General features: G+C 41.8%; 2 protein-coding genes across 6 annotated transcripts; one reads left to right on the top strand and one right to left on the bottom strand.

Moving 5' to 3' along the window:
- The first annotated feature begins 18,704 nt into the window (after positions 1 to 18,704).
- LOC120947133 (ATP-dependent translocase ABCB1-like) lies at positions 18,705 to 113,825 on the top strand. 4 transcript variants are annotated; one of them, XM_040362155.1, is made up of 29 exons: positions 18,706 to 18,793; positions 30,914 to 30,989; positions 33,226 to 33,316; positions 42,499 to 42,559; positions 45,768 to 45,912; positions 47,451 to 47,538; positions 52,104 to 52,295; positions 53,754 to 53,925; positions 57,198 to 57,322; positions 59,738 to 59,915; positions 63,926 to 64,039; positions 67,617 to 67,727; positions 68,736 to 68,861; positions 70,989 to 71,192; positions 73,174 to 73,344; positions 73,455 to 73,616; positions 76,828 to 77,079; positions 79,073 to 79,222; positions 79,316 to 79,420; positions 79,503 to 79,580; positions 90,360 to 90,443; positions 91,445 to 91,648; positions 98,184 to 98,284; positions 101,070 to 101,210; positions 102,212 to 102,368; positions 103,979 to 104,176; positions 109,164 to 109,370; positions 111,176 to 111,322; positions 113,014 to 113,825. In XM_040362155.1, exons 2-29 carry the CDS (start codon positions 30,944 to 30,946, stop codon positions 113,209 to 113,211), a joined length of 4,008 nt encoding a protein of 1,335 aa, XP_040218089.1. In that variant the 5' UTR covers positions 18,706 to 18,793; positions 30,914 to 30,943; the 3' UTR covers positions 113,212 to 113,825. The 4 variants fall into 4 exon arrangements, with proteins under 4 accessions (XP_040218091.1, XP_040218089.1, XP_040218088.1 ...); XM_040362154.1 differs by having other exon boundaries at positions 42,481 to 42,559; XM_040362156.1 differs by lacking the exons at positions 18,706 to 18,793; positions 30,914 to 30,989; positions 33,226 to 33,316 and adding an exon at positions 38,073 to 38,102.
- A 22,373-nt stretch (positions 113,826 to 136,198) lies between these two features.
- LRRTM3 (leucine rich repeat transmembrane neuronal 3) lies at positions 136,199 to 277,451 on the bottom strand. 2 transcript variants are annotated; one of them, XM_040362151.1, is made up of 3 exons: positions 277,090 to 277,451; positions 273,767 to 275,298; positions 136,199 to 136,902 (listed from the first exon to the last, which is right to left on the bottom strand). In XM_040362151.1, the coding sequence occupies exons 1-3, from the start codon at positions 277,091 to 277,093 to the stop codon at positions 136,852 to 136,854; spliced, it is 1,587 nt and encodes a 528-aa protein (XP_040218085.1). In that variant the 5' UTR covers positions 277,094 to 277,451; the 3' UTR covers positions 136,199 to 136,851. The 2 variants fall into 2 exon arrangements, with proteins under 2 accessions (XP_040218085.1, XP_040218086.1); XM_040362152.1 differs by lacking the exon at positions 136,199 to 136,902 and having other exon boundaries at positions 273,447 to 275,298.
- Positions 277,452 to 288,358: the final 10,907 nt, after the last annotated feature.

Here is a 288,358-nt window from a genome sequence, read left to right as displayed (position 1 = left end):
TAGTAAATAAACTGAAATACTTGTTGGATATATACAGTATGCAAGGGAATAGAAAAGAACAGCAGGCGCTTTACTGTAGTTTTGAGGAGGTATTCGGCCGCTTTTAACTCAAGCTAGTGGCCGAAAAAGGGTTAAAACCACCCGCAAAGGGCCGCTGCAGCTGGCGGTTCAGCCGCGCTGCCCATTCATTTCAATGGGCAGGAGTGGTGGAGGAGTGGTGGAGGAGCGGTGTAAACACCGCTCCATCACCACTGCAAAGATGATGCTTGCAGGAGCTTTTTTTAATGTTCTTCCAGCACATCACCTCAGTGTGAAATCCCTAGGCAGTGAGACTGCAGGGGGGCCAGTGTGAATGGGGTCTTATTTAATTTTTTGGGGTTAACAAACGCTTTAAGTCAAAATTCACTTTGCTAAGTTAAAGTGCATCTGCAGGATTGATTTTAAATCATGTATTAAAGTGGTTGTAAACCCACTTTTTTTACTTTTACCTACAGGTAAGCCTATTACAAGGCTTACCTGTAGGTAAGGAGAATATCTCCTAAACCTGCACGGTTTAGGAGATATTCCCCTCGCAATGCGCCGCTGATTGCAGCGGCGCATGCGCAGGAGGGATCTACGGCGAAAGGACCGGCAGCCGCCAGACCTTGCCAAATTTAAATCGCCCGCGCGCACGCGCGGGAGTGACGTCATCGCCGTTCCAGCCAATCACAGCGCTGGAGCAGCGATACCCGGAAGACACGCTGCGGTGCATATTAGCTCATTATGACTTTTGCCTTGCAGGAGAAAAAATAAATAAAACATTTGATGCAGGTGTACAACCGCTTTAATTTAAACTATTTCTAGCCTATTTCTGTTATTCTGAATGATCCTGAAGTTTGTAATCTTTGTGAGGATTCACACACGTTTAGGCTCGGTTCACATTGGTGCAAAGTGGCAAGCTCTGCGAATCCAGTGCTTGAACTATCTTGTTTTGCATGTAATGAGTTTATCTCATATATTAGTTTGACCTTTTACGTTGCATTAGTGAAATAAATGAACTTTTGCACGATATTCTAATTTTTCAAATTTTTACCTGTATGACCTACTCAGGGCTATTCCTTCCATGCCTCAGGCAAGGGGGTGTCAATAACAGCCCCCACAGAGGGCATTTGCTCCTGTCTATGCTACGGGTCCTAGTTTATTAAACATATGCCTAGATCAACATTTTATCAAAGAATTGGCAGACACTCATATCCAAAGGTAAGATATATTTACACAGTAAAGTGAATGCTTAATTTGCTTAGTAAATAAACTGAAATACTTGTTGGATATATACAGTATGCAAGGGAATAGAAAAGAACAGCAGGCGCTTTACTGTAGTTTTTGAGGAGGTATTCGGCCGCTTTTAACTCAAGCTAGTGGCCGAAAAAGGGTTAAAACCACCCGCAAAGGGCCGCTGCAGCCGGCGGTTCAGCCGCGCTGCCCATTCATTTCAATGGGCAGGAGTGGTGGAGGAGCGGTGTAAACACCGCTCCGTCACCACTGCAAAGATGATGCTTGCAGGAGCTTTTTTTAATGTTCTTCCAGCGCATCACCTCAGTGTGAAAGCCCTCGGCAGTGAGACTGCAGGGGGGCCAGTGTGAATGGGGTCTTATTTAATTTTTTGGGGTTAACAAATGCTTTAAGTCAAAATTCACTTTGCTAAGTTAAAGTGCATCTGCAGGAACGATTTTAAATCATGTATTCATTTCAACTATTTCTAGCCTATTCTTATTATTCTGAATGATCCTGAAGTTTTTAATCTTTTTGAGGATTCACACACATTTAGGCTCGGTTCACATTGGTGCAAAGTGGCAAGCTCTGCGAATCCAGTGCGGATTTCCGCATCGCACCTGACTCGCAGGTAGTTCACACTGCCCTATGCGAGCCGCAGGGACACCCCCAGATCAGTTTGCATATCACAGTGTGAACTGCCAATTCGGACAGGAATCAGATCACATCGCAAAAAAAAGGGTCCTGCACGAATTTGGTGTGAATGCGATGCAAATTCAACCATACAATCTGTATTGCTGAGTTTGCATCACACAGAGATCGCATGTGATCTTCACAGCAGTGTGGTGCGAATCACATGCAATGTCTGACATTGCACCAATGTGAACCCAGCCTTACTTTGAATTCTATGACATGTATTTTCTGTGCCCTGTGAGCAGGTGTCACAGAATTCAGAGTCTGTCTTCTGAACTACTGAAGTGTTTGAGATTGGGAATATCAGGAGGCAGAGTCAGTACAGGAATCAAAACTTACAGGCAGTAAGGTACCTTGGGATATATAGTCTTTAAAAATAGAAAGTAAACTAAAGTAACTGAAGAAGACGCAATACAGGAAAACAAGGAAGTTGTGGAAAGAGATGGTCAACACACAGGCAGCACTCACAACATAATTTTTTTTTATTAACCACTTGCCGCCCGCCCCACATACATATACTGCAGAGCGACGGCTCCTTCAGGCGAAATCCGTACCTGTACGTGATCGCCTCGTCCAGGTTTCCGGGTGACCAGCCGACCAGCTCCCACTGATATTGGACACAGTGGGAGCTAATCAGCGGGTCCCGTGGACCCGATATCTGCCGAGACCCGCCGATAATTCTCAATAGAGACAGAACGGCGGTCTGCCTGTGTAAACAAGGCAGATAGCCATTCTGTGACCAGGAAAGACACAGATTCTGTGTTTATGCTAAGCAGGAACACAGATCTTGGTCTTCCCACAGTACAAGCACCCCCACACAGTTAGCAAGCACTCCCTCTGTCTCTTTTTGTTTATAGCGTAAAAAATAAAAACCGCGGAGAAGATCAAATACCACCAAAAGAAAGCTCTATTTGTAGGGAAAAAAAGGACATCAATTTTATTTGTGTACAGTTTCGCACAACCGCTATATTGGCAGTTAAAGTAAATTAGCGCTGTATCACAAAAAATGGCCTGGTCATAAAGGGGGTTAAACCTTCCGGCGCTGAAGTTGTTATGTAAGCTTTTATTGGATTATCAAAAATGACTATTGTTTGTATTGCTATTCCAATACTGATGCTATAGAATGCAAGAGTATAGAGTGACCATAAATTTCCTTACTGTTTCCTTAATGTTCTCTACATATTTATTTGTCAGCCCATTTGTGCTTTGCTGCATTCATGATCTTTTTTTTTTGTTCAGCCTGCTGGTTTTAAAAAGTATGGGCTAGATTCAGAAAGCCCGCCGTAAGTTTGTGCGGGCGTAGCTGAGATACGCTACGCCGCCGTAACTTAGTGAGGCTGGGGCTGGATTCACAAAGAACCTGCGCCCTAAGTTACGGAGGCGTAGCGTAACTCTGTTGGCGTAAGCGCGCCGAATTCAAATTGAGAAGAGGTGGGCATGTTTTATGTAAATAAAACATGACCCCACGTAAATGACGTTTCTCACGAACGGCGCATGCGCTGGCCGTGAACGTATCCCAGTGCGCATGCTCCTAATCACGTCGCAAATAGTCAATGCTTTCGACGTGAACGTAATTTACGCAAAGCCCTATTCTCGAATGACTTACGCAAACAACATAACATTTTCAAAATTCGACGCGGGAACGACGTCCATACTTAACATTGGCTATGCCTCATATAGCAGGAGTAATGTTACGACGGAAAAAAGCCTTACGCAAACAAAGTAAAAAAATCCGCCGGGGGCACGTACGTTTCTGAATCGGCGTATCCAGCTCATTTGCATATTCTACGCTGAAATCGATGGAAGCACCACCTAGTGGCCAGCGTAAATATGCACCCTAAGATACGACGGCGTAGGAGACTTACGCCGCTCATATCTTAGCCTAATTTAAGCATATCTGGTTTCCAGAATACGCTTAAATTTACGACGGCGTAGATTCAGAGTTACGCCGGCGTAACTCTCTGTGAATCTAGCCCTGTGTGTACTCTGTGTTTAAGAAAAGGAAAAACAGCACAATAAGCCAGTTAGTTGTGCTACTGTACTCATGGGCTAACATTGGGAAAGCCGATAGGAGGTGAGAACAGAGTGACAGAGAGTTGAGCATTTAACTGCAACAGAGAAAGAGTCTCCTGCCCTGCCAGAAAGGGCTAATTGTCAGAGCTATGGAAATCTCCAAACTGGATGGACAGAACTACAAATATTTTGAAAGGTAAAATAGATTCTGTATACGGTATGTATTTCACCTTTGTTTAGCTGTTAACTGGTGTTTAGCTTTAAGGAAGGTGTTTTTAAGAATGTGTTAAAGAAGATCTGTCATTTTAATTTTGGAGTTCTGTCCCCTATGGGACAAAGTACATGTAGTATCGTGTCTTATCTTGCTAGGTGCTTTCTAACTATAATTATGAGGTCAAACTTACTCTCCCTTCCTACTACAGCCAATCTAACAACATCTATGAAGGAGATGACTGATACATAGTTGCAGCTTGTCTTGGCTGTGAGCACTTTCCTGAGACAAGCAACAGCAAGAGGAATGTAAAAGCTGACACGTCCCGCCACCCCTCTGCTTTTCTCTTGCTGTTGCTTGTCTTGGGAAATGGCTCACAGCCAAGACAAGCTGCAACTATGTATCAGTCATCTCCTTCATAGATGTTGTTAGATTGGCTGTAGTAGGAAGGGAGAGTAAGTTTGACCTCATAATTAAAGTTAGAAAGCACCTAGCAAGATGAGACACAATACTACATGTACTTTGAATCTGCTATCTCCTTCAAAGCTGTTGTCAGATCCGCCACGGCAGAAGGGGAGGAGGAGCAATTTATAACTAGGGTTAGAAGGTACTTGGGAAAAACTTGGGAAAAATTACTACATGTACCTTGGTCCATAGGGGATACAATTGAAAAAAAATGTATAGACCTTCTTTAAATTATTGTATAATCACACAGTTCCTTATACATTTTCTAATTATACAGTATGATGATTTCACTGAACATAAAGCTGATATTTCCCACATGAATGTGCACCAGTAGCTCGAATCACCCTCCGGTTCTTTATATCTTTTAAGGGCTCAAAGGTGAGACTTTCACACACCTAGTGTCCCCAGCCCTTCACACAGGATTTTAATGAGGGCATCACTGTTTTGCAGCAAGATTCCCCAATTAACTTATTACAATTATTGAAAAGCATGTCATGATCATACAGTGCTTTGTATTAACTGGTAGCTGGGCAAGACCAGGAATTCTGGAGGTGTTATCTCACAAATGGAGTCCCCAAGTGACATAAGAAGCTTGCAAGTGATTCAGATTGATAGAAACCACCATAGGCCTAAAATATCAATTGTGGTGGTTTTGTTTCAACTCTTAAGGTGGCTATGCAAAGAGAAACAATTTTAAATATACAGTCAATACCACTTTAAAACACCAGCAGTCCATCTATATGATTCCAGAGGCTTAAGAAGTCCAGTATAGTCTAAGTTTTTGCAACAATAAATTTGTAAGCAAACTAATTGCCTAGACAAAAAAAAAACGGACCTACCTTGGCACCGGCCTGCAATACTTCTTGGAGGCACAGGTGGCATCATAGTGCCTTCCTGCAGCGCTGGCAGCTGGAAATCCCTTTATAGTGCACTCCAGTCTGTTACAAGTGCATTCTTGCATGATTTCAAGTGCCCAGCTATCCTAGGAGCCAGCAGTGGGGAACAGCGACAACCTTGCCTTAAAGTGTCACAGCCGAGGCTGGAGATATTTGGGCCAATTATTCACTGTGTTTATTTAGTATATTGTTTTACTTTTCAACATGGAAGAAAAGACTCCGCAAGAGGAGTGAATCGGTTAACTAGGGTTTAAAAAAAAAAATACATTTTATTGAATTTTCAGTTACATTCAAAACAATAGCAGCCCACGCAGGGGCCAAACCTTTATTACCCATGCAGGGGCAAAACTTAGGTTACAGCAACATGATTTTACCCAGCTTGTCCTACAGTCCACAAGCGGTCACCATTAAATTTAACTGAACTTGAGCAGTTCTGCAAAGAAGAGTGGGCAAATATTGAAAAGTCTAGATGTGCAAAGTTAGTAGAGACATATCCCAACAGACTAAAGGCTGGAATTGAAGGAAAGGTGGTTCAACAAAATACAGACATAAGGAGATGATTCTTTTTCCAACTCGTTGATTCTTTTTTTTAACTTTGTTATTTTATTTAGACATGTCGGTGTTATGTCTTTATTTCACTTGGATGCTATAAGTTGCACTGAGTACCCTATATGCTATTGTAGCTATTGTAGCGCAACCCCCGGAGAAGCTGCTTAAAGCGGAGGTTCACACAAAAAGTGAACCTCCGCTTTTTGGATCCCCCCCTCCGGTGTCACATTTGGCACCTTTCAGGGGGGAGGGGATGCAGATACCTGTATAAAACAGGTATTTGCACCACTTCTGGGTTCTGACTCACGGGAGTCCCACCCCTTCACGTCGCCGCCCCCCCCCCCCTCAGGCTTGCCTCGCTGAATCCACAGGCAGTGTTTACTTACCTTGTCCCTGGATCCAGCGATGCCACCGCACTGTGTGAGCGATTTACACAGTGCCTCTGTGTGCAGCCGATCTCCGTTCCCTGTGACATTACGATGCACGGGGGCGGAGAACGGCGCCAAATTCAAAAGGGTAAACAAACACCTTAAATACAGTATACTGTAATCTTATATGGAAAAAACCTTGGGAAAAAACCCTAGGAAAAACACTGCGCTATCTAGTGAAGAGCATATATTGAAATATGATGAGGTGACAAAGCAGCTAGTACCTATTGCTCAAAATACCTAAAGCAAAAAAATATACATACAAAAAGAAGGTACAGCGCTAATTAATATGTGAAAATTCAAAAATGTGTGAACAAAAATGAAAAAAGATGAATACCAAAAGAATGAATATTCAATATAATGAAGTGATAAAAATGAAGTGATAATAAAAATATATATAACAGTCCATAAAGTGTCCAATAGTGAGAAAACGAAGTTGATAATCTTCCACCAAAAGAAAACACCAGTGTGGTAAAAATCCAATCTGCTTACCAGATCCACTGACCGTTTGTTACAGCGGTCAGTTGAGCCCAGAGAAATTTATAGTCCTCTCAAGCAGACTAATATCCAGCAGGTGAAAAGGAGGGGAGAATCAAATCGGCAGCTTCAAACTCCAATGAATGAGAAATGAACGCTCATATGATTAGGGAAAAAAAGGGAAGAACAAAGATGCTCCATGGTGAAGTACTGCGAGTAAAAGGTCTTTAATGTAAAGTATTGCACTTACAATTCAGTAGAAGTAGAATGGCTTGTGAATAAACACAGCGTGTGCGGTCAATCGGATCCTAACAGCTGTTCTCCGTGTGTGTGGCTCTCTTCCGTACAGGCGATGACGAGCTGCGCATTGGTCACTCCTACGTACGTTTCGTCGTAAGACGTCGTCGGGGATGGACCAGACGACGTCTTACGACGAAACGTACGTAGGAGTGACCAATGCGCAGCTCGTCATCGCCTGTACGGAAGAGAGCCACACACACGGAGAACAGCTGTTAGGATCCGATTGACCGCACACGCTGTGTTTATTCACAAGCCATTCTACTTCTACTGAATTGTAAGTGCAATACTTTACATTAAAGACCTTTTACTCGCAGTACTTCACCATGGAGCATCTTTGTTCTTCCCTTTTTTTCCCTAATCATATGAGCGTTCATTTCTCATTCATTGGAGTTTGAAGCTGCCGATTTGATTCTCCCCTCCTTTTCACCTGCTGGATATTAGTCTGCTTGAGAGGACTATAAATTTCTCTGGGCTCAACTGACCGCTGTAATAAACGGTCAGTGGATCTGGTAAGCAGATTGGATTTTTACCACACTGGTGTTTTCTTTTGGTGGAAGATTATCAACTTTGTTTTCTCACTATTGGACACTTTATGGACTGTTATATATATTTTTATTATTACTTCATTTTTATCACTTCATTATATTGAATATTCATTCTTTTGGTATTCATCTTTTTTCATTTTTGTTCACACATTTTTGAATTTTCACATATTAATTAGCGCTGTACCTTCTTTTTGTATGTACTGTAATCTTATAGATTACAGTACTGTATGTAAAAAATACACACCCCCCCTTGTCCCTAGTGGTCTGCCCAGTGCCCTACATGTTCTTTTATATAATAAAAACCTTTCTTTCTGCCTGCAAACTGTAGATTGTCCATAGCAACCAAAAGTGTCCCTTTATGTCAAAAATGGTTTTAGAGCAGCTAGAAAACAGCGATAATAAATTATAATCACTTGCAGAATTGTGCGATAGCGATTTGTGGGGAAATTTGTCATAAAAAAATAAAAGTAATGACATCGACAATTCTGCAACTGAGCAAATTTCAGTGATTTTGAGTTGATTACATTATTGAATCATTTTTTTTATTATAATTATATTATTATTTGTTATAATTATTTATAATTATTTATTATATTATAATTTATAATTTTGTTTTTAAAAAAATGTCATACCCGGGATGCCTACTAGACTCTTGTTTGGTCAGATTTAAGTGAGTTATTCCTAAGAATTACAGGCCTACAATATAAAACGCCAAATTTCCTTGCAAATAATGGTACCGCTTTCAGCACCTTTTTTCTGAAATAATCATACCGCCAGGGAGGTTAAGGTAGCCTCAGAGTGTTTACTCTGTATCTATATTCTTTGTGCAGAAAAGCACATAATGCTGGCCATTGATTACCTTTTTTCCCCAATCAGCCAGTAATCTGAACGAATAAAAAAAAAAAAAATTATTTATTCCTCCATCCACACAAAACGAGGTAGATGAAAGTGTTATGCCGCGTACACACGATTGGAATTTGAAATTCAGATCGTGTGTGGGCCCCATCTGACTTTTTTCCGTCGGTGTTTAGAAATAGAACATGTTTTATTTTTTTCCGATAGAAAAACACTGACAGAGAAAAAACCCACGCATGCTCAGAATCAAGTAAACGCTTGCTTGGAAGCATTGAACTTATTTTTTTTTGGATCGTCATCGGAATTTAGTCTGACAGTGTGTATGCTAGACTGATGGAAGTCAGCTTCATCGGAATTTTGATGGAAAATTCCATCGGATTTTATTCCATCGGAAATTCCAATCGTGTGTGTACGCGGAATAACTCTCCACTGTCCAAATACACTGATCAGTGGCTGCATTCAATTGGCAACAGTCACTGATCAGAAAAAAAAAATCACTGTTAATATTCAGCAGAAGTTGATACGTCTGTCGAAGAGGGAATGCCACACATGGCCAAATTTTGATCAATCTATGGCCAGCTTAAAGGATAGGTTCACCTTTTAACATTTTACACCCATATTTCGGTTGTAACATGCTGCTAAGCACCAAACAACCTCATTCCCTGAACCCTCTCCCTGCAGCCACTACCACATTTAAAATCTGCACAGCTGTACGGCGCTGAGATCTGTGAATGCGTAAACTGCAAGTCCTGTCTGCCATCGCGGCAGATAGACTTGTAGTTCTAAATTGACTATTTTTTTTTTAATAAAGGAAAATCTACTTTGCACTACAAGTGCAAACTACAAGTGCAAAGTGCACATGAAATTACACTGAAAATTCACTTGGAAGTGCAGTCGCTGTAGAGGGGGACATGAAAGGAAAATAAAAAACAGCATTTTAGCTTGCACATGATTGGATGATAAAATCAGCAGAGCTTCCCCTCATTTCAGATCTACCCCTCAAATTTACAGCGACTGCACTTCCAAGTGCACTTTCAGTGCAATTTCAAGTGCACTTTGCATTTGTAGTTTGTACTTGTAGTGCAAAGTGGATTTGCGTTTCGTAAATAACCCCCTATGAGTGTGCTGATTAGCACACTCATAGTCCATTTTAATCTTCCTCTAGCTTTCAGTTGGGCAGGAGCCTGACATTGCACCCACCATTCACTAATCTACTGATCACGGGTACAATTCTTTGCAGGCTCCTGTGTAAAAAAAAATTATAATAATAAAATGCATTTTTTATTTTATTTTTTGCCTGCAAAAATATGTGCATTTTTTTTTTTTTTTACTTTATGGTGAACTTGGCCTTTTAAAGTGGAATATCACTCTTGCAATCAACATTGACTATTTTTAATCCCTATTCTGCAAGCATTCATAAATAAATAGGAAAGTATATCATATTTACTTTTTTTTACAATTCTTTAATTACTTCCTGGTTTTCATGCCTAGGCAAATTATGTCATATATCCCAGGAGTCTTTGGGATAGAAGGTGTTTGTTTGTTTTTTCAGCTAAGCACTCCCTCTTACCTGCATGCATGAAGTCAGGGCACATAGATTCCAGGAAGTAAATGCTACATGGATCTTCTGCCCCTACTCAAGATGGCATGCCCAGAAATGCTAGGGGGAGGGGGGTTTCAAAGTGATTTGTCAGTGAAATAAAGCATGGAGACATGGATGGATGGGGGAGTTTTCTTTGAATATTAAAAATTAACGAAACAGTGTTTTTTATTTTGTGGTGCTCAGATACATTGTAGTTCTGCTTTCATTTAAATTTATAAAGTGTATGTCAAGCCAAAAATGTTTTTCTAGTTTAGCTATAGTGGGGAATGATTACACTAGCCATACCTGGCTTGAATTTTAAGTAAATGCCCCAAACCTAATTAAAGTACATTCTCCACTTACAATGGCTTGCTTGTTGCACAGCAATTTTTTTTAACTCTGCATGGTTTTTGTTTTGGTGCACCAAAATGTACTCCTCACCCAGTTCAATATGCAGTTGGCTCTGATGCTCTACGTGTTGCAACTAACTCCGATCCCCTTATAAAAATACTTTCCACTAAAATTATATGTGGACACATTGCTAGGTATGTACACAGGTCAAACAAGTTGGAAAATCATTGACCATTCTTCCTCAGTTGCCAGTGATTGTTTTGTTTTTTATAGAATGCTAAGATGTCATTAGTGTTTATGGTCATATTCTTAAAATATGAAACACAACGTTGTTAAGTTTTCCAGGAAAATCCCCAGCAAGTTTGACTTTTCTAGGTCTCCAAGATTAAGTCCTCATAAGTGTAGCTCCCTCTAATGTAGAGTGCTAGGTGTAAATATTTGTAAGCTGTAGCATAGGTAAATTTAGGGTAGCTAAGAGCCAGGCTGAGGTTGAATGTTGAATGTTGATCAGGGTGAGTCAATCAGGGAGGCTGAATGACTCATCAGGCAGCACCTCTAGTACCTCCCCCTTTTTGCTGTTACCTTAGAGAAGCTTCCAGAAGAATGGGTGAGAGGTTAGGGGGAGCTGTCTGGAGTATTGAGGAGGGCCCCAGCCAATCCCCAGCAAGTGGGCTGGAGGGGGGGTTAGCACCTCTTTAAATTCTCTTGAGTCATGCCAGCAGGGGTGGAAGATCAAGATGAAGTGCTGTGGAGGCTATCAGTGGCCCTTGAGGATGCCCCCTAGTATCAGGCCAGGGGCTCAGGTGCTGAAGGGATCCTCTACAACACACGGAGGAGTCCTGTCCTGGATGCATGGGAGCGGGAGTGAGGACAGCGGGAGAGAATCTGCATGTCCAGGAGATCTCCAGGGAGAAGTCAGCAGTGTGGCTGGTGAGTGTGCAGTCACTCACCAGCAGTGTGCAGTAGCCAGCTTGGCTGATGGGGTGGCAGATGTAGCCAGACAGGCTGGCAGTGCCTGAAGAGGTGGTGCTGGGGTAGTAGCCACAGGGAAGTAAGCTGGAGACTGTTTTCTACACAACCCAAGGGGCCCGGGGTCCCTGCCTGTAAAGGGCTTTTGCTACAAGATCTGACTGTTGCCTTTTTGCCAGATCAATTATCAGTGTGCCAGCTAGGGTTTCTGCATGCAAGTATGCTGAAGGAGAAGTGTATGTGGATTGTATATAGGAGAGTTGTCCCTGAAAAATTCTAAGTCAAGTGGGCATCCTATAATATCCCTATCCCTATCCATAATATCCCCAGAAAAGCAAGCACTGGACTGTTTCCTGGCTCTGGGAGGCGGGAGCCTGTGAAGTTTCGATGTGCCTGGCTGTGCAGGGTGGGGGATCCCTTTTCACCAGTGGCTTCTACATGGGGGTGTGCTACATAGGTCTATACAAATGCATAAACCCTGCAAGGTAATTTTTTTAAACTATGCAAGTTAAATGCATAATGCATTGCATACTAGCACATTATAAAAGACTTACCTTAGAACAAAGCCCTCCAGTGGTGCGTTGTCCCCGCTGAAGGTGCTTCCATCTTCACCCAGTCTTTCCTCCGGGTTCTTGTCCTCCGGCTGTCAGAATGGCCGCACTGCGATGACATCACTCCCGCGACACAGAGCTTTAAAGGGATGGCACGTGTATGATGTTTCTTCAGAGCGCATGCACCAGTGACCTCACCGGCTGCATTCAGTGTAAATATCTCCTAAACTGTGCAGGCTCAGAAGATATTCACTGTACCTACAGGTAAGCCACCTTATAAGCTTACCTGTAGGTACAAGTGCCAAAAAATGTTTTACTTCCACTTTAAACACTTACGGACCAGGCCATAGCCCAATGGCGGCTACAGATCGGTTGGATAATTCTGGGAGGGCATACAATGATGTCCTCCCGGAATCACGCTCCCTGCATGCCTCCTAGGGTGCGCACACAGGAGTGTCCATGCTCGCCGTGTTCTTGGAACCTGTCGTGTCACGGATCAAGGTAAAGGACCAATCCCAGTGACCCTTTACCACGTGATCGCTCCATCGAATGATAGAGCAATCATTGTCAACAAACCGGCATTATGTCTGGTTCTCTCCTCTGCTCACACCGATCATGTGAGCAGAGAGGAGGGAGAAGCTGCAGTGCCCATCTGTGCCCCATCAGTGCATATCTGTGCCCCATCAGTGCCACAGCAGTGCACATCCATGCCCCAGCAGTGCCCCATCAGTGTACATCTGTAACCCTTCAGTGCCACATCTGTGCCCCATCAGCGCTCTACAGTGCCCCATCAGTGCACATTTGTGCCCCGTCAGTGCCCACAAGTAAATGCTCATCAGTGCCACACTATCAGTGGATCCTCATCATTGCCCGTCAGTGCCGTAACAATGTGTAGAAAAATGCGTTTTCATTTACTTTCCAAAAACTTGTACTTTCCTGGCTTGTTAGTGTCTCAAGAAATGAGATAGGCCATCAGTACATCAGGTGTGATCAATATTCAATGATTGGCACCATAGCGTGTGGACTCTATGGGCCAGATTCCGCGGCTAGGAGAGTGTCATATTTAAATCAGGCGCCTTCCCGCGCCGATTTAAATGCGCATGCGTCGTCCGGGGAATTTCCCGGCGTGCATTGCTCCCACTGACGTCACTAGGACGTCAGTGGTTGCGACGTGAGCGGGACTTGCGACGCGCGTGTTTGTGAATCGGCGTACGCAAACGACGTAGGTAAATTCAAATTCAACGCGGGAACGCCGGCTATATTTAACATTGGCTGCGCCTGATAAAAGAAGGGGTAAGTATACGACGGAAAACCGCTACGGAAACGACGTAAGAACACTGCGACGGGTCCGCGTATGTTCGTGAATTTGCGTATCTCGCTGATTTACATATTATTTATCGTAAATCAGCGGGAACGCCCTCGGCGCCATTTTTAAATTGAAAAAAAGATCCGACAGTGTAACACATTGTAACACTGTCGGATCTAGCCCTATCTATGCGTAACTGATTCTTTGAATCAGGCGCATAGATAGGACCAGTTTACGTCAGAGATACGATGGTGTATCTGTAGATACACCGTCGTATCTCTTTGTGAATCTGGCCCTAAAACTTTCACAAAGACCAAATAATATACACTGAGGCTGGATTCACACCTATGCATTTTTAGGGGCAGATTCAGATAGGGGCAAAGGAGATACGACGGAGTATCTCAGATACTCCGTCGTATCTCTCAGAGTATCTATGCGACTGATTCATAGAATCAGTTACGCATAGATATCCCTTAGATCCGACAGGTGTAATGGACTTACACTGTCGGATCTTAGGATGCAATACCGCGGCCGCTGCTGGGGGGAGTTTGCGTCGTAAACCAGCGTTGGGTATGCAAATTAGGAGTTACGGCGATCCACGATGGTTTTTCCCGTCGTTACAGCGTCGCAAGTGTTAGATTTCCGTCGCAAAGATAGGACACCTTTAACCACTTCAGATCCGTAGGACGTCCTGGACTTTGAGCGGTGATATCTGAATGATGCCTGCAGCTGCAGGCATCATTCAGATATCGCTGTCTTCAGCTGGCGATTCTGTGCACCAGAAGAACGATCAAAGCGGCGGTTCCGCCGCTCGATCGTTCTTCTAGGCAGCGGGAGGGGACGTCCCCCCCCCCCCCTCCTGCCGCCATCCAGTGCTTCTCCGGGCTCTCCCGTGCCATCGGGGGCCCGGAGAGCGAATCGGCCGGCGCTCGTTGGTGAACCATAGAGATGACTGGTGACCAGATGGTCACAGTCATCTCTATGACCGTCGGAGGGCCGGTCGCGACGTTATGACGTCACGCCCGGTACCCGGAAGTAAACAAAGGTTATTTTTACTAAAGATATGTAGCAGTATAAATTTTGGCCAAAATGTATGAAGAAAAATTACTAATTTGCCAAATTTTATAACAGAAACAAAGGAAAATGCTTTTTTTTTTTACATTTTCTGTCTTTTTTTTATTTATAGCACGAAAAAGAAAAAACCCAGCGGTGATTTAAATACCACAGAAAGAAATCTCTATTTGCCCTGGTTCACACTGCTGTGTTTTGACATGCGATTCGACATGTGAAATCACGTGTAAAATCGGCGGCATTTGCCGGCAATGACACCGTCCTAATTGGTGCGACGACCAATCTGCAGCGATGCATGGATTTCAAAAAGTCGTTTCTGTATTGCTTTTTGGGATTTCGGCCTGCGATTTACATTAACATCTGCACATATGTCTCTGTAAATCGGGACTGCCAAGGGAAGTAAAATCGTTTGAGTTCAGCTGAACTCGCCCGGCTTTATTCCCGCAGCCCAGTGTGAACCTGGGCTTTGTATAAAAAAAAGGGCGAAATATTCATATGGGTACAGTGTTGCAAGACAATTGAGTAATTGTCATTCAAAGTGTGAGAGCACCGAAAGCTAAAAACTGGTCTGGTTAGGGGGTTTAAGTGCCCAGTGGGCAAGTGGTTAATGCATAATTCCAACAAGGTTGTATGACCATTTATTGGACTGATTGAAATGTTAACTAAAAAGCTGGATGAACAGCAGATTGTTTTCATTTTTTTTTCTTTGCCAGAAAGCAATAAATATGGCTTTACAGTTTACAGCCTTTAATGTGCTTGTATGATATATCTATATATTGACTAGTGCATGTCTGTAGGGCTGGTTCACACCACAAAAACGCACTCCAGATCCGTTATTGATGCATTTCTGCACGCACGTTTTTAATGCGTTCCATTGTGTTTTTAAAGCATTTCCAGATGCATTCCAGATGCTTTTTTTCGTCTTCTCTTTTTCCGTTTTTTTTCACTGTACCGGGGTCTTGTGCATTTTTGAAGCGTTACATTGTTTTTTGGCATTTTACCGCAATTCAGTGCAGGAAAAATCTAACACGTTTTACTTTTTTGGGGATTGGAATGCCCTTGAACTGACCGCACAGGTGTGAACTATGCCATTGGAAAACATAGGGCCAGATTCACAGCGGAGATACGACGGAGTATCTCAGATACTCCGTCGTATCTCTCAGAGTATCTATGCGACTTATTCATAGAATCAGTTACGCATAGATATCCCTAAGATCCGACAGGTGTAATTGTTTTACACTGTCGGATCTTAGGATGCAGTACCGCGGCCGCCGCTGGGGGGAGTTCGCGTCGTAAACCAGCGTCGGGTATGCAAATTAGGAGTTACGGCGATCCACGACGGATTTTCGCGTTCGCTACGTCGCCGCTAGTCTAGTTTCCCGTCGCAAAGTTAGTCGTCGTTTTTGGTGCCTTAACTTTACACAGCAATCGTATTGCTGTATAAAGTATGGCCGTCGTTCCCGCGTCGAAATTTAAAAATTCACATCGTTTGTGTAAGCCGTCCGGGAATAAGGAATTACGCTACGCGTGTCGCCTGTCGAAAAAATGACGTCACTTCGCGCAAAGCACAGCGGGAGTTACGAAACGGAGCATGCGCAGTAGGTCCGGCGCGGGAGCCCGCCTAATTTAAATGGCACACGCCCATTTAAATTACGCGGGCTTACGCCGGAGGCCGCCGGCGTAGTTTTCATCGCAAGTGCTTTGTAAATCAGGCACTTACGATGAAAACTTGCGGCGTTACGCCGCCGCAATTCTACCTGAATCTGGCCCATAATACCTACTTTCCAATGCGTTTTTGATGCAGAAACAAATGCACTGGACTGCATGTGGTGTGTAAAAAAGACCACTGGATATGTAAAAACAGATGATCAAAAAAAAAAATCCTGACACCTTATGGCACTTTGTACAGATTTTTGGTAACTGATGTTGACCCCCATTGCTATACAGAAATATGGCATGGCCTTGTGTATCAACTCATTTTTATTCTGTCATGATATTAAAAAAGAAGTAAGTCAGGTAATAACAACCCTGTGTTATATCTCTATTAATAAATGTGTACAAGGAGTTGTAGTCTTAACAGCCAATCCGGCTCAGTCTTTCTGCTAGAGAATTTAAATGATTAGTATGAGTGACACCTTGTTTGCTCTTACTATCGCAATTAGTGCTATGAGTGCTACAAATAGCATAGAGGGCTATAAAATGTGAATAGCAAGAATGAGCGTTGTAGACAAAATGGTATTTTAGGTGACGTTACTTGCCTGAAATAATAGCCGTGGTGTTATTATTACAATGTGTATATACATAATTACTATAGGCAAATCAAGTTACCTAATGGAAAATACTTTCTGATCCTTGCCTGTTATAAGTCAATTTCCCTTTAGTAAAGGGAAAGCGATACCAACTGTGAATTAGAGTGCTGCACACCCCTGAACAAATTTGGAGAAAGTAAAAAGTACCCCTAGGGGCTTTGAATTGCAGCAATGAGTAGAAATGAATGAAATAGAAAATATAAGTTTATTGGATGAAAAAACATACATAATAGAAAAAACTATCGGATAGGAATCAGGACATGAGCTTCAAAAACATTGATAAAAAGCTTATACATATATGGATACAACCAATATGAAGTTATACGACATTGTGATGATTGGCTTATGCGCTGACGCGTTTCGACCTTTTAAGCAATGGAGGTCTTCTTCAGGGAGAACAGTTTTGCAAGCATAGATTCTATAATAAAATATATACACATGAATGAAACTTGTTAAAGAAAAAACAAACAACAAAAAGGCATATATGTGTAAGCTCATGTCCTGATTCCTATCAGATGTTTTTTTTCTACTATGTATGTTTTTTAACCACTTAAGGACCGCAGCACAACTCTATACGTCGACAGAATGGCACGGCTGGTAACATGGACGTATACATACGTCCTCTTTAAGAGCCCAGCCGTGGGTCGCGAGTGACCCGGTCCGAAACTCCATGATCACGCCCGCGGGACCCGCGGACCCGATCGCCGCCGGTGTCCCGAGATCGGTCACAGGAGCTGAAGAACGCGGAGAGGTGTGTGTAAACAAACCTTCCCCGTTCTTCTCTGTGGCAGTGTCAGTGATGGTCTGATATAGGGAACGACGATCAGTGATGTCACACGTCCAGCCCCGCCCCCCTACAGTAAGAAACACACATTAGGTCACACTTAACCCCTACAGCGCCTCCTAGTGGTTAACCTCTTCACTGCCATTGTCATTTTCACAGTAATCAGTGCATTTTTATAACACTTTTCGCTGTGAAAATGACAATAGTCCCAAAAATGTGTCAAAAGTGTCCGATGTGTCCGCTATAATGATGCGGTCACGAAGAAAATCGATGATCGCCGCCATTTGTAGTAAAAAAATATTATTAATAAAAATGCCATAAAACTATCCCCTATTTTGTAAACGCTATATATTTTGCGCAAACCAATCGATAAACGATTATTGCGATTTTTTTTTTACCAAAAATAGGTAGAAGAATACGTATCGGCCTAAACTGAGAAAAAACATTTTTTTACATATATTTTTGGGGGATATTTATTATAGCAAAAAGTAAAAAATATTGATTTTTTTTCAAAATTGTCGCTCTATTTTTAATTATAGCGCAATAAATAAAAAACGCAGAGGTGATTAAATACCACCAAAATAAAGCTCTATTTGTGGGGAAAAAAGGATGCCAATTTTGTTTAGGAGCCACGTCGCACGACCACGCAATTGTCAGTTAAAGCGACGCAGTGCCGTATCGCAAACCTTAACCTTAACCTGCATAATAACCGGTTAATCCAATAAACTTTATAATTTTTTTATATTTTCTATTTAATTAATTTCTAGTCATCGCTGCAATTCAAAGCCCCTAGGGGTACTTTTTCCTTTCTCCAACTGTCCCTTTAGTAATCTCTGTGAAATCCATATCACAGAAGTCTTAACTGCACACAAGAACTCAGATGACTTTAGCTATAAAATTCCACCACATGCACTTGTCACACACATGACATAGCAAAATTGGCAAATGTAAACTGCGATGGTCTCTTGCTGTTAATGGATACTTGGAACCAGTTTGGTGAGAAGAAGACGGGAGGCAGGAGTTGGGGTGTATTAAACAAGGTGATGGCTTTTCACCTCATTCTAAATATAATTCCCAGCAAACAGGTTTTACAAGTAGAACGTCTAGTGTATATAAGAGGCAGATTACTGTGTTAAGTTACATCAGAACAAAAAGAGCACGGGCTATCATCTCTTCATTATCACCAGGTAAGATGATATGTAATAGGCAGTTTCTTTCTTTTCCTTTTTTTATACATACACACATATATATATATATATATATATATATATATATATATATTTTTTTTTTTTTTTTTTATTTAAGAAAAACTCAAGTTAAATTGAAAAAGGAAGCAAAATTAAAATTATATATTTTAGACCACCACAGTGCTGTATATTGCATGGCTTGGACCACTGCACTCCATACGTTGCATACATTTGGAGTTCTCTACATAGTGTACCCTACACTTACCCCCCACTTTGTACATTATATTCCATGCCACTTCCTTCTGTATACTGTGTTAGTTTTAGACTACATATAAATGCCACTAGCTTAATTATCTTTGGAATTTCACCCTGTTTAAGGAACAGACAATTTGTTAGTGTAGTTATATATATGCAACTCTTTCCAAATATTAATGAGCATTTCTACAATTTAACATATTTTAAATAACATTACACAAGCATCCGGTCCGTGAAACTTTCTCTGAAAAGCTTACCTGGCAGTGTGTAAGAGTTGCAACTAGCAGAAAATGTTCGTTCCAATGTCTTTATACACACGCCAAGCGTTGTACGTAGCTAGGAGCACCAAGATCATTTGAAATTTGGAATTGGAACAGCAGCTACAGCTACAATCAGCTTTTGATATAATGGTTTAGCTGTGCCAGATTTGGCATATATTTACTGTTAAATTTGTAGGAGAGATTGGACAGCAATTGTTTTAGGGATTGTAATATATGTTACTGAAAATAATGTATTTGATAAGTTTGAGATGTTGTAATTTACTGGTTACATTTCTGGTGGAAAGATCATAAGAAAGTCTTCATAAAATATATGCACTTGGCTTATTTGCACATATGTAGGAAATGAATAGAAAAATTGGCAGAGCAGCTGTTGAAATAGATGGCACTGTTGTAATCGGGATGTTTTATGAAACTATGGACAGATACCAATTGTGGTGTTTGATAAATAGTGAATGAATATGATAAAAACATGTTGGGTGAGTGATTATTTTTTTTTTACGCAAGTTGTATAATTTAAAATGTTACATAAGAGGAAATGTAGAAGACAGAGTGTGATTTGCTAGACATGAGTACAATGATTAGAGGGCTGTTATGTTCTGAGTTGATCTTAGTTTTTCCACGTATACAGTGTATTTTTTGCTATACGGGTTATAGATCTGTCGTGTCCTTTCATTATGCTGCGATGGAAACACAAACTATCATTACTAGCTCCTGCAATCTTATGTCTACACTCAACCTTCCATTCCATTATCCTGACTAACCACACCGTTTTTATTTTATGAAATACAGAAAGTTCTGATTGCCTCATGGCAGCTGAGTTTCTTTTCTTTGTTTAGACATGTTCAGCTTTAAATTTGTGAGAAGCTACAACACCAATTCCGACATAATGATGACAGGGAAAAAATAGGTTTAGAAAAAAAGTAAGAAAGATTTCTTGGGGTTAGTTTGTGTGGCCCTTTAGAAACCAATCGAAGAGTGGTGATTTTTTTAGTGTGTTGTTCAATAACAGTTTATATATTTAATTGCAATGTAATCTTCAGATTGGTGTTAGGGAATGCAGGTTCTGGGGTTGCTGTTTGATAAGTTTGTTATTTTGCATATGAAAATGGAGGGTGCAATCAGCGCAAAAATATTTTAAAACCCCCCAAGAATGCAAACTGAACACTAAAGATATTTTCACAAAAACACAAAATAGTAAATGTTGAATAAAAGTATAAGTGCAGAGCAAACAATAAAATTACGGTCCAGAAATTTGATGAACAACAGGTCCCAGAGTATAATATGAGTGCAGTGAAAAGAATATAATCCAGCAAGTTGATGAACAACAAGTCCCAGAATAAAACTTCACTGGTGGGTAAGGGCTCCAAACCATGTATAAAAAGAGAAGGAGATCTATGTGCTCACTGTATAAACATATAAAATGTATTTATGTCCAGTATACGGACTATTCATATTTAGTCAAGATAAAATCAGCATGTAACATAAACGTGTGTCTATCTGGTTACGAAGGATAGCAGTGGGTGACGTAATCGATATGTGGCTCCTCCCCTGTATGCGTTGCGTTCGTTTGAACTTCCTCAGCGGGTCGGGGATCATCCATTTTATTGTTTGCGCTGCACAGTTATGTTATTTTACATAGATGAGGAACTTATTTTACATAAATTGGCTATCAGTCTATATTTTCCACATATGGATCGTGCAAAAAAACTATGACAAAGCTGTAGTATGCAAACTTTGTTTATAATTGCAGTGCTTCATGCCAGAGGAAGCCTACAGTTTTCTGCGTAATATCCTGAGCGGATTGGCAATTGTATGTTTTCTTTGAAATAATGCTGGCAACCATTATGTTGACAGTTTGTTTCCAAATGTGATTGACAGTTGCACCGTAACATATTCAACTTTGCCCCACTCTTTTGTGTAATAAAGGAAAGGTATTAAGTATAATGATTTTCCTACATTTGAAGTAAAAAATCATTAAATATATTTATCCATTCTAATATTTATAAGCAAGTTCAGAACTCAGAAAAAAAGCTGAGACCTCCTGGCTGCACTCTAATTAAAATGTTTGAATGATCTTCTTTTAGCTAAACAATGCAAATAGCATTTCTCATTATCACAGCCCAAATAAAGGAAGTTTTTCACCCATTGAACAAAAGAACTCTTTAAATCACCCTGACAATTCTCATATCTGACCATGGGGGTTATTTACAAAAGGCAAATCCAAGCGCAAACTACATGTGAAAAGTGCACTTGAAATTGCACTGAAAGTGCACATGGAAGTGCAGTCGCTATATATCCGAGGGGGACATGCAAGGAAAATAAAAAACAGAATTTTAGCTTGCACATGATTGGATAATAAAATCCACAGAGCGTCCCCTCATTTCAGATCTACCCCTCAGATTTACAGCGACTGCACTTTCAAGTGCACTTTGCAAATTATTTTGCAAAGTGAACAGCCTATTTGCCTTTAGTAAATCAACCCCATTGCATGTTTTTTTTTTCTTTTCCTTTGGTCTCAGGAACAAATATTAAAAACACTGAAAATAGTGGCTGCAGCAGAGTGGGAATGTTTGAAACTTCAGCAGAGAAAACCTTTAGCCTAGATATCATGAGAGATGGAGGTCTGATACATATATAGTCTTTCAGTCCACTGGAATCTACCAGAAACGTTAGTATCAGTAAAAAATTAACCTTTATGATCTAGCTAATTTGTCAAAACTTTGACATTAAAAATACGTTTCCTACTATGTGCAAAATCAATAAATGTAAAATGTCATAATTGTCAAAACCGAGGCAAGTTAAGTAATACCACATAACCGTTTTTGTCCTCATTGGGGTAACTGTTTTTTATTTTAATGCTTGGGAGGTAAGATGCTTTAGTTACTTTAACTGGGTTGATTTTTTACAAATATATATGTAGCACCCTCTAGTGTGCTAGTATGTAAATTGGTTAGTTGTTAGAGTCGGCAAATTGGCTTGGCTGATAGCCTAGGTTCTTAACCTGGATCAGGGTATAGTGACTCAGGGAGGCTGGATGACTCATCTGACAGCTCTCCCTGGCACTTCCCCTGGCACTTCCTGGCACTTCCCTCCTGGTCAAGAAGTTGGAAGAATTGTCCAGAACTGTAAGGTGGGAGTAAGGAGGGGCTGCCATACATAATTATGAGGACCCCTACCAATCCCTAGCAAAAAAGGGCTGGCAGGGGGCAGCTCACCTCATAAATGGGTATGATTCATGCCAGCCGTGCATTTGGGTGGAAGATGGAGATTGAGTGCTGAGGAGGCTGTTGGAGGCCCTCGCAAGAAATCCCCCTAGTCTGGGGGGGGATGTGACCTCAGGTCTGGGGCTTGGGTGCTGGAAGGATCCGCCACAGCACATGGAGCAATCTCTTCCTGGAGGCACGGGAGCAAAGAGAGAGGACAGCTGGAGCAGGTTAGCACTTTCGAGAGATCTCCAGAGTCAGCCGGGTGGGCTGGTGAGTCAGCCTGGAGGACTGTGGGGAGAAATTAGTCTGAAAGGGGCAGCTGCAGCCAGGCGGGTTGGCAGTGCTTGAAAAGGTAGTATTGGGATCAGTGACCACAGAGAGGAAGTGCTGGGAAAGTGTGAGCTGTCACCCTATCTGCTCTTTATTCAAGTATAGGGGTTGCGAGTCCCTGCCTGTAATGGGCCTTTGCTACAAAATTACTACAGGGTGACATAACTGGGTTCTGTAAGCAAGTGTGTGCTGGAGAAAGAAGTGGAGCTGCATATAGGACTGCATATAGGGAGAGTGGTCCCTGAAGTTTCTTTGAAGTCACTGTCCATCCCTATCCAAGTTATTATCCTCAATAAAAAAAAAAAAAGCCAAGTCACAGACTGTTCTCTGACTCTGTAGTGACTGCGAAAATTCAGTGTGCCTGGCTGTTCAGGGTGGGGGATCCAATTACTTGTGGTTTGGGTGCCCACATGTCCCGGATTGCCTGGGACTGTCCTGCAATTGATATGTCTGTCCTGGGTCCCGGGCACCTTCATTCTAGGACAATACAATGTCCCGGAATGAAATAGAGGACACAGCCACCCCCTACTAACTAATAACTACATTTCCGGAACTGGTTGCTAGGGGCCAGTGCTGCCTGGTGTCTTGCAACCAGTGAATATTTACTCTCAGACAGTGAGCCGGGAGTGAGCCTGAGTCTGGCACCCAGCGGTAAGCAGCAGGGACTGGTGTGATCTTCACTCTCCAGATAGTGACGCCACTCCTTTCCTTCTACGCAAGTGGCTCATGCAGAGGGAGTGACAGCAGCACTGTATCTGGTGGCAGGCTATGGGCGGCAAGCGGCACTGCATCTGGTGGCAAGTGGCACATTCACCTGACAAATTCCCCATCAACCCCGAGACTACCATACCCCCTCATCTTTTTTTGGTGAAGGTGAGAGAGGGGGTGTGTCCCTGAATGGCAGTTTGGAAATGTGGTCACCCTACTTGTGGCCCTTAAAGGAGTTATAAAGGAAAACATTTTTTTGGCTAAAATTAATGTCTGCAAGGTAGACAGACAGAATAGTGTAATGATTCTGTTAAAAACGAGTAAATACCTATTAAATTCCTTCATCTATATCACCTCCGGCGTTCTAGTTTCTGTTCTCTCATTCACTTCCTGGTTTGCGGCGCTTGTTCATGTAAGAACTACATTTCCCAGTATGCACGACCAGTAATTCACACCTCCTTGAAGTCTCTAACACGTAGAGAGCGACCTGTCGCACAGATGTAGTTCCCAGGAGGGGGCGAGCACGTTACTCACCAACGCAGTAAAGCCTCCCTTCATGGTGGTGAGTAACAATCAGACAAGCAGGAAGTGAACAGAACAGAGAAGAAATAGAGCAACTTCTGAGCAAAAACAAAGGGGGTGCACTACATATATTTATTTATTGTACTAGCTTTCATCTCCTTTTTGATGGCCTATATTTGTGGTGTTTTTTTTTTTGGTGTAGGAGAATTTTGTTCAAGAAATGAAAGGGAAAGCAGTTTGTGACCTAGAAATTAAATAGTCTTGAATTTAAAAAAGGCAAGGTAAAAAAAAAAAAAAGCTTGTATTACAGTTGGTATGAATATCACTGTCTCATAAAAACAGGAAACAAATGGCTTATAAACTCTAATAAGAGTTAAGTAATGAAACCTTGACTCCCAGAAAAACTTTTTCAAATAGACTGAACTGTATTGCTCTAATTTTATTTCCATTTTGTAACTTAAAGCGGAGTTCCAGCCTGTAAAAAAATAAAAATAAAAGTCAGCAGCTACAAATACTATAGCTGCTAACTTTTAATAGAAGGACACTTAACTGTCCAGGGATCCTGCGATTTTTGGCAGCCCTCGTTGATTTGTCTATCGCCTTTGGGTGCAGGCGCCTCATTGCAAGTACAGGAAACCGGCAGTGAAGCCTTCAGGCTTCAGTCGCGCTGCGTTTTTCTGAATAGTCCCGTTGTCTTCTGGGACACACACACAGTTCCCAGAAGGCAGCGGGGGAAAGGAGGAGGGGCTGGACTTGATGCAGATCGCTGTGTGGGAGCGGGTACCTGTCAAAACTAATGTATACATGTAGAGTTGGGTTGGAAAGACCGCAGACAAGCAGGAATAGCTGACAATGCAAGCTGAAATTTCACTATATCAGAGGCACTGCATTGTCAGCATTAACAGGAAGTTTGGAGCACACTGAATGTTTGGCAGATCAACAGGGATTTATTTATAGTTGCAGTGTTAAAGGGATACAAATGGGGAAGATGCATGTTTTTTAGAGATGTATTCAATGTTTTTGTTTTGCCGGGGTAGACACTTTTTTATTGTAAAGGCACTATATGATATATATTGTAATAGAAAATTGAATAATAGGAAAAATTTACTTTGGCGGCATGTGTAAAAAAATATAACAAAGTTTTAATATTTCACACAAATTTCATATGTATACAGTACACGTTTAATAGAACACAGAAAAATATATAGAGGACCCATTGGAAAAACCCATTGGTTTTTCTGTGTTTTATTATAAACGTGTACTGTATACACATGTAATTTATGTGAACTATTAAAACTATGTTAAAAAAAATTTTTACACGTGCCGTCACAGTCAATTTTTCTTATTATTCAATTTTCTCAGCTTGTTAGGATGTGTACTCGGGTGTTTGATTGCCACCCCAGGGCATTGCAATCAATTTAATCTTGTATATTGTAATAGGTCAAAACACCATTTACAGTAATCTGTGATACTAAGTCTTTTTACCAATGTTTTTTTGGTCTAGGAAAATTATGACCTTATCCACCCCTTTATACTTATATATTTTTATTGAAGTAGCATCTATTTTCTCCATTTTCTCCATTCTCCTTTAAAAAGTTAAAGCCAGGAATGTGCCACTAAAGCAGAGACTGTCAGGATGTGTATAGTGAATGTGAGCTTTTGTGCCTATAGGGTTCCGTTGCTAACTGACACATGTAGTAACCAGCTAATGAAGGTGAGTGCTAGGTAAAGTGTTTCTACTGCTCTGGAGGAGAGGTCACCCGGGAAAATTCATCTCAGGTCACATATAATGGAAGATTATGCAGTTGGACAGCAGGCTAAAAGGATTCAAATCATTGTTACTTTTTTTTTAAATCTATTTATCCTTTTCAAAGTAGTCAGGTGTCCTTGAAGACGTTGTTAATGCTGAAACATGTTGGGTGGAGCTTGGTGTTCTAAGGGAGAGTTATTGCAGTGACTGACTGAATTCTGAAGTGACTTGCGCATTGACTGTGTAGCATCCATCGCAATAACAACAAGTGCGTACTACAAAAGGTTGTACGTATAAGTGATTGTTCTGCTTTTTTTATGTGAGTTTTATTTACTTAAATAAAATCTATTCGGCGAACACTGTGGATGTTTCTGTTTTCCCTTTGCGCTGATAAGTGGGATTAATACTCTTGGTCTGGACTGGCTGCTTGATGCACAAGGCTGACCTGAGGGATAATTGATGTGGGTGGAAACTCTGTGTAGTTTGGATGACTCCTTGCCTTAATTCTGATGTTTTTTAGCACACATATTTGACTTTTGTTAAGAAGGTGTGTTTAAAAGGTGGGCAGACACCTTGGGGGAGGGGGGGTGTCCAGTGAAAGCTTTCTACTTTGGGACCACAGTTCTTCACATAGTTTGGAAAATGTGTTGGATTGCGTGAACTGCACACTATTTCTCACCAGAGATGGTGCACAGGAAAGAGTGACCCAAGTTGAACTTTATTCATTATTTTGATGAATTGAATTAACACTTTGATGTATGTGTGTTTTATTTTTATTTTTTTTACTGTAATGCTTTTCATTTGATCACATATTACTAAGCGCAGCACATTTTTTATACTATACTGTATACTTTACTAGACTATATCAGCAATACTGTAACTTCTACCATCACACTTGTACTGTTGGTGGTAGGACTGGTTCACACCACAAAAACCCACTCCAGATCCATTCCGGATGCTTTTCTGCGCGTTTTTGATGCGTTCTGGTGCGTTTTTGGATGCATTTCAGATGCTTTTTTTATATTTTGTTCCCCACTGTACTGGGGTCTGGTACATTTTTTATGTGTTCCAGTGCTACTACAAGAGTACCTGGAACTGTTACTTCAAGTGTTCTGCCACAGCTGCTACAGCCATAGTATTAAGGGATCACTAAAGAATTTTTTTTTTTTTCAAATAACAAACATGTTATACTTACCTCCACTGTGCAGCTCGTTTTGCACAGAGTGGCCCCCGAACCTGGTCTTCTGGGGTCCCTCAGCAGCTGTCTCGGCTCCCCCCACAAGGACTCAACACCTTCATGCGAGCAAGCTCACATGGTGTTGAGTGCTTGCAGGCGCTCTCCCGTGAAACAGCCGGCGGCCATAGCCGCTCACTGTATGACTCGGCCTCGCCCCCTGGCACGCCGCGTCATTGGATGTGATTGACAGCAGCACAAGCCAATGGCCGGCGCTGCTTTCAATCAATCAATGAATGAGCCGGGAAGAGCTGGGAAGCCTGCGTGTTCACGGCGCAGGACTTTCGAGGGGTCGGGTAAGTAATCAGAGGGGCTGGAGGGCCGCTAATACTCGGATGTTTTTTCACCTTAATGCATAGAATGCATTAAGGTGAAAAAACATTTACCTTTACAACCCCTTTAATGCAAATAGCTGTTATATGATTTACCTGACACTCAACAATATGGAAAGGTTTCTTCACAGTAAGAGCTGTTAAAATGTGGAATAAGACTCCCATCCAGAGGGGGTCTGGCCAGCTCAGTAGATTGTGTTAAAAAAGGCCTGGATTCTTTCCTAAATGTACTGGATACTATCATGTATAGGTAAAGTTGATCCAGGGAATATCTGATTGCCTCTCGGGGGATCAGAAAGTATTTTTTCCCCCTGCTGTAGCATATTGGATCGTGCTTTGCTGGGGTTTTCTCTTCTGGATCAACTGTGGGTATAGGATTGTGTATATGGGATTGTGTGTGTTTTTTTTCCTTCTATTTTTTATTTATTTTTATTGGTTGAACTGGATGGATTTTTTTTCAACCTGACTGACTATGTAACAATAACTGTTCAACCTCCTAATCCCATGCACACACCGTGAATCAAATGTTTAAAGTGGAGTTCCACCCATAAATATAACATTACATCAGTAGTTTTAATAAAATGTCATTAGTTCTTTAAGAAAATTTTTTTTTTTTTTAGATGCCTTCAAAGTGTTGTTGCTAGGCAGAATAGTTAATCTTCCCTCTTCCTGCACCTAGGTGCTTAAGCTTCACCGCACAGACTCCTGGGAATGTAGTGGGTGTAACTTTCCAGGAGTCTGTGCACTCCCCAGTCTCGAAGAATCATGTGACTTGGACAGTACAGGTGCTGAAACCTGATCTGAAACCTATTACACTGCTTGTGCAGCACTGAGCATTTGCGAGATCTGCAAGGCTGAAATCCAGGAAGTCATACAGTCTGGCTTCATGATGCCCACACTTAAGATGGCCCCAGTCAATTTCTATTTTATAAAGTGTCTAAATGCTGTAACAACCTAACAAAACGGACCTTAGTTTACAGACTAAGGGCCAAATCCACAAAGAGCTGGCGTAACGTAAATTCTTCCATTTAAGTTACACTGCCTTAAAATTTCTACCTAAGTGCCCAATCAACAAAGCACTTACCTAGAAATTTTCGGCTGTGTAACTTAACCTCCCTGGCGGTATGATTCTTTCAGAAAAAAACATGCTGAAAGCGGTACCATTATTTGCAAGGAAATTTGGCGTTTTATACTGTAGGCCTGTAATTTTTAGAAATAACTCACTTAAATCTGACCAAACAAGATTCTAATAGGCATCCCGGGTATGACATTTTTTTAAAAACAAAATTATAAATTATAATATAATAAATAATTATAAATAATTATAACAAATAATAATATAATTATAATAAAAATTATTCAATAATGTAATCAAATTAAAATCACTGAAATTTGCTCAGTTGCAGAATTGTTGCTGTCATTATTTTTTTTTTTTATGACGAATTTCCCCACAAATCGCTATCGCACAATTCTGCAAGTGATTATAATTTATTATCGCTGTTTTTTAGCTGATCTAAAACTATTTTTGACATAAAGGGACACTTTTGGTTGCTATGGACAATCTACAGTTTGCAGGGAGAAAGAAACGTTTTTATTATATAAAATGACATGCATGACACAGGACAGACCATAGGGACAGGGGGGAGGGGGGGGTTTTACATACAGTACTGTAATCTATAAGATTATAGTATACTGTATGTAAGGTGTTTGTTTACGTTTTTGAATTTGGCGCCGTTCTCCGTCCCCGTGCGTCGTAACGTCGCAGGGAACGGAGATCGGCGTCACACGGAGGCACTATGTGAATCGAGCGAGGTCCCGCTCGCTCACACAGCGCGGTGGCATCGCTGGATCCAGGGACAAGGTAAGTAAAAAGTGCCTGTGGATCCAGCGAGGCGAGCCGAGACTGACTCGGGGTTACCGATCGTAGCAGGAAAATCTAACCCCGAGTCAGTCTCGGGAAGACCGCCAGGCAGGTTAAATTCCGCCGGCGCAAGGCGTTCCTCTTCAAATGGGGGCGATTCCCATTTAAATTAGGCGCGCTCCCGTGCCGGCCGTACTGTGCATGCTCGTGACGTCATTTTCCCGATGTGCACAGCGCGAAATTACGTTACGCCGAGCTTTGTGGATCGCGTTGGGTCAATAAAGTTGCGTCGGGAAAAGAAAAAGATACGGCGGGAAAAAAATAATTCAAAACAAAAAAAAATCGCATCGCTGGACAGAAGGGTCTGCTTTTACATGGTGTACTAACTTTACACTTTGTAAAAGCAGCCCTAATTTTGCGTATGCAAACTAAAACTTACGGAGAAAAAACGAAGCTGAAAAGCTTTGTGGATCTCCGTAAGTGCTAATTTGCATACCCGAGGCAGCATTTCGACACGAAATGCCCCCAGCGGCGGATGCGGTACTGCATCCTAAGATCCGGCAGTGTAAGTCCCTTACACATGTCGGATCTTCTGCCTAACTATGGAAAACTGATTCTGTGGATCAGTTCCATAGTTAGAAACAGGGATACGACGGCGTATCAGTAGATACGCCGTCGTATCTCTTTTGAGGATTTGGCCCTAACTTTACTAGAATACATTAAGCTTGTGTATTACAGGGGTATTTATATTTAAAAAGTGAAATTGTGTCCGGAACTCCGCTTTAAGAATTCTATATAAATACATATATGCAGCTGACTGTATCTTTGCCTAAACTGATCAGGGTGATATTTTTCACTTAAAGTGACAAGTTTTTGCAAAATTTATGACAGGTGAATGTAGAAGAAGTAAACCTTTGACCTCTTGGGTCTTAGTGAAGAGTGGATTTACCCTCTGGGTACAATACGATAATGCCTTCTTACTATCTTATGTAAATAGTGACTGTGCTTGTGGCCCTTCCAGTGACCTTTTCATTCACTGGGAAACAGTGAAGGTGAGAATCTGATGAAGTGTTGCCCTCAAGCAACATCAGATGGATCCAAGAATTACTCTCAGTTATTGTAGGTGGAATTCCTCTATATCTTTTGATAAGTTCATGTGTTACAGAACATGGTACTTTGGTTACATTATATAATATTTATAGCTTTGTTAAGTTGGACATTTTAAATAGTTCTTTAATTAGGGTGATGATGTGAAGAGATTATGATAGCTAACGTAATTCCTGTGTGTAATTAAACTCCCTTGCATAATTTTGCCAGATATTATTTTTTTTCACGTCTGACAAACTACGCAGAAGCGTTTATCTACAATTTCGACATCACTTAATTAAACATTTTTTTTAAAAACACATTAAAACAAATTACATGTTACATTCTGCTTGTTCCTTAATACTTGACACTGTTGTATATACGGTACAACTAATAAAAGATTTAATGTGTGTTGGCACTGTTCTCATACTTGGTAACCTGGGTGAGGAAAACTGTAACATATTCATTATACAAGCTACAGGATGATTGGATACATGTGCAGAGTCAGTCATTCCACTGGACAATATACACAAGTGTCATTTTACTTCCCAACAGGTCTCAGTTTCTTATATTCACTGGGCCAATATGAGAGACACAAGTGAAATGCCGAAGAAAGACAAACACATCGTTGGTAAGTCATTTATTAGACAGTATATGTTACAGTTTACTGTCTTCTTATATTAATGTGTTGTGTATAGTTTTTTATTTCTAAATAAATATTTTTTTCTTTTGTAGCTGATCTACCCATTAAGTTTTCATCAGACCATTTACAACAAAGCAAGTTTTGTTGCTTTGCTTGTGTTCTTTATTACTTTCTCTTGCCAACTGTTTTTTTAATTGATTCTTTACAAATGTCTTAATTCTTACTCAAATGATTTAGGATTTTGTTAGTAGACCAAGTCCCGATGTAGCTCACAAGAGTCTCAAACGTCCCATCTTTCTTTTACAAGCAAAGTCAAGTCATGCATACGTGTTTACACCTTCATACACCATGCTGTAACTGTTGCGTCACACTTCTTTGTACCTCTATTTTTATTTGCCATGTTTTTCTCTCCCTATACATTTCCTCTTGAATATTCTACCATTCCTAGCACTCCATCTTTAATAGGTCCCATACTTGAGGTTTTGGGCTACCCAACTTGCATATAAGCACAGCAAACTATTCCTTTACCATTGTTTTGAATTGCAAATACAGTGACACCCCGGATTGTGAGTAACGAGCGTTTCGCAATATGAACACTGTTTTTAAAAACAAATCCTAATTCGATTTGCGAGTGATGTCTTGCAAAACTAGCAGGATTCAAGCCACAGCGGTGTGCAGTACCGTGTTTGGCCTGAGGTGGGGGGGCCACCGAACCGAGCGGAGCCAATCTGAAATGCTCGGAAATACTTGGAAAAACTCTGAAAAACTCAGTTCCCGAGCCTTTCCAAGGTTTTCCGAGTTCAGCCGAGCTGTCCCCGGGCCTTTCCGAGTGTTTCCAAGGCTCTCCGGCGCCCCCACCACTGGCCATATGCGGTATTAACCACTTAAGCCCCGGACCTTTAGGCAGCTTAATGCCCAGGCCAGGTTTTACGATTCGGCACTGCTTCGCTTTAACAGACAATTGCGCGACGTGGCTCCCAAACAAAATTGGCGTCCTTTTTTCCCCACAAATAGAGCTTTCTTTTGGTGGTATTTGATCGCCTCTGCGGTTTTTATTTTTTGCGCTATAAACAAAAATAGAGCGCCAATTTTGAAAAAAATTCAATATTTTTTTACTTTTTGCTATAATAAATATCCCCCAAATACATATATAAAAATGTTTTTTTTTCCTCAGTTTAGGCCGATACGTATTCTTCTACCTATTTTTGGTAAAAAAAATCGCAATAGGCGTTTATCGATTGGTTTGCGCAAAATTTATAGCGTTTACAAAATAGGGGATAGTTTTATTGCATTTTTATTAATTATTTTTTTTTTACTACTAATGGTGGCGATCAGCGATTTTTTTCGTAACTGTGACATTATGGTGGACACTTCAGACAATTTTGACACATTTTTGGGACCATTGTCATTTTCACATCAAAAAATGCATTTAAATTGCATTGTTTATTGTGAAAATGACAGTTGCAGTTTGGGAGTTAACCACAGGGGGCGCTGTAGGAGTTAGTATTCACTTAGTGTGTGTTTACAACTGTAGGGGGGTGTGGCTGTAGGACTGACGTTATCGATCGAGTCTCCCTACACAAGGCATCACTCGATCGATGCAGCGCCATAGTGAAGCACGGGTTAGCCGTGTTTACATACGGCTCTCCCCGTTCTTCAGCTCCGGGGAGCGATCGCGGTGGAGCGGCTATAAACGAATAGCCACGCCATCGTCCCGGATCGCTCCCCGCGGGAATCCGACCGCCGCATGTAGCGGGGGGGGTCGCGATCGGACCCCCCACCCGTTAGAAGGCAAGGACGTACATGTACACCCATGTGCCTGTACGTGCCATTCTGTGGACGTACATTTACATGCGGCGGTCGGGAAGTGGCTAAAGTCAATGCGGAACAAATTATTTCAGTTTTCATTGGCTTCTATGGGGAAACTCGCTTTGATATACGAGTGCTTTATATTACGGGAATTCTCCTGGAACGGATTATGCTCGTACAGTAATGGTATCTTATTATTTAATATATTATCTGACTGTTGTATTACTTTTTTTTTATTTACTAATATTTTACTAATTATTCATTCATTGCTTTTCGTAGTATTATATGTAGCGACATAACATATAATAGCGTTGTAATATATATATATTTTTTTCCATAGTTTCAGACAGATTGATTGATGGGATCTTTTTTACTAGCCCCTGACTTGTATCTTTTTGACATTTCCTTTTTCCAGATGGCTTTCCCGATCATGTTTATGACAACCCTACCTTTCAACAAGATGAAAAGGCAGCAAGTAATGGGATAATAAAGCAGGAGACGGACAAGTAAGACACTTCTTCCTGTAACAATTTTTTTCTATCCCCGATGGTGATTTAAGTGGGGTCAACCTCTGCTGACAACTGCTCTAAAGAGAAAATTTATTTTCAAGTCTGGTAGACAGTGTGGTATGAACTGACAATAACTTCTAACCTTTTTTTTTGCCGTGCTCAATAAATCTTTCGATATTGACATCAAATCAAAGGGTATATTTATTTCATAGGAACAGCCACCTAATTAACAATTATAGATGCATTTTGACTAAGGTTAGACAACCTGATGTGCTTATACTGTATCTCTTTCATGTAAATGTGTAGTCAGTTAAAGTAGGGGAGGTTCAGATTTTTATATTTAAATCTCATTATATTGAAGTGGGCTTTCCACTTTACCTATGCCACTGCCTTTTGAAACTTACAAATATATAAAAAAAAAAGCATGCCAGTCGCAGAAGGATTTAGGTAATCCTGCTTACTCAATCTCTCTAATGCCCTGTACACACGATCGGTTCGTCCGATGAAAACGGCGGACGAACCGATCGTGTGTGGGCCCCATAGTTTTTTTCCCATCGGTGAAAAAAAATAGAACCTGTTTTACATTTTTCTGATGGTTAAAATAACGATAGAAAAAAAACAATCGTCTGTGGGGAAATCCCTCGGTCAAAAATCGACGCATGCTCAGAAGCATTGAACTTCATTTTTCTCTGCACGCTGTTGTGTTTTACGTCACCGCATTGGACACGATCGGATTTTTAACTGATGGAAGCCAGCTTCATCGGATATCTGATGAAAAAATCCATCAGCCCGTTTTCATCAGATGAACCGATTGTGTGTACGTGGCATTAGGTGCCTAAAGACATAAGAAAATGATCTTGAGTGAATCAGGCCAGGCAACACTCTTATGTCTGGTACACACGGCCGGACTTTCTGAGAAAAAAAGTCTGACGGGCTTTTTTTCTCGGAAAGTCTGGCCGTGTGTAGCCCCCATTGGACTTTTTTGTCGGAAATCTGACAGACCTTAAATAGAGAACCTGTTCTCTTTCTTTCCGTCGTACTTCCAAAGGACTCACAGAGGACTTTTGCACGGTCAAAAGTCCTACAAGTGTGTACAAGGCATAACTGTACGTCTGAAGGCCATCTCCAAGTTGATAGCCAAGATGTATCATTGGACAAAATAACCAATCAGGATTGTTTTTTCACTGAAATAATCTGGTGCTTGGATGGTCCCCCTTCTTTCTTTAAAGGCCAAAAATTGATGTTTGCAAATGTGAACCAGTGGCCGGATTATGCATGCAGGGCAGGGACAGAATTTGGGTCTTATTTATATTCAATATGTTTGGGATGGGTGTTGGGACCCCTTCCATTTCTCATGCAGACCTGAACACTGCTCACATCTAGGCCATGTAATAGCTGACAGGATTTTTTAAGGATCCTTTTATCATTCTGATTTATATTAACCAAGTAATGGGAACTGATCATTTCCTTCATACCCTGCCTGATTGTCAATGAGAAATGAAAAAAAGCTTCTCCCATTTCCTTTGGACACTATTTTGGCAGAAGGCAAAGATGGTTCCCTTTCTCATCCTAATTGCATATTTTGAGCCATGAGAGAGAAATCAGGCATTGCAAAGACCTATCTATCTATCTATCTATCTATCTATCTATCTATCTATCTATCTATCTATCTATCTATCTATCTATCTATCTATCTATCCATCCTCAAAACTGTATTTTAGCGCCTGGCAGCCCACTTTTATTCAATAAACGGAAAGTTAACATGTACATCAGTTGCCCATACAGGGGTTTCTTCCACACAATGTGCACAAACGAAAATACCAAACCACCTTGGCTTGCTTGTTGGCAGTACTGCTGCTCCCCTTACAAGTCCCCTTGACTGTGTGGTCCAGTTCTCCTGGAACACTTGGCTCTCTAGCCTTTAGTTGCAACACCCTGCTGCATGGTTCACGTCTGGCCTCTGGACTGGAGTTCTCCTGACACCCCCGATGACAGCCAACCTGACTCCTGGTATGAAGACCTGCTGTTTCTTGGCTTCTGGCTGGAGGCCTCTGATCCCTTGATGAGACCCTCTTTCTCTTTGCTTCTGGCTGGGGCCCCCTGACCCCGGGTGAGAGATTCCGCCACCCACACTGCGAGCAGTCTCCAAACTGGGAGCTCTGAGCCACCCTCACACCTGAATATACTTTGACCCTGCATACCTTTGTAGTCAGCCAGGTTGCAGGCGTCTAGCAAAACCCGGCCACAGGATTGACTGTTTCCATTCAGACCTACAGAATCTGGAGAAAGCCAAAAACACAGCTTTCTCCACTCAGAGAGGATAGTTCAGAACCTTGCTATAACCCTAAATTCCAATCTTTTGTCACATTTTCCTATATTCTTACTGTGACAGAGCCCCCCTCTGTCTATCTAATCTATCTATGCACCGGGAACCCTGTGTAACTCTGTTTGCTACTGATGCAGGAACAATCGCTACTGTGTTTCCCCGAAAATAAGCATGGGTCTTATATTAATTTTGGCAACAAAAGACACGGTAGGGCTTATTTTCGGGGTAGGTCTTACCATGTAATGTGCTGTCTTTTCTCCCCTCTATCTCCCTGCCTGACAGGAATCCCCAGTGTGAACATAGTTAAAATGCTTGTAAAATCCTATAATCCACTCTATTACAGTAGTATATAATGTATAATGTGTGTGTTTCTGTAATATAATTGTGCCAAATAACTTCATTCAGCGCTTCTGTGACCCCCTGGAGCTCTCTTCCCTGCAATTATATTTTTAGAAACACACACATTGTACATTATATACTACTGTAATAGAGTGAATTATAGGATGTTACAAACATTTTAAACTAGGGCTTATTTTCGGGGTAGGGCTTATATTGCAGCACTCCTGGAGAATAACGCTAGGTCTTATTTTCGGGGTAGGTCTTATTTTCGGGGAAACACGGTATATACTACCTGTAGGTACCTTAACATTAGACCATTATTTAAATAAATATCTTCTGCTGGTGGTAGTGGGTAGGCTCCAAATCTCATGTATTATAGTCGTTCCCAAGAATACTGCTAGCTAACAAAAACATACATTTCATGATTTCTGTTATTTTCTGGCCTGGGTAAACACCCACAGATCAGTAATTAATCCTTAGAAGCAACTTTTATAACATGCTATTGAGGCAGGGGAGATTAAGCAGAGGGACTTTACCATGGGGATCGACAGTGTTTTATTAAAAAAAAAAAAAATGGGCTAATACTTTAGAAAGACATCAAATACAGGGAAGATAATTGTAACACATTGGGTCTGTTCATAATAGCGTTATACAGTTCTATCAGTACAATATGTTCCAAGTCCCTTTGCCACTCTTGTATGTGTTACTCATTCCCTTAGTTGTTTTCCCTCTGAGTGCTTAGCAGAAATGGCTTTTTCTTTTGCTCAACACGCTCGTGTAAATGACAGCTTTTCAGCTGTTTGTCACCAGTGTTGCTTAACCCAGTGTAGGGTACAATTTTCATTTGAGTTACTCGGTAGGTGGTTTAACGGTTCTTTTTTTCTGCTCCGCTACCTATTTTTAGACATGGAGACAAATGTATTGTTGTACTCCTCTGGTATTAGCTTTTAGTAAATTAATGTTCTTTTCTTTGGCTTATATTTTTCCTGCCCTAATCCAATATTATTTGTAAAGATTAAATAAACAAATAAAATCAAGTAAAAAAAACATCAATTTCTATCTAGGGAAATTGAATTTAAAGGAACCTTTAACTCTGTTTTTTTCTGCGATATCTAAAATCAATTCACTGTAAAATTATGTTTATTTTCAAAGGATTTTTATGTTCTCTAAAACCTCCATACTGCCTTTGTTTGGATGCATCTTATAATCCTCACAATACATCTAAAGCCAAAGACTTACTTTTTCTAAATTTTATAAAGGAGCCGACCGCCGCCAGTCGATATACGTCGGCAGAATGGCACGGCTGCGCAAAGCAATGTACAGGTACGTTGCTCTGAATTTACCGCCGTGCGCGAGCTCTGTGACCGTGCCCACGGGTGTCCTGCGATCCTGTCACGGAGCTGCAGAACAGGGAGATGCCTTAGCCTTGTGACAAGATGTTCAGCCTTGTGACAAGACACTGATCTACTGCTCCGTGTGATCGGGAGCAGTGATCAATGTCTTGTCACTGGTAACCCAGCCCCCTCACAGTTATAATCACTCCCTAGGACACACTTAACCCCTTCCTCACCCCTAGTGGTTAACACCTTCCCTGCCAGTGGCATTTACACAGTAATTAGTGCATTTTTATAGCACTGATCGCTGTATAAATGACAGTCATCCCAAAATAGCGTCAAAAGTGTCCGATATGTCCGCCATAATGTCACAGTCACGATAAAAATTGCAAATCGCCTCCATTACTAATAAAAAAATAATAATAAAAATGCCATAAAACGGTCCCTTATTTTGTAGATGCTATAACGCTTATATGCTTATTGTGAATATTTTTTACCAAAAATATGTAGAAGAATACATATCGGCCTAAAAAAAATTTTTTTAGATCTTTTTTGGGGATATTTTTATATTAGCAAAAAATATTGCTTTTTTTTCAAAATCTTCTTACTTTTTGTGTTTTCAGCGAAAAAATTAAAACCACAGAGGTGATCAAATACCACCAAAAGAAAGCTCTATTTGTGGAAAAAAAAGGACGTCAATTTTGTTTGGGAGCCACATTGTACAACCGTGCAATTGTCAGTTAAAGCGACGCAGTGCCGAATCGCAAAAAGTGCTCAAGAAGGGGTAAATTCTTCCGGAGGGTAAAGTGGTTAAAAAAAAAAAAGCCCTGTCAGGTTTTTTATGCCATTTTTGTCCCACTGGGGAGATTCTGCTTAATTTCCTGCCCTGTGGACACTACATGATTGATTTATTAAAACTGAAAAGTGCAAAATCTGGTGCAATTCTGCATAAAAATCTACTTCCAGTTTTTGCTTTTGTCAAAGCTTTATTCGAACAAGCTGAAGTTAGAAGCTGATTGGCTGCCTTGTACAGCTGCACCAGATTTTTCAATCTCCAGTTTTAGTAAATCGACCCCTACATGACATGAAAGGCAATCCCTCCAAAGGGAGAAACCAGAAGAGCTGTCATCATTAGAAAAGTTTCCCTTCTATTGCAAAATTTGTAATTTCTCGTCACTTTCAGGCCTCGTACACATGACCGTTTTCCTCGACAGAATCCATCAAGAACCTTGGTGTCAGAGCTTTTTTGCTGAGGAAAACAGTCGTGTGTTCGTTTTTCATCGAGGAAACTGTCGAGGAACTTGACGAGAAAAAAAGAGAACAAGTTCTCTTTTTCCTCGACGGGAGTCTCAATTTCCTTATCGTGTTCCTCGTCGGGCTGGTTTTCGACGAGAAACACGTTCGTGTGTATGCTAAGAAACCCGCGCATGCTCAGAATGAAGTATGAGACAGGAGCGCACCTTCGGTAAAAGTAGCGTTTGTAATGGAGATAGCACATTTGTCAAGCTGTAACAGACTGAAAAGTGCAAATCGTCTCCAACCAAACTTTTACTTAACACGCAGTAACATGAGATTAGCAAAAGCAGCCCCAAGTGTTGTGCCAGTGGAATCGAACTTCCCCTGCCATTGTATGTGTTGTACGTCACCGCGTTTGAGAACGAGGAGATTTTGTCTTGACCATGTGTACGCAAAGCAAGCTTGTCGAGTTCCTCCACAAGCCTGACAAGGAACTGGTCGAGGAAAACGATGTGTCTTTTCCGACGAGTTCCTCGGTCGTGTGTACGAGGTCAAAGATCCAGTGGCCTGTGAAGAGAATGCATCTGCGCTTTTGATAACTGCTTCTGCTATCATTGCTAAAACATTTGGTACAAAGACTTTACTTGTTGAAGTTACAACAATTATTAAATGTCTCCAACTTGAATTCGTTTTTAAGATTTTTTTTTTTAGCTTCCGACATCCAAATCCCATTACAAAGCCACTCCTGTATGCATAGTAACAAAGTAATTGCAAACACATTTCTGTGTTACTGTTTTTCTGCGTATTAGTCTGTAAATACAGCTGTCTCTTAAGCTTTTTATTTTTCAAAAAGTTAATTGCAGTAGAGGCAAATGTAATTGCACCTACTGGCTGATGATCTGTCCCGCTTAATGTTCCACTTGGTATAACAGAGACTATTACAGAGTTATACTGTTCACAGCTGCAATAAAGTACATAAGGGTAATGTGCAATCATGTTTTTTAACAATATTTCCATTTTAGCCTTGGGTCTTTATTTTCTTAACAGATGTAAAATAAAGTCTGTATTGGGATTTTTCAGGTTATATATATATAATATATATATATATATATATACATATATATATATACATATAAATATAAATTAAATGGTAATATCATGTGACTGCAAGTAAATTCATTTAACAAAAATAAACAGTTTACATGCATTTATTAATACTTAAACGCTAAAACACTTCTTATACAAATCTAGCCTTACATAAATCTGAAGCTGCTCATTATACAATGTCATAGTTCCATCAAGTTGGACTAACCATTTATATTTAAAAAAATATTCACTACAGCAGACAGGTTATTCCCTTTTACCTGGTTTTACAATTCACATTTTGTAGTGTTGTGCCATAAAGAATGTACAATAATTGAGATTTTAATTGACAATGACAAGTATTACTGTCATACTAACCAAGGAGTGAATAGTGACGAAACAAGGGCCTTGTTAAAATCTGAACATGCTTTTTAATTTATCCAGCATTAAAACGGAGGTTCCGCCGTTTTTTTTTTCCAAAAGCCAGCAGCTATAAATACTGCAGCTGCTGACTTTTCAAAAATGAACACTTACCTGTCCAGCCGAGGATGAGCAATCGCTCGTCCCTCAGCTGCACCTGCCGCCATCCTCGGTTAGGGAATCGGGAAGTGAACCGTTGCGGCTTTACTGCCCGGTTCCCTACTGCGCATGCACGAGTATCGCGCCGCGCCGTCACTGGTCCCCACTCTCTCCTGGGAACAGTGTGTTTCCCAGAAGAAAGCAGGGGCTGCGGGTATACGTGTGTCTGCCGCAGTCTCAAATTTCCGTAAGTGGGTGCAAATACCTAGACAGGTACCTGCACCCCCTCCCCCCTGGAAGGTGCCAAATGTGACACCGGAGGGGGGGAGGGCTCCAAAGAGCGGAAGCTCCATTTTTGGGTGGAGCTCCGCTTTAATCCTAACTTTATAAAGGCCAAAAAAAACATTATCGTAAATGGAAATCTTAACTGAGTGACATTTGGTTTGCTAAAATACTGTGTATTATAAACAATCACCAACAACTAAAATAGTTCTTTTCACCTTTTATTAAATATTTTCGTAGGGCTACTAATCATCTAAAATGCTTTTCCCTTTATATATGCATGCATTCCAGAGAAGGCTGCATAGAATTTCCTGGGGTTTCCTGATGGTGACCATACCTGTATAGTGGGGGCTATTTACTAATAGCAAATAGGCTGTTCACTTTGAAAAATAGTTTGACCCAAAGCTAAGTAATTGTGGTAAAGTTTCACTTTGAAATGAATACCCAGTCATCTGCAAGAAAAAAAATTGCTTGCACATGATTGGATGATGGAAGTCAGCAGAGCTTCGCCTCATCCCCTAAGTTCTGAGGACCATTCCCCTTGCAAAGTGAGCATCCTATTTGCCTTTTAGTAAACCAAACCTGATGCCTATTGAAACAGCCACTTATAGGGATTGATTTACTTAAGTCAAAGACGCTGTTCACTTTGTAAGGGAATTTACCCCAAAACTTAGCGAATGAGGTAAAGCTCTGCTTACTTCCATCTTCCATTTATGTGCAAGCAAATTTTTTTTTTCTTGCACATGCTGTTATTTTTTCCTTAGATTTCATTAGGTGTTTTTTGCAAAGTAACACTTCACCACATGAAATAAGCGCTGGGGCAAATTCCCTTTTCAAGTGTAACTTCCTGTGCAAAGTAGATAGACTGTTTGCCTTCAGTAAGGCTGCGTTCCCGACCCTGGAACATGCTGATCTTTAGTACTTGTGCTGGGGTGTCATTAATTCTTAATGGCACACCCATGCATCAGCATCCATGTGTTTTCATGTGTGTAAAACTACATGGTGGCGTGTTTTAAAAAATGGGTCAGGGACTTCTTTCCCCACATTTCTCATGGGTACAGCAGCCCATTCCGATGAACGGGCTGCGCTCTCCATAATGTGGGTGGGCAAACACGCATGCACCTAGGCTAAAGCAACCCCATAGTCTCCACTCTAAATTTGTGTGACAGGATGACAAAGAAGAACAAGTGTTGTCACCCTATAACAGGAAATGACTAAACGAGGGCCTTTAAAGCAGGATAACTTGGTATTTTAATGAAAACTGCAGATTTAAATGTATTGAAACTTACTTTCAAGAATATAAGAGGTTTAACCACTTCAGCCCCGGAAGGATTTACCCCCTTCTTGACCAGAGCATTTTGTACTGCGTCGCTTTAGCTGAAAATGATGTCATGTGACGCTGTACCCAAACAAAATTGACGTCTTTTTTTCCCCCCTACAAATCGATCTTTCTTTTGATGGTATTTGATCACCTCTGCTGCGCTTTTTTTTTTTTTGCGCTATAAAAAGCGACAATTTTGAAAAAAAGCAATATTTTTTTCATTTTGCTATAACAAATATCCCCCAAATATCCCCCAAAAAGATATAAAAAAAAATGTCTTCCACAGTTTAGGCCGATATGTATTCTTCTACATATTTTTGGTAAAAAAAATTGCAATAAGTGTACAGTATATTGATTGGTTTGTGCAAAAGTTAGCTAGTTAGTGACAGAAAAGTAGGCCAACGGGGTCATGTTGAAACTCATTTGTGACTTATGTACTACTCTATACAATTAGGCTTATAACTCTTTAAAATAAATGTTAATAAAATGAATTATATAACAGATCTTTGAACTTTAACACTATTGCATGTCAAAAAGTAACCCCAACTTGACATCAGCAGGTCCTGATACATAGGTTTAATACTTTCATTGTAAAAATGTGTATACTGCAGAAGGCTTTCATTTTGCAAGATGTTGGATAAGATATTAACATTGCACTGATTTACGAAAAAAAATATCAAATACAAATATTTTCTATAAATGCTGTTAAACTAAGAGATAGTTTTATGTTTGTCAACAGTGGGAAGAAAGGAAAGAAACATGGTCCAGTTCAAAAAAGGATGGTGGGCTCTTTAGAGCTGGTGAGTACAGCGTGTGATGTTTTTTTAAGGAAAAAAAATCTATTTGATTGTATGAATATATACGTATTTTGAAATGCCATGAGTTAAAAATAGTGTAGGGTCTAAAGATGATAGAAATGCTTGCCAATGCAAGTTTAAATCCTGGAACCTACAGTTATGCCCTGTACACACGATCGGGCTTTAGCCTGACCAAACTCACATCGGAATTCTGATGGAATTCCATCGGAGGAAAAGAGAACATGTTCTCTATGTAATCTCAGATGGAATTCATCTGAATTTCTCCGATGGGCATACACATGGTCGGAATATCCAATTGAAAAAGTCTGTCTGACTTTTTCCATCGGAAATTCCGATTGTGTGTACAAGGCCTTAGGCTCCATGTACATTGTTTTACAAAACGTTGCTTCTACAGGAGTTTTGTGTTGTGCCTGTAGAAGCTACTCAGTGTTATTCTATGTGTCCATCCACATTTGGATGATTACAGGCATATTTTGAACTCAACGTTTAGAGGTAGGAAAAAAAAAAACTTCTGGTTCGAGTTTCGAATTGGAGCTTACTGGCAGAAAAAAACTCTCCTAAACTCGTTTAAACTTTATACAAAAAAATGCACTATATGAACGTTTTTTTTCTCCCAAGTGAACAGATGTTTTTTTTTTAAGCTCAGTGTGCATGGAGCCTAAAGCCTCATACACACCATTGGGTTATCCGACGGGAATTGTGTGATGGCAGGCTGTTGGGAAATCTGACCGTTTTTACGCTCCATCGGACAATTGTAGGATAGCATGCTTTAAAATTGTCCGCCAACAATTGTGTGAGCAATGCTCACCATAACACAACATTAGCAGAAGTTGCCCAAAGGGTAGCACTAAAGAGCTGAAAAAACATGTAGTTTTGTGTTTGTTGGCCGACAATTCTTTGTCATTTTGTATGCAAGACAAGTTCCTGGCCAATGCCCTTCGGACAAAAGTCCTACACTGTGTCCGATGGAAATGCGATCGTGTGTATGAGGCTTAAGGGTGTATCCCAGAAGAAACAAACTTCCAATTCCCAGTAAGCCACCACAGTGAAGGCAAGATGGGGGCTTACCAGAATGTAATGACCCTCAATAAAAAGAAGTGAAACAAGGGCATTTGTAAGTGTTTGATGGTTCAACCAGACCTATGATTCATTCACTGTAATTACGGCAAGGCAGTGTAAAGGCCCGTACACACGATCCAATTTTATGACCATAATTGTCTGATTGACGTGTTGTGTCGGATAATCCGACCGTGTGTATGCTCCATCAGACAATTATTGACTGATATAATGACAACAGAAGTTGACGGTTCATGCTCACCAACTGTTGGGCAATAAATCTGTTACCTCGGTTTATCCGATCGTGTGCACGCAAGTCCGTCCAACTACAATCCAAAGTACAAACACGCATGCTCAGAACCAATGCTAAACATCAGACAAGAATAGCAGAAATTGCCCAAACTGTGGTGGTAAAGAGCTGAAAAACCACGTGGTTTGGTGAATGTTGGCTAAAAATGTTGTGCCGTGTGTATGCAGAGCAAGTTCACGGCTAACGTCCTTCGGACCAAAATCCACGGAAAAGTTGGATGGAAGTCGGATTGTGTGTACGAGGCTTAAGATGAAATGTTTCTCAACATATCTTGGACATAGAGGCTCCATGTACTGATGAAGTAATAAAAGGAAAAGAGCCCTCTCCATAGCGTGCATCACTTAAAACCAACAAGATTTAATAAAATAATTGCACTTACAAGATGTGTAGTATAGTACATTCATACAAATCAGGGCTAACTCAGGTCCTGAGGATTTGTTTTTTGTTTTTTTGGGGTTGTCACCAGAACAGTAATAGAGAGGAAAAATTCCAATAAGAGCGCTAGTTCTGGTTACCCTGGTGATAAACATGGATTCCCTCACGTTGGCGGTATTTCCTCTCACTTCCTGTTTTGGCTTTAGGACAGGAAGTGAAGAGAAATTTCTCCAATGGGACACAGATGGCAAAAACACTGACAGGTCTATAACCCCACTTATTTAACTACTTCAGACCCGGACCATTTGGCTGCCAAATGACCAGTTAATTTTTTGTGATTCGGCACTGCGTCGCTTTAACTGACAATTGCGCGGTCGTGCGACGTGGCTCACAAACAAATTTGACATCCTTCTTTTCCCACAAATAGAGCTTTCTTTTGGTGGTATTTGATCATCTCTGCGATTTTGTTAATTTTTTTCTCAGTTTAGGCCGATACGTATTCTTCTACATATTTTTGGTAAAAAAAAAATACAATAAGCGTATAGTGATTGGTTTGCGCAAAAGTTATAGCGTCTACAAAATAGGGGGGTAGTTTTATGGCATTTTTTTTTACTAGTAATGGCGGTGAGCTGCGACTTTATGGCAGACACATTGGACACTTTTGACACATTTTTGGGACCATTGTCATTTATACAGCGATCTATAAAAATGCACTGATTACTGTAAAAATTACACTGGCAGTGAAGGGGTTAACCACTAGGTGGCGCTGAAGGGGTTAAGTGTATCCTAGGGAGTGATTCTAACTGTTAGGGGGAGGAGCTACCCGTGACGCATCAGCGCTCACTGTTATCGATCACAGGGAACAGTAGATCCCTGACCTGTCACTAGGCAGAACAGGGAAATGCCTTGTTTACAAAGGCATCCCCCTGTTCTGCCTTTGTCGCCTGCAATCAAGGGCCGCTCGAACACTGAGTTCCTGGTACCCGTGGGCGCACTCACAAGGCACGTGGCGGGCGGCAAATTCAAAGGGACGTACAGGTACGTCCATTTGCCTGCCCTTGCCATTCTGCCAACGTATATTGGCGTGCGGCGGTCGGCAAGCGGTTAATGCAAAATGAGAACATTTTCATTTTGCATAGACCGTGCCTGGCTGTGTTGTCTGTCAGTACAATGTAAATCTCAGCTCTGCATGGACAGAATTTTTGGTAGAAAAAAAAAAAACTTTCCTATATGTATTTATCTCTGTTTTAAGCTGTTTTTCCTGAAGTACTGCTTTAAAATAACACGCATACAGAGAAAGGGCATTGTGTGTAAATGATATGTTTATGTTTCAGATTATGACATTACAGGAACTCATAATGATAAATAGCACATGACGGGATCACCTAAATTGAAATTGAAAATGTTATATTAATTGATTAGAAATACTGTATGAATGTTTCCTTGCAGCTTGTCTATGCTGATAAATGGGATATACTGCTGATGATCCTTGGATTAGCGAGTGCACTTGGCGCAGGCACTGGACTTCCCATCATGATCATAGTCTTTGGGGATATGACAGATTCTTTTGTTCAGAGCGGTATTAGCCAGAACCGTAAGCATCATACATGTTTTCATTTCACTTAAATATGTTTTTATGTATAACATACAACACTAGTAAAATAATAAAAATAGTACAAGGGCTAAAGGAGCCAATAAAAACCTGAGCTCCCAGCTCTACCCACCCACCATGACCTTCACAAAGAGATCTTGTTCTCTCTCTTTTTTATATATATATATATATATATATATATATATATATATATATATTATTGCTGCCTTATGAGTTTATGTAAAATCTCCATTAAAGTTGATGTTACCCCGATTTATTTTTTATTTTTGCTGTCACAATGTAGGGTACAGGCATACCCCACTTTTAAGTACACAACGGGACCAGAGCATGTATGTAAAACGAAAATGTACTTAAAGTGAAACAATACCCTTTTTCACTTCTAGGGTGTAGTGGGGGGTTGGGGACTGTAGTTTGGGTGTTAAGAGCTGTAGTTGAGGTCTCAGGGGCTGTATTGGGGGTGTCAGGGGCACACTGGAACAGGGTGGGCTATGCTCTCAGAGCTTCAGCTCCTTCTACTGCGGCTGCAAAATGTCTGTACAGTACTTGTAAGGCACTTTACATACACTCGCAGCTATGTCCTTACTCGCGAGTGTATGTAAAGTGAGTGTACTTAAAGCGGGGTATGCCTGTATACGATTTCATGCCATCTGTGCCCAGTCTTGGCACAAAGAGTTAATCCAGCTCTGAGCAATCCTCTTTTCTTTTTTCAGTGAAATAAACGGACAAACAGGAGAAAACTTTTGTCAGTTCTTCCCCCTTTTTGTGAATAATGACAGGTTATTTACATATCTCATGCACTAGCCTATGACAGGCATTATTTCTTAATTCCCACCCCCGCTTTTCTGAAGTCGTGTGGTTACTTTTCTGGATTTTGACTGGATGTTAGTGATCATAGCAGAATTTAGTGTAAGGAATACACAGGAGAAAATGCATGTTGGCAAGGGGAGTGTAGAGGAGGGCGGGGAGTCTACTGACATGACGACTCCACCCACTGAGCTCCAGATAACAGACCCAGCCACAGAATCTGCAGTTTTTTAGTTCTTATAACAGACAGGAGGGAAGACATTGGACAGATAAGGATACACGCAGGAGGCATCTATATCCTTATAGATCAGCACTATGGTAGTAGTTTAGAAAGGATGAGAGTGGGTTTACATCCACTTTAATAGCTGTAGATAATATTGGTTGCCTTTTGTATAGCTGCAATGTTTGGAAGCAGTTTAAATTTTTTTTTAAACTAAATCGACTCAACGCTTTTTAACAATTTAAAGATACAAGTGTATTGCAAATCTCATGTTGAGGCAGCATTCAATCTGTACTTTTTTATAAAAAAAAAATTAGTTAAATCTTTTGATTTTAATGTTAACTATTTTTTTATTTTCCTTTCCTATATCACCCCTATTTTTGGGTGATTCTGGAATTTGGTTTTGCTATGGTGAAATAAAAATAAAACAAAGGGGGGGAGAGTATGGGGAACATTATATGGAGAACATTTAAAACAGTTAAAAATCTTCTCTCAGTTACAGCGTTGAACATCACCCCCCCTCCACCTGGAGTATGCAATCAGAAGATCGTAGGCGGTGTTGATATAGAAGCAAAAATGACAACGTAAGAAAATGTTACAAAACGACAGATTTGAACTAACCTTTTTTGCAAACTGTGTGTAAGAGCAACTATAGACATGAAATGATGAACACCTAATCCACCTTTAGGTTTAGTATTTAATATTGTTCCCCTGTCTAGGAACTCCCTCTCTTCTAGACTGACGCCCACCCATCTAATATTTGCATAAAAGACAGCTTATTGTTACTATCAGGGTTGGGAATAGTACTGAAGCAGGGTGCAGTGATGTTTTCAGGAAGCTATGTACAGCACCTTGCCATCCCCTTCCACCAGCTATGACCTGTCTGCATGGCGTATAGAAGCACATTGACCCTGTGATGATGGCACAGCGGTTCTAAAATAAGATATAGACTGAAAATGGAAAGATTTTAGTTGAAAAGGTCATTGGCATATTGATACTGGAGGGCAGGAGAGGAAACCTACAAAAATATAAAATTTTAGCTTTAACCAATTGCTGACCGTCCTATAGCCGTTTTACTGCTACAGGACTGCAACTGTGCCATGGATCACGTATATATATACACACGTGATCCTGCACTTCCACCTGCAGGGGGTGTGCGTGCCATTGGCGGGCCGCTTCACCTGTGATTATTCACAGCAGAAGGCGATCTGCAGAAGCCATGCACTCGATGTCAGCCGTCACCCGCCGATCATCGGGCAGAGATTCAGAACGGAGCTCTGCATATGTAAACAAGACAGAGTTCTGTTCTGACAGGTGGGAAGGGATGAATTTTGTGTTCCTCTAGTTCCTCTAGTAAACGCAGAACACATAGTGTACACAAACACTGGCTAGGCACACCATTAACCCTTTGATCACCCTAGATATTTAACCTCTTCCCAGCCAGTGTCATTAGTACCGTGACAGTGCATATTTTTAGCACTTAAAATTGTAATAAGCTGCGCTGCATGAATCATCTACTATTCAAGTGAAATGATAGTAAATAGACAAATAGCTTCAAACACAAATCATGTGCACAAAACACCTGTGCAGACACAAACCGTGACCAATAATTATTGATATAATGTGATAAAACAATAGTCCATAAGAAATCCAAATTCCCATAAAGTTTCAAAGTGGATTTCTAAAGAGACAGTGCCAAACAAGTCCAAGGAAACCGTGCCAGAAAGCAGGATAGATGAAAACTCAACTCAAGTTGATCTCTGTTACTGAGATCACATGCGCGTGTGGCTAGCAGCCCTGCTTGGAATTTCCTAAGGACTCTTGTACGATGTTCTCATGTGTATTCCACCTTTAGGTTCTCAAACATGTCTCCCCATTGAGAATGACCCGAAAAGGAAAGATGCTGACATAGTGTAATACCGTCATATAAAATGTATTGTATATAAACAGATTGCACTCACATGTTGTAGAATATAAATGTGCGTGTAAAATTGCTGTAGCCGGCCGGCTCTCACTATCCGCCCGTCCTTCCGGATAGCAGCGAGGTATACTGTGGTGACGTCAGCACGCCGCTCCTCCCTACACCTTTTCGTCAAATCGCTGACTTCATTTTTTCACCTAATAGCACTTTATTATTCATTATATTCATTTATAATTTTTGCATTTTTATCACTATATCATTTATTATATTCACATGTTGTGACCTGCGCAGTATATCCCCACATATTTTTAGCACTGATCACTGGGAATGTCCACACAACAGTTGTCTTTTCTGCGCTTTTATTACCCAACAGGGTAAAAATGATTGAACAGTAGAAAGGTGAAGGGATAGCAAATAGGAGACAGTAGATCCAGGTATAACTGAATACGGGAAACAGTCCTGCTCCCAACAACACTTTACTTCACCACTCTAGCCGGAGTGGGTATAGCGCACCTGGACAGGCCTCTCTCACCAGCCTGGCAGCCAGAGTGTCACTCGAACTTAGGTTTAAGTCTATGCCACAGACCCTCCCATAAGATTGGAGACAATTATGGTCCGGAATCCTCTCTCAGTAGATTCAGCACCCGGATCTCCGTGCAAAAGTTTTGCAAAATCAGAAACTGACAGGCGACCATCATCCAGCCTGTCAGAACTCAGGTGGTCCCCCGATGAATGGAAAGGCCCCTCCTGGAACACCAGCCTTGTGCTTGGTATCCCTCGGACAGACTCCTCATCGGTCAGCCTCCTCCAATTGGACGGACAGCTCAGGACCCCCTACAGATTGGGGACCCAGTCGACTACTGGGCCCACAAAGTGGATCAATTGCTCCAGGCCAACTAGGTCCCGGAACCAGAAACACTGCTGCCCACGCACACCCCAGCCAGGAGGGCCATATGCAGGGGGTGTCGTGGAATGGCTGCCCCAATGGTAGGCGCCACACAAGGAAGAACCTCGAGGTAATGGTGTCTGCCCCCTTCATACCCCTCCCCAGCATGCACAGCGAGGCAATCAACCCCCGACTGGCTGCTAAGGATAGAGTTGGGACTAGAGGGACCCCAAGGACCCAGGAGACCAAGAAAAAGAAGGGGGCAAGAGGACTATATCGGTACTGTGTAAAGAGATAAACTCAAAGAGTAGAAAAAGTAAAAGATATATATCAATTTATTAACATGATATCAAAAAGAGACAAATATGGTCATAAAATACATCAAAACAATAATATCAAGCAATAGACATATTGCGAGACCAACCATACAGGTCACCGAGCTAAGATGGTCCCCAGATAGAGGATCATGGTGAAGAGGGAGGTCAAGCAACGCAGAGTCTCTGGCTGCTAAGGAGTGGCACTCAGAGCACTTGACCACACTGCTGCCACCTGCCGTCCGGGGGTGATGGGAGTCCCCGGACAAAAGGACAGCCCACAGCACAGCCAAGCTAGAGCAGAGACCCAAATTTAAACGATCAAACGAATTCAGAGCTAACTATTTCTCTGAATTCTTCCCCTAAATATAACATAGCACCGGCTGAAAGTAGCCAGGCGCTACATCAATATCATAATATTATAGGAGCACTAAGGGTCGTCGGTTTGTAGGACACTACTTGCATGGAGTTTGCATGTTCTCCTTATGATTGCATGGGTTTCCTCCCACACTCCAAAGACATGCTGGTAGGTTAATTGGATCTTATCTAAATTGGCCATAGTATGCTGAGAATGGGTATGCTTCTGAGATAGGGAGCTTAGATTGTAAACTACTTGAGAGCAGGGATTAATGTGAATACACAATAAAAGTAAAGTGTGGTGTAAATTGTCGGCACTATATAACTACTTGTAATAAATACAATAATATGTAATAAGTAATAAATAACATTTTCTATATCTGTTCAGGGCTTCAAAGAAACATTCCAAATAAGAGTGTGTATATATAGACTGTCGACTGCTGCATTTATTCGAAAATAACAACCTGTCTTCTGTAAAAAAAAAAACTTACTATTAAGGTTGAAAGGACACATATCTATAAAGTTGGCCATAGATGGATCAAAATTCGGCCCGTTAATCAGGGACCAGACAAATTTCAATCTATCTATGGTCGTTTCCGTTCGAGAGGAGTCAGTCTAAAGCCTCATACACACGGTCGGACTTCAAACAAACTTTTCAGTGGATTTTTGTTTGAAGGGCGTTTGACCGTGAACTTGGTATGCATACACAAGGCAGGACTTTTTCAGCAAACTTTCCCCAAATCACGTGGGTTTTCAGCTCTTTACCGCCACCCTTTGGTCAACATCTGCTATTGTTGGTTGATTTTAACATTGGTTCTGAGCAAACGTGTTTGTACTTTGGACAAAAGTCTGATGGACTTCTGCACACACGATAGGACTTTGCACCAAGGACTTTTGTTGCTGAAAACTTTGTCCGTTTGCAGAGCGAACTTTTGTACGGTGAAAACCGAAAAAAGTTTGTCCGATGGAGCGTACACGCGGTCAGATTTTTTTGAAAACCTGCTCATTTTGAAGTTTGTTGTCAAAAAGTCCGACCGTGTGTATGGGGCTTTATGATGGACTCCTTTCGACCCAAGACTGCTGGTAAATTTTCATTGGATCAGTGCTACAGCCGATTATCTGCAGCGCTGATCAGTGTATTTTGACAGTGGAGGAGTCCGCACTTCCAGAATACAATAGTGCAGCGGGGAAGATTCCTCCATCCATCCCACTCAGTCTGTTCAGTCATTTTTGGCCAGCTTAACAGTCTCAGAGATGTGAGAAAATTTAAGCATGCAGGCTAAGTGTGTGGCTTCCCATCCTCTTCTGCACATCCCTAGAGCTATAAACCATCAAAATGCTTCCCTAAAGACATACATCTTCAGCTGTGCAATAAAAAAAGAGGGATTCTGGCAGACATGAAGTCCAAAAACCTGGTTGAGGCCTACTACACACCTGCAGCAGCTCTTGTTTTTCCCCCTCTGCTATGGCCAAACAGTATTTTACAGTAAATACGCCAGGCAGTATCTAACAGGCAAAGCTAAAGCACTTATTGTAACAATCTTCTGTCTTTTAGTGATCATCAGTCTTTGTTGTTCAATACAATATTCTACTAATATTAAACCAATTCTAAGCCATGTATTGATTATATAGTATCCTAAAGCTTCTGTGATCTTTATTTTTCCTTTACAGATATGCATATTATTATGTTGCCATTGGCTGTGGTATGTTCGTACTTACCTTTTTTGAAATTTGGGCATTTGTAATATCAGCCGCAAGACAGTCTCATAGGATACGACAAAAGTTCTTCAAAGCTGTGCTTCATCAAGAAATGTCTTGGTTTGACACAACCCAGATTGGGACACTCAACACCAGATTGACTGAGTAAGAAGCTCTTATAAAAGCAGTGTGATCTATAGCAAGCTATACATACATTAAAGTCATAACATCTAACAGAGTATTTACTGGCCCTGAACCTCAGGAATTGGTACATGTAAACTTTAATGGGTGACATTTTGTTTTTCTAATGTACTGAGCATCATAAACAATTGCCATTTTTACAATAACATTTTTCAAATTTCCCATCCTTTTTGTATATCACATCAGCAATGTTAATCTCCTGCAGCCTATTCCTGGGTACAAATATAGACTACAGTGGCATTTTTCAGTGTTGGTTTCCTAATGGTGATAGAAGTGGACTGCTTGAGTTACTGTATTCTCCATTTGAGGGTCTCATTGGAGGGTCTGCCTGATCACAACTGGGAGATAGGAACAGAGCGTTGTCGCCCCAGAGCAGGAAGTGCCAACAAGGAACTTCATAGGAAGATTACTAGTTACAGTGCTTCGCAATACGAGCACTGTATTTCCGAATGCTCCGGAAGTGACGTTTTGTCGCCGCCATATTGCTACACCCCACACTCCTGCACAGTAATGATAGAGTGAGAAGGGGGCAAGCGGACATCTTGTTACACCCACCAGAGTTGTAGATTTCACAGTTATTTTCAATACAAAACGGAGCTTATATGCTTAAATACAGTATTTGGAAATCTGGATGAAAATCATAAAAAAAAACAAAAAAAAAAAACGCTTGAAGCTCAAAAAGGTGCATGAGCTTTTTCACCACATTTAGGGAAGTCCACTTAACCTCTTCCCGCCCGCACGTCAGGTTTTTACGGCCACAATGTGGCTCTGAATTGCCAGGAGGCCGTCTATACACGGCCTCCAGCCTCCAGGCCACTGGGGGGCGCCTGAGCGGCACCGGCAGCGCGCGCCCGCCGCATCAGTCAGGTGCCGATGCGTGTGCCTGGCGGCCGCAATGTCCGCCAGGCACCCGCGAACGGCAGTCACGGAGACAGGGACGTGGAGCTCTGTGTGTAAACACAGAGCTCCACGTCCTGTTAGGGAGAGGAGACTGATGGTGTGTCCCTTGTATATAGGGACAACCATCGGTCACCTCTCCCAGTCACCCCCCCACAGTAAGAATCACTAATTAGGGAATACATTAACCCCTTCCTCGCCCCCTAGTGTTAACCCCTTCCCTGCCAGTCGCACGACCGCGCAATTGTCATTTAAAGCGTGACAGTGCTGAAAACTGAAATTTCACCTGGGCAGGAAGGGGGTATATGTGGCCAGTAAGCAAGTGGTTAATAGGCTGTCCTATGCGTAAAGCAGGACATAGTTTGAGTGTAAAAGCTGTAAATGTACTTCTTTCAATTACAGTAGGTGTGATACCCTCCTCCCACCCCCCTCTTATTTTTCTCTTTCTCTCGCTGTCCCACTGCCTTACAATTTGTTGTCATAATGAAATGTACAGTGTTATATTTTTCCTTTCTGTTTTTTTAGCGATATTAACACTATACACGATGGACTCGGAGACAAAATTTCTATATTTATCCAATTCTTTTCAACTTTTCTAACTGGAATAATCATTGGATTTATATATGGCTGGAAACTGACACTGGTAATCATGTCAGTGAGCCCTCTGCTCGGTGTATCTGCAGCACTGTGGTCCAAAGTAAGTGAAACCATTTTGGTGCTTGCCATGATTGTTTAGCAGGTGCTCTGTGGGGATTTTGCCAATTTACATTCTGTCAAGTACCTGTGTATGTCAGGTTAAGGGGCATTTCTATTTTCTAATATCCACTTCAAGCAATGGTGTGGTGACCAATAGGCTTATATTGGATGTACAACCAATCATGCTTAACAACTGTCAGCCCCAGGCATTAATGGGTGTCCTACAAACATGCAAACCATTTCTATTGTCTGTAGGCATCTTTGGGAAATTGAGCAGAAGCATGTTGTTATATAATTTTGTTATATGACTGTCTAACACTGGGTGCTCCTTCTGCAACATTGCCCCATTCTAACGTTGGGATCTTGTTTTGCTGCATTGCCTGGTGCTATTTCTCCACACTAGGAGCTCCTTCTGCTATATTGCCTAAAGCCTCATACACACGATCAGTTTTCCTGACGGGAAAACTGTGAGGAGAGCTTTTGGCCGGGAATCCCGGCCGTGTGTATGCTCCTCGCAGTTTTTTCTATGGGAAAAACTGAGATGGAGCATACACATGGCTGGGATTCCCGGCCAAAGCTCTATTGCAGTTTTACTGTCAGGAAAACCTGCCGCGTGTACGGCAAAGACTGAACCAAGCAGGTTCTCGGCTTTCCCCTCGGGATTTCCAATGGGAACTTTTCCGTACGTGTGTACGAGGCATAATTCGGAAATCCCGTACGCGTGTACGAGGCATAATTCGGAAATCCCGTACGTGTGTACGAGGCATAATTCGGAAATTCCGTACGTGTGAACGAGGCATAATTCTGTCTGTCTAACACTGGGAGCTTTTTCTGTTGCATTGCCCAGTTCTGCTTGTCTAACCCACTTGTTTGTTGCACTGTCTAGAGCTGTCTAAAGCCCGTACACACAGGCTGAATGATGGGCGGCAGCGGCCGGTTCAATAGAAACCGCCTGTCATTCGGCTCGTATGTGCTGCAGTCGGTCTGACAGATGCCGGCCATTTTGTATCATGGGGTGCAAAACCATGCAGCCAAAAACGGCAACCACCTTAGTTTAAAGCTAAGATTTAAAGCAAGATGCTCATGGAAGGGATTTGCACAGCACAAATAAAACAGGAGTTACAATCACATTTACTAGCATACAGCATACAGCATACAAAAACTAATTACACCATCGAATAATTTGCTTTTAAAATAGTTTTTAGTTGCACACATTTACAGATATATAAGTGCAGTCCTAACTCAAATTTTTGAGAGTCTCCATGTTGGAGCATATTTAGCAATAGATAAATTAAGGGCAGGTATATGTCTAGAGATAGCACCATTGCTTCAGAAAGGTGCATGTCTAACAAAAAGGCAGCTAAGCACAAATATAGCAACCACACTAATTTATAACCAGCCTAAAGTAAAGTGCACATGGAAGGCACTGCACAGCACAAACACAACAACGTTTTTCCCAGCACACTTAACAGCTAGCCAACATAGAACCAAAATTGCATGGTGTAACAATTTGGGGTGGTTGCCATTTTTGTTTAGCTTGCTGACATTGGCGCAGGGACAAATTGTATGCCTTCAACTGCCATCATTCTTTGGTGGGCTTCTGGTGTGTCTTAGTACCTTTGGAAAGGAAAAGGCTGTTTATTAGACATGTGCATTTGTTTTTGTCCGAATGCATTTTCGTCCGAATTTCATGGTATTTTCGTTATCGTTTTAACAAACTAAAACGAATGCGCAGAATCCGATATCCGAAAGACCCGACATAAAAAAATCCTTTCTTTTCGCTTTTGTTGCTACAACAGTTCGATCTAGATAGGAGATTCGACATGACGCTGACAATAGCAATCTGTGTCTATCGAACCTGTGGTCATATGTGCCTAACCTTAACTCTATAAGTCCAAGATTATTCTACATAGAGAGAATTTTGACATTATAGAGACACTGTTGGGGTAGACCATTCGACATGAACGACGAAGATTTGACGAAGCAGAGAAAAACATACAAACGTTGAATCTGTCATTGAAGGCTTATGGTGTCTGTCAAAAGTTCTTCGAAGATTCGAAAAGCAGCTAAACTGTACGACGCCGCAATCGTACATTTTCAGTCAAATGCTCGGCCCATAGGCTATAGAAGAATTTGAATGTTAGTTGACTAGTAATAATAATTTATAAACATAATTATTACTAGTGTCATACAACATTAGAATTCTTCTATAGCTTGTAGGCGGAACATTCGACCGGAAATGTATGTTTGCGGCATCGTACAGTTTAGCTGCTCCGTCGAATCTCCTTAGAACATTCGACAGTGACCATAAGCCTTCAATTGGCAGATTCAAACTTATTTAATTTGGATTTTCGGACTAATGCATTTTATAACGAAACAAAATAAATAAAAACAAATTTGTTGAGTAACTAAATACATTTATTTTTCGGACGATAACTAAATTCCAAAACAAAATATTTCAGTGTGCACATGTCTACTGTTTATTTGGTTTTGCTGGACAGTTGAATTTCAAGACTGACTTTCCAGAAATACAAACCCTTTGCTAGGTACTGTATAATAGTTTGTTTGTGTGTAGATAATATCTGACTTTTCGTCAGATTCATAAGCTCCTGCAAAAACCTCCTTTGTAGAAAATGTTCTTTAGTCTTAAAGTGGTTGTTATCCACTCTAACCTGTATACACTATCAGCACTGCCTCCTATTGTAATATCCCCCTCTGTGTGTGATTTACACAAATAAATGCTGCAAATACCTAATTTCACAGCCGAGATTGCAATCACATGACTGGACAGCTTTCTCCTTTCCTCCTCTGAGAGATGCAGCAGGAGGGGCTGAGATTCCTCTGCTGATGTCAGTCTGGAGGGGAGGAGGAGTGGAAGAGAGAGCTGGTTGGTCATGTGATCACAATCTCGGTTCTTAAATTAGGTATTTACAACATTTATCTTTATAAATCATTCACAGAGGGGGACACTGCAATAGGAGGCAGCGTTGATGGTGTATACAGGTGTCTGGTCCCAGCAGCCACGATACACCGTGGTCAGTTTACAGAGGGGTGGGGAGAAACTGGCAGAATCAGACAGGTTTTTTAGGTGTTACAGGGGGCCAAATGATACAGGACAAAACTCATATGTCATATAACATGTCTTAAAGGAGCAGGATCCATTTTCTTTTTTTTGGGGGGGGTTAACAAACGCTTTAAGCTTCTATTATAAAATATATTGATTGACGTACTTTTAATCTGCTACAAAAAAAATTATGTATTTTCTTTTTATAGTTACTTGCTACCTTCACAATAAAAGAACTGGCATCTTATTCTCAAGCTGGAGCAGTAGCAGAGGAGGTCCTTACTGCAATCCGGACAGTTGTGGCTTTTAATGGGCAAGAAAAGGCTTTGACTAAGTGCGTACAATTTAGAAGTGCACTATTAGAACTCCTATTTCTATACTGACTATTTCTAAATTTGTTACAATATCACTGATGTATACTGTTGCATATAATAAATCAAAGCGTGGCTGTAATATTGACAGGAAAACTAAAGTAACACTCTTGCTGAATACCAGGAATCCTCAAGTGCCACATCCTACTTTTAGGGACTTTTCCAACTTTTGAAATCCCTTGCAGTGCATCAACATGCTTTATTTTACACATTCTAGTGTGTTGCATTAACCTCCCTGGCGGTATTCTCGAGTGTGGCTCAGGGGAAAGTTTTCAGTACCAAAAGCGGTAACCCCGAGCCACACTCGGGATCGCATCGCAGGATCCAGGCAAAGTTACTTACCTTGTCCCCAGGATCCTGCAATTTCTCCCTGCTGTGTGTGCGAGCCGTGTCCTCCACTCGATCTATCACAGTGCCGAGCTCCGTTCCCTGCACGCGGCGCGATGCATGGGTGCGGAGCCCGGCGCCAAATTAAAAAAATTTAAAACACATAAAACATACAGTACACTGTAATCTTACAGATTGCATTACTATATCAAATTATTCACATCCCCTTTGTCCCTAGTGGTCTGTCCAGTGTCCTGCATGCACTTTTATATTATAAATACTGTTCTTTCTGCCTGGAAACTGGAGATTGTCCATAGCAACCAAAAAGTGTCCCTTTACGTCAAAAGTGCTTTTAGACCAGCTAGAAAACAGCGATAATAAATTAGAATACAATGAAAGTAATGATAGCGGCAATTCTGCAACTGAGCACATTTCAGTGTTTTTGATTTGATTACATTATTGAATAATTTTTACTATTACAAAAATGTGACATAAACATACCGCCTGGAAGGTTAAAATAGTCCATTGATTTTAAATGAGCTGGCGACATACTGCAAAAAAAATATGCACTTGAACATTTTCTAGTATCACAGTGCACCACAATGTGTGGTATGTGTGTTGTGGTGCATGACATTGCTTTGTGGTAGCACGTACAGAAGGTGCATTGCAGTAATATCCATTTTAAAATAGTTTCCTCTCTCTCTCTCTCTTATGGGACAGGAAATGAGGAGAAATCTATCCAATTGAGACAAAAATATAAATAAAAATACCTTGGTCCCCAGGATCCTGCGAGTCCACTGTCAAGTTTTTTTTATTGCTTTGTAACAAATCCATCCACTTTTTAGTTGTTGTTGTTGGGACACCAGAAATTAGAGCCAACACTCAACTCATTGAACTTAGGGTTTTATTGAGGTTATTTTACAATGATGATGTGAAAGTGTGCAGAAAGACATAATAATTGTGTATTATGTATTTTTCTACAGAATTTCACATTGCAAAATGACTTTATTAAAACCTTGAGGTCAATGGTTTGAGTGCTGGCTCTTTCTACCTTTTTTAGGTTTTTATTGCTGTCTGTATTCCCTAAGGGTACATTTCTTCTCACTTCCTGTCACAGTTGCATCCAGTTGGGCTCATTTACTAAATCTGGAGAGTGCAACATCTGATGCAGCTATGCATAGAAGCCAATCTGTTCACAGGTTTTTTGTCAATGCTTGAAGTGTTACTAAACCCAGGACCCTGCATATATCTGGTCTCCCACAGTACAAAAAACATGGAAATGCAATTATTTTAGTAAATTTAAACTGCTAAATACCTTTTCACATCAGCAGTATATAGCAGTCTTGTGACTTCTATCAGTGTCCAGTCGAGCACTGGTTAAAGCTTGTAGGAGGAGTTTTTTTATTCTCCCCTGACTGTCCTACTAGGCTGCAGGACCCCTGTCACTCTGTCTAGACAGTGCTGATTGGCCCTGTGCTGATCACATGCACCCTCCCAAAAAAAAATAAAGCTCTTGAGCAATACACACAAAACAAGGCTCTATACTATGAGCAGATGGATTGGGGATAGTAAATAAAGGGGAGGATCAGAGAAGACAGAATCAAACAGCCTTTTTACACATTGTGAAAGGTTAACCACTTAGGTTCCCCAGTGAGTATAACAAGCAGGCGCTACTGTATATACAGACTGATTTTACTGTTGTGGGTTTAGTAACACTTTAATTGAACAAGCTGAATTTGGAAGCTGATAGGCTACAATACACAGCTGCACTAGGTTTTGCACTCTCCATTTTCAATAAATTAACCCCAGTGAGTCCAGGTACTAAAAATGAAAGGGATATCTCTCCAGTAGGGACATCAATAAAAACCTGACATAGATTCTTCTTTTTCCTTATACACTAAAACAAAATTAAGTAAATTTTGAAAGGTCAATTCACCTAAAAATGACATTTTAGTTTTATATGAAGTTCAGGATTCCAATTATTAAAAATTCTTGTTTCAAAACTTATATTAATAAACTCTTATTAACTAACAATCAATTCTCTCCTGCAGGTATGATGCCAACTTGCAAGAGGCAAAAAGAATTGGCATTAAAAAGTCTGTTACAACAAATGTATCCATGGGGCTTACTCAGTTTCTAATTTTCGGAGCTTACGCCCTAGCTTTCTGGTATGGAACCAAATTAACAGTAGATGAACCTGAAAACTACACCATTGGAACAGTGTTAATTGTAAGTTTGTTTACCTGTTTGCTACCATGAAAAATTAATCCAACCAAAATTGATATTCATAATTTTGAAAGATGTGGATTTGCTAAGTCTCCAAACAATGTATTACCTTTCAGGAACTCCTGTAATGCGATCTTTTGAATTGGCCCCATCTACCATGGTCTTTATCAAAGTGTCTCTACCTCCAAAGTCTCCATTTACATTTTTCTTTGACATAATAGAGAATACAGAAAGCAATGTGCTGCAAGTTTGGTTGCTTTTGTCCCATGGCCACCTTAGAAGGACATATCTCAAGAAAAACAAGAAAAGTCAGAGGTTCAAAGCAGGTCCGTGGCAATTGGTGGCGTGGTGTGTCAGTCTAACACACTGCATCTCCGATCTAGGTAAAGAGCCTCTGACCAAGGCCTTTTACCATGTGATCAGCTATGTCCAATCACAGCTGATCACAGTGTACACAGGAAAAGCCGTGTACTCGCGCTGACAGACATGAGTAGAGGAGAGCCAATTGGCTGCTCTCCTGACATGGGGGGGTCTGCACCGATTGATTATCAGTGCAGCCCCCTTGAGGATTCCCACCCATGGCCCACCAGAGATTCCCACCCATGGCCACCAGGGATGCCCACCTATGGCCAGCAAGGATGCCCACTCATGGCCACCAGGGATGCCCAGCCATGACCACCAGGTAAAGCCACTAGAGCCCATCTGGGATGGCAATCATTTCCCATTAGGGATGTGCCCCATAGTGATGCTTCCAGCACCTCTGATTAGTGCTGCCTATCAGTACCCATCAGTACCACTTATACGTGCCCTGCATTGCCACCTATCAGTGCCACCTATCAGTGCCGCTTATAAGTAGTGTTGAGCAGAATACGCCATATTCGATTTCGCGATATATCTCGAATATATAGTCCAATATTCGAGATATATTCGCTAAATTCGAATATTCGTGATATTTTATCGAAATGAAATGATTGCGAATTTTCGCTATTGCGAATGCGAAAATAATTGCGAAATTTCGATAACTGCGGTAGGAGCACTCTGATTGGCTCAGAATATTCGTGATATTTTACAATACAAAATAATTGCGAATATTCGGCAAATGCGGAAGGAGCACTCTGATTGGCTCAGAATATTCTTGATATTTTACAATACAAAATAATTGCGAATATTCGGCAAATGCGGAAGGAGCACTCTGATTGGCTCAGAATATTCGTGATATTTTACAATAGAAAATAAAAAGTGTTTTGCATTGGTGGTGATTCTTTACTCTATCCATCTGTCACAGCCGTTTGTCAATCAAACACCTTGAAGATTGAACACGTTCATGCTGCATGCTTTGGACTTTTTTTCACTTCACATATCAAAGACATTTTTATGAAAGATTATTTTTCTATTATTGGGACTATATTTCTTTATATATTTGTTTCACTGTGTATTTCACAAGTTATTTGCGCTTGCTTATTTTACTGTATAATTTGCCCACATGTCTTGTCACTAGACATATTTTTTATTCTTGTAGAGTGACTCCATTTTCTGTCTTGTATTAATTTATGTTGTATAACATTTTTGAGTTGCTGCTGTATTCTCCCCTTTTTTTAAGGTATGCGCAATTTTTTCCTTCTTACAAAAAAAAATAATATCAAACATACAAATATTCATAACAGAAACATACACAAAGCCCCTCCCTTTTGCATCAGAGACAATCAGAGTTCTCCTACCACAGTTATCGAAAATTCGCAATCATTTTCGCATTCGCATCAGCGAAAATTCGCAATTTTTTTTTTAATATTCGGCAACATAAAAGGATCGCCTCAGCTTAGCTACTCGGCCCAGGGTCTCTAATCATACCAGCAATGCTTTTAGACGTCGATAGGATGTGATCTGTTTTAAAAATAAAATTGAAAAAATGCGAATATTCGGAATAGCGAATATTCACCGCGAAATTCGAAATATATCGCGAATACTCGAATATGCCATATTCAAGCCGAATATTCGCAATACGAATATTCGTGAGCAACACTACTTATAAGTGCCCATTAGGGATGAGCTTTATGTTCAAGTCAAGCATGAGTTGGACTCAAACATTGGCTGTTCGCCGAATAGCAAACAATTTGGGGTGTTCGCGGCAAGTTCGAAAGCCGCCGAACACCCTTTAAAAGTCTATGGGAGAAATCAAAAGTGCTAATTTTAAAGGTTAATATGCAAGTTATTGTCATAAAAAGTGTTTGGGACATGTATCAATGCAAAAGTAATTTAAAACTACTCACGGCTATAATGAATTGTCGGGTCCCGGCAATACAGATAAAAGTCATTAAAAAAAACGTCATGAGTTCCCCCTTAGTCCATTACCAGGCACTAAATTTAAAAAAAATACGTGGGGGTCTCCCCAAATTTTATATCCGCCCTTCAGGTCTGGTATGGATATTAAGGGGAACCCCGTGCCAAAATAAAAAAAAATGGCGTGGGTTCCCCCCCAAAATCCATACCAGACCCTTATCTGAGCATGCAACCTGGCAGGCTGCAGAAAAAGAGGGGAGACAAGAGAGCGCCCCCCCTCCTGAACCGTACCAGGCCAGATGTTCGTGTCTCATAGACTTTAACGGTGTTCGCGTGCTCGAACACATTTTTTGCCTGTTTGCATGTTCTGCTGCGAACCAAACCAGGGGGTGTTCGGCTCATCCCTAGTGCCCATCAGTGCCACCTATTAGTGCTTATCAGTGCTGTATATCAGTGGCACCTATCAGTGCCCATCAGTGCTGCTTATCAGTGCCACCTATCAGTGCCTATCAGGGCTGCATATAAGTGCCACCTCATCAGTGCTAATCAGTACTGCCTCATCAGTGCCCATCAGTGCAGCCTCGTCAGTGCCCGTCAGTGAAGGAGCAAAAGAAAGATGAAAATTGGTCTGGGCAGGAAGGTGTATAAGTGCCATGTATTGAAGGGGTTAAATACAAAAAAACAAATGTTATTCATTCTTTTTTTAAAAGGCAACATAAAATTCCTAAAGCACTGTACCTGGTGGGGTTATAGACAATACAGCTCGGGGGGGGGGGGGTGGGGGGGGGGAAACTATACTTTAAGTGATTAGAGTGTGTTTTAAGTGCCCTATATCTTTTCCCTGATGACAATGGGACAAACAAACTGTAACCTGGGTGGTTTGGATCAATACTAATAGCTTTTGCACGTTTTTTTAATAGGGTTGCATATGCTATGTCCAAATTCAGTAGCTCTGTTCCTATGATCCGCTGTGCTGTTTTTACCACACGAGACTGGCACTTCTTATCCTCCGCGCTGCAACTGGCATACCACACTACAGCGCAGTGGAGAAGAATACTCTCAATGGTACAATGATAGAAATTGACCAGAAGCCTTAATCGCAATCCAGCCTGCTTCAGTCTCTGAAGGAAAAATAGTCTCTTTCCGAGCTTTCCTATTGGCCATAGGGTTGCCTGATCTAAAGGCCACATCTCTTGCTCTAAGCTAAGCCCTTACTTTACCATCCAACCAAGGCTTTTGGTTTGGGAATACCTTAATAGTTTTTGTAACCAGGAACATCTCCATACAAAAGAGAATATAAACTAGAACAGATGAAGCAAATTATTGCGCAAATTCCGTGCAAGATAAAAAGTTGCAATGACTTCCATTTTATTCCCTAGGGTGTCTGCTAAAAAAACATATATAATGTTTGGGGGTTCTGAGTAATTTTCTAGCAAAAGAATGATGATTTGTACATGTAGGAGAGAAGTGCCAGAATAGGCCCGGTAGAAAAAATTGCGATACATATTTTTTTTTAAGCCACTCTAGTTCGGTTTTCAGTGCCGGAAGCTGTGTGCAGGAGAGAACCAACAACAGCTGGGAAATGCCTGGGAAGTGATGTCACCCATAGAGTTACTATGAGGCTTCCGTTGTTGGCTGGACACATAAAATTTAGGATTTAGGATGAAATAATATGTAACAGGTTGTCAGAAAAAAATATACACAAAGAGCTTTAAATTGTTTTTTCTTTTTAACAGGTGTTTTTCTCTGTGCTCATTGGGACTTTTTCCCTTGGTCAAGCCGCACCAAATCTAGAGAGCATATCTAATGCACGTGGGGCTGCCTATGAAGTGTACAGCATCATTGATAAGGTAAGCTTCTACACACATTTGTAGCTGTTGCCCATGTTGCTAAGTGGTCATGTTTGTTGCTTGAAGGGTCTAGAGTCCTTAGTTTAAGGTGACCATTTTTTTTAAATGAAATCCGGGGACTTTCTTTTCTTTTACTAGTAATAGCTGCAATCAGCGACTCTCTGACCGTCGCTGCCGCCCGCCTCACAGCATGTCAAGTCCTACTCTCCGGGCCCCCGGCTACCACTGGGTGGGGAGCAGTGGCAGATCACTCCGCCAGGGAAGGCAAGGAGATAAGCAGGCAGGCGGCTGGCCGGGACTTGAGCCAAGGCAGAAGAACATGCGAGCGGTGCGGAATGGGCATGCACCCGAAACTGAAGAAATATTCCCTCCGCTCCAACCAGCACATGATCAACAGAAAGGGGGACAGATAATGGAAAAAAATCCACCCTCCTAAGCTAGTAGGAGCACTGACTGTCTATGAAATTGCCCCAGTCCCTGTTCAAATCCAATCAGGGGACAAAACCGGGGACAGACTTGTTCCGGGGACAGTGTCCTCAATCAGGGGACTGTCCCCTGAAACCGGGGATGTCTGGTCACCCTACCTTAGTTTGATGCTGACCAAGGTCACTATCTGCATTAAATTTGCTTGTCATGTTCTTCCTGTTTGTGTGGCAGCCTTTAGCCAGTTCTGGCCTTCTACATTACAAATGCATGGCATCAGGTTAATAAGCCTTTAGCCATAACTCATGCATTCAGTAATCATACTGCAAACCTAAGTACTAGAATGCATGCTAAAACTTCCCAAGTTAAATGGGTAAAGAATTCAAACCCAAGCCAGAATGCTTACAGTGCATAGTTTAATCACTCTGAAAATATCTCAAGGTGCCTGCTCTTACTTTTGTCAGCCAGAAAACCTTCCTCTCCTCTGTGTGCATGCATTAAACTAGCTTCACTTTAACAATTGGCCTTACCAACCCAAAACCATCTAGAGAGAGTGCCTCAGCTGCCAATACCAACATTCTTCCCCTATTTAAAAATATCTAGGCCTATTAGATAGTGGAAGGTCTGTTGGCAGGGTTAAGAACTGATGTTGAGAGGCTCAGGCAGCATTAAAAATGTGAAATTAAGGTTGTCCATTAGGCCCCTTTCACACTGGGGCTCGACGTGCGGTGGCGGTATATCGCCTCTATTTTTAGGTGGCGATATACCTTCGGAATTGCAGTGGAAATGGGGCGGTATTCGGCCACTAGCGGTGCGGTATTATCCCCCCGCTAACGACCAAAAAAGGATTAATACCGCTGGCAATGCGCCTTTGCAGAGGCGCATTGCCAGCGGTATTACCGCGGTGCCCATTGCTTTCAATGGGAAGGAGCGGTGAAGGAGCTGTAAACATACCGCTCCTCTCACCGCTCCAAAGATGCTGCTGGCAGGACTTTTGGAGCGGTCCCGCCAGCGCATCGCCTCAGTGTGAAAGCCCTCGGGCTTTCACACTGAGACTGCAGGGAAGGCGTTTTCCAGGCGGTATTTAGGCGCTATTTTTAGCGCTAAACCACCTGAAAAACTCCTCAGTGTGAAAGGGGCCTTAATGTGTTTAATCTTTTTCTTAAAAAAGACCTTATGTTCCTTAAAAGTGGGGGGGGGGGGGGAACAAACACTGGAACTGATGCATTCCAAGTGGAGAAAATAAAATCAACCCAAAAACGTTAGTTATTGCCAGTAAGAACCTAGGTTTCACCTTTAAAAAAATAAAAAATAAAAAAGTAAATTTGGTTGCCATGGGCAATAATTGTAATTTTGTGCAGATTTTTTTTCTCCAGTTTCAATGTAAAAACGTCACTATCTCTTAATTTTAACATACTAAACAATTGAGTTTTAAGGTTCTTCCGGACAAATTTTGAGGAATGTTCCCTGTGAATTAGGTATAGTTGCCTGAAACAAGAATTGCATATGCTCCTTCCAAGAGATATCAAATGAATGTACACCCAAAAGACAGTGAGATAACACTGTGCACACTACTGTAAAGTTAATTTCATATTTACAGAATAACATGGAGATCCTGAGCTTTAGAAGGCAAGAGACTGCCACTAGGAAAATATACTGAGCCAAACATATGTTCACTTCCTTCTGTTGACAAACTAGTTCATGTCCTTAAATAAACCGTTTATCTTCCCTGATATAACCCTAGTCCCAATTATTGCATATTTAAATTTTGATATAAAGATGTTACTGTTGGCCTAGCAGTAAGCACTATGTAGAATAGCTTGGCAATTATAATATGTGAACATGCTAATTAAAAAAAGAATGGGTCTGTTCTAAAGCTGTCTAAAGTGAAAAGTGAAAAAAACTCTAGCCCTTAACACCCCATCAGATGTACGATTACATAAGTAAGATGAATTCTGATTGGTTGTTAATAGGTTACTGCAATTTTCCCTTTCTTTACCTTGTACGACTTTATTCAGTAAGTGCTAAATGTAATAACCCATAGCAAGCAATCGTCATCTTTTAGTGGTGTATTCAAATTTGCTGTGAATTTCTACAGATAATTGCAGAATACACTTAAAGGAGTTCTCTAAGCTAAAACTTTTAACCCCCGCTGTGCCCGGGCTGTAAAACTATACAAAATAAACTTTCACTTACCTGCCTACGATCCCCCGTTGTTCCGATATCGCCGTCCCGTTCTCCGGTCCCGGTCTCTTCCACTTCCTGGGGGTCGGTGACTCACAGTGCGCTCAGCCTATCAGCAGCCGCGACGGGAAATTGCTGCGGCCGCTAATAGGCTGAGCGCACTGTGAGTCACCGACCCCCAGGAAGTGGAACAGACCGGGACCGGAGAACGGGACGGCGATATCGGAACAACGGGGGATCGTAGGCAGGTAAGTGAAGGTTTATTTTGTATAGTTTTACAGCCCGGGCACAGCGGGGGTTAAAAGTTTTAGCTCAGAGAACTCCTTTAAGCTTTGCTATATCTAAATCCCCGTAAACATGATCGGACCTTTGTCCAAACAAAATCACATCAGAATTCCGACGGAATTCCATCGGAGTAAAAGAGAACATGTTCTCTATCTAAACTCCGATGGAATTCATCGGAATTTCCGATGGAATTACTCCGTCTGACTTTTACCATTGGAAATTCCGATCGTGTGTATGGGGCATAAGTGTATTTAAACCCAAAAATCAAAATCAAATCAGATGCCAGTCCTAAGATTTGGCATCTGAAATTGTTTTACATTTTCAGGCTAAGAACACTTTCATCAAGTACAGAAAATAACTATGTATAGTTATTGCTAGACGATTGATACAATTATTCAATATAATGTGTATATCATTGTAATTCATGCTTTATTTTATAAATTAACAAGTTATAGGAATCATCCATGATACTCCTTTTGTAAAGCACACTGGGATTCCTCATGAGATATCCTAGTGGTTATGGAAGTGGTTATAACTGATTAAGCCAGATAGTAATATACTGTATGTAACACATAATGAGGCAAATATATATCAGCCCTATATATTCCCTTAACATATGTATACCAATTACGGTAATCTTTTTTACTTCTATAAACTGATATTTTCATGTAATTTTTGTTTCCAGCACAGGCCAATAGACAGCAGTTCAAATGAAGGCCACAAGCCAGAAAAGCTGACAGGAAATATTGAATTTAAGAACATCCATTTTTCCTACCCAACCAGACCAGATACACAAGTAAGTGTCTATTATTTCAGTTATAAAGGTTTATGTTCCTCAAGCCAATGTATCCACGTTTGAATGGATAACATCTAGCCTTACATCATCTTTATTAATTATTATTTATTACTCAATAAAGAAGACCTAGCAGGCAGCTGCTCCACAATAGATTCCAGCCTCTTAAAACCAAACCGCCTGTTTGCAACCAACATTGCAGAACATGTCTATTTGTATGTGGCCAAGCACTACTAAATAAATTTGCTTGGTCAATTCACTGAGTTTTTGTTGCTGTCTGTGCATAAAAGAGTAGTAAATGTACATCTGAGATTCACAATTTAAACAATAAAACACCAAGTTGATGAAAAATGATTCTTGTGTAAACTCACTGGTGATTTACTGATTTATTGAAGTTTTAATTTAAGCTGAACTTCTAACTTGAACATTAACAATAGTCTGCATGTATAGTCAATTAAAAATTCATTGCACATGTATATTCACCTGTTAAGCCTCAGCTAAGATCAGGCAATGCTGACTCAAATTAGGCTATCTGAACTTGTATTACATCTTCTGTACCCCCTTCATTCTGTTTTAGCTTCATAACCATGGGAAATATTTGCATAGAGATCATTGAGCATCTAACCTGTGTCACCATAACTGATTAAGGCAATTATCTCCATTGGCATTAAAAACAAACCCTTTGAAAAGGCCTAGTGTTTTTTGAAGCATTTTTTATTTTTTTGGCATTTAAATATTGCTTATCATTTTCTGCATTGCCGTTCTTGAAAGCTGCTACTTATGTACAGTATAGACTTTGCCATACATTAACATTATCATAGTTATGTTCATGAGAGGCAAGTATTGGGCATTTCAAAGGTACTTCAAGGGTGAAAAAAAAACATAAAATCCAGTTTTTGCCACTAATTGAGACTGGTTCTTTCCAAAGTAACATTAGGAGATGGAAAATGCATAAAACAAATAGAAAAGAGCTGTATTCGTTTACTTATGTATATGTTTATTTTTTCATAGATTTTAAAGAGCTTGAACCTTAAAGTAAAAGCTGGACAGACTGTTGCCCTAGTTGGGGCCAGCGGCTGTGGAAAAAGCACCACGATTCAGCTTCTTCAAAGATTCTATGACCCTCTTATAGGGGAGGTATGTAAAATGGACTTGTATGAGGTTTAAGTTGCAAAGACGTGTGTGTCTAGTTAGTAGTACAATTCAATCAGCAATTTAACTTAAAAGTATATATATCCTAGAACTTAGAAGACTCTAGAACCTAGAACACCAGGCCACCTCCTACTGTATCTAAAATCTTACATTTTTTTTAACTTGGTGTTCTGGGAATACTTTGTTCTAGACTTCAGTTTTGTAGGCCATCGATTCCCAAATCTGACCATGAAGCCCTTTCCGTAGTCTTAATAGTAGTCTTAATATGCATACCCCCCAATCACAAATTTACTAAGCAGAATACGTGAAGCATTGCTTGTAGATGCTGGGAAGGGATGTCCCACAGCATAGTATGATTGGCAAGATGCCACAACTTCTGATAAAGGCACTACATGCCCTCATCTAGATGCATATAACGCTTTGAAAACATATCAGATCTCGACAGGCAAAAATCTCATGCTGGATATCTATACTGATATGGACTGGACGATGTGTTAGGAATGAAAGGATGGCATATCATTTGATGGAAATGAAAATTATCCACCTACTGAATTCAATAACACCCCGAAAATCAAAGTGAAAAAATTATGCAGCAAGCTAGTCCATTTTGCTGAAATTTCATTTCAACAACTCAAAATGGTCCTCAGTAATTTGTATGGCCCCCAAGTGCTTGTATGCATGCCTGACAACATCAGGGCATGCTCCTAATGAGACGACGGATGGTGTCCTGGGGTATTTCCTCCCAGATCTGGACCAGAGCATCACTGAGCTCCTGAACAGACTAAGGTGCAACCTGGTGGCACTGGTGGCAAAACATAATGTCCCAGAGGTGTTCTTTTGGATTTAGGTCAGGTGAGCGTGGGGGCCATTCCATGGTATCAATTTCTTCATTCTCCAGGAACTGGCTGCATGCTTTCGCCACATGAGGCCGGGCATTGTCGTGCACCAGGAGGAACCCAGGACCCACTGCACCAGCGTAGGGTCTGACAATGGGTCCAAGGATTTCATCACGATAACTAATGGTAGTGAGGGTGCCATTGTGTAGCCTGTAGAGGTCTGTGCGTCCCTCCATGGGTATGCTTCCCCAGACCATCACTGAACCACCACCAAATCGGTCATGCTGAACGATGTTACAGGCAGCATAAAGTTCTCCGCGGCTTCTCCAGACCCTTTCACGTCTGTCACATATGCTCGGGGTGAACCTGATCTCATCCGTGAAAAGCATGGGGCACCATGCAAATTCTGGTGTTCAATGGAAAATGCCAATCAAGCTCCACAGTGTCCATCAGTGAGCACAGAGCACACTAGAGGACGTCGGGCCCTCAAGCCACCCCCATGAAGTCTGTTTCTGATTGTTTGGTCAGAGACATTCACACCAGTGGCCTGCTGGAGGTCATTTTGTAGGGCTCTGGCAGTGCTCATCCTGTTCCTCCTTGCACAAAGGAGCAGATACTGGTCCTGCTGATAGGTTAAGGACCTTTTACGGCTCTGTCCAGCTCTCCTAGAGTAACTGTCCATCTCCTGGAATCTCCTCCATGCTCTTAAGACTGGGAGACATGGCAAACCTTCCGGCAATGACATGTATTGATGTGCCATCCTGGAGGAGTTGGACTGCCTGTGCAACCTTTATAGGGTCCAAGTATTGCCTTGTGCTACCAGTAGTGACACTGACCCTAGCCAAATGCAAAACTAGTGAGAAACAGTCAGAAAAGATGAGTAGGGGAAAAAAATGTCAGACACCTCCACCTGAAAAAACATTCCTGTTTGGAGGTCGTCTCATTGTTGCCCATCTAGTGCACCTGTTGTTAATTTCAATTAACAGCAAAGCAGCTGAAACTGATTAACAACCCCCTCTGTATACACCCCTCCCCCTCTGCTACTTAACTGACCAGATCAATATCCCAGGAGTTCTGATTCAAAAGTATTCCTTTAATTTTTTTGAGCAGAGTATATACAAACTTTATAATAAAGTGAACTGAATGAACTTTTTGACTTCAGCATCATTTCTTAAGTCCTACTGGAGGTTTAATGAATGCTCTTCTTGTTGCCTTGGGATCTTAAAAAGATACTTGTGAGATTTCAGCCTGAAGCAATATCTTTTATTTTCTTTAGGTGACTGTGGATGGACATGACATACGCACCCTCAATGTGAAGTGGCTACGTGAAAACATTGGAGTTGTTAGCCAAGAGCCTGTTTTGTTTGGTACGACAATCAAAGAAAATATCCGCTATGGAAGAGAAGATGTCACTGATGCTGAGATCATACAAGCTACTAAAGAAGCCAATGCCTATGATTTTATATCTAAACTCCCAGATGTAAGTCCATATTGATTGCCTGCATGTCATGCAAGTGCACCAACAGACAAGGGCAACATCAGACAACTACATATGTGAGGAATAGCTCATACAGAAAGTTTCAAAGACTTAAAATATCAGGGGAACCTAAAATATAGGTTGTTATGAATTAAAGAGCGAAGGATCACATTTACATATATCTGTGCAAGAGTTCAATTCATTAGCTCTGAATATATCTGAAATTACATGAAAGGGCAGAGTTTTCAACATTTTATTTTTTAACCTAAAGACTTAAATGGATAATAACATAAATAACTGTCTGTTACTGACAAATGATAAAAAATTTCTAAATAGCTCAACTTTATAATATGAGAATTTATTATTTTCAATAATTATTTTATGTTTTTTTTTTTTTTTTTTTAAATACAACTCTGAGTACTTTTTTGGGTTTTTAGAAGAGTAGGAAAACTTCTGTCAGGGTTTTATTGCTGTCTGTTACCCTGTTAGGTAGAATTCATCTCACTTTGTATCCTATTGATAGCAAGACAAGAAATAAAGAGAAGGGGCATACTGGGGGGAAAAAAAGCTACATACAGCTATAAAAACGTAAAGTATTTATGGATGCAGTACTATAAAAGCCAATAGTGAAACCTCAAATAGTTTTGGGTCAGTAATAGGTCATGGTCATTTTGGACGATAAACCAAGGGGAACTTGCAGGATCACTTGGTATGTATAACTAATAAAAACTTTACAGGCAATATTGTATAGAAACTTTGAGGAACACAACACATATATGAAATCTTATTTTTTGGGGTAATATACACTCTAACAGAGTTTCTAAGCCTTCCCAGCTCTAGTTACGATGTGTTTTTTTTGCTGTGCCTATTCCCATTGTAGATATTTCCTATTACATCCTGTTCCTCTGACCTTCTACCACTGGGACAGGAACTGTAGGAAAACCTATCCAGTGGGAAAACAGACAGCAATACAAAATCAAGTGGTTTTAACCCTTCCTTCCTCTATTTAAAACCTAAACAAAAGGTTTTTCCAGTAGTTGGGCTTATAATTGTCAGTAAACCAGCTACCCAAAAATGGAGCAAAGCCTGTGGGACAGATTAGATGCTTGACTGACAGCTCCACTCTGCATGACTTTAAAGGGGAGGCCTAAAAGCGAGGAAGCCATGTCATGTGGCCTTCTAAGACTTTAGCCCAGACTCCACCCCAGGACATGATGAAATGTGACTCAAAATTGGAGGAATAAAAATGGTATTTATTTTTTATATTTTAAAAACTTTTACCCTACTAATGAATTGTTGGTGGTGAACTGTATTCTTTAGACATGGGCAAACTATCTGACACCTTTAAAGCAAATTGAGATGTTATCTTGATTGTTGCTTCAATAACCTGCGAATATATAGAAACCATAAACAGTCTAATCCTGCCCAAATCTGTGAACTTACACAAGGCTAGATGAAGATCAAATTAGCTATTAGAAACCTTTGAAAGACATGCCTATGATTTTGATTTTGGAAATCCTGATTATAACACATAAAGATCTTGAAAGTTATTGGAAAACCTCATTGGCTAATTAGGATGGAAAGTGTTAGCCACTTGGGTTTTTTTTCCACTCCATCATGTAAGTCTAATGGGAAAGTGTGATCACTCTTGATGCCGCAAAGAACTGCAGGTGTCTGGCTAGTTGTTGTTCTTGGAAAGGCATCTGCCCATCTACCCAGCAGTCTTTTCAAACTCTATGATAAACTGAAGTTAAGCTGGTTGCAGAGAGAGCTTATATCTATAAAATAAACCAGAGGTAGGCAACCCCGGCTCTACGGTTTTTGATGAACTATATGATGAATGAGGCTCTGCAAGAATGACAGCCACAGGAATGACTTCCAGATGCAGAGCCATTATGGTTTTGCCTACCCCTGCCATAATATACAGTAGGCCATTATAAAATATAAGAACCATGTGATGATTTTATAAAAAATAATCTTTTAGGGTTTGGACACCATGGTGGGTGAGAGGGGAGCTCAGCTGAGTGGAGGACAGAAGCAGAGAATAGCTATTGCCCGAGCTCTTGCACGTAACCCCAGAATTCTGCTGCTTGATGAAGCCACGTCGGCTCTGGACACACAAAGTGAAAGAATTGTACAGAACGCTCTAGACAAGGTAATAGGATTCTCTATTTATGTTGATTGGATTATTCATAAATCAGTTATGTTCCTGTTTAACAACATTTTGTTGAAAACAACTGAATGATAACTAGTGTTTTCTTCAAGGCTAGAGCAGGCCGTACCACAATTGTGATAGCACACCGCCTGTCTACGATCCGTACAGCTGATGTCATTGCTGGCTTTCACAATGGTGTTGTAGTGGAACAAGGATCACATGAGGATCTCATGAATAAGCAAGGAGTCTACTATTCTCTTGTAATGTTGCAGGTAAGTTTTTGTGTTTAGTACACAATGGTTTTTATTTCCTGACATAAAGAGCAATGTATAAAGTGCAAAAAAAGTTTAGCTACAAATCAAAAAACTTTTTTTGAAATTCTAATCACATACAACTTGTAAAAACTAAACCTTTATAGTTACAGAAACTGCACACATTTTATTAACCTGAAAAGCGGATCTTTTTCTGCCAAGCTCCTTTCACTGATGCGTTTAGCTTAAAAATATCTTAATCACAAATTATTATTAAGTCAGTGTATTGAAGGCATAGTTTGTATAAACCTTGTGAGCTTCTATATAAAAAAGTATTAATAACAAATTGGAACACTCGATGTGCTTATTTGCAACCACTATCACCCATGCACCTTCTCTTAAGTGAACACCTTTCATATATATAAAACTCTGATACAGCGCTGTAACAATTTATACATTAACTGTGTATTACAAAATGGTTTGCTAAAAAAAAAAATCAGAAGAAACAAACCCCCCTCAAAAATAAACAAAGAAGAAAAAAGTCTGTGTATCTTTCAATATGTTCCACCAATCATGCTGTATGTAATCAATACCCTCCACCAGTTGTGTTCTAGGGAAAGAGGAATAAAGTATTTGTTTTTAAGGATAAAGCACTGTGTCATTTTTCCTTGACCTGTATATTGCGGTGTGGAAGGAGGAGATTCGAGAGTAAATATATAAAAGAGCAAGTGTGCTCATAAGCTGGAGGAAGGTGTCCTGAGAGGTGTGATTTAATGGAGATGGTAGCATTAGGCCCCGTACACACGAGAGGATATCTGCTGGAAACGGTCCGCCAGACCGTTTCCAGCGGATAAATCCTCTGGCGGATTTGGATCTGATGGCTGTACACACCATCAGATCGAAATCCGCGCGGAATACATCCGCGGTGACGTGTCGCGCCGTCACCGTGACAATGATGCAGCGATGTGCGCGACGCTAGAAGGTAAATACTTGAATCATTACCACGCATGCGAGGGAGGGGAGCGGACGGACTGATCCAGTGAGTCTGTACAGACGACCGGATCAGTCCGCTGGACTGGATTCCAGCGGATAGATTTTGTACACACGACCGGATCTATCTGCTGGAACTGATCCGCGGATCAATCCCAGCGGATAGATCCGGTCGTCTGTACGAGGCCTAACAGATAACATTAAGAGTGGTGACACCAAGTGACCTGATCCAAAAGATTAAAAAGTGCATATTGACCCTACATTAGGTTGGAAGGTCATTGAAACCCAGTGAGAAAACAACTGATGGAGTGTATTCATAGACGTGCACACAGGGTGTGCCAGATGTGCCTGTGTGGCCTAGATTTCCCCTGTTTAGACCCCTGATAATTCACCAAAGCGACCTAACAGGGGCTCCTAAAAATGTTATAAAACTACTGACACCAGCCACTGCCCTACTGACACCATCCATTGCTCTGCTAACACCATCGGTATATATACACATGCGCGCACACACACAAATGCAATAGGCTGTGCACACCTATGAGCATAGCGATTACATACAGTGCAGTTGGTGGAACATATTGAAAGATACAGACGTTTTCTTTTTTGTTGTTGTTTTTCAGATTTATTATTTCAGATTATTATTACCGTATTTATCGCGGTATAACGCGCTCCCGCGTATACCGCGCACCCCCAAAGTGGCCCAAATTCCTGTGGAAAAAAGTTTTTTCGTTTTTTTGTACTTACAGTTTTGGTGTCTTGCGCGGCGTTCATCGGCGGCCTCGTCGGGTCCGGCGTTCGTCTGCGGCTTCGGGCGTCCGTCTTCGGCGGGTCGGGTGTCCTCTTCGGCGGGTCAGGTGTCCTCTTCGGCGGGTCGGGTGTCCTCTTCGGCGGGTCTGGCGTCCTCTTCGGCGGGTCCGGCGTCCTCTTCGGCGGGTCCGGCGTCCTCGCGTCCTCCCCGCTCGTTTCCCGCCACGAGTTTTGAATACTGTGCCGGCATATACCGAGCGCAGTACACTCGTGAATCTTCGGGCAGGCTCGGCAACTGTCGCGCTGACGTCCTGTACGTACAGGACGTCAGTGCGAGAGGCGCCGAGACTGCCCGAAGATTCACGAGTGTACTGCGCTCGGTATATGCCGGCGCAGTATTCAAAACTCGTGGCGGGAAAGCGGGTATCGGCGTATATCGCGCACCCACGATTTTGCCCTGATTTTCAGGGCAAAATAGTGCGTGGTATACGCCGATAAATACGGTATATCACATTATTTTTTTGCAAACTATTTTGTATTATAGTGTATTGACACAGTTGATATATAGATTGTTGCAGCACTGTGCCAGAGTTTTAATTATATGGTGTTGAAGGCTTTTATGCCTGTATTAACTATTTCTGTATTACCTATTATTTCTTAACTGGTAAAACATATCAAAAATTCCTTTAAACAAAGGAAAAATATATAGGTAAACCGCCATAATTCACCAGAGTGATACACATGGAATTCAGCTGACTGTAATTAAAATGACAAAAAAATATATATATATATATATACCGGTATATCCTCCATACAGACAGTATGCTTCATTATATATTCATTATATATAAAAATGACTTAAAGCCCAACTCCAGGAGTTAGAAACAATCTACCCTTGCAGTAGTTATAGGGATGCCGGAATAAGGAGTAAATAGTTATTTTATGCTATGCTCCAGCTGGGTCTCTCCAGTGCTGACACTGGTCCCTTTCAACCTCCTCTCTAAATTGCTTCCAGCTGCTGTTGCCCACTTTTTCCCCACCACATACAATGCAGGGTTATTAGCAGCTGAGGGACCACTAACAGACTGGAGCTTTAGGAAGAAGAAGGCAGCACCAAAGACAGAAGTTAGAAAGCTTGTTTCTGTGCACCTTAGACACAACAAGCACTGCAAGGGGAGATTTCCTCTAATTCCTGGAGTTGATACTGGCAGTTCAAGTTTCATATTTTATACACACGCTTAACATTTTAATTTTAAATGTGTAAAAGTTTAAATAATGTTTTTGATATAATTCTATATATAAGTTTTACAATATATAAAGAAAGTATAAAGAAATTAAGTAGACTGGCGCTAACAGCAGTGTGGCTTTTTTGAAATACACTGAAATATTTTAAACAATACATTGGACCCAAATGCAGCATTTGCATATTGTGAGATTACATTTGAAACTTTTTGTTATGCGCAAGCTCAACTAATTGATTTGTAAACCACAGAGTTATGACAAAATAAAAGAAGATGAGGTTAATAGTGAAACAGAGGAAGAAGATGAGGAAGATGAAGGGCAAATTTTTGAATATGAGGATATCAATGAGGACGACGCCGATGTTGCTCCCGATTCTCCAAACCATGGCAACCTGGAGATCATGAACAGCGATAACTTACATAGACATTCCAGCAGGAGAAAAAGTAGAAGGTCTACAAAAAGGAAATCCAAGTCCAAAAAAAATGCACCCAAACAAGAAGAGGTAAAATCATACTATTTAATTAGCATTTTGGGTGACCACAGATAAGCAGATGCTTTACCAGTAATAGCATGAAATAAGAGTTCTGACTATCCCCATCACTTTGTGTGCTGCCAAAAAAAAATCTTCTTTTATTTTTAACATGACTTGAGTGTGTTTTACCTTGGTCAATGCATGGACAGGTAAAATGCCATTCCATGTTCTTTTTACATAGAATAATAATAATAGTTCTTTATCACTCACAGGGATTTACAAACTTTTCAAGCCTTAACATGTAGTGGAAATCCACACATGATCTGCAAATAAGATGCTTCCCCCGGCAAAACAGAATTTTAAAAAGCCATTAAAATCTAAACTGCATTTACTGCTGATCTATGTATAACCAATGTCTGGCAACTGTATATTTGCTCTGTTTATACATCAATAAAAATCTTTTTGTTAAAAAAAAAAAAAAAAGCCATTAAAAATTTTGCCAAATATAATTCTCATTCAATCTAGGGGATCTAAGGAAGAGTAACGCAGTAGCCAACCCTCTTCCTTGATCCAATGTCCGCCCTGTAATATGGATGGGCCCCTCAATGTCACTATGTCCAATGCAAGACCAGCGGTTGCCACTGGTCTTGCATTGTATGTGACAACTTCAGTAAGTGGATGGCTGCACAACCAGAGAGGTGGCTTTACGGGTGTTTGAAAACCATATGCTGATATTGTAGTGCTAGCAAAACCAGATATGAAGCAATACAATTTCTTAAGAACACAACACAAAAGTGACATAAAACCCAAATACTGCAGCCAAAACAAAACCCAGTTAGCACACATATGAAACCAAATATGTAAAGAGAAATCTAGTAAAACAAGTAGAGAAGCAAAGATATTGGAGAGTGCGACCGATCAGGCACGGGGGCCAGAATGGGTAGCAGTTGCTTTTGCAGGTTCAGGAGGCAGGTCAGAAATGGGTCCCAGAATTGGCATTAGATACAAAGGTACTGAGTACAGGTAGCAGGTTCAAAAGAAGTATATCAGTGAAAATGGACACAGAGGTAAAAGCACTGTGAGACTAATGAGCAGGATCTAAATACCCTCCCAGCAGCAACCATCCGTTTAGGTTTAATTCCTAGAACCTGACTACTTCTGACATCTACTGGTTGATGCTGGAACTGCACAGTTCCAGTCCTTGGACCACAGAGCCAGCAGAAGGTGTTTTAATTGCTAACAATGGGATTGGTCATGGGTCAGCTTAGTGCAGCTAGAAGGAGTAAAGACTAGGGGACTATTAAATAAAGTAAGTAATACACTCAATTACACGCCACCTAGACAAAATGTGCATTAGTTGCTTAATATACTGGAGGATGCACCCACATGTATTTTTTAACAGCATGCCAAAGTTTAGCTTTAAAGAAAAAAAAAATAGTTTTTATTTGTATTTATTTATTTTAGCTAAACTCCAGCATGCTGCTAAAAAAAACAAAAAAACTTATTTTTTTCTTTTTGTGAAAAAACAAAACAAATCTTGTGGCTAATGAGAGGCTGGTTTTTGGCACAAGAAAAGGTCCAGGATAGTTGGATAATGCTTTTTTAACCATCACCTTTGCAAACTACGGTACCTAAACACCTTTGATGAAATGGCAACATTTTGTCAAGATCTCCTTATTTGTGATTTAATTTTTTTTCATATTTACAGTATGTATCAACACTGTGTATAGAATTCTGCGAAAGCCAGTTGATATTTTTTTAATTGTTTTGGAAACCAGAAAAGGGATATTTTGTATTTCTCAGAAGCTCATAAGTTGTATAGGCAAATGTTGAGAACTTGATTCAGAGTCTCAGCATTCCAGTTGCAGTTCTCTGGCCTTTAGTCATTGCCAGGTTTAGTGGTGTAATAAATTGGTGGGCTGATTTTGGTAGTAGAAATAGACTATTGCTACAGTGTAAAAAAAAAAAAAAACAACAAAAAAAAAATGAAACTGATCTTTATTTCACCAAATTATTATTACAGGTTGTTGAGGATCTTCCCGATTTCTCTCTAGGCAAAATGCTTGCACTAAACAAACCGGAATATTGTTATATTGCCATGGGAGTTATCGCAGCAGCTATTTCTGGTGGTATATATCCAACCTTTGCTATCATTTTTGGTAAAGTTATTGGGGTAAGATTTATTTTTTACCATAATTGTCCCAAATTGTCTAGTTTTATTAGTTATTTTTCATTGCAAGCTGAATGATTTTTATTCTGATTACAGTCATTCAGTATTACTGATCCGGATGAAAGAAGTCAAAGAACAATTTTACTGTCTCTAATGTTCCTTGTGCTGGGGGTGATCAGTCTAATTGTTTATGTCATCATGGTATGTATACTATTTAATTTTTATATCCGCTTTACATAGAAAACGACTACAGTACACAAGAATAATGTTCATTTTCTTTCAGGGTTTCTCTTTTGGAATATCTGGAGAAAATTTGACCCTAAGATTAAGGTCATTATCTTTTAAGGCACTACTCCGACAGGTGAGTACTTGTTTTGTTCAGTAAAAAAAAAATCTATTAATTTTCCTGCAGCAGAATATGGAATCACTTCAGTGGACAATTAAGGCAATATATGTGGTGTGGGCTTTTCAAGGTGATCCCCAGGCAGATATAAAAGACACAAATTCATTAAGCTGTAATCATAAAATATATTATTAATCATATATTTTTAAATTGCAAGTACCTGCATATGACCTAATATAGCCCTTTCCAGTCTACTATGTAGACTATACAGCAGAACTTAGAGAGTGGTAGAAACAGTACAAACAGCCAATCAAGTAGGTCACAGTGCAAGGAGAAAACTGAGGAGAGAGCAGTACGGCAGAGAGATAGGCCAATAACTGTTCTGTCACTGGCTAGGCAGAGTGGGGGTGGTACATGGACCTGTATGTAAAAGTAAAACTGCAGCAGAGTAAGATAAGGTCCCCTCTCCTGATAGACAGGGCTGTGCTCTGTTAGATAAGAGCAGAATATCCCAGGAGCCACGCATCAGAACAAGACCTGTTGTGCCTGATATACAGGTGAATGTGAGAGACAATATCACTAATGGAGCAACGGAAGAGCTGGAATCCTTATGGGTAGAGTTACAAAGGGAGGAAACCAAGGAGAAAGTAATACTGGGAGTATGCTATAGGCCCCCTAACCTGAGGGAGTAGGGGGAGTCGGACCTATTATCACAGTTTGGAATGGCGGCAAGTATGGGAAGTGTCATTATAATGGGGGATTTTAATTATCCAGACATAGACTGGGCGGAAGGAACCACACATTCATCTAAGGCTCGCCATTTCCTATATGTCTTGTATGACAATTTCATGGGTCAGATGGTAAATGCATCAACAAGAAAAAATGCATTACTAGACCTATTGATTACTAACAATACAGACTTGATCGCGGATGTGGAAATACAGGGCAAAATAGGAAACAGCAATCACACAAATAGGAAACATAAGGGGAATACAAAGACACTGAATTTCAAAAGAGACAACTTCCAGAAACTGTGCTCCTTGCTAGAAGATGCTAAATGGGTTAAAGAACACCCAAAAATGGGTGTGCTTTAGGAACATATTACATAAGAGTATTAGCCAGTGCTTCCCAAAGGGTAATAAATGTAAAAGCGCTAATAAAAGCTTAACTCCAATGTAAAAAATTCATATAAAAGCAAAGGAGAAGGCATTAAAAAAATACAAGGCTGAGGGATCATCATCAGCATTCCAACTGTACATAGAATGCAGCAAGAAATGTAAGGGTGTAATCAGGGCGGCTAAGATGGAAAACGAAATGCACATAGTGGAGGAGAGTAAGAAAAATCCCAAGAAATTCTTTAAGTACATAAATAGTAAAATAGGGAGGACAGATCATATTGGCCCCATAAAGAATGATGAAGGGTTTCGGGTTACAAAGTATGGTGAGATGGCAAAGGTTTTGAATGTATTCTTCCCCTTAGTCTTCACGAGGTAAACGGGGGGTTTCAGTTACCAAAACTGCAATGTTTATCAAAGGAAGCACCCCCATGGTTAAAAGAGGATAAAATCAGAAACAGACTTGAAAAAATTAACATAAATAAGCCACCGGAACCAGATGACTTGCACCCGAGGGTCCTTAAGGAATGCAATCAAGTAATTGCCAGACCGCTGTTCCTATGTTTTACAAACTGTCTACTGACTGGAATGGTACCAGCTGATTGGAGAAAAGCCAATGTAGCACCAATCTTTAAAAAAGTACCAAGATATATTCCTGGGAACTACAGACCAGTTAGCCTAACATCAATAGTATGCAAGCTCTTGGAAGGGGTGATAAGGGACTATATACAAGATTTTAGTAATGAAAACTGTATCATTAGCAGTAATCAGCATGAATTCATGAAAAATCGTTCTTGCCAAACAAATCTATTAACCTCCCTGGCGGTATCCCCGAGCGTGACTCGGGGTGGGTTTTTCTTGCTGCGATCGGTATCCCCGAGTCACGCTCGGGGTAGACATGCAGAGCCTGCAGCGTGCGCTGGCTTACCTTGTCCTGGATCCAGCGATGTCACCACGCTGTGTGAGCGAGCGGGACCTCGCTCGATTCACACAGCGTCCTCCTGTGCCGCCGGTCTCCGTTCCCTGCGACGTTACGACGCACGGGAGCGGAGATCGGCGCCAAATTCAAAAAAGTAAACAAACACTATACATACATTATACTGTAATCTTATAGATTACAGTACTGTATGTAAAAAAAACACACCCCCCTTGTCCCTAGTGGTCTGCCCAGTGCCCTACATGTCATTTTATATAATAAAAACCTTTCTTTCTGCCTGAAAACTGTAGATTGTCCATAGCAACCAAAAGTGTCTTTTTATGTCAAAAATGGTTTTAGATCAGCTAAAAAACAGCGATAATAAATTATAATCACTTGCAGAATTGTGCGATTGCGATTTGCGGGGAAATTCGTCATAAAAAAAAAAAATAATGACAGCAACAATTCTGCAACTGAAAAAATTTCAGTGATTTTGATTTGATTACATTATTGAATAATTTTTATTTGAATTATATTATTACTTGCTATAATTATTTATAATTATTTATTATATTATAATTTAAAATTTTGTTTTTAAAAAAATGTCATACCCGGGATGCCTATTAGATTCTGGTTTGGTCAGATTTAAGTGAGTTATTCCTAAAAATCACAGGCCTACAGTATAAAACACCAAATTTCCTTGCAAATAATTGTACCGCTTTCAGCATGTTTTTTCAGACAGAATCATACCGCCAGGGAGGTTAACCTTCTATGAGGAGGTGAGCTGCCATCTAGATGAAGGAAGACCCATAGACATAGTGTATCTGGATTTTGCAAAGGCATTTGATACAGTTCCACACACGCTTGAGAGGGCATATGATTTCAATGTACAAATACCGTACTGGTGACCCCACAATAGGGATAAAACTTTTCCGCGAAAGAGCATTTAAAAAGGCCCGGGCCATTTACTAAAATTAGAAGAAAAGCGATTTAACCAGAAACTGTATAGAGAGTTCTTCTCTAGGGCAACAGACTTTCAGGTTTTTACTTTAAGGTTCAAGTTCTTTAAAATCTATGACAAAATAAACACATTCAAAAGTAAATTAATTACAGCTCTTTTCTATTTGTTTTATACATTATCTCCTAGTGTTACTTTGGAAAGAACCAGTCTCAATTAGTGTAAAAAACTGGATTTTATGCGTTTTTTTTTCACCCTTGAAGTACCTTTAAAATGCCCAATACTTGTCTCTGATGAACATGACTATGATAATGTTAATTTATAAACAGAGGGAGGAGGCGGACCTTCTATCACAATTTGGATTAGGACCAAGAATGGAAAGTGTCATTATAATGGGGGACTTTAATTATCCAGACATAGACTGGGTGGAAAGAACCGCACATTCCTCACACAAGCCTTACCAGTTCCTAAATGTCTTGCAGGACAATTTCATGGGTCAGATGGTAATTGCACCAACTAGAAACAAAACCGTTACTATACCTACTGATTACCAACAATACAGACCTGATCATGGATGTGGAAATACGGGGCAACTTAGGGAACAGTGATCACAAGTCAATTAGTTTTAGTAGAAATAACACAAATTGGAAAGGGGAATACAAAGACACTGAAGTTCAAAAGAGTCAACTTCCCTAAACGATGATCCTTGCTAGAAGATAATAATTGGGATAAAATGTTAGGAACAAAGAATACGGAGGAAAAATGGGTAGGCTTTAAATAAAGGCATTAGCCAGTGTATCCCAATGGGAAATTTTTTTATAAGAGCTAATAAAAGTCCTGGGTGGCTTAACTCCAATGTAAAAATGCATATAAAAGCAAAGGAGAAGGCCTTTAAAAAATACAAGGCTGAGGGTTCATCAGCATTACAACTCTACAAAGAATGCAACAAGAAATGTAAGGGTGCAATCAGGGCGGCTAAGATGGAACATGACCAACACATAGCAGAGGAGAGTAAAAAAAAATACCAAGGAATTCTTTAAGTACATAAATAGTAAGAAATGGAGGTCAGATCATATTGGTTCCATAAAGAATGATGAAGGGAATCTGGTTACTAAGGATGGAGAGATGGCAAAGGTATTACATTTTTTTTTCTTCTCCTCAGTCTTCACAAGGGAATCGGGGGGGGGGGGGGGGCTTCAGTAACCAAAACTGCAATGTTTATCCTCATAACATGTCACAGGAAGCACCCTCATGGCTAAGAACTAGACTTGAAAAACATAACATTACTAAGTCACCGGGACCAGATGGCTTGCACCCGAGGGTCCTTAAGGAACTCAGTCAAGTAATTGCCAGTTGTTGCTATTTTTTACGAACAGTCTACTGACTGGAATGGTGCCAGCTGATTGTAGAAAAGCCAATGTAGCACCAATTTTAAAAAAAGGGCCAAGATACATCCCTGGGAATTACAGACCAGTTAGCCTAACATCAATTTTATGCAAGCTCTTGGAGGGGATGATAAGGGACTATATACAATATTTTAGTAATGACAACGGTATCATTAGCAGTAATCAGTATGGATTCAAGAAGAATCGTTCTTGCCAAACCAATCTATTAACCTTCTATGAGGGGGTGAGTTGCTATCTAGATAAAGGAAGGCCCGTAGACGCGGTGTATATGGATTTTGCAAAAGCATTTGATACAGTTCCTCATAAATGCTTACTGTACAAAGTAAGGTCCGTTGGCACGGACCATAGGGTGAGTACATGGATTGAAAACTGGCTACAGGGGCGAGTTCAAGGGTGGTAATAAATGGGGAGTACTCAAAATGGTCCGGGGGGGAAAGTGGGGTCTCCCAGGGTTCTGTCCGGGCACCAATCCAATTTAATTTATTCATAAACGACCTGAAGGATGTGATAAACAGCTCAATCTCTGTATTTGTGGACGATACTAAGCTGAGCAGGGCAATAGCTTCTCCGCAGGATCTGGAAACTTTGCAAGAAGATCTGAACAAATTAATGGGGTGGGCAACTACATGGCAAATGAGGTTTAATGAAGAAAATTCTAAAATAATGCATTTGGGTGGAAAAAATATCAATGCAATCTACTCACTATGGGGAGAACCTCTGGGGGAATCTCGGATGGAAAATGACCTGGGGGTCCTAGTAGATGACAGGCTCAGCAATGGAATGCAATACCAAGCTGCTGCAATAAAAGCAAATGGAATATTGGCATGCATTAAAAGGGGGATTAACTCCATTATCCAAATCCAGAGTTAAAAACGATAATTCTCCCACTCTACAAGACTCTGGTCTGGTAGCACCTGGAGTATGCTCTGCAGTTCTGGGCATCAGTCCTCAGGAAGGATGTGCTGGAACTGGAGAGAGTCCAGAGAAGGGCAACAAAACTAATAAAGGGATGGGAAGACCTTAGCTTTGAGGAAAGGTTACGAGTAGGGATGAGCCGAACATACCCGCGTTCGGTTCGCACCAGAACCGTCGAACAGACCGACCGTTTGCGCGAACATTTAGAACCCCATTGAAGTCTATGAGACTCGAACGTTCGAATTCAAAAACGTTCATTTTAAGGACCAATATTCAATTTAATGTTGGAAAACGTCTTTCAGAACCCGGGTCTTGCCCCAGGGAACATGTATCAATGGAAAAAAAAGTTTTAAAAACTGTTGTTTTTTCTGGAGCAGCGATTTTAATGATGCTTAAAGTGAAAAAAAAATGAAAAATGTCTTTAAATATCATACCTGCTGCGTGTCTATAGTAGTGGCACGTGTTTATAAATGTCCCTGCACAACATGAGATTACTATAAGAAAAAATAACATTAATACTGCTTGCAGCTTTAACCACTTGCCGACCTCCTCATGTAGATATACGTCAGCAGAATGGCACGGACAGGCACATCAACGTACCTGTACGTGCTCTGCTTGACGTGGGTGGGGGGTCCGATCGGGACCCCCCCGCTACATGTGGCGGTCGGTAAGCCTCGGGGAGTGATCCGGGACGACGGCGCGGCTATTTGTTTATAGCCGCTCCGTCGCGATCGCTCCCCGGGGGTTGAAGAACGGGGAGAGCCGTGTGTAAACACGGCTTCCCCGTGCTTCACTATGGCGGCGCATCGATCGAGTGATCCCTTTTATAGGGGAGACTCGATCGATGATGTCAGTCCTACAGCCACACCCCCCTACAGTTGTAAACACACACTAAGTGAACACTAACTCCTACAGCGCCCCATGTGGTTAACTCCCAAACTGCAACTGTCATTTTCACAATAAAGAATGCAATTTAAATGCATTTTTTGCTGTGAAAATTACAATGGTCCCAAAAATTTGTCTAAATTGTCCGAAGTGTCCGCCATAATGTCGCAGTCACGAAAAAAATCGCTGATCGCGGCCATTAGTAGTAAAAAAAAGAAATAAAATAAAAATGCAATAAAACTATCCCCTATTTTGTAAACGCTATAAATTTTGCGCAAACCAACCGATAAACGATTATTGCGATTTTTTTTTTACCAAAAATAGGTAGAAGAATACGTTTCGGCCTAAACTGAGGGAAATTTTTTTTATATGTTTTTGGGGGATATTTATTATAGCAAAAAGTAAAAAATATTGCATTTTTTTCAAAATTGTCGCTCTATTTTTGTTTATAGCGCAAAAAATAAAAACCGCAGAGGTCATCAAATACCACCAAAAGAAAGCTCTATTTGTGGGGAAAAAAGGACGCCAATTTTGTTTGGGAGCCACGTCGCAAGACCGCGCAATTGTCTGTTAAAGCGACGCAGTCCCGAACTGTAAAAACCCCTTGGGTCTTTAGGCAGCATATTGGTCCGGGGCTTAAGTGGTTAATGTAATGTTTGGTCCCTGCAATATGGATACACATCATTGAAAAAAATAGCATGAGTTTCCCCGCCACCACTCCCCCCAGGTCATTACAAGACCCAGTGCCAATCCTGACCTTCTTGGGGCCCTAAGCAAAATGACATGGCACATTAAAAATGAGAAGCGGGGGGCACTGACGACAGTGACATGCGACATGTGACATGTGACAGCTAATGAATGCGTTTAGGTGCTATTAAACAGTAAACGTGCAGTTACACCAACTGCGTTTAGGTGCTATTAAACAGCAAATGTGCAGTAACAGCTAATGCGTTTAGGTGCTATCAAACAGCAAACGTGCAGTCAGACCAACTGCGTTTAGGTGCTATTTAACAGCAAACGTGCAGTCAGATCAACTGCGTTTAGGTGCTATTTAACAGCAAACGTGCAGTCAGACCAACTGCGTTTAGGTGCTATTTAATAGCAAACGTGCAGTCACACCAATTGTGTTTAGGTGCTATAAAACAGCAAACGTGCAGTCACACCAACTGCGTTTAGGTGCTATTTAACAGCAAACGTGCAGTCAGACCAACTGCGTTTAGGTGCTATTTAACAGCAAACGTGCAGTCAGACCAAGTGCGTTTAGGTGCTATTAAACAGCACACGCGCAGTTACAGCAAATGCGTTTAGGTGCTATTAAACAGCACACGTGCAGTTACAGCAAATGCATTTAGGTGCTATTAAACAGCACACGTGCAGTTACAGCAAATGCGTTTAGGTGCTATTAAACAGCACACGCGCAGTTACAGCAAATGCGTTTAGGTGCTATTAAACAGCACACGCGCAGTTACAGCAAATGCGTTTAGGTGCTATTAAACAGCACACGCGCAAGTTACAGCAAATGCGTTTAGGTGCTATTAAACAGCACACGCGCAGTTACAGCAAATGCGTTTAAGTGCTATTAAACAGCACAGCGCAGTTACAGCAAATGCGTTTAGTTGCTATTAAACAGCACACGCGCAGTAAGAGCGACTGCGTTTATGTGCAATTAAATAGCCCACGTGCATTAACAGCGACTGCGTTTCTGTGCAAATAAATAGCATACGTGCAGTAACAGCTAATGCGTGTATGTGCAATTAAATAGCACACGTCCACTAACACTGAGTACTATGTTTAGGTACTATGTTTAAACTAAACACTATGCAGGCAATACAACACGTTAGAGCACTGCATCAAGCACAATCTACTGCCTAACAATAGGAATAGCTGATCTAGCTAAGCTATACAGTGTATAAATATATGTACAACTCCTAGGGATGTATATATATCCTCTACACAATGCAAATTTAACTAAACTGACTAGCCTTCCTGCTCTATCTATCTATCTATCTATCTATCTATCTATCTGGTAGAAAAGACACTGTGTCTCTATCTATCTCTCTCTCTCTAACTGTCTGACTGATCTTCTCTTTAACAAAGCCGGAACACACTACTTGCAGGCTGCCTTTTATAGTGTGGGGCGTGTACTAAACCCCCTGAGCCATAATTGGCCAAAGCCACCCTGGCTTTGGCCAATTATTGTTCTTCATTTTTTGCGCGTTGTGATTAGCCAAGCATGCAGGGTCATGGTGCATGCTTGACCAATCATCAGAGCGCAACACTGCAGTGAATTATTGGCGGACGCGCGTCACTCGAATTTGGCGCGAACGACCCGTTTTGTTCGAAATTCATCGAACGGACGAACGGACGATGTTCGAGTCGAACATACGTTCGTATCGAACGCGAAGCTCATCCCTAGTTACGAGCACGGAACTTATTCTCTCTGGAGAACAGACGCTTGAAAGGGGATATGATTTCAATGTATAAATACCGTACAGGTGACATAGGGATAAAGCTTTTCCGCAAAAGGGAATTTAATAAGACATGCAGCCATTCACTAAAATTAGAAAAAAAGTGGTTTAATCCTAAACTGCGTAGAGGGTTTTTTATTGTAAGAGTGGTAAGAATGTGGAATTCTCTTCCATAAGCAGTGGTCACAGCAGGGAGCATAGATAATTTAAAAAAACTATTAGATGGGCACCTAAACTACCACAACATACATGGATATACAATGTAATACTGACCTAAAATCGCACACACACACAGGTTGGACTTGTGTCTTTTTTGAACTTTACCAACTATGTAACTATGTGTGTAGACAAGTGGCAATCTCAGCCTGGACCCCCACCAGACCACGCCCCCAATGCATTTCACTCCGTCCACTGGAGCTTACTCGTGGCCTGGCAGGGGTTCAGGCTGAGACTGCCTCTTGTCTTGTTCCGATCTGTGGCTACCGGGATCTTTTATCTGTCATTAACTAGAGCAGTGGTTCTCAACCTCAGTCCTCAAGTACCCCAACATGCCATGTTTTGGGAACTTCCTTTTTGATAAAATAGCTCTTATACTGTAGATACCATGTTATTGATATTGATTTAAAGCAGCTGTGAAGGAAAACCTGAAAACATGGCCTGTTGGGGGTACTGAACAACTGATCTAGAGCATGGGTGGGCTTCTTTACAGACAGCACTCACAGCAGCAGGCACAGGACTACATTTCCTAGCAGCTTATGTAGCTCACATACATACCAGGGCTGTCCTTTGTGTCAGAGATGTGTAAGTCTCAAAATTGGATGTACAGTAAAAAAAATCCTTTTGCAGGTTTATTCAGCTGTTCACCTGGAATTCATTGGGGAGCAGGATGTGCAAGAATACACAGCATACTTGCATATTAAGGCAAACTTACCTCTAAGCTTGCTATGCTTCAGTGATGACAGTTCTGTGCTCTCCCTCTGTTCACAGAAGCTTTTCCTTCTGCCAGCCTCTTCTTCCTCCTTCATCCATAGGGTGAAGCATGAACAATAAAGTTGTACCATTGTGACACTAAAATACATTCTTCTGCATTTTGCACATGCTGGGAGTGAGCACAGCACCCTTGTGAGCAGCAGTGTTCATTTACAAAGAATTGCTAGTAAAAAGGGAAATTTGTATTTTAGCATGAGGTACATACAAATCTTCTACCAAAAAAAATGCTCCTACCAGCATTTGTTCTGTATAGATTTCACCTTTAAAGCAGTAGCAAAAGTCTTTCTATTTGTCATTGGCTAATCTTACAACTCTGTCCTATGTCTGTTTTAAGTTATCAAGTTTCCCCTGAACAATACAGCTCCATATTATTTTTTGATGTCCTGTCCTACATTTCTAGACTTTAATAATGGGTAATTTTAATAGGTAATCTGTATAATTGCCAACATATGCCAGATTCACCTTCAGCACCTGCATTATGATGGTGGCCATATGCTCCATCAAGATGTCCACTATCCATGATAAGTAAATGATAACCTAGGATTTGTTGTGGCCATAACATATGTAAGGCATTATCTGACTTACAGTATGAAAAGATGAGAGCTTGACCAGGTCACTATAGTTTTCTAGCTCTCTGAACCATAAACTAGTGCGGACAAGATACAGAGATAGACATAGTGCACATGCTCTGTGTGGCTCTCCAAACTCTTTTTCATAGTTCATAACATTATTTGCTTTGCTAAGCCAACTTTTAATGGATAGATCTTGGCTAATAGTCTTCCATGTTTAGTATCATAATGTCTGTTTTTCTGTGGGTGAATGCAAAATGTCTTCAACAGGCATACATACAGCAACAAAAACATGGGGGAAGGTTAGGACCTATATCAAGTTCCTGTTCCTATTTGTGACAATCATTCACCTGGCCCTTGCCCTGATTTCTCGGGAAGGTTGGTAAAATCCTCACTAGTTGGGACACAGGCAACAAGGAAAAATCAATGAGGTTTATGTACACACACTCAATTGCAGCATTAATTTCTGGTTACTGAAGGATAATTAAGTGCTTCATTTGTAAGCCGAATAATAACATATCTGCTGAATAATGTAGACATGTTAGCATTAAAGGACAATTTGTATTTTTTAACAGGAAATCGGGTACTTTGATGATCATGCTAATGCAGTTGGAGTTTTGCTAACCAGACTTGCAACAGATGCTTCTCAAGTGAAAGGGGTAGGTGTAAATTATGAATCTATTATTTAAAAGTACTGATTGTATTCTATCCATATTACGTGGTGGGTGTTTATTACTACATTTTAATTAGCTACGAATGTAGAGAATGCACTGTTCTCTTGTATAAATTTATTTTACTTATTAGGTTCAGGAAAATGAATGTAATCTTTATAAAAAAATATTTTTCACTATTTTCAGCATGTAGATATAACTTTAGCCCCCTTTTAAAGCTAGATAACTGACCACAGTGTGTTCTCCTAATCAGTGTGGTCAGTTTTTAATAGGGAAGCAAAGGGAGTTGCGGGAACACCAGAGATTTCACACAAAGAAAGCAATGCAAAGATAACAGAATACATTTTCATACAAGTACATGGTACAGCAGGCACATATCAGGCATATGACATTTTGGGGGTAACAAACACTTTAAGTCAAGTTGTTCTTTTTCTCTTCTACATATATTCACTCAAATTGGTAAAATTCCCCTTTAAATAATTGCAAAGTTCCCCTTTAAATTTAAAACAATACAAAGGGTATTTATTTGAGCTTTTAATAGGTATTTGTATAGTGTAGTAAAATTTTTAAAAAACAAACAAAAAACTAATATACATATATATCATTCATGCTTTAAATATAGAGAATTGATGACAAAATGACAAAAAGCCACTATGACTATTTTTAGTTCCTTTATTATTTACAATTCTGTGTGCATTTCTGGTTTCCATAGTTTAATTGATTTATTATAAAGCCAATCTGTGAAAAATATAAACTATGTAACAGATCGATATCTCTGTTTTAGGTTCAGTTCTACAGTAATTAATTTGCAAAACTGACTGATCTTGTCATTGTGTCAGTACAAAAACAAATTTTACATATGCTATTTTTTCATTTTTTTTTTTTTGTGGCTTTTTGTACCAATTAATTAGAGATTATACAGCAATGACTTTACCTAGAGCAGGTCTTGATTTCACAAAAATGATTTGACTATGTTCTTCTTTCTCTAGATGACGGGCGGTCGGTTGGGTTTGCTTACCATTTCGGTTTGCACTCTTCTTACGGCAATCATAATTGCATTTGTTTATGGCTGGCAGCTGACATTGCTTATTTTGGCCTGTATACCATTCTTGATTGGTTCAAATTTTATTAGGATGAAGGCAATGACTGGCCATGCAACAAAGGATCAAAAAGCTTTAGAGGATGCTGGAAGAGTAAGTCAGCTTAATTTGTCAAAATGACTTGTAATGCCTTATTCACCTTTCAATATATTTCACTAAGAAAATAAATAAGGGTTGATAATGAAATAATGAAACACCTGGATAGCTTAAAAAGGCAATTTATGAGAGCCACAAAATGCTCCTTAGGGAAATAATACATTCTATTAGGAAAACAAGTGCACATTTACCAACATTTGTAAACCTTGTTAGTTTTGTTATACGTGCAATAAAATCAAAGTGATTTTGTGTTAGACTTTTCTCTTTTTATCTATAGTAAATCTGTGTTTTTAACCATTTTTTTTATATCCCTTCTTTAAAGTTCACTGTACTGTTGCACTACAATGGTCATTGAACTAATGCAGTTTTTTCTATAGCATGCACAGTTATCGGCTGCCAACAGAAAGCTCCCTTGCGAACGGGAGCTTTCCGATCATATGACCGCTATAACAGCCAATATCGGTGGTCACATGATCATAGACCCAGTCCCGCCTCCCGGTATCTTAACCTCCCTGGCGGTAATCCCGACTGTGGCTCGGGGTTAAATTTCAGTACCATTAGCGGTAACCCCGAGCCACACTCGGGATTGCATTGCAGGATCCTGGTCCAGTATACTTATCTTGTCCCCAGGATCCTGCGATGTCCCCCCTCTGTGTCTGCAGGCTGTGTCCTCCGCCCGATGCTCTGTGTGTCGGGCTCCGTTCCCTGCGAGTGTTGCGATGCATGGAGGCGGAGCCCGTCGGAAAATTAAAAAAGCACACAAAACATAACACATACGGTACACTGTAATCTTACAGATTAGATTACTATATCAAATAATTTCACATCCCTTTTTTTCCTAGTGCTTTTTCCAGTGCCCTGCATGCACTTTAATATTAGATATACTGTTTTTTCTGCCTGAAAATTTGAAAACCAAAAAGTGTCCCTTTCCGTCAAAAGTGGTTTTAGACCAGCCAGAAAATGGCAATAGTAAATTAGAGCACTTGCAGAATTGAGCGATAGTGAATCGTGAGGAAATTAATTTTTATTATTATTATTTTTAATAATTATTTATAGTTAGTTATTATAATTTATGATTTAGTGTTTCAAACTTGATCTTACCTGGGATGTCTACTAGACTCTTGTTTGGACAGATTTAAGTGTGTTATTACTAAGAATTACAGGCCTACAATATGAAACGCCAAATTTCTATGCAAAACAATGTACTGCTTTGAGATGAAAAAATCTGACATAATCATACCGCCAGGGTGGTTAAACCCCTTAAAGGCCTGTGAGGTGCTGGCATTAAGGGGTTAATGAGAATGATGCTCGCTGTAGCTTCTCCATTATGGTCTCTGTTATGGTACAGAGGTAGTAGTAGTTCCAAGTTTAGTCATTCTACACAAAGATGGGCTGGGTTGAAATGGTTGTGATTGACTGTATTTACTACTTTACCCCTTTAGTACCAGCCTGAAATCTCCCTTCATTACCAGGCTGTTTTTTAGTTTTCTGTGCTGTGATAGTTTGACTGACAATTATCCAACACCATCAAAAAAGAGGTACCCAACTTCTATTATCCAAGCTGTTTGCAGCTAGCCCAGTACTATTAGACAAAAGGAGGAGGGAGGCTCCCAAGGGCTTATATGCAGATAGAAAAATTGTAAACTCATAAACAAAAAAGTTTTTTTGTAAATTAATTTATTAATAAATATTAAAAGTATCAAAAAATTATTGTACATAAAAGGATGAAGGAAAATGGATACCATACATACAAGGACAACATTAAGAGCTCTGGTGTACAATTAATATATTATGTTCACACATATAGATATCTATATCTCACAATGATCGTATGTAGTTAACCATTTGGTTGCCACATGCGGGTCCCCAACGGGTTTCGATCATTTCAATCGTATCGCTCTTCTTCAGGGGTTATATAGATATCTCATGTGGAACACCATAGAATCTAAACCAGAGTGGATCATAAAAACTTGGTGGACAAATTCTCGACGATGGCCATGCTGTTGAGCACCAGATGAGGGGGGGGGGGTCCGAATTTGCATTATTTGATTGTCTAGCAAAAAGAAAAGGGATAAGTATCCCTGTATCTAGGTCTTTTTTTTGCTCCCTGTTTGCAGCATTGTAGAAAATCCCATCAGTGATTACAGGCTTCAAGGTCCAAAGTTTCTGTCCTTCAATTAAGGATGACTGATAGATTAGTGTACGTCAGTGTCAGTCCTATCTTCACTCCAGGCTGCTTATCCAAATGAATCTGACATACACTAATCTATCAGTCAGGACAGAAACTTTGGACCTTGAAGCCTGTAGTCACTGATGGGATTTACTACAATGCTGCAAACAGGGAGCAAAAAAACTGACCTAGATACAACATCTTATTTATCCCCTTTCATTTTGCTAGACAATCAAATAAGACAAATTCGGACCCCCCTCATCTGGTGCTCGTCAGCATGGCCACCGTGGAGAATTTGGCCACCATGTTTTTATGACCCACTCTGGTTTAGATTCTATGGTGTTCCACATGAGATATCTTTATAACCCCCTGAAAAAGATCGATACGATTGAAATGATCGAAACGCGTTGGGGACCGCATGTGGCAACCAAATGGTTAACTACATACGGTCATTGTGAGATATAGATATGTATATATGTGAACATCATATATTAGTTTTACACCAGAGCTCTTAATGTTGTCCTTGTATGTATTGGATCCATTTCCCTTCATCCTTTTATGTACAATCATTTTTTGATACTTTTGAGATTTATTAATAAATTAATTTACAAAAAAAAAACTTTTTTCTTTATGAGTTTACAATTTTTCTAGCTGCATATAAGCCCTTGGGAGCCTCCTTACCCCTTTTTTCTAATTATCCAACACCATGTCCAAAATAATTTTATAAAACTTTTTTTTGAGACAGAGCCTTCTTTTTTTTTTTACTATAAAAAAACAAAACAGAAGGGTTTACCTTCTGTTATATATATACAAAATAATTGCCAGCACAGTACAGAGACCCCAATAACTAATAATTTTTGGAAAGTAGACACCATAAGATGATCTTTGCCAGAATTTGTGTAAAGAAACCTGCTGGTATGGAGGATTCTAGGGGTGGTATTGAACAGTATCTCTGGCTGTCTGAATACCAAAATAGTGACCTGTATCTCTTTTGATGCAGTCACCAGTTGTCCACAATTTTCAGCCTGTTTTTTTTTTGCCATTTTTTTTTATCTCAGTAGTGCCGATGGAACTACCCACTGCTTGAATTTCAGCCAATTAAGCAGGAATCAGCCAAAATATTAGCCTGTATGGCTAACCTTAGAAGAGCAGGATGTAAACTCAGTGATTGTCATGTGTTGAGAATGGCTTAAATGCTGTAAAAAGAGATACAGATAAGTGTAACATTTATTTATTGCCAAAATACTAACCCTTCGCAATATCCAAAGCATTTTTATATTCTGTCAAGCTGACATTTTATTTACTGAGTTAGACCCCACAAACATTATTTTTATACCATCATTGCACAAATCTGGTGCTATTTATCATCCGTAAGTACATCATGTGCTGCCATTTCTACCCACTAAAAGTCCCCATGGGTATGAGCCTATAAGGTATGATAAGTTATATTAGAACTGTTTTTCTCCCAAGACAGCTATTCTTAGAAGGCTCAATGACACGTGCAGAAACACTTGACTGAACAATACTGTAGGAGGTTTTGTATGACACTTAATATAATAAAAAGACTTAAGCCCAGGTGAGGTTGTATTTTATTTCTACAGAGAGCGCAAAATAGACAGCTCTGTTCAATCTAATGAAAACAAATAGCAGGGGAAATATGTTCACCCATGCTCAAAAAACCAAACTCCTTAGTGAATTTATTGCAGAATAAACATGATCCTGGACTAGAAAATGCAACAAAGCAGACAGTGACGATTTGTGAATTCAACAAAGCTTTTAGTTAACTTTTAGTTAATATATACAGCAGAGAAGCACTGGGATGCCCAATATAATGGTGAACAGTATAAATAGCAGAGCTCTGTTCTGTTGAACCGTATATATTACAAAGCTCAATTCTAATGAACAGTATACATAGCAGGACTCTATTCTAGTGGACAGTATAGATAGCAGAGCTTTAGTATGGTGAACAGTATACATAGAAGAGATCTATTCTGGTGAACAGTATACATAGAAGAGATCTATTCTGGTGAACAGTATACACCATAGAGCTCTATTCTGATGGATAGTATACATAGTAGAGCTCAAGTATGGTGAGCAGTATACATAGCAGGGCTCTATTCTGATAGATAGTATACATAGCAGGGCTCTATTTTGGTAGACAGTATACATAGCAGAGCTCTATTCTGGTAGACAGTATACATAGCAGAGCTCTATTCTTATGGATAGTAATCATAGCAGGGCTCTATTCTGGCAGACAGTATACATAGCGGGGCTCTATTCTGGTAGACAGTATACATAGCAGAGCTCTATTCTTATGAATAGTATACATAGCAGAGCTCTATTCTGATGGATAGTATACATAGCAGGGCTCTATTCTGGTAGACAGTATACATAGCAGGGCTCTATTCTGGTAGACCGTATACATAGAAGGGCTCTATTCTGATGGATAGTGTAGTAGGGACTCCAGAACAACATGTTCAAACAGGCGCTGGGAGGCAATAATGGGCATCCAACAGTACCTCATAATGGGCATCCAACAGTATCTCAACCATAGAAATTAACAAAGGAGAACCAAATTAAAACCAGATAATATAGTCCAAGATAATATTAATTGCTGGTGAAAAAGGTAATCTAAAATAAAATGTTCATTCATTTTTTTTTACCAACAATTAAAATTCTCTTGGACTCTTTCATCTGGTTTGGTGTCTGTCACACCTTTCTATGGTTTGACCTTCTGTTGGATGCCCATCGTGGGAATCTTTGCTGTGTGGGAGCTGACTTGTTTTTTTGTATGAAGCTTTCTATGTCCTTCCTATGCATTTCTATGCTTTGTTGGACAGCATATACAGCAGAGCTCTAATCTGGTGCATACTATATACACAGCTGAGCTCCAATATTTTGAACAGTTTATACAACAGAGGAATATTCTGGTGGGTATATACCCAGCAAGGCCATATTCTGGTGGCTAGGAATTACAGTAGAGCTTTTATGGTCTTACAGTCAGTATAGCAAGTAAAACTATTTTAACTACAATCCTTTCTGTAAAGTTTTCTTCTAATAGTCCATCAATGTCCTTTATAACAGAACCCAATTAAAGCTGACATCAGTACTTAACATTCTTCTTATGTGGAATATTCCCACTTCTGAATGATTTATACCTACTGATCCAATTTACAGCTTCATTTTTGTCAGAGAGAATGTATTGGATAATCCATAATCATAACAATAAGTAATTGGCACTCTCCAAAAAGTACATGCATTGATTGAATAGTGCACTCGCTGTACTGTCTCTTAATGGGAATATTCAGCAGTATTTCTAAAGAAAAAAACAAACTTTATATCTATTATCTAATTATATATATATATATATATATATATATATATATATATATATATATATATATATATATTTATATAAAATGTATGTATGGGTATGACTGTAATCACACATATATAGATATACAGTATAGACTAAAATTGAAAGTGTTTGGGCAGTCACCAAAAAAAGAACGAATAGTCTTGATGTAGTTCATAGAGAGAGGAAATAATCAAACTAACTTTCCATGTTTTGTTGATACACTTTTAATTTACATATTTTACAAGCTTGCCTCATACACATATAGCTAGTGATATATACCCACATGTATCACATCCAACATACATCCCCCTGTGAATAAATGCATGATACAAACCTATTGCAATTGATACACATAGAACATTTTTAATAAACAATGGCAGTTGCACGCCTGACCCAACTAGCAACAGAAAATTAATACAAAATACAGAACCCACAAGAGGAAAAGTATTACAATATTGTGTAGATAAAGTAATGATTAAGCACACCAGTGGCAAATACACTAATAAACCTAAAGGTTAAGAGCAGAGGAAAAAAAAGAATTGCCAGTGGTGAGATGTTTTTATTCTTGCTGGGATTATTTTTGTATGCATGCATTTATACCCTTTTTTTCTGTTGCTTTTGGGTCTGTTACACAGCAGTCATTATAGATGATTTGCATATAGAATATTTACTTGGCTACATGAATAAAGTGAAGATATGTTCACTTTGATATTCCTCTGCACATGTTTGGTCCTCAAACTCATTCACTTTACTGAGTTTACATTCATAAATATACCATGTATTTTTCCATGCAGTATGTGCACCACTTTAGTATTCTTATTTATCATGCATTTATTCATAGGAAGGGTTTTTGGATGTAGTTTATGTGAGGATGTATCTGTAGTTTTGTATGTCTGCTCTCTGCACAGAAACATGAGCATCAACCTATTTTACTATGCGGTGTATGCCTTGTTTTTCTGTGTGTTCAAGATACAAATTTAATCATATCTTTATTGCTCATGCAGATCTCAACAGAATGTGTTGAAAATATAAGAACTGTGGTATCTTTGACAAGAGAAGAAGCATTTTTCAATCTATACAATTTAAGCTTAACTGGTCCCTACAAGTAAGTACCGGTAATATTTTACCATGATCAATTATTTTTTAATTGCATCTGTTATTTCATAAAAGATGCAAAGCGTAAATTACTAGACACAGTGGGGTTAATTTACTGAACAAGTAGCGCAGGTTCAGTTTTTATGAAAAATTCAGTTAGCTTAGTGAATTTGGTAAAAAAAAAGTCACGTTGTAAAGAATACTCAATGTGCTAGGAGTGGAGTCAATGGGGTTCATTTACAAAAGGTGCAAAATGTTTACTGTTCCCAGTGATTCAGTGTTCATTTCCAATAGCCAATGATGTACAAAAAAATCAAGAACATATTAATATTAATAATAATAATTTTGCACGTGAATGGATGTTTGAAGTGAACACAGATTCACTGCTCCAAGTGAACAATCTACATCTTTAATAAATCAACTCCATTGTGTGGTTTAAACAAGTGAAGTTAGATGGCTTAAGTCTGCCATAGACAGATCGAAATTCAGCCAGTTCAGCAAGAACCAGTCTAATTTCGATCCATCTAGGGGCAGGCTGGTTGTACTAAAATCAATCAATTGATCAACTTCATCACAACCAGCCTGGGATTTCTTCATATGATCACTGCAGGTGGCTATAGCTGCCAGCAGGGATCATTGTATTCTGACGTTAGGGAATCCACTAGCTGACAGAATACAATAGCTCAGTGGGAGGGATCTGTGTTGATGGGGGAATCAAGCTATTTTCTTCCTACAACCCGTAATTGAAGGGCAGAAAATTGCATGATCTATGGCAAGCCTTAGATTCATAAAATCCCACAATTTATAGCACTGTATGACTATCATGATGGGGAATTTCATTGTTGACCTTGTTTCTGTTAACTATCTGGCTGTGTATGTTTTAAAAAAGGGAACAAAAGGCACTGCAGGTTCCCAGAACAATTCCCATAATGTGCAAGTATTCGCATTATGCCAGGCTTACCCACTAATTTGGCCTTCTTCAGTGCTAACAGATCACACTAATTGACACTTTCACGTGAGCCACTGGGTGGCCTTTGATGATGTAACTTCTCTCCTGGCTCTATTTTCACCATCCTATAAATAATGGCATTGGGCCAGTAGTGTGCATTTTGCACATGTTACAGGCAGTGTTCAAAAGATATTTGGTAAAAAATACAAACTTATTTTTTGGGGTATCTTTTTAAAAGCCCCTCTACAGTAGGTCTTGATTCTTTACTTTATCCCTATGTTTTGTGCGTGTATGTATATATTATATATATATATATATATATATATATATATATATACACACACTGAGCAAAACTAGAAACTCAACACTTTTGTGTTTGCCTCTATTTATCATGAGCTGAACTCTAAGGCCCCGTACACACGGACGGACTGTCTGATGAAAAAGGTCCACCGGACCGTTTTCATCGGACAGTCCTCTGCCGGATTTCTGTTTGATGGTTGTACACACCATCAAACAGAAATCCGCGTGGACACGATACGCGGTGACGTGGCCGCACCGTCGCCGCGACGATTACACAGCGACGTGCGCGGCCCTGGAAGGTCAATGCTTCCACGCATGCGTCGAATCACTTTGACGCATGCGAGGGGTTTGGGCCGAGCGGACATGTCCGGTGAGTCTGTACAGACGACCGAACATGTCCGACAGACAGGCTTTCAGCGGACATGTTTCTTAGCATGCTAAGAAACATTTGTCCGCTGGAAACTGTCCGATCCGCCGGACAATTGTCCGGTCGGCCGTACACACAACCGAACATGTCTGCTGAAACTGGTCCGTCCCACTGGTCCGACCAGTTTCAGCAGACATGTTCGGTCGTGTGTACGGGGCCTTAGATCTACGACTTTTTCTATGTACTCAAAAGGCCTATTTCTCTCAAATATTGTTCACAAATCTGTCTATGTTAGTGAGCACTTCTCCTTTGCCGAGATAATCCATCCACATCAAAGGTGTGGCAAATCAAGATGCTGATTAGACAGCATGATTATTGTTGGGTATTATCAACCTATCCATTGTTAGATAGGTTGTTGACGAGATCCTGAGGCCCATTGTTGTGCAATTCATCAATGACCATCACCTGCATGATAATGCACGGTCCCATGTTGCAAGGATCTGTATACAATTCTTGTATGGCAGGCATACTCACTGGACATGTCACCCGTTGACCATGTTTGGGATGCTCTGGATTGGCGTATACGACATTGTGTTTAATATCCAGCAACTTTGCACAGCCATGGAAGAGGAAGGGCCTCCGTGATAGGCGGACACTGAACACAGTGCCTCCTGGGAAGCTGAGTGTTCTGCCTATCACGGAACAGAAGACGTAGGAGGCGCGGCTTTTGAAAAAACATACGGCCGCGATTCTGCATGTCTTTAGGATAAGCTAAGGTTAGGTTACCGGCATATAAGACGACCCCCGACTTTCAAGAATATTTTAAGGGGTTAGAAAGTCGTCTTATACGCCGGAAAATACGGTATATATATATATATATATATATATATATATATATATAAGACTGGAAGAAATATTTTACACAATTTTGTATGATATTGCTGCTACTGCAGCTACAAGAGTGTTCTAGCTATGTACATATCTGATGAATTCTAATATGTATAATTCCTAGTGAACTCAAAGCAACCTTATAATAAGTGCCTCAGTGGAATCACTTCTTGTCTCAAACATCAATGCCCTACTGTCCATGAATACACAGATTTATCAATTATGCATGGTAACATGGGAGGACAGTCAAACCTTGCAAGCACAAATAATTTCATTTTTTTTCTATTTTAGGGATTCTATAAAAAAAGCTCACATTCATGGCTTAACCTATGCACTTTCCCAGTCCATAAACTTCTTTGTCAATGCAGCTGTATTCCGATTTGGAGCTTGGCTGATCGCAAACTGCCACACACAATTTGAGAATGTCTTCATGTAAGTACTGTACTCCACAGGAACAATACATATTGTCATATTTTGTTTGCTGTGCAGCTGGTGGTGGCACTTGAATGCAGCTGGCTGTGCACTGTAGTGTAGAAGATGTAGTTGAGCAATAGCGGGAGTGGGTGGTTAGGGTTCTGCATTAGAACTATTGTGCAGAATAAGAAAGTTGTAATGGGATTGAAAAAGTTCTCCAGTATGAATGGCATTAATCTATTTATTATGTGGCTTTTCCTATGAAAATATATGCAAATGATGATTTAATAAATGTTGCAAACAGGACATTAAACTTGTTTTGAGCAGGCAGAATTTAATAAATAATTATGTTTACAGAGACAGTTTTTAATAGCTCCCCCTGCCCCCTTTGTAGGGTTCATTTAGTAAAGGAAAATAGGCAATTTTTCAGGGGAATTTACTCCAGAGCTTTGTGAATGAGGTGAAGCTCTGCTGGCTTCCATCTTCCAATCATATGCAAGCTTCCACATTCACTAAGCTCTGGGCTAAATTCCTTTGCAAAGTGAACAGCCTAGTTGCCTTTAGTAAATCCACCCCTATATGTCTTAGCAAAGTTGCATGTATTTAGGCAGAGTTATAATATTCATGGCTGTATCTCATTTACTGTCATAGGAAATATCTATATATATATATATATATATATATATATATATATATATATATATATATATATATAATCCATGCCACTTATGTGGTTTCTTTGATCATTCACTTTAAAAGTTGATTGCTACATAAGATATTCCATTAGCTTTCTTCCTAAAAGCGTTCTGTTTGTGTGGCGGTTCAGTATAATTTAACTTAATTGACATATTTTGTAATAGAGTCTCCGGTAAAACTGATGCATGTGTGAGATCAAAAGGGACTTAAGAGCTTAGGATGTATAGAATGCAGTTGCATTCATACACTTTCTCATGTACTTTTTTCATGAATAAATGTGATTGCTAGGCAAGTGCTCATTACTGTATGTATCTTCATATCAGAGTATTCTCCACAATTATTTTTGCTGCCATGAATGTTGGACAGACGTCATCGCTAGCACCTGACATGGGAAAAGCCAAAGTATCATCCCAGAGAATCATGAAGCTTCTGGACAGACAACCTGCAATTGACAGTTACAGTGAAGATGGTGAAAAACTGGTAAGGCAATATTAAAGTATTTTATTACCTATCTGTCTTAAAAAACGGACAAAGAAACATAAATTGACATTGATTTATACATTACTACTGTGAAAAAATTTCAATCCATTTATGACCGTTAACACTCAGCATAAGTCGACCCAATGATCAACTTCTGTCCAATGGGACTGTTGGAAAGTCTCCGCTGTCAGAATACAATAGCAAAGCAGGGACACTTTGCACATTTATAAGAAAAATTAATGTGCTTTTGCAAAAGTTTAATGTGGAAAAAAAAATGGAGGAGAGCCCAGTTACATGATTTCCAGTTCGCTTCCATTTGCTAAGTTAAGCAAAGAGTAGCCCCTAAAGTATCACAGGCTCAATGCTGCTGCCTGCATTTTAAGCATAAGCTACAAAAAGTAGGCCTTGGTAGTGTGAAATGCCATTATAAATCAGCCCCTGAAGTGGATAGGATGTTAACCTACTGGCCTACAATGTAAAAATTGCATTACTAAGAGGTCACTTCTCTTTATTAAGAGGGATATTTACAGTGTCTGTACAACCATGTTTCAGTAAGAAGCTTTTGTTTACTATCCCGAAATTTTAGATGAATTTGGTTTTCTGAGTCTACCTTTATCCAGCTCACAAGTATGAGATAACAGTCACCTGATCCAGTGGTTTTGCTGCCAGATGGATAGGGGGGAATTGTTTCACATCTTTAAGGGTAGGCAGATGTCTACTGGTCTCAGGGTGAACATTGAAGAAAAAAAAAACCTGCCCAAAAAAAAGCAGTTCTTCCACAAGATAAGCAGCAGCATCTGCCTGTGCTATTCTCCACCCTGCAAAGACCGAGGGCAATATTTGTTAGGTGCAGATTGTTATGGCATGTCCGCCCATCCTGGAAAGTCTTTGGGAAACATCAGGCCTCGTACACACGACCGAACATGTCTGCTGAAACTGGTCCGTCGGACCAGTTTCCGCGGACATGTTCGGTCGTGTGTATGGCCGACCGGACAATTTTCCGGCGGATCGGACAGGTTTCCAGCGGACAAATGTTTCTTAGCATGTTAAGAAACATGTCCGCTGGAAGCCTGTTCGTCGGACATGTTCGGTCGTCTGTACGACTCACCGGACATGTCCGCTCGGCCGAAAGCCCTCGCATGCGTCAAAGTGATTCGACGCATGCGTGGAAGCATTGACCTTCCAGGGTCGCGCACGTCACCGCGTCATCGTCGCAGCGACGGCGCGGCCACGTCACCGCGTTCTCTGTCCGCGGGAAATTTGGTCTGATGGTGTGTACAGCCATCAGACCAAAATCCCCCAGCGGACATGTCAGATGAAAATGGTCCGCGGACCGTTTTCATCGGACATGTCCCGTCGTGTGTACGAGGCCTTAGAGTCCTTATTTAGATTAATAGACAATAGTTGTTTTTTATTATTATCAGGAAAAAATGGATTATTCAAAAACAATGAGATGCAGTTACTCATAGCAGCAATTCTAGTTTTCATCTGTTAACACCAATAAGAACTACAAAAATATATCTGATTAAGGCATTTTGTACAATAATTTTTGTTTATATAATAAAGGCCAAGCTTCTGTATTAAATTAAATACATGTACTTATGTTGTAGAGTGCATATGAAGGAAACCTTGAATTCAAAGATATCAAGTTTGTGTACCCAACAAGACCAAAAGTCCAGGTTCTTCAGGGATTGAATGTTAAAGTTACCAAAGGACAAACCCTAGCTCTGGTGGGCAGCAGTGGGTGTGGAAAGAGTACATCTGTTCAGCTACTGGAGAGGTTCTATGATCCTGTTGATGGAAAAGTGGTAAGCAAAAATTATATATGCAATAAACACAGATATGTGGTATATATACACCAGGTGTCAATAAGGTTTTTGAAAGGCGTTGGTGTAAATGGTGAAGTAGTTTAACGAAATAGCCAAATCTCAGTTCAGTGTTGAGGAGGCACAGCTGGTAACTTCCAAACTGAAGGTGTCTAACTTGGAGGACAATGTCATAGCCATTCATATCTCATTGGCTTCAATTCCATAGAAGTAGCCCCAGCTCACAAGGTTCATTCATGTAGCATCCATATAGCGCTCTGTTGAAGTACACTCTGTCAGTGACCTTACCTTAAGGCAGTGTTTCTCAATTCCAGTCCTCAGGCCCCCCCAACAGGTCAGGTTTTCAGGATTTCCATTATTTTGCACAGGTGATTTGATTAGTTTCACTGCCTTAGTAATCACCACAGCCTTTTCATCTGAGGGAAATCCTGAAAACCTGACCTGTTGGGGGGGCCTGAGGACTGGAATTGAGAAACACTGCCTTAAGGTAAACCCCATGCAGAGCAAAGCAACAGGCTTGCTTTCATTGCCTCTCTCCATAGAAGAGCATGTTCCCCTTTCTTTTGCTACCCTGCCACTGTGGCAGCTTTAAAGAATACCCAGAACTTTCAGGTATGAAGAAGTATGTGACCCTCTCAGTGCTGTGCCAATCACCAAGCACTGTCATAGTGGGGAGCCCATAGTCTTATGAAAGCTATGGCTTATCCTGCTCCTACAGCCAAGTGGCAGGACATCAAGGGAGATGTGACCATGTGCTGCCAGTGAGGCAGGGACTAAAGTGAAACTGTTGCTTTTCCTTGCATGGGTGAAACACAGATTCTCTTTTAAAGTTGTGGCTTGGGGACACAAGATTCTGAATTCAGATTTTTAAATGAAATCCAGACATTCATATATTCTGTGAGTTATATCATCTGGTTTGATGTGTGTTGCCATTTTTTCTGATCCTCTTATTCTGTAAGACAGCTGGCAAAGCTCAATTTATAAAAATAATGCTTTTATGTCTAATTATCCTTTTATTCAATAATAAAGATTTTTTTTTCAGTTTTTAACACCAGTTGAAAAGCACATTTTAAAATACCAGTTGCATAATTTATTAATAGCTATGTAACTAATCAATTTGCAGTAACAAAAAAGGCTATTTTGAAAATTTTCCTTCCACTCCTATAAATTATTCCATGAACTGGCATATTGAGCTTCAAAAATGAGAATGGCAATTTATAAAATTACAGCCACTGATGGATTCTTGTTTTTATGGATTTGCACATTAATCAAACATTAACGTTTAGCACCAAATGTAATATGCTGCATGTAGTTATGTATTGAACTTCGCAGAGTAATCCTTTAAGATAATGTATTTTTAATAATCAGGGCTTTAGTTTTCTTGTCATTACCCTGCCAACGAGGAAGCCTAAGTAAACTTCTTCCTGAACTGCATGACACACAGCAACAAATAACACAGACAGCTATTTGAAAAGCAAACATTTAACATTGGCTACAAAATGTGTTTAATAATGGAAATCTGTATTCAATGTAATAATTTGCCTAGGCAAATAACTCCATGTAGTTAGCAGCCTGTGGCCATCTGATGCCCACGGGGCCCAAAGTTCAATAGAAACTCCTACTTCATGCACAGATCTACGATGTTCTATACTAGCTCACATTCTGGAGATTAGCTGTAACTGACTGCAGAGACTGACTGTTGATGCAGATAATTGTACAAGGTTTAATTGCTGTATTGGGATTATTAATTGAATCTCTTGCTGGAGATTTCAAGTTTAGTTAAACAAAAAGATTTACAATTTGAAAATTTAAAAGCAATGACCCATATTTCATGCACCAAGCAGTTAAAGCATCAGTCCACCCAAAGATATATCAGTGTTTTTGGAGTTTCGCAGCCTATAAAAAAACTAATATGAAATAACCAGTGGCGGCCCCCTAATCCATGCGTTTAAGCCCTATTCTACATGCAGGATGCTGGACACATGGATTTGAATGTTTTTTTTTTTAAGCAGATGATTAGAGCCTGTGGCACTGCGCCCAGAGCCCACCCACTTGTGTGACAATAGCGAATTAATATTCACTATTGTCTTTCTGCTTCTCCTCCCGGCCAATCAGGAAGCAGGTCTTAAGACCCAATTGGCCGAGAGAAGCAATCGTATTGTCTGGCCGGGAGCAGAAGCAGGGTGGAGTTTGCCAAGGTGGAGACACAGGGGAAAGCCTCAGAAGCTGCCAGCAACCTGGATGGGGTAAGTACGGGGCTGGTGGGCAAGCGACGGGGGGTTTGTTGGGCGGGTGACAGGGGGTTTTATCGATCCACCGACCGAACGGGAGGGGGGGTCGGGTGGTTTGTTTGCCACCCCCCAAAAAGTGGAGCACCAGCTGCAACTAATATTCTCCCAAGTAAACTGTTCAGGCGCTGTTTATCAAGTTATTGAGTGTATCACAGAAGCAGAGTTTTTCATCACAATTGAAAATTACTGCTCTACCACTTAGTATACACCCAGCACTAATTATTATTGTGCCTATGGACACTACCATCCAGTGTTAATTTCATCAACAAAAACTTTTTCGTCAAAGTTTTCATCAGTGGCATTTTTACAGTGATGAAAACAAAAAGTACAGCACATTTTTGCCCACTGACGAAAACGATGACAAAAATGTGAGGCAGGGATGTTTACCACCCCCCAACAAGTGGAGCACCAGCTGAGGGAGCTTCCACTCCCAGCAAGCAAGCGAGTTGAATCGACTGTGTGCACCGTCCGTGACGACTGCCAGAGACTGTGAGAGCAGAACTGTGCATTACAAGCAGGCCTTCCGAGTCCCGACGAGACTGTCCCACTTCCACTCTCACATGCCCGCCAAAGGGGCCCTACGTGGCTCCGAAACGTTGCACTTTCTATGTGTTGTGATCATGCAATAAAACATCCGTTTGGACGCTATATAAGTCATTCCATGGTGTGCTGGCAAATATTTCTACTGTCCCACTTCCGAGTCCCGACTCACAAAAAGAGGGCCCAAGTCCAGAGCAGAGAGCACACTGTGAGTGTGTAGTACTAGTGTACATTACAAGTACAGCAGGCCTGAAGCCTCCCCATAGACCACCGTCTGTCCAGAGCACTGTGTGTGCGTTACAGGCCTCCTCTGACCACTGGCAGTGGCATCCAGGGCACTGTGCATTACAGGTCATCCCTCAGACCTGGTACAACCATCCAGCACTCTGCAGCATTACTGGCCTCCTCAGACCACCATCCAGAGCACTCTGCAGCATTACTGGCCTCCTCAGACCACCATCCAGAGCACTCTGCAGCATTACAGGCCTCCTCAGACTGTCCAGAGCATCTAAATCTGTATCTGTGAGTTTGGTCAAACCTTAATACCTTTTTTTTTTTTTTTTTTACTCCAGGAGTATATATTGAGTTTGGAAATTCTAGAGAAATACTTAAATAATGCATTACAATTTAACTAAACACATTTGATTTTGGTTGATCAAAATGTTTATATTAGACTAAAATGAACTGGAGATTATGGTCGACTAAAATATGATGACTAAAATGGGACCAAAACTAAATTGGTATTTTAGTCAAAGACTATGACTAAAACTAAAACACTTGCAGAAGACTAAAATCAACTAAAACTAAAATGCCATTTTAGTCCTAAGACTAAAACTAAATCGAAATGTGCTGCCAAAATTAACACTGCTACATCATATTTTATTTTTAATATTTTTATCACGCTATTATCACGCTATTATCACGCTATTATCACGCTATTATTGTATTCATGTGAATGGTGGACAATTGATATGGTTATTTCATGCTAGTTTATTTATAGGCTGTGCAACTTCAACAACACTGATACATTTTTACACTGTGGGAACACATTAGGTGTTGCAGCAACCCTTTATTGTTATTATTAAGCCTTATCATTTGTTTTATATCACATTTTATTTAGAGGATAAATTCACGCAGGAGTCCTTTTCTGTTTACTTTTGTTTCCCACCCAAAGAAAACCTGTCAGTGATCAGTGAATAATAGTGGACTGGTGTAACCACAGGAATCCTTTACCTGTCAGCAGCGAGTTAATTTTCACTCCAAAGTGGGCTTTAGCCTCCCAATTCAAACCCTGTAGTCTAACTGCTTGAGCTGTATTCTCCAAAAAGTGCAATAGAGAGAGGTAATGGCCCATTGTAACCTGGAAACAAGTTCTCATCACTGACATATCATTGTGTCAAAGCTGACATACCAGTGAAAACTGGTGTCTCCCAATTTCACCTTGGCAGGGCTCTTCTTTGAAGCCTTTATGTTGCATCACAAAACCATGGCCATGTAGTGAGGGATGACATGGCTTGTAATTAGAGTTAATGAGGTATTTGTCAAATAAGAAGGCTAAAGGTGGAGAGATGACATAGGACTCTGTGCTATGTGGCAGAGGTGTGAAAGCTGCAAGGTTGGCTGAAAGAATGTGCCAGCAACAGGATCGCTAATAATACAGGGGAGATTCCTACCCCCTTTGTATGTGTTGCCACTCGTTTCAGCAGTGAGGTGACACTTCCTCGATGCTGAAAAAGCTTAAAAGCCTGAATTGTTGGTCAGACAGATGTAGGGTAGCGAGACCTTTAGGCAGGTGAATGTTTTCACCCCATGCGTTGTCCTTTGAAACTATCCTGCCATTGTCAAGTTTGTCACCAGTGACAGGATCACCATTGTGACATAGTCCCAACAGTTCTGACCTATTGTAAACTGAAATATTATTAGTTATGATGCTACTTCACTTAGCACACAATTAGAAATGGTAAATGATGTTGCTTCTATCTCAACACAGCTTGTCATTTACAGCAAATGGGTTTATTATTCCTCTGGGATGGCATGTCTGCGTCAAGCCAATGATAAGCAATTAAAAAATATGCAAGAAGTATGATATACAGTAGTTAAAACGTTGTTCTAAGCAGACATTCTGTCTCTTTTTATAGCTTGCGGATGGAATAGACACAAAAACTTTGAATCTAAAGTGGCTGAGATCCCAAATGGGAATTGTGTCTCAGGAGCCAATGCTGTTTGACTGCAGCATCGCTGAAAATATTCAGTATGGTGCTCTGGACAGAGAAGTGACGCAAGAAGAAATTGTAGAAGCTGCAAAGGCTGCAAATATTCATACTTTCATTGAAAATCTTCCAGATGTAAGTAAACAAAAATGCTTTTAATATGTTTCTGCAAAAAGTGATATAAAGAAAGAATTCATATGTGTTAAGCTATCGTTTTCTTTTTTTTAGGTTGGAATAGGTTCTCAGACCTGCACACATGTGGCTATAGATTTAAGATATTGCTATGCATACCGGGGAGAAATGTTTAGCTAGATAGTGGACTTAAAGCAAGGGTGGATTGGAAATTCTGGACTGGTGTATCAGATCGCACTTTTGGGTTAATATTAGCTACTGTGTCCATTTATTCTTTTTAGCCTTGCCTGTATATCTGTGAAACTTTAAATTTATCTGGGTCATAGTATAGCTATATACCGTATTTATCGGGGTATTGCGCGCTCCTGCGTATAGCGCGCACCCCTAAAGTGGACCCGCATTCCTGTAAAAAAAACATTTTAGTACTTACAGTTTTGGTGTCTTGCGCGGCGTCCATCGGTGGCCTTGTCGGGTCCAGCGTCCGTCTGCGGCTTCGGTGGTGTCCTCCTCGTCGGGTCCGGTGTCCTTCTGCGGTGTCCTCCCCGCTCGATCCCCGCGCCGAGTTTGAACCACTGCGCCGGCATATACCGAGCGCAGTACACTCGGGTATAGTCGGGCAGACTCGGCTCCTCTCGCGGTCACGTCCTGTGCGTCCTGTACTTCCAGGACGTGACCGCGAGAGGAGCCGAGCCTGCCCGACTATACCCGAGTGTACTGCGCTCGGTATATGCCGGCGCAGTGGTTCAAACTCGGCGCGGGAAGCGGGTATCGGCCTATATCGCGCACCCACGATTTTGCCCTGATATTCAGGGCAAAAAAGTGCGAGGTATACGCCGATATATACGGTAGTTATAGTTGGTCCAATTAAGCTGGACTTGTTTACAAGAGTTGAAGTTCAATCACTTTTTCAGACAAAGGAGTGGTGATAAATCTAACATTTTTTTGTTTAATAAATAAATCCACATAATGTGAAACTATTACTAGCTTAAGAAAATAAAATTGTGATCTGGTACCTATAGTGCCATGCCTCATTCCAATAAATGTCAAAACAAAGTATTTGCCCCATTAGCCCTAACTATTACTGGTTAACCCTTGCCTGTACACACATAGCGATTCATAGATCTATTTGGAACTTAAAGTGGATGTAAACCCTCCATACACCCAGTGAAGTGAACAGCCTCAGATGATACACTGAGATGAAACAAATCTCCCTATATAAGTTTTACATGTATATCTGCTGTCTTCAAGTTTATATACTGTTTAGAAAGTTCAGATTGTGTCAGGAAATGTTTCCTTCCTGTTTAACACAGAGTGTGATGTCTGGGCATACAGCCAAGATAGCTAAAATTGCTGATTGGAGGAAAGGCACACACCCCCTCTCATCATAGGCAGAGACTCTCAGAGGTGTTTTGTAACAGGGCCAGCTCCCTGTTAATCTATTTTGGCAACCTCCCCTGACAGAAGTTTCAGGCTGCTTTTATCTAATGTGTCAGAGAATGTGTCAATAGTTATCAGACTGATAACAGAGGAATGGTTCAGGAGAGAGCCACAGGACATAGCTCGTTGAAGAGATATAGCAAAACACTGCAGATATATGTGCCCAGCTGAAGTTTCATGAATTGGGTTTACATCCACTTTAATAGGCAGATGTTCTCAGCAGAACTTCAAAATGTGCCAAACTTTCTTGACCACTACAGAGATAATAAAAAGAACAGATGGCTATATATATATATAGATTTGGGTGTTTTTATTTTAAGCATATCTACATTCTAAAGTATATGAATGTTTACATGTCATCATTATTTTAGAAATACAACACACGTGTGGGTGATAAAGGTGCTCAACTCTCAGGAGGACAGAAGCAGAGAATTGCCATTGCCCGAGCCTTAATACGAAAACCCAAAGTTCTGCTGCTGGATGAGGCAACGTCCGCTCTTGACACAGAAAGTGAAAAGGTTAGTTTGTTTTTAAACGTGGGCTGTGAATGGTTTTGGTCTCCAGAGCTCACTATTCTTACAGTTTCTTTTTAAATCAATGCTTATTTATTTGTGCTTCCTACAGCCCCCTAAAACTGGTGCCGCATTTGAAGTTCCTCTCAGTAAGACACATTAAAAAATTTGGGAAATTGCAAGAATGTGTGAAATAAATAAACTAAAATGTTTAACTGGTAGAAGCCATTGTAATTACATTTTTTAGCAAGGCAGGGGAAATTCTGATTACTGGATGGTTAGGCACTAAGGCTCTTATAGTAAATACAGGGTCCTTGGTTTAATAACACTTTATCTGGTCTCCCACAGTACACAGAACATGGAAATGCAATAGTTTTAGTAAATACCTTTTCTCATCAGCAGTTAGAGCAGTCTTGTGACTTCTATCAGTGTCTGGTTAAAGCTTGTAGGAGGAGTTTTCATTCTCCCCTGATTGTCCTATGGGGCTGCATGACCCCTGACCCTCTGTCTGGACCGTGCTGATTGGCCCTGTGCTGATTACATGCATTCTCTTGGGAAAAAAACTCTCTAGCAATACAGACCAATCTAAGCATGTGCAGCTTGCCCCCAAGGCTCTGTTCTATCAGGAGATGGTTTGGGGAGAGTGGAAAAGGAGGAGGGTCAGAGAAGACAGAATCAATCAAAACAACCTTTTTACACAATGTAGAGGATTAACCCCCTTAGGTTTCACAGTGAGGTATAACGCGCATGCTTTGCTGTATATACAAACTGATTTTACTGTTGTGGGTTTAGTAACACTTTAAAGTGGAGGTTCACCCTCAAAAAAAATTCTGACATCACATGGAGTCGAGCCATCCTACCGACAGAATGCCGGTGTTTTTTTTTTTTTTCTCAGCACATACCTCGTTATCACGATTTTCACCCCCCGGCAATCCCGCGGAACTGGGCGTTCCCAAGCACTGCCTGTGATTGACAGGCTTCCGAACGGCGCATACTGCGCATCACAGGTTTCCGACAGAACCCGAACGTCGGTGCGCAGGCGCCGTATAGAGCCGCACCGACGTTCGGGTTTTTTCGGCAACCTGTGACGCGCAGTATGTGCCGTTCGGAAACCTGTCAATCACAGGCAGTGCTTGGGAACACCCAGTTCCGCGGGATTGCCGGGGGGTGAAAATCGTGATAATGAGGTATGTGCTGAGAAAAAAAAAAACACCGCCATTCTGTCGGTAGGATGGCTTGACTCCATGTGATGTTAGAATTTTTTTTGAGGGTGAACCTCCACTTTAAGCAGCCATTCTTAACCAAGGTGGTGGTAAATTTACTTACATAGCACATTCATCTCTGTTGTCGTTTGTGTTTCCAGCAAATCCTTTACATAACCAAAGAAATGTAGTATTATATTGTATGTGAATGACAACCGTATTCAATTTCCCGAACCCATGTGTTGTGCTTTATGGCCAAATATATTTCATTATTCAGAATTTAACATTATATCTCCTGAGATATTCTTATAAACCGCTCATGAACAGATGTGCCATTTAGGCAGACGGAATATAGGAAATGACTAAAAATGACACTTTTGCACAGTTACATTTTATTAAAAATATTTTATGCTTTGAAGAGTGAACTTTCAATTGTTCCACCAAATGAAGCAGTATAATGTGTTAAACACGTTTCTTGTTTTTTTAATATTACAGGTTGTGCAGAAGGCTCTGGATGATGCCAGACAAGGCAGGACATGTGTGGTGATTGCACATCGACTCACGACAGTACAGAACGCTGACATCATTGCAGTCATTCAGAACGGGAGAGTCATTGAGCAAGGGACGCACCCCCAGCTGCTGGCTAGACAAGGAGCATATTATGCTCTTGTAAATTCCCAAGTAACTAACTGATAAAAAGATGGATGTTTTCATGGCTAAATTTATACTTGCTAGTAAACTATGCACTGAAATGAAGTCTCACAGCAAGAGGCCACAAACTGTCTATAAACTGTGAAAAAACAGAGCATAAATCTTGCTGGTAAAGAGACCTGGCAGGCCCCCCAGCTGTGAGTAGTATGGGTAACTGCATTGGTTTAATACCTAAAATGGTTCCGGTCTAGGGACTGTGATTCAAAGTGCACTTTGTAATGAAGAAAACTGATAGATGTATGTATTAGCACAACCATCCAAATATATCAGTCACCTCTAATATCTCTATCATACTTTTCTAACACACCTTTTTCTTACCTGGAAATACATGTATAAGACAGTAGATTTCTGCCAGATTGTTGTTTTTATTATAACTCTGTAACCATGCTGTTATTATACGTCTTCTATATAGCCAACAGGCACTTCTAGGCCTATTTAATAATCAAAAATGTCTACGAACAGACCAGCCTTCATGTTCACTGTGGCTACTGTAATGTTGAACTCTAGGCAGATATAGCAGTTAAGCCAGTGGATCGTTAGATATACATCAAACATCAGAAAATGTATTTTACATAAAATTTGCATTAATTCCCAAATCTGTCTTTATATCAGCTTTACTGTAATCTGTACAGCAGCACTTAGTCATGGAGAGGGAGGGGCAGAAGTTTAAGCCAATCAGGAATTAGGACCTGACTGCTTTGCACAACATCTTCACAGGAGGGGAGAGCAGAAGGATCATCAACTTTGTGTTTTTCCATCATTGACTAATCATAGGCTAAGTAGGATCCTAGACCAGGCTGTGTAGCTAGTCTGTAGAGAGTCACAGGAGTGTGGTTGGGTGCCTGTATTACACTACTGGTTGAATAAAGCTATAAATGTTTTGACAGTTCAAACATATATGCATTTCAACTGTGTATTTAGGCTAATGCCCTGTACACACGATCGGTCCATCCGATGAAAACGGACTGATGGATTTTTTCATCAGTTATCCGATGAAGCTGACTGATGATCAGTCGTGCCTACACACCATCGGTTAAAAAAACGATTGTGTCAGAACCACGTACGACGGCACTATAAAGGGGAAGTTCAAATCCAATGGCGCCACCCTTGGGGCTGCTTTAGCTGATTTCGTGTTAGTAAAAGACGATTCACGCTTTTCTGTCTGTTACAGCGTGATGAATGTGCTAGCTCCATAACGAATGCAAGTTTTACCAGAACGAGCCCTCCCGTCCCCTAATTTAGTCTGAGCATGCGTGGATTTTTAACCGATGGACGTGCCCACAGACGATCGTTTTTTTCCTATCGGTTAGTTAACCATCAGATGATTTTAAAACAAGTTCCTAGTTTTTTAACCTATGGATAAAAAACCGATGCGGCCCACACACGATCGGTTAGTCTGATGAAAACGGTCCATCAGACCATTTTTGTCAGACATCAGTTTTGTCGTGTTTTGCAACGTTTGCGATTAGAAGCTTTTAGCCACGTTTAGAAGCGTTTGGCACTTGAAATGCCTCTAAACTCAGCGTCTGAACAAATTTTTTTGCTTTCCAAAAAAGGCCTCTAAACTCATCTGCCTAGAAATGACTATAAACGACCCTGTGTACATGTACTGATAATATAACATGTAGGAGAGTTCAGGAGCAGTTGAAAAAAATGCCCAACTGCTCCTAAACATCAGTTTACCAGCAGCAGTGTACATGAGGCCTAAAGCCCCTTACACACGATCGGAATTTCTGATGGAAAAAGTCAGACGGACCTTTTCCAATCGGAAATTCCGACCGTGTGTATGCCCCATCGGAGAAATTCCGATTAATTCCATCGGAGTTTAGATAGAGAACATGTTCTCTTTTACTCTGATGGAATTCCGTCAGAATTCCAATGTGAAATTTGGCCGGGCAAAAGCCAGATCGTGTGTACGGGGGTTAAGAGATGTGCAATAAAGTAGAGTCTGACTGGTATGCATATAGCAATTTGCACATAATAAACATTAAAAACGGTTCATGATCTTTTAAAAAAATAGTTTTACATTTTTATTTTTACATTTGTGGCTTTTTAGAGGTCAACTGTAAATATTAAGACATGAATGTAGAACACTTTCATGCTTTGTGTATATTTTATTACATTGTTTTCATAATGTCTGAAAAAATCAAAGGTTAACTTTACCCAGCACTACACTCTCACTTTTTGGTTGGCACCACTGCACTGGTTAGTGTCTCCATGCCTTCCTATTACAAAGGTAAAAAATGTTCATAGGTGGCCCCCAATTTTTTTGTTCTACATTAAAGTCCACCAGGAAGGAATCATGCCTAGATTTGTTAGGAATCCATGTAAGAAAATGCCCTGAACGTTGTTTGGTACTCTGATTATGTTAAACTTTCAGCTTTGATCTCAGATAAAAGGCAACTGCACTTCCAGGAGCCTTAAACATCTTAGATAAATCTTGTGACCATGCCAGTAAGATTTCTGCACATGTTTTAAGCCCCACCCACCCCACAGGTCAAAATTTTTCTGTTGTTGTTCTTTTTATGTAAAAATAATTAGATAATCTGAGAAGTGAGACATTAGTTTTATAATTGAGGCATTGGAACGAAGAACTACTGGGGAGGTCTTACCACTGCAGTCCATGATGGATATGTGCAGCCTGTAAATCTTTTAACCCAGCAGCCTTGGCTCAAAACCAAAATATCAGTTTTGTGTGAACTTAGCATTTGACCTTTCCCTTGTGCTGTCTAACGTACTGTAAATATGTTATGCGTTTATGATTTGTATCAGTACAATGTACATGCTAAATCAAACACTATTTGTATTATAGGTCTTTGTGATATTTGTATGTATTATTGTATAGAGTTATTAAATTGGTTTGTACATACCTTTTGAAATAGTGTATAATAGAAAAAAATAAACTTTATTAGCTTGTATTTTTAATGATGGAGTCCGTGTCTTTCTTCAACAAAAATTCAAATAGGCATGCCGCTGGTATGGCAACAGTGTTATATATTGCATAATAATTTACAGAGCATAAAAGACCAAACGCAGTACAATAACTGCGCTTACAGTTTAGAAGTGCATTCAATGTGTTTTGCATTCTGAAGTCACTAAAAATTCTACATGGCCAGTGTTTATCAAAGGGAATTGTCACCTACTTTTCTCCAGAAAAATGTTCATTCTGATGGTAACCTTTTCATTTTACTAAGCTGTACACAGAAAAATATGTATAAAGCTGCAAAAAACAGTCTGTTTAGCATACATTTACTCATATAAGGCTGTATTTATTAATGCGTCTTTGATTATGTTTGCTCCAGGCACCAGCATTTTCTTCACTTTTATTCTCTTACTGTGGTATAGGAAAATAAATGAAGAATCCCCTTTGTTACAATTGGCAACAAGGTAAAATAAGGCCACTGATGATCTTTCCAACAACGGTAGACCGTGTCTGAGAGAGGTACTGTACACTTTTATGACCAGTGATACAAAATAGTTACTGATTACAACAAACCCATCAGGATAGCCCAAAATTGGGCTGTCACCAGAGCAGGAGCTGAGGGGCTTATTAATCCAACAGTTTAAATCAAAGAGGAAGACACTTGGAGGAGATAAGAGAATGATGCTGCGCACCCCGATTAATAACCAGAAAAAAGGTAGCTTTCCCCCACCGGGGTTTTCAAGGCAGCAGAAATTAACAAAATGGCAGTGAGAATGGTAGAAAACATATAATATATTGATAGAAACCGCAAGGGTTGGACAGTTTAATGGTTAAAATATAAACTCTGGTACATGATTAAAATCTCAATACAAAAAAGTGCAAACACTATGTATCGTAGAATATTGCTGGGTATTACAATGTAGATAAATACAAAATTCTTGACGTGTTTCGACCCGTCCGGGTCTTCTTCAGAAGATATGTTTAACTGTGGAGGAAAATGCATTTATTACAGAGTTCAAAAAAACATTTTGCTGGCATAAGTAGGAAATTACAGGGCATATTTACCACACAGGCTGTATTGCATAAGATCACATGACCAGAGATCCTCAAAAACATCTTCACAAGATCCTAAAAACCAGGGCCGACAGCCGATCAGTTGTCCACCAAAAGAGGGCACCACGTCGACCTGTACAAGGCTTACAAGGAGTCACGGGGAGGAATATCTCACGCTAAAAGCGTTATAAAATGGGGAAAGGGGGACACCACACCTGCAGTGATTAAACAGGGAACTTCAGATAGGGATTGTAGTATTGCACAAACATATAATTCTATAGTTTAAATGCCAAAAGGTTCGATAAGTTCAAATCTTAAAATAGACGGTTTAAGCAGGTTTAACTGGCAAGACCTAAGATTTTTTTTTTGTAGGGTATATATGCGTATATATTAAGGTGAATATGATAAATAAAATAAATAAATAATTATTACCAGCAGCAAAAAGTGATAGGGATAGCATTCATTTGTGTGTGCGGACTAAAGGTCAAGAGTGATCATGATTCAATTTAGTCAGTGAATTAAGTCAAAGGGAAGTGGGGATTGTTTTTCATCTCCACTTTCCTTTGACTTAATTCACTGACTAAATTGAATCATGATCACTCTTGACCCTTAGTCCGCACACACAAATGAATGCTATCCCTATCACTTTTTGCTGCCCGTAATAATTATTTATTTATTTTATTTATCATATTAACCATATATTACGCACATATACCCTACAAAAACAAACATCTTAGGTCTTACCAGTTAAACCTGCTTAAACCGTCTATTTTAAGATTTGAACTAATCAAACCTTTTGGCATTTAAACTATAGAATTATATGTTTGTGAAATACTACAATCCCTATCTGATGTTCCCTGTTTAACTACTGCAGGTGTGGTGTCCCCCTTTCCCCATTTTCTAATGCTTTTAGCGTGAGATATTGTTCCCCGTGACTCCTTGTAAGCCTTGTATGGTTCGATGTTGCGCCCTCTTTTGGTGGACAACTGATCGGCTGTCGGCCCTGGTTTTTAAGATCTTGTGAAGATGTTTTAGAGGATCTCTGGTCATGTGATCTTATGCAATACAGCCTGTGTGGTAAATATGCCCTGTAATTTCCTGCTTATGCCAGCAAAATGTTTTTTTGAACTCTGTAATAAATGCATTTTCCTTCACAGTTAAACACATCTTCTGAAGAAGACCCGGGCCAGGTCGAAACGTGTCAAGAATTTTGTATTCATCTACATTGTAATACCCAGCAATGTTCTACGATACATAGTGTTTGCACTTTTTTGTATTGAGATTTCAATCATGTACCAGAGTTTATACTAACCGTTAAACTGTCCAACCCTTGTGGTTTCTATCAATAAATGATATGTTTTCTACCATTCTCACTGCCATTTTGTTAATTTCTGCTGCCTTGAAAACTCCAGTGGGGGAAACCTTCCTTTTTTCTATTAATCCAACAGTTACACATGTTCTGGTAACATCTAAGAGAAGAATTATCTTCACTTTGGTGCAAGTTTTTTACTTTCTACTTATCTCCAAGACCAGAAGTAAGGGTCCATCTCCCTAGCAGAACACAGCCAGCAAAAAATAACCAAGTGTTTTAAACCTTCCTTACTCTATCCAAAACGAACAAGAGTTGGCTTTATATACACGTTAACGTATTTTCAAAGGCGTGCTGTAAGGATGACATCCTTATCCTTCCTTTTCTGCTTGATAAATCACTAAGCTGGAACAAGAATATGCATTATGAGGAACTCGAAGTTTTGCAGTCTCCCCTTCTAAAGATGTAGAGCGAGATGTAGCTACTTCTGATTAATATCAGTTCTCTGTTATCTGTGCATATGTAGCACATTTGTTGGAAGAATGGAGGCCTTTCTAAAGGAGTGTTATTGTACACAATCTAGAGTTCATTCATCTGATTATGCTTGATAATGGGACTAAATAGCATGAAAGGTGAAATTTACAATGACTTTGAAAGAATACCTTATTTAAAGGTGAATTAAGGAATAATTCACCAAGAAAATTACTATAGCATGCTAGAATGTCCAGGCAGCTGCAAAAAAATCTTCTGAGTAAGTGCACCATATTACCTTGTTAGATAAGTGGACAATTTACGTAACTATTACTTAAAATATTCACTTTTCTACTTAAAGAACAAGCATTACAGGCACTTTCAGGCCAATTCTAGGGCATATAGTTATTTGAAAGATAAAATCCCAGAAAAAGAAGGTAGAACTTTACATTTATTTTTCTAATTTATAGAGCAAGCTCTACAGCGACCAGATAAAAATCCAGTAAGAGAACCTAGAATCAAAACGCAGATAATATTTTTCCAGGCCGACCCATGTTTGCCCCCAATAATACTGGGTACACATCCAGCTCATCACAAAGTCCATAAAGCAAAATAGTTCATGACTACAATCCAGTGAAAAAATCCTTTATTGATTTATATCCATACATTGGCACAACAGCAGGAGTGAGCCGTATAAAGTGTTTAATGGCAATGAGTGCTTAATCAAAGCAACTCAATAGCGTGAAATGTGTTAGACTTCACTCCTTCTGTTGTACCAGTTTACAGATACCAGTAAAACCTTGGTTTGAGAGTAACTTGGTTTGAGAGTGTTTTGCAAGACAAGCACATGTTTTAAATACATTTTGACTTGATATACAAGTGATGTCTTGATATAAGAGTAGTGTCATGTCACAACTGAGTATAAAAGAGAATAGAGGTGCCTCTAAGTGTAGCAATATGGTTACATTTAATGAAGGTACAACATTTAGCAACATATTGCTAAACTTAGAGCCGCCTCTTTTCTCTTTTATGCTCTGTAGCTCCTGCTGGATTTTGCTTCTAATCCCCTTGTGGAAGCTTCCATTTGTGGATGGATATTTTATGGTTACACAACCTGGTCACATTGCTATAATCTTTTTATATGGACTATAAACTGAAGGACTTATGAATAAATGGTTGCGGAACGAATCATCTGAGTTTCCATTATTTCTTATGGGGAAAGTTGCTTTGACATACAAGTGCTTTGGATTTCCAGAACAAATTATGCTCCAAGGTTTTACTGTATATATCTATAAAGGAATTTTTTTACTAGAGTGAGTTTATCTGCTATTTTTCTTTAAAGAAAACATAAAACTTGACATAATATTCACCAGAACCACCAAAATGAATCTCTTTACCTCAGTGCAAATGATTATGCCCACTTAGGGTTGTCACTGACTGTCCCAGCAACATCAATTCCATATCAACCCCAACTGGATGAGTCACCTGGATCTCTGAGTCCACCATGATTCTGACTTGATGCCTGCCCCAAAAATGGTAACTTTTACTAAGCCTCATAAACCCAAGCAGAAAACCAGAAGGCCTGAATTCATATAGATTAACTTTCTTACAATATATACTCGAGTATAAGCTGACATGAATATAAGCTGAGGCACCTAATTTTACCACAAAAAAAACTGGGAAAAAGTATTGACTCGAGGATAAGCCTAGGGTGGGAAATAAAGCAGCTACTGTAAGTGCAAAGGAGGGTCAACAATACCCATCTGCAGTCTCACTGTGCCCATTTGCAGCCTCACTGTGCCGACTGCAGTTAAGACTGCATGAACAGCGGGACTCGAGTATAAGCCGAGGGAGGCTTTTTCAGCATCAAAAAATGTGCTGAAAAATTGTGCTGAAAAACTTGGCTTATACTCAAGTATAAACGGTAGGTTGCAGATAATTTTGAGCACTATGCTGTAGTCCTACAGTAATTAAATTCGGACAGTGTTTGCAGTTATTTTCCTATTTTTGTTGTTTTTAATGTGTTTGACGTACAAAGACACCTTTGCCATTCCAGGCATCAGTTAAGTCATTATATCACAAGCACAAATTACATTAACCTCAATATAATATATGTATTATCTGTTAATGTTAAGGGGTCTCAAAAATATAATTTTTGTAGAAGGAAGCCTTATCCCCACCGCCAATAACTTGTTTGGCTGGGCAATGGGTATTTAAATGTGTGTCTAATTGGCTATGGGAAGAGCTGTGAATAGGGTTGTATAGCTGAAACTCGTCTTTCTGTACTGGATTTTTGCCATGCAGCAAATAAAGGATAGAAGATTTGACTGTGTTGCTGGCATTTTTTCTACTTTTATTGGCATTGGAGAGTGAGCATTTACTCTTGGCTGTGCACTGGTTTTTAAAGCCCTGCAGGACTTAGAGGTTGAGCGCTGCTGTCTTCTTAACAGTGTTATCCCTAGATAAGTAACAAACATTGTTTTACTTTTAAATGTCTCACTCCATCAATGTGACCTGTTAAATTTTACATCACTATCAGGAAATGTCCTGGACTACTGTATGTTCTTGAAGAATTTACCATAATATAACCCTACCACTGCTAAATAAAATCATCTCCCTACCTACTGGGTAATTCCTTACACTGTTTGCACATTTGTATGCAGCAACACAGAATAGAAATTAAAAACTATGGGCCAGATTCACATAGAAATGCCCAGGCGCAGCGTATCAGAGATACGCTACGCCGCCGTATCTTACCTGGCTCTAAGTCGAATCCAGGAAGATTTTGCGCCGTAAGTTACAGCTGCGTAGTGTATCTCTCGGCGCGTAATTCAAATCGGCGGGTAGGGGGCGTGATTCATTTAAATGAAGCGCGTCCCCGCGCCGATTGAACTGCGCATGCTCCGTTTCGAAATTTCCCGCCGTGCTTTGCGCGAAATGACGTCGCACCGACGTCATTTTTTGAACTTAGACGTGAGTTACGTCCTTTCCTATTCACGGACGACTTACGCAAAAAAACAAAAACATTTAAATTTGACGCGGGAACGACGGCCATACTTTAACATGGCAAGTCTATCTATACGCCACAAAATAGCAGCTTTAACTATACGCCGGGAAAAGCCGACTAGCGACGACGTAAGAGAATGCGACGGCCGCGCGTACCTTCGTGGATCGACGGAAAAAGCTAATTAGCATACCCGACGCGGAAAACGTCGCAAACTCCACCCAGACGAAGTATTGCACCTACGATCCGAAGGCGTACAAAGCCGTACGCCTGTCGGATCGAAGCCAGAAGCCGTCGTATCTTGGTTTGAGGATTCAAACTAAAGATACGACGCGGCAAATTTGAAAGTACGCCAGTGTATCAGTAGATACGCCGGCGTACTTGCTCTGTGAATCTGGCCCTATGGGCCAGATTCACAAAGGAGATACGACGGAGTATCTCAGATACGACGGAGTATCTCAGATCTCTGTCGGATCTTAGGGGGAGTTTGCGTCGTAAACCAGCGTCGGGTATGCAAATTAGGAGTTACGGCGATCCACAACGGTTTTTCGCGTTCGCTACGTCGCTGCTAGTCTAGTTTCCCGTTGCAAATTTAGTCGTCGTTTTGGGTGCCCTAACTTTACACAGCACACGTATGTGCTGTATAAAGTATGGCCGTCGTTCCTACGTCGAAATTTAAAAATTCATGTAGTTTGCGTAAGACGTCCGGGAATACGGAAGTACGCTACGCACGTCGCCGTTCGAAAAAATTACGCCACTTCGCGCAAAGCACGGCGGGAATTTCGAAACGGAGCATGCACAGTAGGTCCGGCGCGGGAGCGTGCCTAATTTAAATGGCACACGCCCCTTTAAATTACGCGGGCTTACGCCGGAGGCCGCCAGCGTAGGTTTTCATTGCAAGTGCTTTGTGAATCAGGCACTTGTGATGAAAACTTGCGGCGGTGTAACGTATCTACGATACGTTACGCCGCCGCACTTCTACGTGAATATGGCCCTATGAGTTTAAAGATTTTTATGCCAATTATGCCTTTGATGCCCAAAAGTATTCATTCTGATCAAGTCAGATTTGTAAAAAGCAGATAGGTTCCAGATTGAGCCAGAGGAGATCTCAACCTGATAATCTGGGCTAATTAATCTCAATTGTCTTTTCTGTTCCTACTTTGGAAGAATTTTACAGTGTCCATTGTGGTTTCTCATCAGCAGTGCTTGACAAATTTGCCTTTACAGATTTAAAAAAATCTTTCAGCAAAATGTCAGTCCTTTTGTTGGCTCGTTTTGATATATTGAGTAGAACCAAGCAGGGGTTCCCTATGTCTCTCATTAGCTTTACTTTGATCATGGAAACAGTGGCAGAAATAAAAGATCCAACTGTAAGATAACCAATATTAATGCTGGAAAACTGAATTGAATTTAGAACTTTTATGGCAAGATGCAAATATACGTTTGACTAACTTTATAACTCAGGTTCCCAAAATGCAATATTTAAAGGGTCACTAAAGGAATTTTTTTTGCTAAATAGCTTCCTTTACCTTTCTGCAGTCCTGGTTCCATGTCCTCATTGTTCGTTTTTGCTCTGATGTTGCTGTAATCCTTCTCTGTTCTGAACAGTCTGTTTCCTGATGAAAGAAGTAATGGGAGCTTTCTCTCTGTGGTCACTAATCAAGGAGGTGCGATTACTGTGGGCCAGATTCACGTATTTTCGCGTAAATCTGCGGTGGCGTAACGTATCACATTTACGTTACACTGCCGCAAGTTTTACGGGCAAGTGCTTGATTCACAAAGCACTTATGAAAACGACGTTAAATTTCAAATTTCGATGCGGGAACGACGGCCATACTTAACATTGGCTAGACCACCTAGGGGGCAGCTTTATCTTTACGCCGCATATCTCTTACGCAAACGGCGTAAATTTACTGCGACGGGCAAGCGTACGTTCGTGAATCGGCGTAACGACTCATTTGCATATTCTACGCCGACCGCAATGGGATCGCCACCTAGCGGCCGGCCTAGAATTGCAGCCTAAGATCCGACGGTGTAAGTCACTTACACCTGTCGGATATTAGGGAGATCCATGCGTAACCTGATTCTATGAATCAGGCGCATGGATACGACCGGCCGGATTCAGAGATACGACGGCGTATCAGGAGATACGCCATCGTATCTTCTTTATGAATCTGGCCCTGTGTGTCTAAAACCCCTCAACACCAATCAGTTTCGTTTTACAAACCATCACTGCCCTGTATTGGCTCTGAGTCTCTGTACATCACAGGAGCATGAAACAGCATGCAAAATGAAACTGAAACTGTAGGTACATTCAATGATTGATTTTTATCTATTTTTAATAATTTTTAAAAGGAATCGGTTAACTATTATGTCTCTATACCCTGTAAACAGTCATTTCAGCAAAAAAAAATGTTTTCCTTTACAACTCCATTAAGCCAAAATATTTGTGATTCTAGTATAAATTATTTATATATGAATTGTATCACATTGGTAAATTATTTGGAATCAATTTGACAATTCTTCCCAACAGACCTCTAAGCCCTAACAATAACTTCAGATGGATTGCATGTAAACCAAAATACACATTTTCTATTACAAAACAATAGGTAGAGAGTGCACCTCTACATATGACTGTTAAAAAAACTGTTGTGCAAGATCTTGGGGTGGGAGACAAAGCAAACTGGGCCACAAACAGAGATGTGAGGGTGAGCAAGCCATTTACTTGCAAGCTTGCAAAAAAATGGACCTATGGAGAAAAGACATGCATGCACAGTACACCAAAGTTGGCGATCTCACTGAAGAGGAATCGGGAACTTCTGGTGCATGTAGGCTGCGCATGGTACAGGGGGTCAACAGCTAGTCTCATGTCTTTTTTGGGGGGTTATATACAGGATGCGGTGGGCGGGAGGTTCCAATGTGCTTAAAAATGATTATAATAATTGCCACAGTCTGACTCAGTCCTATTGCTTACATTGTATCCTCAGGTGCTGTCCTTCTCTGGATCTTGCCTGCTCTAATCCCGATTTTGCAACTTACCTTATTCTGTTCTCTTGGACAAATCAAATCTCCTTTAGCTGCCTCACTTTATCCTCATGAACTTTCTACTGCAAACTTCTGCCACCTTGCTGTTTCTTTTCTTTTACCCTTTTTGGTCTCCTCCACCCTTCTCTCCCCCTTTCATATTGTTAAGCTCCCAATTGTGCTCAGTTGTTTTCCCTGTAGTATCCTTTAAACAGTTTTGACTTCTGTGTTCATGTTTGCACCTTATTTGCCCTGGGGACATATCCTTGTTCTTAGGTTTCTTGATATTCTGTCTCTATAATGCATTTCACTCTCTTTATAAAGGCTGAATGGCCTCTACAGTTCTGTCATCCTTGAAAATCCTACTTGAATAAGCCTCTCCATTCTCTCTCACTCTGGGGTATCTCATTAAAACAAACTCTGTACTCTCGCCCAGGTCTCTATCACCCAGAGAGTTTTAATTTTAATGCGTTTCCATAGGTGTGTGCAAGGGGTGTTCCAGGTGTGCCTGGGCACACCCTAATCCTGGGGTTGGCAACCTGTCAATGGTGGGCAGGTGACAGGTAAACCGCAATCCTTTCTTGCCGACACCAAAGAACCTGGACAGGAGATGTGGCGGGGTGGAATTTAGTGGAACCGATCTGTACTTTTCTCCTGCAGCAGCTGAAAGTAGGCTTCTCCTCCCTTTAGTCAACATTCAGCTGCCACAGGAGGAAAATATATGTGATCGGTACTAATATATGCCACCCCTCCTTTCCCTGTTCCTGGTGCCCGGGTCCCCCATGTGCTCCCTTGCTCCCCTTCCTCCCATTGTTTTTCGGATGTAGAACTGGGAAGAGGTCGGTAAATATGTCAAATGCATATGTGTTGGAGCTTTGGGGTGCACACCCTAATGCAATAGGCTGCGCACACCTATGTGCGTTTCTCTTTACATTAACAACTTAGGCCACAAACCGCTGTGCTTGTATTACATGTATAAAATAAATAAAAAACTATTTATAACTTTCCGTATTAATTAAAATATCAAAGATATCAATTTAAGAACACAATCGGTCACTCCTTCTATCATTTCTGAAATCCTTGAACCAGTTTTGCAAGTCCATAGTAACAAATTTCTTGGAAAATGTCTAATAAATTTCTTCCAGCTTTAATTAAACTCATAAATCACTCAAAAGTTTTTAATGATCCTTTCCTCCAGTAATTTTAAATTAACACTTTGAATATGAAATGCAAGAAATTCTTGATTCATGTCTCGTTGGAGACAAACTTCAGAATAAGAGGTTATGTTTCTGAGGAGATTGCTTGAGCTGCTGCCAGCGATATCCACATCAGACAGTTAATAATTCAGACCTACCCTGCCAAATTTGACCTGGTCTTCTTGGTCTGGTGGATGTTGATAGAGAGAAAACACAATATAAATTAATTGTATATACTGAATCAACAACTACGTACAATGAATTTTCTCAATCATTGGTAATACCACAACAGCAAATATCTGGAACTGCTTCAATACACTAGACACATTATTAAAGTATGCAGTCACCTTGAGCTAATTCACTACAAAAGGCCAGAACTGACAACGTCCAGGTATTTTTATTTACTGAGTTATCAATGGCCATAGCTGGCACAGAATACTCTGTAGAGCGGATTCTAGTGCCTCTTCAAAGCCAGATTGCAAATTAAACACTTCACTGTCTTCTTGTCCTGGCGCCCTCTGGGCAAGAAGGGAAATCTCCAATAATATTTAAAACTAAAGTAAAATTTTGTTTGGGGCTGAAAGTGTGAGAGCTCGCTAATTAAATGTCAATCACATGCTTTGACCTGTTACAGTGCATTCAGAAAGTATTTACAGTGCTTCACTTTTTCCGCATTTTGTTAGGTTACAGCCTTATTCCATAGATTCCATGGATTAAGTTCATATTTTTTTAATTAATTTTTAAAATATTTTTTTTTTTTTAATTCTACAAACAATACCCCATTATGACAACATGGAAGAAGTTTGTTTGAAATCTTTACAAATTTATTAAAACTAAAAACTAAAAAAATCACATGTATACAAGTATTCACAGCCTTTGCCACAACACTCAAAATTAAGCTCAGGTGAATTCTGTTTCCACTTATCATCCTTGAGATGTTTCTACAACTTGATTGGAGTCCACTTGTCAGGGACATGCTGGCCACATTGCCAATCTCTGCCTGTACCCTGACTATTCTTTGCCTGCTGTCTATGCCTGTATTTGATCGGCTATTACCAAACAGGCTTGTCTGACCACGCATCCTGTGTCTCTTCTGCTCTGCATACACCTGCCTGGTGCCTACTGCCACCAGCCTGGAATCTGCTGGTTCACCCTGGTGACACATCCACCAAACGGAAGATGATCCAGGCACCCATACACCGCCACGCTCTGTTACACTGTTACAAAATTGGTGGTCCCTGAGCCAGGGTTGTACGAGAGGCCTTCCCTATGCACATCAGGCTCAGTCGTCAGGTACGTGACACCACCTGTTGTAAATTCAGTTGATTGGACATGATTTGGAAAGGCACAGACCTGTCAGAGCACAAACCAAGCAACAAAGTTGAAGGAATTGTATGTAGACCTCAGAGACAGGATTGTATCGAGTCACAGATCTGGTAAAAGGGTACTGAAACATTTTTGCAATGAGTACAGTGACCCCCATTATCTATAAATGGAAGACGTTTGGAACCACTAGGATTCTTCCTAGAGCGGGCTGTCTGGCCAAACTGAGTGATCAGGGGAGAAGGGTGTTAGTCAGGGAGGTGACCAAGAATTTGATGGTCACTCTGACAGAGCTCCAGCATTTCTCTGTGGAGAGAGGAGAACCTTCCAGAAGAATAACCATCTCTGTAGCACTCCACCAATCAGGCCAGTATAGTCGAGTGGTTAGACGGAAGCCACTCCTCAGTAAAAGGCACATGACAACCTGCCTGGAGATTACCAAAAGGCACCTGAGGGACTCTCAGACCATGAGAAACAAAATTCTCTGGCGTGATGAAACAAAGATTAAACTCTTTGGCCTGAATGGCAAGCGTCATGTCTGGAGGAAACCAGGCACCACTTATCACCTGACCAATACTATCCCTACAGTGAAGCATGGTGGTGGCAGCATCATGCTGTGGGGGTGTTTTTCAGCAGCAGGAACTGGCAGACTAGTCAGGATTAAGGGAAAGATGAATGCAGCAATGAACAGAGACATCCTTGAGGAAAACCTTCTCCAGAGTGCACTGGACGATCTATTCCATCAAAACAAGATATCTATGCTAAACCAACTGCATTTGAATCTTTGATCCTGCAAGAGGAACCAATATCACACTCGGTCTCTGTATTATACTCTATTCTTTTACTATAAATCCATTCAGATCTCCCCCCGTATACATGGAAATGGGAAAAAAGACCTCCAAGAGACTGTAACTTTATCGGACTGGCAAAAAAGCTTCATTTTGACCCATAAAATGTCAATAGCTACAAGAATTCAAGAGAAGGCATATAAACTGGTGAGTAGATGGTACAGGTGTCTCTCTACCCTCCATCAAATTAACCAGGATATATCTGATATCTGTTGACGTCGTCATGAGTCAAAGGGAAATATGATCCATATCTGGTGGGACTGTTCCCCGGTGAGAAGGTTTTGGAAATATATCTTTGATCTATATGGAAAACTAATGGATATAACTATCCACGCATCACCCAGAGTGTCTCTCTTAACTATGATTTCAGGATCTTTAAAAAAAGCAAAGGAGGATGTGCTTAGACACTTCCTCGCTGCAGCCAGAGCAGTCATCCCACGACACTGGAAATCAACGACAGTACCCTCCCTGGGGGAATGGGCAATTGAAATGGACTTTATTCGAGATTTAGAAGGTCTGTTGGCACGGGAAATGGGAAGAGAAGAACAGTTCTCCCATACTTGGTCCGTTTGGTCCAAGTTTCGACAGTCAGCTGGGTTTCTAAACTGGGTTAAGGGAAATCCTACCATTGTTTAGCTACGTTTGAGTGATTATAATTATTAATGTTTTCATAACTTCTTCCCTCTCTTCCCCCCTTTTTTTTTCTCTCTTGCTTGGAATAACAGCCGATCAGTTCTATAAGCTAACGTAACGACGTAACGACGTGTGGCGTTACGGTCCTGTGTGGACGGGCGTTCATGAGAGCCGGCCGGCTTTATCTTTTTATCTCATGCTTTTATGAAGATCCTTTCTTGTAAGTGCAATTTATTTTATTAAATCTATGTTATCCTAGGGTACATCACTATGTGAGCCTTGTTTTTTCTGGGTCTATACTGCCACTCACGCATACCTGGAGGATTCCATATACCGGTGTTTGTTGCAGTTCCATCACAAGGCCGGGCTGGGGTTTACAGCCGCAAGCTATTAATGCTTGCCATCTGGTAAGCTTGCATTTCTTACGATGATCCATATCGGTGGTGGTTTATCAGCACATGAGTCACTTTGGAAAAATTATATACACCCTCAATAGGATTAATTTGAACTATTGAACTTTTTATTGCACCTATCAATATTTTTTTGATTCATTTCATTGGATATTGTAATTTTTTCATTTTTTTCATCTTTTTCACTTATTTATAATTCACACTTATTTATATGTATTTTTTTCCACTTATTTGATTTATTATTAGCGCAACTACATATTCTTACTTAACATACACATATGTGGTATCGCGTTGATCGTCAGGAGCAAGAGAATTTAATTTGGGTTGTTTTTTGGTGGCAGGTTATGGTTGTGCCAAAAAATATACAGCTACAGCTTTTTTTTTTTTTTTGGGACAGTTTTCCTTTGATAATGAAAAAAAATCAGAAGATATCCATTACCATTTACCACTAATGAAAGCCTAATTTGTCCTGAAAAAGCAAGGTATAATCCACCTGGATGCACAAAGTAGTTGTAATGATATGTACGATTTTACTAACACATGTCAAAGTTGAAAAATGGTGCTTGGCCTTTAAATTTGTTTTACCCTTAGGCACAAAGGGGTTAAAGTAGAGGTTAAAGTATATCCGTGTGTTCCAGAACATGTTGTGCAGGATTATCCTGATACCAATCCAGAGGGCTAATAAGTGCAAAGAGGAAAGGATCACCACTACTCCCAATCAGCCTAGGTGAATATACAATAAGCCGCAGCCTCAGCCTACTTATCTTCGCCACACCACACACCCTGATGCATTTTGCTCTGCCCACCAGGGCTTAGTGATAGGCCCCTGAGGCTGTTCCTTCATGTTTATTCACCTGGACTGATTGGGAGTAGTGGTGATCCTTCGATCCTTTCCTAGTCAATCACAAGCTTGTTAATCTATTGAACTTAATCTAAAGCATGTCTAAAGTTCCACATTAACAGCATTTAATAATATTCAGTTTCACATAATATTGAGGCATTGGGTCACAAGGCACAGTAGACCCAAGATCAAGAGATGAACATGCAATAGGGACAGTCTATCCCTGTGCAATCTTTGTGTTATGCCACTATTCTAAATTAGTCCCACAGTGAGAAAAAAAAAATGGCTGTACAGTGATGTTCTTAAAAGCAAATGTGCGAAAGTTTCTTTTTGTAGTATACCCTCTAGAAAAAGGTGACACCAGCAACCATTATATACCCAAACAAATACTGAACACAACTAGTAAACCAAAAGTGCTGCACTACTGCTTAAAGTATACAACCAAGCTTTGAAATAAGAAAAGCAGTCACACTGTTTAGCGTGTGTAAAGTGAGGTCAGATTACAAGCTCCCTCTAAGGTGTGTCGTCATAACTGACATCATCAAGGGCTGGAAACATGAAATCTGAATCTATTAAGGCTAAGTATAAATAAAAGCATTATGAGGCAAGCCACTGCCACATGTTGCTCCATAGGAGTAAACTCTCGCTTCTATTTTTTTTAAATAAAAATATAGAACATTTTGCCATATAGCTATTTGTTGTTAGATAAGAAGCAAGGGCCATATTCTCAAACAAGTTACACCGGCGTATATGGAGATGCGCGGCGTAAGTGTAAAGATGCGCCGTCCTATCTATGCGCCATAGTCACAGAACCAGATCCGCCAGAAATCAGGCTACTCCTGTCCGTCTTAACTAGTTTAAGTTTACGCAGCGTAGGCGTATATTTCAGCTGATGGCATCCTAGGCTGCCATAGAATTAGTATTCAAATATGCAAATGATGTAGATGCGCTGATTCCCGAACCTACGCGCGATCGGCTTAGGCTAAGCGCTGTGCGCGTAAGACGATTGTCCGGCTGAAAGTTACCCCTTATAAAGCTCGGTTAACTTTGCTCCAGACCTGAGTAAGTTAGCTTGAAAAAAGCAAATACAGCAGCACCATCCCGGACGAGCTGAGCAACCAAATTTTACGGACAACACATTCGTATGCCAACATGCCAGGGGCAGGCGTGGTCTTAGCACTGCTAGTGTGTGAGGAGGAAGAGGCACTTAGAAGGAGGAGGGCACGGAGGAGGGCACGTGAGAGGATCTACCCACAGCGCATTAGCCTCTTTGGCATGGCTGATGTGGATGTGTATCACCGTTATAGATTCAACCCTGATGCCATCCTTGAAATTACCAGAGCCCTGAAGAATGACATCAGCAGCCCAACACAACGATCCCATGCAGTGCAGCCACTGGTGAAGGTCCTGGCAACATTGCATTTTCTTGCCACAGGCTCTTTTCAAAGAACCAGTGGAGACGTGGTTGGGATATCCCAAACCAGCATGAGTAGATGCGTGCACCAAGTTGTCCCCGCAATACTCCGACGCATGTCGCACCACATAATCAGACCCACCCAGGAGGACATGCGGCTGAAGGCAATGACAGATTTCTGCCTAATTGATGGTTTCCCACGCACTGTGGGTGCAATTGATTGTACCCATGTGGCAATACAGCCCCCCCACGAGACCGAGCACATATACCGCAACAGAAAACATTGGCATTCTATCAATGTTTAAGTGATCGTGGATGCACATGGCCTCATATGGCACGTCCGTGCAAAACACCCCGGATCCAGCCATGACAGCTTTATATTCAGGCAAAGTGACATCCCAAGACAATTTGAGCAGAATGTGTATGGGGACAGCTGGCTGGTTGGTGAGTGACATGGGTGTCAGGTATGACTGTCCCCCCCCATGATGCAGACATCACGAGGGGCACATGCATGACTAACATCCTCCTGTCTTTTCCCTTCCAGGTGACTCTGCCTATGCACTGGGACCTCATCTCATGACTCCATTCCGCAATCCGCAAACACCAGGAGAGAGAAGATATAACGAAGCACACGCACGCACCCGTGCAGTGGTTGAGCGAACATTTGGCATCCTTAAGTCACGCTTTCGATGCATGGATAAGACTGGGGGTACCCTGCTGTATTCCCCCAACTTCGTGTGCCAAATCATCGCTGCATGTTGCGTGCTGCACAACTTCGCAGTGAGAAAGGGCCTGCAGATTGACCTACGTGATGACCTGACCCCCCAACCACCATGTCCCCCCCTAACCGAGGCTACCCCGTCTGCTGATGGTACAGCAGTCAGGAGATGTCTCGTGGAGCGAATCTTTGAACGTTAAACACACACATTAAACATGGCACACAGAAAATGCACGCATGCACACCACTGTGGTCCCTAACACACACCCCACATGCACATCCCATTGGATTAGACCGAAGTACACCGCACGGTACTAAGGAGCAGCAACGCCGCGTCAAGGCTCCAATGATGTTGCTGTCCATTCATACACCTTTCACACGGACCTGGGGAGAACTTATCCCCAGCGACCGAGGGTGACACCCCTTACTGGCAGGAGTGTCACCCCCCCCACATTCACACACCATTTACACTGTGCTATGCACTACTTTGTGCAGCACAAAAAATACAACAGCTCTTACTTAGAGCATAAATAAAATAATATTAAAAAGCTCTTACTTAGAGCATAAATAAAATAATATTAAAAAGCTCTTACTTAGAGCATAAATAAAAAATTAAATAAAAAATCATACTTAGAGCATAAAGAAGCCCAAATAAATCACCGGCCCCGGCGCGGACTCCGCCTGGTGCCCAGGTTCCTGGCCCTCGCTTGTCTGGGGGGAGCCTCATTTGGGGGTGGTGGGGCATCAGGTGGAGGAGCCTCCCTCGGTGGATTAACATCCCCAGGTGCCTCCCTGGCTGGCTGTCTGCCCTCTAGAGCCACTGCTATACGGCTGAGCAGGGCCTCCTGGCATGCAGTCTGGGCCTGCACAGCCATCCGCAGGCCCCTGACCTCCCCCACAAGTTCGGCTGTGGTGGTTTGCAGCTCACCCAGACTTGTAATGGTGGCTGCAGAGTTTCCTGCCACATCCTGCAGAGCGTCGGGCACTGCTCCAGAGGAGGACAGGCTATTATTGAGCCGCCTCAACTCCTCCAAAATGTCCCCCATATGGCGGCTCTGCTGGTCCTGCTGCCTGACCAGCTTTTCCTGCAGGACTCCTGCCACACCCCTGGTCTTATGGGTGGCCTTCCTGGGGACAGGAGTGCCTGGGGCCCTTGAATAGGGGGAGGGCCGTGAGGGGCTGGTGGTGAGGGGCATGGGACGGGAGGGGCTGGAGAGGGTGATGGAAGACCCTGAGGGGCTGGTGATTGGGTGGTGCTGTGATGTTCCGGGCATCTCATGTGAGTCGTCAAGAAATAAAATGACCTCCTGCACACTCTGGGCCACCTCCTCTTCATTGCCCACCACCTCCTCATGGGCAATATCCTCCTCAACCACCTCCTGTGCGGAGGACTGGCCACTCCCCTCCAAAAAGGCCTGCAGGCTTCCCAGGGGGTCAGCCACTGTAGCAGACTGCTGGGGGGATGGTGTTGGACGGACAGCAGAAGACGGCCCAGCTCCCTCCTGCACACCTGTGGATGACACAAAAAAATCCCATGTTGGTGGACCCACACACTTGTCACATGTCCCCCCCCCCCCAAACATGCTACACACCATATAGAAGATAAAACACACTTACCTGTCCTCATGGGTGGGTCACTGGAGTCATGGCCCTCCAGGCCCTCCACCTGCTCCCTCCGCAGGCATCTGGCAATAATTTCCTCCTCCTCTGACAGCCGGATCGGACAGGGTGGCCCACCTCCAGTGCCCCTGGCATGTTTGGCAATGGTGGCCATTTTATTTCTGACCACCCCCCGCAGGTCATTCATTTTATTAATGATGTCCTGGGGGGTCCTCACCTCATGGCCAAGGGCATTGACCTGTGCCGTCACTTTGCGTAAGATTTCTTCCTTTTTGATTTTGCTGGTATTGCCACTCTCAGCACCATGGAGCCTGGCATCAAAGCGCTCCATTGCTGAGATAATAACTTCCCTCTCAGCAGGGCTGAAGTTTTTTTTCCTGCGGTCTTTCCTTGGCATAGCAGCAGCAGCAAAGTGAAAACACAAATAGGGAAATACAAGGGAGTCACTTTGCACTAGCTGGGCGGATGCTTGAAGCTTTTATACACTGGGCCGGCCCAACTTAGCATGGATTTACACCTATTGTCATTGTGCGCATGCGCAGAGGGCGGAGCACGTCCGGCACATGCGCCGTTAGATCTGGACATCATTTGCATGGGGTCACGGATCATTATAATGCTTCACGCCCACATCCCTCCTACCGTTACTTGCGCCTACTTACGCCAACACATTTAAGTTACGCGAGCGCAGCGTAGGACGCAGGGGGTTTGGGAATATGGTTCGGCTCTCGCCAAGTTAAGCCGGCGGTGCGCATCGGAGATCCGCTCCGCCTCACTAAATATGCGCCGATCTACGAGAATATGGCCCCAAGTGTTTACTTGCACCGAGCTTGCATTACGACGTCACTGCATACACACGCTGAGCGGTGTGGCTGCTTTTCTTGTTTCAAAGCTTGTTTTACCCATTTGGTATTATTTTATGTTCAATAAATAACATGAGCTGTTACTGTATTACGCTATGTGGGACTTCTTTCTTTTTACTATTGCCATTGTTTAACATGGTTGTTACTGAATCCGTGGTGGGCTTCATTGCCATATGGTCCAATACATTGGGGCAGCATGTCTTGACCTCCTATAACTAAGGGATCATAATATCTGGTAAGCAGCTTATGGTACATGTTGATGCAGGAGAGTGTCACTGGCTGTACTGCACATCATGTTTGTTGGAAATTGGATTGTTTTTCACTTTTATGGACTTTGATTATTTTTACTGCCATTATATATATTTATTTGTACTTGTCACGGTTTGCACTGTTTGTACAGCTGGGTTATGCAACACAAGCCTTCAATAGTTGGATTGATTTATAATTTATTGGTTGTCTTTTTAAAGCATTAGCGCGGCACTCTTTGTTTGCTACTACTTGCAGGGCCGCCAAGCAGTACAGGCAGTGAACATGTAAGAGGCCCGGATGGCATCCCCCATTTTTTTTTCTTTCGTCAGCACCCAAAGCCCCCCCGACCTCTAAGGGGCCCGGTGGTTCCCAGGGCCCCAGATGGCATCCCCCTTTTTTTTGTTCGTCAGCACCCAAAGCCCACCCGACCTCTAAGGGGCCCGATGGTCCCCAGGGCCCTGGATGGCTGAAGCTGTGTAAAATTCCTGATTACTTGTACATTGTTACAAAGTTTGCTTAATAAACACTGTCTTACTTTCCTATCATTAAAAAAAAAAAGCATGTATGTTTACCCTAACCTCCAAGTGACTTGGATAATTTATTTTGTGTTCTATTGAGATTTTGAGGAAATTGTACTGGAATGAAAAAACATTCACTATATGGGAAGTGGTCCTCGTGGATTTGTTGGCAGGAGACAAGGGATGAGCAAAACTGAGAATTTCATATTTCAGAAATTCTGGATATATCAGGAAATGGGGTTAATTTTGCCTTTTTGGTAAAATTATTTGGAGTCAATAGTGATCGTGAAATGTAGATGTTTTTGCTATTGTTTTTAAATGGCTCAACTCAAATGACTTTCAACTATTCTGGTGGTAGTCTTGTGCCCAATTCTTCCCTCATTACCTTACATTTTTTCACATAAAGAAAAAGTCTGACAATAAAAAAAACTGACATAATAAATTTAAAGTGACATTGCACAAATAATGATCAAATACGGTACACACAGAAAAAAATAATTTATAGAACACTAATTGAAATAAATTGAAAACAATAAATAATACCCCTCACCCCTTAAAAAAAACACCCTCCAAATATAAAAAAGGGCGAGTAGGTATTTTTTTTAATCAAATTTCAGTGAGTGAAATTGAGAGTTTCTGTGTCAGTAGAAAATCTTAAAATTATTGGCAAAATAAATTTAATCAAAACCTCTTTTCTCTTCCCTACTGGGGACATAACAGCAAATGCCACACCACAGTAATTACAATACACATGTGGGATAAACAACCAATACTGGACTGCACCATGCATTGCACTCTTGGTGGTATGGGGCACACATACAAACAAGCTTACAGGATACCTTACTTGTTAACCTCAAAAAGTGTTTGTAATGGCCGCTTGGGAACATTGGACTATTGATGACTGGAAAAATGTAGTTTGGTCCAGTGAATCCCAGTTGCAACAGCACAACTATAATGGTAAATTCAGGGGTTGGCATAATGCCTTTGAGATTAACTTGAGCATCCATAGAAAGGGGCATCCACCCATCAGCCTTAGGCAATTGCATATGCATTGCATGATCACCAGCAACTGGATGCTGCAGGGCCCATTTTTTTCACTGCCATGACATGTGAGTGTCAGGGTCAATGATAGTCCAACATGATACTAAACAGGCGCTTCTATTTTGTGGCCACTGTATAAATATTTTGTCAGTAAGTGTTAAGTGATTTCATTCTCCGGGTAAATAGTAGCACAGACTTCTCGGATAGGATGTGGAGTTCTGGAAAAAAAAAAAAAAAGAAATAAACACACTTTTAGGATTTAATAGCAATTTCACACCCTCAGTGCCATGCAATTGCTAAATCTCTCTTGGGTAAATATCCATTTTCCAAAATGTGGTATCTGAAATTAATCTAAACTGCTTGGCTATCCTTGGCAGCATTATTTGCAACATATTCATAAATATACTGTTCGTGCGGACAGGAAATTAAATAAACATACAATTTTATAGAGGTTATTGAGAAAATATTGGTGATTTTACATCTCCCGGAGTCACAGAATATAAAATATGACTCACATCAGAAAAAATATGGAATGAGCCAATGTGTAAACACAGAGACTGATGACTTTTCCACTTAGACAGAGCACAGCAGGAATCTGCTTCCTTACTGACCATTTCTCATAACCGAGAATTTATATTCCATCCAGCAGTTCTCTGTGTTACAGTCCCAAGAAAATACAAAAAAAAAATATTTTTCATTAGAACACAAAACATTTTTATAAAGAAGAATCATTAATTATTGTAAAATATTAATCAATAATTAAAATCAAGACCTTCTATGTTGTACCTATTAACTATCACACAAAGAAAATTAGATAAGTCATATATTATGCATAAGGCTTTCCCCCGGAGAATATGACTGTGTGTAGAATAAAAAGGAAGTAACACAGTTTGTACGCTCTCTCTTCCTTGACTATTAGGCTTCATTTCCATGGACGTTTTTACAGCCACTTTTCCGAGCTTTTTTTGCAGCTTAAAAACTTCTCTCCATGTTAGTCTATGGCCTCATGCCCACCATGACGTTTTTGAGCTGTAGATGGCTGAGCCGTTTTTAAGCTGCAAAAAAAAACCAGGACCAGTGCGTTCTGACGCTCCAGCCTTAGAGCTGTAAAAACGCAAGACGTTAAAAAACGCTCAAAAATGCGCAAAAACGCTAAAAAATGATACCGCTGCGTTTTTGAGTTCCAGCTCAACAAAAAAATAAAAATAATAAAAAAAAAACATGGACAGACGTTTTTAAGCTGTAAAAAAGGCTAAAAAAAATGGCTGTAAAAACGTCCATGGAAATGAAAAACTCACCAGTTCTAAATTAAAGGGTCACTAAAGGAAAAAAAAAATAATGTCTGCAAGGTAGACAGACAGAATAGTGTAATGACTCTGTTAAAAAAAAATAGTAAAAAGTAAATAGTAAAAAGTAAATACCTAATATTCTGAATGTCAAGAACGCGGTGACGTACAAGACGTACGCCGAGCCGAGAAAGTTTAATAAGCAGTATAGGCTCTTCTGCTTGATTCTGAGCATGCGTGGAATTGTGTGCGTCGGAATTGTGTACATCTGATCGGAATTTCCGACAACAAAACTTGTTGTCGGAAAATTTGAGAACCAGCTCTCAAATTTTTGTTGTCGAAAATTCCGACAGCAAATGTCCAATGGAGCCAACACACGGTTGGAATTTCGGACAACAAGCTAGCATCAAACATTTGTTGTCAGAAATTCTGATTGCGTGTACGCAGCATTAGTGTTTTTATGTTAGTATTTAATATTTTCCTGTTTTACTAAGCAGTGTGTTTATTTTCATAGCTAACCTTATATCATTGTACTATCACCAGTAACATATCAGAGCTTTAATAGAGTAGCTTACTATAGGAATAGACAAGTTACTGTATTTATCGGCGTATAACACACACTTTTTCCCCCTTAAAATCAGGGGGAAATCGTGGGTGGGTGTTTGCTTCTCCGATCCATGCTGTAGGAGGGAAGAGGAGCGAGCGCCGCTGAATTACATACAGCTGCGATCTCCTGTGTACCCGGCGCTCCGTCACGCACACAGCCACGCCTCCTGGCCCCGCATTGGGCCACTGTTCTGTCTACCATTTGATCAGGGCCAGGAGGCGTGGTTGTGAGTGACGGAGCGACAGGTACACAGGAGATGGTGGCTCTATGTAAATTCAGCAGTCATTGCAGCCCTGTGACGCCGCCTATACGATCCCCCATTCATCTGGGACGTGGAGAGCTGTAGGAGGGCCGGTTATAATACAGACCCAGCTGTTCCGCATGAAAACATTGCAGAGTATCTCTGAGTACCTTGCATGGTGCTTCCATGTGTTTCCGAATATGGCCAGGAAAGATTGAAGATATGCCGGAAGGACTCCGCAAATCACAGCCATAGAGGAGGAGAGCGGAAGGCAGTCTGCCGGAACAGCTTATGGATGTGGTAATGTAGGGACAATTGCTCTGCTTTATAATTGCCACTTGATCCATTACACTGAACTGTTAAACATTCTTGTTTTGCATGTCTTTTCGACATGTTTTTTATAGTGCAACTCAGATGCATCCTCTTGACACTAGCAGCATTATAGGGCAAATTGTCCATTATGAATATACCCTGCAAACGTGTATGAGCAATTTTTATCTTGTATATATTTGACTAAATAAATTTGACTATATTTCGTCAACGACCCATTATTGCCTTCTGCAGCCTAAGTAGTCGTCTTTTCTTTTGATTTCCCTTATATAACCTTTTGTAAGTAAATTCTCCTCTTCCCTCGAAGACAGAAGGAATAATCTGACACTGGCGAAGGCTGCAATGATGGGAAAGGTGAGACTGCAGATGGGCACTGAACAGGCTGCACTGTTGGTCAATTTATAGGCTGCAGGTGGGCACTGAGCAGGGTAAATTGATGAGCTGTGATCCTAATTTTGCTTCCAAAGAAAATAAGCAGATGCTTTGGTTTCAGGTGATGAGACTTAAATGATAACTCCACTTTGGTGTAAATATATATATATATATATATATATATATATATATATATATATATATATAGTTACACCAAAGTGGAGTTATCATTTAAGTCTCATCATCTGAAACCAAAGCATCTGCTTATTTTCTTTGCCCTATCCCTAACTCTCTTAAAGTGAAGAACAAATTATGCTACTATATAGTGTGTTATTTTAGTAGAACTCACATTTATTGTTGCAGTGCACATGATCAAACTTGATTTGTCTCTGGGCAAACTAAGGGCCAGATTCACAGACGAGATACGCCGGAGTATCTACTGATACTCCGGCGTATTTTCAAATTTGCCGCTTCGTATCTTAATTTGTGATTCACAAACAAGATACGACGGCTTTTGGCTAAGATCCGACAGGCGTACGGCTTCGTACGTCTTCGGATCTTAGGCTGCAATACTTTGGCCGCCGCTGGGTGGAGTTTGCATCGTTTTCCTGCGTCGGGTATGCAAATTAGCTTTTACGGCAATCCACAACGGTTTTCGCGTTCGTTACATCGTCGCTAGTAATTTTTTCCCGTCGCAAAGTTACGGCTGCTTTAACATGGCTTAACTTTAGATGAGCCATGTTAAAGTATGACCGTCGTTCCCGGGTCGAATTTCAATTTTTTTAAATTTTGGCGTAAGACGTCCGGGAATACGGAAGTACGTTACGCACGTCGCCGTTCAAAAAAATTACGGAGCATGCGCAGTACGTCTGGCGCGGGAGCGCGCTTAATTTAAATGGTACACGCCCCATTTGAATTAGGCGGGCTTGCGCCGGACGTCTTTACGATACACCGCCGTAGGTGCTTGGTGAATCAGGCACTTGCGCTGAAAACTTGCGGCGGTGTAATGTAAACACGATACGTTACGCCGCCGGAGTTTTCTGTGAATCTGGCCCTAAGTCTTTATTAGTTCTGTTATCCCTTATCTAGGCACAAGCAGGGAAAATATACAGTATCTCACAAAAGTAAGTTCACCCCTCACATTTTTGTAAATATTTTATTATATCTTTTCATGTGACAACACTGAAGAAATTACTTTGCTACAATGTAAAGTAGTGAGTGTGCAGCTTGTATAACAGTAAATTTGCTGTCCCCTCAAAATAAATCAACACACAGCCATTAATGTCTAAACCGCTGGCAACAAAAGTGAGTACACCCCTAAGTGATATGATATAGAGTGAATTGCGCTAACTTGTTAAATATATAAATTAATTAACACTCATCTATCCCTATGTTGTCAGTAACAATTGGGTGTATAAAAATTGTGAACTTGTGCTCAGTGAATATGGTATCTACAATAACCAATTACCAATTAAATTATACGTGTCATCAACAATTCTAAAAACAATGGGCCAAATCCTCAAAAAACCTGCCTAACTTAACTTTCAGCAGTTAAGTTACACAGGCGTTAAATTTCTACCTAAGTGCCCGATCCACAAAGCACTTACCTAGAAATTACACGCCGTGTAACTTAACCACTTAAAGACCTTAGGTGTTTTTCAGATTTGGTGTTTGCAAGACTAAAACATTTTTTTCTGCTAGAAAATTACTTAAAACCCCCAAACATTATATATATATTTTTTCTAACACCCTAGAGAATAAAATGGCGGTCATCGCAATACTTTTTGTCACACCGTATTTGCGCAGCAGTCTTACAAGCGCACTTTTTTTGGAAAAAATTCACTTTTTTGAATTAAAAAATAAGACAACAATAAATTTGGCACAATTTTTTTATATATTGTGAACGATAATGTTACGCCGAGTAAAATGATACCCAACATGTCACGCTTTAAAATTGCGCCCGCTCGTGGCATGGCGTCAAACTTTTACCCTTAAAAATCTAGATAGGCGACGTTTAAAAAATTCTATAAGTTGCATTTTTTGAGCTACAGAGTAGCTCTACGGCTAGAATTATTGCTCTCGCTCTAACGATCGCGGCGATACCTCACTTGTGTGATTTGAACACTGTTTTTATATGCGGGCGCTACTCGCGTATGCGTTTGCTTCTGCGCGCGAGCTCGTCGGGACGGGGCGCTTTAAAAACATTTTTTTTTTGTTTTCTTATTTAATTTTATTGATTTTATTATTTTTTACACTAAAATATAAAAAAATGATCACTTTTATTCCTATTACAAGGAATGTAAACATCCCTTGTAATAGAAAAAAGTATGACAGGTCCTCTTAAATATGAGATCTGGGGTCAAAAAGACCTCAGATCTCATATTTAGGCTTAAATGCAAAAAAAAAAAAAAAAAAAAGGAAAATTTGTCATTTAAAAAAATGACAAAAAAAAAATTGTCTCTTTAAGAGGCTGGGCGGGACTGATGTTTTGACGTCACTTCCGCCCAGCAGAGCTATGAGGACGGGTGGGGGCCATCTTGCCCTCACTCAAGTCCTCACTCTCCAGGCGGCAGCATCGGATCTCCTCCGCCGCTACCGACGGCTCCGGTAAGCGGCGGAGGGCGCGGAAAAGCGGCGGGAGGGGGGGGGGCCCCTCTCCCGCCACCGATAACGGTGATCTCGCGGCGAATCCGCCGCGGAGACCGCCGTTATCGTTTACACGGCCGCCACGCTGAAAACATGGATATCTCAGTTGTGGCAGCAGCTGCTGCCGTTACTGAGATATCCATGTTTAAAAAGAGGACGTACATTTACAATACGCGGGTCGGGAAGTAGTTAAGTGCCTCTGTCGCAAGGCAGTCGTCTGATTGAGGGGGCGATTCCTATTTAAATGAGGCGCGCTCCCGCGCCGGACGTTCGGCGCATGCGTGTGACGTCATTTTTCCCGACGTGCATCGCGCGAACGTACTTTACGCCGGGCTTTGTGGATCGCGACGGGACAATAAAGTTGCGTTGGGTAAAAAAAAAATACGCGGCGGGAAAAAAAATTCGAAATTTAAAAAAAAACGCGGCGATCGAAAAAAAGGTTTGTTTTTACAAGGTCTAAGCCTTGTTCTAGTCTGCCTGGAAGTGATGAGCAGATGCTAAACCCTGCAGTCTCTATGCATTTGACATCAAGTGTGTCATCAGGAAGTGAACTTGTCCAAATTGGGCCCAATTAGCTTTTTTCACTTCCTGGTATCATGTGACTTTTTAGTGTTACAAGGTCTCATGTATGAATGGGGAGCAGGTGTGTTAAACTTGGTGTTATCGCTCTCAAGCCCCGTACACACGGCCGAGGAACTCGACGTGCCAAACACATCGAGTTCCTCGGCCAGTTCAGCCCTGAAGCCGCCGAGGAGCTCGGCGGGCCGAGTTCTCCCATAGAACAACGAGGAAATAGAGAACATGTTCTCTATTTCCTCGCCGAGCTCCTCGTCGGCTTCCTCGGCCCGAAAGTGTACACACGACCGGGTTTCTCGGCAGAATTCAGCCAGAAACTCGGTCGGAAGCTGAATTCTGCCGAGGAAACTGGTTGTGTGTACGGGGCCTTACTCTCTCATACTGGTCACTGGAAATTCAACATGGCCCCTCATGGCAAAGAACTCTCTGATTATCTAAAAAAAAAAAATTGTTGGTGGTGGGAGTGTCATGGTCTGGGGCTGCCTGAGTGTTGCCGGCACTGGGAAGCTACAGTTCATTGAGGGAACCATGAATGGCAACATGTACTGTGACATATTGAAGCAAGGCATGATCTCCTCTCTTCAGAGACTGGGCCGCAGGGCAGTATTCCAACATGATAATGACCCCAAACACACCTCCAAGACGACCACTGCCTTGCTAAAGAAGCTCAGGGATAAAGGTAATGGACTGGCCAAGCATGTCTCCAGACCTAAACCCTATTGAGCATCTGTGGGGCATCCTCAAATGGAAGGTAGAGGAACGCAAGGTCTCCAACATTTACCAGCTCTGTGATGTCATCATGGAGGAGTGGAAGAGGACTCCAGTGCCAACCTGTGAAGCTCTGGTGAACTCCATGCCCAAGAGCATTAAGGCAGTGCTGAAAAATAATGATGGCCACACAAAATATTGACACTTTGTGCCCAATTTTGACATTTTCACTTAGGGGTGTACTCACTTGTGTTGTCAGGGGTTTAGAAATGAATGGCTGGTGTGATGAGTAGTTTTGAGGGGACAGAAAATGTACAATGTTATACAAGCTGTACATTAAGTGCATTGTAGCGTAGTGTAATTTCTTCAGTGTTGTCACATATAGATAGAATAAAATATTTACAACAATGTGAGGGGTGTACTCACTTTTATGAGATACTGTATGGCCCCGTACACACGTCCGAGGAACTCGACGGGCAAAACAAATCGTTTTGCTCGTCGAGTTCATTGTGAAGCCGCCGAGGATCTCGGCGAGCCAAGTTTCCCCGTTGACTAACGAGGAAATAGAGAACATGTTCTCTATTTGGCCCGACGAGATCCTTGTCGGTTTCCTCGGCCAAAAGTGTACACACGACCGGGTTTCTCGGCAGAATATGGCTCCGATCGAGTTTCTGGCTGAATTCTGCCGAGAAACTCGGTCGTGTGTACGGGGCCTTAATGACATATTCAAGAAGTAGCTGTACATAGTTTATGTCTAACAGAAAACTTGGGTTCTTAGATGATGCAGACACAGATTATGTGACTATAACAGCAGAGATTATTTGAAGAATATGAAATGCAGCACTGAAATAGTAGTTCTAAAATTGGAGGCATAATCTCTGAGAATCAGAAATGTGCCTAAAAATTCTGAGCCTTGGGGGCAAATACTGACAGTTCCCAGGCATGGCTGTTTAATTATAGAAGCTGTTAATCAGAGTAACAAAATCTGTCTCTCCCGACTGCACCCTGTACAGCGATGAACCCATTTCACCAATGCCCTGGGCAGGTTAAGGAATATGTCTTCAAAGGAGTTTCTACAAGTGAATAAACATTAATAGGCAAGACACAAACACAATTCTGTTCTGTTATTCTGTTGTGGAAAACAAGCAATCTTCCCCACATTTAGCAAGTACAGATTGCTTAGCTGTGTCTGTGTCAGATGCATGGCCATAAGGCACAGCTTTACCCTTAAGAAATATTCTTCTAAATCTGCATCTGATGTTTATGCTTTTCTTCTGTAAATTAATTCTAATCAGCATTTCTGTGAGCAAAGCTCTTCCATATTATAGTTATGGGCATACATAAAATGAGGTGAGGTGCATGGGGTCACCTCTTTATAGCACCACCCTCAATTACCATTTGGAATATTGCCACATGGGGAATGCTATAAAATGTTCATATCTATATTAGTATAGTAGTTATTCTAGTACTAAGTGTGAGCTGTCTTCAAAGCTGCTAACATAAGCTGGTGATATGTAAGCACACCATGGCCCAGATACACGTAGAGGGCGCATCTTTTGGCCGGCGTAGCGCATCTCATATGCGCTACGCCGACGTAACATAGAGAGGCAAGGCCAGTATTCACAAAGCACTTGCTCCGTAAGTTACGGCGGCGTAGCGTAAATGGGCCGGCGTAAGCCCGCCTAATTCAAAGTAGGCAGGTAATGGGCGTGTATAATATATAGATGCGCTAATATTAACTTAAAGGTGATAAACGTACAAGCTTAATCAGGGAGATGAATCTCCATATACTGTGAATAACTACAACCAAGTCCTTAGGTAGTGCACAGTGAGAAAAACAAAGTCCCAATGAGGAACAATACCCTCATTCATACGAATGCTGCTCCAGCACCTCACCGCTGTGATCAGATAGATCAGCACTCACAGACAGGTATTTACATGAAAGAAAGAAAAGAAAAAACACATTGCGCAATATTCGATGATAGATCGGAATGTAATTCAGAGCATCAGCATGTACACTCACGAATCCCCGCTCTCAATAAAGCATGAAACGCCGCTCAGTATGCTGTTTCCTCAGCTCGATCCGATGCACTCGGATTCGATCGCAGGCTCCTCCCTACGCGTTACGTCACAGGCACGCGACTTACTCATGGGTTCCTACGTAGTGGGAATAGCTTGTGGTTAAATAGCCATCCCACCGTCAGCGTTTCATTGGTGTGAGCAACAAGGGGAAAAACAAACCATCATTGCGGCAAACAGGCTTTACTCACATAGCAAGATTCTAGTGAGATCCAGTGCTAATACATGAATAAACATAATTTTAATATATAACTTTAAAACCAGTCTAAAATACTTGCTATGGGGCTAGTGCATTCACAGACTACTGCCCTCTTGTGGTCAATTACATAACAAGCATTTAAAATAACATAAGCATATTAATTAACATTAAAAAGATTTAAAATAGACAATTAAATAGATACATGTACATAAGCACCATTTAAATACCTATAAGACCATATAAAACCATCAGAATATATAAAAAAAGATATATAGATAATACATTAAAATAATATATTATATTATGATACGCCATTTAAAATTTAAATCCATGAGCATATTTACGAGTCAGAAATGAAACAGTTTAAATCAAATTCAATATTAAGGCCATTGGGAGATAGAGTCTGCATCTCATGTATCCAGCGAGACTCGGATTTACTTAATTCCCTTATTTTATGACTGCCCCTCCAATGTGGAGTATATTTGGCAATGGCCCAAAATTTCATTTCCTTGGGGTTATTATGATGGCATGAATCAAAATGTCGTGACACATTGTGGTTGGGGAAAGCCTTCTGAATATTTTGGACATGTTCTCTAATGCGTTTCCACATTGGACGCTTGGTGCGTCCAACATATTGTAGTGAACAGGAGCACTCCAATACATAAACTACCCCTTCAGTTCTACAAGTAATGAGGTCCTTAATGTTATATTCCTTCTTAGTTACTGTGGATTTGAAGGTTGAGCATTTTTGTCCATTAAAATTGGTTTGTTTACACGCAAAACATCGTTTACATGGGAAAAAGCCCTTTCCCTGATAGAAAGTGAGTAGATTATTTCTCACCGGTGGGTCAGTGATGTTTTTTGCTACCAAATCCCTTAATGTTGGTGCTCTTCTGTACACGACCCTTGGGTAACTGGGTAAGATTCCCTGTAGCTGCCTATCCGCTTTCAATATTGGCCAATGTTTCTTTATAATAGCTTCAAGTTGCTTATGTTGAGTGTTATAATTAAGAATTATTGGTAATTCATTTTCCAGCCTTTTTGTCTTCATTTTATCTTGTATTAAGGGTGCGTGGAATTTCATACACCTTTGATATTTCTTCCTGTATGAAGTCCTTGTTATACCCTTTATCAATAAATTTTGTTTCAATTATTTTGGCTTGATCCAAAAATACCTGGGGGTCTGAGCAGTTTCTGCGGATCCTTAACAATTGACCCTTAGGTATATTGATTAGCCATGGGTCATGGTGACAGCTCCCCACAGGGATATAGCTGTTCCTCTGAACGGCTTAAAGTGTGTTTTGGTTTTTAGTTGTTGATTTTCCATAGTGATCTCCAAATCAAGAAACTGAATGGTTGTGTTGCTGATAGTGTAGGTAAGTTTTATGTTCTTCTGATTATCGTTTAATGTCTCAAAAAATTGAGTTAGGGTGCTCTCATCACCTTTCCAAATGATGATACAGTCGTCTATAAATCTTCTATAGAGTGTAAGCTGTTCAGGCATATTCTCATATATAGACGATTCTTCCCATTCAGACATGAAAACGTTAGCTTCACTTGGTGCATATTTTGCACCCATTCCTATACCGTTAAGTTGCCGATAATACTCTGATTTGTGCCAGAAGTAATTGTGCTGTAGCCCGTACGTCAGGCATCTCAAAATGAATCTTTTTTGTTTAGATATGAGATGACCAAAGCTATTCAGCGCCCATTTGGTAGCCCCAATGGCTTCCTCATGGTTTATCACAGTATACAGAGATGCCACATCCGCTGTGGCTAACAGGTAACTGCAATCAGGTTCCATTACTGTACTCTCAAGGATCTGTATTAGATGCTTAGTGTCCCTGAGATATGCCCTAGTTTGGGGCACTAGTGGCTGAATAAATGTATCCACATACTGGGCGTGTTGTATTAAAATTAATCGTGACCCATGTAAATGAAGCGCTGAACGAACGGCGCATGCGCGTGCATGCTCAGAATCGCGTCGAATTTACTCCCTAAGATACGCCGGTTCAATTCATAAGACGTGAACGTAACCTACGCCCAGCCCCATTCACGTACGACTTACGTAAACAACGTAAAATCCAACGGCAGTTCCGACGTCCATACCCTAACATGACTTAGACCAACTATTTGGTGGTTTATCTTTACGCCGGACGTACGCCTTACAAAAAACGGCGTAGCTTACTGCGACGGGCGCAAGTACGTTTGTGAATCGGCGTATCTAGGTCATTTGCATATTCAACGCGTAAATCAATGGAAGCGCCCCTAGCGGCCAGTGTAAATATGCACCCAAGATACGACAGCGTAGGAGACTTACGTCGGTCGTAGGAAGCCAAAATTCAGGCATATCTTGTACTGTGAATACGCCGCATAGATACGACGGCGCATCAGTGGACTTACGCGGCGTATATAAAGATATGTCGGCGTAAGTCTTTATGAATCCGGGCCCATATGTAGAATCCTGGATAGCAATTATTAGGATATTTTTAAAATGTATATGTTTTCCTAAATATACAAAATGTCATTATATTTATGTTATGTGGTTAAGTGGTGGGATCCTGTGGATAAAGATATTTTTTTATAAACGGAAGCATTTCACCTGTAGTCATAGGATCTTTGGGGGCCCTATCAGGTTTCTAAAAAAAAATAAATGTCAATTCCCTGCAAGAGATGAGCCATTGTACCCACCTCAATGGGTAGACATTGACAGGGCCTCCAAAGTTAACCATGACTGCTACGAATATTGGTAAAATCCTTGCAATGTACAGTACATGGAGTTACAGTTACACTTTTATGCCCCGTACACACGACCGGGTTTTCCGATGGCAAAACTGCCAAGCCCACGGCAAAAAAAAGAGAACCAGCTCTCTTTTTTCCCGTCGGGATTCCCCACTGACTTTTTTCCGTCGGAAATTCCAAGCGTGTGCAAGGGGCATAAGTTTTGTATCCATTGATCAAACGTTGGGTGATTGGCCAGGGTTTCTCACACCTGCTTGGGGTCCCTGGCATCAACTATGCAACCACAATCTCTTGATCTGACCGTGTGAACTGATCCTAATAGCACAGTTAACATTCACCAATTCATCAAGCTGCTTGTCTCTTAGCGCTGGCCCCAATATACAGTATGTGATCAACAGAGGGCTAAACTAAATTGGCAAGTACGGGTGCTGGGTGCTTTACTTTTGCATCCAATGCTTGTGGAGATGTAGCCTGAATTGATAAAGAATCAAGGAACTTTTTAAAACATATATTACGTGTAAACACAGCTTCCCCGTTCTTCACTGTGGCGCTGTCATTAATCGTCTGTTCTCTGATATAGGGAAAGGCGATCAATGACGTCACACGTCCAGCCCCCCCTACAGTTAGAAACACATGTGAGGTCACACTTAACCCATTCAGCGCCCCCTAGTGGTTAACTCCCAAACTGCAACTGTCATTTTGACAGTAAACAATGCATTTTTATCTATTTTTTTGCTGTGAAAATGGTCCCAAAAATGTGTCAAAATTGTCCGATGTGTCTGTTTTTTTGTGACTGCGGCATTATGCCGCAGTCACAAAAAAACGCTGATCACCGCCATTAGTAGTAAAAAAAAAAATTATTAATAAAAATGCAATAAAAGTATCCCCTATTTTGAAAACGCTATAAATTTTGCGCAAACCAATCGATAAACGCTTATTGCAATTTTTTTTACCAAAAATATGTACAAGAATACGTATCGACCTAAACTGAGAAAAATAAATGTTTTTTTATATCTTTTTTGGGGGTATTTATTATAGCAAAAAGTAAAAAAATATTGTTTTTTTTTCAAAATTGTGGCTCTATTTTTGTTTAAAAAAAAAAAAAAACGCAGAGGTGATCAAATACCACTAAAAGAAAGCTCTATTTGTGGGAAAAGAAGGACACCAATTTTGTTTGGGAGCCACATCGCACGACCGCGCAATTGTCAGTTAAAGCGACGCAGTGCAGAATCGCAAAAACTGGCCAGGTCCTTTACCTGCGTAATGGGTCTTAAGTGGTTAAAGAACTCAGTCAGGTTATAGCCAGACCACTATTCCTAATCTTCATGGACAGCTTACGGACAGGATTGGTACCAGCTGATTGGCGAAAAGCCCACGTGGTACCAATATTAAAAAAAAGGGCAGAGAGCTATTCCTGGGAACTACAGGTCAGTCAGTCAGTCTAATGTCAGTAGTTTGTAAACTATTTGAAGAGATGATAAGGGACCATATCTAAAAATTTACTGATGACATATAACAGTTAACTGATTCCTTTTAAAAATGATTAAAAATAGATAAAAATCAATCATATAATGTACCTATGGTTTCAGTTTCGTTTTTGCATGCTGTTTCCTGGTTCTGTGATGTACAGAGAAACAGAGGCAATACAGGGCAGTGATGGTTTGTAAAACGAAACTGATTGGTGCTAAGGGGTTTTAGACACACAGCAATCACACCTCCTTGATTAGTGACCACAGAGAGAAAGCTCCCATGACTTTTTTCATCAGGAAACAGACAACCAGGAAGTGTTCAGAACAGAGAAGGATTAGAGCAACATCAGAGCAAAAAGGAATAATGAGGACATGAAACCAGGACTGCAGTAAGGTAAAGGAAGCTATTTAGCTAAAAAATTGTTTTCCTTTAGTGACCCTTTAATCTAGAAGCTGAGGTCTGTAGGCATGGACTATAGGGTATGTACCTGGATAGAAAACTGGCTACGGGGGTGTGTCCAAAGGGTCATGATAAATAACCTGTACTCAGAATTGTCTGGAGTGGTCAGTGGGGTACCCCAGGGGACCAATTCTGTTTAATTTATTTATAAATGACATAGGGGATGAAATAAATAGCTTGAGCTCAGTGTTTGCTGATGACACAAAAATATGCAGGGCAATAACAACACAGCAGGATATAGTAACTTTACAAGAGGACTTGAATAAAGTAATTGAGTGGGCTACTACACTAAGTGTAATACTGGTAAATGTAAGGTAATGCACTTGGGGGTTAAAAATATAAACGCAAGTTACTCTTTAGAGGGTAGAATCTCTAGGGGCTTCCAGGATGAAGAAGGATCTAGGGGTCCTAGTAGACGACAGAGTGAGCAATAGCATGCAGTGTCAAGCTGCAGCTTCCAAAGCCAGCAGAATATTAGCATGCATTAAAAAGGGAATTTACTCCAGAGATAAGACAATTATTCTGCCACTTTATAAAACTCTGGTTCAGCCACATTTGGAGTATTCCATTCAGTTCTGGTCACCAATCCTCCGAAAGGATGTGCTGGAGCGAGTCCAGAGAAGAGCAACTAAAATAATATGGGGACTGGAGGACCTCAATTATGAGGAACGACTACAAGTGCTAAATTTATTCTCCCTGGAGGAGAGGCGCCTAAGAGGGGATATGATTGCGATGTACAAATATCTCAATGGTGATCTCAGCATAAGTAGGAAACTTTTCAGTCCCAGGAAGTGTAAGGGGACACAAGGTCACACAATGAGACTGGATAAGAAGCTGTTTAACCTTAGGCTGCGTGAGGGTTTACACTGTCAGGGCGGTAAGGATGTGGATCTCTCTTCCACAATCGGTGGTGTTGGCAGGAAGTATTGATTGTTTTAAAGACTTTTGGACGTGCATCTTAATGTAAATAATTTAAGGGGATATGGGAAATTATTTTTACACACACACACACACACACCTACACTGGTTGAACTGGATGGACTGATGTCTTTATTCAAATTTACCAATTATGTTACTATGTTACCTGTCTTTTCTTTGTCTTCCCTTCTGGCAGATGCAGGCTGGCATTCAGTGGGGTGCTGGAACTTCTGGTTCCTCTCTTGGGACTCTGGTATGGTCTGTGCTGTGAGCGATACCTCCTTCTGATCCTCCAAATTCTTTTATGGAGGACAACATACTAATTTTGGCCAGATCGCCACATGTCTTGAAGCACAGTGTGATCCTGACTCTGTCCAGATTCAGTGGCTTATCAATGTTCAGAAGAGGCACCGTTCACCAATCCAATACCCGTTGTACCTCATGCTACAGTTGTCTCTTGGCGGTAGCTTGATAAAAATTTTAGGGCAGTCACTGTTGAAGTGCAGTCTTTTTTATTTTATTTCAAGTTCCCACCCTAGTTGGCCATTGCTTGTTACATCCCCACAGTAGGCTGACATGAGGAGGATTCAGGAAAGGAAAATTACAGTAAGTACAGGGCAACAATTTTCCCAAATTCCCAAATCTATTTTCCCAAATTCTCAAATCTATCCATTGATATATTTACAGTTTGGAACGGTACCTTTGCCATGTAGCAGAACTGGTAACCTGCACAAAGTATGATCAAAATTCCAAATTGAACCAAAAAATGGTCAAAATAAATATGAGCACTATACTTTAATGAAGGCATTATTAATGAAAGCTGATATCTATAAACAACTTAATAAAAATTGTACTTACAGGATGTTTTTATATATTATTTGCAAATTTTTTTGTAAATTCCTTAGCTCAAAAAATTGTTGAACATTATGTTTACACTCATATGCTTGCAGCTCAATTCCATCTACATTGTACTTACTGTATTTATCTGAGTATACCGCACACTTTTTTCCCCTTAAAATAAGGGGCAAATCATGGGTGCGCGACATACGCCGATACCTGCTTCCCGCGCTCAGTTTGAACACCTCCGCCGACATATACCGAGCGCAGTACACTCAGGTACATTCGGCCAGGCTCGGCTTCGCTCGTGGTCATGCTCTGTGATGTTTATGCGTGAGAAGCCGAGCGTGGCCGAACGTGCCCGAGTGTACTGTGCTCGGTATATGTCGGCGGAGGCATTTAAACTGAGCGCGGGAAGCGGGGATTCGACTCAGAGACAACGCGGGAGAAGCTGGGAGGACACCACCGAGGCCGCAGACGGTCGCCGGGCAAGACACAAGACACCAAAACTGTAAGTATTAAAATGTTTTTTTTACAGGAATTTTGGGTCTACATTAGGGGTGCGCGCTATACGCCGGAGCGCGCAATACCCCGATAAATACGGTATGTATTTTGTTATTGCTTTTATGTAACCTTAACTCTAAATGATTTTTGTGATAAGTAGTGTCTTTTGTACCTTGACATATTTGTCATCCTTTTATTTCCAGGCCCTTAGGTCTATGAATACGTATGTACTTGAAATAAATACATTTTTTGATAGCTGTGTTTCTCTTTAGAAAGGAAAATGTATCTCAGTTGTACGCTATTTTTAAATCTGTAATATTAAACTTTTGGCAAACCTCTCGCCAGACTACAAAGGTTAAGCTTCTAGTCAAGCTCAAAAGTGGGCACTTCCCGATGACTGCATGCTGGATTCCTTTATTCATAGAACACCACCAGAGCCTTCAGTACTGAGGTACTCTGATAAGCAAATTTTCTCGGCTCTGACCACCTTTTCTGCCTTAGGCTACTTTCACACTGAAGCGCTGGGAGCGTCGGAGCTAAAGTGCCACTATTTTTTGCGGTGCTTAAGGCTGCTTTCACACTGAGGCGCTTTGCAGGCGCTATTGTGCTAAAAATAGCGCCTGCAAAGGCGGCTTATTTATATCACGTATGAAAGCCTGAGGGCACTGGCTGGATGGTAAAAAAAAGTCCTGCCAGCCGCATTTTTGAGGTGCTGTAGGAGCGGTGAATATACTGCTCCTACAGCATCCCTGCCCATTGAAATCAATGGGGCAGTGCCTGCAAAGCGTCGCAAAGCTAACCTTTTTTTTTTTATAAAAATTCTTTATGGTATTTCGCTATTGTGAGTTCTGTTTCTCCTTGATGGATTTTGATCTGTGAGTTCTGCTTGCACTGTCTGTGATCCTTAGAGTGGAGCAGTTGGCCAATGGATAGAGGCTGAAGCGCCGTTTTACCTTCTGATTTAGGTGGTCAAAATTATGGGGGAGCTGCTGTCTTTAGGTGTGAGGCACAAAATAAGAATTTATCAACTTTAATATTTTTTCACATGAATGGACTTAAAGGGGTTGTAAAGGTTTGTTTTTTATTTTCTAAATAGGTTCCTTGAAGCTAGTGCATTGTTGGTTCACTTACCTTTTCCTTCAATTTCCATTCTAAATGTTTTTTTTGTTTATCTAAATTTCTCACTTCCTGTTCCTCCTCAGTAAGCTTGCCCCCATCATCTGACCTGTTCTGGCTGGGGGTCAGTCAGCATGCCCGCCCCTTCCCTTGGGATTACATCCCTGCCGGGAGATGCTGTGAATACAGCGCTTTTACATATACATTGTACATTCACATCAGTCCCTACCCTCAAGGAGCTTATAATCTAAGGTCCCTAATTAACATTCATACATACACAGGCTAATTTCGTCAGGATCCAATTAACCTAACAGCATGTCTTTGGAGTGTAGGAGGAAACCGGAGTACCCAGAGGAAACCCACGCAGGCACAGGGAGAACATGCAAACTCCAGGCAGGTAGTGTCGAACCAGTCTAGGTGAAGGTGCCAACCACTACACCATAGCACTGGCCCTTTGGGTAGGTTCTGTTGTCATTATGATTTAAAAAGAGTAAACACGGTTGATTGATAATGAATGGCTTCAGCCAAAGACTAACCATGATTAAAAGAAAAGCTTTTGTGTTATCATTCATATTCTCTGAAAATTTACCAAGAAAACATTAATTCTGCCAGGGTATGTAAACTCCTGAGCACAACAGTATATACTGTACATATGCTCAATTATATACATGCATACACACACACACACACACATATTTGCCTACTGAGTTATATAAATGCACTCAGATACACACAAACATGCATAAATAGATACACTAGACACAACCACAACATACTATGAGTTGAATACATACATATGTAGCCTGGGATGGGCAGCCAGCTTCTCTCCTCCCCTCTCTGCCCCCATCTTTCCTCACTCACAGTCCGTGCAGCTCCTTCCTCTGCCCACACACTCACAGCTCCTCTCCACTAGTTCGGTCTGCCAGAGTGAGCAGTCCTGACAGAGTTCCAGTAGCCGGAACTAGAAACGAAGCATCGGAAAATGCAGCCAGGAGGTTCTGTATCGCTCCACAGAGAGAAACAAGTCCCTTGCAACTAGGGTGTTTCCATCCAGACAATTACAAATATGTGAAGATAGGTGAGCATCTGATACATGTTATGGAAGCAAGATTCTGATTAAGCTTGTATGGGGTTGCCCTGGTGTCAGGCTGTGAGAAACCAAGGCAGAAGATGTAAAAACTGGACAGTCCGGGTGATTCCCGCACAGGTGGCAACCCTATCTCAGACCCATGATCACAGTGCCTAGCAGAGGGAGGTCTTTTAGCATCAACTTCCTTTCTGGATAAAAGATGTCATGTAAATGAATAGTGTAAATCAGTGATCATCAACCCGGTCCTCAGGGCCCACTAACAGGCCAGGTTTGCAATATAACACAGGTGATATCACTTGCTGCTCAGTGATTTCAGCATTCTAGTCTGCATCTCCAACAAGGTAATACATAAAACCTGGCCTGTTAGTGGGCCCTGAGTTGATGACCACTGGTGTAAATGACAAAGGTGTGGGAAAGTGTATTGCAATAAACCATGTCCTTATAGGCCCTACACACGATCGGATATTGCGACAACTATTGTCCGATGGTCATGTTTTGTTGGATAATCCGACCATCTGCATGCTCCATCGGACAATTGTCGGAATTTCCGACAACAAATGTTGGCTGTGCATACGCTCAAATTGTCCGACTACAAATGTGTTCCGTCGGATTATCCAATCGTGTGTACACAAATCCGTCGGACTAAAATCCAAAGTACAAACACGCATGCTCCAAACCAATACTAAACATCAGACAACAATAGCAGAAGTTGCCCAAAGGGTGGCGGTAAAGAGCTGAAAAAACACGTTGTTTGGTGTATGTTGACTGAAAATGTTCTGCCGTCTGTATGCAGAATAAGTTCACGGACTATGCCCTTCACACAAAAATCCACAGATTTGTCCGATCGTGTGTATGAGGCTTTAGGAAACCCAGCTTATACCATGGATATCAATCACAGAGGCACCAAGGTAACATTTGGTACATCTTCTTTCTTTAGTCTACAGAAAACAGTGCCTACCACGATTGTCTCGTTGGTTAGGTTAGGTGTCCCCTGACCCCAGTCCTCTCTGGTGGGCAACTTCATTCCTTCACAAAAAATCAATAAAAAATCATTTGCCCTATTTATTTATTTTTTATTTATTTTTAAAAAAAATGCCTGCAGTTCCTCTTATTCTTCATTCTGTTTCACATCCTTTTTTCTTGTTGCTTTTCACTAATAACTGCACAAAACTAAAGAAAGTTTGGAAGAATGATCACTAAATGAAGCCAGGCCCAGCATTTGCATCTTTTGCACACCAACCACTTGAGATAAACAAACTGATTAAATACTTCCAGTCTGCAGAGGTCCATAAAAGTTACTTGTCACAGTTGCCTGGATCCTGAATTATGTGATTGTCTGCACATTACATAAATCTGCATGGAAATACTCATATGAGAAAAAGATGATTTGCATGAATAATTCTATGAAAATCTGCATGATATGTGGAGAATCATATAATCCAGGATCCAAGCAGTCATGATTAATACACCATATTGATCTGTGCAGACTGGACGAGTTTGTATTGATATATTTAGACAATTTAATAGTTTTCTGTTTGTCAGTTCACAACTTGTGAAGTGCTTCATTGATTCCTAGTAGATAACCAGGTGTAGATGCAAATACAGGGGCTTGTTCTGTCATATTTGTACATGATCTTCCACAAATTGGAGAAGAGTCTGCACAAATACGATCATTTTGAAATAGTTTTTGATTTGCCAGTTTGCTGCTGACTTCAATGTAAAAAGCCCCCAGCAGCAGCATTGCAACTTTCTATTAGGTAGATTGAGTAAGAGTTAGGCCGGCTTATCAGTAGATAAGCTGACCTAACTCAGAATCTACGCCGACTTATGTTTAAGTGTATGCTCAAACAGAGATACGCTTAAACATATCTAAGATACGACGGCTTGCACCGTCCTATCTTAGGTTGCAATATTTCGGATGGCCGCTAGGTGGCGCTTCCATTGCGGTCGGCATAGAATATGTAAATTAGTAGATACGCCGATTCACGAACGTACGCCCGGCCGCCGCAGTACATTTACGCCGTTTCCGTAAGCCATTATCAGGCCTAAAGTTATTCCATCTATTAGATGGAATAGCAATGTTAAAGTATGGCCGCCGTTCCCGCTTCGAGATTCGAAATTTTTACGTCGTTTGCGTAAGTCGTCCACGAATACCGATTTACATCTTAGGCCCCATAAAGACCACCGAACATGTCTGCTGAAACTGGTCCGCGGACCAGTTTCAGCAGACATGTTCGGTCGTCTGTACAGCCGAGCGGACAGGATTCCACTGTACATTTGCCCGCCGGGCCTTTTTCGAGCGGGCAAATATTTCTAAACATGTTTAGAAATAGCCCGCTGGAATCCTGTCCGTCGGACATGTTCGGTCATCTGTACAGACCTACCGTACATGTCCGAGCGGCCGCCATCCCTCGCATGCGTCAAATGACTTTGACGCATGCATGGAAGCATTGAACTGCCAGGGCCGCGCACGTCGCCGCGTCATCGTCGCGGCGACGGCACGGCCTCCTCGCCGCTTATCGAGTACGCGTGGATTTCTGTATGATGGTGAGTACAGCCATCATACAGAAATCTCCAGGCAGACATGTACGCTGAAAACGGTCTGGCGGACCGGTTTCATCGTACATGTTTGCTCGTCTGTACGGGGCCTTATACGTCCACGTCAAAATCAATAGGCCCGTACGGCGTACTTAGCCGCAATGCACACTGGGAAATGTAGGCGCCCGGCGCATGCGCAGTAAAAAAAAACGTCAAAAACATAAGGTCAAGCCTTATTAACATAAAACACGCCCCCCTTACACACATTTGAATTCGGCGCCCTTACGCCTGCCCGCTTTAGGCTACGCTGCCGTAACTTAGCAGGCAAGTACATTGTGAATCATGTACTTGCCTAGCTAACTTACGGCGGCGTAGCCTAAACACGCTAAGCTACGCCGCCGTAAGTGTAGGCACATCTACATGAATCTACCTATATATATTTAAAACACTATTGTATGTACACTTTATTATCAAAAGTATCAAGCCTTTACATGAACTTTAATGGCATCCCAGTCTTAGTCCGTAGGGTTCAATATTGAGTTGGCCCACCCTTTAACAGCTTCAACTCTTCTGGGAAGGCTGTCCACAAGGTTTAGGTGTGTGACTATGGGAATGTTTCACCATTCTTCTAGAAGCGCATTTGTGAGGTCAGGCACTGATGTTGGATGAGAAGTCCTGGCTTGCAGTCTCCTCGCTAATTCATCCCAAAGGTGTTCTTTCTGGTGAGGTCAGGACTCTGATCAGGCCAGTCAAGTTCCTCCACCCCAAACTCGCTCATCCATATCTTTGTGGGCCTTGCTTTGTGCACTGGTCCAAATCATTTGGTGCAGGGGGGATTATGGTGTGGGGTTGTTTTTCAGGAATTGGGATTGGCCCATTAGTTCAAGTGAAGGGAACTCTTAAGGCGTCAGCATACTAAGACATTTTGGACAATTTCATGCTCCCAACTTTGTGGGAACAGTTTTGGGATGGCCCCTTCCTGTTTCAACATGACCGTGCACAAAGCAAGGTCCATAAATACATGGAAGAGTGAGTTTGGCCTGCACAGAACACCTTTGTGATGAATTAGAGAGGAGACTGCGAGCCAGGCCTTCTTGTCCAACATTGGTGCCTGATCTCACAAAGGTGCTTCTGGAAGAATGGTCAAACCTTCCCATGGACACTCACCTAAACCTTGTGGACAGCCTTCCCAGAAGAGTTGAAGCTGTTATAGCTGCAGTGGGTGGGCCAACTCAATATTGAACCCTATGGACTAAGACTGGGATGTCATTAAAGTTCATGTGCGTGTAAAGGCAGGCGTCCCAATACTTTTGACAATATAGTGTATCATATATTGTATTGTATATCTAATGCACAGACTTGCATCTATGTATCTGTAACCAAGGAAATCTTGTGTGCACAATTCTATCTAGCAATTTTTTTCATTATGTTCATTGAGCCCATATGTTTTTGTTGCATATTGAACATTTGCTGAGTACAATCTGCAGAATACATATGGGATGGAGAAAGTTTCACATAACAGCTAGAAAATTGAGCACACAAAATGCCAGCTGAGACCTCATAAGAACCTAAAATGAGAGCACCATTTACTGTATGAAACTGAATGAACCTGCTTTATATAACCGCTTCATATTATTTTCATTGTAAAAATATTTTATACAGACAACCATTTCCTTTTAATTTGTTGATTCTTTGTGCTTATGAAACAAGTAGATGACCTTTGTGTTTAAAATCATCCTCCTCTTTCAGAGGTAAAATCAATCAACAAATTAAAAGGGGATAATACAGAGAATTGAATAAATAGCTCCAATTCATTAGCCAGGGCACTTAACCCTCTGAGAAATTTCAATTCAAACACAGTGAATGTTTTTTATATTTCAGAAGCCGAATAATTCATTAAATAAAAATATAGAGTTGTTTCTCAAAACCTCTCCAACAATAAATATCCAAAGCTTGAAAAAGACAAGACACTTACATTTTTCTGTGTAATGCATATTCCTATATGTTCTTAGGCCCAGAATGGCTGTTATGACACTGGGGTGTCTTGAAAGATTTGTGGGCTGTTTTTTTCCTTTTGGAGAGTTGCCACAGGCAAAACATTACTGAAGTCTTATGATATTCTGCTCCAGTCAATATATAACCTTTGCTAGCTCCAGCCCTAATCTAATCCTTAAAACCCCCTTGGTTATTTACAGACTCATGTATCTTCCTTTTATTTAGCTTTTTTTAATAAATCATCAACATATGGAGCCAGTGGAGAATCCCAAATGTGAAATAGAAAATTGTCCCAATCGGATACTGTTTTGTGCATACAATATAAGAATAGAAAACTTCAGATATACAGGTGAAACTGGAAAAATTAGAATATCGTATAAAAGTTCATTTATTTCACTAATGCAACTTAAAGCGGATGTCCGCTGAAAAAAATAATATTAAAAGCCAGCAGCTCCATTGAGATGGGGGTCCATTAAGTCGGCGAGTCTGGTGAGTGCTGATCCACTTGTCTTCTCACTTCCCCTTTTTCCACTCTTTCTGCCCCCCTTTTCTTGGCTTTTGCTCTGATTCTCTGATCTTTGCTTTCTTCCCCCCTCTCGACTGTTTAATGTATAATCTATTTGTTTAATATTGGGACCACTGGTGCAGCCTCCACTCTGTTTGACTAGTCCCGCCATCTCAGGCTTGTCAAATTTGACGTGTTGTAGGGGGAGCCAATCTGTTGCCTGCTGGGGGGCGGGGACACGGGGATACACTCCCCCCCATTAATTTGGGGGGGCCCTGCCCATGTGGATCGAATGTCCCGGGTGGGCGGTGTGTCCTCCTGTCCCTGCGTTGTTGTGGGCTGGCTCTCCCGGTTTAATGTTAGCCTGTGCTCGGACCAGATGCACCTTCCCTTAGAGTCCCTCCTCTTCCCCTTCCCTTCTCCTTCCCTCTTGCCCATTATCCCGTGTCCCTTCGCCTTTTCTCCTATCACCCCCTATTCTGGTTACTGTTATTATTTTGTATTGTATTGGCTTTTAGTCTGTTTGACAATGCCGCTTTGTACAACTGTCAATACCACTTGAAACTTGAAAATGTAAAATAAATATTTTACAAAAAAAAAAAGCCAGCAGCTACAAATACTGCAGTTGCTGACTTTTAATATTAGGACACTTATCTGTCCTGGAGTCCAGCGCCGTCCGCAGCAGAGGATGAGCGATCGCTCGTCACTCTGCCGCCCCCCGCCATCCTCGGTGAGGGAACCAGGAAGTGAAGCGCTCCGGCTGAACTTTTGCACAATATTCTATTTTCAAGTTTCACCTGTATGTAAAATATTTTCCCTCACTTCCTGTTCCTGATTCTTGTATTCTGCAAGGAGCAAATATTTGGGGGGGTTGGGGGGTCCAGCCACTACAAGCTGTCTGTGGAAAACTACAGGAGTGGGAGGATACAAGACCAGTCACCCTACACAAAAAGAGGGAGCATCAATGCTTCAAGCTGATAAATACACATTAGGAGAAAAGCCCAACTCCAGGAAAATAGACACAGTTTACCCTTGAACTGCCCCCCCCTCCATCTAAAGTGCAAAATAGGGAGCAATACTACTTTACTCCTTGCTCATGTGGGCTCCTTCCATTGCTCCTGAGAAGCCTCTCTAAAGCTCTCCTTCATGTACAAATCAGGATTGATAGCCTATCACTTGTATGTGCTGATGTAGAGGGAGAGCACACAGGCTGGAGTACCATAGGGAAACAGATACAGACACCTTCTGTACATATAGAACATAGTTTCTCAACTAGGGTTCCTCCAGAGGTTGCTAGGATTACTGTAACGAACCGCTTGGCACCCCGCTTGGGTGCTTCGACCAAAACAGTGCCCCCTGCCCTCCAAACCCTTCTAGCAGGCCGAGAGCTAATAACAGCCCTCTACCCCAAGCATCATACACAGACAAGATGTTGAGGTAAAACCAAAGGAACATTGAACATAAATACAGGTTTTTATATACTTCAAAAGTAGGGCAGTCATCACATGAACAATAAAACCAAATATTATCCAAAACATACTACAATGGTTAGATAACGAGATAAAGTTGACACCAGACTTAACCCCTCATGTAGGAACCTCCAAGGAGGATTAGCCAACAGACAGAAACAACAGGTGACTCAAATAACAATGGGAATTCACACCTAAGAGGCACACAATAGGAGAGGCACGCTTAAAAATAAACACATAACACCTTAATAAACAGATTATAGCAGGAGACCTCAGAATCAAGTTGTTTTGAGCTACTTATATAAACATCTGCTTTGAATCTAGGAGGGGTGAAGCAGTTATTGCAGATTTGGGCATAGAGGTCCCAAATCTGTATCCAGGTCCTCCAGTTCCCAGAGTCTGTGTGTTTCGAGGAGAAATGGACATGGACTAAAACGCCTCCAAAGATCCCCTAGGCACACACCTTCCAATACATAGAGCCTCCTCAAATGCCAGGGCCCATAGGCAGTAGGCAAGAGGCCAGCCTGCAGTCCCCTCCAAAAGCCCCTGTCCCAGTTGGGTCTGTGACAGTTTCCTTGAGCAATGAGCAATTTCTGACTCTCAGATAAGTTTCGACTGACACTATTGATGTTTTTAGCTTTTTGTGAGGGGGTAATTCTTCCCAATGTCCACAAGTGTAAGGAGCATTCTTCCCACTGACCATCACCCTATTATAACAGTAATTTTAGCAGGGGTTCCCTGAGACCAGAAAGTTATTTCAAGGGTTCCCCTGTGCTGAAACGGTTGAGAAAGGCTGATTATCCTGCAGTTTGGCTATAATTAGGCATTCTTTAGCAACCTTTATTTTACTTTCTCACCACACTGTTCAAGTGCCTGTGTAACCTATGGGTAGCTGAACTAATAGTTTACACAATGCCAATTTGCCTAATGCCGTCACTAAGTGATCCACATGTTTCTACATAACTAGAATTAGCAAGAAATTCCTTTAGCTCGTGGCACTGAATAGAGCAAGGGATGAGCGAAGGAAAGGTAAGCTTATGCTGGGTGGGCATTGAGTAAAGCAAACCTTTACACACAGGTTTGCTAGGAAGAATTCCCCTTTACTGCTATCTTTGTAAAGGGGTTCTTTTTAAAGGGGCTAGTATTGTTTGCAAAATAATAGATAACAGACATGTGATTATTTTTGCAGTTTGTATGTTGAAAGCATTTATAAATTTAAATTACTGCAGAAGTGTAGATAAATACAATGTTATTTAGTACTAATAGTACAGGAATTATATTAGCACTTGTCAAATATAATGTTGCTTCATATCTCATATTATAAAAAAGAAACTATTTCTAATTAAAATCACTCTGTTTGCTTTTTTCTTTTCAAATATACTTTGTACTAATCAGCATTTACTTTGGAATGGAGCTTAGGCTGTTGGTTTAATGTAACCAAAAATCAGAAAATGAAAGAAAAAGGTAATTTGAAGGACCCCTAGACCTAAGATGTGAGTTTATATAAAAAAAAAAAAAGTGCCGATAACATGTAAGAAAAAATTGATACAGGTTGGCAGTTTGGGATTTATTGTTTAGAAACTCCTGAGCTACAAAATTGTAAAAACATGAAGGACAATGTCATTTTTTGGAGGGGGTTCTAGAATATATAGACTTTCCCAAATAATTAAAGTGTATGCAAACACTAATAATGAACTTCTCTTTGCTAATTATAGGTCTGCTAAATATACTAATAAAAAAATACTAAAATGACCCCTGGGTCCTGCCAGAAACCCAATGAGTTTTTGTGCATTCTGCAGTGTAATCTCAGCCCTTCCTAGTTCACCTCTGAAAACTACAGAACATGTCCTCCTCTCCTCATCTTCATAACATCATAAGATGTTCATGTGTTGTCCATGACTGCCTTTGAGTACCTGTAATTGGGTGTACACAACTGCATCATTGTGGAATAAGTGCAATCAAAATACAATAAGAGTGCTGAAAGCGCCAGCCGTTAGTGCAAAAAGTGATGCTTGTTATAGTGGTGTTTTAGTGCTGTTTAAGTGGTGATTTTATCCCCAGAAAAGGGTTAAAAACTCCCATTTTGTGGCGCTTTTCAACCCAAAATATGCTGCTTGCAGGACTTTTCATAACGTCCCGCAAGCGCACAGCCCGAGTGTGAAAAATCACACTGGAATGAAAGGAAAGCGGTTTTCAGGCACTTAGCAGAAGATATTTCTAGCGCTAAAGCACCTGAAAACTGCCCCAGTGTGAAAGGGGTCTAAATGTAAAGGAGGCTGGGCTGAATGATTATAAGGAGACCTTTATAATGCACAGGCAGTTTCTGATCAAAAGTCTTTCAAAAATGAATATTGAGGAACAAGCATATTTATAGGTTGGGAGAGCAGAGAGCAGAGTGACAGGGAGGTGAGCTCATCACTACTCTTCTGCCCCTTTTTCATTGTCTAATCACAGGCTGGACAGGGATAAGACCTGTAAATGCTACATAACTGCAGAAGAAAAACAAATCAGATCTCCTGCCCTTCCAGACAGAACTGTGTAAATCTCAGAACTGGATAAACAGAAAGCTCTCCCCCCCTAACTGGATAAACATAAAGACGAAACCTTGCTCGATGGTAATACACACACACACACATATATTAGTGCTTTGAACAAGTATTCGTACCCCTTGAAATGTTGTTGTAAAAGTGTTACAACCAAAAACGTAAATGTATATTATTGGAATTTTATGTGTTAGACCAGTGTTTCTCAACCTTTTTACCGTGGAGGAACCCTTGGCAAAAAGTCGGAGATCTCGGGGAACCCCTAAAAAAAAATTCAGATCTACAGCTCTCGGAACATCGGATCTGATCAGCAAGCTGTAGATATAACCATGTGTATTGTAGAAATAGCTTTAAGTAATGGAATAAATATTAGAACTCACCTGACACCAACATTATAGTGTGAACAGTGCACATAGAAATCAATGGTTTTCTTTATGTACCTGCGTTAGAACAAGCCCAAAATATTTTAAGCAAGTCAAATTTGCACACATTTTCCATTTTTTGCACATATGCTGTGAACGAGGCCTTACTGAACTTTTGTAAATAGGATAGCAGACTACGAGAACAGTTGGAACTTGTTCACAACATTCATGCATAAGAATTGATGGAAGATGGTGCAGATTTGACCTGCATAGAATACTTTTGTCTTGTCCATGTCACGTGCAGAGACATGCACTTTCCTAACGTAGGTCTCTGCTAGGACATAAAGAAAATAACTGATTTCAATGTGCACTGACAGCGAGTATTGTCAATGCGCATTAATACCTGGTGCCTCCTCTATAGTTCCAGCTCCTCTGAACCTGTGAGGGTTGTACCAGAAGGAGTGCTGACAGTGGGAGCACATGGCTGAATCTCACCTCCTGTTACATTCAACCTGTGTGCCTCAACTCTCTGCTCCCCAATTTGAAATCAGTGCTGTTATACACAGGATCTCATCTCCTGTTCTCTGCTCTTCCCTCCCCCAGCAGTCTGCATTCACCCCTGACATACACAGAAACTCAGCTTCTAATCTAGCCATGTGCTCCTTTTCTCTGCCCCCCCCCCCCACAGTGTGCATTACTGCCTACCTTAAGGTATCCTGTAATTTGATTGGCTGGCTTTGCTGCTTTTAGAAGGGGTAGGAGGGGCTTCTCAAGGCAGTACTGGGTTTTTTTTTTATGAGAAATCTGGCAGCAAATAAATCAAATGACTGTTAGTGGAGGCTCTCTATGAGCTCAGATACAGTGGAAGCTAATAAATATCCCTCAGATAATAATGAGCAGACAGAACACTAATAAAGATCAGGCCAGTGCTGGATTGTATGAGTAGAGCTCTTCATTCCATAGCCGCCCATAGCATCTTCCACAGAACTCTCCCCCTCCCACACAGCAGCCAATTCTCTCTCCCAATGACCTCATCGTGTGAATGAGCAGCAATTCTCGCTTCCCGCACTCTCCACACCGCCCGTCCCCAACCTTCCTACCTTGATAAGTATTTTATGATTTGCCTCTTGAAGATTCCAGCCATCCCGAGCCGCTTCTTACACCTCATACAACTCCAGCCTGCAGTCCTCCTCCTGCATCCCGACAAATCCGTGTCAACCAGAGATACCCGACTCCGCACTCTGAGTTCTCTGAGCCAGAACTACAGAGAGGGCATCGGGTATCAATGCGCGCTGACTGTTCTCACTGTCAGCGCGCATTGGAAACACTAAAAATAACATTATAAAAATATACATCCGCCATAATGTTGAATCACGGCGGAACCCCTGGGGACCTCTCGCGGAACCCTGGTTGAGAAACACGGTTAGACCAACACAAGGTGGTACATAAATGCTTTTCTTCGGGCAGGGACAGGCAAGACTATAGAATTCCTGTTCCAATCTTACAGAGCTTGAGCTATTTTGCAAAGAACAATGGGCAAAAATGTCCCTCTCTAGATGTGCAAAGCTGGTAGAGACATCCCCAAAAAGACTTGCAGCTGTCATTGCAGCGAGAGGTGGATCTACAAAGTATTGACTCAGGGGGGAGGGGGGGCTGAATACAAATGCACGCAAAACTTTTCACATATTTTTTTTGTAAACAAGTTTGAAAACCATTTATAATTTTCCTTCCACTTTACAATTATGTGCCACTTTTTGCTGGTCTATCAAAAAAAATCCTAATAAAATACATTTACATTTTTGGTTGAAACATGACAAAATGTGGACAATTTTCAAGGGATATAAATACTTCTTCAAGGCACTGTATATACTATATATAGATTTACAGTTGTGCTCATAAGTTTACATACTTGGCCATTTTTCAAAGAATATGAATGAAAACACAAAAACACAAAAACTTTTCTTTCACTCATGGTTAGTGTTTGGCTGAAGCCATTTATTATCAATCAACTGTGTTTACTCTTTTTAAATCATAATCACAACAGAAACTTCCCAAATGACTCTGATGAAAAGTTTACATACCCCAGTTCTTAATACTGTGTATTGCCTCCTTTAACATCAATGACAATCTGAAGTCTTTTGTGGTATTTGTGGATGAGGCTCTTTATCTTCTCAGATGGTAAAGCTGCTCATTCTTCTTGGCAAAAAGCCTGCAGTTTCTGTAAATTCTTGGGCTGTCTTGTATGAACTGCACGTTTGAGATCTCCCCAGAGTGGCTCAATGATATTGTGGTCAGAAGACTGAGATGGTCATTGCTGTAGCCAATGACAGGTCGACTTGGTCTGTGTTTTGGATCATTGTCATGTTGGAATGTCCAAGTACGTCCAATGCACAGCTTCCTGGCTGATGAATGCAAATGTTCCTCCAGTATTTTTTGATAACATACCGCATTCACCTTGCCATCAATTTTGACCAAATTTCCTGTGCCTTTGTAGCTCACACATCCCCAAAACATCAGCGATCCACCTTCGTGTATCACAGTAGGAATGGTGTACCTTTCATCATAGGCCTTGTTGACTCCTCTCCAAATGTAGCGTTTATGGTTCTGGCCAAAAAAGCTCAATTGTGGTCTCATCACTCCAAATGACTTTGTGCCAGAAGGTTTTAGGCTTATCTCTGTGCTGTTTGGCGTATTGTAAGCAGGATACTTTGTGGAATTTGCATAATAATGTCTTTCTTCTGGTGACCTGGCCATGCAGCCCATCTTTCTTCAAGTGCCTCCTATTTGTGCATCTTGAAACAGCCACACCACGTTTTCAGAGAGTCCTGTATTTCACCTGAAGTTATTTGTGGGTTGTTCTTTGCATCCGAACAATTTTCCTGGCAGTTGTGGCTGAAATTTTAGTTGATCTATCTGACCGGGGTTTGATTTCAACAGAACCCCTCATTTTCCACTTCTTGATTGAACACTGCTGATTGTCATTCTCAATTCCTTCGATATCTTTTATATCCCTTTCCTGTTTTATACAGTTCAACTACCTTTTCCCACAGATCCTTGGACAATTCTATTGCTTTCCCCATGACTCAGAATCCAGAAACATCAGTGCAGCACTGGATGAAAGATGCAAGGGTCTGTCAGGAGTCCAGAAACACATTGGCCTTTTATACATACACACTAATTACAAGCAAACAGATCACAGGTGAGGATGTTTACCTTTAATAGCCATTCAAATCCCTTTGTATCAACTTGTGTGCATGTTATCAGGCCAAAATCATGTATTTAAACTTTTGATCAGGGTCATTTGGATACTTTCTGCTGTCATGATGATATAAAAAGAGTAAACACAGTGGATTGATAATAAATGGCTTCAGCCAAACACTAACCATGAGTGAAAGAAATGTTTTTGTGTTATCATTCATATTCTCAGAAAAATGGCCAAAAAATCATAAATTATGCCAGGGTATAAACTTATGAACACAACTGTATATTATAGTGGGTATAAAAAGAATCATCTCCCTTAAGAGCCGGTTCACACAGGCGCGACTCAAATCGCTCCGACTTAGAAAAAGGTTCCTGTACTACTTTGGGACGACTTGCATTGACTTCAATCCAGAAGTCATTTTGCAAGTCGCCTCTGAAGTCGTGGGCAGATCGCCTTGCCAAATCGCTCAGCAAGTCGTCCTGCCCCTGTGTGAACCGGCTCTTAAAACAACCACATTTTGTTGCTTTGCAGCCTGAAATGAAGACAGACACAGCTTTTGTTTTATCCAAATGCATTTACTTGTAACATACAAGTGAAAGATATAACACCAACATGCCAGAAAATGCAAAAACAGTATCATTGAATTGGAAAAAAAAATCACCCTCTTGTGTCAGTATTTTGTTGAACCACCTTTTGCTTTAATTACAGCCTTTAGTCTGTTGGGATATATCTCTACTAACTTTTCACATCTAGACTTTGCACTTTGCCGACTCTTCTTTGCAGAATTGCTCAAGTTCAGTTAAATTTGATGGTGACACTTTGTGGACTATAGCCTTAAAGTCATTCCACAGATTTTCAATGGGGTTTAAGTCTGGGCTCTGACTAAGCCATGCAAGGACATTCACCTTTTTCTCCTTCAACCGCTGTGTGGTCATCATTTTTGCTGTGTGCTTTGGGTCATTGATATGTTGGAAGGTATGGTGTTGAGGCCAATAATCATCTAATCAGTGTCATCTGACCATAGCACTTTTTTTCATGTGGCCTCCGAAATCTTCAAGGTGTGTTTTGGAAAAGCTTAGTTGTGACTGCATGTGGTCTTTCTATGTATATATACAATTTATTTTGTATAAAACATTTGTGTATTTAGCAGATTTCCTTGTGTTCAGCTTTAATTATTTTAGGAAGGTTAATGCCCTTGTAAACAAGCATAGCTTATACCATTGATTGATTGATCATTTTTTCTGGAAAAGCAATACATAGTAATAATAGAAAACTGGGGTTGGGACTTTAAATGAGGCGTATGAAAAACACACGCCTCCATCCCTATTGAATACAAAGAAAAGGGGGGGGTTTTGGGACTTTAAATGAGATGCGTTTTTAAACAAACAGTAGTATAAGTAAAATAGTAAACGTTTATAACCAGGCTCATACATACCACCCAAACAGCAAGCCAAATTCAACTGTCTAACTGTATATGTTAAAAGCAGAGATTGGTTGCACGCATTTGCAAGTACATGAGTAAGCTGCAGAGCCCGTGCCAAGGCTCTCTGCGATCTGCAGTCCTAACTAAACTTTTGAAGTCTCCTCAATGGAGGCATGTGGAGACTAATGGGTAGATGGAGGACAGGTGACTAGGGGTGTGTCCCCGCCTCCACCTATGCTTGGTATTGTGGTGAAGAGCACTGGAAAAAAACGCATAATAGTATAAGGGTATCAGCAAAACGCATCTCCATCCCTATATGGTACAAAGAAAACTGGGGTTGGGACTTTAAATGAGGCGTATGAAAAACACACGCCTCCATCCCTATTGAATACAAAAAAAAAAATCCCCCTTTTTTTTTACATAGTAATAATAGTTATTATTTGTAGCATTTTTCAACAATATCTCAAATATACCCTTGCAGGCCATTGTAAAACCTGAATAGACTTGCACTATGTGAAAAAATATAAAACATAAAAATATAAAAACACAAAAATAAGAAAAAATTGGTTAGACATTGAAATATTTATGTGTAGAATTTTATGTTTTTACCAAGGTTCTCTTTATGTACAGTGTGTGATTGTGCAGAATACATTCAGTAAATGAAGTCTGTGAGGAGCCATATATATTCCAGAGATGCACTCACTGTCCTGCTCTGACTCATGATCTTTGTCTTCAGAGAATGACAAATTTTATTATATGTATATATAGATTTCTTGTCACAAGATGACAGCAGAGCTTATATATTGGGAGCTTCCATCTTCCATTACCTCCACATTTACACTTAATAAACTTACTTGGGAAATCATCTGTACAGAGCACACAATTAATGGATCACTGCTGTTAATAAACCAACATACCTCAAAAAGACCAAAGAGCAGAAGAAGCTTTTGGACATGAATTATAATTAAAATGTACCTTTTGCACATATTAGATGCAGGCAGATTTTGTGAAAAAATTACTAATTCAGAATATACAGTATATCAGCACTGAATAAGCAATAGCTCAACTCAGTATTCCTGTCCCCACAGCATATGCTTAAAATGCATAAGTTTGATTTATAAGGTGTATTGTAATTGGGAGATTATCACTTTGGAACTAGATGCCAGGAGATCAGAAAATTTGTATGTAAAATTGATACACTATACAGCCAAAACTAGTGTTTTAAAAATACACAGATACCTATATTGAATGACAAGATGGTTTCCATTATTTATCTGGGACCCTGGGATCTCGGCTCTAAATTCATTCAAGAATTCAGTATGTGGTGGTCCAAATCTCCCTGTTTTATTAAAAAAGCACAGGCTTTATTCTGGTGTAGTTGCAGTGTGGGGTATTTGCCCCATGCTGCAGATGTAAAGGAACTATTTACAAACCCCGCCATTTAGCTGCCAAGACTACTAAAGGTTAGCAAAACAGCTGAAGATTGGCTGGGAGGTAACAGCACTGGTGAACGGAGTGCATAAGAGTAGCAATTTATAGCTTAGGTACTTTGAGAGTACACGTGGTAACTAGGAGTTGTTGCGACAACTATTAGATGCGTATGAGAGGCAATATAGTTCAGGTTATTATAGTAGCATCTATGAGGTGAATATTGCATGCATAATAGTAGTTGCATGTTAGAGGCAATATAGCTCAGGTAATTATAGTTGGATATATGAGGTGAATATTGCACAAGTTATTTGAGGGTAAATGACCCATTTAAAGCGGTGGTTCACCCTAAAAAACACGTTTCTACCATGCCATCCAGCATACTAGCGTGAGCTACAGTATGCCTTTATTTTATTTTTTTGCGCCGTACTCACAGTTTAATCCCGTAGTTAAGTTTCAGACTCCCCGCGGGGAATAGGCGTTCCTATGCAGAGGGGAACATGATTGACGGCCGGCTATGGCGCGTCACGCTTCCCGAAAATAGCCGGAGTAGGACTCGGCTCTTCACGGCGCTATACGGTGCCTGCGCACAGACTAGGAGCTGACTGCGCAGGCGCCGTGAAGAGCCAAGTCCTATTTCGGCTATTTTCGGAAAGCGTGACAAGCCATAGCCGGCCGTCAATCATGTTCCCCTCTGTATAGGAACGCCTACTCCCCGCGGGGAGTCTGAAACTTAACTACGGGATTAAACTATGAGTACGGCGAAAAAAAATAAAATAAAGGCATACTGTAGCTCGCGCTAGTATGCTGGATGGCATGGTAGAATTTTTCTTTTTTAGGGTGAACCCCCGCTTTAAGGTACTCCTTAGCAAACAGTCCTTAGCACAGCAGTATATCAGCAGCAGTATATCCCAATAAGTATGTTGTTATCCACAAGGCATATTAAGTAACAACAAATGTATCAGATGAAACACAAGCAGCAGATCTTCCTATAGGACTACAAGTGATACAATAGGTACTTATCCGTTTGCAGACTTCAATGTAGAGGATAGGGATTCTTTGATGTAGGGTATTCAGCAAAGGCCTCAAGGTTGTAGTAGGTGCAATAGCACTAAAGTAGTAGTTGTTGCCTGGAGCGGTGTTGCAGCATGGGGGGGCGATGGCAGCATGGACGCAGTGAGAGTCTGTTGCTAGCTGGCCATAATGTTGCCTCTATAGTAGCGTGGCCGGAACGGCTGACAATAATAGAACCACCCCTGTATGTTCAAAAGATGCCTTTATAGGCAGGTATCAGGCGTAGTGCATCAGCACTAATTCAAAAGACCGCCGTACTCCACGGCGCACTTCCGCGTTCCAAGCTGGAATGACGTCATCGCGCGAGCGCCATATGCGTTCCAGCATGTAACCCCTTACATGCTGAAAACCTTGAGGGATACATTACATAACAGGATTAATCATTTAACCCCTTACATTCTGAAAGCCCTGAGGGATACATCATGAAGCTGTAAATTATTAATCCTGCAGCATGAATGTTCGGGGGGGGGGGGCTTTTGGCATGTAACTTGTCTTGTACTTAGGTCTGCAGGCATGCTGCGTGCTTGCTGGCTGGCATTAACATGTGGCATGACTCTCCCTAACTGCTGTGATGGCTGATGGCTCCCTCACAGGCTCAAACACACTCAGCTCCTTTTTTTGCTCTCCATCGATCACTAGTCTGTATGCCACACTGCCGACAGGGAATGATTCCCAGTCCCAGATGAAGTCCCACTGTACTTCCAGATCTGGCGTGGTCAGGAGGAAGGGTGGAGGAGCAGCTTTTGCGCATGCGCCACCCACGTTCACGGACTGGCCAGCCCCGCTGCCAGACATGACCACATTCGCCCAATCACAGGGCGCCAGCTGGCACAATATGGAGCCGGATCGCAGGGGACACAGTAAAAAGGAAATTCAAAGAACTGAGGCAAAGTGACACAAACTGGTGCAGGAGTTCGCCCCCCCAATGTTGCACCTGGGGCAAAGGGCCCCCCCTGCCCCCCGACGCTGCGCCACTGACTCTTGCTTCCTGTTTTGGCTATGAGACAGGAAGTGAAAAGTGTTGCCTATAGTTCTACCTTTAAGTGTATGTAATGTCAAACTATTTGTTTTTAGTTTTGCATAAAGTAAGAACGTGTTAAGGCCCTATCAGGTCTTCATTGCTGTCTGTGTTCCCAATAGGGAGATTACCTTCTCTGTATGTCTAGGTGACCATGATCAAGGGAATAGAAAGTGCTAGGGAAATCCAAAACTCTACAGTTGTCAATGGAACAGAAAAGGAGAGAGGAAACCTTGCCATGGAGAAACCTGTACTGTTGACAACTGCTGGTTCATCCTCATTTTAGAGAAATTTCCTTTTACATCCTGTTGTGTGTTTGGCTTTACTTATACTAAAATCCCTTTGGTAGCATATTAGATACTGGAGCTGTTAGTGTGCAAATATCACAGTTGCAGCTCTGAAACGACACAGCTCTGAAATGGCCCTTCTATTATTTAAGACAATATTGTAAAAAGAAAACTAATTTGCCTTAAAGCGTTTGTTACCCCCAGCATTTCATATTCCTGATATGTCCCTGCTGTACCATGTACTTGTATGAAAGAGTATCTTGTTCTCTTTTTATCGCATCCTTTGTGTGAAATCCCTGGTGTTCCTGAAAGTCCCTCTATTTTCTTATTAAAAACTGACCACACTAAGCAGGAGAGCACAAGGTGGTCAGTTCTCTAGCTATGCTATGCCTGATCTCCTCCATTAATCAGACGTGTCCTGACACACCCATTCTGTACAGCCTTTAACTGGCAAGATCAGTGTGCTGTTGCTTCTCCTCCCCCAGCTCTTATGCAGCTGAGAACAGTGGAAATGTAATTATTTATAAAAAAAAGGGAATAGAAAGTATTTATGTTTTTTTCATCTACATACAAATGGCTTGCCTTTAATTTTAGTCTTAAACTGAATGGACTGTTTTACCAGGTTATCGTTTACAATCACTTTAATGTGTACACATTAACGTGTACACTTCCCTGCAGCAAATAGAATACATTTCACAAAACAGCCAGATGGTGATAAAGAGTGACAAATGTGCCGTAATGAAAACTTAGAAAACACATATCAACTCAGATTTTTACACTGCAGAGGGCACAACAGAAGGTGTGAGTATAAGCAACTCCTGCAGGATCTCTTACGGATGCAATCACTAATGCCACGTACACACGATCGGAAATTACGACAAGAAAACGTGGACAGAATGTTGGCTCAAACTTGTGTTGCATACACACGGTCACACAAAATTCTGACTGTCAAGAACGCAGTGATGTACAACACTACAATGAGCCGAGAAAAAATAAGTTCAATGATTCCGAGCATGCGTCGAATTGATTCTGAGCATGCATGTTTTTTTGCACAGAAACACACACATCCCTGTTCTGTGAGGAGAGGAGAGAGAGATCATGAGTTCCTACAAGCTGGGAACCACGATCTGTCATCTCCTAGAGTCCCCTCCTCCCACAGTTAGAACACACACTAGGGAACACAGTTAACCCCTTGATTGCTCCCTAGTGTTAACCGCTTCCCTGTCAGTGACACAGTAATCAGTGCATTTTTATAGCACATACACATGGTCACACAAAATACTGACTGTCAAGAACGCAGTGATGTACAACACTACAATGAGCGGAGAAAAATTAAGTTCAATGATTCCGAGCATGCGTCGAATTGATTCCGAGCACGCATGTTTTTTTGCACGTAAACACACACATCCCTGTTCTGTGAGGAGAGGAGAGAGAGATCATGAGTTCCTACAAGCTGGGAACCACGATCTGTCATCTCCTAGAGTCCCCTCCTCCCACAGTTAGAAGACACACTAGGGAACACAGTTAACCCCTTGATTGCCCCCAAGTGTTAACACCTTCCCTGTCAGTGACACAGTAATCAGTGCATTTTTATAGCACTAATCGCTGTATACATGCCAATGGTCCCAAAAAAGTGTCAAAAGTGTCCAATGTGTCCGCCATAATGTCGCAGTACTGATAAAAATCGCAGATCACCGCCATTACTAGTAAGAAAGTAGAAAATAATAATAGTAAAAACTCCATAAATCTATCCCCTATTTTGTAGACGCTATAACTTTTGTGCAAACCAATCAATATCCGATTACTGCGATTTTTATTACCAGAAATATGTAGAATAATACATATCAGCTTAAACTGAGGAAAAAAATAGCTTTTTTTAAAAAAATTGGGGATATTTATCATAGCAAAAAGTATAAAATATTGTGTTTTTTTTCAAAATAGACGCTCTTTATTTGCTTATAGCATAAAAAATAAAAACCACAGAGGTGATCAAATACCACCAAAATAAATCTCCATTTGTGGCGGAAAAAAAACGTAAAATTTGTTTGGGTAAAACGTCGCACGACCGCGCAATTGTCGGTTAATTCCTGGGGCTGAAGTGGTTAAGAACCATGTCCCACGTCGCCTCCTACCTTTGCTAATGATGACATTGCAGAGCTCTTATAATACCACACCTGTACAATATCAATGCTGTTTAAAGCATCATTTTGCCCGCGGCTTTGGCACAAGGCACCCAGTTTTTAGAAGGATTTACCTTCAGCATTCAGGGTCTTCCAACTCTATGAGAGTCTGAACATGGAGGGGTAGGTTCGGTAGGGAGAGATGCAGCAAACAAATGACTTACCATCTGCAATCAACAGGTGGCCTGGGGCAGACCTAACAAGAAGAACATCCTAGTTGGGGGAGGGGCTGTCTTTTATTCAGCTAGATACAGGTGGTCCTGTGGGGCTCCGGAGGAGATGTTAACCCGTTGTGTGCTGAGGTGGGCCAGGAAAAGTAGATATGTTTTGTTAAATTCAGCGGAGTTACTACAATGAATGCCAAATGTTCGAAATCAACAACATTGGGCAGACAAGTGGACCTTTTGATTGTTTCGAAATTAAAGTGGAGTTCCACCCATGAATATAACATTACATCAGCAGTTTTAAAAAAATGTCATTAGTCCTTTAAGAATTTTTTTTTTTTTTTTTATATGCCTTCAAAGTGTTGTTGCTAGGCAGAATAGTTAATCTTCCCACTTCCTGCACCTAGGTGCTTAAGCTTCCTAACCTACACCGCACAGACTCCTGGGAATGTAGTGGGTGTAACTTTCCAGGAGTCTGTGCACTCCCCAGTCTCGAAGAATCATGTGACTTGGACAGTACAGGTGCTGAAACTTGATCTGAAACCTATTACACTGCTTGTGCAGCACTGAGCATGTGCGAGATCTGCAAGGCTGAAATCCAGGAAGTCATACAGTCTGGCTTCATGATGCCCACACTTAAGATGGCCCCAGTCAATTTCTATTTTATAAAGTGTCTAAATGCTGTAACAACCTAACAAAACGGACCTTTTTTTACAGACTAACTTTACTAGAAGACATTAAGCTTGTGTATTACAGGGGTATTTATATTTAAAAAGTGAAATTGTGGCCGGAACTCCGCTTTAAATGAACAGTTTGTCTTCTTCTCTCTTTGAATAAATTAGCAGAATTCCAATGCACACCAAAATATATTTGTTATGTTCTAGATTCATTGCACTGCGGGTAATAAGGTGAATACAGAACTGGGTTGGCGTATAAGACCATTATTAGAAACACAGAGGCTTTGAACTGACAAGTCATCAGAAACTTTAAAATCACTAATACCTTCACAACCGTTGAGATTGAATACATACCAATTATAGGCAAGTCATGCAAAGTAAAATGGTATAATATACATTTAATGCTTGTTCGAGCAGAAACATCATCACAAAAGGTGTAAAACTGAAATGAAAATGTCTAAAAACAGCAAGAAAACAGGAACAAGTGCTAACAAAATATGTAGGCTGCTATTACTGACCTCCGGAAAGTGTTGGCTGTCCATATATCCCTGGTTTTAATACCTTGAGATACTGATCTCAAACTATGGGGTATATTTAAAAAGTGTTAAGCCCTGTACACACTACCGTTTTTTCCGACAGGATTTCTCTCAAGCCTGCCTTGCATACACACGTTTAGGCCAAATACCGCCCGTCCAAAGTACAGAGCTGTACACCACGTACAACGGGACTATAAAGGGGAAGTTGCATTCAAACGGCGCCACCCTTTGGGCTGCTTTTGCTGATCCTCATGCTAGTAAAAGTTTGGTGAGAGACGATTCAGGCTTTTCAGCCTCGTGCTTTTCAGTCCGTTACAGCGTGATGAATGTGCTATCTCCATTCCGAACGCTAGATTTACCAGAACGAGCGCTCCCGTCTCATACTTGATTCTGAGCATGCATGTTTTTTTCCCCTTTGGAAAAGCATACACACGACCGGTTTTCATGACGGGAAAAAGTTTGCCGGGAAAACATGTTTTCTTTTTTTTCCCAGCAGTTTTCCTGTTGGGAAAACTGCAATGTAGCAAACACAAGGGGGTAGATACAGAGAGAATTTACGTCGGCGTATCCATAGATACGCCGCGTAAATTCAAATCTGCGCCGGCGTATCTACTTTCTGTATTCAGAAATCTAGATACGCCGACATTAGCCTAAGATACGACTGGCATAAGTCTCTTACGCCGTCGTATCTTAGGGTGAATTCTCACTCTGGCCGCTAGGTGGCGCTCCCGTAGTTTTCAGCGTAGAGTATGCAAATTACCTACTTACGCCGATTCACAAACGTGCGTGCGCCCGGCGGTAGTTTTTTACGTCATTTGCGTAAGTCGTTTTTGCCATAACGTTGCTCCTGCTATTAGGAGGCGCAGCCAATTTTAAGTATGGACGTCGTTCCCGCGCCGAGTTTTGAATTTTTACGTCGTTTGCGTAAGTCGGTCGCGAATACGGATGGACGTAATTTACGTTCACGCCGAAACCAATGACGTCCTAGCGACGTCATTTGGAGCAATGCACGCTGGGAAATTTAGCCGGCGGCGCATGCGCATTTAAATCGGGGACGCGCCTGATTTAAATACTACACTCCCCCTAGCCGCGGAATTTGAATTTTCGATCCGCCGGCGCAAGTTTCGAGGTAAGTGCTTTCTGAATACTGCACCCACCTCTCAAGTTTGCGCCGGCGGATCGTAAATCAGATAGATTACGCGGATCTAAAGATCCGCTAATCTATCTGAATCTACCCCAAGGTCGGAATTCCCGGCCGAAAGCTCTCATGGCAGTTTTCCTGCTGGGAAAACCGGTCGTGTGTACGAGGCATTAGATAATTTGTTTGGCAATCATTTTTCTTTTTTTTCTTTTTTTAACTGCTGAATGCCCATCCAAATGTTTTCTGCATTTTTAAAGCATATTTTCCACCGATTTACACCTGCACATTTTCTGATATGATGTATTTATAATACATCATATGTTACTCTCACAGCCATCAATCGCTTTGAAACATCCAATGCTTCACAAAACGGTGTGAGCCTTTAGGATGTTTTTATCAGTGACTCACCATTAATTTTATGGCACTTAGTCTAGTTTTCTGTCTTATGTCCATTTTGCCACACATTTGGCCAAGTGCAGGGGATTTTATGTGAACATCCTTATCTAAATTGGCAAGTACTTGCTTCCTGAACCCAATATCAGTCTCAATAATAATCAGCGCATAGTAAACAAAGTCTCCCCAGCAGCAGCGGGAAAAACAACAACACCCACAGGCATATATCAAATGTGTCTCATAAACCAGTGCTGGTTTATGAGACACGTCTGAACCCAGTATCAACAAATTTTTATAACTCCTATGTCTCACAGGGGTGAATGCCAGTGGATAGTTAAATGGGGGCATACAATAGTACCGAGAATTACTTTTTTGATTAAGCCCCTATGTTTCTGCAACTGTCACATACTCATGTAGACCTTTTATTGGCAGTGGGAGATTACATTTAGTAATTTGAGCATCTTAACTCTTGCCTAGAGGGAGCTCACTATCATACAGAACCTTTCAACAACTGAAATGGATTATACTTATTTCTCAAAGCTCTTTCAAACTATTGTTGACTAATGAACTTTCGAAATCATTATCACTCACAGTATGTCCTGGTGACCAAGATTTCCAACTTTACCAACTTTGATCAAACAACTGTCTGCTTCAAACTAAAGCCTTGTACACACGATCGGAATTTCTGATGAAAAAAGTTAGACGGAATTTTTTCATCGGATATTCCGACCGTGTGTGTGCCCCATCGGATTTTTTCCATCGGAAATTCCGACGGACTTAGAAAAAGAACATGTTCTCTTTTTTTCTGCTGAAAAAAAATTCCATCGGAAATTCCTATCGTTTGTGTGGAACTCAGACGGAGATGCATGCTCAGAATTAAGTGACGCATGCTTGGAAGCATTGAATTTAATTTTTCTCGGTTTGTCGTAGTGTTGTACGTCACCGCGTTTTGGACAGTCGGAATTTGGTGTGACAGTGTGTATGAAAGACAGCTTTAATGGAATTATGTCTGAAAAATACATCTTTTATCCCAACGGAAATGAATTCACACATGCTGCATTTTGCAGTAAAAAAAATAATTATGTGCTCAATGCTATAGGGTAATGGGGCACACATGCATCTTAGGGTAAAAACAGCTCAAACAAACTGACATACCCTGGCTGATGTAATGACATCACAGGCTGCTAGCCCTATCCTACATGTTTTGTCTGTTCAAGGGACATCTTCAGGGGACAAAGAAAGAGGTCACTGATGTCTTACTACATTTGTATAGCTTTGCATGAACGAGGGTACATTGGTTTGGTGTTTGTTTGAGCTGTTTCTACCCTAGGATGCTTGTGAGTATATTTTCTTAAAATAAACTAGTGGGTTTAGTTGTATTATGCTATGGTCCTTTGTATTTATTTTCTGAGCACCATTGTGGAGAATTACAGTTCCTGGACTGGCAGAAGAGGGCCCCTGTGGATGTTGAAGCGGCCAGTATATTTGCGGTATTCAAACATCAGTAATACCTCGGATTGCGATTATCCAGCGTTTCGCAATACAAGCTTTTTAAAAAAAATCCTGACTCGATTTGCGAGCATTGTCTCACAAGAAGTGCAGGATTCAAGCCTCTGGGGTGTGCAGTACCGCATGTGGCCAGAGGTACAAGACGCCAGTGACGATTTAGAGACCACTTTTCATTTGGAGATCATATACAGCAGGGATATGCAATTAGTGGACCTCCAGCTGTTGCAGAACTACAAGTCCCATGAGGCATAGCAAGACTCTGACAGCCACAAGCATGAAACCCAGAGGCAGAGGCATGATGGGACTTGTAGTTTTGCAACACCCGGAGGTCCGCTAATTGCATATGCCTGATATACAGTATATCCGGTGAGGGGTTTCACGCACCTGAGTCTAAGGTAGTTTGGGACTTTCTCACTTAATACAATGGGGTTGATTTACTCAAGGCAAATAGACTGTATGCAAAGTGCAGTTGTAGTCTGCAGGAGCAGTTGCTCCATAGCTTAGTAAATTAGCAGAAGCTCTGCTGACAGCAAACATTCATTTTTTTTTTTTTCCTTGCATGTGATTGGGTAAAACTTTACCTCATTTACCGAGCTCTGGAGCAACTGCACTTGCAGAGTGCAACTGCATTTTATAAAGTGCACAGCCTATTTGCCTTTAGTAAATCAACCCCATTGGTTTTTGATCAATATTAACGATTCATATTGGCTCTTTGATGGAGCCCAGAACATTGGTTTCAGGAGTGTATCTGTATTATCAGTCACCATTTCATATTTATTTATTGTGCACAACATTTTTTTTTATTAATTTGACACCTTTCGGGGTTTTGTACATATTTACATATTTGGGCAGTATGTGTATTACTTTATTCTTAATTTTATCATTTGTGGTTTTAACAATGTTGCATTTTATCACAGCACCCTGTACAGAATTGCATGGCGATGTACAGCAACGCAGCTTATCGCACTGCCTCTACAGCGACATAAATGGAGTGTACCTTTGTACACTTCAAAATAAGTTTGTACAAAAACAACAACAAAAAGGGAGCTGTGTGTGATGCGCTGAATCATGCATCACACTGCCCCTCATTACAGTTGGGAATGGACAGCTTCTAAAGAGGTAAAGCACTCAGTAGCCATCCGTTCCTGTGTGAACCAGCCCCAAAACTTCCATCTTGTCTTCTGTGTATAGCAACTTGGCATTTCAACAAAAGCCTGTTGAAAAACTGAACAATCCTTATGATATCTATAGTCAAGCACCCATTCAATCTACTGTATATACCACACACAGGAAAGTGGATTTGATTGATCCATAGGTAAGATAAGGTTGTAACTAAGGATTGTCAGCAGTTATGTTTCAAACATGTGCAGTGCCTTGAAAAAGTATTCATACCCCTTGACATTTTCCAAATTTTGTCATGTTACAACAAAATACGTGAATGTATTTTATTGGGATGTTAAGTGATAGACCACCACAAAGTAGCACATAATTGTAAAGTGGAAGGAAAATTATAAATGGTTTCATTCATTTTTTACGAATAAATATGTGAAAAGTGTGGCGTTCATTTGTATTCAGACCCCTTTACTCTGATACCCCTAACTAAAATCTAGTGGAACCAATTGCCTTCAGAAGTCACCTAATTAGTAAATAGAGTCCACCTGTGTGTAATTTAATCTCAGTATAAATATAGCTACTCTGTAATGCTCCCAGAGGTTTGTTAGAGAATCTTAGTAAACAAACGGCACCATAAAGGTCAAGGAACACACCAGACAGATCAGAGATAAAGTTGTGGAGAAGTTTAAAACTGGGTTGGGTTATAAAAAAATATCCCAAGCTTTGAACATCTCATAGAGCAATGTATAATCCATCATTCGAAAATGGTAAGAGTATGGCACAACTGAAAACCTACCAAGACCCATGGTAACTCTGGAGGAGCTTCAGGGATCGCCAGCCCAGGTAGGACATTGTGTCCACAGGACAACTATTAGCCATGCACTCCACAAATCTGGCCTTTATGGAAGAGTAGCAAGAAGAAAGCCATTGTTGAAAGAAATCCATAAGAAGTCCTGTTTGCAGTTTGTGAGAAGCCATGTGTGGGACACAGCAAACATGTGGAAGAAGGTGCTCTGGTCAGATGAGACCCAAATTGAACTTGTTGGCCTAAAAGCAAAACGCTATGTGTGGTAGAATAATAACACTGCACATCATCTTTAACACACCATCCCCACCGTGAAACATGGTGGTGGTAGCATCATATTATGGGGATGCTTTTCTTCAGCAGTGAGAGGGAAGCTGGTCAGTGTTGATGGGAAGACGGATGAAGCCAAATACAGGACCATCTTGGAAGAAAACCTGTTATAGTCTGCAAAAGACTTGAGACTGGGACGGAAGTTCACCTTCCAGCAGGACAACGACCCAGAGCAACAATAATGGATTAGATCAAATCATATTCATGTGTTAGAATGGGCCAGTCAATGTCCAGACCTAAATCCAATTGAGCGAAAGGTGGTTCTACAAAGTATTGACTCAGTGAGCCTGAATACACATGCAGAGGAGGAGCCAAGATCGCTGCCCTGACCCCAGAAGAGAAGGATCTGGGCCACTATGTGAAATACCAGTGCATAGAGCAGATAAGTATAACATGTTTGTTATTTTAATTTTAAAACAAAATATGACTTTAGTAACACTTTAGGTTTATATTTAAAAAAAGCGACATTGTTCTAAAACCTGATGCTTGCTCATTAATCTTACCTCCTATTGGGCAAAGGAACACATTTTTTAAGTATTGCCAAATGTAAGAGCCTCATTAAAAATAACTCAACAGAATGAAACTCCTTAAAGACACTCGAAGCGTCAAGATGAAACATGGCCTACTCTGCCATGCCAAGCTCTAGATGAAACTTCTGGCCACAACACTAAGCCTTTCTCTCTTATTCAGTGGAAAAAAGCAGTTCTTTTTACAATGATTATTAAAGGCTCAGTTGAACTAATACTGGTGACCTGGCTTTGGATAGATGTTGGTCTGTTAATTCATCTACTGTATTCTGATGTCGTTTGAGGGCTCTGTTAGTGAGATTTCACTGCTGGAGATGCTAGGTCTGACCTTAGCCAAGGAGCCTTCCTTCTTCTTGCTTCAGCCTTTATAATATAACATATTTAGCATAACTCAAGACCGAAAAAGCCACCCTCTTGTGTTGGCAAAAGCAGGTGAGTGGATCTGGGACATTTAATGCTTTGATTTCTCAGTCTGATATACAATGCCTTTAAAAAGTATTTATACCCCTTTTCCACATTTTGTCATGTTACAACCAAAAACGTAAATGTATTTTATTGGGATTTTATGTGATGGACCAACACAAAGTGGCACATAATTGTGAAGTGGAAGGAAAATAATTAATGGTTTTCATTTTTTTTTTTTTTTTACAAATAAATAAGTGAAAAGTGTGGCGTGCATTTCTATTCAGCCCCCTGAGTCAATACTTTGTAAAACTACCTTTCGCTTCAATTACAGCTGCAAGTCTTTCTGGGGATGTCTCTACCAGCTTTGCACATTTGGAGAGTGAAATGTTTTCCCATTCTTTTTTGCAAAATAGCTCAGATTGGATGGAGAACGTCTGTAAACAGCAATTTTCAAGTCTTGCCACTGATTCTCAATTGGATTTAGGTCTGGACTTTGACTGGGCCATTCTAACACGAATATGCTTTGATCTAAACGATTCCATTGTAGCTCTGGCTGTATGTTTAGAGTCATTGCCCTGTTGGAAGGCGAACCTCTGGCCCAGTCTCAAGTATTTTGCAGACTCTAACAGGTTTTCTTCTAAGATTGCCCTGTATTTGACTTCATTCATCTTTCCATCAACTCTGACCAGCTTCTCTGTCCCTGCTGAAGAAAAGCATCCCCACAACATGATGCTGCCACCACCATGTTTCACAGTGGGGATGGTGTGTTCAGAGTGATGTGCAGCGTTAGTTTTCTGCCACACATAGCATTTTGCTTTTAGGTCAAAAAGTTAAATCTGACCAGAGCACCTTCTTCCACATGTTTGCTGTGTCCCCCACATGGCTTCTCTCAAACTGCAAATTGAACTTCTTATGGCTTTCTTTCAACAATGGCTTTCTTCTTGCCACTTGTGCACAACTAATCGTTGTCCTATGGACAGATTCTCCCATCTGAGCTGTGGATCTCTGCAGCTCCTCCAGAGTTACCATGGGCCTCTTGACTGCTTCTCTGATGAATGCTCACCTTGCCCGGCCTGTCAGTTTAGGTGGATGGCCATGTCTTGTTAGGTTTGCAGTGATGGATTAAACAGTGCAATGAGATGTTCAAAGCGTGGGATAATTTTTTGATAACCTAACCCTGCTTAAACTCATATGACGGTGGGCGGAATACCCTATCATATGACGTCCTGTCATTTAAAGCCGCTAGGGGGGCGCGCACGCGCCGGCGGCGGTGCGTGCGCCACCCGTCGCGTTACTGGCAACACAGTGCGCGTGCCCGCGATTGCCCAGTAACTGAGCAGGACCGTGGATCTCTGTGTGTAAACACAGAGATCCACGTCCTGTCAGGGAGAGGAGACCGATGCTGTGTCCCTTGTACACAGGGACACAGATCGGTCACCTCCCCCAGTCACCCCCCTCCCCCTACAGTTAGAACACTCACTAGGCTATTTAACCCCTTCTCCGCCCCCTAGTGGTTAACCCCTGCCAGTCAAATTTATACAGTAATCAATGCATATTTAACCACTTGATCACTGGGCACGTAAACCCCCTTAATAACCAGACCAATTTTCAGCTTTCGGTGCTCTCACAATTTGAATGACAATTACTCAGTCATACAACACTGTACCCAAATGAAATTTTCGTCCTTTTTTTCACACAAATAGAGCTTTCTTTTGGTGGTATTTAATCACCGTTGGGTTTTTTATTTTTTGCGCTATAAGAGAAAAAAGACTGAAAATTCTGTAAAAAAAATGAATTTTTCGTTGTTTCTGTTATAAAATTTAGCAAATTTAGTATTTAGATACCCAACATGTCACCCTTCAAAATTGCACACGCTCGTGGAATGGCACCAAACTTCGCTACTTAAAAATCCCCATAGGCGACGTTGCAGGGTATTGTGGGGTATTGCAGAGTATTATGGGGTATTGCAGAGTATTGTGAGGTATTGCAGAGTAGTGTGGGGTATTGCAGAGTAGTGTGGGGTATTGCAGAGTAGTGTGGGGTATTGCAGAGTATTGCACAGTATTGGTATTGTGTATTGCACAGTATGGGGCAGGGATGGCTGAGCAGTGATGGATGGCTGGCAGGATCTGTGACTGCATGTGTCACAGATCCAGCCCACAGCACTCGTACTGCATCTGCTCTCTCCCCCCTCTCCTCACACACAGTACCGTTCGGTACAGAGAGGGGAGGGAGGAACCGGCGTCATCACATGACGCCGGTTTGTTTACAAGTGATCGCTCCGTCATTGGACGGAGCGATCACGTGGTAAACCGCCGCTATCAGCTGCGATTTACCGTGATCCGTGATGCGCCGGGTCCTCCGGACCCGGTGGTCACGGACATTCCCGTGTGCGTGCCCCAGAGGGCGCGCGGGAGCACGATTCTAGGAGGACGTCCATGGACGTCCTCCCAGAGTTAAGCAACCGCTTTGCAGACGTATTTCGCCTGCAGGCGGTGATTAAGTGGTTAAAGCACTGTTCACTGTATAAATGTGAATGGTCCCAAAAATGTGTCAAAAGTGTCCGATGTGTCCGCTATAATGTTGCAGTCCCGAGAAAAATCGCAGATCGCCGCCATTCCTAGTAAATAAATAAATAAAAATAAAATCATACTTATGTCCCCTATTTTGTAGGCAATATAACTTTTTTGCAAATACGGTCACTATACGGTTATTGCGATTTTATTTTATTTTTATTTTTTTACCAAAAATATGTAGAAGAATACGTAGCGGCCTAAACTGAGATAAAAAATTGTTTTTTTTAAATGGGATATTTATTATAGCAAAAAGTAAAAAATATTGTGTTTTTTTTCAAAATGTACTCTTTTTTTGTTTATAGCCCAAAAAATAAAAACCGCACAGGCGATCAAATACCACCAAAAGAAAGCTCTATTTGTGGGAAAAAAAGGACGTCAATTTTGTTTGGGAGCCACGTCGCACGACCGCGTAATTGTCAGTTAAATCGACGCAGTGCCGGAAGCTAAAATTTCGTCTGGACAGGAAGGGGGTGTATGTGCACAGTAGGCAAGTGGTTAAAACCTTTCCCTGACCTGTCTGATGTATTCCTTGGCCTTCATCATGCCGTTTGTTCACTAAGTTTCTGTAACAAGCCTCTGAGGGCCTCAGATTACACACAGGTGGACTAGGTGACTTCTGAAGACAATTGATTGCACTAGATTTTAGTTATGGGTATCAGAGTAAAGGGGTTGAATCCAAATACACGCTACACTTTTCAGATATTTGTAAAAAAATATTAAAAACCATTTATCATTTTCCTTCCACTTCACAATTATGTGCCACCTTGTGTTGGTCTATCATATTCAATCCCCAAAAAATACATTTACATTTATAGTTGTAACATGACAAAATGTGGAAAATTTGAAGGGGTAAGAATACTTTTTTAAAGCACTGTATATACCAAACTTATCAGAATATTATGTTGGCACCTAACTATAAATAACATATTAGTTTGAGGACCCCAGACCCTTTAAATTACTTATAAAAAATCACAGCCTTAGGATCTTAACCACAAACGGCCTAAACTGAGATAAAAAATTGTTTTTTTTAAATGGGATATTTATTATAGCAAAAAGTAAAAAATATTGTGTTTTTTTTCAAAATGTACTCTTTTTTTGTTTATAGCCCAAAAAATAAAAACCGCACAGGCGATCAAATACCACCAAAAGAAAGCTCTATTTGTGGGAAAAAAAGGACGTCAATTTTGTTTGGGAGCCACGTCGCACGACCGCGTAATTGTCAGTTAAATCGACGCAGTGCCGGAAGCTAAAATTTCGTCTGGACAGGAAGGGGGTGTATGTGCACAGTAGGCAAGTGGTTAAAACCTTTCCCTGACCTGTCTGATGTATTCCTTGGCCTTCATCATGCCGTTTGTTCACTAAGTTTCTGTAACAAGCCTCTGAGGGCCTCAGATTACACACAGGTGGACTAGGTGACTTCTGAAGACAATTGATTGCACTAGATTTTAGTTATGGGTATCAGAGTAAAGGGGTTGAATCCAAATACACGCTACACTTTTCAGATATTTGTAAAAAAATATTAAAAACCATTTATCATTTTCCTTCCACTTCACAATTATGTGCCACCTTGTGTTGGTCTATCATATTCAATCCCCAAAAAATACATTTACATTTATAGTTGTAACATGACAAAATGTGGAAAATTTGAAGGGGTAAGAATACTTTTTTAAAGCACTGTATATACCAAACTTATCAGAATATTATGTTGGCACCTAACTATAAATAACATATTAGTTTGAGGACCCCAGACCCTTTAAATTACTTATAAAAAATCACAGCCTTAGGATCTTAACCACAAACGTATGAAAAACTCAGCAAGCTGCATCTATTGGTGGCAAATAGTGGTTTTAGGTGATCAGACCCTTTAATTTATAAGCACCTGAGTAATACAGTAAAACCTTGGTTTGAGAGTAGTAAAAAAATAAATGGCCGCACATCCAGGAATTCTGATTTGCCTTTTACTGTTCAAAGTGATAACACCAAAGACACCAACATGAAGTCACGTAGACGCGTTTCACACAAACATCTTGTGCTTAATCATTAATGAGTTTCCCACAGAGGCGGGCCGGGGCTGGCACTCTGCGAGATATTCCACCTCAGGTTATCAGCATACACCTGGAGCAATGGCCATTTCCTTTGTATATTGGTTTGAGAGTAACTTGGTTTGAGAGCGTTTTGCAAGACAAGCAAAATGTTTTAATACATTTTGCCTTGATATACAAGCGATGTCTTGATAAAAGAGTAGCGTCATGTCACAACTAAGTATAAAAAAGAAGACAGGAGCCTCTAAGTGTAGCAATATGGTTACATTTAATGAAGGTACAACATTTAGCAACTTATTGTTGCACTTAGAGGTGCCTCTCTTCTCTTTTATACCCTGTAAAAAAAAAATCCAAAGTGCTTTGGATTACAAGCATGTTTCTGGAACAGATTACGCTCGCAAACCAAGGTTTTACTGTATGTGAATGTTTTTAATACAATGTTCCAGGTAAAGAAGAAACAGCCCTAGAATTGTAACTACATGTTCAATATAATACACATAGGACACCTTCAGAACTATGCATTTTACCATGTGTAACTGCAATGTGATGCATAAAACTTTGTGTAATACACACAGTTTCAGTAACAGAAAAAACACAAGCAGTGCAGTGCACCACAAGACACATGCCATGCATCATGGTTTGCTGCGTTACAAAAAAAAGGTACATTTTATGTCCGTTACCATGTGCTGGAGGCCCCTTCAAAATTAAAGGGATACCTAAATGCAACACGCACTAATGTGTTAAATAGATTAAGGTATACACAGTAATAACCCCAATGGATGAATATGTCTACTTGCCCTCTTGCACAGTTCAGCACCCTCCCTCCATATTAATGCTAATGGTACCCATTCATCTGATTTCAGACTACAGGAAAGGATGGCTGCCAGCTCTTTTTTCCTCAGTCTATAATTTAACTAAGTAAAAGTATTTTTAAATAAAATAAATTGCGCCAAAATTATAAAGACTGGAAAAAGGAAACATTTTCCATTCCTTTTCCTAGTAAGCAATCACATTCTTAATTCTATTTTTTCAGGTCTTTTAGAAAATCAAAGCTGATTTTAGTTTTAATGAACGCTGTTGGCTATTGTCCAATATTAGTGTCCAAACTGAATAGGTGCAAAGTAAGTTTTCTGCCTACCTACAAGGAGATGGTGCCCTTTGCACCTTCTCAGTAAGGTTGACTATTATGGTGCAAAGTGCACCATATTGTGTCAGACAGAGCACTCACTAACTTATTTTTAACTTTTACAGATAAAAAAAAGGGGGGGGGAAGCACTGCCTACCACAGGATGGTGCACTGCACTGTGATAGCCAGTCTTACTGGGCAGGTACAAAGGGCACCATCCTGTGGAAGGCAGCATTCTCACTGTGTTCACATTAGCTTAATTTTCAATTAATCACAAAAAAACAAACAAAAAATATTATTATTACTATGCAATTCACATGAGATTCTGTGTGAAATGATTTGAGCCCATTTTGAATGCCACATAGCACCAAAGAAGTGAAGGCACCTTTTTTTGAAAACCAACCATGCGATCTGGTTCATACAAACACTGCGTTTCTGGCCTTCTTTTGGGAAGTTGTTAACTTTGAATTGACACCTGCAGCAGATCAAAAACACAGTGTGATTGCAATGCGGTGCGCGAAACGCACAAGGATTACAGCATTTCCTGTACCACATATGTATGAACTAGGTGTAAAACAGGGCAGCAGAAAGTCCAGCCTGGCTCTGGCATTGGCAGACATGTTGTGGTGTCAACTGCTGAATCAGCAAGCCGTTGAGCACCACAACAAGCTTGCCAGTGCCAAGCTGGACTGTCAGTAACACAAGCTTAGTCTCAATCAACTGTCAGTAGCACAAGCAATGCAAAATGTAGCTCAGCCAGCCTAAATCACATACATTGCCAGTACCACACAGAATCACAGACAGTCTCTCACTGACTCACGATTACCTAGTATAAACAGCAGAATACCAGCAGCGGCACAGCCGTCTGAGCAGTGGTAAGTCTGAGGACAGTCTCTGAGAAGAGGCCAGGAGAGAAAGTGTCAGGTCACCCGTAGCCAGGTGACAAGTGCACCCCGTAGGGGTCAGGGATGCACCACAGGGTGGTGAATCCTATGGCCGACTGCTGCTAGCGGAGACGAAGCGTGAACCTAAGATCACCCAGGGCGCGGAGTCTAAGACCCAGTATTGTATTCACCAGAGCCTTTGATGGTAAGGATGGTCTTGGCCGCTACTGGGTCCAGGTCGCATCCCCGAGATTCCTCAAGTCACACTCCGCAGGGAGAAGGGGGAAGCAGCCAGCAGACCAAACAGTGGTGATGGACAGGCCGAGGTCAGGGCAACAGGCAGACAAGGATAACCGTGGAACATGCAAATAGTCAGGGGCACAGGCAGACAGGGAAGTCGGGGACAAGCCAAAACGGTACACGGAAGATGATCGTAGCACTCTGCAAACAGGAACTAGCAATACACTGCAGACAGGAACTAAGCATGGAACACTGTTGAACAGCACTGCAGACCTGTAGAGCAACGGTTAATATAGGCTTCCTGGGATGGACTAGGGTGGAGCCATACAGGAAGAGGAAGTGATAAAAAGGGGAACCAGAGCAGGATCTGCCTCTAATGAACACATGGAGATCAGGTAGGCAGACAGGCTTGATGCATATTCATGACAGTACCCTCCCTCTTAAGGCCCCTCCCCCTCCCCAGCCTGGAGCCAGGGCTAAAGGGGAATCCCAGAAGAAACCTCCTTGACAAATGGGGCGCAAAGATCTCAGATGCAGAAATCCAAGACGCCTCCTCAGGACCAAATCTTCTCCAAAGCACAAGGTACTGAAGAATGCCTCTGCGGAGACGAGAATCCAGAACTTGAGTATCCTCATTGACCAGAACCGAAGTAGGGACAGGAGGAGAGGATTTATTGAGGACCAAAGGCCTTTTAGGAATAAGTAAGGGCATGAGAGGGTCAACAGGAATCCGAGGAGGATCAAGCAGACCCTTAAAGATGAACTGGGGATTAAGCACAGGACCATCAGACTGGGCAGAGGTCAGAGGAACCCTGAAGTCAGGTTGGTTAGAAGGTGACAGGGCACAGGAGTCAAGCTGGATAGCAGGGAAACCAGCAGAATGCAGAGAGCCCTGAAAACAAGGTAGAAAACCCCATTTGGCCGACGATGGCAATCTATCCAAAGGATGGATTGAGCCCCTTAGACAGGTTGCAGGAGGGCCTGAACAAGAAAAGGTAGGAGGCTCACTGGGCATGGGCTGACCTGGCATAGCTGATGCAGAGGCCGATTGAATAGCATATTCAGGTGTAGCGATTACCCGAATCGCATCACAAGGCGTAGTGACTGCAGAACTCGCAGACAAGTTAGCCTGGCTGTGCGTTTTAGGGACAGTCAACGGTAAACTGGAGTGAATGATCGGCTCAGGTTCACAGACGGGCTCCTCATCCAGAGTGCTACATTGGCTAAAAAGTGCATCAGCCTGACTATTGCAGGACACATTCCGGACATCACTACATGTGGTGGGACGAGCAAAAGATTCTGGAATGGTGGCAACAGGAAGTTTCTCTTTTGGGGCAACCTTGGGTAGGCAAGACGTGGAACAGGAGAGACCCCAAGCCAGGATCTGTCCGGCAGTCCAGTCAATGTGAGGAGAATGGAGTCTTAACCAAGGAAGACCCAAAACGATAGGAGCTGAGGTCTTAGGTAGAACAAGGAAGGATATCCACTCCTGGTGAAGTGTGCCTACTGACATCTTAACAGGGACCGTCTGGAAGCGAATAGGACCCCCCGGGAGAACAGTGCCATCAATCGCCGAGACCACCAATGGTGTGGTGAGGGGCAAAAGGGTAAGTCTCATGGACGATGCGATTTTCCAGTCTATGAAATTGCCAGCGGCTCCGGAATCCAGATATGCCGAGACCGAATGAGAAGAAGCACCAAAATGAAGGGACACAGGAAGAAAAAGACGAGAAGGTGAAGGAGATATTTCTGGATCCAATACTCCACCTTCCAGATGTATTGAACCCGAGCGTTTCTCGGGGCGAAGAGGGCAAGTGTCACGAAAATGACTTTTGCCCCCACAGTATAGACACAGGCCTAGAGTTCTGCGCCTGGCACGTTCCTCAGGGGATAGCCTGGTCCGACCCAGCTGCATGGGTTCCTCAGTTGGCAAGGGATGCTCCACGGGTCGAAGAGAGGGGAGCTCAGGCTGACTAAGGGCCAAGGAATGTTGGCGTCGCTTTTCTAGGGTCCTTTCCTGAAAGCGAATATCGATCTGATTACACAAGGAGATCACTCCGTCCAGATCAGTGGGGATGGTTCTTCCTGCTAGTTCATCCTTCACTCTATCAGATAGGCCATGCAAAAAGGTTGCGACTAAGGCCTCATTGTTCCAGCTCAGTTCAGCTGAGTGGATACGGAACTGCAGAGAATATTGTCCCACTGAACGGGATTCTTGGCGGAGACGTAAAAGGGCGCTGGCTGCTGAAGAGACACGAGCCGGTTCTTCAAAGATATTCCGAAAAAGTTTCAAGAAAACAGGCAGGCTAGAAACCACTGGATCATTCAATTCCCACAGAGGGGCAGCCCAGGCTAAGGCCTCCCCGGAGAGGAGAGAAATGATATAGGCTATCTTGGCCCGATCAGACAAGAAGTACTGGGGCAGGAGCTCAAAATGAATAGTGCATTGGCTAAGGAATCCCCTGCAGGCTTTGGAGTCTCCAGAAAAACGGATTGGAGGTGATAACTTCAGTGAATGCGACTCTGCGACTGGTGCAACAGGTGCAGCTGCTGGTTGTACTTGGGGTTGCGGATTCGGGGTTCCCAGCGAGGTCTGAAGCTGATCAAAGCGGGAAGCCAGATCCTGAAGGAAACGCATCACCTGATCCTGATTAGCTTCATGCGTCTCGAGTCTGCGAACAATGCACTGTAATGGATCATCTGCGGGGAGCGGCATGTCGGCCGGATTCATGGCTGTTCAAACTGTCAGGTCACCCGTAGCCAGGTGACAAGTGCACCCCGTAGGGGTCAGGGATGCACCACAGGGTGGTGAATCCTATGGCCGACTGCTGCTAGCGGAGACGAAGCGTGAAACCTAAGATCACCCAGGGCGCGGAGTCTAAGACCCAGTATTGTATTCACCAGAGCCTTTGATGGTAAGGATGGTCTTGGCCGCTACTGGGTCCAGGTCGCATCCCCGAGATTCCTCAAGTCACACTCCGCAGGGAGAAGGGGGAAGCAGCCAGCAGACCAAACAGTGGTGATGGACAGGCCGAGGTCAGGGCAACAGGCAGACAAGGATAACCGTGGAACATGCAAATAGTCAGGGGCACAGGCAGACAGGGAAGTCGGGGACAAGCCAAAACGGTACACGGAAGATGATCGTAGCACTCTGCAAACAGGAACTAGCAATACACTGCAGACAGGAACTAAGCATGGAACACTGTTGAACAGCACTGCAGACCTGTAGAGCAACGGTTAATATAGGCTTCCTGGGATGGACTAGGGTGGAGCCATACAGGAAGAGGAAGTGATAAAAAGGGGAACCAGAGCAGGATCTGCCTCTAATGAACACATGGAGATCAGGTAGGCAGACAGGCTTGATGCATATTCATGACAGAAAGAGGGACATACATGGGGGGGGGGGCAGCGGCTACACAGCCCTTTACAAGCACTCTGCGCTCCAGGGCCCATGCAAAGCTCCTCTCCCAAGGTGGGAGTGGCACTGCAATTCAACAAGAATACATGGTGTGCAGTGGGCAGGACTACACGCACCGCCGGCTCCCACTGTGCTGCCTGGTGATAGATCTGTCAGCCTTCAGCCCGAGCCTGATAGACCGGCTTGGCGGTGTACCACAACATGTGTGTGGGTGTGCCTAATGATCTATTACACTTGCTCCAGCGGCATTATTACACTCTGTGTGCTACTGACTGCAGTGCTGCCTGTCGCTGGTGCCATGTGCGGCTGCAGATCAGGGACATTTTGGCCCTGGGGGGGTTTGAACACCCTTGACCCCCCTTATCTACGCCCCTGAACAGAGCCCTCGCTGGTGCAGAGTGCTACCTCTCCCTTTCCCAGTACTGTTGTGTTGGGGATTAAAGGAGACTGATAAAAAATGTTTTAGGTACTTACACTAGTTATATGTAAACATATATTTATGTCCTTAAAAAAAAATGCATAACTATATGAAATTATGTGTTAAACATTTTTGATGGGTGTTCACCCTTCAGGCCTCGTGTGCACTGAACATATTTGCAGTTGCTTCTAGGGATGTCAGGTGTTTTTTTTCCCTGCCTCTAAACTCCCCTGCATGTTAGCCTATGTGTCCATGAACACATAGGGGCAGATCCACAAAAGGATTACGCGTAATTTAAAAATTCCTGCGTCGTATCTTTGTTTTGTATCCACAAAACAAGATACAACGGCATCTTGGGTCGATCCGACAGGCGTACGTCTTAGTACGCCGTCGGATCTTAGATGCAATTTTTCGGCGGCCGCTAGGTGGCGTTTCCGTCGAAATCCGCGTCGAGTATATGCAAATTAGCTATTTATGGCGATCCACGAACGTACGTCCGGCCGGCGCATTTTTTTACGTTGTTTGCGTTCGGCTTTTTCCGGCATATAGTTAAAGCTGCTGTTATGAGGCGTACTCAATGTTAAGTATGGCTGACGTTCCCGCGTAGAATTTTAAAAAAAATTACGTCGTTGAATTAGGTGCCCTTACGCCGCCAGAGAAACACTACGCCGCCGTAACTTACGGCGCAAATTCTTTGTGGATTAGAAAAAAAAAAAAGATAAGTTACGGCGGCGTAGTGTATCTTAGATGCGCTGCAGTCACCGCTTAAATCGGCCCCAGGGCCAGTTCGGCCCTGCTCCTGGCTCTCCCAGGCGATTCCAGGGGGGGGGCAAACGACCCCCCTTGCCCTATGGAGCTGATGCCCATGGTAACAAGCTGGTCATGATATGATTCCATGTCTATGGGCAACAGTAGACATCTCCAGCAGACTGATCTCAGGGGACACAGTGATTGGACATGGAAAGCTTAAATGATCTCCACTGTCCTTCTGATATAAGAAACCAGGTAGGTATCCAGCTATATTCCTCCTGACTTGTTCAGGAGATCCAAACATACATATTTATGTGAAAATGTGAAATGACAAATCAAAGGAAGATAAGTTTGACCATGCCTGAGCAAAATAATTATAGTTCCTTTTTATAGGATAATCGTTTCTATTTATTTGAAGTCTGTGAGTAGTGGAATTCAGAAAGAACATCAACATTTCATAGAAAACATCTTATGAGGAGGTGGATTTGCTAAGCACTACCTGACAGCTTGATAGCCAAAGCAGATACGTGGAGAGGGGAGTCTACTGTTCAGTCACAGCGACAGTTTGGAAACTCTTTACAGGCTATTAAGACTCTCATAACATTCTTTAAAAAAAAGTCTAGAGCAGATTTACATCTATGCATTGCAGCGACATGTGTGTTACTGTAATACATGTTGTAGTGCAGCAGTGTTGCCAACCGTCAGTATTTTTACTGGCAGCCAGTAAAAAACAGGCAATTTTCTCCTGCCAGTAAATGCCAGTAGAAGGAAAAGGTTGCCAGTAAAAAATATGGCTGTGACGGCCGAGACCATCCGAATGCCCGCTATAGTGCGTTTGGCCAGCTCTGGCGGAGGCGGTGCCTGAGCATTTCCTGTGATGTCATGGTGCAAGGGAGCCAAGCAGAGCGGCCAGAGCCTCGTGTGTGGGTCAGGAGCAAGGCAGGCTGGGAGCAGGACTGCCAGTGCTGTTTAGACTGGAGGGATCACATGGCGTGGAGAGTGACTGTCGCTGTGACTCAGGAGGACATGTTGTGTCGGTGATCTGTGCTGCTGCACACTGCTGTCATTGTCACTTTGAGAGTCAGTTTCATATGTGTGTGCCTGACTAATTTCTTACCCTCCTGAGTCCTGTCCCTGAGATACTTACTTACTATATTGAAAATAAAATAAGAAATATGGGTCAGATTCAGGTACCTGCGCTGCGGCGTAACTTATCTCGTTTACGTTACACCGCCGCAAGTTTTCAGCGCAAGTGCTTGATTCACAAAGCACTTGCCTGTAAACTTGCGGCGGTGTAACGTAAATGCGTTCGGCGGAAGCCCGCCTAATTCAAATGGGGCGTGTACCATTTAAATTAGGCGCGTTCCCGCGCCGAACGTTCTGCGCATGCTCCGTTAGGAAATTTCCCGCCGTGCTTTGCGCGAAATTACGGCTCCCTGACGTGTTTTTTGAACGGCGACGTGCGTTACGTCCTTTTGTATTCCCGGACGTCTTACGCTAAAAAAAAATTGAAATTCGACCACGTGAACGACGGCCATACTTTAACATGGCTGGTCTAAATGTAAGCCATGAAATAGCAGGCGTAAGTTTGCGACGGGAAAAACAGACCAGCGACGACGTAAGAGAATGTGACGAACGAGCGTACCTTCGTGGATTGCCGTAAACAGGTAATTTGCATACCCAACATGGAAAACGACGCAAACTCCACCCAGCGGTGGCCGAAGTATTGCATCCTAAGATCCGAAGGCGTACGATGCCGTACGCCTGTCGGATCTTAGCCAAAAGCCGTTGTATCTTTGTTTGTGAATTACAAATAAAGATACGACGGGGCAAATTTGAAAGTACGCCGGAGTATCAGCAGATACTCCGGCATACTTTTTCTGTGAATCTGGCCCTATGTTTTTTGCATTATTATGTATCTTAAATCATATTGCTAATTGCATATTGTACTTGTCTGTAGCCTAAATACTGAAATGTGCACTTAAAAGTGTAATGTTTTAACTTTTGGAAATGCCAGTAAAAGCGTGGCTGTGCCAGTAAATTTTGGGTGGTTTGTCAGTAAATTTCAATCTGATAGGTTGGCAACACTGCAGTGCCATTCTTTTTGCATACTGCATTGACAGTTGCGTCATTTTTTTTTGGAAGTAGCCAATTCTGTTCCAAGAAATGTGAATCTGAATTTTATGAATAATTTCTGTCCAATAAACATCTACTGTTATGAAGAAAAGTGCATTCCTGACTGACATCTCTGCTGAAATCACCTCCCATTTTTTTGGAAGCCAAAGATCTTTCTCCATGTTTGGAATATTAGAAAAGATAGGTAAACGCATACTGTATGTATAACTAGTATATGGCTACATTAGTGTTTTTAAGATCGTAATACTTCCAGTTCTGAAAGTGTAATAGCATGTTAACTCACCATAGCTATTAAGCAAGATTCCTATGCTATTCTGGTATGTAAATATTTTAGCCTTGACCTCATCTGGCATACAGTTAGCTATGAATAAGCACTGAAGCTCAGTGCGAAACGCGTTAGCCTTTTCCTGATTGTTTGCTGTGGCGTGTGATCAGTTCTGTGACCAGTTTTAATAAAAAGGAACGTTTTTGGAGTGAGGCTGTCCCAGCTTCTTCTCTTCAATTTGGCATACAGTTAGCGATGCTATCAATCCCAGTGATAGGCCAAAAGAATATCAGAAGAGGCAGGTGAGGATGTACAATATTTAGTTATGAGCACACTGCAAACTTTGGACTACCCCCATTTGGACTGGAGCTCCAGTCTGGGCAAAAAAGGAACACTTAACTGTCCAGGGATCCAGTGATGCCGGCACCCGAGCCAATTCTTCAATCGGCTTCGGTGCAGGCTTTGTCATCTTCACTAAGGGAAACCGGCATTCAATTCCTCAGGCTTCACAGCCGGTTTCCCACTGCTCATGCGCGAGTCGAGCTGCGCTTTTTGAATGGTCCTGTCACCTCCATGGGACCTGTGTGTGTCCCAAAAGTCAGCAGGGGGTTGGACATACTCAGAGATTGCCGTGGAGAAGTAGGCCCCATACACACGATAGAATTTATCCGCGAATACGGTCCAGCGGACCGTTTCCGCGGATAAATCCTCTCGTGGATTTCGGCGGATTTTCATGCGATGGTGTGTACACACCATCGCATTGAAATCCGCGCCGAAATCCTCTTGCGATGACGTGTCGCGTCGTCGCCGCGATTATGACGCGGCGACGTGCGCGACACTGTCATATAAGGAATTCCACGCATGCGTCAAATCATTACGACGCATGCGGGGGATCCCTTCGGACGGATGGATTCGGTGAGTCTGTACAGACCAGCGGATCCATCCGTTGGGATGGACTCCAGCAGATGGATATGTTCTGCATGTCAGCAAATATCCGATCTGCTGGAATCCATCCCAGGGGAGATATATCCACGGAAAAAGATCCGCTGGCGTGTACACACCATAGGATCTATCCGCTGAAACCCATTTGCTGGGATTTATCTGCGGATGGATTCTATGGTGTGTACGGGGCCGTAGAAGTGGATATCTGTCATAATTAGGCACCCGCTCCCCCCGCCAAATGTGGGAGTGGATTGGGGGAGGATGTAAACAAGTGGAGCTTTCCCTTTTGGGTGGAGCTTCACTTTAAAAAACTCAAAGCTTTATAACCACTTTAGGCTCCGTTCACACCTAGGCGTTCTTGGGCGTTTTTCTGCTCTAAGTCTCAGCTCTAAAAATGCCCAACAAGACAAATCCTATTCATTTCAATAGCCCCTGTTCACATCTGAGCGTTCTGTCGCCTAAAGCAAAACGCCCGTCACCCAAAAAAAGTACAGGAGCTTATTTTTTGCCAGATTGCTGGCGTTTTACTGCTTTTACATAAGTGACCTTTTAACCTTGAAAACGTCTGTACAAAAACGCTGTAAAACTCAGCAAAACTCTGCAAAACTCAGAAAAAACACCTGAAAAACACCTATATAACAGCAACGCCTACGTGTGAACAGAGCCTTATGTTCCGTACACACGATCGGGCTTGTGCCCGGCCAAACTAACATCGGAATTCCGACGGAATTCCATCAGAGTAAAAGAGAACATGTTCTCTATCTAATCTCTGATGGAATTTCTCGGAAAAAAAGTCAGATGGGGCATACACACTTCCGTCCGTCTGACTTTTTCCATCAGAAATTTCCGATCGTGTGTACAGGGCTTTAAACATATCTTCCTCTCTTCATTTTCATTAAATTAGCAGTTTACAGACGGAAGATGACATTGTGAGTTCAGTTCAGTTCACAGAACGAAAAATTCTATGTAACTTAACTGCTTGCCGACCAGCCACCACAGTTATACGCCGGCAGGTCGGCTCTGCTGGGCGAGAGCACATAGCTATACATCACCTCGCCCAGCAGCCAATAGGGGCACGCGCGCGCCCGACTCCCGTGAACGTTACAGAGCGAGGACCGGGAGCTGTGTGTGTAAACACACAGCTCCCGGTCCTGTCAGGGAGGGAAATGCTGATCTTCTGTTCATACAATATATGAACAGAAGATCAGTCATTTCCCCATGTCAGTCCACCCCCCCTACAGTTAGAACACACCCAGGGAACATACTTAACCCCTTCCCCGCCCCCTAGTGTTAACCCCTTCCCTGCCAGTGGCATTTTTATAGTAATCCAATGCATTTTTATAGCACTGATCGCTATAAAAATGCCAATTTTTTTTTTTATAAAAATGCCATAAAAATACCCCTTATTTTGTAAACGCTATAACTTTTGCACAAACCAATCAATAAACGCTCATTGCGATTTTTTTACGAAACATATGTAGAAGAATACGTATCGCCCTAAACTGAGGGAAAAAAATGTTTTTATATATTTTTGGGGGATATATATTATAGCAAAAAGTAAAAAATATTTTTTTTTTCAAAATTGTCGCTCTATTTTTGTTTATAGCGCAAAAACTAAAAACCACAGAGGTGATCAAATACCACCAAAAGAAAGCTCTATTTGTGGGGAAAAAAGAACGCCAATTTTGTTTGGGATCCTTGTCGCAAAAAGTGCTCTGGTCTTTGACCAGCAATATGGTCGGGGGGTTAAGTGGTTAAACTGCAATATATTAACATTTTCGTATAAATTTGTTTTAAAATACAGTAAAACCTTGGTTTGAGAGTAACTTGGTTTGAGAGCGTTTTGCAAGACAAGCAACATTTTTTTATAAATGTTGCCTTGATATACAAGCGATGTCTTGATATAAGAGTAGTGTCATGTCACAACTGAGTATAAAAGAGAAGAGAGGCACCTCTAAGTGTAGCAATATGGTTACATTTAATGAAGGTAAAACATTTAGCAACTTATTGCTACACTTAAAGGTGCCTCTATTCTCTTATATACCCTGTAAAAAAATGCTTTGATATACAAGTGCTTTGGATTACATGTTTCTAGAACTAATTATGCTTGCAAACCAAGGATATACAGATAGGTCATAAATTACCTTCTTGTAATCTTGGCAGCACATTACCACCCATAACCATTACCAGATATCTCTTACTAAGTACTACATTATTATAACATATTGCAAAAAAAAAAAATATATATATACAGGTCATTCTCAAAAAATTAGCATATTGTGATAAAGTTCATTATTTTCTGTAATGTACTGATAAACATTAGACTTTCATATATTTTAGATTCATTACACACAACTGAAGTAGTTCAAGCCTTTTATTGTTTTAATATTGATGATTTTGGCATACAGCTCATGAAAACCCAAAATTCCTATCTCAAAAAATTAGCATATCATGAAAAGGTTCTCTAAATGAGCTCTTAACCTAATCATCTGAATCAACTAATTAACTCTAAACACCTGCAAAAGATTCCTGAGGCTTTTAAAAACTCCCAGCCTGGTTCATTACTCCAAACCGCAATCATGGGTAAGACTGCCGACCTGACTGCTGTCCAGAAGGCCATCATTGACACCCTCAAGCAAGAGGGTAAGACACAGAAAGAAATTTCTGAACGAATAGGCTGTTCCCAGAGTGCTGTATCAAGGCACCTCAGTGGGAAGTCTGTGGGAAGGAAAAAGTGTGGCAGAAAACGCTGCACAACGAGAAAAGGTGACCGGACCCTGAGGAAGATTGTGGAGAAGGACCGATTCCAGACCTTGGGGGACCTGCGGAAGCAGTGGACTGAGTCTGGAGTAGAAACATCCAGAGCCACCGTGTACAGGCGTGTGCAGGAAATGGGCTACAGGTGCCGCATTCCCCAGGGCAAGCCACTTTTGAACCAGAAACAGTGGCAGAAGCGCCTGACCTGGGCTACAGAGAAGCAACACTGGACTGTTGCTCAGTGGTCCAAAGTACTTTTTTCGGATGAAAGCAAATTTTGTATGTCATTCGGTAATCAAGGTGCCAGAGTCTGGAGGAAGACTGGGGAGAGGGAAATGCCAAAATGCCTGAAGTCCAGTGTCAAGTACCCACAGTCAGTGATGGTCTGGGGTGCCATGTCAGCTGCTGGTGTTGGTCCTCTGTGTTTTTATCAAGGGCAGGGTGAATGCAGCTAGCTATCAGGAGATTTTGGAGCACTTCATGCTTCCATCTGCTGAAAAGCTTTATGGAGATAAAGATTTCATTTTTCAGCACGACCTGGCACCTGCTCACAGTGCCAAAACCACTGGTAAATGGTTTACTGACCATGGTATTACTGTGCTCAATTGGCCTGCCAACTCTCCTGACCTGAACCCCATAGAGAATCTGTGGGATATTGGGAAGAGAAGTTGAGAGACGCAAGACCCAACACTCTGGATGAGCTTAAGGCCGCTACCGAAGCATCCTGGGCCTCCATAACACCTCAGCAGTGCCACAGGCTGATTGCCTCCATGCCACGCCGCATTGAAGCAGTCATTTCTGCAAAAGGATTCCCGACCAAGTATTGAGTGCATAACTGAACATAATTATTTGAAGGTTGACTTTTTTTTAATTAAAAACACTTTTCTTTTATTGGTCGGATGAAATATGCTAATTTTTTGAGATAGGAATTTGGGGTTTTCATGAGCTGTATGCCAAAATCATCAATATTAAAACAATAAAAAGGCTTGAACTACTTCAGTTGTGTGTAATGAATCTAAAATATATAAAAGTCTAATGTTTATCAGTACATTACAGAAAATAATGAACTTTATCACAATATGCTAATTTTTTGAGAATGACCTGTATATATATATTTCCATAACACAAAATGGTAGGACTATGATTTTAGAGAGACATTTCCATATATACCATACTGATTCTGTAAGCAGGGTAGTACAAAAGGCGTATGTTTGCTCGGACAGACTTGAGCGATGATGTCCCTTCATACAGAACAAAATGATTGTTCTCCAAGTCTCTTTTCTTCCCACCCACCATATACTGCAGTTACTGCTGCCATAACTAGAACCAGTGAGACGTGAACAGAAACAGTTCTTTAATTATTAAAATTCAGCTTTGATGAAGTAGCTCCTCAGAACGTAGAACTGACAATTTGATACATCAGGCTTTCTGTATGTTAGAGACAACATAGAGACTACCTACTTTACATATAGGATGGATAAAGGTGTCAGACCACCAGATTTCTAACATAAATCTGATGTAAAATACATGCAAGTACTAATACATATTTCACAGCCCACCATTGGGATTCAAACATGTCTTAGAACTATGATTTGTGATTTCTAGTGATACATGTGGCATAACAAAAGAAATTACACAACTTAAAATTCACTTCCAGTGACCCTGTGACATGTGATATGTGGCTGTTTTGAAAGCTGGATAAAATTAAAATTAATTTTTAAAGGGGTTGTAAAAGTTTTTTTTTTTTTTTCTAAATAGGTTCCTTTAAGCTAGTGCATTGTTGGTTCACTTACCTTTTCCTTCAATTTCCCTTCTAAATGTTTTTTTTCTTTGTCTGAATTTCTCACTTCCTGTTCCTCCTCAGTAAGCTGTTCTGGCTGACTAACCCCCAGCCTGATGATGGGTACAAGCTTACTGAGGAGAAACCGGAAGTGAGAAATTCAGACAAAGAAAAACAACTTTTAGAAGGGAAATTGATGGAAAAGGCAAGTGAACCAACAATTCACTGATTTTTTTTTTTTAAAGCCAGCAGCTACGAATACTGCAGCTGCTGACTTTTAAAAAATGGACACTTACCTGTCCAGGTCGGCCACGCGACGTCGGCAGCCTAGGGCGAGCAACCGCTCGGCTCTCGGCTTCCCCGCTTTTTCGCCACCCCCCGCAAAGTGGCGCGGTCACCCAGGACATCTGCCGCCAGGGGTCCCGCAGCGTCATTCGACTTTACAGTGCAGCCGTCCCTCTCTCTCCACTGACTGCAATACACAGTCACTCTTCGGCTCCTCCCCCCTCTTGGCTCAATGTTTCTGTGTACACAGCCAGGAGGAGGAGCCGAGGAGAGACACAACCGAGAGAGCCGTGCTGCTGGTATGTGGGACAACTTCAGTGAGAGAGAGAGGACACAGTAACCAGGAGGGAAGGAGGGGGGGGCAGGCAGATACGAGGTGAACGAATGAAGGGATGGGAGAGGAGAGGGTGGTATGGGGATATGTACTGAGGAGTGATTTGAGAGGGAAGAAGATATGTGCTAGTGGGGAGTCTGATTCCCCCCCCACTAGCACATATCTTCTTCCCTCTGAAATCACTCCCCAGTACATATCTCCATACCACCCTCTCCCCCCAAATTAAAAGATGCTCTGCCCCCTGTGCTCATCCCACCCTGTCCTCATCCCACCCTGCCCCCCTGTGCTCATCCCACCCTGTCCCCCTTGTGCTCATCCCACCCTGCCCCCCTGTGCTCATCCCACCCTGCCCCCCTGTGCTCATCCCACCCTGTCCCCCTGTCCTCATCCCACCCTGTCCCCCTGTCCTCATCCCACCCTGCCCCCCTGTCCTCATCCCACCATGTCCCCTGTCCTCATCCCACCCTGTCCCCCTGTGCTCATCCCACCCTGTCCCCCTGTGCTCATCCCACCCTGTCCCCCTGTGCTCATCCCATCCTGTCCCCCTGTCCTCATCCCACCCTGTTCCCCTGTGCTCATCCCACCCTGTCCCCCTGTGCTCATCCCACCCTGTCCCCCTGTGCTCATCCCATCCTGTCCCCCTGTGCTCATCCCACCCTGTCCCCCTGTGCTCATCCCACCCTGCCCCCCTGTGCTCATCCCACCATGTCCCCCTGTGCTCACCCCACCCTGTCCCTCTGTCCTCATCCCACCCTGCTCCCTGTGCTCATCCCACCCTGTCCCCCTGTGCTCATCCCACCCTGTCCCCCTGTGCTCATCCCACCCTGTCCACCTGTGCTCATCCCACCCTGTCCCCCTGTGCTCATCCCATCCTGTCCCCATGTGCTCATCCCATCCTGTCCATCTGTGCTCATCCCACCCTGTCCCCCTGTGCTCATCCCACCCTGTCCCTCTGTCCTCATCCCACCCTGTCCCCCTGTGCTCATCCCACCCTGTCCCCATGTGCTCATCCCATCCTGTCCCCCTGTGCTCATCCCACCCTGTCCCCCTGTGCTCATCCCACCCTGTCCCTCTGTCCTCATCCCACCCTGTCCCCCTGTGCTTATCCCACCCTGTCCCCCTGTGCTCATCCCACCCTGTCCTTCTGTCCTCATCCCACTGCGTCCCTCTGTCCTCATCCCATGAAAATGACAGGTCTTAAAAAGGAAGGTTTGCGTCATATATAAAGTAGGGGGTGCGTGAGTTTCACCAGGCCTAGGGCAGCACAAAACCTAAATACACCCCTGACCAGCACTCACATGCCAGTAGCTCGATGCCCGAGCACCCTGTACCCCTGTGCTCATCCCACCCTGCCCCCCTGTGCTCATCCCACCCTGTCCCCCTCCCACTCTACCCCCCTGTGCTCATCCCACCCTGTCCCCCTGTGCTCATCCCACCCTGCGCCCCTATGCTCATCCCACCCTGCCCCCCTGTGCTCATCCCACCCTGTCCCTCTGTCCTCATCCCACCCTGCCCCCCTGTGCTCATCCCACCCTGTCCCCCTGTGCTCATCCCACCCTGTCCCCCTGTGCTCATCCCACCCTGTCCCTCTGTCCTCATCCCACCCTGTCCCCCTGTGCTCATCCCACCCAAAATGTATGTAAAAATATATCCCCTATTTTGTAGACGCTATAACTTTTGCGCAAACCAATCAATATACGCTTATTGCATTTTTTTTTTACCAAAAAAATTTAGATTGTAGAAGAACACATATCGGACTAAAATGAGAAATACATTTTTATATATATATATATATATATATATATATATATATATATATATATATATATATTTTGGGGGGGGGGGGGGATATTTATTATAGCAAAAAGTAAAAAATATTGTTCTTTTTTCAAAATGATTGCTTTTTTTGTTTATAGCGCTAAAAATAAAAACCGTAAAGGTGATCAAATACCACCAAAAGAAAGCTCTTCTTATAGGGAAAAAATGTATTTGGGTGCAACGTCGCACGACCGCGCAATTGTCAGTCAAAGCGTTGCAGTGTTGAATCGCAAAAAGTGGCCCGGTCATTGGGCAGCTAAATCCTCCTGTCTTAGCAATGTCCTAGTAACAATGTAGAATGAGCAAGGTAGAATGAGATGATGCAGTCAAACTTTAGGAGGTATGATAATGACACCTATAGCAGAAAGATTATTTAACTCTGGTCAAATCTATCTACAGATGTCTCTTATGCTGCGTACACACGACCGGTTTTTCCGTCGGAATAAACTCTGACACGTTTTTCCGACGGAATTTCGCTCAAGCTGTCTTGCATACACACGGACACACCAAATCCCGACCGTCAAAAACGCGGTGACACTACGACAAGCCTAGAATAGTTAAGTTCAATGCTTCAGAGCATGCGTCAAATTGTTTCCCAGCATGCATGTTTTTTTCTCCGTCGGAATTTCATACAGATGAACGGAATTTCCGTCGGGAAAAATGAGAACATGTTCTTTTTCTAAGTGCATCGGAATTTCCGACGGAAAAAGTCCGATGGGGCATACACACGGTCGGAATATCCGATGAAAAAATTCTGTCTGACTTTTTCCATCGGAAATTCCGACCTTGTGTACGCGGCATTACCTGCATAGGCACCTTCTTTTGATTGCCTGTGTCACTTTTTTTTTTTAATTAAAAAAGACTTGCAAAAATAGTAAGGTTATTGTTACTTGTCCAACAAACCATTCATAGATTTTTTTTCTTTTTTGTAGAGCAAAGCCGCCAACAGAATCTCTACACCTCTTTCAGCTGCCTGTGGTTCAATTCAACTGTAATGTAGTGATGTATGGGTTGGCAAATGGAACTACAATACACAATGGGAGACGCAGGCATTTGACACTTTTGTAAAACCCTGCTGACGGCTTTGCTCTGCAAGTGAATTAAAAATCCAATAGAAACGGCTGGGCAGGTAAGTATAAAATGTTTTCTTTTGCTGACTTTGGATTCTTCTGATTGACAAAGCTTCACTTTCAACCACTTACATGGAACAAGTATATAGATCAGAAGTTTTGACTGCCAGAAAACAGCAGTAATGGACCCCCCCCCCCCCCCCCTAATTCTTTCAGTACAAATCTCCTTTAAGAGCCAATAAAAGAACAAACAAAGTTTTGGTATAAATGGTCATATTGTGGGCCCTCCCATACAGCCGATAATTGATGTGCGATAATATTCTGTGTCGATACACCCCATGTGCTGCTATGGTTGATGCCTTACATTGCCTCTTGTCTAGCCTTAAGCCTCGTACACACGGTCAGATTTTCCGCAGACAAAGCCTCATGCCGTGTACACACCATCACTTTTTGTGATGAAAAAAAACCCGACATTTTTAAAAACGTCATTTAAAATGACAGTGTGTGGGGAAAACGTAGTTTTATGTCTTCTGAAAAACGACAAAAAAAAATTCGAACATGCTTCAATTTTTTGTGTCGTTTTTCAAAACGTTGTTTTTTGTGTCATTTAAAACGATAGTGTGTGGGCAAAACAACGTCATTTTTAAACCCGCGCATGCTCATAAGCAAGTTATGAAGTGAGCTTGAATGGAACAGAGTGCCGTACGTGCTGAATGTAACCGCGCTTTGCTAGAGCATTTTGAAAAAACGATGGTGTGTATGCTACGTCGTTTTTTAAAATGAAGTTTCAAAAAAGTCGTTTTTTTTCATCACATAAAACACTGTTTTTTTCTATCACAAAAAACGACTGTCTGTACGCGGCATAAGACTTTTGTCTGAAGGGCTTTGGCCAAAAACGTGTCTTTCATACAAATGGCAGTAAATTGTCGGCCAACAAACACGACCGTAGTTACGTACTACGTATTTTTTTTAGCTCTTTAGCGCCACCCTTTGGGCACCTCCTGCGAATTGTTGTGTTTGGTGAGCATTGCTTCTGAGCATGCATGTTTGTACTTTCGACTTTTGTCTGACGCACGCGCTCGGAAAATCCGACAACAGATGTATATATACGTCGCCTTTAAGATGCAGCATTGTGGGAGCACCGCAAGCTCCGAGAGCTCGACCGCAGGTCCAGTGGATTCGATTTCTGCCGGGAGTCCCGTGATTGTCTCACGGAGAAGAATGGGGAAATGCTGATGTAAACAAGCATTTCCCCATTCTTCCTAGTGACATGACACTGATCACAGCTACCTGTAATCGGGAGGGGTGATCAGTGTTGTGTCACACGTAGTTCATCCCCCCTATAGTTAGAACACATCCCTATGACACACTTAACCCCTTCCCCGCCCCCTACTGGTTAACCCCTTCACTGATTATTTACACAATAATAAGTGCATTTTTATAGCACTGATCGCTGTATAAATGTAAATGATCCCAAAATGGCGCCAAAAGTGTCTGATGTGTCTGCCATAATGTTGCAGTCACGATAAAAATCGCTGATAGCCGTCATTACTAGTAAAGAATATTATTATGCCATAAAACTATAACTTTTGCGCAAACCAATCAATAAACGCTTATTGCGATTTTTTTTACCAAAAATATGTAGAAAAATACGTATCGAAAAAAATAGTTTTGTTATATATTTTTTGGGGATATTTATTATAGCAAAATGTAAAAAATATAGATTTTTTTTCAAAATTGACGCTCTATTTTTGTTTATAGCGCTTAAAATAAAAAAACTCAGAGGTGATCAAATACCACCAAAAGAAAGCTCCATTTGTGGGAAAAAAAGGACATCAATTTTGTTTGGGAGCCACGTTGCACGACCGCGCAATTGTCAGCTAAAGCGGCGCAGTGCCGAATCGCAAAAAGTGCTCTGGTCTTTGGCCAGCCAAATGGTCCGGGGCTGGAGTGGTTAAAGATTTTTTTTTTCAAAAGACCTAAAACTCTGTTTTACAGATTTTCAGACAAGACCGTGACATAGGCAGGTAGCTTGATACGGCTTACAGCTTGATACAAGCTACCTGGGGTGCCTGCTGTCACTTTTTCTAGTCATACACAAATACATTTTGGGAGCAGAATACATTTTGGCCTAAACTGATGAATAAATCCGATTTTTTTATTGGATATGTTTTATAGCAGAAAGTAGAAAATATGTATTTTTTATTTATTTTTTTCAAAATGATTGGTATTTTTTTTATATAGTAAAAAAATGAAATACCATATGAGTGAATGAATAAATACCACCAAAAGAAAGCTCTATTTGTATGAAAAAAAATGATATAAATTCCATTTGCGTACAGTATTGCATGACTGCACAATTACCAGTTAAAATAACACAGTGCAAAATAGCAAAAATTGGCCTGGTCATGAAGGGGGTAAAACGATCTGGTGCTAGGGTGGTTAAAGTGATTGTAAACTTAGATTTTTTTATTTATTTTTTCATAATAATAAACATATCATACTTAACCTGCTCTGTACAGTGGTTTTGTACAGAGCAGCCCTGGTTCTCCTTCTCTGGGGTCCCCCACTGGTGCTTCTGGCTTCTCCTGTCTTTACAGCAAGCCGCAAAATATAGTATAGAGCCCCCCCTATAGCAAGGTAAAAAAAATCTGCCTTTAGAATGACCCACTTCCTTCTCCTGCCCAGGACTACATGTTATACGAAGCATTGCTCCTCACAAATTCACAAGTTCTCAGGCACTTCTTGACATGTATGTACTGAGCTGTACGTGTGCTGCACTGTGTATTCTGATATGTAAAACACATAATGCATTCTGTATGCAGGCCAACTAATTGGCTGACCAACTAATCATTTATGAAAATAGTTGACAACTAGTTTCATTTTTGATTATAATCAATTATGTTGATTAGTTGTTTAAAGGGGTTGTAAAGGTTTGTTTTTTATTTTCTAAATAGGTTCCTTTAAGCTAGTGAATTGATGGTTCACTTACCTTTTCCTTCGATTTCCCTTCTAAATGTTTTTTTTCTTTGTCTGAATTTCTCACTTCCTGTTTGTCCTCAGTAATTTTGCCCCCATCATCTGAGCAGTGGTTAGTCAGCCAGAACAGCTTACTGAGGAGGAACAGGAAGTGAGAAATTCAGACAAAGAAAATAAACATTTAGAAGGGAAATTGAAGGAAAATGTAAGTGAACCAACAATGCACTAGCTTAACCCCCCTGGCGGTATTCCCGAGTCTGACTCGGGGTTATATTTTTCTGCTGCGATCGTTAACCCCGAGTCAGACTCGGGCTCGCCTCGCAGAATCCACAGGCTTGGTTTACTTACCTTGTCCCTGGATCCTGCGATGCCTCCCCACTGTGTGAGCGAGCGGGACCTCACTCAATTCACACAGTGCCTTTGTGTGCCGCTGATCTCCGTTTCCTGCGACGTTACGACGCACGGGGGCGGAGAACGGCGCCAAATTCAAAAAGGTAAACAAACACATTACATACAGTATACTATAATCTTATAGATTACAGTACTGTATGTAAAAAATACACACCCCCCTTGTCCCTAGTGGTCTCCCCAGTGCCCTACATATACTTTTATATAATAAAAACTGTTCTTTCTGCCTGCAAACTGTAGATTGTCCAAAAGTGTCCCTTTATGTCAAAAATGGTTTTAGAGCAGCTAGAAAACAGCGATAATAAATTATAATCACTTGCAGAATTGTGCGATAGCGATTTGTGGGGAAATTCGTCATAAAAAAATAAAAATAATGACAGCAACAATTCTGCAACTGAGCAAATTTCAGTGATTTTGAGTTGATTACATTATTGAATAATTTTTATTATAATTATATTATTATTAATTATAATTATTTATTATATTATAATTTTGTTTTTAAAAGAATGTCATACCCGAGATGCCTACTAGACTCTTGTTTGGTCAGATTTAAGTGAGTTATTCCTAAGAATTACAGGCCTACAGTATAAAACGCCAAATTTCCTTGCAAATAATGGTACCGCTTTCAGAACCTTTTTTCTGAAATAATCATACCGCCAGGGAGGTTAAAGGAACCTATTTAGAAAACAAAAAATGAACCTTTACAACCCCTTTAAAGGGTCACTAAAGGAATTTTTTTTTTTAGCTAAATAGCTTCCTTTACAGTCCTGCAGTCCTGGTTTCATGTTCTCATTGTTCGTTTTTGCTTTCATGTTGCTGTAAATCCTGTCTGTTTTGGACACTTCCTGGTTGCCTGTTTCCTGATAACCACAGTACTGGGAGATTTCTCACGGTGGTCACTAATCAAGGAGGTGTGATTACTGTGTGTAAAACGAAACTGGATTGGTGCTGAGGAGTTTTAGACAAAGTATCACTGCTCTCTATTGGCTGACTGCCCTCTAGTGGCTCTCTGTACATCAGAGAACCAGCAAACAACAGCAAAAACTAAACTACACTGCAGGAACATTATATGATTGTTTTTTTTATCCATTTTTAATCATTTTTAAAAGGAATCAGTTAACTATTATGTCTCTATGCCCTGTAAACAGTCATTTCAGCTAAAAAAAAAATTCCTTTAGTGACCCTTTAAGCCCTAGTTGTAACCCCCATCATGTTTTTGTTGCCATCTGTGTCCCATTTGGGGAATACCCCTTCACTTCCTGTGCCATAACAGGAATTGAGAGGAAATCCACGCAAAGAGAAGGAATCTCTAGTTGTAACCAGGATCCCCACTGGAAGATTTCTCCTCTATTTCTCCTCCTTTGGATTTCCGGTGACATCCCAAAATTCGGGATTTTCATTTGCTTTCACTTTAGGTAATAACTAGGGTTGTCCCGATACCACTTTTTTAGGACCGAGTATAAGTACCGATACTTTATTTCATGTACTCGCTGATACCGATTACCGATGCTTTTTTTTTAAATGCAGCCTTGTGTCCCCAAATGCAGCCATGTCCCTAAATGCAGCCATATCCCTAAATGCAGCTATGTCCCTAAATGCAGCCTTGTGTCCCTAAAGAGAAAGCCAAGCCCCCCCCCCCCCCCCCCCCCCCCCGCTGCCGACATCTAGTTGATTAGCGCTCGGGGAACATAACAGCTTTCATTTGAATAGCTGTGTGTTCCCCGCCTCGCCTCGTCATATATAGACACTCCCCCTTGCTCGGGCACTTTGATAGACAGATCACCCGTCCAATCCTGGGACGGGTGATCTGTCTATTAAAGTGCCTGGACAAGGGGGAGGGGCTATATATAATGAGGCGCAGCGGGGAACACACAGCTATTCAAATGAAAGCTGTTATGTTCCCCGAGCGCTAATCAACTAGATGTCCGCAGAGGGGGGAGGGGGCTTGGCTTTCTCTTTGGGGACTAGGCGGCAGCAGCTCTCGTCTCCTCCATACCCGAGGACTGCTCTGTTCCGTATTCCACCCCCTCTCCACCCACTCTCTGCCCCCTCTCCACCTGCTATCTGCCCCCTCTCCACCCGCTCTCGGGGGGGGGGGGGGGGTCCCGATACCGATACTAGTATCAGTATCGGGACAACCCTAGTAATAACATTAAAGGGTAACTCCACTTTCATGGGGGAAAAAATTGCAAATAAAGAAAAAATAATATAACGTGTATAACTGCAACACTGATCATAACTGTATAACTGCGACACTAATCATATTGTAAATTAATGTTATTAAAAATTACCTTTCCTTTTCAATCTGCAGCTCTGTTATTTACAGAGAGTGTACTGACCACTCCCCAGAAACATCATTTCTTGCTTGTTTGATTGGCTCACCAATTTTCCTAGAAATCTATACTAAGATACAAGTCAGATTTCAGGCATCCCCTGCAACAAAAATTTCATTTTTGGAAAGATACTGTATTTATCGCGGTATAACGCGCTCCTGCGTATACCGTGCACCCCTAAAGTGGCCCCCAATCCTGTGGAAAAAAAGTTTTTTTGTTTTTTTTGTACTTACAGTTTTGGTGTCTTGCGCGGCGTCCATCGGCGGCCTCGTCGGGTCCGGCGTCCTTCTGCGGCTTCGGGTGTCCTCTTCGGCGGGTCGGGTGTCCTCTTCGGCGGGTCGGGTGTCCTCTTCGGCGGGTCTGGCGTCCTCTTCGGCGGGTCTGGCGTCCTTCTGCGGCGTCCTCGCGTCCTCCCCGCTCATTTCCCGCGCCGAGTTTGAATACTGCGCCGACATATACAGAGCGCAGTACACTCGTGTATTGTCGGCAATGCTCGGCTACCCGCGCTGACGTCCTGTACGTCCAGGACGTGAGTGCGGAAGGAGCCGAGACTGCCCGACTATACCCGAGTGTACTGCGCTCGGTATATGTCGGCGCAGTATTCAAAACTCGGCGCGGGAAAGCGGGTATCGGCGTATACCGCGCACCCACGATTTTGCCCTGATTTTCAGGGCAAAAAAGTGTGCAGTATACGCCGATAAATACGGTACTTTCAATAGGAACCCATCTAAAGGGATGCAGGCCCAGCAGATTTCCTCATAAGTGCCCTGCTGCTGCCATACCTGACAGTTAATTATGAAACCACTCCCATTACACTCACTCAGAACAGAGGCATAGATAAGCATGCATGAATTTCTTCAGAATAACAAAAGGTAGGAATCTGCAACAAAGTTTGTTATACTCCTTGTAACGTACATAGATCACCCAGAGGGGAATGCTTTTACGCTTTAAGCAAGACAAATAAAGAGGGTAAATCTCTCTAAGGATGGCCAAGCATTTTACAATTATTTTATTCAATTCCTTTTAGAATTACCGTCAACGGCCTGCCTGATTGGATGCAAATTGAAAGTGTTTAGGTTTGACCTCATATTATATGGATTTGACAAAGATAAATGAAAATTGTACAAGAAAATGATATAATATATGCCCAGCCATTGGTTAAAAGTGCTGACCAGGAGTCGGTTTTCCAAACCTTTTTTGGTCATGCCCGTTCGACAGAAGCTGACCGAATGGCTGGCTTTTGTTGGACCGGTTGCAGTACAGACGAGCCGAATGTCGACCGGTTTCTATTGAGCCGGCCAATGCCATCCGACATTCGGCCCATGTGTACAGGGCTTTAATTGCACAAAACTTGGGAGTAAACAATTACAAATAGACTCCTTATGCCTTGTACACACGATCGGAATTTCCGATGGAAAAAGTCAGACGGAATTTTTTCATCGGATATTCCGACCGTGTGTGCCCCATCGAACATTTTTCCGTCGGAATTTAGAAAGAGAGCATGTTCTCTTTTTTCTGACGGAAAACATTTCTATCGGAAATTCTGTTCGTCTGTAGGGAACTCCGACGGAGAAAAAAACATGCATGCTCAGAATCAAGTCGACGCATGCTCGGAAACATTGAACTTAATTTTTCTCGGCTCGTCATAGTGTTGTACGTCACTGTGTTCTTGATGGTCGGAATTCGATGTGACAGTGTGTATGCAAGACAGCTTGAACGGAAAATCCGATCGTGTGTACAAAGCATTAGTATACTTTTTTATGGCTAAAATACAATACATTTAGGAGACTGCAGAACAATAAACACACTTTACTATATTTAATACTTACGGAATCTAGCTTATTTTAAAGGTTTATTTTGTGTCTCTTGAGTGTTCTGTGTCTTTTTGTTTTACATTTGCGGATGTAAAATACTAAGTCGCTGGTAAAAAAAGAAAAATAAATGAATCTGTTCACGAGAGAAGACAGACTATTTATATATAACCATATATTTTTTATATTTGTCTTTTCTTTTTCAGTATGCTGCAACAAATAAAGAATGTAACCCGTGTAAAATAAATGACCGCAGAAAATAACATCACAGTATTTTTCTTACTAGTGAGGTGATACATCATCATAAAATAACATAGCAGCAGTTATTTACTAAGAAAGTGCAAATTGAGGATGAGCAGAAACCGCAACAACTAATTAAACCTTGGCTTCCAGCATTCAACTTGTAATGGATTGATTAAAGATAATTGCTGGGTGGATATTGCAGATTGCACCATTTATGGACATTGTTAGTAAATGTCAAGTATCATTTTCTTTGTAATACAATATATTAAAAATAACAGCTAACCTTATTTTTACACAACAGATTCTAATGTGATTAAAATATAATTATCATTTACTTAAATGTAATTATTAATGTCAGATTTTTCAAATGAACCACAGCAACATGCAGTGCAGTTACAGCATTACAAGAGTCTGTCTGTGTATACAAAGGTAAAGTGTGGCACTGGCAGAGGGTCAAGTTGTACCCTTCATTTACTTCTGAACAAAATCATAAAGAAATGGAAAATGATTCTTGGGTCCCCAGCATGACCCACTCTACTTTGCTCTACTACTCCTATTTACTCATTTGAAGGTTGAGGCATTACCTGCATTAAAGCAGAACTTTACCCATAACAACTTGATAAAAAATAATATTCTTTAGCAAGGAACATACATTCCACATTAATAATTATGCGACCAAAAGTAGTGTGTGCTGTGAATTGCCTCCAGCATTGCTCTAGTCTCTTCTTGGGAAAAGAAAAAGAAAAAAGGGGGTTCCCCTGGGTGGACTTTTAAGGTACTGATAGTATTAATTCCAAATATACGGGATATTGAAGTAAATTTTTTTTTGGGATTTACAATTATACAAATTTATCAAAAAATAATAATATTGAATTAAAAGCCAGCACAGGTGCCCCCATAGCTAGTGGCTTGCTATGGTGGGTACTCAGTGTGGGGAGGAGTCAGGAGCATTGACGAAGGACATGAGAAGAGGAGGATCAGGGCTGCTTTGTGCAAAACCATGGCACAGAGAAGGTAAGACACATTTGTTAATTAACAAACAATATGGCCCGGATTCACATACATCGGCGCATATTAATGCCTGCGTAGCGTATCTCATATATACGCTACGCCGACGCAGCGCAGAGAGGCAAGCACAGTATTCACAAAGCACTTACTTCCACTTGTTTCCGAATCTACGCTGGGTTTTGAAAGCGTAAGTCGTCGTAAGAGGAAGTGGGGGTGAGCAATGCAAATGAGGCGTGACCCCATGCAAATGATGGGCCAAGCGCCATAAATATACGAATAACGATACATGCGCCGTCCCGTGGATGCATCCCAGTGCACATGCTCAGAATCACGTTGGAACTACTCCCTAAGATTCGACGGATTACTGCCTACGACGTTAACGTAACCTACGCCTAGTCATATTCACGTACAACGTAAACAACATAAGATACGACGGCTTGTGTTCCCTGGTCCATACCTTTGCATGGGTTGCGCCTCATCTATGGGGAATAACTTTACGCCGGACGTACGACTTACTCAAACCACGTATATTATGCACCGGTCGCAAGTACATTCGTGAATCGACGTATCTCCCTCATTTCCATATTCGAATAGGAAATCAATGGGAGCTCCAGATGCGTCCAGCGTAACTATGCGCCCACGATACGCCGGTGTAGGAAAGTTATGTTGGTGGGATGAAGCCTATTTTCAGGCATATCTTAGTTCTGTGGGCACCGTGAACAGATACGACGACGCATATTTACACTTACGCGGCATATCTCGAGATACTTTGGCGTAAGTGCTTTGTGAATCCGGGCCTATGTGTTTACAATCACTTTAAACCTGATAGGTAAAATCTTTAAAACATTTTTTTTTCCAAACAAACTTTATTGAAATGTCACACAGACCTTTCATAAAGTTCAACTGGCTACTGTGGTGCACTGTCTGCCCTGTACACCACCGCAATGCAGTGATGTGAACCAGGCATGCAGGAGAAAAGTAATTTTGCCTTGTTATGTGGTGGGACTGCATTGGAATAGCCATCCAATGCAGTCCCACCACATCTGGTGTGAATTGGCCCTAAACCCTCAGTTTTTAAGCACTTTCAGCATCTGCTTTACTCACCTACTGAGTATGAAACTTTTTTATATTGTAATTCTTGCTTATTTTCCCATGTAAGCTGGTATTATGACAGTTGCCCTAGGTTTTCTGTTTCAGGGTCGTTCTTTTTTTTTTCTTGCAGTGTTCTATAGAGCCACCCTTGTATGCAGGTATTAGAGCTTTGTCACGCTACTCTAGCCTAGGATGGCAGAGCACTCCTTTGTTCCTGATCCCCACTCCCCCAGCAGCCGGAGCTCCCCTTCACTCTGGCAGTGGACTATCTCTTGGCATCCTCCTGTCCAATAGATCTTCAAAAAGATTGCCTAAAAGTTCACATCACAGCAAAGAACTGCAGAATTAAGATGTTTCCGGGTCATGCAGAACCCCTTTATCAGGCATGTGGTGAAGTGGTCCTGTCCATCCAGGCATGTGATCACATGCCTGATGAAGGGGTAATTAGTGGCCCTGAAACGTGACAGTTCTGCAATTGTTTGCTGAGATGTAATCACATAATTAACCTTTGAAAGCTATTTTTAAGATCCACAGTGTTCTGGTGACATATGCTTTTACCTTGTATCGATACTGGTTCCCAGCCAACAGTTGCTACAGCACCTATTATAACCAATTTTCAGGAATTTTGAGATAGGAATATAGGGCCAGATCCACAAAAGGGATACGGCGGCGTTTCTATCTTTGGAACTGATCCACAGAATCAGTTTTCAAAAGATAGGGAGAAGATCCGACATGTGTAAGGGACTTACACTGTCGGATCTTAGGATGCAGTAGCGCATCCGCCGCTGGGGGCATTTCGAGTCGAAATGCCGCCTCGGGTATGCAAATTAGCACTTACGGAGATCCACAAAGCTTTTACGCTTCGTTTTTTCTCCGTAAGTATTAGTTTGCAATCGTAAAATTAGGGCTGCTTTTACAAGGCCTAAACTGTTTAGGCCTTGTAAAAGTAGACCCTTCTATCCCGCGTCGCCGTCTTTTTTTTTTCAAATTTTTTTTTTCCCGCCGCAACTCGTATTTTTTTTTTACGCCCGTCGCGATTCTCAAAACCCGGCGCAACGTAAAACCGCGCTAAGCACGTCGGGAAAATGACGTCGTGAGCATGCGCAGTACGGCCGGCGCGGGAGCGCGCCTAATTTAAATGGGACTTGCCCCATTTGAATAGGAACGCCTTGCGCCAACCGGATTTAAGTTACACAGCCGAAAATTTCTAGGTAAGTGCTTTGTGGATCGGGCACTTAGGTAGAAATTTTGCGGCAGTGTAACTTAAATGGCAATATTTAAGTTACAGCGGGTGGCTGTGGATCTGGCCCATACTTCTGTATTCTGATGTACTTTTTTCCCTAAGTTAGTAAATGGGGTAAAGCTCTGCTGACTTCCAACCACTGAATTCAACCAAGTGCAAGCACAAATGGTAGCTCAGGATTGATAGTGCTAACATACAGTGCCTTGAAAAAGTATTCATACCCCTTGAAATATACCACATTTTATCATGTTACAACTAAAAACGTAAATGTATTTTATTGGAATTTTATGAGATAGACCAACACAAAGTGGCACATAATTGTGAAGTGGAAGAAAAGTGATAAATCATTTTTTTTTTTTACAAATAAATATCTGAAAAATGTGGTGTGCATTTGTATTCAGCCCCCCCCCCTTTACTCTGATACCCCTAACTAAAATCTTGTGGAACCAATTGCTTTTAAAAGTCACCTAATTTGTAAAAAAGAGTACACCTGTGTGTAATTTAATCTCAGTATAAATACAGCTATTCTGTGAAGCCCTCAGAGGTTTGTTAGAGAACCTTAGTGCACAAACTGCATCATGAAGGCCAAGGAACGCACCAGACAGGTCAGGGATAAAGCTGCCGAGAATTTTAAAGCAGGGTTAGGTTATAAAAAAATATCCCAAGCTTCGAACTGTTCGATCCATCATCCAAAAATGGACAGAACATGGCACAGCTGCAAACCCACCAAGACATGGCCATCCACCTAAACTGACAGGCCGGGCAAGGAGAGCAGCCAAGAGGCCCATGATAACTCTGGAGGAGCTGCAGAGTATGGCACAACTGCAAACCTACCAAGACATGGCATTAATCAGAGAAGTAGCCAATAGGTAACTTTGGAGAAGCTGCAGAAATCCACAGCTCAGGTGGGAGAATCTGTCCACAGGACAACTATTAGTCGTGCACTCCACAAATCTGGTCTTCATGGAAGAGGGGCAAGAAGAAAGCCATTGTTGAAAGAAAGCCATAAGAAGTCCCTTTTGCCGTTTGCGAGAAGCCATGTGGGGGACACAGCAAACATGTGGAAGAAGGTGCTCTGGTTAGATGAGACCCAAATTTAACTATTTGCCCTAAAAGCAAAACGTTATGTGTGGCAGAAAACTAACAATACACATCACCCTAAACACACCATCCCCACCATGAAACATGGTGGTAGCAGCATAATGTAATGGGGATGATTTTCTTCAACAGGGACAGGGAGCTGGTCAGAGTTCATAAGAAGATGGATTAAGCCAAATACAGGACAATCTTAGAAGAAAACTTGTGTCTGCAAAAGACTTGAGACTGGGGTGGAGGTTCACCTTCCAGGAGGACAACAACCCTAAACATACAGCCAGAGCTACAATGGAATGGTTTAGATCAAAGCATATTCGTTTGTTATGTTATGACTCATAGCCCAGACCTAAATCCAATTGAGAATCTGTGGCAAGACTTGAAAATTGCTGTTCACAGATGCTCTCCATCCAATCTGACAGAGCTTGAGCTATCTGGCAAAGAAGAATGGGCATAAATGTCACTCTCTAGATGTGCAAAGCTGGTAGAGACATACCCAAAAACACTTGCAGCTGTTATTGCAGCGAAAGGTGGTTCTACAAAGTATTGACTTGGGGGCGGTGGCTGAATACAAATGCATGCCACACTTTTCACATATTTTTTTGTAAGAAATTTTGAAAAACATTTATCATTTTCCTTCCAGTTCACAATTATGTACCACTTTGTGTTGGTCTAGCACATAAAATCCCAATAAAAAAAAATTATGTTTTTGGTTGTAACAGAACAAAATGTGGAAAATTTCAAGGGGTAAGAATACGTTTTCAAGGCACTGTATATAAATATACAGAGGCCTTTTCTGGAAGGTTAAACGATTGTTGATAGGGAAGATGATTTACTAAAGGCAAATAGGCTGATGAATATTAATGAAAAATGGATTGCGATATCAATAAAAAGTGCATAAATTCATAACAATCAATCAAGTTAAACATTCATATAATCCAGTAAAGTCCATCAGAAAAAAGAAGATAGGAAAAAAAATTCTTATGATGATTGGTAGTATTATATTGCTTAGCCAACACATATCTGTATGTTAGATAATGAGTATTACTTTGTCTCCTACCGTTACGATGCATTGTGTACTATATGCTATTGTAATGCATTATTTTGTTTGATTGAAAAATATCAATAAAAAAACTATTGGAATACAAGAAAAAAGAAGATAAGTGCTCTTGTGCAAAAATGTGATTTACTATCGTGTATTAGTAAAAATCCATATTTCAGAGTGGACAGCAAAATCCTCACACCCAAAAGTACACGCCCAACTCTCAAGTTGCTTACCAGCTACTCTGAGCCCAAAATGGGGGTCTGGCTGCATGTTACCCAATTTCACCATGGAATGGATAGATATCAAAAGCCAAGATTCCAGGATGGGTTACCGTACAACCAGGATGTTTAACAGTGGGCTCAGCAAAAGGGAGAGATAAAGGAGGAATGCATAGTGTGGTAATTAAAAATCCAGGCTTTTTAATAAAGGTTAAAACAACTTACAAGAAGGCAGGAGTAAAATCTCATATAAAACAATAAATCACATACAGACACCCCAGCGGGTGTGATAAAGTCACTGCTGTAGCTTCTCCCGACTAGTTTCATTCAAAAGAACATTATCAAGGGATAAAGGATAGGCCAGAGCCTAGTGAATGTGGTGATATTTCACAGAGAATACCAAATCAGATGCAGGGAAAATAGAAAAACAGCATTTTTGCGCAGATATGATTGGATGAAATCAGCAAAACTTTACCTCATTCAATATGTTTTGGGAAAAATGTTCATGCAAAGTGAAACTTCCCTTGAAAAGTGAGTAGTCTATGTATTTATTTTGAAAATCAACTATAATGAGGGCTTTGGGATTTATATCTGATAAAGTGGTAACACGCTTTTTGGTTTCTTATAAACTTAACATGCCCTGTCTTGGGTGCTGAAGCCCAGAGACTTTGTAGAGCTTTGGGTGGGATAAAGCCTCAATTTTTAGGTCCACATATTATCTGTTAGCCTTGTGTATATATCACGTAGCTTCAATGCTAAACATATTAATATACAGAGGGTCCCCGAGTTACGGACATCCGAGTTGCGAACGACTCCTACTTACGAACGAGGTGTTAGTGAGGAGCTCCAAGAATCCTGCACTCCATCCTTAGCCATCTGTTCACATAAACGCTGAAAAACAACCTAATTACCTTCCTGCCTATTCCTCTCCATACCCTGCTGTGCCCTGTGCCTGTAGTGCCGCGATCCCGCACACCCGCGGCTGCTGCCATCTTCCTGGCCTGTGCCTTGCTGGAGTGAGCCGTTCCTGGCCTGGCTGCGAGTTAAGGGGCCCCCCTCTTCATCCTGCCTGCCCATTCACAGGCCTGGTATAGTCCAGTGGCCTGCTGGGCCGCTAAAACCGCCTGTCGCGGCCACGGCCTAGTGCAGCCTAGTGTAGGGTGACCAGACATCCCCGGTTTCATGGGACAGTCCCTGGATTGAGGACACTGTCCCCGAATTGGATTTGAACGGGAGCTGGGGCAATTTCAAAGACATTCAGTCCAGAATAAAAAAAAAAATCTGAATTACACACCTCCCCTCCTCCTAGCTTAGGGGGGGGGGGGTGTATTTTTTCCATTATCTGTGCCCCTTTCTGATGATCATGTGCTGGTCGGAGCGCAGGGAATATTTCTTCAGTTTCGGGCGCATGCCCATTCAGCTTCACTCGCATGTTCTTCTGCCTTGGCTCAAGTCCCGGCCAGCCGCCAGCCTGTTTATCTCCTTGCCTTCCCTGGTGGAGGGATCTTCCTCCGCTCCCCACCCAGTAGTAGCCGGGGCCTGGAGAGTGAGACTTGACAGGCTGTGAGGCGGGCGGTGACGAGCAGAGAGTCGCTGATTGTCGCCATTACTAGTAAAAAAAAAATGTCCCCGGATTTCATTTAAAAAATCTGGTCACCTTAGCCTAGTGAAGCCTGCAGATCACCGCTCTTTCCTGCGCCGCTGTTCCGACGTACAAACAAATTCAACTTAAGAACAAACCTACAGTCCCTTTCTTGTTCGTAACCCAGGCACAGGGGCGTACCTAGAGCATTTGGCACCCGGGGCGGATCCTACATCTGGCCCCCCCCCCCCCCCCCCCAACGTTTACCTGGAAAAACACCCACAATTTTTTTTCATGTTTTCAAGAACATTTATTGCACGAATTTGTAAACTTTACATCCACTTAAAAAAAAAAAAAAAAACATTGGAAAATAAGTTAACTTACTTAAACCTATTTCAATTATTTATAACATTTATTGAACAGATAATACTGCTTTTTTTTAAACAAAACCATAGCATAGCAAACGCCTGGATTCTGCACATGTCTAAATTCTGCACACTGTAAATCGCACGTGTCTACATTCTGCACACTGTAAATCGCACGTGTCTAAATTCTGCACACTGTAAATCGCACGTGTCTAAATTCTGCACACTGTAAATCGCACGTGTCTACATTCTGCACACTGTAAATCGCACGTGTCTAAATTCTGCACACTGTAAATCGCACGTGTCTACATTCTGCACACTGTAAATCGCACGTGTCTACATTCTGCACACTGTAAATCGCACGTGTCTACATTCTGCACACTGTAAATCGCACGTGTCTACATTCTGCACACTGTAAATCGCATATGCCTACATTCTGCAACCCTCCCAATCAGGTCAGCTACAGTGTTACACTATACACATGGCAGGGGGTGGCGGACACAGTAATCACCCCCCCAAATCAGGGCCGTCTTAATAGCATCATGGGCCCCTGGGCAAAGCAATGCTCTGGGGCCCCTACAATAGAGACAATGCAGGTAAACTTACATCAAGTAGGTAGGAGGTAGGGGATATCTAGGGTGTAGAGGGGTCAGAGTGCTGGAGGGATATCTGGGATGTAGAGGGGCAGCCCAAGGAACAGCTGCTTTGGGGAAAGAGCAGGGGCCCCCATGCAACTGGGGCCCCTGGGCAGTGCCCAGTGTGCCCTCTCATTAAGACAGCCCTGGGGCAGCTACATACAGTGCTAGTACACATGGCAGGGGGTGGCGGACACAGTAATCACCCCCCCCACCAAATCAGGTCAGCTACATACAGTGCTAGTACACATGGCAGGGGGTGGCGGACACAGTAATCACCCCGCCCCCCCCACCAAATCAGGTCAGCTACATACAGTGCTAGTACACATGGCAGGGGGTGGCGGACACAGCAATCACCCCCCACCCCCCAAATCAGGTCAGCTACCTACAGTGCTAGTACACATGGCAGGGGGTGGCGGACACAGTAATCACCCCCCCCCCCAAATCAGGTCAGCTACATACTGTGCTAGTACACATGGTAGGGGGTGGCGGACACAGTAATCACACCCCCCCCCCCCAAATCAGGTCAGCTACATACAGTGCTAGTACACATGGCAGGGGGTGGCGGACACAGTAATCACACCCCCCCCCCCCAAATCAGGTCAGCTACATACAGTGCTAGTACACATGGCAGGGGGTGGCGGACACAGTAATCACCCCCCCCCAAATCAGGTCAGCTACATACAGTGCTAGTACACATGGCAGGGGGTGGCGGACACAGTAATCACCCCCCAAATCAGGTCAGCTACATACAGTGCTAGTACACATGGCAGGGGGTGGCGGACACAGTAATCACCCCCCCCACCAAATCAGGTCAGCTACATACAGTGCTAGTACACATGGCAGGGGGTGGCGGACACAGTAATCACCCCGCCCCCCCACCAAATCAGGTCAGCTACATACAGTGCTAGTACACATGGCAGGGGGTGGCGGACACAGCAATCACCCCCCACCCCCCAAATCAGGTCAGCTACATACAGTGCTAGTACACATGGCAGGGGGTGGCGGACACAGTAATCACCCCCCAAATCAGGTCAGCTACATACAGTGCTAGTACACATGGCAGGGGGTGGCGGACACAGTAATCACCCCCCCCACCAAATCAGGTCAGCTACATACAGTGCTAGTACACATGGCAGGGGGTGGCGGACACAGCAATCACCCCCCACCCCCCAAATCAGGTCAGCTACATACAGTGCTAGTACACATGGCAGGGGGTGGCGGACACAGTAATCACCCCGCCCCCCCACCAAATCAGGTCAGCTACATACAGTGCTAGTACACATGGCAGGGGGTGGCGGACACAGCAATCACCCCCCACCCCCCAATTCAGGTCAGCTACATACAGTGCTAGTACACATGGCAGGGGGTGGCGGACACAGTAATCACCCCCCCCCCAAATCAGGTCAGCTACATACTGTGCTAGTACACATGGTAGGGGGTGGCGGACACAGTAATCACACCCCCCCCCCCAAATCAGGTCAGCTACATACAGTGCTAGTACACATGGCAGGGGGTGGCGGACACAGTAATCACACCCCCCCCCCCAAATCAGGTCAGCTACATACAGTGCTAGTACACATGGCAGGGGGTGGCGGACACAGTAATCACCCCCCCCCCCCAAATCAGGTCAGCTACATACAGTGCTAGTACACATGGCAGGGGGTGGCGGACACAGTAATCACCCCCCCCCCCAAATCAGGTCAGCTACATACAGTGCTAGTACACATGGCAGGGGGTGGCGGACACAGTAATCACCCCCCCCCCCAAATCAGGTCAGCTACATACAGTGCTAGTACACATGGCAGGGGGTGGCGGACACAGCAATCACCCCCCCCCCCAAATCAGGTCAGCTACATACAGTGCTAGTACACATGGCAGGGGGTGGCGGACACAGCAATCGCCCCCCCCCCCCCCAAATCAGGTCAGCTGCATACAGTGCTAGTACACATGGCAGGGGGTGGCAGACACAGCAATCACCCCCCCCCCACCAAATCAGGTCAGCTACATACAGTGCTAGTACACATGGCAGGGGGTGGCGGACACAGCAATCACCCCCCCCCCCAAATCAAGTCAGCTACATACAGTGCTAGTTGTACACATGGCAGGGGGTGGAAGACACATCAATCACGCCCCCCCCCGTAAATCAAGTCAGCTACATACAGTTCTAGTTGTGCACATGGCAGGGGGTGGTAGGCACATCAATCACCCCCCCCCCCAAATCAAGTCAGCTACATACAGTGCTAGTTGTACACATGGCAGGGGGTGGAAGACACATCAATCACGCCCCCCCCGTAAATCAAGTCAGCTACATACAGTTCTAGTTGTGCACATGGCAGGGGGTGGTAGGCACATCAATCACCCCCTAAATCAAGTCAGCTACATATAGTGCTAGTTGTACACGTCAGGGGGTGGTGGACACATCAATCACCCCCCCCCCAAATCAAGCCAGCTACATACAGTGCTAGTTGTGCACATGGCAGGGGGTGGTGGGCACATCAATCACCCCCCCCCCCAAATCAGGTCAGCACACACAGGGTGGCAGAGCAGGCAGACACACTCCTCCAGGCTCTTCTTCATACAAACCCCCCCCCCTCCTCCCTCACCACTGTTGTCCACCCTCAGGCTCTCAGACTCAGCCTCTGCTAGGGAGTAACTTGGGAGGTCCAGATGGATTCGATTCCTGATCCTGCCTCACTGCCTGTGTCTGTATGTGAAAGCAGCAGCCGAGCCGCCCCAGCGGAGAGAGATGACAGACACAGGCTGAGGCTGCAGTGGTGGGTGGAGGCGGAGCTAGCAGGAGGGAATTCAGTCAATAAAACGAGTGGACGATCTGGACTAGTCCATTGCGGCCGCGGCGATGGGGGTGTTCTAAAAAACACCTAAAGGGAAATGGAGCAGCCAGACCCAGCAGGGATGCCTTGGGATGATTAGACAGTATCACCCGACTTGGGTATGGAGTGCACCCCACATAGTGAAGTCACTCGGCCACTGACACCCCTTCAATGTGTGGCACCTGGGGCGGACCGCCCCCGCCGCCACCCTATTGGTACGCCCCTGCCCAGGCACCCCATGTATGTATGTTTTAAATTGTGCATGGAGCATTAATGACAGTTATATTGTCCACAGTTTCATTTAAACTTACACAGTTACTCAAGTGAATAAGTAATTATCTTATGGGTCATTTATGTTTCTTATGGCTATGGAAGTGAATAATTTTGTTTATAGCCTACAACTGTAATTTTCAATGATTTTTTGTCATAACTCCTTTGTTAATATTCTGAACTTTCTTTCCCTTTACTTATTGCTTGTGTGAACGGCACATACAGGTATACCTTTAAAAAAACAGCATACTATACCTTCAATGTATAAACAGTTACATTACCTGCCCAGGGCCAGCATATCAGCTGCCAACAGTACCTTGAAATGTGGCCAGAAAGAATATTGACCATCTTAGATCTAAATATGGAAATCATAATTTTTTCTATGGCTGGATTTCAATGGACTGCTCGAACCAAAACGAGGGCAAGTATAATAATAATAATGGCAGATGGTGGCTGAATTAGGAAAATCTAGATTGTGTGACGAATGGTGCACTTATCCTTAAATTTATGATTCCAAGTTACTGCTAGACTTATTATATATAGAAAAACTATGCCCAGAAGGGAAATGATCCGTAACATCTAATCACATATTGGTTCCTAAGACGCTACGTATAATTGCCTGCAGTTTTACAGGGGTTAAAACAAGATGAAGGTTTGGGGCTGTTTAATCTGTTTGCTGGGTGGACTTCACCCAAGTTGGTGCCAAAGCTTAAATCTAAACCCAGGTTGTTTTTTAAAAATCCCATGTGAGCACCCCTACTCCCCAATATACACAGACGTAATACTATATATACCCAAATCTTTGTACCAAAGTTCAAATTTAAAGTGACAATAAACTCTGGTTTAAAAAAAATTCTATACAAGTATGTATTCTTAACTCAAAAAAAGTCCCTTTTATTGCTCTTAGCCTCCACCAAATGTCACAATTCCCTTTTTTTCTTGCAGCTGTGATCTCACCACCTGTAAAGCCCCCTACACACAATCGAAATTTCCGATGGAAAAAGTCAGATGGACCTGTCATAGGGAACGACGATCAGTGACGTCACACATCCAGCCACGCCCCCCTACAGTAAAAAAAACACAATAGGACACACTTAACCCCTTTAGCGCCCCCTAGTGGTTAACCCCTTCACTGCCATTGTCATTTTCACAGTAATTAGTGCATTTTTATAGCACTTATCGCTGTAAAAACGACAATGGTCCCAAAAATCTGTCAAAAGTGTCCGATGTGTCCGCCATAATGTCGCAGTCACGAAAAAAATCGCTGATCGCCGCCATTACCAGTAAAAAAAAAAAAAAACATTAATAAAAATGCCATAAAACTATCCCCTATTTTGTAAACGCGTTAACTTTTGCGCAAACCAATCAATAAACACTTGATGCAATTTTTTTTACCAAAAATATGTAGAAGAATACGTATCGGCCTAAACTGAGGAAAATTTTTTTTTTATATATATATTCTTTGTGGATATTTATTATAGCAAAGTAAAAATGATTGCTTTTTTTTTTTTTAATTGTCGTCCTATTTTTATTTATTGCACAAAAAATAAAAACCGCAGAGGTGATCAAATACCACCAAAAGAAAGCTCTATTTGTGGGAAAAAAAGGACGCCAATTTTGTTTGGGAGCCAATTCGCATGACTGCGCAATTGTCAGTTAAAGCGACGCAGTGCCGAATCGCAAAAAGGGGCCAGGTCCTTTACCTGCATAATGGCCTGGGTCTTAAGTGGTTAAAGGTGAATTTCAGGTATGACATTTTTTACATACAGGAGGTGCATTTATCCAGCTTGGACCAATGTGACTATGCATAGATCAAAACTATGGGATCCGTTGAGAAGCTGGAAATGGGCCCCTTCAGACGTGCGGACCGTATGTCCATTTTTTCATCCATCCGTTTGCGGATGAAAAAGGGACATACATTGGTCCCTATGTGATTGCGGGTGTCAGCGGATAAACATCCGCTGACACCCGTAATCACCCGCCTCCGCAAAGATTCGATTTTGCACATGGAAGAATGTCCTATTTTTTCTTCCGTCTGCGGATCGGATTGGATGAACACGGACACACGGTCCATGTTCATCCGATCCCCCCATAGGGGAGAGCGGAGAAAAGACAGGGCGGTCCCTGCACAGTGTACGGGGACCGCCCTGTCAGCCGCCGGCTCAGCGGGGATATACGGAGCGATCCCCGCTGAGCTTACAGACACACGGAGGTGGATCATTACTGATCTGCCCCGTGTGAAAGGGCCCTAATGATCTCCACTAGCTTCTGGGTCTCATGTCCAGTAGCTGTCAGGCTGCATTGAGAAAATGCAAAGCAATCTCTGAATGGCTCACGTGACAAGTGGCGGACCTCCTGTGTTTACAATGTAGCAGGGCAGCTGATCAGCATAGCCCCAGAAAAAAACTGGAGATCCCTGTAGTAGCGGTGTCTACTACAGCAATTTCCAGCTTCCACAAGGATCCCACAGGTCCAAGCTTTAGTAAATAACGAAATACAGACACTGAAGCTAACCTTTTTCTCCAGGCCATGTTCTGTATACTCTCCATACCACACCATACTGTATATTATAAAGTAGGTAGTCTTCTTCACTGCACAGTAATCTGAGAAGGGCACAGTACATCTGCCACAATTCTGTCCATAAAAGCTTATATTTCAGATCTAAATAACATTATTTCAATGCAATTCGTTGTGTAGTTTGTGTTATGTAAGTCTGGACTGCCTATACATGATGCTTGTAATGGAGACATGCAGTTCACATGCTGCTTTCCATTAAAAGGCAGTTATGGAATAAAAAGTCACGCATGATTAGATCTGTACATTATAATCTGACTGTTATTACATTCGTTTAAAACCCAAGTTGGGCAAACTACCAGCTCTGATTCATAGCAGTCTCCACAAGGAGTCTACACTTAGTCACCCCACTCTCATGCTTCAAGGGGTTGTAAAGGTTTGCTTTTTATTTTCTAAATAGGTTCCTTTAAGCTAGTGCATTGTTGGTTCACTTACCTTTTCCTTCGATTTCCCTTCTAAATGTTTTTTTTCCTTTGAATTTCTCACTTCCTGTTTCTCCTCAGTAAGCTTGCCCCCATCATCTGGCTGGGGGTTAGTCAGACAGAACAGCTTACTGAGGAGGAACAGGAAGTGAGAAATTCAGACAAAGCAAATAAACATTTAGAAGGGAAATCGATGGAAAAGGTAAGCGAACCAACAATGCACTAGCTTAAAGGAAACAATTTAGAAAATAAAAAACAAACCTTTACAACCCCTTTCACCCTGCCCGGCTGCTGGAGCCTCTAAAAATCATAAACAGGTTTAACTTTCAAAATGTAAACTTGCTCAGGCTATACACAGGGCCAAGGTATGGAATATGGGCCTGGCTGCTCATGCACAAAAACTTTAGGAGGTTGGGGGAGTGTCACATTTTTCACCATACCTGAATCACCATTGATGATGACTTGTGGTAGTTGATTTAGGCAGCAGCAGGGAAGATACATTTCTTAACTCATCAAAAGCACCAATAGACTAGAGTATCCAGTCCCATGCCCAACAATGTTTAAAGTGTATTAAAACCATTACATAAACAGTTTTTGTTTTCCTTTTGGTGTAAAAGCTTCACATAAAACCTGATCATAGTAATCACCTCTGTCAGTGGTAAATGGTTTGTCTAACGTTAACTTTTGCGCAAACCAATCAATAAACACTTGATGCAATTTTTTTTACCAAAAATATGTAGAAGAATACGTATCGGCCTAAACTGAGGAAAATTTTTTTTTTATATATATATTCTTTGTGGATATTTATTATAGCAAAGTAAAAATGATTGCTTTTTTTTTTTTTAATTGTCGTCCTATTTTTATTTATTGCACAAAAAATAAAAACCGCAGAGGTGATCAAATACCACCAAAAGAAAGCTCTATTTGTGGGAAAAAAAGGACGCCAATTTTGTTTGGGAGCCAATTCGCATGACTGCGCAATTGTCAGTTAAAGCGACGCAGTGCCGAATCGCAAAAAGGGGCCAGGTCCTTTACCTGCATAATGGCCTGGGTCTTAAGTGGTTAAAGGTGAATTTCAGGTATGACATTTTTTACATACAGGAGGTGCATTTATCCAGCTTGGACCAATGTGACTATGCATAGATCAAAACTATGGGATCCGTTGAGAAGCTGGAAATGGGCCCCTTCAGACGTGCGGACCGTATGTCCATTTTTTCATCCATCCGTTTGCGGATGAAAAAGGGACATACATTGGTCCCTATGTGATTGCGGGTGTCAGCGGATAAACATCCGCTGACACCCGTAATCACCCGCCTCCGCAAAGATTCGATTTTGCACATGGAAGAATGTCCTATTTTTTCTTCCGTCTGCGGATCGGATTGGATGAACACGGACACACGGTCCATGTTCATCCGATCCCCCCATAGGGGAGAGCGGAGAAAAGACAGGGCGGTCCCTGCACAGTGTACGGGGACCGCCCTGTCAGCCGCCGGCTCAGCGGGGATATACGGAGCGATCCCCGCTGAGCTTACAGACACACGGAGGTGGATCATTACTGATCTGCCCCGTGTGAAAGGGCCCTAATGATCTCCACTAGCTTCTGGGTCTCATGTCCAGTAGCTGTCAGGCTGCATTGAGAAAATGCAAAGCAATCTCTGAATGGCTCACGTGACAAGTGGCGGACCTCCTGTGTTTACAATGTAGCAGGGCAGCTGATCAGCATAGCCCCAGAAAAAAACTGGAGATCCCTGTAGTAGCGGTGTCTACTACAGCAATTTCCAGCTTCCACAAGGATCCCACAGGTCCAAGCTTTAGTAAATAACGAAATACAGACACTGAAGCTAACCTTTTTCTCCAGGCCATGTTCTGTATACTCTCCATACCACACCATACTGTATATTATAAAGTAGGTAGTCTTCTTCACTGCACAGTAATCTGAGAAGGGCACAGTACATCTGCCACAATTCTGTCCATAAAAGCTTATATTTCAGATCTAAATAACATTATTTCAATGCAATTCGTTGTGTAGTTTGTGTTATGTAAGTCTGGACTGCCTATACATGATGCTTGTAATGGAGACATGCAGTTCACATGCTGCTTTCCATTAAAAGGCAGTTATGGAATAAAAAGTCACGCATGATTAGATCTGTACATTATAATCTGACTGTTATTACATTCGTTTAAAACCCAAGTTGGGCAAACTACCAGCTCTGATTCATAGCAGTCTCCACAAGGAGTCTACACTTAGTCACCCCACTCTCATGCTTCAAGGGGTTGTAAAGGTTTGCTTTTTATTTTCTAAATAGGTTCCTTTAAGCTAGTGCATTGTTGGTTCACTTACCTTTTCCTTCGATTTCCCTTCTAAATGTTTTTTTTCCTTTGAATTTCTCACTTCCTGTTTCTCCTCAGTAAGCTTGCCCCCATCATCTGGCTGGGGGTTAGTCAGACAGAACAGCTTACTGAGGAGGAACAGGAAGTGAGAAATTCAGACAAAGCAAATAAACATTTAGAAGGGAAATCGATGGAAAAGGTAAGCGAACCAACAATGCACTAGCTTAAAGGAAACAATTTAGAAAATAAAAAACAAACCTTTACAACCCCTTTCACCCTGCCCGGCTGCTGGAGCCTCTAAAAATCATAAACAGGTTTAACTTTCAAAATGTAAACTTGCTCAGGCTATACACAGGGCCAAGGTATGGAATATGGGCTGCTCATGCACAAAAACTTTAGGAGGTTGGGGGAGTGTCACATTTTTCACCATACCTGAATCACCATTGATGATGACTTGTGGTAGTTGATTTAGGCAGCAGCAGGGAAGATACATTTCTTAACTCATCAAAAGCACCAATAGACTAGAGTATCCAGTCCCATGCCCAACAATGTTTAAAGTGTATTAAAACCATTACATAAACAGTTTTTGTTTTCCTTTTGGTGTAAAAGCTTCACATAAAACCTGATCATAGTAATCACCTCTGTCAGTGGTAAATGGTTTGTCTAACTTAGGGGTTGTCAGCAGTGGCGGTTCGTCTATAGAGGGCGCTGGAGCGCCGCCCTCTCTGGCTCTCACTGCCACTGAGTCTAATAACATAGATTCATGCATTGCACGAATCTATGTTATTATCGCCGCTGCCGCTGTTCTATTCAGATGGTCGGCGCCCATGTCCGGCCATCTGAATAATGGCAGCTGGTTAGCTGTACGGAAGTGCCTATCAGAGCCAACGGCTCTGATAGGCTTTTCCGAGTACAGCCCTCGGGTCCCGGAAGCTTATACAAGGAACGCACTAGTAATGCGCTCCTTGTATAAGACTGACAGGCGTCTCAGCCAATCAGTTTGGCCTATTCTGGCTACCGGTAACCTGATTGGCTGAGACGCCTGTCAGTCATCGAGGGCGGTAGAAGACATCGAGGGATGTGAATGGCTGACTCCAGTAAAGGTAAGTGCTGGGCGGGGGGGGGGAAGGGGCACTTTACAGGGCACAGCGGCGACATCAATGGGCACAGTGGCGACAATAGGCACAGTGGGGACAATGGGCACAGTGGGGACAATTAAAGGGCACAGCGGCGACAATTAAAGGGCACAGCGGCGACAATTAAAGGGCACAGTGGTGACAATTAAAGGGCACAGTGGTGACAATTGATGGCACAGTGGCTGTGTTTGATGGCATGGCACAGTGGCTGCATTTGATGGCATGGCACAGTGGTGACAATTAATGGCACAGTGGCTGCGTTTAATGGCATGGCACAGTGGTGCGAATTGATGGCACAGTGGCTGCGTTTGATGGCATGGCACAGTGGTGACAATTGATGGCACAGTGGCTGCGTTTGATGGCATGGCACAGTGGTGACAATTATTGGCACAGTGGCTGCGTTTGATGGCATGGCACAGTGGTGACAATTGATGGCACAGTGGCTGCATTTGATGGGCACAGTGAGGCTACAATTTTTTTTTTTCGTTTGCGCCCCCCCAAAAAATTTTGAGCACCAGGCGCCACTGGTTGTCAGCCCGTTTACCTTGGAGGAACCCTTGGCAAGAAGTGCGAGATCCTGCTAAAATAATGTTCACATCTACAGCTCACAGAACTATAGTGTGATCAGCGAACTGTTCATATAACAATTATTTTTAGAAACAGCATTAATAATAGAATCAAAATTAACCACTTAAGGACCGCCGCCAGTAGATATACGTTGGCAGAATGGCACGTACAGGCACATCCACGTACCTGTACATGTCTGCATTTCCGCAGGTGGGGAGTCCAATCGGACCCCCCCCCCCAGTACTGGCGGCAGTCCGTTTAGCTGTGGGAGCGATCCGGGATGAGGGGGCGGCCATTGGTTTCTAGCCACCCCCTCGCGATCGCTCCCAGCAAATGACCTGCTTCCCCTGCCTGTGTAATGTAAACACAGGCAGGAGGAAAGAAAGCTCTATTTGTGTGGGAAAAAAATATTAAAATGTCTAATGGGTACAGTGCTGCATGACTGCACAATTATCATTCAAAGTGTGACAGTGCTGAAAGCTGAAAATTGGTCTGGGCAGGAAGGGGGTGAAAATGCCCAGTAGGCAAGTGGTTAAATCAGTTAAATACATCCCAGGTGCATCAAAGCAAAAGGCAAGCAGTCTTAGGCCTTGTACACATGACCGAACATGTCCGCTGAAACTGGTCCGTCGGACCAGTTTCCGCGGACATGTTCGACCGTGTGTAGGGTCTACCGGACATTTTTCCGGCCTAGCGGACAGGTTTCCAGTGGACAAAAGTTTCTTAGCATGCTAAGAAACTTGTCCGCTGGAAGCCTGTCCGTCGCACATGTCCGATGGTCAGTACGACTCATTGGACATGTCCGCTGGCCCGAAATCCCGCGCATGCGTCAAAGTGATTCGACGCATGCGTGGAAGCATTGAACTTCTGAGTTCGTAGCCGCGTCATCGTCGCCACGTCACCGCGTATTCTGTCCGCGGGGAATTTGGTCTGATGGTGTGTACACACATCAGACCAAAATCACCCAGCAGACATGTCCGATGAAAACGGTCCGCGGACCATTTTCATCGGACATGTCTGGTCGTTTGTACGAGGCCTGACAGTTTATTTTCTTTGTAACGCAGCCACATGCCAAGAAGAAAGGACTATTCAGTGGCAGCAGGCTGCAGAGAAAGATCCTTGCTCTCTGTGTGTAAGCAGTGGTCTCTCTACAGAAGTCCGAAATGCCCCCTGCAGCACTGCAACTGGCAAAGGTCCCAATCCTTGGTGTTTGGAGAAAGTTAGCTCTGACCCAGGAGGGTGTGTGCTGAAACTCTGCAGAAAGACCGCTGCTTCTGAGCTGGCGGGGAATAGGCTTTTCTACTCAGGCTGTGGCTGCTTCCTACAAAAACAAACTGTAAGGTAATGCAGACCTATTGATGAACCTAGAATTTATTTAGCTGATTTAAACTCATTCATCAGTATCGGCCATCTGCAGCTGAGAAGAGTGTTTTCCACCTACCTACACACTGAGTTCATAATAGATTTCCTAATCATACATCACCTAAAATTAGGATTTTTATTTACAAAAACAGGATATCGTGACCATCTTTTATCCTCTAATTAGGAATCTGCCTAGTGTGAGCAACGACTTCACATCAATCCCCATTTTTTTTCTCAAGTTTTATAAATAGTCCTCCTAATTAATTGGTTTTCATATCCAGTTTCTAAAGCACAACTTGCATTGTGACCTTCTAGTGAGTCACACTATGAATGTACGAAGTGGGGGAGAAGGACATGCGAGCAGGCTTGCAGACATTACACTATATGTGCAGCTTCCGATATGGCTGTGCACTTGGTGGACCTGGCCTCAATGTGTACGTGTCACAAAAATGTGACAAATAATGAGCTACGAGCTCTCATGACTCATCTTCCAGCAGCACATAAACGCTAATTCCAGCAACCACAAGATGGCAGCGTTTCCTTTTTTGTTTCAAGTTGCGATTTTACCAGAAAAAATAAAAATGACAAGACACTTTCATTTTTTATTTTTTTTTATATCTTTCTAATGCAGTGTAAAATGTTATTCGTATAAATTATATGTTTCCCTGAATCTTATCACTATTTCTGAACGAAAAAGACAAAAAAAAAAAGAATCAGTATGAATTGTGGGTTGTCCCCTTTCATATCTATCTATCTTACTTACTTAGCTTTCACGGCAAATGTATTTTGAAGAACAGCAGTCCCCGTAGAGAAAGGTTAATAAGAGTCAGGGGCCGTAATTACCAATTAGGAACTGATGAGCGCAGTCACTATATAGCTTGGAATGAAAAGAAAAACGAATATAATGCAGGAAGTAGATAATTACTGATTTCCGCTAATAAATATACTGACGGATAATTATCTGTTAGCATTATCATTCATTGAATGTCTATTAGTTCAATCCTTCTAAATCAATAAGGAAAAAAAGTACCCCACAGCGTTTTGTACATATTTGTAGAGTAAGACATCAATTGCATAGAGGACTGCGGCTTTCTCCCAAGACATGATATTCATTATGTTGATATTACTCGTAATACATGCAGATTACCAGCTTCTGGACAATGGAAGAATATATAAAGTGAAACTCCAGGGAAAAACATTCTTCTGGCATTTGCTGTATACAAATAAGTTCATTCTAATGATGGTTCTCCCGAATCTGGATGGACACTGTGGAAAGTACCGTATATACTTGAGTATAAGCCGAGTTTTTCAGAACATTTTTTTGTGCTGAAAATGCCCCTCTCGGTTTATACTCGAGTCACCTTTTTACGCCTGATCTCCCGGACTTTGGGGACGTGGTACTGGCCGACCGTAGATCCCCAATTAGGCACACATATAGCCCAACTCTTCCTCTACAAGTGTGCAAAGTTTGTTGTCCGGGGAACCTACGGCCAGGGAGCACCGATTTTCCAAACCGGGCACGCCTTCCATAGACTCCCGTGTTAAATGGTAATTTCTCCGGTGAATTTGGGGACCCGGTACCAGTCGGTCGTAGGTCCCTTGGCCCCAAAGTTGGCACACATGTAGCCCAATTTCTCATCTACAAGTGTGCAAAGTTTGTTATCCGGGGGACCTATGGCCAGGGAGCACCGATTTTCCAAACCGGGCACCCCTTCCATAGACTCCCATGTTAAATGGTAATTTCTCCGGTGACTTTGGGGACCCGGTAACGCGCAGTCATAGGCAAACATATAGCCCAACTCTTCCTCTACAAGTGTGCAAAGTTTGTTGTCCAGGAGACTTAGGGCCGGGGAGCACTGATTTTCCAAACCGGGCACCCCTTCCATAGACTCCCATGTTAAATGGTAATTTCTCCAGTGATTTTGGGGACCCGGTACCAGTTGGTCGTAGGTCCTTTGGACCCCAATGTTGGCACACATGTAGCCCCATTTTTAATCTACAAGTGTGCAAAGTTTGTTTTCTGGGAGACCTACGGCTTGGAAGCACCGATTTTTCAAAACCGGGCACCCCTTCCATAGACTCCCATGTTAAACGTCATTCTAGTCATGGACACAGTGAGGCATGGGCACAGTGAGGCATGGGCACAGTGAGGCATGGGCACAGTGAGGTTTGGGCACAGTGAGGCATGGGCACAGTGAGGCATGGGCACAGTGAGGTATGGGCACAGTGAGGCATGGGCACAGTGAGGTTTGGGCACAGTGAGGCATGGGCACAGTGAGGCATGGGCACAGTGAGGCTTGGACACAGTGAGGCATGCACATGGACACAGTGAGGCAAAGTGAGGCACAGTGAGGCACGCAGATGGACACCCTAGGCCAGGGATATGCAATTAGCGGACCTCCAGCTGTTGCCAAACTACAAGTCCCATGAGGCATAGCGAGAGTCTGACAGCATCAAGCATGACACCCAGAGCCAGAGGCATGATGGGACTTGTAGTTTGGCAACAGCTGGAGGTCCGCTAATTGCATATCCCTGCCCTAGGCTTATACTCAAGTCAATACGTTTTCCCATTTTTTTGTGGTAAAATTGGGTGCCTCGGCTTATTTTCGGGTAGGCTTATACTCGAGTATATAGTCCTAGTTTTGTTTATGACGGATACTAAGCAGAGAACCTTAGGAGCCGCAGGTGAAAGCTGTGGGTCTCATACAGGTAAGGTATTAAGTCGTTCACCTTGCCTTTCTTCCCCCCTTGTCCATTCACAAAAAGCTTTCTTTTCTGTTCAGCGAGGGCAAGGAGCTTTGTGAATGTGAAAAGATTGACCCTGTTGTTTACCTGACCCTTCTCTCCCCATATTCTTTCAAAGAACGCCTGTGACCAGAATAAAAGGTGTTCAGTGAATAGGCAATGGAAGATCCTGTAATTTATCTGCCCCTCCTCTCCCCTTGTCCATTCTCTGAACAGAATACAATGTAGAGGGTGATCCTATTGTGTACCATCTCCTCCTCCTCCAATGTTCTTTCAGAGAATGCTGTAAACAGAATACTATGGGGGTAATTTACGAAAGGCAAATCCACATTGCACTACAAGTGCACTGCAAGTGCACTTGGAAGTGCACTTGGAAGTGCAGTCACTGTAGATCTGAGGGGAAGATCTGAAATGAGGGGAAGCTCTGCTGATTTCTATCATCCAATCATGTGCAATTTAAAATGCTGTTTTTTATTTTCCTTGCATGTCCCCCTCAAATCTACAGCGACTGCACTTGAAAGTGCACTTGTATTGCAGAGTGGATTTGCCTTTAGTAAATCAACCTCTAGGTTTTCTGTAAATGGACAATTGGAGATCCTCTCATTTACCCATAACATATATAGTAGAAAGCGCGCTGGCAGGTGCGAAAAATGCTGCTGGCAATCAAATACATAAACAAAAATTTGCCGCACTAATAGTGATAATGTACAAAACACAACAATAAAATACAAAAGTGAAGAAATATTGTATAAATATTGTGTAAGTCCACTCAAAGTACATATAATAAAAGAAAAATGACAGTCCCAATCGAATGATGCAACACCAATATGTGATGGAAGGTGTCTACTTGAGAGAAATCCCATAATCACTATGTGGACCATCATCAATGTAAGGAATTTACAACCTGACCAAACCCAGCACTTTATAATAGGATATACTGGATGGATATGGTTTACAGGCTCGGTAATAGAGATCGCTTGCTCTGGTAAGAGTCCTTTCCTTACATTGGTGATGGTCAACATAGTGATTATGGGATTTTTCTCAAGTAGACATCTTCCATCATATATTGGTGTTGCATCATTTGATTGGGGACTGTCATTTTTTTATGTATTCACTATGGGAGAGAAATCCCATAATCACTATGTTGACCATCACCAATGTAAGGAAAGGACTCTTACCAGATCAAGCAATCTCTATTACCGAGTCAAACCAGCCTGTAAACCATATCCATCCAGTATATCCTATTATAAAGTATTGGGGCCCATATGCAATTCTCACCCACGGGACTGGAAGTTCTATGATGACAGTTATTCAGTTTGAATGAAACTAAGATTATTATCGTATTACTTTAAAACTCAGAAGATGGGGCACTATTCCTCCCACTGACACCAACTATGGGGCATTATTCTTCCCACTGACACAAATGATGAGGCATTATTCCTCCCACTGACACCAACGATGGGGCACTATTCCTCCCACTGACACCAACGATAGGGCACTATTCCTCCCACTGACACCAACAATGGGGCACTATTCCTCCCACTGACACCAACGATGGGGCACTATTCCTCCCAACTAGCCCTTTGTTTGAAAAGTTTGCAGACCCCTGCTCTAGCGGCTAAGAGAGTATGTACACTGTGTTATATAGCATGTAATGACAATTATTTTTAATGTTTAGGTTTAATAGCCACAAAGGGCATGATTCTATTTTGTATTAACCAAATACCTCTGCAAACCCAAATATTACTTTGTAAAGTAGCAGTGTCATTATCACTATACTATACATAGTCTGTGCAAAGTGCAGGACTATGGGAGAGACCCAATAGGCCCTCCCCACTTCAAGCTTCCTGCAGAAAATGACAGGAGGGGGCGGAGACAAGACCAGTCAGCTTGCACAGTGAGAGAGAGCAGCAGTGAGCGGTCTTGATTACAGGAAGCTCCTGTACAGAGGCAAAGTTTCACACTAGATTATTGCACAGACCTGAAACAAATACACAAAGCACACCAACACACACGTGCCTCTTATATTTAGACCATTTCTGCTTATTCTAGCGTTCAGTTTCAAAGCACAGCTCAAACTTTTGTTGCAGCTTTGTAGCAAGTTTAATATTTTAAGTCAGTGTAGTGATATACTCAGCTTTGCAAATATTATGACCTATCCTGTTGCTTTATGCAGGCATTGACTTTTCTGCTATTCCATTGTACCTGCTGGGAAATGTTCAACTTTTCATATTGCCATGTCACAGCCCTAGACAGACTAATGTAGACTGTAGACGACTGCAGACAGAGCCCCATGGCAACAAATATACGACTTGGATATTTCCCTTTGGACAAAGATCATTCAGAAAAACAGGTAATGAGTAATATTTATACAGTTTGTTATCTATGTGTTGTGCCTTGTTGTCTTTTCAGATATAAAGTGTACCTGTCATCTGTGCGTGTATGCTTTCGGATAGACCGATATTTAACCACTTCCATACCGTAGGACGTCATATGGACTTTAGTGGGGGGTTTCTAAATGATGGGTGCAGCTACAGGCATCATTCAGATATCCTTCTCTTCAGGCAGCGATTCTGCGCACCATAAGAATGATCATAGCGGCGGTTCCGCCGCGTGATCGTTCTTATAGGCGGCGGGAGGGGACATCCCCCTTCCCGCCGCCATCCGATGCTTCTCCGCGGTCTCCCGTGCCATCTGCAGGTGACCAGATGGCGTTATAACGTCACGCCTGAGTACCCGGAAGTAAACAAAGCCGCAACCGCGGCTGAAGGCATGAGATTAGTGAATTTTTTTTCCCTATCTCATGCTTTCCAGCCTGGAGGAGAGATGTTGGGTCTTGATGACCCCGCCTCTCTCCATAAAGAGGACCTGTCACACACTATTCCTATCACAAGGGATGTTTACATTTCTTGTAATAGGAATAAAAGTGATAAAAAAAAATGTAAAAAAAAAGTGTAAAAATTTAATTAAGTAAAAACAATTTTTTTAAAATGCCCCTGTCCCCAGTAGCTCGCGCTCAGAAGCGAACGTGCACGTAAGTTCCACCCACATATGTAAACGCCGTTCAAACCACACATGTGAGGAATCGCTACATGCGTTAGAGAGAGAGCAATAATTCTAGCACTAGACATCCTCTGTAACTCTGAACTGTTAACCTGTAAAAAAAATTAAAGCGTTGCCTATGGAGATTTTTAAGTACCGAAGTTTGGCACCATTCCAATAAAGCGTGACAAGTTAGATATCTATTTACTCGGTGTAACATAATTTTCACATTATACAAAAAAATTGGGCTAACTTTACTGTTCTGTTATTTTTTAATTCATGAAAAAGGCGTTTGAAAAATGATTGCACAAATACCATGCGAGATAAAAAGTTGCAATGACTGCCAGTTTATTCTCTAGGGTGTCTGCGAAAAAATATATATATAATGTTTGGGGGTTCTGAGTAATTTTCTAGCAAAAAATTATGATTTTTACACAGAAGTGCCAGAATAGGCACAGTATGGAAGTGGTTAAAACTGGCCTCCAGGCAGGTAAAACAAACACTGATTAATGCAGTTATGTTCATTAAAAAAAATGTTTTTCGTATTCATGGGTAATTCCATGTACTGCAGCACTGGAAGAGGGGTATACTCCCCCACCAACTCAACAACTCTTCAATTTGCTTGATTAGCCTGATGCTGATTGGGTGGGTGAAGATCCCCATATATTTAAACTGCTTAACTGAAGCACAGACCAATCAGATCACCAGGCTTGCACTTGTTTCTGTAAGGGCTGGGTATATCTCTGGACTGGCTGCACAAAAGTAAAAAATGTTTTAGCAGGTAAACCAGTTTCTTATATTTGTGTAGCTGGAGTTCTTGTTTGACTCAGTCCAGGTTCACACTGGGTCCGATTTCCTTCGATTTGAGATGCGATTTCACATGTGAAATCGCATCTCAAATCGGTGGCATTTGCCGCCAATTGTCGGCAATGACACTGTCCTAATCGGTGCGACGCCGCATCTGCGGCGCTGCACCGATTTCAAAAAGTAGTTCCTGTACTACTTTTTGCGAGTAGTAGAAACCTGCACAGATGTCTCTTAAATCGCGGCCGAAATCGGGACTGCCGGCGGGAGTGAAATCGTGCGAGTTCAGCTTAACTCGCACGGCTTCACTCCCGCAGCCCAGTGTGAACCAGGGCTCAATCTTTTTTCCAGATCTAATGCCTCGTACACACGACCGCTTTTCCTGATGGGAAAACAGCCATGTTTGTCGGGACAACCGGCCGTGTGTATGCTCCATAGCAGGTTTCCCGATGAGAAAACTGCCCGCAAAAAAATTAGAACCAGCTCTCTTTTTTCCCGTCGTGATTCCCGGCAATTTTTTTTCCTGTCGCAAAAAAAAAAGACGTGCATGTTTAGAATCAAGTATGAGATGGGAGCGCTCGTTCTGGTAAAACTAACGTTCGTAATGGATAGAACATTCGTCACGCTATAACGGACTGAAAAGCACGAGGCTGAAAAGCGCGAATCGTCACTTTTAGTAACACAAGGATCAGCAATGGAACTTCCCCCTTATAGTCCCGTCCTACGTGTTGTACCTCACAGTGCTTTGGTCGGGTGGGATTTGGCATGAACGTCTGTATGCAAGGCAGGCTGGAGAGGAATCACGTCGGGAAAAACGTTTTTTTTTTCCTGACAGGAAAACCGGTCGTGTGTACGAGTCTAGCTTTGAATCTCATAGTACAGTCAGGAGGCAGTACCGGATCTTGTTTCACTTTTATAAATGGCTGCAATTCATAGAAGAGGCAGGTACACTTTAATGGCACCTGTCATTCCTCCCAGATTCTGACTTTAATGTCACCTCTACGAAACTATTACTCTGACAGACAATTTCTAAAACATATTACATTGTAAAGTTTACAATCCACCATCTTGGCTCTGTTAGCTGCTAGATAAGAGCAAGAGCGGAGTTCTCCAAGAAGCATCAGCAGCCTGATAAACTGGCTTGGCTGACAGCTACACAAATCTACCGTACGATGCTCACAAACCATGCTATCTTACAGATGGGCTGCTGCACTAAAGTCCCTATGCTCGGGAGCACAGCCTATAGAAAATGAAAGTTATAGTCAGTGGGAGTGCTCATTAGACCATAAATTTAATGTACTCCAATGTGGTTTTATGCTGAATTGTAGAATTCCTACTTGCTATACACAGAGGTAAGAGACTCTTCTGTGCTCTACTTTAGATGCCAATGGTGATACTGATAATTCCTAATGAATAAATCTTTAGAATATTGGCATAGTATGCTTCATTTCCATTGTAAATTACATCATGTACATGTTACATTTAAAAAAAAATATACCATCCCAAAATAATCAATTGTATTTCTGGTAGTAAGAGAAGGCTAACTGCTTCCCCAATATCAAGAAGTTTGCATGCTGCAGCTTACTATGTACTAACATTTTTTAGAAATGATGTGGCTGTGTTCCTCAGGGATCTGCAGGGTGATGCAGAAAGGGCAAAGAGAGGGCCTACAGAAAGGGTGTCCACTGGAAATAACAAAAGGAGAACAGATGGGAGAGCCCTTATAGTATAGTATATACAGTGCCTTTTAATGGAAAGCAGCATGTGAACTGCATGTCTCCATTACAAGCATCATGTATAGGCAGTCCAGACTTACATAGCACAAACTACAAAACTAATTGCATTTAAAGACTGATATTTTGCATCTGAAATATAAGCTTTTTTGGACAGAATTGTGGCAGATGTACTGTGCCCTTCTCAGTTTACTGTGCAGTGAAGAAGTCTACCTACTTTATAATGTGTGGTGTGGTATGGAGAGTATGCATAACATGGCCTGGAGAAAAAAGGTTAGCTTCAGTTTCTGTATTTATTTATTTATTAAACTATAGAAAAAATCCAGGTATGGTATTTTATAACTAGTTACATTGATTCAGCTTGGACCAGTGTAACTGCATATATCATAACTGCGGGAGCTGGAAATTGCTGTAGTAGACACCGCTACTCCAGTGCTCACCTCCCAGCCGCAACAAATGTGGTTAGAGGGCGGTGTGTGTACACTGCCATGCGATCTACAGTAAGAGCGATCCGGTCTCATGTACTGTAAAGACCAGCGCTCTTCTGACAGGAGGGGAGAACAAAACACATCACACCTCCCGTTGGCACTTCTTCTCTCACCGCTCCAGGCTCCAAGCTACCGTCTCCTCATTCCAGCTGTGAGTGCGGGCGGAGAGGGGGCGGGGGAAGCAGCTCAGCAGCGACCAGCCGGGGGGGGGGTATAACAACCCACTCCGGCATCCCCTAAATACAGCCCTGTGTCTCTCACCTAACAGCTGAATGCTGCGGGAGCGAGATAGAGAGAAACCGGCTTTGAGTTGCTGCGTGTGAGACGCTGTCATTCTTTATTCTCTGCTCCACCGATCCTTCTGCTATCCGGGCCCCCCTGTGTGACCGGGCCCCCTACAGGAGGGCTGGTGGCCCCCCCTTATGAGCGGCCCTGGAGATCATTAGACGAGTGGTATCTCCACCCCACCCCACCCCATCCCATCCCACTCCATCTCATCCTACCCCACCCCATTCCATCCCAGGGTGGATGGGAGGATGGAAGGAGAGTGGAGGGTGCAGAGGTCAGATATTGCACACGATCCATAGCATACTCCTGTGTCCTGCATTTCGTACGCAGCAAACTCCTGAACCCTGCGCTCCATAAAACCAGTAATAAACAAATGCAGTGACAATTATTTATGATAAATAGTGGACACATAGTCTTACAGATACAACCGGCCCTTTGAGGAAAACCATACTGCTAATGCGGCCCCCGATGAATTTGAGTTTGCCACCCCTGCTCTAACAGGTTTTCTTCTAAGATTGCCTTGTATTTGGCTCCATCCATCTTCCCATCAACTCTGACCAGCTTCCCTGTCCCTTCTAAATAAGAGCATCCCCACAACAAGATGCTGCCACCACCATGTTTCACGGTGGGGATGGTGTGTTCAGGGTGATGTGCAGTGTTAGTTTTCTGCCACACATAGAGTTTTGCTTTTAGGACAAAAAGTACAATTTTGGTCTCATCTGACCAGAGCACCTTCTTCCACATATTTGCTCTGTCCCCCACATGACTTCTTGCAAACTGCAAACGGGACTTCTTATGGCTTTCTTTCAACAATGACTTTCCACTTGCCCCTCTTCCATAAAGGCCAGATTTGTGGAGTGCACGACTAATGTTTACATAATGTGATAAGCTGTCATTGGCTGACAGCTGATCATGTGGTAGAGGGCCAGGATCGGCCCTTTACTCTAACCCGTGATCAGCCAAGTCTCAAGGACTCAGTGATCACAGAGCGTGCAGGGCAGTGTAAGCAAGGGAAGATGTCCATGTACTCCCTCCCGGCAATTTAAGTCTGCGCTGTACCTGTCTTTCAGCTATAGCGTGGGAATCAAGTGGTTAAAGTAGAACTATAGGCAACATTTTTTTTTCATTTTGGATTAAGGGAGAAGTAAGGGAGGGTTATAACCCCTCTCAGATTTTTTTTTTCCATCTGTGTCATATTGCAGAGATTTACCTTCACTTTCTGTCCCATAGCCAAACAGGAAGTGAGAGTAAATCCCTGCAAATTAAGATAATTTGTTGGGGACCCCCAGGTCACCAGAACTCTCGCTCTTCATTGGCTGAGACAGCAGCGAGCGCCAAAGTCAGTGAGCCGATAGGCCGAGAGAGGAGGCGGGGCTGGGCCAAGCCACGGGTCCGTGTCTAAATGGACACACAGAGCAGCAGCTCCACTTGCAAGCTGCTTGCTGTGGGGGCACTCGGCAGGAGGGAGGGGCCAGGGACCCGAGAAGTGAAGGATCTCGGCTGTTCTGTAAAAATCCACTGCACAAAGCAGGCAAGTATAACATACTTTGTATTTGCAAAAAAAACAAGACTTTAATATCACTCTAATAAAAAAAAAGTTTTGCGTTTTTTAAGTCCTCAAAGGAGACATCTGTGGGGTGGTATACAGAGGAACCTTGGATTACGAGCATAATCCGTTTCAGGAGAATATCAAAGCGAGTTTCCCCATAGAAGTCAATGGAAATTAAAATAATTTGTTCCACATTGACTTCATTGCCATGCAATACCGCATGTGGCCAGAGGCGGGGGGCGACGGAGAGCCTCGGAAACACTCTGAAAGGCCTGGGGACAGTTCGGCTGAACTCAGAAAATCTTGGAAAGGCTTGGGAACTGAGTATTTCCGAGTTTTTTGAGTATTTCCAAACGGCTCCGCTCGGCTCCCGCGCCCCCCACCTCAGGCCAAACGTGGTACTGCACACCGCTGTGGCTTGAATCCTGCTCGTTTTCAAGATTTTTTTTAAAACAGTGCTTGTATTGCGATCCGAGGTTTCACTGTACTTGGCGTAGGAAAGAAGGTGTAAAACATTTTTTGATTTCTTGCTAACAGCAAAGTCTAAAAGTAATGTAGATCTTCTAAGGAAATTCTAAGCTGGAAGCTAATAGGCCAATCTGCATCTATTTTATATGGAAAAAGAATAACTATTCTTTACTGATTTTCTGATTGCTTACTAACCAGTAACTGAAAACGCCTAAAAGCTGATTCACTAACGTAAAATTAAGATGAAATTAGGTTAAATAAAGCAACATCTGATTTATTACAGTTTGGTGCAGTAATCCTGTTCTCAACGCAAACATCATAACCTGAATAATGGGGGGAACTAATGTACAAACCACACTAACTAGAGCAATAGGTCCTATACAACTAAAATAAGATACAAATTTAAATAAGCAGCAGCCACAACAATAATGTGCTCACACACTGGTAAAATGTAAATCAAAAGGGGGTAATGGCGCTTGCTAATAACACAAAAGAGAAATAATTAATAAATAATTAAATATAGACCAAGATAGTGCTCCGAGTAAGACTGAATGTTTCACTTCTATTCAATAACACCCACCATCAATCTGATAGGATGATGAGGGGGGTACCAATGAGTGATAATTTATGTATAAACGTGAACCAATTAGTAGTAAGACAGGTACCACAAACTCAATGTGCAAAATGGCAATATAGAATAAATAAAGTTGTTAAAAAATAAAATATAATACTAAGATAACAACTAATATATGTATAACATAAAAGATGATCCATTGGTGAAGAAGAGTAATTTAAGTGAAATAAATAATAAAAAGCAGGTACCGAAACATGCATAAAAAATTATATATAGAAATAAATAGTGAGTCTCTGTGCACAATCACCCTCATAAAATAGTGTGCAACAAAATATATAATAGTGTGCAAAAAAGTAATTAATTAAGTGTCCAAAAAATAAATCACAGCAAAGTGCTTCAATCAAAAAATATAATTTTTCAAGGTGCATATGTGCTCCAATACGAATGCTTGAATCCACACTGGGTCCAACGGTGCATACGTGCAAAGAAAGTGATACGTTTCCCCAAGCCTCTCACCTTAGAAAGGCTTTGAATAAGCCTATACAGATCTCTAATAATGCAATAATGCTGGCTTAATAGCACAGCAGATTCCGTTTGTGATGGACGACTCCCGGCCAGCCTAATAGCCCACGTCACTCCAATCCCCCAGGTAGATGGTCCCCAGGTCCCAGCAATAAGCTCACAGGATAAGGCGGCTCTCAATTAAACAAAAAATATATAGGCTCCATAGTGTAAAACTGTATGATACATTTATTAGTTAAAAGCAAATACACTTACAGCAGACTTGTGAATAGGTAGCATGTAGCGTGCAATCAAGCTGTCTCCGCTCTCGACCGCGAGCAGAGATGACGTCACCACCGGCCTTCCTCCTTACGCATTACGTGGCTGCACATGCCACTTAATCATAGGTAAGGAGTTCTCTCAAAAGTGGGGAGGGGTACCTGTCAAAAGCAGGTACTCGCTCCCCCTCCCCCTGAAAGGTGCCAAATGTGGCACCGGAAGGGGCGGAGGAGGCAGATAAGCAGAGCTTCCACTTTTGGGTGGAACTCCGCTATAACCCATCTCACCACACACGTTAGCAAATCAGATATTACAAGCAGTGGCTTTGGGTGCCATTTCCAGGGCTTTTCTTCACAGCAGTGCACTTAAAAGAGAGGGCATAAGTGTTTGAGATGGATGGTGGTTGGAGAGTAGCTTGGAACATATGATTTAGAGAATCAGCAGAGTGCTCTGAAGTGGAGGGGGCACGCAAAAAAAAAAAAATACTGCAAAACACAAAGACAAATAAAGCAGCTTAGGGAATAAGAAAGCATTTGTATAAAGTACAGAGACAGCTGTGCAAAGTACATTGAGGCAGTTTTGTATACAGACCTTGGCAAAGCAGCAGAACAGAAATATAACTAGCATTGCAGAAAACAAGAAATAAATGTTACAGAGTAGAACAAAGAAAACACAATAATTTAGAAGATGGTTTATAATGAGAAACTATAAGAAAGTAGCAATCATGGGTCAATAGTCTCACATCCGGTAGAAAGAACAATGACCAAAGGACTCTACTACTACCATCCTTGCTAGAATTATTTTACAAGGCAAGAAGAAGCATAGCTGGTTTATCTTTAAAAGGACCTGCTGGTTTAACTGGGACTAGAGAACTTAGGCCGCGTACACACGGTCGGTCAAAACAGACTGAAGGACCGTTTCATCGGTCCAAACCGATGGTGTGTGGGCCCCATCGGTCAGTTATCCTTTGGTCAAAATTTTTAGAACTTGCTTTAAAATTGAACTGATGGACGCCTAACCAATAGGTCAAAACCGACGGTTAGTATGCAAAAGCGTTGGTTAAAAACCCGCGCATGCTCAGAATCAAGTCGACGTATGCTTGGAAGCATTGAACTTCATTTTTCTCAGCACATCGTTGTGTTTTACGTCACCGCGTTGGACTCGATCGTTTTTTTAACTGATGGTGTGTAGGCACATCAGACCATCAGTCAGCTTCATCGGTTAACTGGATGGACTGATCGTGTGTACGCGGCCTTAGAGAAGAGTTAGCTCCTTAAAGAAAAGTAATGATACAAGATCAATACATTTAACACGCTCAGTGTGCCTTCAAATATTAATTCTGGACTGAAGATTTTGGTTTGCCGTAAATGTTGATGCTTTAGCAAATTTCATTCCATCTATTACTTAAGGCAAGTGAAGCCTTTTTTATGCACATTTAATGTATTTTGTTTAATAGCCCAGGAATAATTTAAACCAAAGATCACTAAATATCCAGCGTATCAGTAAGCACTGTCAATAATGATAAAAGAGATAAGTGAATGTTGAATTACTGATCACCGGAATCCACACTCTGAGACAGAGGAAGGCATTTGCCTTTTCATATAATGTACATTCCAGTAAAATGAGAAGAATTACATTAAAACTAACCACAGCCGATATGCTGAGTTTTTCACTCTAGTATTCATCTTATGCGGCGGCATCTCCTGTTCAATAAATCCTTATCCAACAAAAAAGCAGAAAGGTGGGCATTGAATTTAAATAACGAGTGCTTTATTAGATCCATAATAACACAAACTTGAGGAAGAGACAAGGAGCTTGACAGATCCAATGGTTTAATGCCTGAACCTCTGAAAAAGTCCTATGCGTGAATCAATCATTAGACCGGAAGATCTATCAAGTTGATTGTCTCTGCCTTAAGTTTGTGTTTTCATGGCTCTTATAAAGGAATATATATTAAAGCGGTTATATTGTCCGCTTGGTCACTTTTTCCTACAGGTAAGCCTATAATAAAGCTTACCTGTAGGTAGAATGAATATCTCTTAAACCTATACGGTTTAGAAGATATTCACCTTGCATGCAGCTGCTGACGTCAGCGGTGCCAGAGAAGGTCTGGTGTATCGTGCCGGAACTTGCCGGGAATGGAGGGCGCATGCATGTAAGAAACGCTGAGGGAACAGGTCGTTTCCCTCAGCGGTGACTGGACGGCCCTATGGGAGCTTCATTCTAAGGTAAGTATTTCATAATGAGCTAGCATGCAGTGCATATGAGCTCATTATGCCTTTGTCTTACAGGTTTTTGTTTTGTTTCTTTGTTTTTTCGGGGGATACAATAGCTTCCTTTACCTTAGTGCAGGCCTTCACTTACCTCATCCTTCCATTTTTCTTTTAAATGTCCTTATTTCTTCTGAGAAATCCTCACTTCCTGTTATTCTGTCTGTAACTACACACAGTAATGCGAGGATTTCTCCCTGGTGTGGAGAAAGCCTCTTGAGGGGGGAGGGGGCGAGCAGGCAAGTCATGCCACTCTCTACTTTGCAGAGAAAGGAGCTTTGTGTTAGTGGGCGTCCTGTCACTCCTGCTCGCCCCCTTCAAGAGGCTTTCTCCACACCAGGGAGAAAGCCTTGCATTACTGTGTGTAGTTACAGACAGAATAACAGGAAGTGAGAATTTCTCAGAAGAAATAAGGACATTTATAAGCAAAATGTAAGGATGAGGTAAGTGAAGGAGGACTGCACTAAGGTAAAGGAAGCTATTTAGGGATTTTTTTTTTTTTACCTTTACAACCCCTTTAAGGTTTGGTGCCCAACTTGGTATCTGATATTTTTGGGCATCTGTCACTTTAGAAAGGTGTCAGAGCATGGGTATATCCTTTTTCACCGGAATTCATGAGAAAATTTAAGTTTCCAGTATATTCACATATCGAATCATATTATAAATAGAAAATAGAGAGCAGGTTCTCTATTTTCCCGCCGGGATTCCCGGCTATTTTCCGAACAGGAAAACTGTGAGGAAGCATACACACGTCCGCTTTTCCAGGCCAAAAGCTCTCCTGGCAGTTTTTCTGCCGGGAAAACCGGTCGTGTGTACGAGGCTTTACACGCTGCCCGACAATGCAAAACAGACTCTTTAACACAATGAATTTCCTGATGTCAACTACAGTTGTTCAGTACAATAAATGCAGCAAAATGCATGACAGCACATCTGGCAGAAAAGAGTCCTGAGGATTAAATCACAGGAAAGGTGTCACCTCCATTATGTTTTGGAACTCATTTAGAGTACCTGCAGCTTTTCTGTGATGTAGGGTGTCGGTAAATCCTCATGGCTGATGGCATTGTTGTTATTTACTAACTAGACTAAGCTTGCAAAAATCCAGACCTGTGCCGACCATGCCATCTAGTTCAAAACACAATTTGAGAAAAAGAGGTTGCACAGCACAGAAACATGCAAGATGAGCCTGAAGTGCTGCCCAGAAACACAATAAAAAGCTTGCTCATTAAATTTTAGAAGATTTTAAAAAGGATATAAAAAGAAAAAGATAATAGCTATTTGCTGAGGCACAGAGGTAGTGTACATGTATTCACATTTTTCTTCCTTAGTTGGCTTAACTAAATAGTGGTAGAGGAAAACTATGCATGAGATTCTATTTGCCTGAAGAGTCTGAAAATGAGCTGAAGCATTTGTTGGCAATCGCCTCATGTGCACAGTAATTGTAGTTCTCCTAAAAGCCAGAAATCGGTTTACTTAGCATAAATCTATCAGTAAAACATATTTATTTCACTCATTTACACAGTGCTGATGCTTTCTATAGTGCTTTACAAACACCACTGAACTATTGTTTACTACACCCAGAAAAGCTAACAATTTCCCTGATCAAAGGTGGCGGCTGGTGCTCAAAATTTTTTGGGGGGGGCGCAAACGAAAAAAAAAATTGCAACCTCACTGTGCCCATCAAATGCAGCCACTGAGCCATCAATTGTCACCACTGTGCCATGCCATCAAACTCAGCTACTGTGCCATTAATTGTCACCACTGTGCCATGCCATCAAACGCAGCCACCGTGCCATCAATTGTCACCACTGTGCCATGCCATCAAACGCAGCTACTGTGCCATCAATTCGCACCATTGTGCCATGCCATTAAACGCAGCCACTGTGCCATGCCATCAAACGCAGCCACTGTGCCATCAATTGTCACCACTGTGCCATGCCATCAAACGCAGCCACTGTGCCATGCCATCAAACACAGCCACTGTGCCATCAATTGTCACCACTGTGCCCTTTAATTGTCACCACTGTGCCCTTTAATTGTCGCCGCTGTGCCCTTTAATTATCCCCACTGTGCCCATTGTCCCCACTGTGCCTATTGTCGCCAATGTGCCCATTGATGTCGCCGCTGTGCCCTGTAAAGTGCCCCTTCCCCCCCCCCCGCCCGGCACTTACCTTTACTGGAGTCAGCCATCCACGTCCCTCGATGTCTTCTACCGCCCTCGATGACTGACAGGCGTCTCAACCAATCAGGTTACCGATAGCCAGAATAGGCCAACCTGATTGGCTGAGACCCCCTGTCAGTCTTATACAAGGAGCGCATCCCTAGTGTGTTCCATGTATAAGCTTCCTGGACCCAAGGGCTGTACTCGGAAAAGCCTATCAGAGCTGTTGGCTCTGATAGGCACTTCCGTACAGCCAACCAGCTGCCGTTATTCAGATGAGCGCCGACCATCTGAATAGAACAGCGGCAGTGGCGATAATAACATAGATTCGTGCAATGCATGAATCTATGTTATTAGACTCAGTGGCGGTGAGAGCCAGAGGGGGCGGCGCTCCAGCGCCCTCTATGGACGAACCGCCACTGCCCTGCACAATCCCACACATAATGCAAACCCTATATTTGGTGGAAAACAACTAACCTAACAATGGGGCTTCCATATGAAAAGTGTGATGATAATACTTGTTTGAACCTATACCAACCAGTTAAAATCCTTGTTCCAATTGGAGATTAAGACTGGAGAGATGATATCTGGAGCCTGACTGGTTTTTATAGGCAACAAGTATTTTCTTCTTGACATGTTTATCATACATAAGCCCAGGGCATTTTTTCTCAAAAAGTAGGTGCTGGAAATTAACCACAACCACCCAAAACCCCTCCACCCACACACACCCTCCAAATCACATCAAATAGTGGGTGTGGTCATTAAATTTTCACAAACAATAGGAGAGCCTTAAAGGGGCATTAAATACCAGGATTGCATTACATACAGAGTGCAGATTTCAGGGAGGGGGGTACACACAGAGTACAGAGCCGTCATTTGTAAACACAGAAACCAGACTTCTGTGTTTACAAGTGACTGTGGTGAGCAGCCGCCCCCCCCCTGCCCCCCTCCAGGGGTCTGAGCAAGAGATGGTGGAACTGAGTTCCACCAGGTTCCCCCTGAAAAAAAGCCCCGTATACGCTCAAATGCATTTTAAATGTTAGAAGAAACCCAGACAGCACAAATAGAGCATCCAAACTCAATACAGATAATGTACAAGGTGGGGATAAAACTTAGGATCCCAGCACCGCAAGGAAATAAGACCTAACCACTCTGCTCTGACATCAAGAAAACAAGAAGTAAGACTATACTGTTGGTCCAGTTTGCCATGGGATAATAATGAGCTTTGTTGAATCCCAAATTGAGCGTGGAGAATGGGGATATCATACTAAACACAGTGCCACCCATTTTTCAAAAATGCATAAGTCAATGACAAAGAATTCATATATAAATCTAATATTTGTGGCAGCTAAACAGAGTGACACATTTCATAAACCCCCCACACTAGAACACAACTCAGCTCAAGGCACAAAGCAAAGCCATCATAAATCCCACTTACTGCAAAAGCAAAGCTGGATGTTGTAAATTGTCAAGCTGTAAAAATCAGTTTTAAGAGTCTGGAAAACCTCTTAATGCCCTGTCATAAATAGTTGTATACAATCTAGTGAGGGATGCACAACTGTCAGACTGGGGTAGTAATCTAAAATGACCTACTGAAGAACTGTTCAGAGTTAACTTTGTAGCAAAGTCCCGGGGCCCTTGAGGCCTAAGGGTGATCTCCAGAGTTAGGGACAGCTGAAAGCTTTCTGTGTAGAGTGGGTTACAAGGCATGGTGGGTGTAGTGCAAGATGAAATGGTGGGTGCCAGACACTTTTTGAATGCAAAGCCATTTATTGTCTCTTGAACAGAACTGGGAGAGAGAGGGTTAGGGCCAGGACACCCTTAAGTAGACCCATGAGACTTCTATAGAAAGATAGCTATACAGGTGAAGGCCTCCAGCCAGACAGCACCTCTGTATAGGTAGGATAGCTGTCTTCTATTCAACAATCTTGTAGCAGTTACTAACGGTAGTTGTGTTCAACTATTGGCAACACAAACAGTTCTCCGCTTACTCCACAATCACTCACTTTGGATCGTCACTCAATAAACTCCCAGTCTTTTACTAGACTTTGGATCCAATAGCCACTAGATCCCCTAAGCTCTTCCACTTTTAGCACTCAGTATCTTCCTTAAGCATCACCCCCACTTCCCTGCTGGGTCCCTGGCTTGGCACTCACAGATACTCTTCAAGCATCACCCCTGCTGACCCGCTAGGTCCCTGGCTTGGCACCCACTGATGCTCTGCAAGCGTCACCTCTGCTTTCCTGCTGGGTCCCTGGCTTGGCACTCGCTGAAGTTTTCCAACTTCTTCATTGTCCCCGGTTGGTGAGAAGACTGCTCTGGCACTGGCTTCAGCTTACTCACAGTGGTCTCTGGTACCAAGGTGGATAGTCCCTTAGTGGCGATAGCTTCCCCCTCTACCTCTGACCACAACTGATTCCCTGTCCGACTGAACCTCTACTTTTAGCAGCCAGGTGTCCCCGGGATAGGCCTCAGGCTTCTGGCCTAGCAGCCTGGGGCAGCATAACACATGTCCACCCAGACAGCTATCCAGGTGGCACTGAACCCTGATCCATTCATATCTGAGCTTGCAAAGCCCCTGCCTTATCTAATGTCACTAGCATAGTGCCACCTAGCGACAGAAGAGAAAGGGTGCAACAAGTCCAGATTTAGAGAAGAGTCAATTAATCTCCTAACAATTGACCATGGCAACTATCGTCTGGCAACTAAATTTTATAGCAACCCTGCCTAAACATCAGGGTGCAAAATCTTTAATACAATTTCCATAATCCCTGCTATGATAGATATACAGTACAGACCAAAAGTTTGGAAACACCTTCTCATTCAAAGAGTTTTCTTTATTTTCATGAAAATTGTAGATTCACACTGAAGGCATCAAAACTATGAATTAACACATGTAGAATTATACATAACAAAAAAGTGTGAAACAACTGAAAATATATTTCATATTCTAGGTTCTTCAAAGTAGCCACCTTTTGCTTTGATTACTGCTTGGCGCACTCTTGATGAGCTTCAAGAGGTAGTCACCTGGCACAGCACCACATCACTATCCTTATTGGTCAAATAGCCCTTACACAGCCTGGAGGTGTGTTTGGGGTCATTGTCCTGTTGAAAAATAAATGATGGTCCAACTAAACGCAAACCGGATGGAATAGCATGCCGCTGCAAGATGCTGTGGTAGCCATGCTGGTTCAGTATGCCTTCAATTTTGAATAAATCCCCAACAGTGTCACCAGCAAAGCACCCCCACACCATCACACCTCCTCCTCCATGCTTCACGGTGGGAACCAGGCATGTAGAGTCCATCCGTTCACCTTTTCTGCTTCGCACAAAGACACGGGGGTTGGAACCAAAGATCTCAAGTTTGGACTCATCAGACCAAAGCACAGATTTCCACTGGTCTAATGTCCATTCCTTGTGTTCTTTAGCCCAAACAAGTCTCTTCTGCGTGTTGCCTTTCTTTAGCAGTGGTTTCCTAGCAGATATTCTACCATGAAGGCCTGATTCACACAGTCTCCTCTTACCAGTTCTAGAGATGTGTCTGCTGCAAAAGGTGGCTACTTTGAAGAACCTAGAATATGAAATATATTTTCAGTTGTTTCACACTTTTTTGTTATGTATAATTCCACATGTGTTAATTCATAGTTTTGATGCCTTCAGTGTGAATCTACAATTTTCATAGTCATGAAAATAAAGAAAACTCTTTGAATGAGAAGGTGTGTCCAAACGTTTGGTCTGTACTGTATATTCATAACAAGTGAATATGCTAAGGTATAGGTAAGTAATAAATAGATGCCAAACGCACCTATATCACCAGACTGATGGGGGACAGCCTAATAGAAACACACCGCTGTAATATACCATGTTTGGTGTCTGACAAATCATAACATCATACTATTCAATAGTATATTAGTAAAACATTTTTAGAATTAAATATATTGTATATGTTTTCAGAAAATGTGGCACTTAGGGAGGGTCTGCTGGAGCATGATAAACTATTTCAATTTTTTAGCACACCCATCAGGTCCTTGGGATGATTTGTAAATGCCCTCAAGTTCAGACCAGCAATATTGACTGACTTTATCTGCAGCTCTCTGCTACACCGGGTTGGAGTACTCTGCAAGCAAATTATTGTACATAGGACCCAAAGACCAGAAAAACTTTGTTCAGTACTTTTCATTTTGAATTCTGTTTCTTTTACTGCTGTTTATTTTTTTTATTCGTTTGTACTGTTATTCTATGGATATTTTCTTGAACCATTTTTTTGTTTCTTTAACTAAAATTAAATGTAACAATTATTAAGCTGAATCTCTACATGCTCTAAATCAGAAATTAAAGAATCTTTTTCACTGTGATGGGTAACATTTTTCAAACTCTGTTACATTCCTGCCCGGCCATTTCTAGCAATTATTAAATAATGTTTCTCCATTCCTTGTTTACAACCCACAATACTGAAATAATGAAAAAACATCAGGTGTGGAGTCTGTGCAATCTTGTTAGGACTTGCAGAGAGATTCAATAAGGACTCACATACAGTATTGGCATTTGAGTGTTGATATTCAGCTGTGACCCTTTGCGTAATAACTGAAATCAAACTTGCAGCGAACAAAGCTCCCAGGTAGAGGTTTGTTTGCTATCCGCTTTATGCTTAAAGGGGTTGTAAAGGTACATTTTTTTTTCCCTAAATAGCTTCCTTTACCTTAGTGCAGTCCTCCTTCACTTACCTCATCCTTCTATTTTGCTTTTAAATGTCCTTATTTCTTCTGAGAAATCCTCACTTCCTGTTCTTCTGTCTGTAACTCCACACAGTAATGCAAGGCTTTTTCCCTGGTGTGGAAAAAGCCCCTTGAGGGGGAGGGGCGAGCAGGAGGGTCAGGACACTCTCTACTTTGCAGATAGAGAAAGGAGCTGTGTGTTAGTGGGCGTCCTGACACTCCTGCATGCCCCCTCCCCCCTCAAGAGGCCTTCTTCACACCAAGGAAAAAGCCTTGCATTACTGTGTGTAGTTACAGACAGAAGAACAGGAAGGGTGTATTTCTCAGAAGAAATAAGGACATTTAAAAGCAAAATGGAAGGATGAGGTAAGTGAAGGAGGACTGCACTAAAGTAAAGGAAGCTATTTAGGGAAAAGATTTGTTTCCTTTACAACCCCTTTAACTACTAGCCGACCAGCCACCGTCATTATACGGCGGCAGGTCGGCTCTCCTGGGCGAGAGCCTGTAGCTATATGTCCGCTCTTCGAGCGGCCACTAGGGGCGCGTGCGCGCCGCCGGATGCGCGCGCCCCCGACTCCCGTGCGTGCGCCCGGCGGGCTCGATCGCCGCCGGGCACCCGCGATTGCTCGTTACAGAGCGGGGACCGGGAGCTGTGTGTGTAAACACACAGCTCTCGGTCCTGTCAGCAGGGGAAATGCTGATCTTCTGTTCATACAATGTATGAACAGAGGATCAGTGTTTCCCCTAGTGAGGCCACCCCCCCCCCCACAGTAAGAACACACCCAGGGACATACTTAACCCCTTCCCCGCCCCCTAGTGTTAACCCCTTCACTGCCAGTGGCATTTTTATAGTAATCCAAAGCATTTTTATAGCACTGATCGCTATAAAAATGCCAATGGTCCCAAAAATTTGTCAAAAGTGTCCGAAGTGTCCGCCATAATGTCGCAGTACCGAAAAAAAATCGCTGATCGCCGCCATTACTAGTAAAAAATATATATTAATACAAATGCCATAAAAATACCCCCTATTTTGTAAACGCTATAACTTTTGCGCAAACCAATCAATAAACGCTTATTGCGAATTTTTTTTACGAAAAATATGTAGAAGAATATGTATCGGCCTAAACTGAGGAAAAAAAAGTTTTTTATATATTTTTGGGGGATATTTATTACAGCAAAAAGTAAAAAATATTCATTTTTTTCAAAATTGTCGCTCTATTTTTGTTTATAGCGCAAAAAATAAAAACCGCAGAGGTGATCAAATACCACCAAAAGAAAGCTCTATTTGTGGGGAAAAAAGGCTCCCAATTTTGTTTGGGAGCCACGTCGCACGACCGCGCAATTGTCAGTTAAAGCAGCGCAGTCCCGAATCGCAAAAAGTGCTCTGGTCTTTGGGCAGCAATATGGTCCGGGGGTTAAGTGGTTAAGCTGTCATTAACAGAGCTGCTAAAGTTAGAGGATCTCACTATTACATATCCATCTGTGTATGTACAGCGCCACTTTGAAAAACATTAAAACTGAACAAAATTTCATAAAATGTGGCTCTTAATGTCTATTTGTTTTTTAAACTGTGGCATGTTGACCCACCAAACCTCAAGTGCTATACTTTTAAAATATGGAACATGGGTTAATTAATGCCCCAATTTTAAACTAAAACCTTAAAGTATATGTGAACATAAACCCTTACCTTGTAAAACAACCCATTCAGCTTAAAAATGAAATGCAAAATGTTTGTGTGTGTGTATTATATACTGCATTTATTAGGCCCCATTCACACCTAGGCGTTTTTACGCCTGAAGCGCACTGCTCACAAACGCCAGAGGGGAGAATTAACATTATTCCCTATGGTGACTGTTCACACCTGAACGCCTGAACGCCCAAACGCCTGTCGCGCGAAGCTCAAACAAGTCCCGGACCTTTTTTTGTTGCGCGAATCGCGCGACAGCGGCGTTTGAGCGTTTTTTTTCCCCATAGAAAGTAATGGGAAACGCGCGTATTGAGCGTATCGCGCGACAACGGGCGTTTGCTATGGGCGTTTTGTCGCTTTAATCAATAGAACTTGTCGCCCATGCAGAAGATTAAAAAAAATCTACCAACATAGCAACAAGTGATGAAAAGATGATAATTTTTCCTATTGGCTAAAATAAGAAACGCCGAAGTACGAAAACGTCGCACGACGCTGTATGCAAACGCGCAAATAAGCATGAATACGCGTGAAAAAAAACGCCCGAAAAAACGACCGAACGCCCTACGCTCAGGTGTGAATGCAGCCTTACAGTAAGTGATTACAAAAATCTCTGTTCTCAGCTGCATAAAGGGGGTTGGGGTGGGAGGTGGAGAAACAGCAGTACACTGATTTTCCTTGTGATTGGCTCTGCAGAGGTGGTGGAGTTTTTCAGCACCAATCTTGACTTATAAAACTGGCCACACTGAGATGGATGTGATCAGTTTAAAATAGGGAGGCAGGGGGACTGGCAGGATCAACAGGTGCTTCACATGAAGAAGAAAAGAAGGCTAAACAGCGGCAGGTGAACTACAGGTATCAGCTTACATGTTTCACACCAAGGTCGGGTGCTTACTCATAGCTATGAGAAAGCACTCGACCTTGGTGTGAAACGTAAGCTGATAACTGTAGTTCACCTTTCTATTCGGCACTTGAATAAAGAAATTGCACCGGAGTGCAGCCATCCAGCCTTCTGTTTGCATACAGGGCTTGCACCCTCCATGTGGGATAGAGGATTTTTGGAGCAGCGGGATAAGAGAAACTGCCTTAGAGCGATGTACATGTACATATCCTGGTATGAAGAAAAATAGTAGTAGATGTGGCGATGTTCTATAATTCAATTAATGAATAAAATTGGCATAGTAAAATATTGATAAATAAAATGTTGATACCATTAAAGTGCATACGTGCCTGTGTGCAATGGTGGAATGTGCCAAATATTGCAATAAATAATTTGTGCAAATAAACAAAGTGCAATCAAATATAGACCACTGATGTGATCATATAAAAATCCATGTGGCAAATAATCACAGAATCTGAATATTCCCACTCCTGCTGAATGATATGATAAGTGCAAGTAAACAAAGTGCAAAAAAAATGTGCAATCAAATATAGACCACTGTTGTGATCATATACAAGTCCATATGGCAAATAATCAGAGAAAATATTCCCACTCCTGCTGAGTGATATGATGTGTGCTGGGTGCCTTGTGAAAGATAACACTCTTCCTTCAATAGGTGAACACTGCAATCCGTGTCCCTGCAAAGCCCGCACTCACCGGATTTTTCACCCCCTATGGGGTATGTAAGCCTTCACAGTGTGCCACTGTGTAGCACTGTGGTGATCAAAAAACGTCCCTTGTTCCGCTGGTGTTAGTCCAGTATGGCTCATGTACAGGAAAAAGAAGCCCCAAATAGTGTCTTATCGTTTACAGACACATTTATTGTTAAAACTTAAAATGGGTACTCACAATTTTCGAGTTAAAAAAGGCATGAAATGCTAGCAGTTAGGCCGCGTACACGCGGTCGATCCATCCGATGAGAATGGTCCGACGGGACATTTTCATCTGTTCACCGACGAAGCAGACTAATGGTCTGATGTGCGTACACACCATCAGTTCAAAAACCGATCGGGTCAAAAGGCGGTGACGTAAAACACACAACGTGCTGAAAAAAGTTCAATGCTTCCAAGCATGCGTCGACTTGATTCTGAGCATGCGCAGGTTTTGAACCGATGCTTTTGTGTACTAACCATCGGTTTTGACCGATGGTCAGCCGTCCATCGGTTCGATTTTAAAGCAAGTTCTAAAACTTTGGCCTGAAGGACAAAAGTCCAATGGGCCGTACACATGGTCGGTTTGGACTAATGAAACTGGACTTCGGTCCGTTTTCATCGGTTTGGACCGGTCGTGTGTAAGCGGCCTTAGAAACTGGCGTTCTGCTATCTGTGCTCGACCGGTTTCGTCTTGTGACGCCATCTGGATGCTCCAGATAGCAGAACGCCAGATTTCTAACTGCTAGCATTTCATGCATTTTTTAACTCGAAAATTGTGAGTACACATTTTAAGTTTTAACAATAAATGTGTCTGTAAACGATAAGACACTATTTGGGGCTTCTTTTTCCTGTACATGAGCCATACTGGACTAACACCAGCGGAACAAGGGACGTTTTTTGATCGCCACAGTGCTACACAGTGGCACACACTGTGTAGGCTTACATACCCCATAGGGGGTGAAAAATCCGGTGAGTGCGGGCTTTGCAGGGACACGGATTGCAGTGTTCACCTATTGAAGGACGAGTATTATCTTTCACAAGGCACCTAGCACACATCATATCACTCAGCAGGAGTGGGAATATTTTCTGTGATTATTTGCCATATGGACTTGTATATGATTACAACCATGGTCTATATTTGATTGCACTTTTTTTTGCACTTTGTTTACTTGCACGTATCATATCACTCAGCAGGAGTGGGAATATTCAGATTCTGTGGTTATTTGCCACATGGATTTTTATATGATCACATCAGTGGTCTATATTTGATTGCACTTTGTTTATTTGCACAAATTATTTATTGCAATATTTGGCACATTCCACCATTGCACACAGGCACGCATGCACTTTAATGGTATCAACATTTTATTTATCAATATTTTACTATGCCAATTTTATTCATTAATTGAATTATAGAACATCGCCACATCTACTACTATTTTTCTTCATACACTTTTACTTCATTTAGGTGACAGTAACACGTAGAGGCTGCAGTTCTCTCTTTTTTCCACTCCCTAGGAATACAAGTCCTGACAATTTAAAATATCCATAGCGCGGAATCATATTTAAACACATATCCTGGTATGTTTCACATAAAGGAAGCAATACAAAGAGAACAGATTACTTTTTTTAACACAAGTACATGGTACAGCAGGTACATATCAGGAATAGAGATGGCCTGAACACCCCTCTGTTCGGTTCGCAGCAGAACTCCCGAACAGGGGAAAAGTTCTAACATGAATAGCAAACCATATTGAAGTCTATGGGAGCCGAATGGGAAAAAACAAAAGTGCCCAATTTGAAGGCTTATATGCAAGTAATTGGCCATAAAAGGGGTTTGGGGGTCCGGGTACTGCCCTGGGGTACATGTATCAAAGCAAAACTGTTTTTTAAAAGCAGTGATTTTAATGATGCTTAAAATGCTACAATGAAGATGAGAAACTCCTTTAAATATAGTGCCTGGGGGGTCCCCTTAGCCTGCCTGTAAAGTGGCACACCTGTAGCATTGCATGCTGCAGCAAAAAAAAAAATCAAGAAAATAAAACAAAGTCAAATCATAGATTAAGGTTAATTTCCAGAGTTTGGCACAGCTGCCACATTTTCTGGATAGCATTAGAAACTCATTGACATGTTGCCTAAGGTTGCTCTTCAAATGAAAAATCCATCAGCAAGTATGAAACCTTGTAATGGCAGGTAGGCAAACATAGGAACTCAAGCTGAAATTGCCTGAAAACTAAACCAATCCAGTGGGCCATTTAGCTTCCCAGCATTGACCAAACACTAAAATATACATTTTTCCAGCTTCAGCCTCTACAACATAGTGGGGGTTATTTACGAAAGGCAAATCCACTTTGCACTACAAGTGCAAAGTGCACTTGAAGTTGCACTAAAAGTGCACTTGGAAGTGCAGTCGCTGTAAATCTGAGGGGTAGATCTGAAATTATCTGATTTTATTATCCAATCACATGCAAGCTAAAATGCTGTTTTTAATTCTCCTTGCATGTCTCCCTCAGATCTACAGCGACTGCACTTCCAAGTGCACTTTCAGTGCAATTTCAAATGCACTTTGCACTTGTAGTGCAAAGTGGATTTGCCTTTCGTAAAATAACCCCCAGTATGTTTATGTAAGAGCCTTGGATAGTAACCTGTTATGTAAGAGCCTTGGATAGTAACCTGGCGGTCATCTGTGATTTTGGTCAGGACTGCAACATTACAGCGGACACATCGGACACCATTGACACATTTTTGGGACCATTCACATTTATACAGTGAACAGTGCTATAAATATGCACTGATTACTGTATAAATGTGACTGGCAGGGAAGGGGTTAACCACTGGGGGCGATCAAGGGGTTAATGTGTTCCCTGGAAATGATTCTTAATGTGGGGAGAGGGGACTGACTGGGGGAGGGTCTCCTCTCCCTGACAGGACGTGGATCTCTGTGTTCACACCTGAGTGACGCGGCGGGCACGCGCGTGCGCCCCCCAGTGGCCGGGAGGAGCTGAGGATGTCAATAGACGGCCTCCCGGCATTGTAGAGCCACCTTGTGGCCGTCATTCTACAATGGCCGGGATGGCAAGTGGTTAAAGGAGAAGTACAGCCAAAGCTCCTTTGGCTGTACGTTTCCTGTGGATCACAGGAGTGCAGTTCATTCTGCACTTCTGTGACCCTGCTTTCAGCGCCGGTCCAGGCTCGTGAAAGAACGCGACCATATGGCTGGATCAGCACCCAGCTCAGGCTCTTAGCAAGCCACTGAGAGCCTGAGCCGGTCGCTCCCGCCTCCTGGGGTGGCCAGAGCAGAGAGACGATGACTGACAATATCAACAAATCAATATATACTTAATGCGATTTTTTTGTACCAAAAATATGTAGAAGAATACATGTCGGCCTAAACTAAGAAAAAAAAATATATATTTTTTTTAAATTGGGATATTTATTATAGCAAAAAGTAAAAAATATTGGGCCAGGTTCTCAAAGAGATACAACGGTGTATCTCCTGATACACCGTCGTATCTCTGAGTTAGGCCGGTCATATCTATGCGACTGATTCATAGAATCAGTTACGCATAGATATGCCTAAGATCCGACAGGTGTAACTGTGTTACACCGTCTGATCTTAACTGCAATTTTAAAATGGGCGCTGGGGGCGTTCTCGCTGATTTACGGCGACGATATGTAAATCAGCGAGATACGCCAATTCACGAACGTACGCGGGCCCGACGCAGTCACTTTACATCGTTTACGTAAGCGTTTTCCCGGCGTATACTTACCCCTGCTTCTATGAGGCCAATGTTAAGTATGGCCGTCGTTCCCGCGTCAAATTTTTTTTTTTAGGTCGTTTGCGTACGTCGATTCACAAAAGCGCTGGACGCAAGTTACGCTCACACCGAAACCAATGATGTCCTAGCAACGTCATTGGGAGCAATGCACGCCGGTAGAATTCGCGGACGGCGCATGCGCATTTAAATCGGCGCAGGGATGCGCCTGATTTAAATACTACACCCCCCCTAGCCGCGGAATTTGAATTCCGCCGGGGGATTTACGATGCGCCGCCGCAAGTTTGGAGGTAAGTGTTTTGTGAATTACCCACTTGCCTCTAAAACTTGCGGCGGCGGATCTTAAATCAGATAGATTACGCTGATCTATCTGAATCTGGCCCTCTGTGTTTTTTTTTTCAAAATTGTCACTTTTTTTTTGTTTATAGCGCAAAAAATAGAAACCGCAGAGATGATCAAATACCACCAAAAGAAAGCTCTATTTGAGGACGTCGATTTTATTTGGGAGCCACGTCGCACGACCAAATTGGCCTGGGCAGAAAGGGGGTGAAAATTCCCGGTATTGAAGTAATTTAGCGTTCTTACGTCTGTACACACGCATTTTTTAAGGCCTTTTACATGTGTATTCAAGCTTTGGGGCTTTCTTATTTTAGCCAATGGAAAAAAATAGTGGGAGGAGACCAGTTTCAACTGGCTAAAAAAAAAAAAGTTTGAAATTTATGAAGTGAAGTTGGGAAAAAATAAAAATAGATAGAAAGCTTTCCCTGCCAATGATTGGATGTTTGAAATAAACGCTTCAGCTCTCATTAGTTCGCTGTATTTCCTTTAGTAAATCAGGCCCACGATATTTCAAGACAATACCCACAGGAGCTGCTACTAGCCCACAGGTATTTCAGACAAACAAACCCTTCTGGCAAAAGCCTAACCGCGTCTGATCCTCAAGATGAAATTTATAATTCAAAAGCACAGTGGGGTCTTTTTTTTTTCGGTTAGTAAAAGGATTGGAAGAAAAAGCAATCTTATTTTGCCATTTAGTACATAAAAAAATAAACTATCGTTCAAATGAATTTACTGTTGCCTAAAAATTTATCAAGCACAATATTCAGCGTATCTAAATTTCACCATCCGGCCTGCATTATGCAGACAACATAAGAACATTCAAAGCCATAACAAAAGGAACAAAGTATGTTTTTGCCCAGAAGCTACATCTATTATCCAGTATTTTTTTTTTTTTTTTCTCTTGCTAAAATATGTTCTTCTTTGGAGATCAAGCACAAGGGTAGAACTTCAGTCAAGTTTCTCTCTGCTTCGCTGACTGCCTGTGTATGTGACTTGGATCTGAGTGTGTTATTCTGGGTTTAGGTAGGGATTACATTAGAGTTTAGCGACAATAAGATCACAAGGTGAAAAGAAGCACATTGCCTTTAAACTGATGACATAAAAGATAATTGTCAGTTTAACTGTTTTTTTTTCCGACCTCCTTGAAGGTTTTCTTGATGCGAATGCCCGCTTCTTCTTTAGATGCTTGAAATGGTGATGGCGCTAAAGCTCTCGCAAGGTCTAATTTATCAACTGATGCTAAGGAGCGTCTTTGTTTATCCCATTAGATTTAGATTTACAAAGAATTGAAGGGTTATACGATGGGAAATTTTGACAGCAAAAGTCCGATGTGAACCTTTGAAAACCGTGTTTACGCTTCATCGGACTTTTGCTGTCGGAACTTCCGCCAACAAAAGATTGAGAGCTAGTTCTCAAATTTTCCGGCAGAAAAAATTCCTATCGAAAAATCTGATCGTCTGTAGCAATTCCGACGCGCACAATTCCGACGCATGCTCGGAAACAATTTGACGCATGCTCGAAAGCATTGAACTTAATTTTCTCGGCTTGTCATGGTGTTGTACGTCACAGTGTTCTTGACGGACTTTCAAAAGTTCAGAGAACTTTTGTGTGTATGCAAGCCAAGCTTGAGCGAAATTCCGTTGGAAAAAAACACCCAAGGTTTTTCTGACGGAAAATTTGATTGTGTGTAAGCGGCATCAGTTCACCTTTTCTGAAAAAAAAGTAACACCATAAACCCTTCTTCCCCCCCCTAGTCTCTGCTGTACTTACCTCTTTGGGTGATGAGCTGCCAGTGCCCACACAGCCAGTGCAGCAATCCAAAGATTTGAAATCTCTGCTTTTCTTTCTGCAAGGCTTCTGGGAGAGATCAGAACGATGCTCTGTGCTGGCGCTGACCAATCAAAATCACTCTGATCTGTCCTGGAAGTACTGCAGAAAGAAGAGGGAGAAACTTTAAAGGTGAACTAACACCATACACCCTCACCCCCCTGGTCCCCGCTCTGTGGGTGATGAGCTGTCAGTGCCCTCACAGCAGGTGCAGTGGTACAGGGATTTTAAATCCCCACTCTTCTCCTTTCTTAGCGTTTCCGGGACAGATCAGGGTGATACTGATTGGTCAACGCCAGCACAGAGCATCACTTTGATCCATCCCAGAATCCTTGCAGAAAGAAGAGAAGAGCAGGGATTTCAAATCCCTGTACCGCTGTCCCTGCTGCATAGGTACTGACAACTCATTACCCTCAGGCCTCGACGAGTTTCTCGGCAAAAACCAGCAAGAAACTTGCTGTTTTTTTTTTTTTTTTGCAGAGGAAACCGGTCGTGTGTACATATTTCGACGAGGAAACTGTCGAGGAACTCTACGAGCCAAAAAGAGAGCATGTTCTCTTTTTGGAGAAAATGGAGGAATGGAGGAATGGAGAAAATTGGCACGTCGAGTTCCTCGACAGCCTAACAAGGAACTCGACGAGCAAAACTATGTGTTTCGCCCATCTACATCCTCGGTCGTGTATACGAGGCCTCAGAGGTGAAAACGTGTATGGTGTTAGTTCACCTTTTCATTTTTTTCTCAAAAGGTGAACTTACACTTTAAAGTTTGAAGACTGGTGCAACTACTCCTGTGAAGTAAACAGTATATTAGCCTTTAGTAAGTCAACCCAATGTCTTTAGCAAGATAGCTGTCAAACCAAAAGGCCATTAGGTGGCGGCTCAGGTAGTGTTCATTTTTACTTCAAATTTCGATTTCGTTTTATGTCATAGGAGTTGATTTACTATGGGGCAAATAGACTTTGCACTTTGTGAAGTCTAGTTGCACTCTGCAAGTACAGTTGCTCCACAGGTTAGTACAGGGCTTGACAAGTTTGCTTGGAATCTAGGAGCCAGCTAAAAAGTTAGGAGCCCGGAACGCACCCCGTCCCGCCGAACGCATACGTGAGTAGCGCCCGCATATGAAAGCGGTGTTCAAACCACACATGTGAGGTATCGCCGCGATTGGTAGAGCGAGAGCAATAATTCTAGCCCTAGACCTCCTCTGTAACTCAAAACATGCAACCTGTAGAATTTTTTTTTAAACGTCGCCTATGGAGATTTTAAAGGGTAAAAGTTTGTCGCCATTCCACGAGCGGACGCAATTTTGAAGTGTGTTGGGTATTGATTTACTCGGCGTAACATTATCTTTCACAATATAAAATAAATTGGGCTAACTTTACTGTTGTCTTATTTTTTTATTTAAAAAAGTGTATTTTTTCCCAAAAAAGTGCGCTTGTAAGACCGCTGCGCAAATACAGTGTGACAGAAAGTATTGCATCGAAGCATTTTTGCTTGCACATGATTGGATGATAAAAGTCAGCAGAGCTTCTGCTCATTAACTAAGTTCTGGAGCAACTGCACTTGCAGAGTGTAACTGCACTATTTGCCTTAAAGGGTCACTAAAGGAAAACATTTTTTTAGCTGAAATGACTGTTTACAGGACATAGAGACATAATAGTTAACTGATTCCTTTTAAAAATGATTAAACATAGATAAAAAACAATCATATAATGTGCCTGCAGTGTAGTTTCGTTTTTGCTGTTGTTTGCTGGTTCTCTGATGTACAGAGAGCCACTAGAGGGCAGTCAGCCAATAGAGAGCAGTGATACTTTGTCTAAAACTCCTCAGCACCAATCCAGTTTCGTTTTACACACAGCTCCTTGATTAGTGACCACCGTGAGAAATCTCCCAGTACTGTGGTTATCAGGAAACAGGCAACCAGGAAGTGTCCAGAACAGAGAGGATTTACAGCAACATGAAAGCAAAAACGAACAATGAGGACATGAAACCAGGACTGCAGTAAGGTAAAGGAAGCTATTTAGCTAAAAAAAAAAATTCCTTTAGTGACCCTTTAAGTAAATCCACCCTATAGTCTTTTGACTAAAATGCCATTTTAGTGTTTGTCGTATTTTAGTTATATGAATTGTTTTAGTTTTAGTCATGTTTAAGTCATCTGAATTGCTTTGGTCGTATTTTAGTAGACTAAAATCAAATGGGTTTAGTTAAATTGTAAGGGAATATTTAAGCATTTCTCTAGAATTTCCAAACTCATGATATACTTCTGGAGTAAAAATCTAATAACATGTTATTATTTATGGTATTAAAGTGGATGTAAACCCAATTCATGAAATTTGAGCTGGGCACATATATCTGCAGTATTTTTTTATCCCCCATTCAAAGAGCTAAGTCCCATAGCTTTCTCCTGAACCGTTCCTCTGTTATCAGCCTGATAACTCCTGACAAATTCTCGGACACATCAGATAAAAGCAGCCTGACATTTCTGTCAGGGGAGGTTGTTAAAACACATTAGCAGGGAGCTGAACCTGTTACAAAACACCTCTGAGAGTCTCTGCCTATGATGAGAGGGGGTGTGTGCCTTTCCTCCAATCAGCAATGTTAGCTATCTTGGCTGTATGCCCAGACATCACACTCTGTGTGGAAGAGAAGGAAGAGAAGATCTCCTAACACGATCTGAACTTTCGAAACAGTATATAAATGTGAAGACAGCAGATATACATGTAAAACCTGTGTAGGGAGATTTGGTTCATCCCTATGTATCATCTGAGGCTGTTCACTTCACTGGGTGTAGGGAGGGTTTACATCCACTTTAAGGTCTGAACATACACTACAGACACAGATTTAGCTGTTGTGATATATAATGTCTTTATAAATCAATCCAAGTTTCATAAACAAACAAAAATATCTATTTTTGACAAACAGAAGTGCAACTTTAAAGTATAAAAATGCCCAAAAACTGTAAACTCTATTGGCTGTAATGCCATTGCACATATTACCTGAATATATTACCAATATTAAATATAAAAAAAATAAGAATAGCCTTTTTTCTAAATTTATTTTTCTTTCACCAGCTTAGTAGATTCCCCCTGGTTATTCTTATGTGGTAGTGCAGTGTTCATTTTGACATCAAATTCAAATTTAGTTTTAATCACTGTATTTTGACTATGCCATTTTAGTTTAAGTCATAATTTGGTTATCTATATTCATTTTGTTTTAGTCATATTTTAGTGAACTAAAATTGTGTTTATTTATTTGTGGAAATGAACACTGGTGTCAGGTGAGATATACAAAATATGAAGCAAAGTGAGTGGCAGACTGATGGTGTCCTGGTCAGCCTCTTTTCCTATAATATACTCACCCCCCCCCCTTTTCACTTTTTTCCCTTCTTGCTTTAGCTTCCTTATTTTTCATTACTGGACAGATCTAGACAAAGGAACCTAGTACCGTATTTATCGGCGTATACCGCGCACTTTTTTGCCCTGAAATTCAGGGCAAAATGGTGGGTGCGCGATATACGCCGATACCTGCCGAGTTTGAATTACTGCGCCAGCATATACCGAGCGCAGTACACTCGTGTATAGTCGGGCAGGCTTGGCTTCTCTCGCAGTCACGTCCTGGACGTACAGGACGCACAGGACGTGACCGCGAGAGGAGCCGAGCCTGCCCGACTATACACAAGTGTATTGCGCTCGGTATATGCCGGCGCAGTAGTTCAAACTCAGCGCGGGAAGCGGGGATTGAGCGGGGAGGACACCGCAGAAGGACGCCGGACCCGACGAGGAGGACACCACAGAAGCCGCAGACGAATGCCGGACCCGACGAGGCCGCCGCGCAAGACACCAAAACTGTAAGTACTTTTTTTTACAGGAATGCGGGTCCACTTTAGGGGTGCGCGCTATACGCCGGAGCGCGCAATACACCATGCCCACTTAGATAAGCTTACTTATTGTGTTACTAATTGCACTTTATGTTACATGGTCCAACCCTCTTAACCTCCCTAGCGGTATGATTATTTCCGATTTTAGGTGCTGAAAGCGGTACCATTATTTGCAAGGAAATTTGGCGTTTTATACTGTAGGCCTGTAATTTTTAGGAATAACTCACTTAAATCTGACCAAACAGGAGTCTAGTAGGCATCCCGGGTATGACATTTTTTTTAAAACAAAATTATAAATTATAATATAATAAATAATTCTAAATAATTCTAACAAATAATAATATAATTATAATAAAAATGATTCAATAATGTAATCAACTCAAAATCACTGAAATTTGCTCAGTTGCAGAATTGTCGCTGTCATTACTTTTATTTTTTTATGCCGAATTTCCCCACAAATCGCTATTGCACAATTCTGCAAGTGATTATAATTTATTATCGCTGTTTTCTAGCTGCTCTAAAACCATTTTTTACATAAAGGGACACTTTTGGTTGCTATGGACAATCTACAGTTTGCAGGCAGAAAGAACAGATTTTATTATATAAAAAAACATATAGGGCACTGGGCAGACCACTAGGGACAAGGGGGGGGGGGTGTGTTTTTTACATACAGTGCTGTAATCTATAAGATTACAGTATACTGTATGTAAGGTGTTTGTTTACCTGTTTGAATTTGGCGCCGTTCTCCGCTCCCGTGCTTCGTAACGTCGCAGGGAACGGAGATCGGCGGGGACCCGCTCGCTCAAACAGCCTTGGTGGCATCGCTGGATCCAGGGACAAGGTAAGTAAACCCTGCCTATAGATGCTGCGAGGCGAGCCAGAGTCTGACTCGGGGTTACCGATCGCAGCACAAAAATGTAACCCCGAGTCAGACTCTGGAATACCGCCAGGGGGGTTAATTATACCCACCGACAACCCTGGTGCCCTATTGTACAGCTGACAATGGTTTGTAAAATGGTACTATCTCTCCCTAAGTACCCTTGGTAGCTTTAATGATTTTCAAAAAAAAAGAAAAAAAGAGAGTGAAAGATAATGGTAAAGTCTAAATAAGAGGTAAAATAAACCTTAACAAGCCAATTCGTTTTAGGGTGGTTATTGAGGACACCCTTCATCAGGCTTCAAACTTAAAGGAGATAGAGATAACTGGACTATAAAGCAGGGCTTGACAAATTTGCTTGGAATCTAGGAGCCAGCTAAAAAAGTTAGGAGCCAGAAAAGCACCCCGTCCCGCCGAACTTGCGTGCAGAAGCGAACGCATATATGAGTAGCGCCCGCATATGAAAGCGGTGTTTAAACCACACATGAGAGGTATCGCCGCGATTGGTAGAGCGAGAGCAATAATTCTAGCCCTAGACCTCCTCTTCAACTCAAAACATGCAACCTGTAGAATTTTTTAAACGTCGCCTATGGAGATTTTAAAGGGTAAAAGTTTGTCGCCATTCCACGAGCGTACGCAATTTTGAAGCGTGACATGTTGGGTATCAATTTACTTGGCGTAACATAATCTTTCATAATATAAAAAAAATTGGGCTTACTTTACTGGTGTCTTATTTTTTTATTAAAAAAAAGTGTATTTTTTCCCAAAAAAGTGCGCTTGTAAGACCGCTGCGCAAATACGATGTAACAGAAAGTATTGCATCAACCGCCATTTTATTCTCTAGGGTGTTAGAATAAAAAATATATATAATGTTTGGGGGTTCTAATTAGAGGGAAGGAGATGGCAGTGAAAACAGACAGGGGAAGCTCCATTAGCATTGCTGGTTGTCTTGTCATACCAACGGCCAACACACGATGGCGCCAGATCACAGAAGGAAGCATAGGCCTGCAGAAGGCCGCAAAGCCCAGGCCCGACGCAATGGGAGGTGGGGGCGCACGAAGACACAGGATACCCCAGCTGTGCCGCCCCAGGCACCAGGTCGCTAATTCTAGTCCCGGGGTTTGTCGAACCCTGCTATAAAGAACTTTCCAGCTGCTGAAGCGATCCCACCACAAAGCTATCAACAAACCAGACGTCTTTACAGCCTAAATATTCCTATCCTTTGAAAGTAAAAAGTGTTGGCATGTTAATGAAATTTCTTATCAAAAAACATACTTTATTACTTGAAATATACAGTTGGTTTGGCATTCTCTTTGTTCAATATTTTGTATATCTTGCCTTTCTTGACAGAAGTTATGGTTAACTGAGGTTGGAGAGCTTTTGGGGCGTTAATATCAGACTCATCAAGGGCAGAACTGAAGACTCTGGCAATGACAACTCCCCAATGGAGTTCTATACAGATAAAAATAACCAGTTAGTGTATTAGCTTGTGTCTGTTCATCCAGAACTACACATCAATTGAGGTAGTCACCTCAGGCCTTAAGCACAACTAGACCGCCTTGTTGTGCTTCAGAAATACTTTTGTAGGCAGAGGCCTCCAGAGACTGTCCTACGTTTCATTCTCTTCTGCCAACCATGACCAGGTTGTATTTGCTTCTCAGGTTCAATTGCTGTACAAATAACTCCCTCCATGCTACTTTACCATCCTCTAATACTATATAGCCTAATTATAATGGCAGTGCAAGGGGCAATGACGATTAATAAAGTGCAGTTATCCATAGAAACCTACAGATTTTAGATTAAAGAAGCCAATGTATATACAGTTATTGCACTTTGCTTTATTAGGCCCCATTCACCCTGATACATTTTCCAGGCGGTTTGGCGCTAAAAATAGCGCCTAAATACCGCCTGAAAAAATACTGCCCTGCAGTCTTCAGTGTGAAAGCCCGAAGGCTTTCACACTGAAGCGGTGCGCAAGCAGGACCGCTCCAAAAGTCCTGCTAGCCGCATCTTTGGAGCGGTAAAGGAGCGGGGTGTTTACCGCTCCTCCACTGCTCCTTCCCTGTGGTAATACCGCTGGCATTGCGGGCGGTATTAGCCCTTTTTCGGCCTCTAGCGGGGGGGTAAAATCACACTGCTAGAGGCTGAATTAAAACTACGATATATCGGCGCTAAAAATAGCGCCGCTATACCACCAGCGCACCTCCTGCGCCCAGTGTGAAAGGGGCGTTAACCTCTTGGTATGTGTCAAAACATGAAAAAAAAACTACACAGCATCAACATACTAAAAACCTCAAATAAAGTGCATACTTGTTAAACTGGTCAACAGGGGCGGACTGACAACTCATGGGGCCCCCGGGCAATAGGAGATTATGGGGCCCCCGGGCAATAGGAGATTATGGGGCCCCTGGGAAATAGATTATGGGGCCACACAGTATACATACACACAGAATACACATACACACACTGAAAAGGTACTGGAGAAGCGGGGCAGCTTTAATCTTGGGATTTTTTTTTTTAAAACACAGATTTTAACATACTATACCTGGTTTTACTGAGGCTGGCAACCCTGATGGGGCCCCTTAGTGGCATGGGGTCCTCGGGGCAGTGCCCGAGTTTCCGAATGGTCAGTCCGCCCCTGCTGGTCAATGCAAGGAGTAATGATGTTGTGCAAAGTCCAGTAACCTCCAGCAACCCCAGTTCAGGTTATTGAAGTCATATTGGTATAAGATCTCTTATTGGTTGCACTTGCTTGGTTACTGCTCTTTGTACATTATTCTTACAGAATAAGCATAAGTACGTTTTGGTGCATTTAGTTATTTTTTCTGAAAACCACTTGCTTCTTTTGCAATATAAGCAGATCACATAACTGTTTCCCTGTCCAAAAAATTCAACCATGAATGCACGGCAGAACAAAACACATCATACTGTAATCATCTCCTTGTAAAATAAACATCTGTTTTACAACGGAAAATTAAAAACTGGAACACAGTAAGTAGCGTTATAAAAAAAAAAAATCATATTTTTTTTTTTCCTCCACTGACATGTTTATGGATCGATGTGCTGCAATCTGCATCAACCAATCTAATTTCAGCAGTAATATTATGTTTATTAAAACCTAATATTTAATTGGTTGCTATAGATTACAACACATCATTGCTTTCTTATAAAATAAAGCTTCTATTATTCCGTTTTGCCAAAGTCAAGTATGCAAAATCTGTATTCAGATCCTCTAACTGGCGGAGATGTCACATCAGCCTGTACTGCTCATAAAAGGACTTGTCTCGACACGAAAATAGCAGAACCATACAGACGTTTGCCGAGGTTGGAGGAGACTGATAAGGTCAAAAACACACTGTATCCTTAGAACGTTGCCTCCAGTTACGGAAGAAATAGGATTTTATAGCTTAAATAGTCTAGCAAACTGCAGCTCCATAGTTCTACATTGATGGTATTACATATATAGGGGCACATCCACAAAAGAATTACGCCGGCGTATCTATTGATACGCCGCGTAATTTTAAAGTTCCCGCGTCGTATCTTTGTTTTGTATCTACAAAACAAGATACGACTGCATCTGGGATCGATCCGACAGGCGTACGTCTTAGTACGCCGTCGGATCTTAGGTGCATTTTTCCGCCGGCCGCTAGGTGGCTTTTTCGGTCGAATTCCGCGTTGAGTATGCAAATTAGCTAGTAACGGCGATCCACGAACGTACGTCCGCATTTTTTTACGTCGTTTGCGTTCGGCTTTTTCCGGCTTATAGTTACCCCTGCTATATGAGGCGCAGCCAATGTTAAGTATGGCCGTCGTTCCTGCATCAAATTTTAAAAATGTTACGTCGTTTGCGTAAGTCGTTCGCGAATAGGGCTTTGCGTAGAATGACGTCACCGTCGTAAACATTGGCTTGTTCCGGTTTAATTTCGAGCATGCGCACTGGGATACCCCCATGAACGCCGTTAAAAAAAAAACGTTGTTTACGTCGGGTCACGACTTATTTACATACCGTGTTTCCCCGAAAATAAGACCGGGTCTTATATTAATTCTGGCTAAAAAAAACACACTAGGGCTTATTTTCAGCGGATGTCTTATTTATTTATGGTATGTACAAAAAAGTTTCTCCCCCTGTCAGCTCTGGAGTCAGCATTGTGAAATTCTGTAATCCCAAAAATAAACCTTTGTTTAAAGACCTTATAAAATGATGTAATCCGTTCTGTAAAAAGATGATAGTGTGCAGTGTGTCTCCTTGTGTAACATTATTGTGGAAAATACCTTATTTACAGTGCCGCTTGCCGCTCACGTGACCCGCTTGAGCTCTTCTTCGCTACTCCCAAATACTGCAGAGGGAGGGGCCAAGATCCCCAATGACGTCAGCCCCACTCTGAGTACTGCAGTGGGTAGGGGCTTAATAACGTTTTATTGAAAAAAAAACAGCTGACATCAGCCGGGAGGAAAGGAGAAGAGCTCCGGCGGGTCACGTGAGCGCCCAGCAGTGCTGTAAATAAGGTATTTTCCACAATAGAGTTACAAAAGGGAGACACACTGCACATTATATAATCTTTTTACAGATTGGATTACATGTTTTTACAAGGACTTTAACTAGGGCTTATTTTTGGGGTAGGGCTTATATTGGAGCCATCCCAGAAACTCACGCTAGGTCTTATTTTTGGGGTAGGGCTTATTTTCGGAGAAACAGGGTAAAACACGCCCCCATCACATCCATTTGAATTGCGCGCCCATACGCCGCCAAAGATACACTACGCCACTGTAACTTACGGCGCGAATTCTTTGAGGATTCCAAAAAAAAAGTTACGGCGCCATAGTGTATCTTAGATACGCTACGCCCGATGCAAAAGTGCGCCGATGTACGTGGATCTGCCCCATAGGCAATATTTTCATTTTTTATTTATTTTTTGGAACAACCAACAAGCACGCAACCAATGCTACACCATGGATTAAAGAAATGTCAGCTCAACTCTCCAAAATCTTAAAACATGTCATACTTTAATCCCCAAAAAAATAATAAAAAAATAAAGGAAACAGCACCATAACTCACAATAGACTGCACACCATCTCACTGTGACTTTATATCAGCTTGTCTTGAAATGTTGTTGGCTTATAATTTGGCAGGAGAAATAAACATATTCATAAATGGACAGTTGCTTATAGGTGGCGTTAGTGAAAAGTGACAGAAAAGTTAAAATGCTACAGTTCAATAAAAAAATAAGCCAAGTCATCCTAAAAAAAAAAAAAAAAAAATGGAAATAAAAAATAAATAAGAAGTGTATTTGCAATGTTTATACCTCACATTCCCTGGAACCTGATTTGGTATATGTGCAGGAACCAGTAGTGCTTATGGATTCACAAGTCTCTCTGCTTGTCGCAGGCTTGTAGTCTACATAAAATTCCTGTGGCGTTAGGCTAATCTGTGTTAGGGATGATCTTTTTGTTTGGCTGTGATTTTTCATAAGAGTAGCCTGCTGCAGATGCCTAACACCTGCGGGAGACCGTCTCCATGACACGTAGATTACTAAGGAGATCACTAACACAGACAGGAACAGCGCTATAGTCCCCGCTATGATTTTATGTAAAGAAACGCTATCCGCATCCCCGCTGGTCTCATAGCCGGGTCCCGTCACTCCAACCGTCGGGGGCATTGAGTGGTTACTTTCATGCTTAGTTCTCAATATTTTGTGTTTTGCAGTTGTATTCCGACCGGTGGTTTTCAACTCCCTGCTTTCTGTAACATTTGTGCCGCAAACGTTGTAGTTTTTGACTCCCTGCATGACGTTGATCCCCTGCAGGTCCTTAGGGCTGGCACAAAGGATCGTGTTGTCCCGAAGGCCTTTAAAATTTTTAAGCCAGTTGACCAAAGAACAAATATTTCTGCTACATTCCCAGATATTGCCAGCAAGACCTACGTCGCTAAGAGACCCCCAGCTGTCCAGGATCTCCTGGCCTATGAAGGTCAGTTTGTTGGAATCCAGGTTGAGTCGCTGTAGATTGGGTACGCACTGAAAGACGCTTGGGCCGCTGAAGGCCTCTATTTCGTTACCAGATAAATCAAGCCTCTGTAAGGAGGTCCAGGTCCAAGACATGGTTTGACCAATGAAGCTGATCCTGTTCCATTGTAAGTAGAGGTTCTGTAGGCTGACCAGCCTGGGGAAAAGGGCTAGGTTAAGTTTGGAAAAATGGTTGTGCTCTAAGTGAAGTTCCTTCAACCTGATCATACCTGTGAAAACATTTCTGGCCAAACTGCGGATTCGGTTATACCCCAGATCCAAAAGTTCCATATTTCTGCAGTCCTGAAATATCCGAACTGGAATGTTACGCAGTAAATTTGACCTCAAGTGTAAGCTCTGCAGTTTCCTCAATCCCTTAAACAGTCCAGGTCCCAATTTCTGGATAGTGTTGTAGGAAAGATCTAAGTTTCTTATGTTAGTGACTGGTCTGAAGGTGTTGTTTAGCAGATGGGAAATCCGGTTAGAACTCAGAACAAGCTCCTTTAATCGACGGATCCCATTGAATGCATTTTCATCAATACTGCTAATATGGTTATGGTCTATGTACAGCCAAGTGAGCTGATTAAGACCTTTAAATTGATTATATTTCAGTAAGTAGAGGCTGTTATACCGGAGAGACAAGCCGACACATCCAGGAGATATTGATGAAGGGATTTCCTGCAGCTTCTGAGACTCGCAATAAAACATTTTTCCATCACACCTACATCCTGTAGGGCACCCACGTTCAGCAGAGGAGAGCATTGCCATGTAAACCAGCAGGGCTATAGGCAGGAATATAGCAGATCCTCTTAGTAACCGATAAGGGTTGAAACCTACAAGCGAAAGCCTGAAAGTAATTTTCTGAATGACAGTGAATACAATATAGACACAATATAAAACAACATCACAAAAGCTGGCATCCAGCCCTCTCATGGGTGGCAAAACACTGTGCCCAATTTGTGCCAGTCTGCATTCAAACGGACAGAACTGCATATCGGTGTAATACATACAAATATAGATAGGAACAGAGAGTGATAGAAGGTAGAGATAGAGGAGAGGGACGATGGATAGAGATAGATAGATAGATAGATAGATAGATAGATAGATAGATAGATAGATAGATAGATAGATAGGTAGATAGGTAGATATAAAGGTAGATAGGTAGGTAGATAGGTAGGTAGATAGATAGATATATAGATAGATAGATAGATAGATAGATAGATAGATAGATAGATAGATAGATAGATAGATAGATAGATAGATAGGTAGATAGATAGATAGATAGATAGATAGATAGATAGATAGATAGATAGATAGATAGATAGATAGATCTATAGTAGACAGATATAGGATAGATAGATAGATAGATAGATAGATAGATAGATAGATAGATAGATAGATAGATAGATAGATAGATAGAGATAGAGAGAGAGAGAGAGAGAGAGATAGATAGTTAGATAGATAGATAGATAGATAGATAGATAGATAGATAGATAGATAGATAGATAGATAGATCTACAGTAGACAGATATGGGATAGATAGATATATAGATAGATAGATAGATAGATAGATAGATAGATAGATAGATAGATAGATAGATAGAGATAAAGATCCATGCTAGATATATATTAGCAAGAAAGATCGATTGATCCATAGTAGATACAGTAAATTGTGTTAGATGGATAGATAGATAGATAGATAGATAGATAGATAGATAGATAGATAGATAGAAGCTGGGTAGATAAATTGATTGATCCATAGTAGATATATATACTGGATAATAGATAGATAGATCTATAGGAGACATATATTGGATAATAGATACATATAAGATAGATAGACAGATACATATATAGACAGACAGACAGCTCCATAGTAGATAGATATTGGATAGAAAGAATAGATAGATAAATGGAATAGATAGATAGATAGATAGATAGATAGATAGATAGATAGATAGATAGATAGATAGATAGAGAGATAGATAGAATAGATAGGTCCATAGTAGATAGATATCGGATAGAAAGAATAGATAGATAAATGGAATAGATAGATAGATAGAATAGATAGGTCCATAGTAGATAGACATTGGATAGAAAGAATAGATAGATAGATAGATAGATAGATAGATAGATAGATAGATAGATAGATAGATAGATAGACATTGGATAGAAATAGTAGATATATATATATATATATATATATATATAATATAATAGATATAATAGATAGATAGATAGATATATAGATAGATAGATAGATAGATAGATAGATAGATAGATAGATAGATAGATAGATAGATAGATAGATAGAATATATAGATAGATAGGTCCATAGAAGATTTATATTGGATAATAGATAGATATAAGATAGACAGACACATATATAGACAGACAGACACCTCTCTAGTAGATAGAATAGATAGACAGATCTATCCAGTGATACACATAGACACATGTATCATGTAATGTGTGATAGATAGAGATGTGAGTGTGAGTTTGTGTTCGCTATCCCATAGATACATGGAGGTAAGTAGTAGGTAGGTGTGTATGTAGAAGTGTATGGATGGATGTGCCATGCTGGTACCTGGTGACATGTAATGTGATGCCAGTAATACACGTACCCATTCTTCATTCATTGGAGAGCTGCTCCTCAGGGTAGTTATAGCCTCGTATGGGGCCACAGGCACTTCGCCTCTTGTAGCTGCATTGTGGTGATCAGGGCTTCCTCCACACATCCAGTGACTTTCCTCCTGGCTGGGAGAGAGGGACACTTTGCACCATCATTATTGGTCTGATCCCCCAACACTTGTCCCAGGGCTCAGTCCATCACCTCTCTCTCCTATAGATGATCCCAATACATTATGGATAGGATCCCTGCCAAGTGACTCCTGAGTAATCAGTGAGATGAAGAAGGCAGTGTGATCTCCCCGGCAGGATGGGTCCTCTCTCTCTCCCTCTCGCAGACTCGCACACTTCTCTATGGCTGTGTCTGTAGGATGTGAATGCGTTCTCTCTCTCTCTCTGTAACTATGAGCTGATTAGCCTATTACATTGGGATTGTGCTCTGCGTGCCTTCTGTTGTGCCGCGGGAGAGCGCCCCCTGATGGGAGATGGCGTTATTATTATGCATGGCTGTATGCATGCACCTTCATGTACTGCATATAATTCCTTCGCCCTGGAATCATTCAAATGTATGTAAAACAAATCAAACGGCAAGCACTCCAGCTTCCAGAATAAACTCCATTAAGCGTGATTAAAATGCAGCACTTTAATGTAAGTGCAAATTACTAAAGTGTGCTTTTATGTTCATGTTTTTAAATGGCTCTTGGCTTGTGATGGAGTGTGTACATGTTCTGGAGGGGGTTCCTTGTAATATTCCCCGCTCCATTCATTACATAGAAATTTAGGGGGTAAAGGGACTCGAAACTGGTTTAACAAAAAAAATAAAAGTATGTATTATTAACCACTTCAGCTCCGGAAGATTTACCTCCATTCGTGACCAGGCCATTTTTTGCGATACAGCGCTGCGCTTTTTTAACTGACAATTGCGCGGCCGTGCGATGCTGTAAATAAAAAAATAATGATGTAATTTTTTCCCCACAAATAGAGCTTTCTTTTGGTGGTATTTTATTACCTCTGCGTTTTTTATTTTTTGCATTTTTTATTAAAAAAAATAGCCCAACATTTAAAAAAAAAAAACCCTCAATATTTTTTACTTTTTGCTATAAAACACATCCAATAAAAAATGTGAAACAAAATCAAATTTCTTTATCAGTTTAGGTCATTATGTATTCTGCTACATATTTTTGGTTAAAAAAAAAACAATGGCCCAGATTCACGTAGATGGGCGCAAAATTGTGCCGGCGTAACGTATCTCATTTACGTTACGCCGCCGCAAGTTTTTCAGGCAAGTGCTTTATTCACAAAGCACTTGCCTGTAAAGTTGTGGCGGCGTAGCGTAAATCACCCGGCGGAATTCAAATTCGGCGGGTAGGGGGCGTGTATCATTTAAATGATGCGTGTCCCCGCGCCGAACGAACTGCGCATGCGCCGTCCGTAAAATATCCCAGTGTGCATTGCTCCAATTGACGTCGCAAGGACATCATTGGTTTCGACGTGAACGTAAATGACGTCCAGCCCCATTCACGGACGACTTACGCAAACGACGTAACTTTTTAAAATTTAGACGCGGGAACAACGGCCATACTTAACATTGGCTGCGCCTCATATAGCAGGGGCAACTTTACACCGGGAAAAGCCTAACGTAAACATCGAAACTTTACTGCGTAGGCCGCGTGTACGTTCAGGAATTCGCGGATCTAGCTAATTTGCATACTCGACGCGGAAATCGACGAAGCGCCACCTAACGGGAAAAAAAATTGCAGTTTAGATCCGCCGGCGTAAGAGACTTACGCCTGTCGGATCTAATGGATATATATGCGTAACTGATTCTAAGAATCAGTCGCATAGATACGACGGGCCAGATTAGGACTTACGACGGCGTACATGGCGCTGCGCCGTCGTAAATCCTGTGAGAATCTGGGCCAATAAGCCTATATTGTTTGGTATGCGCAAAAGTTATAGCATCTACATCTATGGGATTTTTTTAATTTATCTTTTTCATTTTATTTTTTACTAATAATACCAGCGATCAGCAACTTATAGCAGGACTGCGATATTGCGGCGGACGAATCGGACACCTAACTGACACTTTTTGGGGACCAGTGACACTAATAAAGTGATCAGTGCTAAAAAAAAATGCACTGTCCCTGTACTAATGACACTGGCAGGGAAGGGGTTAACATCAGGGGCAGTCAGAGGGTTAAATGTATGCCTATGTTTTGCTTACATACTGTGGGGGAAGTGCTTTGACTAGGGTAAGGCAAATATCCGTGTTCCTGCTTTGCAGAAACAGGATCATCAAAGCCTTCTATGCTGACAGAACAAGAATCTGCCTTGCTCACATAGGCAGACTGCCATTCTGCTCGTGTCCTGAACAATGCGCTGCAGCATGCGTGCACGCCCCCAGGCCCGGAGATTTAGATCATGTAGTATGTGATCTGGCACAGAGCGGCCGCCCTGTCACAGTAAATGTACGTGGTACCGTCACTAAATGGTTAAAGCATATTTATGGTCAAATGTAAAATCACCCCCCAAGGAGCTGCTGTAGATTAGAAAGGGTCCTTTCCCAAACACCACAGAGGCAGCCAGGCACACAGCAACACCAGTTCCTGCACTCCAGATCATTGATCAGTCTTGGGGTGATGTGAGATACTCCAAAACGTCAGGTATTAATGGCAGAGGACACTTCCCTTGCAGTATCAATAGCACTAATGTAGATAGACTGTAACAGTCTATGGTTTACAGCTGGGGACCATGAAGCCATATGCAGGCAGGTGCAGTCTACTTTCTTGACTACAGGTAGCGCTCAATGACAGCAGCATTCCAGGGTTACTGGGGAAGCTATTTCTAATCGATGTTGCTGCCTCATGTGACTCCAGCAGCCATCTTGGAACAGGCAGAGCATATTTAAAGCTGAACTTTACTCTCTCACTCAACATTGGCTGTTTTTAATCCTTATGCTGCTAACATTACTAAATAGATATTAAAGTATATCATATTTACTTGTGTAGCACTACCCCCGAAGGAGCTGCTGGATATTTCGGGCGGCATGTTACCTCTATCTTCTCGCCGTCTAGGGTAGTAGATGAGAATTGAGAAAGTTCAATGTCCACACTTTAGACATCTTTTTCTTAGATTTATTTGTAGAACTTGGTAAAGAAATAAAATAGAGGGCGCTAAGCCACAAAAAATAGAGGCTTAGCACCCTCTACCTATTTCTTCAACTATTGCAATCAGTACTGTTTAAGAGGAGCAGCTTTCTTTAACCTTTTAATTGAATTTTTATTGTTTGGCGCGGAATTTCACTATTTTCAAAGAAATAAAATAAGTGATTGAAGAGGTGGAAGGGTAACAGGAAAATAGGTTCAGGTGCATTAATTCAACCAGGAAACACTCCTGCTTCCAGCAACACAGCTTTCGTCACCACTCTAGCCAAAGTGGGTATTGCGCACCTGGATAGGTTTCTCTCAATAACCTAGCAGCCGGAATGTCGCATGGTACAGTCTCTCCCACAGACCTTCCCACAGATGGAGACACATTCGGCCCAAAATCCCCGTAGCACAGGATTCAGCACCCGGATCTCTCCAGATTAACTTCTTATAGAACTTGGAACTGACAGGCGATCACCATCAAGCCTTTCAGTAAACGGTGCGTCCTTCGATGAAGTTCAAGGCCTCTTCTGAGATACCAGCCTCGTGCTCGGTACTCTCCAAGATAGGTCCTTCATCAAGCGGCTTCCTCAATCCAGGACGGACAGCACAGGATCACCCTTTAAAACATAAACCCAGTCTGCTTACTGGGCCTACTCAACAGATCACAACCCCGGACCAACGTGGCCCTAGGGCCAGGATTGCAGGAACACGCACCCCCGGCCAGGAGGGCCACACACGGGGTGGTGGGACGACAGACCAGGGATCGACAACCCCGGACCCGTGGTGTCTGCTCCTTAAGTACCCCTCCCCAGCATGCACAGCGGGATGACCAACCCCTACTGATTGGCTGCCGAGGGGAGACACCCAATATCACCCTGACTTAGCTTCTGCCACCCTTGGACTGGGGTGGTAACAACACCCCAGACAAACAATGATGGTCACTCTCAGCACAGTTATAGCTGAAACAGAGGCCTGATTTGCTAAAATTATACATATCTGAGTTAACTAACACTCAGGGTCCCTTCTCAATTTAAATCAGCGCCAGCCCAACAGGGGCAGGCTGCTACACTTGTTTTAAATGTTTTTGAAATTTCTTCAGTTACTTCTTGGCTTCCATGCCTAAGAAAATTATGCCATACATCCCAGGTGTCTTCAGGGGGGTCAGAGTTTTTTTTAGCTAAGCACATCCTCCTGTCTACATGCCTGAGCTAAGGCCTGAAGGCTTTCAGGAAGTAAATGCTACATGAATCATCTGCACTCACTTAAGATGGCCACAGCCAGAAATGCTAAGAGGTCTACCCTCAAGGGTCTCCGACAGCCTCCTAGCACTCCATCTCCATCTTCCACCGGAAAGCCACTGCCCCAGCTGGGTTGACCCTGAGTATTTGAGGGGTCCTGCCCCCTGCCAACCCATATGTTGGAGATTGGTCACAGCCCTTATGAATACTCCAGGCAGCTCCTCCTCACCTCCACCCCCATTCTTCTAGAATTTTCTCCAAGTTTCGAGAAGTAGGAGGAGAAATCAGAGATACTGCCTGTGAGTCATACCAGCCTCCCTGAGTCAATCACCCTGACCCAATTGAGAGTTTCCTTGGCTTTGTGTTTGGGATAATTGTCTTGCTGAAATGTCCTCCCTTGTTTCCTCTTCATCATCCTGATGGATGACAGCTGATATTTATCAAGAATGTCTGGGTACATTTTTCCATTCATCCTTCCTTCAATGATATGAAGTGTGCCAGTACCGTATGCTGAAAAATAGCCCCATGCCATGATGTTCTCACCTCCAAACCTCACTGTTGGTATGGGGTGTTTTTGGGGTGATGTGCAGTGCCATTCGACCTCCAAACATGGTGTGTATTATGGCATCCAAAGAGCTTAATGTTGGTCTCATCTGACCAGACTATATTCTCCAAGTATTTCACAGGCTTGTCTAAATGTTGTGCAGCAAACTTTAAACAAGCTTTAACATGCTTTTTCTTTAGCGGTAAAGTCTTGCTTGGTGAGTGTGCATACAGGCCAAGGCAGTTGAGTGCATTACATATTTTCTTTGAAACAATTGTATCTGCTGATTCCAGGTCTTTCTGAAGCTCTCCACAAGTGGTCCTTGGCTCTTTGACAACTCTTTTGATAATTAATTTCAATCCTTCGTCAGAAATCTTGCGAGGAACACTGGTCATGGCCAGTTTATGGTGAAATGGTGTTCTTTCCACTTCCGGATTATGGCCCTAACAGTGCTCACTGGAGCATTCAGAAGTTTAGAAATTCTTCTGTAACCAATGGCATCATTATATTTTGCAACAAAAAGCTTGCAAAGGTCTTGAGAGAGCTCTTTGCTTTTACCCATCATGAGATGTTTCTTGTGTGACACCATGGTAATGAGACACCTTTTTATAGACCATCAGTTGAGACTGAACCAGCTGATAATAATTTGCACTGGGGCAGGGGCAGGATTGCTTTCTAATTACTGATAGATTTTAGCTGATGTCTGGACTTTCCGTGCCTTTTTGCACCTCCCTTACTTCATGAGTTCAATACTTTTTCCATGTGCCATTCCATTTTATTACACATAACTTCATTTCTGAACTTACCGACATGTGGTGAACATTTAATGTCAATATCACCTTTAGAAATATATTTACGTAGAAAAATATTGATGTGTTCAATACTTATTTTACCCGCTGAACAAAGAAAGACGATCAGATGCACTCCCACGCGATGCAATGTCGGCTTTATTGTGTCAAAAGTAGTAAAAACAAATAAATATGGGCAGAGGAGACAAAAGTTGTACCTGTATCTGTAGTCTTCTCTTCTCTACATCCCTTCAAAGTGCAGAATTTATAAAGCGTGTCTGAGTTATTAAAAAAAAGGGGGGCAGAGAGGTGAAGTTACACTCTGCAGAGCTCAGTGAGGAGAGCTATGAGAGCTGATTGGAGGGAAGGAACACACCACCCTTCACACGCACAGAGGAACAGAGCTGAGGCTGTCAATCAGCTGGCAATCCCTTCCCTGTCACCATTTTTTTCTTTGTGCCAGGAAAACTTGTCAGAAGTGATTCATGCGGATGGCAGAGGAACAAACAAGCGACATTTAGTGCCCTTAAAGTGATTGTAAAGGCTCATTTAAAAATACATAAAAAATATCAAACATGTTATACTTACCTGCTCTGTTTGCACAGAGCAGCCCAGACCCTCCTCTTCTCAGGTCCCTCTTTTGCTCTCCTGGCCCCTCCCTCTGGTGAGTGCCCCCGCAGCCAGCAGCTTCCTATGGGGGCACCCAAGCCGAGTCACAGCTCTGTGTATCCATTAAGACATGGAGCCCTGACCTGGTCCAACCCCCTCTCTCCCCTGCAGGGCCGCCATCAGGGGGGTACAGGCATTACACCCGTAAGGGGCCCGGAGGTCCCCAGGGGCCCGGATGGCAACCCCCTTTAAAAAAAAAAAATTTTTTTTTTTTTTTTTAGGGGCCAATTTTTTTTTTTAGAGGTCCGGAGGTCCCCAGGGGCCCGGAGGCCCCGGATGGCAACCCCGGTTTTTTATTTATTTTTTATAAAAAAAATATTTTATTTATATTTTTTAATTTTATTTTTTAATAAAGGGCCATTTTTTTTTTTTAGAGGTCCGGAGGTCCCCATATATATATATATAATATTATTATTATTATTATTATTATTATTAAAGGGCCCAGAGGTCCCCAGGGCCCCGGGTGGCAACCCCCCTTTTTTTAAAAAATTATATATTTTTTTTATATATATATTTTTCTTTTTTTGTCTTTATATATTTTTTTATAGGGCCCCGGATGGCAACCCCCCTTTTTTAATAAAAAAAAATTATATATTTTTTATATATATATTTTTATATATATATATATATATATATATATATATATATATATATATATATATATATATATATTTATATATATTTATATATATTATTAAAGGGCTCAGAGGTCCCCAGGGCCCCATGTGTGGCAAATCCCCCCCCTTTTTTTTTTATAAATGTTTATTTTTTTATTTTTGTTTATATATATATATATATATATATATATATATATATATATATATTTTTTATTAAAGGGCCCTGAGGTCCCCAGATGGCAACCCCCCTTTTTTTTCATAAATGTTTATTTTAATATATATATATATATATATATATATATATATATATATATATATATATATATATATATATATAATTTTTTTTATTATTAAAGGGCCCAGAGGTTTCTTTTTTTCATTTTTATTAAAGGGCCCAGAGGTCCCGGATGGCAACCCCCCTTTTTTGTAATTTCTTTATATATATATATATATATATATATACATACACACACACACACACAAACATTTATATATATTATTAAAGGGCCCAGAGGTCCCCAGATGGCAACCCCCTTTTTAAAAAATATATATATATATATTTTATATATCTTTTTTATTTTTATTAAAGGGCCCAGAGGTCCCCAGATGGCTACCCCCTTTTTTTTATATATTTTTTTCTTTATTTCTTCTTTTTTGTGTAAAGGGCCCCCCCGCTTCTCAATCCGCGGCAGCCCCCGCTTCTCAATTTCAGGCGGCAGCACCCCCCCCCGGTTCTCTGCTCCAGGGGGCCCATGCCTGAAGCTGTGTAAGGGGCCCCATAATTCCTGATGGCGGCCCTGCTCCCCTGATTAGCTGACTTATTTTTATTGACAGCCGCGGGAGTCAATGGCGCCAGTGCTGTGTCTCAGCCAATCAGGAGGAGTGTCTGGGCCAGCTAAGACACTCGTGGACATCGCTGCAGAGAGAAGGGGCTCAGGTAAGTAATTAGGGGGTTGGTGGGGGGCTGCTACACACAGAAAGGTTTTTTATCTTAATGAATAGAATTCATTAAGATAAAAAACCTTTTGCCTTTACAACTCCTTTAACCCTTTCACTGCCAGGACCTACAGAACTGCCTGCAGGTGGCCACGTCCGTACGATGTACTTACATTTCTTCTCTGTTATAAGCTTATGGTCACTTCAGTGACCATACCGCGGGGCCTGAAAAATCAGTAACACGTTCTTTTTATTCCAGAGGTGATATGCTTGCAGAAAATATATGGTTTTGGGGGTCTTTTGCAAACTCTGAAAGCTGTAAGGGAAAAATTAAAACCTTCCGATTTTTTTAGTAATTTGGTTTGAGTGTATTTTTTGCAAATATACAGTATTTTTTTTTAACATTTGCGCAAATTCCGTGGGGTATAAAAAAATCAGTAGCGCCTTTTTTTTTATTCTAGAGATCATATGCTTTCGGAAAATATATATATTTGGGGGTCTTTCACAAACTCTGAAAGCTGTAAGGGAAAAATGAAAACCTTCCGATTTTTTTGAGAAATGTGTATATTTACACTCTTGCGTCTGTTGGATTTTCACCATTTTGCAAAAAGGTGCAATTTAAGTTACAAATATTTGTTATTTATTAACAAAATATAGGTTAAGCTTTTATATTTAGTAGTAATTTTGACAAATTTGCTGTGTTTTTGTCTTCTAATAGCAATATTTGTGGATTTTTAGCAAACATATTGATTGATTGATTTGCACAATTATCGTGGGACCTAAAAAATCAGTAGTGCCTTCTTTTTTTTCTACTGGTCATGTGCTCTCATAAAATATATGGTCGGGGGGGGGGGGGTCTTTTACAAACTCTGAAAGCTATAAGTGAAAAAAAGCAAAGGCAAAATTGCAAAAATGGTCTGGCCACCTGAGTGTACAAAATGGAGCACAGGGCCTGGCAGCAAAAGGGTTAATTGCGACAAGTGCACACTATAGAAGGGATATGCTTTGTTCATATTTCATGTCTGAAGTTTACAACCACTGTAAAGCTGAAAATAATTGTTACTTTTTAGGATTCATATCCTTGTGGGTTAGCTTTGTCAATTGAGCCTCGTGTACGATATCCCATAGCAATGTGACCCCACGTTTAATCAGTATACTGATATAGATTACTGGGCTTGGTTCATTTCAGCGTGTGCTGACTATAAAATCTATGCAACCATACCTGTCCTAGCAATCACTCACAGAAAAAAAAGATTTTTTTTTATAAAAACGTAAAAAAAAATATGTACATTAAAACATAAAGCCAATTTGACAAGGTTATGTCACCTTTCCATTTGCAGCTGTCTGTTATGGATTCAGTAAAAGCCTAATCAGTAGACTCATATTTGTGAAAAGTGGTATGCAACAATGATAGCTTTCAATAATATTGCATTTATGCCACAGGCATATCTGTGAGAGAAGCGATATCATTCTGTTGATAAGTATTGAAAAACAAATGCAAACATAAGCAGAAGTGAATTGTCTGGATAATCAAACCCTAAAGTCAACTCCAGACAGATTTTTAATAAAAACAAAAAAAACGATGCAGTCATGTATTTATTAAAAGTTAAAGTGGAACTCCAGAAAACTTTTGTTATTTGGAATGTCATGGGAGAAGCATGCAATTATTATTGTCAATATGCTCATGGAAGAAGTGTTCCCTTAAAAATGTCTCCAGCAAAGAAAGGGTCAAACATCTAACAACCCTCTTCAAAAAAAGGAAGGAAATCCTAACCCTGGGACTTTTATGCAGCTACACAATATATACCATAAAATCAAATCATTTTATTGTAAAAATATTAAGAAGGATGTGTACATGTACATAATTAATTGAAATGGAAAAGTTACAATATACAATACAAAAACTCCTGCAGATTGGCAGAACACTATATATTCCATACTGCCGACGAGTCCCCGATGCATTTCAATTGAACGTACAAACTTCTAGACATGTGCATTCGTTTTCGTCCGAATGCATTTTTGTCCAAATTTCGAGTATTTTCGTTATCGTTTTAACAAACGAAAACGAAAGCGCAGAATCTGAAAACCGAAAGATCGAGATGCTTTATTTTAGTTTTCGTTGCTACAACACCTCGATATAGATAGGAGATTCGACATGACGCTGACAATAGCAATCTGTGTCTATTGAACCTGTGGTCGAATGTACCTAACCTTAACTCTATTAGTCCACGATTATTCTACATAGAGAGAAAAGATTCGACATTATAGAGAGAAAAGATTCGACATTATAGAGACAGTGTTGGGGTAGACCAATCGACATGGACGAAGACTCAACAAAGCAGTGAAAAACATACAAACGTCGAATCTGTCATTGAAGGCTTAGGCCCTGTACACACGAGAGGATATCCGTTGGAAACGGTCCGCCGGACCGCTTCCAGCGGACATTTCTGCTCCCGATTTTGATCTGATGGGCTGTACACACCATCAGATCAAAATCCCCGCGGAAAACACACGCGGTGACGTGGCCGCGCCGTCGCCGCGGCGACGTGCGCGACCCTGGAAGGTAAATACTTCCACGCATGCGTCGAATCACTTCGACGCATGCGAGGGATGGGGATCGCTTGGACTTATCCGGTGAGTCTGTACAGACGACCGGATCAGTCCGACGGACAGGTTTCCAGCGGATAGATTTCTTAGCATGCTAAGAAATTTTTATCTGCTTGAAAACCGTTGGCTAGAGAAATGTCCGCCGAAAAATGTCCGCTAGGCCGTACACACGACCGGATTTGTCTACTGGAACTGATCCGCGGATAAATCCCAACGGACAGATCCGGTCGTGTGAACGAGGCCTTATGGTGTCTGTCGAATGTTCTAAGAAGATTCGACGGAGCAGCTAAACTGTACGACGCCGCAATCATACATTTCCGGTCAAATGTTCAGCCCATAGGCAATAGAAGAATTTGAATGTTGGTTGACTAGTAATAATAATTGATATAACATTAGAATTCTTCTATAGCTTGTAGGCGGAACGTTCGACGATTGCAGCGTTGTACAGTTTAACTGCTCCGTCGAATCTTCTAAGAACATTCGACAGACACCATAAGCCTTCAATGACTTATTCAACCTTAATTAATTCAGATTTTCGGTGGCCAGACCATTTTTGCAATTTTGCTTTTTTTTTTTACGAAATTAAATAAATAAAAACGAATTTCGGGAGTAACTAAAAAAATGTATTTTTCGGATGAAAACGAAATTCCGAAACAAAATATTTCAGTGTGCACATGTTTACAATCTTCAGGGTGATAGGGGTAGATGATCTACAAA

This window comes from Rana temporaria, chromosome 8 (genome assembly GCF_905171775.1).
Source record: "Rana temporaria chromosome 8, aRanTem1.1, whole genome shotgun sequence".
NCBI lineage: Eukaryota > Metazoa > Chordata > Amphibia > Anura > Ranidae > Rana > Rana temporaria.
This window is presented reverse-complemented; position numbering and strand designations above follow the sequence as displayed.

What these genes read in the sequence shown, in the direction of transcription:
- LOC120947133 (XM_040362154.1), top strand. Translation starts at nt 30,944, where the DNA reads ATGAGAGACACAAGTGAAATGCCGAAGAAAGACAAACACATCGTTG. An exon ending in TTATATCTAAACTCCCAGAT is followed by an intron (nt 71,193 to 73,173) that starts GTAAGTCCATAT and finishes ATAATCTTTTAG; the next exon opens with GGTTTGGACACCATGGTGGG. An exon ending in TACAGAACGCTCTAGACAAG is followed by an intron (nt 73,345 to 73,454) that starts GTAATAGGATTC and finishes GTTTTCTTCAAG; the next exon opens with GCTAGAGCAGGCCGTACCAC.
- LRRTM3 (XM_040362151.1), bottom strand. An exon ending in CAGGTTCCAGGGAATGTGAG is followed by an intron (nt 136,903 to 273,766) that starts GTATAAACATTG and finishes TTTTTTTTCCAG; the next exon opens with AACTCCACATCCTATCCGAG.